Below are 288,358 nucleotides of genomic sequence, written 5' to 3'. Positions count from 1 at the left end.
CCTAGGACAACAGAACAAGACCTTGTCTCTAAAAAAATAAATAAATAATTTTTTAAAAAGGAAATTGAGGCTGAGAGATGTCATATAAGTTGTACTAGATCCCACAGCTGGTTGGAGTTGGAGGAGACAAGACTGAAACCCATGGATTTTGGGAAAATTAAACAAATACAAAACACCTAAAACAGTGTTTGGCTTGATAAATGGGAGCTACTTACCTGTCCTGACTTAAATTTTATATATTAAGAAATATACTGGCAGCACATTAACAAAATATGCTAGTAACTAAAGGAGTCTTATTCAAGCTTAATTGTGAATTGTTTTTGTCCCTCTGACATTTGTGTAATAAAAGCTCCACCATGGCAGTTAAAAAGCTTAGCTGCTAACCCATCTTCTAGTGCTAGGTAGTTGTGTGACCTTGGGCAAGTCACTTAACCACAAAGTTTCCTTGTCTGCATAACAACAAAAAAAAAAAAAGGCAATGATTCCCCTCACAAGGTTTTCAGTAAAAAAACCAAATCTGAGATGCTTAGAAAAGTTCAAAATTCCACACGATATTATAGATTTCCCAATTATCAAATCAAAATTCTTGGCCGGGCGCGGTGGCTCATGCCTGTAATCCTAGCACTTTGGGAGGCCTAGGCGGGCGGATTGCTCGAGGTCAGGAGTCCGAAACCAGCCTGAGCAAGAGCGAGACCCCGTCTCTACTATAAATAGAAAGAAATTAATTGGCAAACGAATATATATAGAAAAAATTAGCCGGGCATGGTGGCGCATGCCTGTAGTCCCAGCTACTCGGGAGGCTGAGGCAGGAGGATCGCTTGAGCCAGGAGTTTGAGGTTGCTGTGAGCTAGGCTGACGCCAAGGCACTCACTCTAGCCTGGGCAACAAAGTTAGAGACTGTCTCAGAAAAAAAAAAAAAGAAACAAACAAACAAACAAACTGCAAAACAGTGGATATAGCCGAGCGTGATGGCTTACATCTGTAATCCTAGCACTCTGGGAGACTGAGGCGGGCGGATCATTTGAGCTCAGGAGTTGGAGACCAGCCTGAGCAAGAGCGAGACCCCATCTCTACCAAAAATAGAAAGAAATTAGCCAGGCATGGTGGCACATGCCTGTAGTCCCAGCTACTGGGGAGGCTGAGGCAGGAGGATCACTTGAGCCAAGGAGTTTGAGGTTGCAGTGAGCTAGGCTGACGCCATGGCACTCTAGCTCAGGCAACAGAGTAAGACTCTGTCTCAAAAACAAAACAAAACAAAACAAAAAACCAGTGAATATGAAAATATGAACTCTTTTATTTTTATTTTTTCTTGTGTCAATTTTCAAACATACACAAAAGTAGAAAGAACAAATAATGAATCTCCATAGCCAATCACCCAGCTTCAATGATTATCAACTTTGCCATTATCATTTAATATAGCCTCCCAACATTTTATATTTCTGTATATTTTAAAACAAAATCTAAGACATTATATGAATATGATTTTTTTATGAAGACAAAAATAATGAGAGAATTTTACTTGATATTTTTGAATCCTAAGGTAAAAGTAAATTTTAAAACCTGGCAAAATCCAAGCAGATATTGATTTCACCTAGTCTTTCTATTTTTAAAATGTCTCAGAATAGTTAATCTCCAATCTAAATAATGCATTGGTTTTTTGTTCCAGACCAAAGGCTAGGGAATTCCAATTGTGTATGGAGGACAAGCTGGTAGGAGGATTCCAGCTAGTTTATATAGAAGGCAATTTTTCATTTTTATAATATTTACAACAGCAAATGATTAGCTGGTTTAGTATATTAAACCAATTGGGCTTAAGGGTCATTCTGATCCTTAGATTCAACTATTCTCGACAAAGTGAGTGTAGGTAAGACTAATTAAAACTTTCTTCAGGAAGAAATTTAGGCCGGGCGCGGTGGCTCAATGCCTGTAATCCTAGCTCTCTGGGAGGCCGAGGCGGGCGGATTGCTCGAGGTCAGGAGTTCGAAACCAGCCTGAGCAAGAGCGAGACCCCGTCTCTACTATAAATAGAAAGAAATTAATTGGCCAACTAATATATATATACAAAAAATTAGCCGGGCATGGTGGCGAATGCCTGTAGTCCCAGCTACTTGGGAGGCTGAGGCAGGAGGATTGCTTGAGCCAGGAGTTTGAGGTTGCTGTGAGCTAGGCTGACACCACGGCACTCACTCTAGCCTGGGCAACAAAGCGAGACTCTGTCTCAAAAAAAAAAAAAAAAGAAGAAATTTAAAAATAAAAGAAATAAGAACCGTGTGTGATGCCCACTAATAAAGAAGGTAGGACCCAGTTTCTCTCTAAACCCAAGTATTTGTCATTTCTTCCATGCATCTATCTAGTTTTACAAAGCTCATTGACATTCATGATCCACAGCCTAATGACATGTGTGGGGCAGACATTCATGTACCCATTGTACAAATGAGAAAGTGAAAGGGATTACACAACCTGGATAGTGACAGAGCGAGGCACTAGGGCTCTAGTCCCTAGTTTCCTATCCTAGATCTGTCATCCTATGTAAGGAAATTTGCTAGAAAAGAATGAATTTCTTTACCTTCTATTTTTGGTTTCCCTGGGACTTAACACAATCCCTGTACTTTGCAGCAGCTCAGTAAATATTTTTTGCCTGTCAGACTACTTGTCAAATAATGGAAGAAAAGGAAAATTACAGGTAGAAAAACATGAGAAATTAGAGAAAACATTAAAGAAAGGGGAAATGACATTAATAAGCTTAGAAAATAAAGCACAAACCAGGGAAAAATGGGAACACAGAGAAAAACAAGCCAAACCACAATAAAGAATCATGAAATATATGCCAGAAAAAAGCATCTAAAGGCCATGTACCAGAAAGCTAATGCTGGTGGTAATGACAACTGGGACTACTACTACTTACATTTGCTGGGCTCTATGGTAAGCTTATTAACCCTCTGAGGTAGGGAAGTAATATTATTATCCCCATTTAATGGGTAAAGAAAGTGGGGCTCAGAGAGGTTAAGCAACTTGCCTAAGGCTATAGCACAAATAAGGGTAGAGCTAGGATGCAAACCTAGACGGTCTGACTCAATTTTCATATCCTTTTTTTTATACTTTCTGTACTTTGCCAATTTCCTACAATGAGCACATATTACCTTTATTTTTTAATCCTGTAGCATTCATCATGTACAGAAATAATTTTGTCATTACATCATTAACTATAGTTAATTACTATTTCTATTCATCATTTGTATGTCACCTCAATTAGACTGTTAAGAGCCTGTGTCTCAGGGAGTGTCATGTTTTAATGCATATTATAGCGGCTCGATGAATACTTCTTAAATGAATGGACAATGGAGAGAAAAATGTGGGAATGCAAAGCAAAACAACCACAAAAAATGGTTTAGGGAGGTGATAAAAGATACAAGGAACAGAAAAGGGGGCACAGAAATCTATCCTGATGATCATGAACAGGAGATGTACTTGGAACCTAGGTAGAAAGACAAACACATAACCATAAAGCAGGGTAAATAAGAAGGGAAGCTAGCTACATAGATCCCTGTTTTGGTGAAGCTGTAGACTAGGATGGGAGCTAAAATGCATTAACAAAGAGAAGCCAGTCACAGTGAGAATGGAGGTTTTTTTAAGGTATGGTACTTTAAAAAATTTAAATAGAAAAATTGTTTGAAAGTACCTTATGAGAGGGGAAAGTACTAAAATTGCTTTTCTGGCAAAGGCTGTCCCTTCATCCAACAATTATCCTAAGATACTTGAGATCTCATCTCCATAAATTCAATAGGCAATTGGGGCCACTTTCTCTTTTGAGGCCAGATGCAGAAACAGAAATTACAGTCATTTCCTATATTGCAGAAATTAGCTGGCCAGTTGAAAGCCACCTGCACACATTAATTCACATCATCAGAGGTTAGCATCTAGAAAGCTCAAGGCCCTTCCCTCTCTGCCATATCCTTTACCCTCATAGAGGCCAAGCTCAGATAACCAAAGGTGAAGTCTAAGTTTGCAGTTAGGCCACATTATGAGGTGGTGATCTCTTTGTAGTTCCTGCTCACTTGGGAGTTAATGAATAACAGTTTTTCTTCTCATAGTAACATACACAGTAGTTAAACATAAAATAATACCAAGGCAGTTCTCTGCCCCACCATTCCCCATCACCCTCCTAAGAAGTAATAATTTTCTATGAATTTAGCTGTTTCTTCTGTTTTCTACTTTATATTATCTACATAATGTGGCTAAAGAGCTATTTATTTAATTATTTTAGATATTATCTATTAGCTTTCTTTTGCAATAGTTGAGAATTTAGTTTTTTATACCTTCCCCCACTGCACCCCTTGATCCTTCACCTCCCTCAACCCTTCTTTCACAATTCTTGGTTAAATCATTAGTCAGGTATACAGGATTATGACTATGCCAATTATTATTTGCCACTAAGCAAAGTAGTATATTATTGTTAGTCTTTTGATTTTTTTTCTGAAGTTAATAACTGCTTCAGTATCTCATTATTTAAGATTTCAATATTTCTGATGCTATTTTTCTTCAGGTATTCTAACAGTTCTGCAGAATACCTACTAATAATTTTTCCAAATACTCTAATCCATCTAAAAATCTGCTGGTTCCTTATTCACCCTGAAGATTGCCTTCTCATAGCTCTCTTATCCCTTGCTACAAAGTATGCCAGTTATTCTCATGGCCTGGAACACAACAATCCTCCTGGGACTTCCCCTTAACATCCTCTGCAGTTGAAGTCTTTGTTTTCTGGACTTACACTGTGTCATTCTTCTTCTTCTTTTTTCTTTTTTTTTCTTTTTGTGTCTTTCTCTTTATTGATTTATCCCTTCATTTTAGCAGAGCGAAACTTCAGAGAAAGGATTCATAAGAGGAAATTTTTGAGACCTTGTATATTTTATTCTAATATTTAACATTAGTATGTTTGGATTACCATAGAATTTTGAGATGAAAATCATTTTCCGTTAAAAAATAGGTATTTATACTCCAAGACTCTTCAATGGAGAAAAAGTAGTCTTTTCAACAAATAGTGCTAGGACAACCAGATATGCACTAGCAAAATAATGAAGCTGGACCCTTAACTCAGACCATACACATAAACTCCATATGGATCAATGACCCAAACTTAGAGCTAAAACTTAGGAGTTAAAAAACCCCTAGCAAAAAACACTGGTACAAGTCTTCATGACCTTACATTAGGCAATGGTTTCTTAGGTATGACACCTAAAGCACAAGTGGCCAAGGAATTAATACATAATGTTAACTCATCAATATTAAAAACTTTTGTATTTCTAAAGACACTAACAAGAAAGTGAAAGAGAACCCATAGAATGGGAGAAAATATTTATAAATATATTTGATATGAGACTTGTACATAGAATATATAAAAATACTTACGATTCAATAATAAAAAGAAAAATTACCTGATTAAAAATGAGCAAATTACCTGAACAGATACTTCTATAAGGAAGATATACAAATGGCCAATAAGCAGATGAAAATAAGCTCAACATCATTAGTCATTAGGAAAATGTAAATCAAAACCAAAATGAAATACTACTTCACACCCACGAGAACGGCAATAGTTTTTTTAGAAAAGGAAAAAAATAAGTATTAACAAAGATGCAAAGAAATAAGAACCCTTGTATATTGCTGGTGGGAAGGAAAAATGGTGCAGCTGATGTGGAAAACAGTTTGACGTCTCCTCAATTAGTTAGAGTTATATAACTCAGCATTTCCACTTCTAGGTATGTACCAAAGAGAATTAAAAACATATGTGTACACAAAAATGTGTACACAAATATTCATAGCAGCATTATTCATAATAGCCAAAAAGTGGAACCAACCCAAATGTCCACCAAACAATGAATGGATAAACAAAATAGGGCATATCCGTATAACAGGATATTATTCACCCATAAAAGGAATGAAACAGCCGGGCGTGGTGGCTCACGCCTGTAATCCTAGCACTTTGGGAGGCCAAGGCGGGCGGATTGCTCAAGGTCAGGAGTTCGAAACCAGCCTGAGCGAGACCCCGTCTCTACCAAAAATAGAAATAAATTAATTGACCAACTAAAAATATATATACAAAAAATTAGCCGGGCATGGTGGCGCATGCCTGTAGTCCCAGCTACTCGGGAGGCTGAGGCAGTAGGATCGCTGAGCCCCGGAGATTGAGGTTGCTGTGAGCCAGGCTAATGCCACGGCACTCACTCTAGCCTGGGCAACAAAGTTAGACTCTGTCTAAAAAAAAAAAAAAAAAAAAAAAAAAGGAATGAAACACTAATACACACTACAATATAGATGAACCTTGAAAACATTATGCTGAGTACAATAAGCCAGTCACTAAAGGTCAAGAGTTGTATGATTCTATTTGTATGAAATGCCCAAAATAGGCAAATACATTGACAGAAAGTAGGTAAGTGGTTGCAAGGGTATGGGGGCAGGTGGGAGCTGAGAGCAACTGCTGATAATTATTAAATTTCTTTTGGGATAATGAAAATGCTATGGAATTAGATAGTGGTGATGGTGCCACAAGTGTGAATAGACTAAAAACCATTAAATTGTACACTTTAAATGGGTATATGGTATGTGTCTGGCTTTTTTCACTTTGTATAATGTCTTTTCTTTTTTTTCTTTTTTTTTTTTTGAGACAGTCTTGCTTTGTTGCCTGGGCTAGAGTGCCATGGCATCAGCCTAGCTCACAGAAACCTCAAACTCCTGGGCTCAAGCCATCTTCCTACCTCAGCCTCCCAGGTAGCTGGGACTACAGGCATGTGCTGCCATGCCCGGCTGATTTTTCTACTTTGTGTAGAAATGGGGTCTCGCTCTTGCTGGGGCTGGTCTCCAACTCCTGAGCTCAAGCAATCCATCCGCCTCAGCCTCCCAGAGTGCTAGGATTACAGGCAGAGCTACCACGCCTGGCCTAAGTTATGAGATTTTTTAACCACAATTAAAATAAAGTCCCCTGCCACACAGCAGGAGACCATGTCTGGCCTGAGGGCAGGGCTCATTCACCCTCCTTGAGTACCCTCCCTCACATCCCCATCCCTGCTCCAGCTTCTGTCCTGCCAGACTTGGCCAGACCCCCAGCACGGTCCTTTTCCTCCTTCTTGGTCACTGCCACTGCCCAGCTCAACAGCCCCACCCGTTGTTTCTCCCTTTAGTTTGAAAAGCCAAGGAAGGAAACAGGGAAAAGTGCCGCCATGAAGACTGAGAACTGCTGCTGCCACAGACCCCCGCTGGCCTCAAACACCATGAGCCTGGGTCTCTGCCACACCCACTCAGACTGCCATCACCGCCGAAACCCAGGTGATGCCACAGACCTTTCCCAACGCTGCAGCCACCACCTCCGACATAGACAAGAGACAGCGGCTCCAGCAGCTGTCCCAGCTCTTCAGGAAGCAGCAAAGGGCAACAGCAGCCCTACTTCACCTTGGGGGGAGCCTACCAGAGAGTCTAAACCCAAAATGAAGGAAAGAACTCAAGTGGATCCAAGCATTATAATCGCAAACGTGAACTTTCTTCCCCACAATATGAAAGTTTTAGCAACCAGACCCATAGCTCCAATTCACAGAAAAACAAAATTTTTAACAAGATGCCTCCTCCAAGGGGCAGCATCAAACTCTAGCTCTTATTTTAAAGGTGGAAGATGAGATGAGGTAGCAGAGGCTCAACCGGCAGAATTTAGCCCTGCCCGGTTCTCTGGTCTGAAGATCAACCTGAACCACTTGTTGAATTTCACTTTTGAACCCCGTGGTCAGGTGGATCACTTTGATGGCAGCTGTGGAAAAAGGACAAGTAGGGACATAAGCCATTCAACAAAGAACTCTTTTTACAGGCCAATTGACAATATGTGATGGCTGAAAACCAAAACTACACAGTTCATTTTGCTGATGCTTGAACAACTCAAATGATCCTCCTGCCTCAGCCTCTCAGAGTGCTAGGGTTACAGGCTGAGCCACCATGCCTGCCATTTGCTGATCCTGATACTTTAGTCAACTGGGACTTTGTAGAACAAGTGCACATTTGTAGCCATGCAATGCTGTCTTGCCCAATATGTCCCTATCTTTAGAGACATACTAATGTCTATGCACCTACTGTAGCCAAGATAGCCCATTGTGGACACATCTGCTGGGCCTGCACCCTGCACTATCTTTCACTGAGTGAGAAGACCTGAAGTAAATACCCCATCTGTTATAGTTCTATGCATAAGAAGGATCTCAAAAGTGCAGTTGCTAGTCACATCCCTTTGTTATTGGGATGCAGCTGATGAAGAGGGAGAAAGAAGTGTTGGTGGCCTTGCCCAAATCCAAATGGATGAATAGATCATTCTGTTCATCTAGGAGAGGAACAGCACAGCCATTACTCCAAGTTGCTGCTGGCCTCTAAAGAACAGGTGATACACCGAGTAGTTCTGGAAGAGAAAGTAGCACTAGAGCAGCCACTGGCAGAGGAGAAGCACACTCCCAAGTCCTGCTTTATTGATGTAGCTATCCAGGAGCTCAAGGCTGGGGAGGAAGCTCTATCAGGATTGCCTGAAAGCAGAGAGGAGGTCACCAGTGTCATGGCTGCTCTGGAACTATTGATGTTGATGGCTTCATTGGCAAAGGAGTCTATTTTTCAACCCAGGAAGGGTGTGCTAGAGTATGTCTGCTTTTGATGAAGAAACCACAGAAGTTTGTTCTCTGGACACTCCTTCTAGTCCTTTTGCTTTCCCTCTGGTAGAGGACAAGGAAGCAGTGTCTGAACCAGACCTGTGATTACTCAGAGTTAGCAGATGACAATTTGGGGGAAGGGACTATTTGTATTGAGCCCACCAAGCAGCAACCTGTCACCAAACCAGCCTTCACACACCTGAGCAGCAATCCTTGTTACTACTTTCACCAAGTGGAGTACGGGCAGCACATGTTCCTGCACCTTGTGAATGTGCACTGCCCCGAGCAGGGGCGCCATGGAGCCCAGGCCTGGGAAGATCCCAGCAACTGTTGAGGAGATCACTGGGTACTCCATGTCTGAGGATGTTCGACAGCATCATAGATATCTTACTCACTTGCTGCTCACCTGTGAGTTCAGCATCTGTGAACTGGCACTGCATCCTCCCCTGGTCTCTGAGGAAAACATAGAGATATTCTCAGATGACATTAAGAGAAAGCATCAGCACCAAAAGAAGGCTCACGAGAAACACCATCAAGAGCACAGGATTTTGAGATGGAGGAGAACAAGAAACAGGGAAAGTACCCAGAAGTGCACATTCCTCTAGAGAATCTATAGCAGTTTCCTCCCTTTGATGCCTATATATGCTCCTCCAATTCTGCTTTGGGTCCTACCAGCACCAAGGGCCACAGGGCCCTCTCCCTTTCTCCTCTTAAAAGGCTCTCATGTAGACTTTCTGCTGACCCCTCTGTCACCGACTGCCATTCAGGGCAGTCCCTCATTTTGCACTGGGAGTCTGGAAAAAGACTCCCTTCCATTCCTATGCCCAGATGCTGAGGGTTGGAAAAGCAAAAGCAGACGTTTGGCACAAAACTGCTCCAAAGAAAGAGGAGAACATCTTAGTTCCTCCTGTCCCTGTGGACAGCTATGGGGAGGGTGATAACTCAGATCCTGTTCCTGTGCCCAGTTTCCAAAATTCCTTCAGCCAAGCTTTTGAATCAGCCTTCTTGAAATTAGACACACCAACTAAGTCAGATCCCCTCTCTGAAGAGAAAGGAGGAAAGAAAAGGGAAAAAAAAAAAAAAACTCCTGTTCAGCACCTTGGTCATCTGGTTTTCTTTTTGCTGTGCTTTTGTTTGGCTGCTTTAATTTTTAAGTACTTGAGTTTGAACAGGTAAGTTTTGAGAGAGAGGGGGTTTTCACTATGTGAGGGGGAACCAAAAACTTTAAATACAATGCATTTTCAAGCTTCTTGTCTTTAATTATTTTTTTGTTTTAGTGTATCATGGGGATACAAGTGTTAAGGTTACATATATTGCCCATACCCCCCTCAAGTCGGAGCTTCAAGCGTGTCTATCCCCCAAACATTGCACCTCTTATTCGTTGTGTTTGTATATATCCATCCCCTCCTCCCCCCTCCCACCTGCCCGACACCCGATAAATGTTATTCCTATATGTCCACTTAGGTGTTGATCTCTTAATACCAATTTGCTGGTGAGTACATGTGGTGCTTGTTTTTCCATTCTTGAGATACTTCACTTAGTAGAATTGGTTCCAGCTCTATCCAGGAATATACAAGAGGTGCTATATTACCATTGATTCTTAAAGCTGAGTAGTACTCCATGGTATACATATACCACATTTTATTAATTCACTCATGAATTGATGGGCACTTGGGTTGTTTCCACATCTTTGCAATTGTGAATTGTGCTGCAATAAACATTCCAGTGCATGTGTCTTTTTCATAAAGTGACTTCTGATCTTTTGGATAGATGCCCAGTAGAGGAATTGCTAGATCAAATGGTACATCTACTTGTATCGCTTTGAGGTATCTCCATATTGCTTTCCACAGAGGTTTAACTAGTTTGCAGTCCCACGAGCAGTGTAGGAGTGTTCCTATCTCTCCACATCCACGCCAGCATTTATTGTTTGGGGACTTTGTGATAAAGGTCATTCTCAATGGAGTTAGGTAATATCTTATTGTGGTTTTGATTTGCATTTCCCTGATGATTAGAGATGTTGAGCATGTTTTCTTATGTTTGTTGGCCATTATTCTGTCTTCTTTTGAAAAGTTTTTGTTCATGCCCTTTGCCCATTTTTTGATGGGGTTGTTTGATTTTTTCTGGCTGATTTTCCTGAGTTCTAAATAGATTCTAGTTATCAGTCATTTATTGGATGTGTAGCTTTCGAAAATTTTCTCCCATTATGTGGGTTGTCTGTTTGCTCTCTTGACAATTTCTTTGGCTGTGCAGAAGCTTTTTATTTTGATAAGGTCCCATTTGTTTATTTTTGTTGCTGCTGTGATTGCCTTTGGGGTCTTCTTCATAAAGTCTTTGTCTAGGCCGATGTCTAGAAGAGTATTTCCAACATTTCCCTCTAGGATTCTAATAGTTTCACACCTAATGTTCAAGTCTGTTACCCAGTGTGAGTTGATTATTGTGAGAGGTGAAAGGTGTGGGTCTTGTTTCAGTCTTCTAGATGTGGCTATCCAGTTTTCCCAGCACCATTTATTGAATAAGAATTCTTTTCCCCAGTGTATGTTTTTGTCTGCTTTGTCAAAGATTAGTTGGCTATCTGAGGATGGTTTTATATCTGGATTCTTGGTTCTGTTCCACTGGTCAATGTCCCTGTTCTTGTGCCAGTCCCCAAGCTGTTTTCATTACTATAGCTTTGTAGTATAGTTTGAAGTCTGGTAGATTGATACCTCCTATTTTGTTTTTATTGCCTGGGATTGATTTTGCTATATGGAGTCTTCTCTGGTTCCATACGAAGCATAAAATTTTTTTCTATATCTGCGAAAAATGATGATGGTATTTTGATAGGGATTGCATTGACTCTGTAGGTCACTTTGAGTAGTATAGACATTTTAACAATGTTGATTCTGCCAACCTATGAGAATGGTATATTCTTCCATCTGTTTACGTCCTCTGCTATTTCCTTCTTCAGTGTTTCATAGTTCTCCCTGTAGAGGTCTTTTACCTCCTTAGTTAAATATATTCCAAGGTACTTTATTTTCTTTGTTGCTATTTTGAAGGGAATTGAGTCTTTGATTTGGTTCTCTCTTGTACTGTTGTTGGCATATATGGATGCCTCTGATTTCTGTGTATTGATTTTGTATCCTGAGACTTTACCAAATTTGTTTATCAATTCAAGGAGTCTCTTGGTTGAATCCTTGGGGTTTTCTAGGTATAATATTATGTCATCAGCAAAGAATGAGAGTTTGATCTCTTCTGGTCCCATTTGGATGCCCTTAATTCCGCTCTCTTGTCTGATTGCTATAGCAAGGACTTCCATCACTATGTTGAATGGAAGTGGAGATAGTGGGCAACTTTATCTTGTTCCAGTTCTAACTGGAAATGCTTTCAATTTTTACCCATTCAGTATGATATTGGCTGTGGGTTTGTCCTATTTGGCTTGTATCATTTTTAGGTAAACCCCATCTATGCCTATTTTGTTGAGCGTTCTTATCATAAAAGGGTGTTGAATTTTCTCAAATGTTTTTTCTGTGTCTATTGAGAGGATCATATGGTCTTTGTTTTTGCTTCTGTTTATATGGTGAATTACATTTATAGATTTCCATATGTTGAACCATCCCTGCATACCTGGGATGAAGCCCACTTGGTCGTGATGGATTATTTTCTTGACAAGCACCTGGATTCGATTGGCTAGGATTTTGCTGAGAATTTTTGCATCTATATTCATAAGGGATATTGGTCTGTAGTTTTCTTTTTTTGTTGCATCCTTTCCTGGTTTTGGTATCAGGGTAATGTTGGCTTCATGAAATGTGTTGGGGAGGTTTCCATCCTTCTTGATGTTGTGAAATAATTTCTGCAGGATAGGCATCAGCTCTCCCTTGTAAGTGTGGTAAAATTTGTGTGTGAAACCATCTGGTCCAGGACTTTTCTTTTTAGGAAGGTTTTTTATTGCCATTTCAATTTCAGTACTTGATATTGTTCTGTTCAGGAATTCTATTTCTTCCTGGTTGAGCCTAGGGAGGCTGTGTGTTTCTAAGAAATTGTCCATTTCCTCCATATTTTCCAGTTTGTGTGCATAGAGGTTTTTGTAGTATTCATGAATTATATCTTGTATTTCTGTGGTATCTGTTGTAATTTCTCCTTTATTGTTTCTGATGGAGCTTATCAGATATTTTTCTTTTCTGCTTTTCGTTAGTCTGGACAAAGGTGTGTCAATTTTGTTTATTTTTTCAAAGAGCCAACTTTTTTTGTTAATCTTCTGTATGGTTTCCCTCTTGTCAATTTTGTTTAGTTCTGATTGATCTTAATGATTTCACTTCTTCTGCTGGGTTTTGGGTTGGTCTGTTCTTTTTCTAGCTCTTTGAGACAATTCATTAGGTGTTTATTTGTGATCTCTTAGACTTTTGGATATAGGCATTTATGGAAATAAACTTTCCTCTCAGGACTGCTTAAGCTGTGTCCCACGCGTTTTGATAACTTGTGTCTTCTTTGTCATTTAGTTCAAAGAATCTTTTGATTTCCATCTTTATTTCCTCATTTATGAAGTGATCATTTAGCAGAAGGTTGTTTAGTTTCCATGACTTTGTGTAGAAATGAGGGTTCCTGTTAGGATTGATTTCTACTTTTATTCCATTGTGATCTGAAAAGATACATGGTATAATTTCTATTTTTTTAATTGTTTGAGACATGCTTTGTGTCCTAGGATATGGCCAATTTTAGAGATGACCCATGAGCCGATGAGAAGAACCTATATTCAGTGGTTTGGGGGTAGAATGTCCTGTAAATATCAGTCAGGCCCATTTGTTCTAGAGTTCCGCTTAAATCCATTATTACTTTGTTGATTTTTTGTTTGTAGGATTTGGCCTGTGCTGTCAGTGGGGTGTTAAAGTCTCCAACTATTATGGTGTTGTTGTTTATCCATTTGTTTAGATCAAGTAGAGTTTGCTTTATGAATCTGGGTGCACCTAGGTTGGGTGCATATATATTTAGAATTGTTATGTCTTCTTGTTGAACTGTACCCTTCACCATTATATAGTGACCTTCTTTGTCTTTTATTACTTTTGTTGATTTAAAAACTAAGTTATCTGTAATCAGCACTGCAATGCCAGCTTTCTTTTGGCTTCCATTTGCTTGAAATATTGTTCTTCACCCCTTTGCCTTTAGTCTAACTGCATCCTTGTGGGTTAGATGTGTTTCCTGAAGGCAGCAGATACTTGGCTTGTGTTTTTTTATCCATTTGGCCAGCCTATGTCTCTTGAGTGGGGAGTTTAAGCCATTCATATTTATTGAGATAACTGATAGGAGGGGCAGATTTCTGTTCATTGTGTTGGGTTGAACTTTGTTGCTTTGTTTTCTCTCTTGAGCCATTGTGGTATCTGGGCTTTGATCTTTAGCTTTGAGTAGATTTACATTCATGAGTGTTTATTTTGCTGATCCATGGGTAACACTCTTTTGAGTACTTCTTGAAGAGCTGGTCTTGTCTTGGTGGATTCCCTCAGTCTTTGGTTATCTGAGAATGTCTTGATTTCTGCTTCATATACAAAACATAGCTTTGAGGGAATATGATTCTAGGATGGACATTGTTCTGTTTCAGAAGAATGAGAATGGGGCCTCAGTCTCTCCTGGCTTGTAAAGTCTCAGTAGAGAAGTCTGGCATTATTTGGATTGGCTTTCCTTTGTATGTAACTTGCTTCTTTCATCTTACCACTCTTAGAAGGGCCTCTTTAGTTGATATTTTGGTCAGTCTGATGACTGCATGTTGTGACATCTTCCTGTTTGCATTGAATCTCCCAGGGGTCGTTTGAGCTTCTTGAACTTGTATCTGGAGATTTTTAGCAAGGCCTGGGAAATTTTCCTCTATTATATCCTCAAATAGCTTGTCCAACCCTTGAGTGTTTTCTTCTTCCCCTTCTGGTAACTGTATGACCCTCACATTAGGTTTCTTCACATAATCCCACATCTCTTGTAGGCTTTGCTCTTTTCTCTTGTTTCTCTGCTCTATCTCTGTGACTGATTTATTTAATTGGAAGGTGTTAACTTCAATCGCTGAGATTCTTTCTTCTGTTTGATCGACCCTGTTCTTGAGGCTTTCCACTGTGTTTTGTAGTTCCCTGAATTGATTCTTCATTTCCAGGAATTAGGTTAAATTTTCTTCATTGTTTCAATTTCTTTAGTGAATTTTTGTTCCAGGTCCTGGAGTTTTTTTGTGTTTTCTTTGTGGTGGTTATCCAGTTGTTCTTGCAAATAGTTGAATTTTCTTATGATCCACATTCGAAATTCCTCTTCTGTCATTTTGGTTGCCTGATTTTGGTTGGTGCCCATTTCTAAGGGGCTGGTAGTCCTCTTTGGGGGGTGTGGTTTCCATTTAGCTCTTCATATTTCCGGAGTTCCTTCACTGATTTCTTCCCATCTGGATCAGTTGTTGCTTCTTGCCTTTAGGTTTTCTTTTGGGTATTGACACACCCTGTTTAGTCTCTGAGCTGGTAGGTGTTGTTCGTGTGTGAAATTCAACCACACCCTGTATGATGAGTCTGTAGGTACCGCAAAATGGTGTGCAGAATGTCCTCCCTGTCAGTAGGTGGAATTTGCTCAGAGGAGCAGGCTACACTGTTGTTTTTGTGTCCTGTAACCAGTTCTTGTTCCTCTGGAGAGGCACTCTAGTGCCTCAGGTGGTTGGTGGGGCCCATGGACTTTCAGGTGTGACCTTATTATCCACATCAGTGAGGGCTGGTCTGGGAGTGAATCTGGGCAGAGCTGGGTTGGTTAAGCCTGCCCTCAGGCACCATCAATGCTGTTAGCAGGGGTCAAAGTTCTGTTCTCTGCTTCTGGAAAAGCTGTCAGGGAGTGGCTGGAATGGCTCCCGCTCAGTCATAAAGTCTGGTGTGGGGGTGGGGCTGTCTGAGACCCACAGTCTGGAGCCAGCTTTGATGCTTTCCACCCTCCCCAACTCTGTGGCTACTTCTGGGCCTCTGCCAGTAGGCCAGACCTCACACCATCAGGCCTCCCCTGCCTGTGATGCCGGCCAGGAGGTTCCCTGCGCAGGAACACCACCTGGGCTGGGTGCACGGCCTCCCTTTGGGAGGAGGGTTGCCCTCAAGGAGGCTGATCTGCCCCTGAAGGCACACACACCTCAGTAGGCTGTTCACATATATCCCCTCTCTGCCCTGGGCAATGCGAGTCCTGGGTGCACGGGATCTGGTCTGCAGGTCTGACCTCTGGGCCCTGGAGTTCAATCCCTAACCCCACCAGGGAGAGGAGTACCAGTCCCAATTCACCCATGGGAGCCCAAGCTGGGTCGATGTCTGTCAGCCTCAGAGTCTGCCCCATTTTCCTGGGATCACTGGGCCAGCAGCACCTGGGAGGGCTGGAGGGTAGGGAGCTCACCATCTGAGTACTCTTCAGTCAGCTTTAGGGCCCCAAAAGGGAAGGTCCCATTCCCTGGAGGTGCCTCTGGCTGGTGGCTATATTGTCTCACTCGGCAGCCGTGGATAGGGAAGGGGGAGGGGAGAATAGAGTGATATGGCACCTGCCGCACAGCTTGGATCTGTGCACACAGAAGTGCTCGAGGCAGCTGGGAGCCTGGTGCTGCGTCTGCTATAGGCTTACCGCTCACTGGGGGTGGCCATCTCTGGGCTGGTGTCCACAGGTCTCTCCAACCATCGGGGAGCCCATGAGCAGTCCAAGATGCAAGGGAGAGGAGAGTTAACCTGCTCCACCTACACTTGCCGCTGGTCTCCAGGCTATTCTGGAGGTCTCTGCTTCCAGTTCTCCTCCACAACCTCCTCCCGTGGAGTCTCCCGTGGTCTCAGGTACCCCATCCTTCCGACCCTCATCCAGTATATGTTCGTCTGCTGGCTTCTTTCTTCTAATTTCTCCTAGAATCTATCTTTTCTGCAGAGACACTCTGTCTGGTGGTTTTTCTTGTCCACCATCTTGCTCCAGATGGCAAGCTTCCTGTCTTTACACCAAAGTAAAGTATTGACACTTACAAGAGATCTCTTCCTGCTGAGGTTTTAGTTTGTTGCCAGGTTAGTCTTTTTGACCCATGAATAATTAATTTTGCTCAACCCAAAATAAGTTTTAGTCCTTTCAGCATCCCTTGGAACATCCCAAACCAGAAAGGTACAGCACTGCTCTGCTGTAGCATCATGTGTCTCAGGGCTTCATGGTTCAGCACACCTAACAGGTTGTTTTTTAAAAATAGTTGAGTTGGCCAGGCGTAGTGACTCATGCCTGTAATCCACTCTGGGAGGCTGAGGCAGGATGATCGCTTGAGCACAGGAGTTCGAGACCAGCCTCAGAAAGAGCCAGACCCTCGTCTCTAATTAAAAAAAAAAAAAAAAAATGGGGAAGAAATTATCCGGGCATGGTGCCGCATGCCTGTAGTCCCAGCTACTTGGGAGACTGAGGCAGAAGGATTGCTTGAGCCCAGGAGTTTGAGGTTGCTGTGAGCTAGGCTGATGCCACGGCACTCTAGCCCGGGCAACAGAGTAAGACTCTGTCTCAAAAAAAAAATTAATTAATTAAAAAAATATATATAAAGTAGTTTCCCAGCCGGGCACAGTGGCTCACACCTATAATCCTAGCACTCTGGAAAGCTGAAGCGGGTGGATCGTTTGAGCTCAGGAATTTGAGGTCAGCCTGAGCAAGAGCGAGAATCCTGTCTCTACTAAAAAAATAGAAAGAAATTAGTTGGACAACTAAAAAATATATAGAAAAAATTAGCTGGGCGTGGTGGAGCATGCCTGTAATCCTAGCTACTCGGGAGGCTGAGGCAGGAGGATTGCTTGAGCCCAGAAATTTGAGGTTGCTGTGAGCTAGGCTGACGCCACAGCACTCTAGCCCGGGCAACAGAGTGAGACTCTGTCTCAAAAAATAAAATAAAATAAAGTAGTTTCCAATATTTTACAATTATAAATAATGCTATGTAGGGACTACGCCCCTTGATCCCCCTAAAGGTTCACTGAAAAATCACTGACATGAAACAGATTGATTAGAGGAAAGGCATACAAATTTATTTAATATATGTACTATACACAGGAGCCTTCAAAATGAAGACCCAAAGATACAGAGGAAATTGTCTATTGTCCATACATTGTTGCTTAGGTTCAACAATGTATGGACAGCCTTATAGAAATGTGATTGGACAAAAAAGGATATGATCTAATGCTAATAGACTGAGTGGGGAAAGCCAGCAAGGCCTGTTTGTCTAGATTCTTCCTGGCCTCTCTGAGCATGCATTCCTTCTTTCTGGACCTGGGGCAGGTCCCTCTCTGGAATGGGGGTCTATGACCTACAGTCAAATAAGGTAAGTCAGATACTTTCTTTATGGCCAATTTTTACACAGAATCATTTTATGTTTTATGTCTAGCTTTTGGAAAAAGGGGTTCTTGGCTTTTATGAACTGCCTTGGGGAAGAAGGACTCTAGTTTCTATGGCTAGCCTCAGGGAAGAATGAGAGTGAGAGGCAAAGGAGGAAAGGATATGGTAAGAGAAAAAGTTTTGCTTCTGAGGTCTTCATTTTGGGATACTATTTTCAGAGCCCCAACAGCTGCAATGAATAACCTCATGCTTACGTAGTTTAGTATTGTTGGATATATTTTCTTCAGGGCAGATTCCTAGAAGTGGGATTGCTGGGTCACAAGGTAAGAGCCTATGCAATTTTGTTAGATATTGCCAATTTCCCTCCAGGAAAGTAGTACTAGTTTGCTTTCTGACCAGCAATATATCAGAGCACCTGTTTTTCCACATCAAACAGGATATGTTGACATACTTTAATATTTTTACAAATCTGATGCAAAATGATATCTCAGTTTGTTTTTATTTTCATTAATCTAATTACTATAAGCTTAAACATGTAAGGATCATTTTTACACACTTTCATAATGTATTCATGCCTTTCCCCATTTTCCTACTGGGGTCCTTTGTCTCAGTTTTTAAGAGTTCTTTATATATTAAGGATATTAGCCTTTCATTATGGTATATGTAGTTAATATTTTCCTCCAGTTAGTCAGTTGTCTTTTGATTTTGTTTATCATGATTTTGCCATACAAGCTTTTTGTCTTTCATCTTTATGTAGCCAATTGCACTAATCTTTTATTTTATTTCCTCTAAATTTTGAGTCATAGTTATAAAGCTTTTCTCACACCAAGGTCAAAGAGAAATTTACCCGTTTTCTTCTAGTGCATGTATATTTCATTGTTTACCATTAGATCCTTGATCCATATGAAATTTATTCTTATGTATGGTATGAAGTACATACCTAATTTTATCTTTGTCCCAATGACTACACAATATTCCCAGCACCATTTATTAAAAAGTTCACCTTTGCCGTGATGATCTAAGAGGCCACCTTTTTCATACACTAACTTTCCACGTGTTTTAGTCTATTTCTAGGCTTTTTATTCTATTTCACTGGTCTGTTTGTCTATATATGCACCAGTACCACACTTCTTTAATTATACAGGCTTTATAATATATTTTAATGTCTCAACAGAGCTAACTAGAAAACCCCCCTTGTATTTTTTTCTTTTTTAGTGATTTCTTATTTTTTCTGTATGTTTATTTTTTCATGTGCATTTTTGTGTTAGGTTGTCCAACTCAATGAAAAAGGCTCCTACATACTTTTTATGAGATTGTATTATATTTAAAAATTAACTTAGGGAAGACTCCCATGTTTATAATGCTATGTCCTATTTGATCCAAGAATAAAGGCTGGCTTTCCAGCTGTTCAAATTTAATGTAAAGTCTTTCAAGAGTGTTTTAAACTTTTGTTGTATACAATTTGCACATTTCTTTTTAAATTTATTAAGTAATTTTCTTTTTTATTGTAAAGGAGGTTTCTTTACCATTATATTCTCTAAATGGTTACTTTGTGTTGTGTATACATAGGTTACTGATTTTGTATGCTAATTTTATATTCTGCTATCTTTCTGAATCTTTTATTGTTTTATTGATTTTTTGTTTGGTTGGGGGTTTTTTTGAGACAGAGTCTCACTCTGTTGCCTGGGCTAGGCGTCAGCCTAGCTCACAGCAACCTCAAACTCCTGGCCCAAGCGATCTTTCTGCCTCAGCCTCCCAAGTAGTTGGAACTACAGGCATGTGACACCATGCCCGGGCTAATTTCTTTCTATTTTTTTAGTAGAGACGAGATCTCGCCCTTGCTCAGGCTGGTCTCAAACTCCTGAGCTCAAACCATCCTCCCGTCTTGGCCTCCCAGAGTCCTAGGATTACAGGCGTGAGCCACCACATCCAGCCCTTTTATTGTTTAAGTTAGTTTTGTCATTATTTATCTAAGGGGTATACTGTCATATTATATGACAGTAAAATAGAGTTTTACCATTTCTTTATAAATTCTTATGTCTTTGATTAATTTGTCTTATCTGATTGCATTGCCTAGCACCTGTAGTAAAATGTTGAATAGTATCAAAGATAGCAGATATGTCCATTCATTGTTCCTAATTTTAGTGGAGGCTAGATGTAGTGGCTCAGGCCTGCAATCTTAGCACTCTGGGAGGCCTGGGGTGGGGAGGATCACTTGAGGTCAGGAGTTTGAGACTTAATCTTAGTGAAATGTCTCTAATGTTTTCCCAGTAAGATGCTGGCTTCCGGATTAAGATAAATATATATAACCTAATTACATTTACATGTATATTATGTATAATCAGGTTAGGAAAGTATCAAAGTATGCCTCAATTTCTATATTGTGGAGTGAGTGTTGTCATCGTGTGAATGTTATTGAATTTTGTGGAAGGCTTTTTCAACACCTATGGAATAAGTTGCATAATTTTTTTTTACTTGTATTGGAAGTCAGCAAACTATGGCCTAAAGATCAAATTTCATCCATGGCCACTTCTTGATTGACTCTCAAGCTAAGAATGGTTTTTACATTTTTATTAATTAATCTTAGAGACAGGGTCTCACTATGTTGCCCAAGCTGGAGTGCAGTGGCTATTCACAGGTGTGATCCTAGTGTACCATAGCCTTGAACTCCTGGACTCAAGTGATTCTTCCACCTGAGCCTCTTGAGTAGCTGGGACTGTGGGCATCTGCCACTGCACTGAGGAAGTCTTCACAATTTCTGTTAAATCTTCACTTTGACTATTATTTCTTCTCCTGTTTCATTTATCCATATGGCTATGTTTATATATTTGTAATCACAAAAGCAACTTTATTTTTGCCTCCCATCCCTTTAAATTTGTTAAAGTTAGATAGTCTAGACTCTATCCTGTCTTTTGGTGAAAACTCAGACTGTTCCAATGATTTCCTCATCACTCTTTGAGGGGCTAATAGGGATTTTTAGATTTTTGAAGTGTTGTAAAAAAAGAAGAATATGTAATTGTGACTGACTGTATGTGGCCCACTAAGCCTAAAAGATCATTATGTAGCCTTTACCAAAAAAGCATTTGCTCACCCCTCACTTACATCTATTAAGATGATATATATTACTAATATTCAATCAACCTTGCACTCTAGAATAAATCCCACTTGGTCGTGGTATACCATAGTCTGAGATTAGGGTAAGGCAAGACAGGCAGTTAGACCTCAAAATTTAAGGAGACACTCACTCTACTTGCCCACCCTGCATTTCTAAGACCCTGAGAATGAGTGCCTCTTTAAATTTTGCACTCTGGGTACTTTACTTTGAAGGAGGTACTCACTCTCAAGATCATGAAAGTGCAAGGGTCAGCATGTGAGGGTCACTGCCTCTTTAAATGTTTTGCCCTAGATGTCTGGCTTGCCTCACCCTACTCTCAACCCTAATGTATCTTTTTCTTCATGTGGTGTTGAATATTGTTTGCTAATATTTTATTTAGTAATTAAGCATCAATATTTGTGAGTGATAGTGGCCTCTAATTTTCATTTTTGGTACTATCTTAATTAGGTTTAGTATCAATCTTACATTTGCATCATAAAAAATTAGGGAGTTTTCCTACATTTTCAATTCTGTAGAGCAATCTAACAAACATTGAGACTATAGAATTCCCTTGTGAAACCTTTTGGCCATGGTATGATTTAGTGGTATATATACTTTATTAACTTTGTCTATTTCTTCTGTGGAAATTGGTCTTTTAACCTTTCTCACTCTTAGAGGGTCAGTTTTGGAGATCTGTATTTCCCAAAGAAGTTGTTCATATCATCTATGTTTTCAAATTTATTTGCACAGAAATCTGGAGTAGTCTCTTATTTAAAAAAAAAATTATTCTCTTTCAGTGTTTGTTTTATACTTGTCATTTTTTCTTTTATATATTTGTGCTTTCTCCCATTGTTTAGATCAATTTAGGGATTTATCTATTTTGTTAACTTTAAAAAAACACAAAATTTTTATTCATTAATAAGGTCTTATCTTTTTTCCTATTCTTTTTTTCTAATTTTTTTATTTCAGCATATTATAGGGGTACAAATATTTAGGTTACATATATTGCCCTTGCCCCACCCGAATCAGAGCTTCAAGGATGCCCATCCCCCAGACAGTGTCACCGCACACATTAGGTGTGTATGTACCCATCCCCTCCTCCCCCTTCCCATCTGCCCGACACCCAATGAATGTATTATTGTATGTACACTTAAGTGTTTGTCAGTTAAAACCAATTTGATGGTGAGTACATGTGGTGCTTGTTTTTCCGTTCTTGGGATATTTCACTTAGTAGAATGGGTTCGAGCTCTATCCAGCATAATACAAGTGGTGCTGTATCACCATTGTTTTTTGTGGCTCAGTAGAACTCCATGGTATACATATACCACATTTTATTAATCCACTCATGTATTGATGGGCACTTGGGTTGTTTCCACATCTTTGCAATTGTGTATTGTGCTGCTATAAACATTCTAGTGCAGATATCTTTTTTATGGAATGTTTTTTGTTCTTTTGGGTAGATGCCCAGTAATGGGATTGCCGGATCAAATGGTAGTTCTTGTATCTCTTTGAGGTATCTCCATATTGCTTTCCACAAAGGTTGTACTAGTTTGTGGTTCCAATTTTTTCCTATTCATTAATTATTGCTATTATCTTTATTTCCATTCTTATACTTTCTTTTGTCTTATATTGTTACTCTTCTTCTAGTTTTTCTGTTTGAGCCAGAAAATTAATTCATTTTTTATTGTTTCATTTATGTGATAAAAATATTTAGTGTTGTGATCCTCCTGATCACTGCTTTGAACATATCCCATAAAATCTAATTTGTACTATTTTATAATTACCTAAAATTTTGTCTGTAATTTCATTACACATTTTTCCTTCACCAAGAGCTGTTTAGGCCAGGCGCAGTGGCTCATGCCTGTAATCCTAGCACTCTGGGAGACTGAGGCAGGAGGATCATTTGAGCTCAGGAGTTCGAGACCAGCCTGAGCAAGAAATTAGCTGAACAACTAAAAATATATAGAAAAAATTAGCCAGGCATGGTGGCACGTGCCTGTAGTCCCAGCTACTTGGGAGACTGAGGCAGGAGGATAGCTTAAGTCCAGGAGTTTGAGGCTGCTGTGAGCTAGGCTGACACCATGGCATTCTAGCCGAGCCAACAGAGTGAGACTCTGTCTCAAAAAAAAAAAAAAAAAAAAAAAAAAAAGTTGTATAATAGAAAGTTTTAAAATCTCCAGAGGGAAAATTTTATGGGTTTTGTTTTATTAGTAATTTCCAATTTTATTACATTGTGATTAGGGAATATTATTTGTAATATTTCTATTTAATGGAATATACTGATATTTTCTTTAGATTCTAATATGTGTTTAATTTTTTAATGCTATTTATTTCCTTGACAAGAAGGTATGTTCTCAATTATCTGAGTAAAGGGTTTGATATAGATCCATAAAATCTACTTTGTTGATTATGTTGTTTAGGTATTTTATATCAATTTATTTTTTGAGACAGAGTCTCACTCTGTTGCCTGGCTTAGAGTGCCATGGCGTCAGCCTAGCTCACAGCAACCTCAAACTACTGGGCTCAAACCATCCTCCCGCCTCAGCCTCCCGAGTAGCTGGGACTACAGGCATGCACCACCATGCCCGGCTAATTTTTTCTATATATTTTTGGTTGGCCAATTAATTTCTTTCTATTTTTAGTAGAGATGGGGTCTCGCTGTTGCTCAGGCTGGTCTCCAACTACTGACCTTGAGAGCAATCTGCCTGTCTTGGCCTCCCAAAGTGCTAGGATTATAGGCGTGAGCCACCGTGCCTGGCCTATATCAATTTTTATTACAGCCTCATTGATGTGTGATTTATATAAATCATATAAATGCGTCAATTTATAAAATTCACACATTATTGACCAAATATTTATAAGTCTACTTCGGGATTTTCTATTTTGTTGCCTTCATGTATTAATACTTGGCTATCTTAAAGCCAGTACTATACTTTATTGGCTTGATTACTGTAGTTTAATTTGAAGTCAAGTAATGTAACATCTACAACTTTGTTCTGCCACTTTAAAATTATTTTGGCTATTCTAGAATAGGTCTTTTGCATTTTCATACAAATTTTAAGATTTTCTTTCAAACTTTACAAAAATGCATGCTGAGATATTGATTGGGATTACATTGTATATAGATCAATTTGAAAATTGACATGTTGACAATTATGACTCTTCTGAACCATGAACAAGTTATATTTCTACATTTAGGTCTTCTTTAATTTCTTTCAGCAATGTTCAATGTTGTTAATGTATAGGCCTTGCACACTTTTGTTAGATTTACTCCAAAGTTTTTTTTTTAATTTTTTATGCTATTATAATGATTTTTTAATTTCAATATTCCATACTACATTGTTAGTGTGTAGAAATACAATTTTAAAATATTGTTCTTATATCCTGCGATCTTGCTAAACTCATTTATCAGTTTTAAGATCTTTGTTGTTGATTTTATACCAAGACAGACTAGTCTGTGAATAAAAAAGTTTTGGGTCGAGCGTGGTGGCTCAAGCCTGTAATCCTAACACTCTGGGAGGCCAAAGCGGGAGGATCATTTGAGCTCAGGAGTTTGAAACCAGCCTGCGCAAGAGCGAGACCCCATTTCCACCAAAAAAAAAAAAAAAAATAGAAAGAAATAACTGGCCAACTAAAAATATATACAAAAAATTAGCCAGGCATGGTGGTGCATGCCTGTAGTCCCAGCTACTCGGGAGACAGAGACAGGAGGATTGCTTGAGCCCAGGAGTTTGAGGATGCTGTGAGCTAGGCTGACTCCATGGCACTCTAGGCCAGGCAACAGAGTGAGACTCTGTCTCAAAAAAAAAAAAAGTTTTACTTCTTCCTATACAATCTGCATACTTTTCATTTTATTTTCTTGCCTTATTGCACTGGCTTGGACCTCCAGTTCAATGTTGAATAGATTTGGTGAAAGCAGACATACTTGTCTTGTTCCTAATCTTAGAGATTACCTCCACCAACAAATAAAAGTCATCGGAATTTAGCAATTCAATGTCCCCAGTTTCATCAGAGTTTTCCCATTCATCTTCATTCCAACTCACAAGATCTCATTCTTTCCCAATCAATGACCTCACTATAACAGTAGACACCCTGAGAGACTAGTAGTTCAACAGGCTGTTGCAATTCAACCAATTGTAGGATGAGATTCTGCATTTGATTTCCAGCAATCTCAGTCATGTAGCTACAGGAGATAAGGGTCTTCTTCAGGGCACACAAAGAAGTTTTCAGTTCATTTATGTGATACTTGAGCTAGGAATTCAAATCCCTGAGCTCATCCTTTTCTTTCACCACTGTATCCACCAACAGGAGAAACCAACCAACCAACTTCATTATATTGATTAGATTTTCAAAAGTATCATATACACAGTTATCCAGGTCTTTGCTTCTTATAAGTGGTTGCTTAGTAGTATTCAATGGAGATATTTTGCATATTTCTATTGCCAGATCATACTATGTACTATCAGTGCTCTCTTTACTACTGGAAATAGTTATTAGCATCTTTAAATCTAACAAGATTAGACTGCCAATTCCAGAAATCCTAGAAACAATTCAGAAAATTCATCCTTAAAATTCTGTTTCTCTGCCGGGCCTGTTGGCGCATGCCTGTAATCCTAGTACTCTGGGAGGCCAAGGCGGGCAGATCGTTTGAGCTCAGGAGTTCAGAGACCAGCCTGACCAAGAGTGAGACCCTGTTGCTACTAAAAATAGAAAGAAATTAGCTGGACAACTAGAAATATACAAAAAAATTAGCCGGCCATGGTGGCACATGCCTGTAGTCCCAGCTACTTGGGAGGCTGAGGCAGGAGGATTACTTGAGCCCAGGAGGTTGAGGTTGCTGTGAGCTAGGCTGACACCATGGCACTCTAGCCAGGGCAACAGAGTGAGACTCTGTGTCAAAAAAAAAATTCTGTTTCTCTAAAACCACTCTCAGGGCCAGGCGTGGTGACTCACGCCTATAATCCTAGCTCTCTGGGAGGCCAAGGCCTGCGGATTGCTCTAGGTCAGGAGTTCAAAACCAGCCTGAGCAAGAGTGAGACTCCATCTCTACTATAAATAGAAAGAAATTAATTGGCTAAATAATATATATAGAAAAAAACAATTAGCCGGGCATGGTGGTGCATGCCTGTAGTCCCAGCTTCTTGGGAGGCTGAGGCAGCAGGATTGCTTGAGCCCAGGAGTTTGAAGTTACTGTGAGCTAGGCTGATGCCATGGCACTCACTCTAGCCTGGGCAACAAAGCGAGACTCTGTCTCAAAATAATAAAATAAAATAAAACCACTCTAAGGGCTAAAATCTGTATTAGTCTGGGTTTTCAAAAAAAAACAAAACCGATATCTTTTTCTCAATATCCCAAGAGACACAGAAGGAGAGGGAAAGAGGAGAGATAGATAAGGAGAGAGAGAGATTAAGAGATAAATAAAGATAGATAGATATACTATAAGATATTGGATCATGTGATTAGAGAGAATGAGAATTTCTAGATCTGCAATCAGCAAGCAGGAGACCCAAGACAGCTAATGGTATGTTCCAGTCTGAGTACAAGCCTGAAGGCAGGAGACAACTGATATTCTAGCTCAAAGATAGACAGAGAGAATAAATTATTTCTTATTTAGCTTTTTATTCTATTCAGGTCTTCAACAGATCAGATGAGGTCGACCCACATTGGACAGGGAAATCTGCTTTACTCAATCTATGATTCAAATGTTGATTTCATCTGGAAACATCCTCACAGACACACCTAGAAATAATATTTAACTAAAGATCTGGTCAACCCATGGCCCAATCAAGTTGACACATAAAATTAATCATCATCAAGGTCTTTTGCAGAGCAAAAGTTTTTAATTTTGATGAAATCCAACTTAATGTTTTCTAATATAGCTTGTTCTTTTGGTATCATGTCTAAGACTCTTCACATAATCCTAGTTCCCAAAGATATTCTCCTATATTTCTTATAAAATATTTTATAGTTTTATATTTACATTTATATCTATGATCCATTTCGTCTTAATTTTTATATATGGTGTGAGATTTAGAGAAGTTTTGATATTTTTCCCTATGGCTGTCCATTTGTTCCAATACCATTGCTTGAAAAGACCATCCATCCTTCATTGAATTTCTTTGATCTTTTGTCAATAATCAGCTGGACTAGACAATTTTTCTTACATATAGCACCAGAAGTGCATGCAACAAAGAATAATAGATAATTGTACTTGATCAAAATTTAAAACTTTTGTGCTTCAAAAAACACCATCAAAAAGTGAAAAGATGGTTTACAGAATGGAAGAAAATATTCAAAAATCATATATCTGGCAAGGTACTTGTATATAAAGAGCATTTACAATTCAAAAATAAAAAGACAAATAACCCAATTGAAAAATGAGCAAAGAATTTCAAGAGACATTTCTTCAAGGAAGATATACAAATGGCCAATAGGTACATGAAAAGATGCTCACCATCATTAGTCACTGGGGAAATGGAAATCAAAACTCCAATGAGATAACATTTTATACCTACTAGTATGCCTATAATCAAAAAAATAGACAATGACAAGTCTCAGTGAGAATGTAGAGAAATTCAAACATTCATGCACTGCTGGTGGGAATGTAAAATAGTGTAGCTACTTTGTAAAACAGTTTGGCAGTTCCTCAAAAAGTGAAATATACAGGTTGAGTACAGTGACTCATGGCTACAATCCCAGCATTTTGGGAGGCCACTGCAGGAGGATTGCTTGAGCCTAGGAGTTTGAGACCAGTCTGGGCAACATAGCAAGACCTTGTATCTAAAAAAAAAAATTAAAAATAATTACCCAGGTCATGCCTGTAATCCCAGCACTCTGGGAGGTTGAGGTGGGAGGATTCTTGAGCCCAAGAGTTCAAGGCTGCAGTGAGCTATGATCATCCCACTACACTCCAGCCTAGGTGAGACAGCAAAACCCTGCCTAAAACAAAAAATTTAAATATAGAATTACTATATTACCCAACAATTCCACTCCTAGATGTATACCCAAGATAAATCAAATCATATGTCAATAGTAAAACTTATATATAAATATTCATGAGAGCATTATTCATAATAGCCAAAAATGAAAAAAAAACCAAATGTCCATCAACTGATGAATGGATAAACAAAATGGGATGCTATGGAATATTTTTCAACCCTACATTTTCTCTATGGTTCTCTTATTTTCAATTTTATTTATTTCTGCTCTTTATTATTTCCTTTCTTCTGCTTGCATTGGGTTTATTTTGCTCTTTCTTCTTTAGTTTTTTGAGGTGGTCGCTTAGATTATTTATCTGAGATCCTTCCTCTTTTCTATTTTCAGTATTTAGTGCTATAAATTTCTCTCTCAACAACTCTATATAGATCTGCTAATCTTTTTGTTGTTCATTTTGTGATAGTGTGGTATTTTATGAGATTCCTACTTTAATGGCGCCCTCTTCTGTCAGCATAACAAAATCCAGCTATTTAGTAAATTTGTGGTTTTGTTTTGGTGATTGGGAGGGGATTTTTTTGTGTGTTCTCTGATTTTGTAGTTCTTTTTTTGTCTTGTTAACATAAATTTTGCCCTTTTGCTCTTTTCTCCCTCACCATTCAATTACCAAAAGGTTATTTTTTTGCATTTCAGAATATTAGAGGGGTAAAAATTCTTTGGTTACATATATTGCCTTTGCACCCGAGTCAGAACTACAAGTGTGCCCATGCCCCAGAAAGTGCGCACCGCACCCATTAGGTGTGAACTTACCCATCCCCTTCTCCACCTACCACCTGCCCAATACCCGATGAATGTTACTTTCACATGTGCACATAAGTGTTGCTCAGTTAGTGCCAATTTAATGGTGAGTACATGTGGTGCTTGTTTTTCCGTCCTGGTGATACTTTACTTAGAAAAATGAGCTCCAGCTCCATCCAGGATAATACAAGAGGTATTAGTTCACCCAAAGGGTTCTTCTTCATTGCTTTTTACCTTTTTCCTTTCCAGAATCACACATGCAATTAAGTCTCTTTCCTGTTGTCTATACTGTGATCCACCTAAACCAGCAGTCCCTAACCATTTTGGCACCAGGGACTGGTTTCAGGGAAGACAATTTATCCATGAACGGGGAGGAAGATGGTTTCAGGATGATTCAAGCACATTACATTTATTGTTCAGCCAAACCTCTCTACTGATGGTGATCTGTGTTTGAAGCCGCTCCCCAGCACTAGCATCACCACCTCAGCTCCACCTCAGATCATCAGGCATTAGATTCTCATAAGGAGTGTACAACCTACATCCCTCACATGCAGTTTACAGTAGGGTTCACACCCCTAAGAGAATCAAATGGCACCGCTGATCTGACAGAAGGCAGAGCTTATGCAGTGATCTGAGCAATGGTGAGTGGCTGTAAATACCAGTGAAGTTTCACTCCTCCTGTTCACCTCCTTCTGTGTGGCCAGTTCCTAACAGGCCACGGACTGGTACCACTCTGCAGCCCTGGGGGTTGGAGACCGCAGACCTAGACAATTTTTTTTTAATTAGGGTGAACTTAGTCTTTCTGGTGGCGGTTTTACATGTCTTTTGGCCTTTTAGCTATCTTCCGTCTTCTGTTTCCCCCTCACGTTTTCTCAGAGTCTGCCTTGCTAGTCACAAAGCCTTGTAGCAGGGCAGGTGGGAGGGGGCGGGAGCATGAGAAACAACACACTACTATTTGGCATTTTTTATCCTTTCACTTACAGTTATTTTGAAGTTTGGGTATTCTTTCTCTTGAAGTTATGGTGATGTTATTGTTTTGTGTAGTTTTGTTTCTCTTTTCTTGTTGCTCTATATTGCTTTTGGAGGGAGATTGGGACCTAGATGGCTGCCATTGTTGTCAGCTACTCAGAAGTTCCCCATTATACAGAATTCTAATAATAGATTGATGTTATTTTCCCAGGTCTAAATTAATGTTTCTCCCTCTTATCCTGTTTTTAACCCAATGTTTTGTTTGGAGGACAAATCCCTCCTCTTTCCCTAACCACCACTACTAAATATGAAGCGCCAAGATTCTAATATGTGAATTATTTTATTTGTTATCTCCAGAATCAAATGAAATGATGCAAATATCAAAGTCTCTGTGTTCTGAGTTAATTAAAAGATTTCAAGAGTAAACTGCAGTGTACTTTGTCATTCTAATTGAGAAAATTTGGTTAGATTAGAAGAAACAAAATATACAGGAGTCCACTCAGAGTTTCATCTATTTAGATCCCAATCCCTCATCCTCTATGGTCACCTTTGGTAAGACTTTACTTGCTAAAGCTATGACACAGGAAAATTGATTTTCCTCATGATATCTGTTTTTTAGGTGTGGCTGGTTCAAGATATTATGCTTTCAAAATAAATGTTAATAAATTAAGGTTTAGTGGCCATGTTCTCTTACCCATCTTTTTTTTCAGGAAATATGACATCGAAGTCAATATAAGACACTGGTTAAGGGGTGCGATTGTCAGAGGCAGACTGCCTGGATAAAAATCTAAGTTCTGCCATCGTCTAGATGTGCGATGAAGCTACTGAATACTTCTGTACCTCTATTTTCTCATCTAGAAAATGAAAGTAATAACTACCTATCTCATACAATATTTGCAAGTTAATACATGTAAAGCACTTAGAATAATGCATGACACATAGTAAACTCATGCATTAATAAGTATATTTATTGTATAACCTAGTTTTAGCAGTATCTTTAATAGCTGTAGTAGTTATCTATTGCTACATAATACACTGCCACAATTCATGGCCTCAAGTACCCATTCATTATCTCAGCATTTCTGTAGGTCAGGAATCTAAGCACTGCTTAACTGGGTCCTCTGCTTCAGGGTCTCTTATGAGGCTACAATCGAGGTGTTAACCAAAGCTTAGTTCTCTTCTGAAGGTTGTCTAGGAAAGGATTTGCTTCCAAGGCTTCCAAGCTCATGTGATTGTTGGCAAGATTCAGTTCCTCGAGGTCTGTGAAACCGAGGGCCTCAATTTCTATCTGACCATGAGCTGAAGACTGCCCTAGGATCCTTGCCACAGTGGCCTCCCCAATATGTCAACCTGCTTTATCAAAGTCAATAAGGTGGAGAGTCTGCTAGAAAGACAAAGGTTACCAACTCGTGTATGTAACCTAATCACAGAAGTGATGCCCCATCAGGTGATATTCTCTTTGTTAGAGATAAGTCACAAGCCATCCTACACTCAAGGAGTGTGACTACCTGGATATAGGGACCACTGGATATAAACCATCTTAAAGACTGTCCACCACAATGTCGTAAAAAGGAAATGCAATATAGCCATATATTTAAGAACATTGATTTTGTTGTCAACTTACTCAGGTTTAAGTGCTGAATGACCCTGAGCAGGTTACTTAAGCCTTCTGAGCCTAGTTTCTTCATTTATAACATGGAATAATAATAGCACTTGGGAGATACTTTGGCAAGGATTAAATATGCATCTCTATTTATTTCTCGATATTGCTTTGAACTTAGTAAGTGCTTAGTAAATGTTAGTCAATATTATTCTAAGACTAGCAGAATATTTCATTTAATGAGCTAGTATATTCAACACATTACTGCTAAACAAATGATCAGATGAGGCTTGAAAAAAATGAACATAAACAAAAGACCATCATAAAATTGTTACTCTCCCCTGTTAATTATGACCATTTGAAAAGTGTCAGTTTGTATAGATGCTCAACTAAGTGTTGGTGGGGTTTTTTGTTTGTTTGTTTGTTTTTTGCCAGGGCTAGAATGCCGTGGCATTAGCCTAGCTCACAGCTACCTCAAACTCCTGGGCTCAAGCAATCCTCCTGCCTCAGCCACGATGCCCGGCTAATTTTTTCTATATATTTTAAGTTGTCCAGCTAATTTCTTTTTTTAGTAGAGATGGGGTCTCACTCTTGCTCAGGCTTGTCTCGAACACCTGAGCTCAAATGATCCATCCACCTCGGCCTCCCAGAGTGCTAGGATTACAGGCGTGAGCCACCACGCCTGGCAAAGTTTTTGGTGTTTTTAAGGTGCTTCTGTGCTCAGAACCAGAATAATAATGACAATTATAATTCAACTCCTCACACCAGCTATATCTCAACTCCAATCAAACCAGGATATCTGCTATAAACATGTAAATTAAGACTTTTAATTGCAGAATTAATATATTTTCTTGATTTAATTATTGAGATTCCTCTATAGGCCTGTCCCTTTGCTGAACACTGGAGGTACAAAATCTCTGACTCCATGGAGCTCACAGTCTCTATGGAGAGTCAGATAAATATGAAGCAATAGTAAGACAGTGTGGCATATTGTAGCAGAAATTGGCTTGGGGTACAATGGAGGCACAGAGGAGGAGGATTAACCCAAATTGGGAGAGTCAGGAAAGGCCTTCTGAACCCGAAGTTTGAAGTATGTGTCAGAAAGGATATTCCCAGTAGGAAATATAAGAGGTGAAACAGAGATCTCTGCTCTCAATCTCACAGTTCAGTAGGAGAGGCAAATTCACAGAAAGCTAATGAGAACACTGTTTGTGATGAAGTGCTGTGGGAACCAGGGAAGGTAGGTTCTGACTGGGATGGAGGGTGGTCAGGGAAGGGCTCACAGAGGAGGGGAGAACCGAGCCAAATTTTAAGTATAGGAAATTGTATTGGTGTTCATTTGATCTTCTTCAAATTTTCTTTGTTGCTACTTCCAGCATTAGCTGCGTTTTTCCAGGCTGGGACCATTTTACTTTTTGTTAATCACCTTTCATTATCCATGTGTGACCAAAGAAACACCTAATAGGAATTTAGAATGTTAGGACTGTCTACTGGCATTACACCTTGGCTGTTCTCCAAATTAAGCATTATCTTTTCACCGCATGTTCATATATTGCCTGAATAATGGTAGTATTCATAGGAATAATAATAATAGCCTAACATTTGTATAATGCTTTCTAGTTTAAGATCTATATTTTATAGATGTTCAATTTATGACTTCATTATATTTCAAATATATAGAAAAGTACAGAAAATTATAAAATAACCACCTATAATCACATCACACAATTAACTGGATGTTACCATTTTGCCTCATTTATTTCAGCTCTCTCTTTCTGTCTCTGAGTAATAACATAAATATAGCAAAACCCTATGCTCTGTGACTTCTTCATCCGTCATCCTCCATATCTCTCCTTGGATAACCACTGTCTTGCTGTTCCAGTTTGTCATTTTTTGTGCAAATTTTTGTACTTTTCTTATGTATAAATATAAACAATATATTATTTCATGTATTTTTACAGTTTTTTAAATCTCCAAATAGCATATTTACACTTTTGTGCCTTTTTTTTTTTTTTTTTGAGACAGAGTCTCACTCTGTTGCCCGTGCTAGAGTGCCATGGCATCAGCCTAGCTCACAGCAACCTCAAACTCCTGGGCTCAAGCAATCCTTCTGCCTCAGCCTCCCGAGTAGCTGGGACTACAGGCATGAGCCACTATGCTCGGCTAATTTTTTCTACATATTTTTAGTTGTCCAGCTAATTTGTTTTCTATTTTTAGTAGAGACGGAGTCCCACTCTTGCTCAGGCTGGTCTTGAAGTCCTGACCTTGAACAATCCTCCCGCCTTGGCCTCCTAGAGTGCTAGGATTACAAGTGTGAGCCACCGAGCCCGGCCTGAGCCTCATTTTTTGGTACAATATATTTTTTTAAACTTTTTCATGCTGCTTAATGTTTGTCTAGTAGTTGCTCCACTTCACTCATTTTAACAGCTATGTAGCGTTCCACTGTATAACTAAATCACAGCTTATTTACCCCGTTCACCAACTGGGGGATAATTAGAATGTTTCCACTTTTACATTTTATATTTTGCTATCACAAAGAGTATTGGAGAAAATGCTCTTATACATGTTTCTCTGTGCCCGTTTCTGAGAATTTTGCTAGGGAAACATTTAGGAATTGAGTTGCTGAGCCATGGGGTATAAGCATTTTTAAATTTGATAGATTTTGCAAAATTATTCTGCAAAGTACTTTCTTTGTTCTGAGCACTTCATATGTATTAACTCGTATCCTCACAACAACCATAGGAGGCAAATACTTTTATAGTCCTTTTTACAGGTGTAGAAACTGAAACTAAGAGAAGTTAAGTGACTTGCCCAAGGTCACACAGCTAGCAAGCAATAGAGCTTGTATGCGAATAGAGGCAATGTATTCAAATGGTTCCACTCCCAAATGGTTCCACTCCCGTATGGTTCCACTGCCCATGCTTTTAACCACTACACTGTTCTATCTCCTATTCCAACCCATTATTGTTTTAGTTTGCATTTATTTCTCCCATTGCTAATGAGGTTGAACATCTTTTAATCCTTTTTTTGTTGGCAGGAACACTAATTAATGTGAAAGCAGTGTGTAATGAAAAAAAATGCCACAGCCCTATTCTCAAAGGCAATGAGCTCTCACATAGGTCAGGCCTGTTCCATGGCTTCTATGAGAGCAGAACATTTAGAAGACAACTGCAATTCGTAGACTGATTTGGAGGAGGAATATCTTTTAAAAATTAGGTTTTTTTTTATTTTTTTATTTTTTTTAAGACAGAGTCTCACTTTGTTGCCCAGGCTAGAGTGAGTGCCATGGCGTCAGCCTAGCTCACAGCAACCTCAAACTCCTGGGCTCAAGTTATCCTTCTGCCTCAGCCTCCCGAGTAGCTGGGACCACAGGCATGTGACACCATGCCCGGCTAATTTTTTCTGTATGTATTACTTGGCCAATTAATTTCTTTCTATTTATAGTAGAGACGGGGGTCTGGCTCTTGCTCAGGCTGGTTTTGAACTCCTGACTTCGAGCAATCCGCCTGCCTCGGCCTCCCAGAGTGCTAGGATTACAGGCGTGAGCCACTACGCCCGGCCTAATTTTATTTTTATTAAAAAAATATACACACATTGTTTAAAGAGAAAACTAGATCTACAAGACTTGTTAAGAAAAACAACAGTCAGCCAGGAGTGCCAGCTCATGCCTGTAATCCTAGCACTACGGGAGGCGAGGCGGGAGGGTTGCTTGAGCTAAGGAGTTTGAGATCAGCCTGAGCAAGAGCATGACCCCATCTCTACTACAAATAGAAACAAATTAGCCAAAACAACTAAAAATAGAAAAAATTAGCCAGGCACAGTGGCACATGCCTGTAGTCCCAGCTACCTAGGAGGCAGGAGGATTGCTTGAGCCCGGGAGTTTGAGGTTGCTATGAGCTAGGCTGACGCCATGGCACTCTAGCCCAGGCAACAGAGTGAGACTCTGTCTCAAAAAAAAAAAAAAAAAGAAAAGAAAAGAAAAACAACAGTTCTTTTCCATATTCTACTCCCCATGTGCAACCACTTTCAGTTAGTTCTTTGAGCTGATTCTTTTGCTATTTACTTTTATATCTCCAAATATCATGCTTGCATGAATAGGGATTGGATTTATAGCTTTAAGCATTTTTAATTGACTTTATACTATGGAAAATAGGATTTAGTTCCTGCCCCATCTTTCTCTCTCTCTTTCTCTCTTATTCATGCATACACGATATCCTTCCAATATAGTTATATTTTTAGATCAACATTCAATGTTTACATTATTATGATTGTAAAATACAATAGTTAACTTAGTATATTATGATTTATTTTCCATCTCCTTCACATTTTGTTTCCCTAGCATTTTTTAACTTGCTTGATTTTCTGTGTACTTGCCACCAAATCAACCCCAAACTGGCAATTTCTTCCTCTTGAAGAAATCTCTCCCAGAGCCTTCTTGACTGCTCCAATCTGAACTGATTGCTCTAGGCCTGCTGAAAAGCTATGATCCTGAGACTTCTTTACATAATCATCATAGATATTCTCTTTTTATCTCTCTTGTGTTAGATTCTTTATTGCTTGGTTCCATATCTTACACTTTTTTGCACTATGCTCTGATTTGAGTGTAGCTCACCCTCCAATAGCTTCCTAAGAAAGAGTGTGCGGTTTATTTCCCAGGAATGGCCACAAATATATGTCCTGTCCAACATGTTCCTCCAGAATCCTGCCACTGTCCCATGCAGAGGTGGACTCTATGTTCCCTACCCTTCAACCTGGACAGACTACTGGGTACACTTTGACTAACAGAGCATGATGGAAATGATGCTGTGTGATTTCCAGGTCTATATCATATGGTCATAAAAGTCAATATAGTTTCCACTTGGCTCTCTCTCAGAATGCTCACCCTTTAAACCCAGCCACCATGCAGTAAGGAATCACAGGCCTCATGTAGAGGCTTATGTGAAGAGAATTAAGGACTCTAGCTTTCAGTCCTGTCTAAGCTCCCAGCCAACTGCCAGACATATGAGTGAGCAATCTTGGATCTTCCAGGCTTCAGCTGAGACATCTCAGCTGACACCACTAGGAACATAAACTAAGCCTTCCCCATTTAGGCCCACTCAAATTTCAATCATGAACAAAAACGAAAATTATTATTGTTCTTTAAAACAACTATGCTTTAGGGTGTTTTTATGTAACCAGAACAGGATAAATTGGAGGTAAATATTTTGAAACCTTACATATCTGCAAATATATTTATTCTACCACAATATTTAAAACATAGTTTGGCTCAGTATAAAATTCTAAGATGAAATTTATTTTCTATGAAGAATATATTAAGACATTGTTCCATTATCTTCTAGCATCCAGCATTGCTATAAAGAAATTCAATGCATTCTCATTTCCATTCCTTCATATGTGATATTTGATTTTTTTCTCTGAGTACACATTTAGGATGACTACTTATCATACAATTCTGAAATTTCAGATGATGTGAATATGTATATATGCATTCCTTACGGTGGGCACTCATTGGGTTCTTTTAATCTAAATGGAGCCTCATCCCAAGACAAGTTATATTGCCTAAAGAAAAAATAAATAAATAAATAAATATATAAATGCAGCCTCAAATCCTTCAACTCTGGAGAAATTTCATATATTACTTATTTGATAATTTCACATCCTTTTTTCTTTTTATTTTTATTTTGAGACAGAGTCTGGCTCTTTTGCCCAGTCTAGAGTGCCGTGGCATCAACCTAGTTCATAGCAACCTCAAACTCCTGGGCTCAAGCGATCCTCCTGCCTCAGCCTCCCAGGTAGCTGGGACTACAAGCATGCGCCACCATGCCTGGCTAATTTTTTCTATATATATTTTTTTAGTTGTCCAGCTAATTTCTTTCTATTTATTTTAGTAGAGATGGGGTCTCGCTCTTGCTCAGGCTGGTCTCGAACTCCTGAGCTCAAACGATCCGCCCACCTGGCCTCCCAAAGTGCTAGAATTACAGGCGTGAGCCACTGTGCCCAGCCATGATGAAGTTTTATATATGCATGTACACCATCATATAACCACCACACATATCAAGACATAAAATATTTCCATCACTTCAGAATGTTTCCTCATGCCCATTTTCCAGTCAATATAAAACCCAAAGGTAAACATTGTTCTATTTATTGCCATATATTGTTCTGATTCTTCTTGAACTTTAGAAAAATGGAATTATACACTATGGTTCTTTTACCTAAAATAATGTTTTTGAGATTTAATCCACATAATTGCATGAGTTTTTTTATTGACATTTAATTTCAGTTTTCATATTTTTAGTTTTCAAGAGCTAGTTTTTATTCTATTACTACATTTGTAAACCATCTTGATTTTGGTTTATTTAATTTTAGTTATTATGAATACATAATAGTTGTCCATCCTGTTTTTGTTTTACAAACATTATTGTCTGCCCTTATCTCTCTAGGATAATATCTTAAGAACCCAGGCTAGGCACAGTGATTCATGCCTATAATACTAGCCCTTTGGGAGGTGGAGATTGTAGGATGGCTTGAGGCCAGGAGTTTGAGACCAGCCTGAGAAAGAGCGAGACCTTGTCTCCACTAAAAATAGAAAAATTACCAGGTGTGGTGGCACATATGTGTAGTCCCAGCTACTCGGGAGGCTGAGGCAGGAGGATTGCTTGAGCCCAGGAGTTTGAGGTTGCTGTGAGCTAGGCTGATGCCATGGCACTCTAGCACGGGCAACAGAGTGAGACTCTGTCTCAAAAAAAAGAAAAAAAAAAAAGAACATCTTATTGGGGGATAGTTCACATAAAATTCACATATTTAAAGTATACAAATTGAAAAGTTTTGACATACATAGTCATATATGAAACCATTAACACAATTAAGATAATGAATATATCCATCGTCCCCAAAAGTTTGTTTGTGATCCTTTGTAATTGCTTCTTTCTACTCTTTCCACCCCTGATCCCCCTTTGTTTCCAGAAAATTAATGGTCTTCTTTATCACTGTGAATTAGTTTGCAATTTCTAGAATTTTATATAAATGGAATCATATAGGAAACACTGCTTTGTCTGGTTTCTTTCTCTCAGCATAATTATTTTGAGATTCATCCATGTCATTATGTGTATTCACAGTTCATTCTTTTTTATTGCTGAGTAGTATTCCATTATATGAATATACAACAATTTGTTTATTCTTTCACTTGTTAGCGGACATTTGGATTGTTTCCAATTTTCAGCATTTGTGTACAAGTCCTTATATAGACATACACTTTCATTTCTTGTGGGTAATGCCTAATAATAGAATAGTGGAATTGCTAGGTCATATGATAGGCATATGTTTAAGTTCTTAAGAAACTGCCAAACTATTTTCCAAAATAGTTTTACACTTTAAATTCCTACCAGCAGTATATGAGAGTTCCAGTTGATCCACATCCACAACAATATATGGTATTGTTTTGATAATTTTAGACATTCTAATAAATATGTAATTGCATCTCATTGTGGTTTTTGATGGTGGACATCTTTTTTTTTGTTTGTTTGTTTTTTTGTTTTTTTGTTTTGTTTTTTTTTTTTTGAGACAGAGTCTCACTTTGTTGTCCAGGCTAGAGTGAGTGCCGTGGCGTCAGCCTAGCTCACAGCAACCTCAAACTCCTGGGCTCGAATGATCCTTCTGCCTCAGCCTCCCGAGTAGCTGGGACTACAGGCATGTGCCACTATGCCCGGCTAATTTTTTATATATATATATATCAGTTGGCCAATTAATTTCTTTCTGTTTATAGTAGAGACGGGGTCTCGCTCTTGCTCAGGCTGGTTTTGAACTCCTGACCTTGAGCAATCCGCCCACCTCGGCCTCCCAAGAGCTAGGATTACAGGCGTGAGCCACAGCGCCCGGCCAATGGACATCTTTTTGTGTGCTTATTTTCCATCCTACATCTTCCTTGGTGAAGTGTCTGTTTATATCATTTGACCAAATATATATTGGGTTGTTTTTTATTATTGAGTTTTAAGAATTGTTTGTATATCCTAGATATAAGTCCTTTATCAGATATGTGATTTGCAAATATTTTTTTCCAATACACGTATTGTATTTTCATTTTTTAACAGGGTCATTCACAGAGCAGAAATTCTTAATTTTTATAAAACCTAACTTATATTTTTTTTTCTTTTATGGATTGTGTGTTTGATATCATACCTACTAACTCTTTGCCTAATCCAATGTCATAAGATTTTCTCTTATGTTTTCTCCTAGGTGTCAGAAGTCCTTCATTCTGATATGTGTGTATGTATCCCTATAAGTTCTCTGATGATATAGATTCAGAAAGGAAGAGGCAGGCATGTGAGAAGGGAGCAAAGTCCTGCATGGTTAGAAGCCAAAATCAGCAGGACCACAGTTAGCCAGACACTGAGCTAAGGACTCAACTTTTCTTCTCATAGGCAAGGAAAAGGACTGTGTGGTGTTTCTGTGTGTGTAGTGGACAAAGTGGAAGGACTACATCAGGGTCTAGATTTCTAGAACCCAGATGGGGAGAGGTGTAATGTGTGTGTGGTGGTATTCCCACCCCCAAAAGAAGGGAGACAGATTTCTCCAGGTGACTACCTCATAGTAGTACATCAAAAAGCACTATGAAGTAGTTGCCTGGAGAAATCTGTCTCCCTTCTTTTGGGGGTGGGAATGCTGCCACACACACACACACGTCTAAAGGCCATCAGAAGGACCAAAAATCCTATCAAAAGTCACTGACAGCAATTCCAATGACTAAAATAATGGTGTTTGAAAGGCACAACTCCAACATTAATTAGGTTGCTTTGTTGCTAAGAACCTTAGGGTAGGAACAGTAGGAGTGGTTCCCCCCAGTGCAGCCAATAAATGGGAGCATTATCTACAGGAAATTTTTTAAAATAAGCTGTTTTATAATATGGATTTATTGAGGTGTAATTGACATACAATAAATTGCACATATTTAAAAGTGTTGGCCGGACACTGTGGCTCACTCCTGTAATCCTAGCACTCTGGGAGGCCGAGGCAGGAGGATCAATCAAGGTCAGGAGTTCAAAACGAGCCTTAGCAAGAGCAAGACCCCTGTCTCTACTACAAATAGAAAGAAATTAATTGGCCAACTAAATATATATAGAAAGAAATTAACTGGACAACCAAAAATATATAGAAAAAATTAGTCGAGCACAGTGGCGCATGCCTATAGCCCCAACTACTCAGGAGACTGAGGCAGGAGGATTGCTTGAGCCCAGGAGTTTGAGGTTGCCGTGAGCTAGGCCGACGCCACAGCACTCTAGCCCAGGCAACAGAGTGAGACTCTGTCTAAAAAAAAATAAATAAATAAAAGTGTACAATTGAATTTGTTTCGACATATGTATATACATACATATGCATCACAATCAAAATAGTGAACACATTCATCACCCACATATGAAAATCAACCAATGTAATAATACACCACATCAATAGAACAAAGAAAAAAAAACCACATGATCATCTGAATTGATACAGAAAATTTATTTGACAACACGTGTTACCCCTTCATAATAAAAACACTCAATAAACTAGGAATAAAATGGAACTCCTCAACATGACATCATATATAAAAAAGGCCATGTATGAAAAACTCACAGATAACATCATACTCCATGGTGAAAGACTGAAAGCTATCCCCCTAAGATCAAGAACATGACAAGGCTGGTCACTCTCACCACTTCTATCTAACATAGTACTGGAAGTCCTGGCCAGACCAATTAGGTAAGAAAAAAAAATTAAAATACATTCACATTGGAAAGAAAAAAGTGAGATTATCTCAGTTCACAGGTGAAATAAGCATAAAACCCTAAAGATTCCACCAAAAGGCCAGGCACAGTGGCTCACACCTATAATCCTAGCACTCTGGGAGGCAAAGGCGGGCAGATTGTTTGAGCTCAGGAGTTCAAGACCAGCCTGAGCAAGAGCGAGACCCCATCTCTACTAAAAAATAGAAAAAATTAGCCAAGCATGGCAGCACATGCCTGTAGTCCCAGCTACTTGGGAGGCTGAGACAGCAGGATTGCCTGAGACCAGGAGTTTGAGGTTGCTGTGAGCTAGGCTGATGCCATGGCACTCTAACCCAGACAACAGAGTGAGACTCTGTCTCAAAAAAAAAAAAAAAAAAAAAAAAGATTCCACCAAAAAAAATCTTTTAGAACTAGGAAACTGATTCAGCAATGCTGCAGGATACAAAATCAATTAGCAATAATCATGCCTCAGATAAACCTCATTGGCTACAGTACTTGCAGGATACAAAATCAACACACAAAAATTAGTTGTATTCTATACACTGACATTAAGCATGGTGAGTAGCCTCTGAAATCTGCATGGTGGCCACTGCTAGCTCCACCACCACTCTGTCTCTGGCTGGCCTCAGATGTTTCAGCCCTTGCAAGCACTCCTGATGCTTCCCCTGGGCTGAGGCAGGAGTGAGTTTCCTGTGAAGGGACCCAGGGAGGTGGGAAAGCTGGATGTTTATTTTCAACTCACTTTTGACAGTGCAGAGACTGTGAGTTCAGGGAACTTTAATGCATGTGGTTCCTTGCCAGCTTGGGGGAGAGGCATCATGGTTAAAGAAAACCATTTTCTTTACTGCCTGCTTCAAGTTTTTCTGTGCCCTGCAGCTCAAGGGATCATCACAGTCTCAGTTTTGCATTCTGGGATATTCTGGGTGATAATCTTCCACTGGATGGTTGTTAATCAGTTTTCTGTGAGGGAGAGTGAAGCCAGATAACTCCTATTTGATTATTTTGCTGATGCCACTCCTCAGAAATAGTAACTCTACAATGGAGGTATAGTTACTATCTAAAGCAAGCAAAGCTAACGTCACCAATATTGAGACAAACTGATATTATTATGTACCCTCTGATATGAAAAACTGAGAAGGACATTATATCACTCTTGTTCTCTTATTCAACTAACCATTTAGAAATACCAGAAAAATACAAATCCAAGGACAATGCATAAAATAACTGGCCTACATTTTTCAAGTATTGAGGTCAGAAAAGATAGAAACTGAGGAATTGTTCCAGATTAAAGAAAATTAAAGAGATATGACAAGAACTAAATGCAATGCATGATCCCAGATTGGATCCAGGACTGAGAAAAAAGAACCTCTAAAGAATACTATTTGTATAATTCTTCAAATTTAAGTATAAATTGTGGTTTAGATAATAGTACTATTTCAATGTTAGGTTTCCTGATTTTGATAACCATGCTGTGCTTATAAACAGAATATCTTTGTTCTTATGAAACATAGCCTGATGTATTTAGGGGTAAATGAACATGGTGTCTTCAAGTTACTTTCAAACAGTTCATGGGAGAGAGACAAAATGATAAAGTAACCCTGCCTCACAGACTACGTACTATAAGAGACATAATTGACCAAGCAGTAAGTATACCTGGTCAACAAATTTGTGCAGAGAGAGAAGTGACGTGAGGTGAAAATATATAGAGATTACTGGGCAGTGGTCAATGGCGAGCCATCTGTCAGAGGCCTAGAAGGACAAGGATTGAGAGGGATCAGAGACAGGTAGTTCTGTACAAAGGTATGTGGATAGATGTAGTACATGGGAATGAGTAAAACATAGGCACCACAGAAGTGGCACTGAACAACCAAGTAGACAAAATAACTTTGCCAGTCAACGCTAGCCAGCTGTTTTTACCACCCACTCCAGAACTTCCAATGAGCACATGAATAGAATGGTCATGTTAGTAAAGAGAAGCTACATATGGAAACAGAAACCAACTCCAATCTAGTATTGCTGCCTCTGAATACTCAACTTGTCAGCCACAGAGACCAAGACTGAGACACCATATAGCAGTATTCTGTGAAGAGCTGGTCACTTGGTGGCAAGTTGGCTATATTGGGCTCTCACATCCTGGAAAGGCCTGAAGTTCATCCTCACAGAGATAGATATTTATCCAGGCATAAGTTTTCCTTTTCTGTTTGTATAACCTTAGGCAGCACCATTATTTGTGATCCATAGGCCTGGTATTTCACACAGCATGGCATCTGACCAGAATATCCCCTCACGGCAAAGGAGGTACAGGAGTGAACCTGGTTCGCCCAACCTTAAAGGGCGAGTCTCAGAGTGTCATCAGACTGCAATGCAATCCTGACTTTGGATGAAGGAGACAAGGAGAAAAAGTTGAGTGGAAGTGTCCTGGATTGCCCTCTAGTCTAAGGGAGTTCTCTGCCTTCTGAAGGTCTTTGAACCAAAGTTGGCTGAAAAAAGAGTCCTGCACCTCCCACTCATCCATAGCTGGGGAGTGGCCAGTGGGTGATGTGGCCTTGGCACAACAGCCTCTCATAGATTTCAGAGTGCAGCAGCTGAGGCTCTTGGTCAATTATGCTCCCTGTAGTAAGAAGTCTGTGAGGTGCATTCTCATGGCTGCTACCATCCACTCCTTTTAGCTACACAGATTTTCTTCACACGGTTTTGTGGAGAAGCTTCTTCATAGTCCCCATGGACATTTCTTTCTGAGGGAAAAGTCAGACAGTACTTAGTGGGATAGACTACAACCCATTATTGTAGTTGGTCTTGGGACCACCATTGGTTCTCATCCTCTCCCTCCTCCACTATCCATTCTAAATTTACCACCCCCTCAGCTATCTTTCAGCAGGTTTTAGTGACTTACGTGATGGTATGATCTAAACCTTCATTCTTTAGTGGTCTGGTCTGAGAAGTTCTCAGTCTACTATTGCTGTATTTCCCCATTCACAGTTACAACGGGGCAAGGGAGTACCAGGAGGTACCCAAATGGCTCACCTAGGATCCACAGATAATTCCTCCCTCCCAGCCACCATTGTGTAAAAGCAACCATACCTCCTCCTGAACACCAGGATCAAATACCTTTGCCAGAATGGTAACTCTTCTCCACACCTGCTTGGTTCAGACACAAGGAATCCAAAGTGCCCTGGAATCATCTCTGACTTGTATTTCAATGGGACTTTTGCTGTGTTTCCCAGAAAGAGTGTATGCCCTTTGAGAAACAGGACTTCCAGCTTAGCAGAACACAGAGTTAAAAGGACAAAAAGCATAAACTCCTGAGTGGGTCATTAGGAGTGAAGTTAATGGGGGCCACTTCTGTTTCTACTGCTTGGGCCTGAACTCATGTATACTTAATACTAGAGCACAACACCACACAGCAGTCTCTGACTTAACAAATACAGTATATCTTAAAGGTTGGTTCCCCATTTGCAGAGTGTTTCTTCTGAGCTGACACTTCAGTTGCACCTTTAGAAGCCTGCTCCAGCATTCTATGAGACCAGCTGCCTCTGGATGGTGTGGGGTGTGATATGATCAGTAGACTTCAGGGTATCTGACCCACTCCTACACCTCCTTTGCTGTGAGAGAGTAGTTTGGTCATATGCTGTGTGGGTTACCAGGCCCATGGATCAGGAATTCCATACGCACACATAGAGTGGTGCCGGCTGAGGCTTTATAAGCAGGAATGTGAAACTCGTGGCTGGATAAATATCTATCCCTGTGAGGATGAACTTCAAAAAAGGAAGGGCCCAATACACTCAGCTTGCTACCAAGTGGCCACTAGGTATCTTCCAAGAATAGTACGATACTGAGGGCTCAGTCTTGGTGTTTGTTGCTGATATTGATGCTGAAACAGATGAGAAGTTCAAACATAACTAAAGTACTCAGAGCATAGAAGCACATTTTGTCATTTTCTTCACCTAAATGTTAAAGTTTGACTCTAGAGTACCAACTTTAATGTTACTATCCTCAGATGAAAAGGTTTCTATCTACTGTCTCTAGGCAGTTAAACCCAGAAAATACAATTTCTTAACGTCAGCATTGGGGCTGAAAGCCCACAACCACTTTCATAGCCCTGACAAAGATGGTACATTTTACATGGAATTTATCCAGTCATGTCTCCAGATCCATGTTTCTCTTCTTACTTCTCTGGGCAAATGTCGTGCTGAGGTTTGCACACTGGTTACCTTTTCCCTCTTTGCTGCTCTGTTTCTTCAGTGTTACCATTTCAATGGATATATGTAATAAACAAAAGGCCTTGTCAATTCTTTGCTTCCTCTATGGTTTTTGTCTGTTGTCAGAGCTGCTCTAGAATGGCTGCTTTAACCATAACACAGATAGATTTCTTTTTTTCTTCCAAATCAATCAAACAAACAAAATTCTAGTAAAGACAGTCTTTAAACTTAAATGGATCTTGTGAAATATTAAGTGCTTTGAGCTTAAATGGATTAACCATTAAATACATATTGACAGAAAGGATCAGAGGACTGAAAGCTAAAAAGGGAACTTGGAGACCATTTTGTCTATCCTCTTCATTCTACCCATGGAAAAACTGAGGCACAGAGTGGGGACATCACTTGATCATGGTGGTAGAGCTGGGGTTAAAATCCAGATCTCCTGATTTTTAAAGCTAGTGCTCACTCAAATGCATAATAATGCCTCCCTGCTGACAATCTTTAAAATTATAATTTGCAGTGAGCAAATGGCTCACTGCAGTGGCTCACACCTGTAATCGTAGCACTCTGGGAGGCTGAGGCTGGAGGATCGCTCAAGGTCAGGAGTTCAAAACCAGCCTGAGCAAGAATGAGACCCCGTCTCTACTAAAAATAAAAAGAAATTAATTGGACAACTAAAAATATATAGAAAAATTAGCCGGGCATGATGGCACATGCTTGTAGTCCCAGCTACTTGGGAGGCTGAGGCAGAAGGATTGCTTGAGCCCAGGAGTTTGAGGTTGCTGTGAGCTAGGCTGATGTCCCGGCACTCTAGCCAGGGCAACAGAGTGAGACTCTGTCTCAAGAAATAAATAAATAGGCCGGGCACGGTGGCTCACGCCTGTAATCCTAGCTCTTGGGAGGCCGAGGCGGGCGGATTGCTCGAGGTCAGGAGTTCGAAACCAGCCTGAGCAAGAGCGAGACCCCGTCTCTACTATAAAAATAGAAAGAAATTAATTGGCCAACTAATATATATAGAAAAAATTAGCCGGGCATGGTGGCGCATGCCTGTAGTCCCAGCCACTTGGGAGGCTGAGGCAGAAGGATTGCTTGAGCCCAGGAGTTTGAGGTTGCTGTGAGCTAGGCTGATGCCACGGCACTCATTCTAGCCTAGGCAACAAAGCGAGACTCTGTCTCAAAAATAAATAAATAAATAAATAAAATACAATTATAATTTGCAAAAACATCATCATTTTATCCTTGTGAATCATAATAAGATGTAAGTACATACATATAAACATAGCTACTGACAAAATTGTAACAGCATCGCAGAAAGTTTGGAAAGGAAAGGGGAAACATAAACCATAATGCCACTGTCCTAATGCAGCATATTGGTAAGTAATTTACTAGTGACATAGTATCAGCTACTGCAAGCACCTCATGAACACATTCACTAGTCTTATATTCTCTCCTTTTCTTAAAGTAGTTTGTTCTACATGTCTTCATTTCTTGCGTAAGTCCACACTATCACATATTTTGAACTTCTCTGTATTGTAACTTATATTTTTAATGGGTCATTTAAAATCCATCCCTTCCCATTTAAGAGTGATAAGGAAGGACATATATTATTGAAATGCTCTTATAAAAAACCACAGGGAAAATTCTAACTCTTCAGACAGTGATGTTGATCTACTTTCTCTCTATCATAGGTAAAGGTTAGGACACAGCTATTATCATTGCTACAGGAATAAATTTTGTTCTGATGCTTTAAAGACTTAGGAAGGCAATTTAAGACTTTTCAGATATACGTCATTGGGATACGAATTAAATTGTTTGCTTTTACTAAAACACCTTTGTTTTGAAATATCAAGATAGTTCTTACCAAATCAAAAATTGAACTTACAGAACATTTGACCAGTTTTGAGTTGCAAAGCACAACAGTTCATGAGAATTCCATGTTAAATAAAGTGAACCTCTATTAGAAAAAAAAAATAAAGTGACTTGTTTTAGAAGTGAATCACATTTAGAAGGAAATGAACTTTAGACAAAAGCCTTTACACCTTTGTCTCTATAGGCCTGGAAAGGACCTGGTGGGAACACCTGGTGAAGCCACCTGTCCTTCACAACAATTGCTCCCCTTCTGGACCCCTCACCTTGGCTCCCAAAACTAATCCCCACTAAGACAGTTGTTTAGTTGTATGGTTCTAGTATATAATGAAAGAATTTAAGGTACTTGACATATAATGGGAAAGAGCTTTTGGGACAAGAAAGCCTTCCAGGTGCCCCTTGAACCATGCTATTCCAATCCTTCCCACTTTCTTTGTTGTCATACATCCATTTCTTCTTTTTTGAGACAGAGTCTCGCTTTGTTGCCCAGGCTAGAGTGAGTGCCATGGGGTCAGCCTAGCTCACAGCAACCTCAAACTCCTGGGCTCAAGCGATCCTGTTGCCTCAGCCTCCCGAGTAGCTGGGACTACAGGCATGTGCCACCATGCCTGGCTAATTTTTTCTATATATATTATTTAGCCAATTAATTTATTTATATTTATAGTAGAGACGGGGTCTCGCTCTTGTTCAGGCTGGTTTCGAACTCCTGAGCTCGAGCAATCCGCCCACCTCGGCCTCCCAGAGTGCTAGGATTACAGTCGTGAGCCACCACGCCGGCCCATCCATTTCTGAGCCTGATCTTCAACTCCTGCTAAACATGATCAGAATTTGGAAAGGTGTTTTGAGATGTTTGACACGATTTACAGGCTACCTGAAATTGTTTACAGACCACTCTAAACCATTTCAAAATAGCTTTTTCAGTAAATCTTATGTAAAGCTTCAAGGTTATCTCAAATTGCAGTAGGCCGTGGTTAGGAAACCGGGCAGCCAGCAATCAGCTTGTAGTGTTTTTTGTTGCCCAACAATCAGCTTTGGTTGTTTGTTTATTGATTTGTGTGAAGGGTAACTGGCCTCTGTTGAACATTTAACTAAAAACATGTTATAAAGCAATTAGGCTTATTTCACTCACTAGCATTATGTCTGTCCTGCCAATCCAATTTTCTAACAACAACAACACAAGTTGAACCAGACAAAAATCTAACCAACCAAGTTCTCAAAACTGTTTGTTGAATGAATGGATGATATTATGGCTTAATAACAACAACAAAAAAAGCATGTTAACCAAGTTCCCTCTTCCTCTATTTTCTATATGATCTACCTTAAGCATACTTAGCAGGAAAAGAAAAATATATTTAAAGGGAAAAGATAATTAAAGCCAGAAGGTAACTGACATCCATGATGGGCAGCGCAGTGAAGAGAGAGCCAAGATACCTGCCTATGCAACAGAAGTCCCAGCCCTAGTTCTTCCCTGCATGAGTCTCAATTTTCTCTTCCGAATCCCTCTGAACTTCAAAAGTCTTAGATTTGAAATGTTCCCAACACAAAGAAATGATAAATGTTTGAGGTGATGGATATCTTGACTAGCCTAATTGGATCAGTATATGTTGTATGCATATATCAAAATATCAAATGTACCCCATAAATATTTACAATCATGTATCAATTTTAAAAGTCTATGTGCTGAGTGGTGTTGAAGGGAAAGCTATTCTTTAACGTTCAAATTTCTAGAACATCATCTGTAATTAAAAATTATACATATATGAATTTTTTAAAGCCGGTATGGATGTGCATCCTAAATGTTAATTTGACTCTCTCTAGGTGGTGTGTTTCTGAGTGATATGTTTTAATTGTTTGTATTTCCTATTTTTTAATGGTGGCATAAATTCTTTGTTTTAAAAAAATAAACATTTTTAAAAGTTGCAGTCTAATCATGATGAATCAGAAACTCAGCATTACCTTAGAGAGTGCAGCATTAAGTTTGTTTCTCATGAGTTTTTAACAGACTTGATCTTGATAAGTCCCAAAGTAACCCTGTCAGGTGGGTAGACAGTGTCTTGTCTCTGTAGAGACATTAGCATTAGCACATTAGCATTTTCAGCTGGGGTTTTGCAAAGAAATGAAGCCCCAATGCCCTAAGGCATCCGCCCTTCGTAATGAATTAACTTCTCTGTTATGCATTTAGAGAGGTATTAGTTGTTTCTCCTTAGAGAAACAGAGGAAATTGAGGAAATAGTCACTCCAATAATTTTCTCTGTTCAGCAGTTCAGCCAAAGAATGCCAGTTTAAAAAGACTACACACCAGGCGAAAAAACTCACCAACCTGACCATTTGATTCGTAGTGTCTTAAATTTTACTTTGTGCCATAGGTTAGCAAAATGTTTTGAATTAATTTTAATTACTGCTATAGTTTCCAGGAATGTACACAGAATGTTTTAAAGATTACTTTTCCCTGGGTACTATAAATTGTTGAACTTTACAGTTATTTAAATAAATTCTTTTAGCAGCGCAATTTATCCATAGGGATTAGTCAGGCTTTTGATGCACAAGGAACCAGTATCTAGTGAGCAGGAATGCCTTTAAAATACAAAGATAAGGCCAACCTGGTGGCTCACACCTGTAATCCAAGCACTCTGGGAGGCCCAAGCAGGCCAATCGCTCAAGGTCAGCACTTTGAAACCAGCCTGAGCAAGAGCAAGACTCCATTTCTACTAAAAATAGAAAGAAATTAATTGGGCCACTAAAAATATATAGAAAAAATTAGCCAGGCATGGTGGCGCATGCCTGTAGTCCCAGCTACTTGGGAGGCTGAGGATCGCTTGAGCCCAGGAGTTTGAGGTTGCTGTGAGCTAGGTTGATGCCATGGCACTCTAGCCAAGGCAACACAGTGAGCTCTGTCTCAAATAAATAAATAAAATACAAAGATAAGATTGAACAAGGTCAGAGGTGCAATTGAGGGTGGTTTACCAACCAAATCAACCAGCTCCTACAGTAGCTATTTGTGAATCACACAGGTTTTTTTCCCAGTCCCATCCAGACCCTCATTTGCTCTGCAAGTCTTAACTCCAGATAATAATAACAGCTGAGAACTTCATGTGCATTTCCTCCTCACAACTCTACCATTTAAGACAAAGAAACTGAGGCTTTCATGCTTTAAATAACTTGCTAAAGATTTCACATTTAATAATTGGTGGACATTCCCAGGGCTGTGGCTCACACCTGTAATCCCAGCAGTTTGAGAGGCCAAGATAGGAGGATTACTCAAGGCCAAGAGTCCAAGACCAGCTTGGGCAACATAGCAAGACCCCATCTCTACAAAAAATAGAAAAATTGGGCAGGGGTGGTGGCACATCCCTGTAGTCCAAGCTACTCAGGAGGCTGAGGCAAAGGGATCACCTGAGCCCAGGAGTTTGAGGTTGCAGTGAGCTATGAAGATGCCACTGCAGTCTAGCCTGGGCAACAGAGCAAGATCCTGTCTCAACAACAACAACAAAAAAGCAAGACCCATCTAGATTCTGCCTATAAGAAACCTATTTTATTTATTTATTTATTTATTTATTTATTTATTTATTTATTTATTTATTTATTTATTTAAGGGACAGGGTGTCGCTCTGTCACTCAGGCTGGAGTGCAATAGCATGATCATAATTCACTGCAACCTTAAATGCCTAAGCTCAGGCAATCCTCCCACCCCAGCCTCCCCAGTAGCTAGGACTACAGGTGTAGCATGCCTGGCTAATTTTTCTATTTTTTGTAGAGATGGGATCTCGCTATGTTGCGCAGGCTAGTCTTAAACTCCTGGCCTCAAATGGTCCTTCCACCTCGGCCTCCCAAAGTGCTAGGATTACAAGGATGAGCCATCACATCCAGTTGGCTCTTGCTTTTTTATTTTTTTTTATTTTTTTTTTTATTTTGAGACAGAGTCTTGCATTGTTGCCCAGGCTAGAGTGAGTGTCGTGGCACCAGCCTAGCTCATAGCAACCTCAAACTCCTGGACTCAAGCAATCCTGCTGACTCAGCCTCCCGAGTAGCTGGGACTACAGGCATGCACCACCATGCCCAGCTCATTTTTTTTTCTCTCTCTATATATATATATATTAGTTGGCCAATTAATTTCTTTCTATTTATAGTAGAGACAGGATCTCACTCTTGCTCAGGCTGGTTTTGAACTCCTGACCTCGAGCAATCCGCCCACCTCAGCCTCCCAGAGTGCTAGGATTACTGGGTCTTGCTTTTTTGACAATCTCTGCCTTTAATGGAAGTGTTTAGACTATATACATTTAGTGTGATTACTGATATGGTTAGGTTTAATTTTATCTTATTATTATTACTTTCCTCTCAATTTGTTCTCTTTCCCTTTTTCATCTTTTTCTGCCTTATTTTGAATGGAGTATTTATTTATGGTTTCATTTTGTTTGGGATTAACTGATTATTTATGATTTCACTTTATTTCCTCTGTTAACTTATTAGCTATACCTCTTTTTTACTGTTTTAGTAATTGCTTTAGGGTTTGTTGGATACATCTTACCAGAGACTACCTCCAATTGTTATTATGCCATTTCACATATAGTATATGAACCGTATAATAGTATACCTTCATTTCTCCTATCCTGTCCTTTGTGCTATTACTGCCATATACCATACTTCTACGTGTATTATAAACCCCCAGAAAATCTGTCTGTGAAGGTTCCCCCTTCACGCACTGGAAACTCTCTCAATGTAATAAGCTGGGACACTGTAGCATTCATCTTTGTTTCTCATCTCCCAGGATCACTGTCCTCTGTTGCCTGATGTCTTGTATCCAGAGACTGTTATTTCAAATATTCTGTCTTTTTGTTGTTGTTGATTCATGTGGGAGAGTAAATGCAGCCCATATTGTTCCATCTTGCTTGGAAGCTGAACTCCAGAAGAGGCTTTTTTAGTCTAGTTGAACCTACTTTGTCTCAGAACAAGGTGGCAACTAGGTAGTTCTTTGACAAATATTTGGGAAAAAATATTGACAAATATTTGGGGGAAAAAGTCTCAGCTAGTGACGGATGAGTGAGACCAGGTCGTATGAAAGAACTTGAGGGCAATGGCTTGGAGCTAAGCATGAAGCAGTTCTTCAAGTGACAGGCAATGTCTGAGGGACACTGGCAAACATAAAAGCCAAGGATTGTGGGAGGACAAATCAAAAACAGTAATCCAAGTGAATGGTGACCCCTCGTACTATAACCTGCTTATTATTGGTGGACAGTGGTTACCCAGTATTTTTATGGATGTTAACTGGGATTCAGAGAGAGGATAGTTTGACTAACTTGCAGTCTTTGAGAGGCTAGTGTGGTTGATTACTGATTATCTAATAAAAATAAAGCACATTAGGCTGGGCACGGTGCCTCACGCCTGTAATCCTAGCACCCTGGGAGGCCAAGGCAGGCCGATCACTCAAGGTCAGCACTTCTAAACCAGCCTGAGCAAAAGTGAGACCTTCATCTCTACTAAAAATAGAAAGAATTTAATTGACCAACTAAAAAATATATATAGAAAAATTTAGCCGGGCATGGTGGCGCATGCCTGTCGTCCCAGCTACTCAGGAGGCTGAGGCAGTAGGATCGCTTGAGCCCAGGAGTTTGAGGTTGCTGTGAGCTAGGTTGATGCCACAGCACTCTAGCCCAGGCAACAGAGTGAGACTCTGACTCAAAAATAAATAAATAAATAAAATAAAGCATATTTATTTGTATATCTTTGAAGTAATCAAGAAGTTTATGGTTATTTTATCCTTGTAGCAAGCTTGTGAAAAGACAGGTACCATTTCTCCCATTTGACAAATAAATGAATTAAAATTTCAAAATGGGCCAGGTGTGGTGGCTCACGCCTGTAATCCTAGCACTCTGGGAGGCCGAGGTGGGAGGATCATTTGGCTCAGGAGTTGGAGACCAGCCTGAGCAAGAGCAAGACCCTGTCTCCTAAAAATAGGAAAATTATGCAGGTGTGGTGGTGTGTGCCTGTAGTCCCAGCTACTCAGAAGGCTGAAGCAGAAAGATTGCTTGAGCCCAGGAGTTCGAGGTTGCTCTGAGCTAGGCTGACGCCACAGCACTCTAGCCCAGATAGATGACAGAGGAAGATTCTGTCTCAAAAAAATAAAAAAATTTAGGCCGGGCATGGTGGTTCACACCTGTAATCCTAGCACTTTGGGAGGCCGAGGAGGGAGGACTGCTTGAGCTCATGAGTTGGAGACCAGCCTGAGCAAGAGCAAGATCCCATCTCTACTATAAATAGAAAGAAATTAGCCAAACAACTAAAAATAGAAAAAATTAGCCTGGCATGGTGGCACATGCCTGTAGTCTCAGCTACTTGGGAGGCTGAGGCAGGAGGATCACTTGAGCCCAGCAGTTTGAGGTTGTTGTGAACTAGGCTGATGCCATGGCACTCTAGCCCAGGCAACAAAGTAAGACTCTATCTCAAAAAAAATTTTTTAAGTTTTTAAAAATAAAATTTCAAAATGCTTAAATGACCTACCAAAGTTTACACAGTTAACAAGCAAAAAAACAGAGGTTTGACCTGAGGGCCATGGGACTACAAAGCCAAGACCTTAATGACCATCTGTTACACTGCCAAAAGGAAGGCAGATTGAGGTGGGACTTTATAACTATGGGTCCTGAATGTGTATAGGACTACATGAGGTCATTTTGTGTACAGGAGTCAATGAATAATGAAAACCAGAGGCCAGAAGACGTGTTCCAGTTATCTATTGTGCATAACAAACATGGCCGAAACGCAATGGCTTAGAACAGCAACTGCTTTATTATCTTACATTGTTCTGTGAGTGAACTTGGCTCAGTTGGGAAGTTCCTTAGCTGCTCTAGGGGTATCTCATGTGGTTGCAGTTAGATAATAAGATAGCAACTGGATTGGAGTCATACGAAAGCTTGAGTGGAATGCCAGGAATTCCTCTTTCTCCTTGTATCTCAGGATCTCTCCATAGAAGGTGGCCTTTCCAGCAGGATATTTAGACTTTTACATGGTGGCTAAGAGCTCCAAAAAGTGAATGTTTTCTTCCAGCCTTCACTAACAGTTTCTTTTTTCTTTCTTTCTTTCTTTCTTTTTTTTTTCTTTCTTTCTTTTTCTTTTTTTTTGAGATAGAGTCTCACTCTGTTGCCCAGACTAGAATGCTGTAGCATCAGCCTAGCTCACAGCAACCTCAAACTCCTGGGCTCAAGCGATCTTCCTGCCTCAGGCTCCCAAGTAGCCAGAACTACAGGTGTGTGCTGTTGGAGACTAAGACCCTCCACATTCCAACGACTTGTCCTGACTTGTCCTGACTTGTCCTACGCATGGAAAATAGCCTAAGACGAAAATAGCACCCAGCCCCCCAGCTATAGTTCCGAGAAGAATGCATTCCATGACATGCTTGCTCCAGGGCATGCTACCTGCAATTGTTCCCAACCCCCTGCCAGGTTGGGGTTGAGTGATCCATCACAAATAGCTTTTGGTGCCATTAAGATGCTGATTGGGGCTGATTAGCCCACACCCAAGCCTCATCATCCCCCCACTCTATTTTTCTGTTTCTACTTCCTTGTTTCTGTATATAAAACCTACTAAAAATCCAAGTAAAGTAGACCTTGACAACCCTTTGCTTGGTCTCGTTCCTTTCTCTTGCCCATCTCTTTCAGGCACGGTCCCCCTCGCCCCCGAGAGTAACAGAAGGTCCCGCGGGCCGGGACAAGTGGCGCCCAACGTGGGGCCCAAGGTACGGACCTTTGTAGGGTGACGCGAGGAGTGCTCTTCGGCTGAAGGAAACCCTACAGAGACCTTCGTTCTGCCGCTCACAGAGTCGACAGTCTGGTGAGTAAATTTTTACATTGTCACCCCATCGAGATGGGCCATTCATTGTCTAAAGAGGCCGTTTTTATCAAGGATCTTAAGGCCTCACTCAGAGAGAGAGGAATTAGAGTTAAGAAAAAGGACTTAGTAAAGTTTTTTGTGTTCATTGATCGTGCTTGTCCTTGGTTTACCTTCTGTTACTCGCGGGGGCGAGGGGGACCGTGCCTGAAAGAGATGGGCAAGAGAAAGGAACGAGACCAAGCAAAGGGTTGTCAAGGTCTACTTTACTTGGATTTTTAGTAGGTTTTATATACAGAAACAAGGAAGTAGAAACAGAAAAATAGAGTGGGGGGATGATGAGGCTTGGGTGTGGGCTAATCAGCCCCAATCAGTGTGCTACCATGCCTGGCTAATTTTTTTTCTATTTTTAGTCGCCTGGTTAATTTTTTTTTTCTATTTTTAGTAGAGACAGGGTCTCACTCTTGCTCAAGCTGGTCTTGAACTCCTGACATCAAACAATCCTCCCACCTTGGCCTCCCAGAGTGCTAGGATTACAGACATGAGCCACCACGCCTAGCCTCTTCACTAACAGTTTCTGCCTGCTGCCACATGTTTTAGATTCTTGTTATGTCAGCACTCCACTTTCAGATATCAATTTCTATTTTGGTTACCTATTATTATATAACAAACCACCCTAAAATTTAGCTTACAACAATCACCATTCCACTATTTATCGTCGATCTGTGGGTTTATTGAGTTCAGCTGTGATGTTCTGCTGGTTTTGCTTGGGAGCTTTCATGCAGTTGCAGTGACATTGTAGCTGAGACTGGAGTCATCTGGAGGCTTGACTGAAACACTGGGTCACTGGGATAGCTGAACTGTTCTGTCTCTCCATATGGTCCAAGGGCCTCTAGCCTCCCCATGACATCTCCATGGAATCTCTGTAGAAGGGTGGCTAGATATTTTACATATTGCTCAAGCTTCCCAAAAGTGAGTATTCCAATAGACAGAAAGAAGAAACTTCCAGTCTTCTTAAAGGTTAGGTATGGAACTGACACAGCATCCCTTCTACAGCATTCTATCAGCACCAGTCACAGGCCAACCCATATTCAATGTGAGTAGGGATTATGCAAGGGTGCAAATACCAGATAGTGTTGTTCAATGGGAACTATCATCAGAATCTAGCTACCATAGATGGCCAAAGGCACACTTCACTTCCTTTGTAATTATTAAACTCCTTGCCTTGGGTTTTGTTTTTAATGTCTGTATGTTGGAATCCAATGGACAAAACCTGAGATGGATTACCAGACTCACCCAATCAGCAACTACATTTCTCAGAGAAAAAAGATAACCATAATTCACAGCTGCTGAGTTAACAAGGTCTCTCCCTGCTCTAGGCCAAAGAAATTGAAGCTGATGTTTAGTTCTAAAATAAATTCCTGAAAATTTATTCTCACACATCTTTCAGAACTTTATGTGAGAGCTCACATATATTACAAAAAGCAATTTTAAAGTTGTTTGATTACCAAAGAGGAATTGACAGTGGACCGATGATGCAATAGTAACAAATATATTTTGAAATAAATTTCTGGAAGTTCACCCAAATGTAAAAGTTATCTGCAAAAAGATAAAAATCATAAGACCTAGTTTGAAGGTGGCAAGAATACCTATAGTTTAAAGGAAAGACCATTTATGTTTATACAGGTCTTCTAGAGAACAAAAACATCAAGGCAACTTTGTTTTATTACTGACAGAAATAAATAAGAAACATATAAAATCCAAAAAAAAAAAAAGACCCAGTTTGAATCACCTTGGTTAAAATTAAAACACAATTTCACAGTATCACATGGTGCAATAATGGAGGGCTTTTCAGAAGAGGTCAGAACTGGCAGGTAAAGTCTGACAGATGTCACAGGTCAAGTCAGACAAGATGTGTGGTAACTGAGAGGTTAGCTACTTAAGGCAGGGGCAAACTCATTATGCTCTATCGATGCTGGCTTTTTTCCTGTTCCTTACATGCACCAACTTCTGACCTTACTCAGAACCCTTTCCTAAGTGGTTCCCCACACCTGGAATGCTCTTTCTCTGTCCCATCAACTGAAGTAACTTAATGTCACTAAATTTCAAAACTTATACAGACCGGGCACAGTGGCTCATGCATGTAATATTAGCACTCTGGGAAGCCAAGGCGGGAGGATCGCTTGAGGTGAGGAGTTCAAGACCAGCCTGAGCAAGAGCGAGACCCCGTCTCTACTATGAATAGAAAAATCAGCCATGCATGGTGGCATGCACCTGTATTCCCAGCTACTGGGGGGGGGGGTAGGCAGGAGGATCATTAGAGCCCAGGAGTTTGAGGTTGCTATGAGCTAGGCTGACGCCACTGTGCTCTACCCAGGGTGACAGAGGGAGACCCTATCTCAATAAATAATAAATAAATAAACTTATACACATTTGAGAAACTCCCAGAAAACCACAATGACATATCGTTTTATGCTCACTAGTTTGGCCAAAATTTCAAGTTCTGGCAATTTCAAATGATAGCAAGGATATAAACCAATGCAAACTCTCATACACTCTGGTGGGAATATAAACTGATACAACCACTTTGAGGAAGGATATTAGATTGTCTTGTAAAAGTTGAACATTTGCATTCCCTACAATACCATTCTTTTCTTTTCTGGGTATATTCCCTAGAGAAACTCTTACACACATGCACTGGGAGTCATGTACACAAGCATTTATAGCAGCATTGCATGTCATGGTGAAAAACTAGAAACAAACCAAGAGTCCCTTAACAGGAAAATGGAGGAAGTACATTTGGGCACATTCATAAGCAGAATTCTATACATCAGTGGAAAAAGAACTACAAGTACACATAGCAACATGGATGAATCTCATATGCAATTTTAACTGTATAAAGCAAGTCACGGGAGAAATGTAAAATATCTTTCATTTTTATATATTTCAGAATCAAGCAAAACTAGAGACCCATAACTTCTGGGGGAAAAAAACACTAATGAAAATTACAAGAATGAAAAAAGTCAGGATGGTGGCTATCTTGGGGCAGGGAGACAGGAGGATAGGGTCAGAGAGGAGCGAGCACACAGGGAGATTCAATGGCATTGGTGGTGTTCTTAAGTTAGTTGCTGGATTCATGAGTGTTCATTTTATTACATAGCTTCCAAAGTTATATATACATCACTTTTATATATAACCATATTTCTGTAATTTGTACTCCTTTGTATGTTACTTCCTAATGAAACTATTTATAATTTCAGATTATATTCCCAGTTTATTTTCTAAATCTCCTAGGTCTGCCACATACTACATGTGGGAACTTGGGCATGCTACTTAGCCATTCGGAGCCTCAGTAGGCTCATTTGTAAAATGAAAGTTATAATGCCTAGCCGGCCACTGGGGAACTCCTGTGAGAATTCTATACCTGGCACCCGGTGGTGTTACTAAGTGCTAGCTCTTCTGGGGGACACTGTGTTCAGATGAGCAAACCATCCAGCCTGAACCGCTTGTAAAGATTTAGTGAAAGCAGTCAGTTTTTCTTGATTGGGGACTCATGTTTTCTTACAGTGTCCTTCTCACTTCTCTTCCACTCCTGGAGGGAAAAATATCTCTGATCATTAGAGCCCTTTTTAACCACTTCGGTACCGCTCTCACCAGCCGCGAAACCTTGCCCACAGCCGGCAATCATAGTCCACAGGATAGTTCGTGCTGTGCATTGACAACGAATCCATTTTGATCTTGTGTGATGAGGAAAACTTTAAAGCACTGAAACGTGTTTTACTTTACAGGCAGCTTTACTTGTAATGTAAATCAGAATAGGTAACATATACATATATGTTTTCATTAGGTTATTTTTAAATGTTCACAATTTTATTTTGATAAATGAAAAATTAGAAAAATCATATCACAGCTGTTGGCTAAAGTTGACACTCGGCTGTGCGCCTTCATATCACGGCTGTCGCTAAAGTCGCTGTGCACATTCATCTGTGGCTATCGACTGTAGTCAACGCTCCTACCAAAGTGGTTAAATGTAACCTTTGGTCATTAACTTTGGTGTTTGTGTTCCTTGCCCACACAATGGCAGAATAGACAAAGAAGTGTGAAATTCATACTGGAATGTCAAGATCTCCTTTGGAACACACAGTCAAAACCTTCTAGAAACAGCCTATTACAATTTCATTAACGTCAGTCACTGAATAAATTAAGACTGGACCAACAGTTCAGATCAAACCTGCTTCTAACCCTTTACGTGGTAATGAATAGAGCACATTAACAGGCAAATGAGATTTTAAAATAAAATTTCTAGTACCACAGATGATTCCTACAGGTTCTTACCTGAGATCTTTGGCATATATATATATATATATATGTGTGTGTGTGTGTGTGTTTGTGAAGACATTTGAGAGCACACATGTGTACACATGTTGTGAGCATGTACAGGTGAGAACACAGATGACTTTGCACTGGCAGGGAAGTCTTTCTGGCTAAGCACAGGGGCATAGGGAGGAAGAAGTTGCTACTAGCCTTCTTACCAGAAATGCCCAAGCCTGTGAAGAAGAGGGATGTTGGTAGCTGCTGATAGGGGGACATTTGAAATTCCAGTGAACGTTGGTCTCAGCCTCTTTCCACCTCAGCAGCATGCCCTGTCCAAGAGAGGTGTGGCTGGGGGCTGCTATCCTGAGACCAAGCATGTAGAATCTGCCTGTGACCCACTGTTCTGAATTAATGGCTATGGGGCCCCTTTTGTATTATCCTGTTGTTTATACACACAGCCACACCAATTTGTATTACATAGAGCTCTTATGGTTACAAATAGCACCTAATTCCAACCAGTGAATCAAAGAAGCAATAAATTGATACATATAATCAAACTACTGAAAGGGCAGGGTTGGCCAGACACAGTGGCTCATGCCTGTAATCCTAGCACTCTGGGAGGCCGAGGCGGGTGGATCGCTCAAGGTCAGGAGTTTGAAACCAGCCTGAGCAAGAGCAAGACCCTGTCTCTACTAAAAATAGAAAGAAATTAATTGGCCAACTAAAAATATATAGAAAAAAATTAGCCGGGCATGGTGGTGCATGCCTGTAGTCCCAGCTACTCAGGAGGCTGAAACAGGAGGATCGCTTAAGCCCAGGAGTTTGAGGTTGCTGTGAGCTAGGCTGACGCCATGACACTCACTCTAGCCTGGGCAACAGAGTGAGACTCTGTCTCAAAAAAAATAAATAAATAAAAAGAAAATGAAAGAGCAGGGTTGCAGATGGCCTTGTGAATGACTTGGAAAACTCTCCGTCTTTCATCTTTATGTTTCTCTTTATGTTTATTTTATTTTATTTTATTTTTTATTTTTGAGACAGAGTCTTGCTTTGTTACCCAGGCTAGAGTGAGTGCCATGGGGTCAGCCTAGCTCACAGCAACCTCAAACTCCTGGGCTCAACCGATCCTCCTGCCTCAGCCTCCCGAGTAGCTGGGACTACAGGCATGTGCCACCATACCCAGCTAATTTTTTCTATATATATATTAGTTGGCCAATTAATTTCCTTCTATTTACAGTAGAGTCGTGGTCTCACTCTTGCTCAGGCTTGCCTCCAACTCCTGACCTCGAGCAATCCGCCCGCCTCTGCCTCCCAGAGTGCTAGGATTACAGGCGCGAGCCACCGCGCTGTCCTTTATGTTAATTTTATTTTCTCAGTTAGCTTATTCTTGCCAACAGGAGCCATGTCACAGGCAACTTTGGAATCACATCTTTTCCAGGTTTACTATCACTGGTGATTACCAGAACTTTGTGGGTTGTTTTTTTTTGTTTTGTTTTGTTTTCTTGTTTGTTTGTTTTTTGAGACAGAGTCTCACTCTGTTGCCCTGAGTAGAGCCATAGCATCAGCCTAGCTCACAGCAACCTCAAACTCCTGGGCTCAAGCGATCCTTGTGCCTCAGCCTCCCAAGTAGCTGGAACTACAGGCATGCACCACCATGACTGGCTAATTTTTTCTCTATGTATTTTTAGTTGTTCAGATAATTTCTTTCTATTTTTAGTAGAGACAGGGTCTCACTCTTGCTCAGGCTGGTCTCGAACTGAGCTCAAACGATCCACCCGCCTTGGCCTCCCAGAGGATTATCAAAAGTTTAATCTGGGAACTTCTTAGCCCAGATTGTTTGGAAAACCTTGGGTGAAGATCTCTAACTGGCTTGTCCTGAGTCACAGGTTCAACCGTAAATGAATCACTGTGGCCAGAGATGGGAAACTATTACTAGTCTAGCCTGAGCCACATGCCCACCCTTGTGGCCCAGGGGGGAAGGATACTATGATTGCTATTTCTTATCAGGACTACTGGGTTGAGGTGGAGAGAAGTGGTTTTCCAAAATAATAGATATTCTCTTCCCAGCAGATAAAACAACTCATCACATTTGTGAAAAATTTTAAAAAGCGGTCATAAAGTTCCATATTTATATGTATATATGATCAACTCTATTGATTGTGTTGTTTATGTCTTATATCCCCTTACTAGTTTTGTGTCCAATTGATTTATTTTGTACTGAAAGTTGTATATGGCTATGCTTCTATGTGTCCTTGTATAGCTTTTACTTCTTTGTTTCATAAAGGTGAATACTAGATTTGGTTGGCAGCCACTCACTTTCCTTTCTTGGGCCCTTCTACTACCCTTTCTGGCCCTCATTCTCAAATTCCCTTAAGTCCCTGATTTCTTTCTTTTTTATTTTATTTTATTTTATTTTTTGAGACAGAGTCTTGCTTTGTTGCCCAGGCTAGAGTGAGTGCCGTGGAGTCAGCCTAGCTCACAGCAACCTGAAACTCCTGGGCTCAAGCAATCCTGCTGCCTCAGCCTCCCGAGTAGCTGGGACTACAGGCATGCACCACCATGCCCGGCTAATTTTTTCTCTATATATTAGTTGCCCAGTTAATTTCTTTCTATTTTTAGTAGAGACGGGGTCTTGCTCTTGCTCAGGCTGGTTTTGAACTCCTGACCTTGAGCAGTCTGCCCACCTCGGCCTCCCAGAGGGCTAGGATTACAGGTGTGAGTCACCGCGCCTGGCCTCTTTCTTTTTTTTTTTTTAACTGCTATTTTTTTTTCTTTTTATTTCATTATATTATGGGGATACAAATATTGTTAGGGTTACATATATTGCCCTTCCACCCCTCCCCCCTTAAGTCCCTGATTTCTGCTATTAATGTCATAGGTATTATCTGCTGGCCTACTTCATTGACTCTCTAAAGGTGGACAGTACATCCAATAATAACAGCTAATATTTCTTGACCACATTTCTTATGTGCTAAGTACAATACTAAGTGCCATACATGCATTATTTAATTTAATCTTCATTGTAACCCCATTCAGAAGTTTCTGTTATTTTTCCCTTTAAAAAATTTTTTTGACACATAACAATTGTACATATTTATGGAGTACATGTGATATATGATACATGCATCAGTGTGTAATGATCAAATCAGAGTATTTAGGATATCCATCACCTCTAATATTTATCATTTCTTTGAGTTGGGAGCATTTCAAATCTTCTAGCATATTTTGAAATATGCAGGCCAGGTGCAGTGGCTCATGTTTGTAATCCTAGCACTCTGGGAGGCTGAGGCCAGGGGATAGCTGGAGGTCAGGAGTTAGAGACCAGCCTGAGCAAGAGCGAGACCCTCGTCTCTACTAAAAATAGAAAAAATTAACCAGGCATGGTGGCACATGCCTATAGTACTAGCTACTCTGGAGGCTGAGGCAGAAGGATTGCTTGAGCCCAGGAGTTGGAGGCTGATGCCACGGCACTCTAGCCTGGGCAACAGAGTGAAACTCTGTCTCAAAAAAATAAAAAAAAAATTTTAAGGGTTCAGAAGAACTCAAAGGATAAAGGAAATCTGAAATACCTCTGTGTGATTTCAAAGTTTTGTAAGGCATATATTATTTTTTAATTAAAAAAATCTAATGGAAAAAAGGCAAAGGCCTGAGGTGGAATTGTACTGTCAATTGAGGCCCAGAGGAGGGCAGTAGAGAGCTATGAGGCGGCAATCCCAGAAAGGTTGTTCCTCCCTCTTGCCTGGAAGAGAGCAAAGGCTCAAATTCACTGTGTGGGTGCTGGGAGGAGCTTGGGTACTATCGATTCCTATGGGAACAAGGCAATCAGATACAATGGGAGAAATCAGAAAAGTGGCAAAGGTTCAACTCTGGAGATCCAAGGCAAGAGAAACCAGGAGTAGGCATTCTCCATCGAGAATGATCAAAGGGACCCAGGAGTAGCTCTCTGGAACAAATGACCTAGTGTGATTTCTAGGGGTCTTGGAGACACAGCCCTGTTTAGAAGCTCTATGCTAAGTCTTTGGACCCTACCCCTCTGCTTTTAAAATGGACAAGGATGACACAAAGCTGGGATTATGGTGAGGGGAGTAAGACAGGTCATGCAAATGCAGGATCAGATCCTTTCTTATTTAAAATGTTTGCTATTTTGTTCATCATGGACTTTTGCATTAATTTGTATTCCTTAAATGTTGCATTAAATACTATTTATCTTGATTACTGAGTTTTGGGGCACCCCTTAAATTTTGTGCTAGAGGCAAATGCCTCACTGGGCCTCAGTCTACAAGAACAAATATGAAGCAAGAAATGTGCATCTTTATAGTACATCTATGATGCACAGTTTTAATCAAAATTCTATCCCAGAATTTCTGAGTGAAATGAATAATTACTAACATGCCTGTCATGTAAACTTGCAAATGAAATAACTCTATGTTAAAGCCAAAATAAAAGTGTTTCTGTATCTGTTGTGAATATGAAATTAATGTTCAAATTAATTTGGAAGCTATTTCTGAAATATTGGCTTTAAGATATTTGTCTATCCTTTATCCATCACTAGGGGGAAAAAAACCTGATTTTTAGGCCGGGCGCGGTGGCTCATGCCTGTAATCCTAGCACTCTGGGAGGCCAAGGCTGCCAGATTGCTCGAGGTCAGGAGTTCAAAACCAGCCTGAGCAAGTGTCAGACCCCATCTCTACTATAAATAGAAAGAAATTAATTGGCCAACTAATATATATATGTATAGAAAAAATTAGCTGGGCATGGTAGTGCATGCCTGTAGTCCCAGCTACTCGGGAGGCTGAGGCAGCAGGATTGCTTGAGCCCAGGAGATTGAGGCTGCTGTGAGCTAGGCTGACGCCATGGCATTCACTCTAGCCTGGGCAACAAAGCGAGACTCTGTCTCAAAAAAAAGAAAAAAAAACTTATTTTTAAAAAAGTCGACAAATATATTTTTCACTTTATAAGCCCTGCTCAAATTTTATTTATTTATTTTTGTAATTCAACAATGTGTGAATATATGTAAGATTTTTTATTTTTTTTTTATTTTTTTTTTTTTTTTGAGACTGAGTCTCACTTTGTTGCCCAGGCTAGAGTGAGTGCCGTGGCGTCAGCCTAGTTCACAACAACCTCAGACTCCTGGGCTCAAGCAATCCTCCTGCCTCAGCCGCCTGAATAGCTGGGACTACAGGCATGCGCCACCATGCCCGGCTAATTTTTTCTATATATATTAGTTGGCCAATTAATTTCTTTCTATTTATAGTAGAGACGGGGTCTCGCTCTTGCTCAGGCTGGTTTCAAACTCCTGACCTCGAGCAATCCGCCCGCCTCGGCCTCCCAGAGTGCTAGGATTACAGGCGTGAGCCACCACGCCCGGCCTATTTTTTTAACAATTTATTTCAGCATATTATGGGAGTACAAATGTTAAGGTTATGTATATTGTCCATGCTCCCCCTCCCCCCTGCTCAAATTTTAAAATGCAGTTTATTCAAAAAGCAATAAAATAACATGTTCTTATTTTTATACAGTTAAAAAGTATTTGAGGAGCAGGATTATTTAGAGTTTAGGGTAAAACTGACTTGTATTTTCCAATGAATATTTAATTTTGTTCTATTCCAATGGCCCCAACTGCATTTCAAAGACTGCAACTTTTATAGGACATGTTCATTCATCTCTTTTCTATTCATTTTAGAGGTGAGGAAATAGAATTAAAGAAAGGCCTTTAGCACACAAGCCTTTCATATCCTGGTCCCTGCTGACCCACTCTAGCCTTATTTCCAAATTTACCTCTGCCTCCACCTCCAGCCCTGGACATTGTTCATTTTGGCCATATGGAAATGAAGTTCCCTCAACCATGCTTTCCACATATTGACTTCTCTGTCTACAATCCAATGTCCTTTCCCTCCTTTTGGGGTTCAAGGAAGTCCTACTCATATTAAACAAAACAAAAATCCCAATTCAACTCAAAAGTCATCTCCTCCAGGAGTTGCCATTCTAAATAGATACTCTTTTTCTGTGGTGGCACATACCCTGTAAGAACACCACAGCTCGCCTAACAGTACACACTCACACTGCCTAGTGATTGGTTATGTACATGTCTGTCTCCTCCATTAGATTTTGAACTCACTGAAGTCAGGGACTATGTCTATCAGAATGTTCATTGCGGCCGGGCATGGTGGCTCACGCCTGTAATCCTATCACTCTGGGAGGGGAAGACAAGAGGATTGCTTGAGCTAAGGAGTTCGAGACCAGCCTGAGCAAGAGGGAGACCCCCGTCTCTACTAAAAATAGAAAGAAATTAATTGGCCAACTAAAAATATATAGAGAAAATTAGCCGGGCATGGTGGCGCATGCCTGTAGTCCCAGCTTCTTGGGAGGCTGAGGCAGAAGGATTGCTTGAGCCCAGGAGTTTCAGGTAGCTGTGAGCTAGGCTGACTCCACGGCACTCACTCTAGCCTGGGCAACAAAGCGAGACTTTGTCTCAAAAAAAAAAAAAAGATATATAAAAGACTTCAATGTAAGGTATGAAACCATGAAAATCCTAGAAGAAAACATAGGAAAAACTCTCCTAGATATTGGCCTATGCAAAGAATTTTGACTAAGACCCCAAAGGCAAATATAGCAACAACAAAAATAAAAATATATATATTTTTAATTAAATTAAAAAGCTTCTGCACAACAAAGCAAATTCAACAGAGTGAATAGACAACCTTCAGAATGGGAGAATATATTTGCAAACTATACGTCCAACAAAAGACTAATATCCAGAATCTTCAAAAAATTCAAAAAACTCAGCCAGAAAAAAATAAACAAACAACTCCATCAAAAAGTGGGCACAGGCCAGGCGCGGTGGCTCACACCTGTAATCCTAGCACTCTGGGAGACCAAGGTGGGCGGATTGCTCGAGGTCAGGAGTTCAAAACCAGCCTGAGCAAGTGTCAGATCCCATGTCTACTATAAATAGAAAGAAATTAATTGGCCAACTAATATGTATAGAAAAAATTAGCCGGGAATGGTGGCACATGCCTGTAGTCCCAGTTACTCAGGAGGCTGAGGCAGTAGGATTGCTTGAGCCCAGGAGTTTGAGGTTGCTGTGAGCTAGGCTGACTCCACGGCACTCTCTTTAGCCTGGGCAACAAAGTGAGACTCTGTGTCAAAAAAAAAAAAAAAAAAAAAGTGGGCAAAAGACTGGGCATACTTGTAATCCTAGCACTCTCGGAGGCCACAGTGGGAGGATTGCTTGAACTCAGGAGTTTGAGACCAGCCTGAGCAAGAGCAAAACCCCATCTCCACTAAAAATAGAAAAAAATTTGCTGGGAGTGGTGGCATACTCCTAAGGTCCCAGTTACTGGGGAGGTTGAACCAGGAAGATTGCTTGAGCCCAGGAATTTGAGGTTGCTGTGAGCTAGGCTGATGCCACAGCACTCTAGCCCAGGAAACAGAGCAAGACTCTGTCTCAAAAAAAAAAAAAAAAAGAGTGGGAAAAAGACATGAAAAGAATTTTTTCAAAAGAAGATAGACAAATAGCCAAGAAACATATGAAAAAACACTCAAATCACTAATCATCAGCGAAATTCAAATTAAAACTACAATGAGCTACCACCTTATCCCTATCAGAATAGACATTATTAAAAAGTCAAAAAAACATAGACACAGAGAGAAAGGAACACTTACACACTGTTTGTGTGACTGCAAATTAGTACAACCTCTAAGGAAAATGGTATGAAGATTCCTCAAAGAAAGAAATGTAGACCTACCATTTGAACCAGCAATCCTACTGTTGGGTATCTCCTTAAAGGAAAAAAAAATCATTTTATCAAAAAGACCTCTGTACTCAAATGTTTATCACAGCACAATTCACAATCGCAAAGATGTGGAATCAACCTAAGTGCCCATCAATTCATGAATGGATAAAGAAAATGTGGTATATATAGCTACCATGGAGTACTACTCAGCCATAATAAGGAATGAAATAATGTCATTTGCAGGAACTTGGATGGAACTGGAGACCATTATCCTCAGTGAAGTATCTCAGGAATGGAAAACCAAACACCACATGTTTTCACTAATAAGTGGGAGCTAGATGATCAGTATGCAGGGGCACATAGATGTAAAGGCCATTGGAAACCAAGAAGGGGGAGGATAGGAAGTGGGGTGAGAGATAAAAATTTACCTACTGGGTACAAGGAAACTTATTCTGTTGATGGGCACACCAAAAGCCCTGACTTAAGCATTATACAAGGTATCCATGTAAGAAAGACATTTGTACTCCTTTATGTTTTAAATTAAAACAAAACAAAACAAAATGACAAAAAAGAAAAGCTTCTTATACTTTTCCTATCACCAGTCTATCATTCACTCTGTTCTAGCCAAAAGAAGCATTAAATGACCACTGCAGTGATGCTGTTAAATTTCCTTAAACTTATAACCAGAATCCTCTTCTTACCAGGGCTGGATTAAAATATGTTTCTTGTACTAACCAAAAAAAAAAAAAAAACCAAAAGAAAATAAATCAGTATATCAAATAGGTATCTGCACTTCCATGTTTATCATAGCAATATTCCCAATAGCCAAGATATGGAATCAACCTAAGTGTCTCTATCATTGAGTGACTGGATAAAGAAAATGGGGTATATATTTACATAATAGAATATTATTGAGCCAAAAAAATGGAATCTTGTCATTTGCAGCAACATGGATGTGCTTGGAGGACATTATGTTAAGTAAAATTAGCCAAGCACAGAAAGACAAATATTACATGTTCACACTAAAATGTGGGAGCTAAAAGAGTTGATCTCATGGAGGTAGCACGAAGAATGGTAGTTATGATAGGCTGGGAATGGTGCGAAGTGGTGAAGAGAGTTAGTTAATGGGTACAAACATATGATTAGATAGAATGAATAAGTTCTAGTGTTTGACAGCACAGTAGGTGACTATAGTTATTAATAATTTATTGTATATTTCAAAATAGAGAAACTTATTGTATATTTCAAAATAGAGAAAGAGAAGATTTAGAATGTTCTAAAAAAAAAAAAAAAAAAAAACGATAAATGGGCCGGGCACGGTGGCTCACACCTGTAATCCTAGCTCTCTGGGAGGCCGAGGTGGGCAGATCGTTTGAGCTCAGGAGTTTAAAACCAACCTGAGCAAGAGGGAGACCCCGACTCTACTATAAATAGAAAGAAATTAATTGGCCAACTAACATACATAGAAAAAATTATCCGGGCATGGTGGCGCATGCCTGTAGTCCCAGCTACTCAGGAGGCTGAGGCAGCAGGATTGTTTGAACCCAGGAGTTTGAGGTTGCTGTGAGCTAGGCTGACGCCATGGCACTCACTCTAGCCTGGGCGACAAAGCGAGACTCTGTCTCAAAAAAACAAAAAAACGATAAATGTTTGAGGTGATGAATATCCCAATTACTTTGATTTGATCATTATACATTGTATACCTGTATCAAAATATCACATTTACCCCATAAATATGTACTATTATTATGTATCAATTTATGAATTAAAAAAATTTTTAGATACAGGGGTCTCACTCTGTCACCCACGCTGGTGTGCAGTGGGACAATCACAGCTCACTGCAGCCTCAAACTCCTGAGCTCAAGTGAGTTGTCTGTCTCAGCCTCCTAAGTAGCTAGGACTACAGGCACGCACCACCATGCCTGGCTAATTTTTTAATTTTGGGTAAAGACAGGTCTCACTATGTTGCCTAGGCTGGACTTGAACTTCTGGCCTGAAATGATCCTTCTGCTGTGGCCTCCCAAAATGCTGAGATTATAGGCATGAACCACCATTCTGGCTTTGTATTAATTTTTTTTTTTTTTTTTTTTTGAGACAGAGTCTCACTCTGTTGCCGGGGCTAGAGTGAGTGCCGTGGCGTCAGCCTAGCTCACAGCAACCTCAAACTCCTGGGCTCAAGCGATCCTTCTGCCTCAGCCTCCTGAGTAGCTGGGACTACAGGCATGCACCACCATGCCCGGCTCATTTTTTCTATATATTTTTAGTTGACCAATTAATTGGATTCTATTTTTAGTACAGACAGGGTCTCACTCTTGCTCAGGCTGGTCTTGAACTCCTGACCTTGAGCGATCTTCCCACCTTGGCCTCCCAGAGTGCTAGGCTTACAGGCGTGAGCCATTGGGCCCAGCCTGTATCAATTTTTAAAAGTCCATTCATGACAATCTCAGCTTCTAGCATGCACTCCAAAACTCATCCAGCCTCCACTCACTTCCCTATTCTAAAGCTGCTTTCACATTTTTAGGTATTTGTTACAGCAGCACTCCACTTCTTAGTACCAATTTCTGTCTTAGTCTCTTCAGGCTGATAAAACAAATTACCATAAACTGGATGGCTTATAAACAACAGAAATTTATTTCTCACAGTTCTGGAAGCTAGTAGTCTGATATCAGGGTACCAGAACTGTTGGGTTCTGGTCAGAGTTCTCTTCTGACTGCAGACTTCTGACTTCTCCTTGTATCCTCATGTGGTATAAAGAACAAGCTAGCTCTCAAGCCTCTTCCTACAAGGGCACTAATTCCATTCATGAGAGTTCCATCCTCATGACCTAATTACCTCTCAAAGCCTTCACCTCCATGTACCATAACATTCAGGATTAAATTTCAACATATGAATTTTGAAAGAACACAAACATTGAGTCCATAGTAGGCTACAAAGTGTTTCTTTATCATTTAATAAGAAGAAATAGTTCTTCCATTTCTGGAGCTATCCCATTTTCCCTTACCTTCTTTAAATACTTCCTTCTCTGATTAATAATGCCTCAATTTTCTTGTTTTTAATTCGATAGGAAGGAGAAATAAATGATTAAAAATCATTTGATAAAGTTTGTCCCCAGAAGCTATCCTTCCCCATGGTGTCAGAATATAACACAAACTGATAATGATGTCATAAACCCCTGGAACATACTGAACCATATAAAAGCCAGTAGTTACCTTAGGAGAAGAAACATTTGAATGAAGCCCTGGACATGAATCTTTTTATTTATATCATACTTTTGTCCATTTGGACATCTAATTGTTTAAATTCAAACCAAAGTGATGTATCTTCTACTACAGGTATGTACTTAACCTTAAAACTTATAAATTATGATCTATTTATAGATTCAAGCACTTAACTAGAAAATCTTACTGTGTTTAAGAAATCTGTCACTATTGGTGTTACCATTAGTAGGTCTTCAAGAGTTTCTGGAACAGTAGCTGATATTTTGACTTTTTTGTGAAAAACCCAAGCAAAATACAAGCATAAAGAGTATAGACTTATGGTTCCCTTTCACCCTCCTTCCCCACCCAATCCACTACCCTCTCCCAATCAAACTAGATAATATTATATGAATAGATCTGGCATGGGACTTAACATATAGTAGGTTTTTTTTTGTTGTTTTTTTTTGAGACAGAGTCTCAGTTTGTTGCCCAGGCTAGAGTGAGTGCCATGGCATCAGCCTAGCTCACAGCAACCTCAATCTCCTGGGTTCAAGAAATCCTTCTGCCTCAGCCTCCTGAGTAGCTAGGACTGCAGGCATGCACCATCATGCCCGGCTAATTTTTTTGTATATATATTTTTAGTTGGCCAATTAATTTCTTTCTATTTTTAGTAGAGACGGCGTCTCGCTCAGGCTGGTTTTGAACTCCCGACCTGGAGCAATCCGCCCGCCTCGGCCTCCCAGAGTGCTAGGATTACAGGCGTGAGCCATCGCGCCCGGCCAACATATAGTAGGTTTTTAACAAGGGTTTGCTCTTGTCCCATCCCCTTCCCATCACACACATTCACACACACACACACACACACACACATTATCACTCAAGTGCACTCACAAGCATGACATAATGATACACATACTAGAAAACCTAGATAATGTAATGGTTCAGGGGTAAGCCAGGTCATGGTTTGGATTAGCCAGAGATGCCTCCCAGATTTGACTTCTAGACTGTAGCTGGGGACTTGATAGAGGGAAAAAGAAAAAAAACAAACAATGGAACACTTATCAGGCTTTAAAAATCATTGATTTGATTTTGATCTATAGTGACAAACCACTATCAAAGTGGAAGAAAACTAGGTTACCTAACACCTTCTTTGATGATACAATCTCTTTGCAGGAGCTAAGCCCCTTGAATCAATGGAGACAAAAATGGACAGTTTTAGGAGACGTCTACTCATTATCGTAATTGGTGTTATGATCATAGCCTTTGTCTCTACCTGTTTTTGTTTCCTCCATTTTAATTGTATGAGTGATGATGCCCCCAAAGCAGGAATGTAAGTTTTACATCTTTAAATTAAGAATACAGGCATGTGTGTGTATACATATAGTGGAAGTTTCATTGTTGTTCAGGTTACTTAATGTTAACTTTAGATTTCTAAAAAGCTTCCAATCTCTTTTGGGTGGATACTTTCACTTAAATTATATCGGCTCTTGGGGGTGGGGTAGTGAAAAAAATCGGCTCTTAAAGATTCTCAAGTATATTATCAACTTTATCCATGGCTGTTTCCTATTCAGGGTTCAGCTGAACTCTAGGCTATTAATTTAATTATAAATTCAGGGTAGGAAAAGTGGGCATGAGTATCTGAATAAGAATGAGAAAATGAAGAGAGAGAGAGAGAGAGAGAGAGAGAGAGAGAGAGAGAGAGAGTTGGGTCATTATTTTCCAAAGACAATAAAATGTTTTGGATAATCTGTCATTTTAAGATTTAATATTCTGAAAAATTATTCACTGTTGTTATTCTCATGATCTCAGTACCTGCCTTTCATATTGGAGAATCAGATTGGCCCTAATATGCTAGTTCCCTAAAAATTTCCCAATCCAAGGACTTGTGACAAAAATGTGGTACCGGTGCTCTATTCCTTTAGTTTTAGAGGAATATTATGAATTTTTATATGCATGAATAGATAACCTGATGTTGTAAATATGATAGGAAAACAATGACTTCCGTTGTAAAGAGGTTTTTATTTTCTTGTGACATGTTATCAGTTTGTGACTTTTTTATAAAATGTTTAATTTCTGGAATAAGTGAGACATTTCTCTCTTTCTCTCTCTCTTTCTCTCTCGACAGTAGATTTGAAACAACTATGTGTCATTCCATTTATAGGCTATATGGTCATCTAATGTGGTTGAATTAGTAAAATATTCTTAAGAAAAAGCATTCAACATGAGTTCATATCTGTAACATGAGTCATGGCTTTCACCATACTCCAATTCTTACTGTGTTCAGTTTTCTTACTAGAGCCCAAAAAGGACCAAAAGTCTAAGCTGACACAGTATTCTGTTTTCTGATGTTACACTCTAAATTTTCTATACTTTCAGGGTCAAGAAAGACGGTGTAGCAGCCAAGAAATCCAGGTCATCCAAAATGTCATTCAGTGAATCCAAAACAGCCAGTCTCTGCAGTCCAGAAAAACAACCTATGCTATCCACTGTAGACAGGTTATCTAGGCCCTTGAATGCAGAAAAGTCATCCATACCATCCAGTACAGAAAAGTTAATTAGGCCATTAAGTCCAGAAAAGTCATCCATACCATCCAGTACAGAAAAGTTAATCAGTTCATCAAGTCCAAAAAAGTCATCCAAACCATCAAGCTCAAAAAAATTATTCAGGTCATCTCACTTGGAAAAGTCATACAGAAAACGCTCTTTTAAAAAATCATGTAAGCTATCCCATGCCCCTAAGCTAGTCAGTACCTTCAATACAGATAAGCCAGCCAGTCTATCATATCCAGCCAGGCCGCCATCCAAGACACCGTGTCCACTTTATCCACAAAATCAAATCTTGCCACCCAAGTCATCCAGGCTACAGAAATTGGCCAAACCACCCAGACGTCTTAAAAGATCAGTGAGTATAGGCAAGGCAGCCTTGTTATCTAGGCCTCAATTAGCCAATACCTGTCAATGCTACAAGGAAAGATGCCTTGTTTGCCAAACTTTTTCTGAGCCGTTGCTCAATGATATTTCTGAGACAAAGAAGAAACAAGCACAAAACCTACCTGTTTCTAGTAAAGTGAAGTATTTTCCCAGGTCCTTTCATAAGGTAGATTCCAGGGGCAATACATACCATGATAATATGAGCGACAGTGATATGATGACATATAACAGTGATGATGACAGTGACAGGGAGATAACCATTATTTGCAATGTGAGTCAAAATGAAGTCATCTTTAAAGGGACTCCAAATAATTAAGGGCTCAATAAAAATAAAATCCAATTGTGAAGGAGCAAACTTATACCAACTATTTTATGCTCATCATCTTTTAAGACACTGATAGAGGAAAAATCCAGTTGTGATCACTACTGAGATTAGCCCTATCCATCTTGGAGGCAATTTATTTAGAAAACAGAAATTAAATGCATGCCATAACAAATTATTGTTGTGTCATTGTATTTTAGCGTGAAATGCTCTTTTTATGTATCTTACTTAGATCTGCTCACTTGTATGGGAACCACAAACACACACACACACATAAACCTAGAAAGGAATTGCAAGATGGGTACCCTGGACTCCTCCTTTCCTTGGATTAGCTCTCAACTGAAGTCCCAATCCAATTAAGTTTAGTTTTTAATGTCTATGTGCAGTCCTCACAGTTTAAAACTGTCTTTTTTTCTGTAGTGCCCAGCGCTTATTTGAAATAACTCTCTGCTATGGGCTGAATGTTTATGTTTCCCCTAAATTCATGTTTTGAAACCTAATCCCCTATGTGATAGCATCAGGAAGTGGGGCTTTGGGAGGTAATTGGTTCATGAGGGTGAGCCCTCATGAATAAGACTAGTGCCCTTATAAAGGGTTAAAGAGACCGGAGTTCACTCCTTCCACCATGTGAGGACCTAGCCAAAAAACTCCCTCTATGAACCATAAAAGCTGGCCCTTGCCAGACACTGAATCTGGTGGTATCTTGATCTTGGACTTCCCAGCCTCCAGAATTGTGAACAAGAAGTTTCTGTTGTTTATAAGCCACCCAGTTCATGGTATTTTGCTATAGCCACCTGAACAGACTAAGATATTCTGGGTGCTTGGTTCTGGCTGAGTTGGGAAAATTTCTGATAACCAATCACTTCTAACACCATTGACTCTAGTAGTTGCTACTTTTTTGTTTTTTTTTTTTTTTTTAACCAGAGTCTCACTTTGTTCCCCAGGCTAGAGTGAGTGCTGTGGTGTCAGCCTAGCTCACAGCAACCTCAAACTCCTGGGCTCAAGCAATCCTGCTGCCTCAGCTTCTCGAGTAGCTGGGACTACAGGCATGCACCACCGTGCCCAGATAATTTTTTCTCTATATATTAGTTGCCCAGTTAATTTCTTTCTATTTTTAGTAGAGACGGGATCTTGCTCTTGCTCAGGCTGATTTCGAACTCCTGACCTCGAGCAATCCACCCGCCTCAGCCTCCCAGAGTGCTAGGATTACAGGCGTGAGCCACCGCTCCTGGCCTAGTGGTTGCTACTTAACATGAAGATCCAGCCTACAGTACCTACATCTGGAGCATCATATTAGTCTAAGTGTTCTAATCTTTATAACTCTCAACAAGTCTTTCTATTCTTTTTGTTATCCTTCAAAATGGTAAAAGAGTTTTCCCTAATATGAATTTTTTTTTTTTTGAGACAGAGTCTCACTCTGTTGCCTGGGCTAGAGTGCCGTGGCATCAGCCTAGCTCACAGCAACCTCAAACTCCTGGGCTCAAGCAATCCTTCTGCCTCAGCCTCCCGAGTAGCTGGGACTACAGGCATGTGCCACCATGCCTGGCTAATTTTTTCTGTTTTTGGTAGAGATGGGGGTCTTTCTCTTGTTCAGGCTGGTCTTGAACTCCGGAGCTCCAACGATACGCCCGCCTCGGCCTCCCAGAGTGGTAGGATTACAGGCGTGAGCCACCATGCCCGACCTGGTATGCACTCTTAAAAGACTCCAGTTGGAGGTCTACTCTTTTATATATTTTTCCTACATCGTACCTCCCCACTCTGAATCAGCAGGGGTGGGAACCGAGGGGAGAATCTTGGAGATGTATCCTCTAATTTCTCCATTGATAAAATTTTATCCTTGTCTTCTTCCAAGAGTATGGTTGAAAAAAGCAGGCAGTCTTAGATTCTCACCTTATATTCTTGTAGAGTATAGTTTGTTCCATATAACATCTAGCAGGCACAAATTGAATGCCAGTAGCAAGCATATATTAGATATGTGGTATTTTTCAGGTACTGTACTAGTCCCTTTATGTCTCACAGGTCCTAAGGTCACCCTCAAGTTTGTTGATTCGCCAAGAGGACTCATAAAACTCAATAACAGGTTATATTCATGGCTAAGGTTTATTAAAGCAAAATTATACAAACCAAAAGCAACAGGAAAAAAGATATATATCAGAAGAAATCCAGAAAGGTCAGGCACAGCTTTCAAGTACTTTCCCATGTGGAGCCACACAGGATATGCTTTCTCTCTAGCAGCAATCTACATGGACATGCAAAATGTTTCTACCCAAGGAAGTATCTTCAAATCTCTGGGTCTGAGGCTTCTATTGAGAGCCAGCCACATAGGAACATCATGCTATACGACCAGCCATAGCAACTGAAACTCAGTGTCCCAACGAATTTACGAAATGCACATCATGTATATTGATGTTCGTGCAAAGTAATCCTGACAAGCAGATATAGCATGGCCCACTGCTCCAGGTGTACACAACGTAATTATCAACCAGTAACATAAGAATATTCTGAGCCCATGTTCCCAGGGGTTGGCCCAAAGGTTCCAGATTCCCTTGAAGACATGCAAGGACTGAACAAACAGACCTGCTATGTTAACACTTTCCTTACACTTCACATAATTTATTTAAACTCCCAACGGTCCCCCATTATTTGAGGGATTATATGAGTAAACTGAGGCTCTGTGACACATGTTAAGATCACACCTAGTAATTGTTCAAACTGAAATTTAAATCTTTGACTGGCTTATGATCAATCTTTTATTATGTTGTGCTGCCTTCTGATTACCAGCTACTAGAGTGTTCATTATTTACAGATCATGCAGTCCATTGCTGTGAGCAAAATCCCTACTGGACTCAATCTCCCAGCCTGCCACGGGCATATAAAGATGTATTATGTTCACTGAGGTCTGATTTCCCTGTGGCCTCTGCCGAACACAGGTTTCCCCCACCCCAACCAGGCTCTGTACCTACAAGGTCATCATAAAATTCTCAGATGGCACAAAGTAACTTCTTATGCATAAAAGTTTTAAGAAATAGTATATGCATTACATACGCATTTTGGGAGCTACAGACTTGATTTCCTACTGGTATTACCTACTTTTTTTTTTTTGAGACAAAGCCTCACTCTGTTGCCCAGGCTAGAGTGAGTGCCATGGCGTCAGCCTAGCTCACAGCAACCTCAAACTCCTGGGCTCAAGCGAACCTTCTGCCTCAGCCTCCCGAGTAGCTGGGACTACAGGCATGCACCACCATGCCTGGATAATTTTTTCTATATATTTTTAATCGTCTAGCTAATTTCTTTCTATTTTTAGTAGAGACGGGGCCTCACTCTTGCTCAGGCTGGTTTCGAACTTCTGACCATGAGCGATCTTCACGCCTCGACCTCCCAGAGTGCTAGGATTACAGGCGTGAGCCACCACGCTGGGCTAATTTTTAAAATATATAAACACAATACCATTATCTCACTAAAAATTAATTATAATTTCTTAATATCAATCATCCAGTCTGTGTTCAAATTTCCCCATCCATCTCCTAAAGTTACTACAGTTGCTTTGTTCAAATGATGTTGATCAATGTTTGAAAACATCTATGACTAAGTATTTTTAAATCAAAATTATGATTTCAGCAGAGCGAGATGGCTCACGCCTGTAATCCTAGCACTTTGGGAGGCTGAGGCAGAAGAATTGCTTGAGTCCAGGAGTTTGAGGTTGCAGTGAGCTCGAATGACACCACTGCATTCTAGCCTAGGCCACAGAGCAAGACCCTGTCTCAAAAAAAATTACATTTCATTGCCTAATCTGGCTTCATAGTTAAGGATGATTTTGGAGCTAATCTGAGCTAGCCTGGAAAAGGGCAAAAGTTGAAATTGTATGATTTTCAGTTTAAATTCATCTGATGTCTTGATAGAGAAAGCCAAATAATCCAAGCTCTATGTTCTTTCTCAATTGAATCTATAGATATATAATACTTCAAAGGTGTGAACATCATTATCTGATAAAAATAACTATCAGTGACAATCAATAATAATGACATCGTAAGAAAAGTTATCTGCATGACTATGTTCTTTTTAAAATCACACTGAATAATAGAGTAGGAGTCTACAGAATATTTGGAACTCATTCGCTATGCAAAATTCTAAGTGCATTAATGGGGTCTTCATACATAAAACCAATATAGAATATATGACAAAAATATATGGACCACAAGTCAGAGAACGAAAGGATTTACCAGTAAAAACTTGCCCAGGCTAATAATTAACATAATTAAGCCTATCACTCCAGTAGATAGTCTTTAGTACTTCTTAGAAATGTCCTGATTTAAGCAAGAGAGTCAGTCACAAATTTCTCCTTCTTGCTTTTCTTGCAACATTGTCTTATCTCTTATGGTACTTTACTCCCTTCTCTCCCACTCTCCATTTTCCCCCTACTCAGCAAGAGTCAGGGTCATAGTAGGCTCAGTCCGCTCATTACTTCCTTACATGTCCCTTGTCCAGAGGGCACTGTGAACCAATTTCAAGTGCGGTTCTTCCCTCTCAGACCTGCTCTCTTTTTGTTGAATCCACCTTCCTAACACTCATTTACAAAACTCATACCTTGCTTCTGGCTATAGGACTGAAATGGATTATATTTTGCTCCTTTTATTCAGTACAACACTTTCTAAAAATCTATTGTTTTTTTTTAAGTGCGAAAAGATCAGATTTTATTTTTAAAAATTTTTTTAAACCCCTTCCTCCCCTAAAGGTCAGATTTTTAAATATTTCTCTTGTATATTCTTTACATGAATGTATGTAAACATGAAGCAGAAAGGATGCTTAGAGACCCTCAATTCCACCCTCCTGTGGGGCAAGAGGGTACTGTAAAGAGCTGAAAGAATGCTCATTCAGCAAGAAGACCACTCTTGACCAAGAGTTGGGATGAGGCTGCTGTGGCATGGTGCTGAGAATCACAGATCTTTAAGCAGCTACAAAGAAGTGATACATCAGATATGGGATGGTTATGGTGCTATCAAGCAGGGACTTACTAAAAGTCTTCAGCTGTGTCAGTTCCTACAATTCCATGGTTCCTGCCACATAGTGTATAATCCCTAAGAATTAGAAGCAGCAAAGGAAGGAAAATAGAAGTAGGAAAAAGGATATTTTGGAGCTTCAGCCAAATATCTCCTTCTTCGTAACCCATGTAGAACCCACAATTATTCCTGTGCTGCTGCAACCTTAGAAGAAAAGGACTAAGCATGATTAATTTGTTTTGCAATTATTTAAATAGTGCATAGAAAGGGCATAAAGAAGGGCTAATGATAACTTATATCTAAGAACTTTCAGAGAGTTTTACTTGTTTATTTTTATTTATTTATTTATTTTGAGACAGAGTCTCGCTTTGTACCCCAGGCTAGAGTGAGTGCCGTGGCGTCAGCCTAGCTCACAGCAACCTCAAACTCCTGGGCTCAAGCAATTCTTCTGCCTCAGCCTCCGGAGTGGCTGGGACTACAGGCATGCGCCACCATACCCGGCTAATTTTTTCTATATATATTAGTTGGCCAATTAATTTCTTTCTATTTTTAGTAGAGACAGGGTCTCACTCTTGCTCAAGCTGGTTTTGAACTCCTGACCTCAAGTGATCCACCCGCCTCGGCCTCCCAGAGTGCTAGGATTACAGGCATGAGCCACCATGCCCGGCCAATTTTTTTTTTTTTTCTTAAGAGATGCAGTCTTGCTATGTTGCTCAGTCTGATCTCAAACTCCTGGCTTGAAGCAATCCTCCCAAAGTGCTAGGTTTACAGGCATGGTCCACCTCACCTGGCCCATAATTTACCACTTAACAACACTCTGTTGGGTTATTGGGTCTTAGCCAGCCATTAATGAATACATAAGTCCTTTGTAATCGGTACTTTTTCATTTGGTTTTTTTTTTTTTTTTTTTTTTTGAGACAGGGTCTCACTTTGTTGCCCAGGCTAGAGTGAGTGCCATGGCGTCAGCCTAGCTCACAGCAACCTCAAACTCCTGGGCTCAAGCAGTCCTCCTGCCTCAGCCTCCCAAGTAGCTGGGACTACAGGCATGCACCACCATACCCGGATAATTTTTTCTATATATATTAGTTGGCCAATTAATTTCTTTCTATTTATAGTAGAGACGGGGTCTTGCTCTTGCTCAGGCTGGTTTCGAACTCCTGACCTCGAGCAATCCGCCCGCCTCGGCCTCCGGGAGTGCTAGGATTACAGGCGTGAGCCACCGTGCCCGGCCTCATTTGGTTTTTGAAGAGGAATGAGCAGTCCTGAAAATCCTAAATATATCAGACCTAAAAGTGACAAGCCCTGGCCAATGTTACTTCAACTACTATTGAAGAAACTGGCAGGAAAGCAATTTTTTGAAATTGTGACATTTGTTATATATTCATGGTGCTCCAAACACTCCACCAAGTGAGGTACATAGAATTAACATTAATCAGACTCTGCCTCCAAACAGCTTCCATTGTGTGGGTGATGACCCACATTAAAAAAAAGAAAATAAATCTCAACTAAAATCAATCTGGAAGGAAGAAAGTCAAGTCGTCAAGAATAGTCAAAAATAGTAAAAGATGTAATATTCTAAACTCAGACTATTACTATGCCACATTGATCTCTGCTAGTCAGAGACATTTTAGTTTAGGATATTTACCCACACTCTGAGGGTGATAACTATTATTAATAAATGTCTAGGCCGGGCACGGTGGCTCACGCCTGTAATCCTAGCACTCTGGGAGGCCGAGGCAGGAGGATAACTCAAGGTCAGGAGTTCGAAACCACCCTGAGCAAGAGTGAGACCCCCATCTCTACTATAATTAGAAGAAATTAATTTGCCATCTGATATATATAGAAATAATTAGCCGGGCATGGTGGCGCATGCCTGTAGTCCCAGCTTCTTGGGAGGCTGAGGCAGGAGGATTGCTTGAGCCCAGGAGTTTGAGGTTGCTGTGAGCGAGGCTGACGCCAGGGCACTCACTCTAGCCTGGGCAATTAAGCGAGACTCTGTCTCTAAATAAATAAATAAATAAATAAATGTCTAGAAAAAAATTCACTGTGCCAGCTCAAGGGGTAAGTACAAGACAAGATGCAGGGATAGGTTTGCCAGATTTAGCAATTAAAAATACAGGATGACTACTTATTTTATTATTATTATTATTTATTTCAGCACATTATGGGGGTACAAACGTTAAGGTTACATACATTGCCCTTGCCTCCCCTCCCCCCTTGAGTCAGAGCTTCCAGCGTGTCCACAGGATGACTACTTAAATATAAATTTCAAATAAACAATGAATAATTTTTGGTATACATATATCAAAGAATATTTATATTTTATCTGAAAGCCAAATTTAATTGTGGGCCTCCTATATATTATCTTTCACCCCTACTCAAGGAGGATAAATGGGAGAATATATGTGAGTGTACTGGGGAGTCAATATGGCCACCATAACCGAACTTCTTCAGATTTAACCTGGCCTGTTGTTCATAACTCTGGGACAGAGAGCCCTTCTTACAGTGTGATTCTACTCCTCCAGACACAGTTGACTGAACCAAAAGTAGACAATTGACCCCCTAGGAACCCATCCATTAGTTGTTCATCAGATTTGTTTTCATGAGAATTTTCACTAAGAAAGACACAGAGACTCTAGTGAGAGAACTGGAGAACTATGTGGATGCTTGAACTAAATGACATTTAGAGTGGCCTGGGATGATATATTGGGTAGAAAACAAAGATGACAGTCAAAAGAAAGAGGAGACTATCCCCATTTGAGCATCATAGTTTTAATCAATCAGTACCAATGTGATGGCGAGTTTTGGTAAGGCGGGGGGGGGGGCATGGGAAGAAATAGCAGGGGCAATATATGTAACCTAACAATATTTGTACCCCCATAATATGAAAAAATAAAAAAATTAAAAAAAAAAGAAAGAGGAGACAGAGAGAAGCATAGAAAAGAAAGACTATGTGATTGCGATGGTTAATTATAAGTGTCAACTTGACTGGGCAAGGGATGCTCAGATAGCTTATAAAACATTATTTCTGGGCCAGGGGCAGTGGCTCACGCCTGTAATCCTAGCACTCTGGGAGGCGGAGGCGGGAGAATTGCTAGAGCTCAGGAGTTTGAGACCAGCCTGAGCAAGAGCGAGACCCTGTCTCTACTATAAATAGAAAAAATTAGCCAGTCAACTAAAAATGACACAAAAAATTAGCCAGGCATGGTAGCTTGCACCTGTAGTCCCAGCTACTTGGGAGGCTGAGGCAGAAGGATTGCTTGAGCCCAGAAGTTTGAGGTTGCTGTGAGCTAGGCTAACGCCATGACACTCTAGCCTGGGCAACAGAGTGAGACTCTGTCTCAAAAAACAAACAAACAAACAAAAGAAAAAACATTATTTCTGGGGAGTGTCTGTAAGGATGTTTCTGGAAGAGATTAGCATTCAAATCAGTAGACTGAGTAAAGAAGATTCATCCTCACCAATGTGGAAGGACATCATTAAATCTGCTGAGGGCCTGAACAAAACAAAAATGTGGAAGAGGGTGAATTCATTCTCTCTTCTGGACATGGGGCATTCATTTTCTCCTATCCTCAAACGTCAGAGCTCCTGAACTCGCTCCTCTTTTTCTCAGACCTTTGGCCTTGGAATGGGAGTTACACCTTCCACTCTCCTGATTCTCAGGCCTTCAGACTAAGCCTGAATTAAACCACTGGCTTTCCTAGTTCTCTAGCTTGCAGATGGCAGATTGTTGGACTTCTCACTCTCCATAATTGCATGAGCCAACTTTCATAATAAATATCTTCCTGTAGCCTATTGGTTGTTTCTCTGGAGAACGCTGACTAATACAATGGACTTTGAGAAAAAGAGCAAACAATCTCAGTTCCTGCTTGCCAGTTCCAGTTTCAATCACCCTGTAGCCTTGGCTGTACTTCATAGTCCAGACATCTGTAATACTGTCTGTAGTATTAATAAATCCCCCTTTCTTGAGTTAGTTGGAAATCAGTTTTTTTCCCCTTGCTAGCCCTGCTCCTTGACTAAGACAATGCACCGTATGCCTTCTTAAGGTTAGAACAGGAATGACAAATGAGTTTCATCTCAAATAACTACTTGAGCTATTGATATGGCTGTGTGGAGGGCTGGATTGAAAAAGAACATGGGATTGCTTCCAAATTCAGAGACAAAAGGTGCCATGATTGACTAGCACTATCTGTTATGAATGTGGAAGTTGGGAGCAGGGAGAGGCAACTGGCAACATATGTGTCATATATTTGCCATCCCTGCCACTGAGGAAGAAATTGAGATAAGTATACGATGGCTTCCTCTAAAGAATGCCAAAGGTCACTGCTGAACTACATTCTGGAAATATGAGATACACATAAAGACCTAAATATATTATACATAATCTCATGACCCATAATCATAGCAATTTGCTTAACCTTTGCCTGTTCCTATCCATTCTTATAGTTATGCAATCCTCAGGTCGCCAAAAGAAATGAATATGAACCAATTACTTTCCTAGTGTGCTTCATTTCAAAGCTTGTTAATATTTTATGGGAGGCCAGGCGCAGTGACTCATGCCTGTAATCCTAGCACTCTGGGAGGCCGAGGCAGGCAGATCGCTCCAGGTCAGGAGTTCGAAACCAGCCTGAGCAAGTGTGAGACACCGTCTCTACTAAAAATAGAAAGAAATTAATTGGCCAACTAAAAATATATAGAAAAAACTAACCGGGCATGGTGGCGCATGCCTGTAGTCCTAGTTACTCGGGAGGCTGAGGCAGTAGGATCACTTGAGCCCAGGAGTTTGAGGTTGCTGTGAGCTAGGCTGATGCCACCGCACTGTAGCCCAGGCAACAGAGTGAGACTCTGTCTCAAAAAAAAAATATATATTTTATGGGAAAATATGTCAAAGCTATAAATAAATTCTCTGTACATTTTGAGATCATGAATATTGTTTATCATCTGGGCCAAGAACAAAAGATAATTGGGAAAATAACCATATATTTGGAAACTGTGGTTGAAACCAAACAAGATATTAACTTTTCCCACTAAATAATAGTAAGTAGTAGTAATCGATATTAATATGACACTTTATAGACTGTCAAAAACTGAAGTAGTCTCACATACCTCTATTAAACACACAATTGGTGATATCAGGAATTCTGTACATGTTTCAAATATGTACACTATCCAAGAAACATCACCCCTAAAGTGGATGAATCAGGGCAATTATCAAGAGTCCTGTACTTCAGAGAATGCCAAATTGCTGGTGGACTGAGAAATAACTCAGGGAGGCAGCCCAAAAGAGATAAGGAACATAATGATCCAGTGTTTAAAGAGAAAAAGAACTGTTGCCTGAAAAACGTACACACACTTGGTCCATAAACTCTATTCCACTCTGTTGTGACTTTTTTATTCCTTTATTCTAATTTTATTTGGATAACAATGTTGGTATGGGGAGGGGAGTGGGTCTGCAGGAGATTCACTATGATTAGACCTGGCTCACACTTCCTGTGGATGCCTGCAGGTCATTGGAAACATGCCTGCCTCACGGTAAAAATTACAATAGTCATTAAGACAGAAGATTGCTCAGCATTCAAGGAATGGCAGTTACCAGAAAAATAGCCTAATTATTAATTATGACTTACAGCTGAGCAGAAGTTGAGACATTACCAATCATAGTAGTGTTCTGCAGGAGAGGAGCTAATTAACTTCCTGTGAAGAATCACAAGACCACTCTGTCTTTGAAGTCCAATATTCTATCTGGCTGCCTGGGTGATTCCGGGCAATCTATATGTATGTATACATGTAGTGAAAAAGCAGCTTTACTTTGAATTTTAATGAATGTACAGTTGAAGTACTTAATTTATTTGATGGGTTTACTCATTCTTTTATTGTTGGGTATTTTTCTGGTCACCCCAATATTGACTAGGAAGATTCTCATAAACCACTAATGTGGTAGTATGGTGTGGGGAGGATGGAGTAAGGAGGAGGTGTTGAATTTTGTTTATGTTTTTTGTTTTTGTTTTTTTCTGAGACAGGGTCTCTCCCTGTTGCCTGGGCTAGAATGTAGTGGCATCATCATAGCTCACTGCAACCTCAAACTCCTGGGCTCAAGCAATCCTCCTGCCTCAGCTTCCCAAGTAGCTGGGACTACAGGAGGGCACTACCACACCCAGCTAATTTTTTTTTTTTTTTTTTTTTTTGTAGCTTCAGCTATCTTAGTGAAGAACAGCTAATTTTTTTGTAGAGACAAGGCCTCGCTATGTTGCTCAGGCTAGTCTTGAATGCCTCGCCTCAAGTGATTCTCCCACCTCAGCCTCCCAAAGTGCTAGGATGACTGGCATGAGCCACCATGCCTGGCCAGGAGGTGTTGAATTCTGAAAGGTAGGCTGACTGGGGCAGAGAAGAAACTTGGCCCTTCCCACAAATGTAAAACAGAAGGTATTGAGCAAAATAGTTGGCAGACACTTAGAAGGTGTGATATGAAGGGTAGTAGGTGAGTGAACACACTCAGAAAGGACATTTATTCACATTTGAAATCTCATCACTATAGACTCAGCATTACTCATCTCCTAGAAACATCTAAACACTGTTCATTATAAAACTGTTTCCTTAGAAGTTCATTATAAACATCTAAACAATTTTGGAAGTCCTCAAATTCTTAGACTGCAGAGGTTTATCAGATCTCATTCTTTAATTCATAAGTGGGGACTGCAGAATACCCCTGGACATTCGAGGCAGGGGCTAGAAGAAGGCAGTGCTAAAAGGAGAGGAGATCTGCAGATACCTGTCAGGATGGCTGCCTTGATCAGCTTGATTTCATGTTTTGCTGGGAGCAATCTTTTTGAGAAGAATCTCCCAGTATGCTGATGGGTTCTAGTGGAGACTGAATATCTGGCTAGGTAGGATTAAGACACAGGCTGCCCATCACAAACTGAGTGTTAGCGGATCTGCCTGACCATAAAAACTGGTGTGACCAGCAGTATTCCATTATCTTTTGGAAGGTGTATATGTGAGATGGGGCCTAAGCAGGCTCTGAAGGCATAAGGTAGTTTCATGAGCAAGTGCTCCAGGCTCCCATGGCACTTGCTTCTGCCATACTGCTGCCCCTCCCTTCATCCATACCTGTGGCCTCATGGCAAGTTACCTATGACCAGATGACTGAAGATAAAAGAGAAGTACATGAGCCTGGTTTACACATAACTTTGCATTTAAGCTGGCACCATCTGAAAGTGGATGACTGCAGTACTGCCACCTCACTACGGGGTGCTCCTAAAAGACAATGGGGAAGAGAATTCTCCCTAGCAGACAGAACTTTGAGTAGCATATGTGGTTTTCTATCATGCCTAGGAGAGATGACTTGAGGTACAGACCTACTCTGATTCACAGGCAGTAGCCAATGAGTTGGCCAGGTATTTAGAACAAGTCTCTAACAGCAATCTAAATATTGCTACTTGGAAAACTGAAATTATATCTGCTTTAAAATGCATGTAAAATTCATAAAATTCAGTCAGAAGCAATTTAATCAGCCATCCAATTCCCTCATTTTCACGTGGGGAAATAAGGTCCAGAGAGTGTAAGTGATTTGTCCAAGGGAAAACTCTCATTAACAGCTAGAATTGACTTTTGCTGATTCTCAGTTTAGGGCTCTCTCCTTAACAGCACATAGATTATCATTCATTCATTCATCAGCATTTCCTGGGCTTCAATAATATGCCGTATTCTTCCCCGGGAAATAGGAGCAAAGATAAATAAGGCATGGTCCCTGTCCTCAAGTAGCTCTTGTGTTTGTTCTGTGTTTTGTGCATGTTGGTATATTTGTGCAGCATTATATCTTGTGATGAGAAATAAATGGAACCAAAATGGCAAATACTTTTTCAAGTAGGGCAGATTAAATACTTGCTGAAGAGTGCCAAATGGAATTACAAATGCTAGAAATTGAGCCAGTAAGAACTATATGACTTAAAAATAAAACAGACACCAACAGAGATATTAATTAATTCAAGGTTGGATTTGATTGTTAAGGGGAGTTTGCATCTCTATCACTGCTGGGAAGAGAGCCATTTTTAATGGATTTTGATGGCATCCTGCCTGAGTCTTAGTACCTAAATGTTGGCCTGGGTGAGATAAAATCTGAATTAATTGATCAGGAAGACTGGAGGATGGTGCAATCTGCTATTACTTTAAAACAGTAGAAAGTCATTTAAATAGGGATGTGGAATATCCAAAGATTTGTTAATTTTCAGATCTGAATCTGAAGCTCTATTCTTTGATTTCTTAGGAAGCCCCATATCCTTTCCCAATGGCTTGTTCTTACAAAAACTAAGCTTTGCTCAAAACAAAAGATGGCTGGATGTGGTAGCTCATGCCTATAATCCCAGCACTTTTGGGAGGCTAAGGCAGGAGGATGGCTTTAGGCCAGGAATTTGATACCAGCCTGGGCAACATAGCAAGACCCTACCTCTACAAAAATTTAAAAAGTAGCTGAGTGTGGTGGCGCATGCCTATAGTTCTAGCTACTTGGGAGGCTGAAGTGGGAGGTTTGCTTGAGCCCACTTCAACCACTGCAGGTTTCAGGCTGTGATATGCCACCGCACTCCAGCCTGGGTGACAGAACAAGAGTCTGTCTCAGTAAAAATAAAAAACAAACAACAATAAAAAAACATTAAAAGATAGAGTCCACTTACTCCCATGCATCCTCTTAATCTAATACCATTTGATTCACTCTCTTCTCTCTCAGCCTTCTTTCTTGTCTTAAGGAAGAAGGATCCCTTCCCCCCTCAAACCTGAGCCCTGTGTTCTCCAGTTCATCCCCAACTCCCTCATTTCACACCCAGCTTTCTCAATTACCTTCTTTTTCTAAAGTCTTTGGCTTCTCCCTTCTACAGAATTGTTTCCCTTTCTGCCTTTAAACATGTATAGGTCTCCTTTAGTTTGGAAAAGAAAAGTTGCTAAATCCTGATGGCCCTGCTAGCTATTTTACAACATATTTTCCTTTTTCCACCATCAAGCTTTGCAAATGAACAGTTTACAACTATAAACTCCTGCAATCTGCAAAGCGAAACTACCATTGAAACTACACTCTTAAAGCTCATGCAGAATTTCTGAAGCATTAAATGAAATAGCTTTTCTCTATTCTGATTTCTCTTGACCAGGAATAGATTTTTGAGGTTTAGAGCACCTTATACAAAGCTCTAACATCACACTTTCCATGTATATGAACACTTTTATTTGGACATCCTATTGTTACTTCAATATAATTAAAACTGAACGCATCCCCTGAATGATTTTCCTATGTATGACAGACAGTAAGCTCTATGTGAACGGGGATCATATTATATTTCTCACATTCACTACTATATTTCTATCACATTACTTGGATGTAGCCAATATTCAATAAATATTTGTTGAAATGAATAAATGAACATCATTCTCCCACTAAATGAGTCATAATTTTTTAGAGTCATTTTGGATTCACCTCTTTCCTTTGTCCTATAAATTAAATCAGTGATAAAATCTTGTCAATTATGCCTTCAAAATGTAGTGATTGAGAGGATGGATTTGGAGTCAGACCTTTTTGACTCTTTGCTCTGCTACTTTCTTTTTTTTTTTTTTTTTTTTTTAAGACATAGCAAAACAGTCTCATGCTCTGCTACTTTCTAACTATGACTTTGGGCACAGCTTTGAGGTTTGTTCCATAACCATTTAATTTCTTTATCTATAAAATAGGAGATAAAAGTAGTACCTGCCTTATTGGGTTAGTGAGTATAGATGAGCAAGTGTATAAAGTGTTTAGCACAGTGTCTGGCACCTAGCAAGTACTCAATAAATGATAGCTATTAAAATTATCTTTCATTATTTTCCAATGTGGACTCTCACTCCCCTAGGGAGGTCTACTTACTATTAATACTTTGTGTCTTTGCTGTTTTTCTTGGCTGAAATGTTCTCCCTCCCTTTTGCCCATTCAAAAGGCTAGTTATTCTTTTTTTTTTTTTTTTTTTTTTTGAGACAGAGTCACTTTGTTGCCCAGGCTAGAGTGAGTGCTGTGCCATCAGCCTAGCTCAAAGCAACCTCAAACCTCAAACTCCTGACCTCAAGCGATCCTCCTGCCTCGGCCTCCCAGAGTGCTAAGATTATAGTTGTGAGCCACCACAGCTGGCCCAAACTGCTACTTATTATCTTTTATTAATTTTTATTTTTTTAAAGTAATGCATATTTATAATAAAGGGTTAAATAGATTTAAATGACATAATGAAAAAGAGCAGATGCCTACTTCATCCCTCCTAACTTCTAATCTGCTCTACTAGAGGAACCACTTTTAATAAGGTTAGCTGTTTCTCTTAGTATTTACTTCCATATTTCTCTATAATATACTTATACTGATATTTCTTGATCTTTCAGTTTTTAGATAGTACTTATTTCCTTTTTATTATGAAAAACAAAGATGTAGATCTCTTACAACACGGTTCTCTCCAACTTGTTCTCCCTTCATCCTGCAAAAGAGTTTTAATTTTGTAAATCAGTAATGCAAGGCTGTTTTCTGTGGATGAAAAAATATATATATATAAATATATTTTTAAAAATATATAAAATATATCTCGTAACACCACATGCCAGCCTCTGGGTTTTTTGTTTGTTTGCTTGTTTGTTTTCTGAGACAGAGTCTCACTCTGTTGCCTAGGCTAGAGTGCCATGGCATCTGCCTAGATCACAGCAACCTCAAACTCCTGGGTTCAAGCAATCTTCCTGTCTCAGCCTCCTGAGTAGCTGGGACTACAGGCATGTGCCACCATGCCCGGCTAATTTTTTCTGTATAGTTTTAGTTGTCCAGCTAATTTCTTTCTATTTTTAGTAGAGACAGGGTCTCACTCTTGCTCAGGCTGGTCTTGGACTCCTGACCTCGAGCGATCCTCCTGCCGTGGCCTCCCAGAGTGGTAGGATTACAGGCGTGAGCCACTGCACCTGGCCCACCTTCTAGTGTTTGGATTCAGATCCTTTACATCAAAATATACACAACCATTACTAATTAGTCCAGTCCAGCATATTGCATGAATGTCTCCCGGGGTAATGCCACTCAGGTTTGCAGAGTTCCATTTGATCTTTTCAGGTTCCAAAATCAGAAATGGTTTTGGCAAACATATAGCTTCATCCTTTCAGGTATCTGGTATAATTGAGGTAAGAGACGATGTCATCTCTTACTATGTGCCTCTTTCAATTGTAAATGTAATATTGGATTTCTCTCAATATATAACATTTTTTCATTTCTTTACCATCAACTATTATTCCTCCTTTCCTCCATTGTCATTTATTTTTACCCAAACTTTTCCACCTTTGGAAGGGACATTAGGTTCAGCTACTCTACTGATTCAGATTGCTGGTGGCAATACTAGTCTAGCAAGTGCCTCCCCCTAGTCCATCCCCATTCATATAGGGTTACGTAGATTCCAAACTAGTGAGTCATTTTTACTACCAGGTAATATAAAATATTCATTCTCAGCCTCAATTTTTCCAAATGGGGTAAAGGCACAATCCACCCCCATCAGGCCCTTAGGAATGATGACATAAAGTTTAAAAAGTCACAGTTTCTTGCTGAGAAATCATCTCTCCTGCCAGCATTTGTAGTTAATAATGCGGTGTTTTAATTGCTATGACTATGTAAATGTCTTTCACTGTGGAACCAAGTAATATTTTGTCATGATATTTACTATCTTGAGCAACTTTCTGTTTTTTTCTGGAGTTAAAAGCTGCCTCAATTTTTGTTAGTTTGTTTGCTTCACTTTCTATGTGTCTATCATTCATTTTTCACTAATTTTCCCATAGAACTTTAATAGCTTTCTGAATGCTATTTTCTGGGTCAAACACATCTCATGTCCTCTCAGCTTCAGTTCTTTTCTTTTTTATTTTCTTCTTTTTTTATTTCTTATTTTTTTTTTTTTTGAGACAGAGTCTTCCTCAGTCACCCTGGCTAGAGTGCAGTGGCATCATCCTAGCTCACTGCAACCTCAAACTCCTGGGCTCAAGCAATCCTCCTGCCTCAGCCTCCTGAGTAGCTGGGACTCCAGGCGCACACCATCACACCCAGCTAATGTTTCTATTTTTTATGGAGATGGGGTCTTGTTATTTATTGCTCAGGCTGGTCTCAAAATCCTAAGCTCAAGCAACCCTTCTTCTTCTGTCTCCCGGAGTGCTAGGATTACAGGTGTGAGCCACTGTACCCAGCTAGTTTCTTCCTTTTTTTTTTTTTTTTTTTGCTACAGATATACCTCATTGATCCCTCTCTTTTCCTACTCCCCTCTGGCCTCTTTAGTCATGCTACACAGCTGTATAACCTTGAACTTTTATTCATTATCATCCAGGGAATTCCTGTCCAGTCTCTTTTATGTTCATCCCATTTTCTTGATCTCATATCTTCCTCTTTCTTGGTTTACTCTCCCATTTGATGAAATACATATTCCAGTAGCTTCCTGAGAATGGAAGTTAAAATTTTGTATCATTTACAACTCCTCAGCATGAACCTATGGGCCGTTCTACTTACTACTTACTATTTACTGAATTATTTTCACTTCCACATATTTGTCATTTCATTTGGCTATGATGCTCTTATATTTCCTGTCTGTGTGTCCAAAAGCTATCTGTATTTTTGAACTAATTTTAATGAAAATAATGCATGTACATAGTTAAAAAGTTGAACAGTTATAAGGCTTATAAGAAAATAAAAGTCCCTTATTCCTTTCTTCCCCACTCTGTATTTGTGTTCCCAGAGGCAAGTGTAGTACTTTTCCTTGTTTTAGCTGTTTCTTCTGCTATTTACCTCCTCATTTCTAAATAAAATAGTTATACTGCATTGATACATATATATATATTTATTTATTTTTTATTTTATTTTATTTTATTTTTTGAGACAGAGTCTCACTCTGTTGCCCAGGCTAGAGTGCCATGGCATCGGCCTAACTCAAGGCAACCTCAAATTCCTGGGCTCAAGCAATCCTCCTGCCTCAGCCTCCCAGGTAGCTGGGACTACAGGCATGCACCACCATGCCCAGCTAATTTTTTCTAGTTTTAGTTGTTTGGCTAATTTCTTTCTATTTTTAGTAGAGACGGGGGGTCTCACTCTTGCTCAGGCTGGTCTCGAACTCCTGAGCTCGAGCAATCCTCCTGTCTCGTCCTCCCAGAGTGCTCCCATTACAGGCGTGAGCCACAGTGCCCAGCCTGCATTGGTATATCTTGACTTAATAACTTCTTATTATGAAAGATAAAGATTTAGTTTTTTTATGCCATATAATTTCTAACCTCTACTCTGTCTATTCTCTCAATGTATTTTGGTACAGTGTAGTATTTTGAATTAGAAATAATTTCTATGGCCGGCTGCGGTGGCTCACACCTGTAATCCTAGCACTCTGGGAGGCCAAGGCGCGCGGATTGCTTGAGGTCAGGAGTTTGAAACCAGCCTGAGCAAGAGCGAGAACCCGTCTCTACTATAAATAGAAACAAATTAATTGGACAACTAATATATATAGAAAAAAATAGCCGGGCATGGTGGCACATGCCTGTAGTCCCAGCTACTCGGGAGGCTGAGGCAGAAGGATTGCTTGAGCCCAGGAGTTTGAGGTTGCTGTGAGCTAGGCTGACGCCATGGCACTCACTCTAGCCTGGGCAACCAAGCGAGACTCTGTCTCAAAAAAAAAAAAGAAAGAAAGAAATAATTTCTATGGAATCACAGGAGCCAAACTACATTTCAGTGAACACATTGTGGTTCCTAGTGATTGTCTCTTCCCTTCCATTGTGATAAAAAAAAAAAAATCCTATCCTTTTAACAGTTGGTTCTAAAACCTTGCCTGCCTTTGATAACATGATTACTGAATTACACCTACTTCCTCTTTTTGAAAAAAAAAATATATCAGATCATCCTCAGTCCCCTTGGACTTCTGCCATTCTTCGTGATTACTAACCTCATCTGTCAGTACCCTGGGATGTAATTAATATGGGCTATTTGGAGCACAATAACAGGGAGCCCTGATCTCATCTGAGGAAGTGACATTTAAGCTGAGACCAAAAGGATGAATAGTAAAGGCGGGTGAAAGCATTCCAGCAGTGATGGTTGCCTATGCAAAAGTTGTCAGCAGAGAAGGAGCTTTGGGAACTCAGGAACGAAAGGTAGTAAGTGGGGTGAAGCCAGGTGAGTGAGAAGGAAAGTTGTCTGCTTGAGATTAGAGAGGAAGGCAGGGGTCAGAGAATTCAGTGCCTTGTTGGTGATATTTTGAACTTATCCCAAGAGCAATGGGCAGCTACTGAAAATTCACAAGCAGGGGAGTGATCTGATCTGATTTGTCTTCCAAAGATTTTCTGTGGTTGCCATGTAGAGGAGGAATTGGAGAGTGCCAATAGTTAGGAAGATATGGGTAAAATTGTTCATAAATAAACACCAAGGCCAGCCTTGAAAGAGGGAAAGGTATTTCAAATGGGCAAAAGATAGTCTTATGAAGTATGCTTGGAAGCTCAGCAGAGACAGTTGAATTTCTTTAACTCAATGATGGGGTGATTTAGATGCTGATATAACAGCTTTATTTTTTCTTTCTTCCATTTTTCTTTTTAAAGTATTAGATGGAAGAAGCAACTCCTTCTCCTCATCATTCCCCTCCTGCTGGGTCCCAGAAGCAGTGTGCTCTCCTCCACAAGTGTGGCCTGCAGCCTGTGCCATAGTGGTTGTTCTGCCCATTTGCCATGGTGAGATTTCTGTCGGGCTGAGGTAGAAGGTAGGAAAAAGCAAGGGATTGTTCCCGAAGGCAGGTGTGAACAGCTCTTGGCTGAAGAAAAACCCAAGCAGCACACAGAGAGTTGGAGAGTCAGCTTCATTTTGCTGGCAGGCCCAGAGAATCATATCTGCCGCCAAATTCTGAGCACCGCTTTTTCGTTTCCTTTTAGTTTTATACCTTTTTGGGGGTTACAGTTAGCCAATGGCAAGTTTTCACAAAAGTCACCTCATTTACATAGTAGTCAGCCAATCAGAAGTATATCCCAAAAGTTACTTCATTTACATGGTAGTCAACCAATCAGAAGTATGACCCCAAATCACCTCATCAGCTGTGAGTATTTGTAGCTGCTCAATTTATGAGCGGGATAAGCAAAACGGGCGAGTTTTGGTGGAACGCCCTGACAGGATGGGGACAACAGGGAAGACAGGCTCCTGAGTAAATTGCACAGAAATGGAGCAACAGAATTGAAAGGGTTGAGGAAGAACTCTTTCCCTTCCCTCCCTAGGGCAGCAAGCCTTATTTCTAGTCAAGTTGGTAACAAGGACACAAAGAAGACTGCTTCCTCTGAACTCCTGCCTGCTAGAGATGGGCTTCTTTCTGCTGCAGTCAGCTGATATACCACCAGAAGACTTGGAGTTATTTGCCACAGGTTATGACAGTTTAAGCAGGAGGAAGTTAGTTTTTGCAGTTCTGTTTGTGGAGTTGGCAGAATGAAAATGCTGGCTGGTGGTTTGCTTTTCATAGTCATCAACAACGGCTTTCTACAACACCTGGGTTTTCTTTGGAAACTGTGAGGAGGCACTGAAAAAAAAAACAAACTAATTTCTTCTTTTATTAAAAAAAACTCACAAAGGAGTGACTCCAAAGGATATGTGTGGCCCAGGCAAGGTGGCTCACGCCTGTAATCCTAGCACTCTGGGAGGCCAAGGCGGGTGGATTGCTCGAGGTCAGGAGTTCGAAACCAGCCTGAGCAAGAGCGAGAACCCGTCTCTACTATAAATAGAAACAAATTAATTGGACAACTAATATATATAGAAAAAATCAGCCGGGCATGGTGGCACAGGCCTGTAGTCCCAGCTGCTCGGGAGGCTGAGGCAGAAGGATTGCTTGAGCCCAGGAGTTTGAGGTTGCTGTGAGCTAGGCTGATGCCATGGCACTCACTCTAGCCTGGGCAACAAAGCGAGACTCTGTCTCAAAAGAAAAAAAAGATATGTGTGAGAGTAGCTCTAATTTCAGGTTGTGTTTGGATATGGAAAATAATCACCTTGCATAAATTTCATGTTTTGTTGAGCATATTTTGATTTGTATGGAATTGAATTTTTATAGTCGAGCAAATTAGTCTGGACCCACGAGTGTAGATGTTGTGCTGAAATAAATTAGGAGGACAAAGAGATAGCGGAATTATAATAACAAACGAAAATATGACCAAGAACACTGCTGTATCTTGGAGGATCTTATAATCCCTGCTTTTATTTTTTTTTTTTTTTATTTTTTTTTTTATTTATTTTTTTTTTTTTTTTTGAGACAGAGTCTCGCTTTCTTGCCCAGGCTAGAGTGAGTGCCGTGGCGTCAGCCTCGCTCACAGCAACCTCAGACTCCTGGGCTCAAGCAATCCTCCTGCCTCAGCCTCCCGAGTAGCTGGGACTACAGGCACGAGCCACCATGCCCGGCTGATTTTATATTATATATATTAGTTGGCCAATTAATTTCTTTCTATTTTTATGGTAGAGACGGGGTCTCGCTCAGGCTGGTTTTGAACTCCTGACCTTGAGCAATCCGCCCGCCTCGGCCTCCCAGAGTGCTAGGATTACAGGCGTGAGCCACCGCGCCCGGCAGTCCCTGCTTTTAAACTGCAGCAATGTTACAATGGGTGAGTATGAGAGAATACTGCAAAAGAAATTCCAGGTCTATTTTTTTTTAAGTTAATCTGCTTGGATCTGTAAGCAAGGTACAATTTTTCCATTTGTTTAACATAATTGAACATGGAAAGCTATTACTTATTATTTACTAGTAAGCTCTTGCAACCCCAAATGCCTAAATTAGTTTTCTATTATTTATTTTATGGATAAGAATGTGTTTCTTTCTTTCTTTTTCCTTTTCTTTTTTTTTTTTTTTTTTTTTTGAGACAGGGCTAGAATGCAGTGGCATCATCATAGCCCACTGCAACCTTAAACTCAAGGGATCCCCCTGCCTCAGCCTCCTGAGTAGCTGGGACTACAGGCATGTGGCATCATCCTCAGCTAATTTTTCTATTTATGTAGAGATGGGGTCTTGCACTTGCTCAGGCTAGTGTCAAACTTCTAATCTCAAGCTATCCTCCTGCCTCCCTCTCAGGGTCCCAGAGTGCTAGGATTACAGGCACAGGCGTGACCCACCATGCCTGGCCTAGAATGTGTTTTACTTATAAGGATCCTAGATTTAAGCCTAAAACAATGACAGTAACCTCCCGCACCTTCTAATTCCAGTCTCTAGAATAGTGCCTGCTACATAGTAGTTTCTCCACAAATAATTAGTGAATGAAATTACAGTAGTTGCTGCATTCAATAAAAGTAAAGCCAGAAAATAAATTCTATTTGAAAATATGACTTTAAAGTAGTAGAGAGCAAAGCTTCAGCTCCATTTTGTCAATAAAATGAAGTATCCTAATATCTAAGTAATAAACTTTTTTTTTTTTGAGACAGTCTTGCTTGCTCTGTTGTCCAGGCTAGAGTGTAATGGTGTAATCGCAACTCACTGCAACCTCAAAATTCTTAGGACTACAGGAACAAGCCTACAAACCCACTAATTTTTCTCCTTTTTGTAGACCCAAGGGTCTCATTATTATACTCAGGCTGGTCTAGAACACCTGGCCTCAAGGATCCTCCTACCTCAACCTCCCAAAGTGCTAAGATTACAGGCATGAGCCATGGAGCCTGAACCTAAATAATACACATTTAAAATAAATCTCAATCATTAGATACAGCCTCAAGTGTGAGCAAAGAGAAGGAACCTTAACAGAGGAAGAATTGGAAACGTTTGGTTTTACTTCTTGGTCGGTAGGATAGTTCGGGAACAAACCTTAGGACTAATGCATTTGCACTTTATTGGAGATGGCAACTTCGTTGATCATAGAATCAAATTCAAACTTCGTAATATGTTTCTGAAGATTCTTTGAGGCTTTCTTTAGCTTTTACTCGGACCGTCCCCGCCTACACATCCTGGGCGTCTGCTGAGACAGTGTGTTCTTTTTCTTGGCTTGTCCTGTACTTTTTCACTGACCTCCCCCTCCACCCAGGACTTTGCCCCCTGGGCTATGGTCAACTTCTCTAAAGTCTTTCCACGTTTCAAGGCCCAGTTTAATCCTCAGCGCTTTCTGGAAAGCTTCCTTTTCAGATGCAATGTTGGTCTCCTCTATTTCCTTCAGCACTTTGAACTTCTATCTTAACGGCCATTATATTCTGACGTAACGGCCATTACATTCTAACGTGGAGTATTCGCTTGCTGGTAACCCCCAACTAGATTGCTACCACCCTGCTGGGGAGGTTTTTGAGGAAATCGCTCTGTCCAGCCCCTACCACAGTGCCTGGCACAAAGCAAATACGCAATACAGGTTATGAAATGAATCTAAATCCCAGAGGGGGAAAGGAGAAGCTCCTGCACCCAGCAGTAAGGGCCCTTCACGATCTTAGGGAAGGCCTGTGGTGTAGCTGGGCCCTGTCCCCAGCTCCAGACTGGCACGAGAATGTGGCGCGGAGGAAGTCTGGTGTAAATATCTATGAACTCCCTTTACTTATTTAGAAGGATCTGCAAGTTCTTTCCTACAGCCTCGGGCCCCGCCTTAGAAGGCGGTGCAAAAGGGGTGGGGTGGGGTGGGGTGAATGTCCAGCCTCATGGTAAGTCTAGACTCAGCTCTAATTTTATTAATTTTTAAAGTTTCACAAATTCCAGTTCTAAGCTAGGGCCCAGGGTATCTGTAGAGGGTTTCTCGGTGCGCAAATTTCGCGTTCTAGGGAAGGCTCCCAGCATTCGGAGCTTTGCCTAATTTAGCCTTCTCACATTTCCCACCGCTAGGAATCTCCTGAGCACTCCTGGCCTCCACACCCAGCCGGTGCGGAACACGGCGGTTAGGCCTAGCGGTCTCAACCTCTTCCTTCCTCAACCCTCCGTCCAAACCCAGGGCGGGCGAGTGGGGGAGCTACCAGCCCGCAGTATGAGGCGGAGGAGGGGGACGGTTGGACTCCAACTCCCAGGCTGCTCCGGGAGCAGTGCGGGGGAGGGGGTGAGCGGGAGGGGTTGGGTTGGGTTGGGTTTGGGGTGGGGTGGGGGGGTGGCAGGGAAATCCCGCCCCGCTGCGCAGCAGCGACACAAAGCCTGACTTTACAACCTCACAGAGAAAGTGGAAGAGAGCTTAGGTGGGGAGGCAGGACGAGAGAAAGAACGAGAGGAGGGAAAGCCGCGTAGGTGGGAGAGGAGCAAAGCTAAGCGAGGGTAGTGGGAAGACCCTCGCCTTTGTAGATGAGAAGGGGTCGGCTTTCCTAACCAATCCCCCGCCCGCGCCCCGCCCCTCCTGCGGGGGTCTCCACAAACCCTGCGGGTCCCCACTGTCTCTCAGAGACCGGCTCCTCCCCGCCAGGAAGCGGGGAGCCCGGCCGTCTCGCGGGCTCGGGCGGGCAGGCGGGCTACGCCGAAGCTCCCTGGCCCGAGTGTGGGACCAGAGCGCGGGGCAGCGCGGCTGCCGCGGACTGAGGAGAGCTGCGAGCGAAGCGGCGCGGCGAACGAGTTAGGGCCGGGGCGAGGGAGGCTGTGGCTCCCGACCGAGACAGGGGAGTAGTGTCGGGCTGAGGCGAGGTGAGGCGCGGGGTGCCTCGGGAGGGTGCCCGTGTCCCGAGCGGGACGGCCGCGGAGGCCAGAGGGGAGGCGGGTGGTGGCACTGCAACGGGGAAGAGTATAGACAGAGGGGTGCCAAGCCCGACGCTGGCGGAGAGATTGGGACGCTCCCCCCCAGCAGGAGGAGCCTAGCGCTCCTCCGCCATCCCTCCCTCGCGAGCCAGGCTCGCCTTTTCAGCGGACTGCTGCGGGAGCCACCGGCCCGCGGTGTTGGGGCCAGATAAGAGGGACCCGCGGGGCCGTCGCCCCCAGGACGGGCGGGCCGGGGGCGGGCAGCTAGAGAGGCGGGGCGGAGCCGTGGGCGCGAGGGCGCGGGCGGCTGGGGGCGGGGGAGCGCGGGGAGCCAAGGAGGGCAGGCGGCGGGCGGGTGGCCGGGCTACCCGTCTCGCTGTCGGCTTTGCGCCGCCAGCCCACGCCGCAGTGTGTTTTGTGGACGGCGCCTTTCCAGACAGCCCACTAGAGCCCAGCTCAGCGCCTGGCAGCCTTCGACGCGATGTTCCGCCGGAGCTTTAATCGTTTTGTAAGTACACTCGCTGCTACTCCACGCGTGCCGGTTTGCTTGTTTGGTAGCCCCTTCACCAGGTCCCTCACGACAATTTTCTGAGGGGGTCATTGCGTCTCCGGGAGGCTCCACCACCATTGCTGCCCTTTTTCGTTTTAACTGAAACACATTGCCCCGGCGGCCAGGGTGGGGAGGCAGGTAGGGTTCTTGGGGTATCCCATCCTCGCCCCCAGGACAATTTAATCAGGGCTTCCCGGGGCTGTTACTAGCTCTGCCTCAGACTGGAGGCTGCCCTCAGGCTGGATTGTGGGGGACTCGTGAGGTGACCGACCCGGGGACCCCTCAGTTTGCCAATTAGGCGAAAATGGCGTATTATTATCCGGGAGGTTGCTTTCTTTTGTTTCCTCTGCCACGAGCACATGGAGGTAAACCTAGACCTGTCACTGTGGCCCAAAAGAATAGCTGAGGGTTGAGGGAGCCCGAGGCTAAGGCAGGACTCAGCCTTGCCTAGGGCTCGGCCCAGCAGTGCGGCTGCTGACCGGAGACCGGGCAAACTTTGGAGACCCAGCCTACGAAGCTCACATTTAGGGTGTTATAAAAGAGAGGGCGATTGTCAGGGTGGGCTGGGTGGATGTGGAGACACGAGGAGGCTGCACCGCCGCTGGCCATGCTGCCAATCGCGGGTCTGAAGCCTCCCCGGGGACTGAACGCCCCAGACATAGAACCCATGGGAGAAGGCAGGCTGCGACTGGACTCCCCCGTCCACGTTAACTGCCTTCCAAATCCGCAGAAAAGGGAATTTCGTTTTCGTGGGAGTTTGGCATAGAGAAAAGCGATTTCTGGCTACTGACTTTTTTGAGTGACCTGTTTACTCGTAGAGGGTATGTTAAGAATGGAGCAAAACGGCCATTTACTTCATTCAATGCTGCTATTTGTAGCAACTTCCTTGATTGTTAGAGGTGGTGGCGGGACTAGGATTTTATTTCTGCCAATGATGTGAAAGAAAGGGTTCAACTGCAAATTTTGATTTTTCTGTAGTTAAGAAGGGTTGAGTGCTGAGCGCATACCCCCTTCCCCTTTAAAATACGTGTTTTGAGAACTTGTCAATTTGATTATTTTCATGCAGTAATTCCTAATTGAAGCACTGCTAACCTATTTTTCATATGTTGAATGAATTTGCTCTAATTTTTCTGCATTTGAAACTTTCACAAATGTACCCTGGCTAAAAGTAATACTTGTACATTCCTTTTTAAAGGATATTATCACAATATGCTATGTTAATGCTTTTCTAAATGTTTACCTCACCCAGAAACATGCAGTATGAAATTGGAGCAGATTATTACCTGTAGCACAGTGCAGTAGAGGTTATATATATCAAGGATCTTGAAATTCGTAGGAAATGTACTGGATGCTTTAAAGCAGATGACCAAAATTGTACTGGATCCTTTAAAGCAGATGACCAAAATTGGTTTCTCACCTTTAGCCTGATAATGTAAAAGAGCATTGTACTTCATGGTTCTATTTCACTTGGATTCTTGTGATCTTGGAGTGTTGTTTAGGAGTGACAAAAAGAGAAAGGTGACAAGGAGAGCTAATTGTATTTAGGAAAACAATAACCTTTCACTTGGCACTCTTATGGTGGAAAACAACTGGGCTCTGAATCATAATAAATTCATTCTCTTAAAATTGAGATGTTGAAGTCCCCATTTAAGGATTTGAATAACTAAGATATTGGTTTAAAAGCCCCATTTGCTTCCCTTTTGCTAAGAGTGATCTGCATTATATTATAGTCTGATCATTAAGCATGGCTGGCCCAGGAAGCCAGGGCATGCAGTAGAATTTGCAGCAGTTGTTGAGGTGTGCCAGCCTGCAGGTTTGAGGCTAGTATTTTGCCTCCCCCACCAAGATCTCTGCAGAGAATCACTTTTACTCATACTGAAATGAGCTTTGACCTCATTGTTTCAGCTGGAATGTCCTACTGTTCACATTTTTCTGTGCAACCATGACTTTGGTAAGTCCCAGGAATTTACCAGTGTGGTAAGCTGGTTCTTAGGAGTTCTGTCTGAGCCCTAGGCCAAGGAGTTAATCTGCAAACCATTGGACTGAATGTGGAGAATGCTATCAAATACTCATTGCTAAAAATGCCTTCAAAATTTTGGGAGGCCAAATTTTAGATCCCTTAGATCAGTAAATCATATACTGTCCTCATCTTCTGCCTGGCAGAGATTCTTTGAGGGCACTCCTGTTTAAATCACTAGAAGGCTAAAATTAAAGATTTAGGTGGGACTTTGTGATTTGCACAGCAGTGTAGATGTAGTCCAAGTTGTGTGCTGCCTTATGATTGTTTTAATATTTCAAAATCAGTTTTTTTTTTTTTGGTGTACCTATGTCAATGGAAAAAAAGCCAAAGTCTGTAAAATAATTTTTTTTTTTTTTTGAGACACAGTCTTGCTTTGTTGCCCAGGCTAGCGTGAGTGCCATGACATCAGCCTAGCTCACGGCAACCTCAAACTCCTAGGCTCAAGCAATCCTACTGCCTCAGCCTCCGGAGTAGCTGGGACTACAGGCATGCACATGCCTGGCTAATATTTTCTATATATATTTGTTGGTCAATTAATTTCTATTTATAGTAGAGACGGGTTCTCGCTCTTGCTCAGGTTGGTTTTGAACTCCTGAGCTCAAATGATCCGCTCGCCCACCTTGGCCTCCCAGAGAGCTAGGATTACAGGCGTGAGCCACCGGCGCCGGCCTGTAAAATAATTTTAAAGAGATTTACTTTGAGCCAAATTTGAGGGCCATGACCCAAAACACACCCAAGAAGCCTTGAGTAAGTGGATTCACCACGGTTGGGTTACAGTTTGGTTTTATACATTTTAGGGAGACAGGGGTTATAGGTAAAGTTATAAATCAATACTTGGGAGGCATACATTGGTTTGGCCTGAAAAGGCGGGCCATCTGGAAGCTGGGGCTCACAGGTTATAGATGGGTTTGAGGAGTCTTTGGCTTGTAATTGGTTAAAGACTTGAAGCTTTGTCGAAAAGCTTGGAATGTTTCAACAAAAGCAGCTCTTTATCAGAGATAAGCCTAGGGACATAGCTTTGTTGTGTAAATTGGGGACCTGCAGGTTTGTCTTGCATACCCTTAGGCCTGTTAATGGGTTACAAAGGATGCCTCCAAGAAGGGAGGGGGGGGCACGATGAGGCATGTCTGACCTTCCTTTTCCTGGCAGACAATTTAGTTTTAGGGTACTCCTTTGGCCATGAGGGGGTCCATTCAGTCAGCGGGTACGGGGTGAACATTAAAATTTTATTTTAGTTCACAATTCCCCGCTTTTGGCCAAGGTATGTTAGAGGCAGCATCTATGGCCAAACTCTTATTTTATCCCATCTGTTGCCAGGGTGGTGTGGCTACCTGCCCTGTGTCCATGAGGTCCCTCGGTGGGAGCCTTGTGGCCAAGAGGACTGAAGAGCAGAAAGGGGGCTTACAGCCAATTAAATATTTTAAGCCAAACAGGATGGGAGGTAGACAAGCACTCATTAACACTTTAAAGTCTTCTAGATGACATAAGAGTAAAATCCAAAATCAAAGGCAAGGCTACAAAACTAATTTACCTATAAATGTTGAGCTACTATATTCTTGGGCTTAGTAGTATTAGTAGACTTATGGCAAATATAAGCATCATTAACACTTAAGCTAAAGGAATTTAGAGACTTTTATTGTGTCATAATATTTTAGCCTCTTTAGTAATTTATAGTAAGGTGGCTGATAAATTACTCATTATATCTCCTTTTGTATGAATTCATAACTGAGAAAAATTATGCTCAGGAAATTCCAAGTTTATGGAAAGTGGGGAAAAAAATGACGATTGGGATGTAACTGCAGCATGTGGCTTGAAAAGACCAAGTATTTTAGTTAATATTCCTTTAAGCTTCTGTGTGCCCCTCTTTGATCAGGAAGGTCTAAACTAATTTCATCCCTTGAAATTGGACCTTAAGATCTAGATTTAGAATTTAAGTTTTGGAAAGTTTCTCAGAGATCAAAGTCTTAAAACATTTGTTCAAATACAATCACAAACCACCATAAAATAAGGGTCATTTGTTTAACCAAGAGACATAGTCATCAAAAGATTCTAAAGGTGATAAAGTTACATGGGTGTAAACCTTAACCCTTTTAAAGTTTAGTTTTTCTAGTTAGTCAAAACCTAATAAAGAGAGTACAGGGATTATCTGATAAAGTGTAAAAATATTTGCTTCTTATAGGTCAGTTACCAAAATTAAAGAAAAACCTTCAGTAGTGATATTTTTTTAAATTATAAAGGAATCATATTATTGAATCAAAATGAGTACATCATGTCATTTCATTAAGGGTAAATTAATATCTACAGAAATCTTTGTTTTAGCAAAAAAAATATATATTTATTTGTAGCCAACTGGACCGCAAACAAAATTCCTTAATAGATTCCCTTTCATAAACTTTATCCCAACCTGCACATACCATATGCTATCTACAAAACACACCTTAAAACTTTTTATTTTGTCCTAACATTCCCTTTTCCTAAATAACCAGTCATTTTAGGACAAAAAATTCCATGTAAGATCCTTTCTTTACATTATTTTTTCTGTTTAACCTTTCTTACCAAAAATATATTTCTGTATTCATTGCCTTTTTACATTTTTTTCTTACAAGTGGAATTTTATTTTCATTTTCTTTCTAAACTTATTTTGATTCAATCTTTAAATAATCCATGCATTAGACAAAGATGTATATTTTTTAATAAGAACACATTTTGTGTCCTTTTATAATTTTTCTTATTAAAAACATAAAGGCCGAGCGTGGTGTCTCATGCCTGTAATCCTAGCACTCTGGGAGGCCAAGGCGGGCAGATTGCTTGAGCTCAGGAGTTCGAAACCAGCCTGAGCAAGAGTGAGACCCTGTCTCTACTATAAATAGAAAGAAATTAATTAGTCAACTAATATATATAGAAAAAATTAGCCGGGCATGGTGGTGCATGCCTGTAGTCCCAGCTACTCCGGAGGCTGAGGCAGTAGGATTGCTTGAGCCCAGGAGTTTGAGGTTGTTGTGAGCTAGGCCGACGCCATGGCACTCACTGTAGCCTGGGAAACAAAGCGAGACTCTGTCTCAAAAAAAAAACAACAACTCATATCTTATTCTTTATATCTTATTCTTATATATAGAATTACACGCATTGACTAGAATTCTTATTTTTAGTAACTTTAAATTTTAGTGAAAGCTTAAAGAGTAGGAAGTCATGAATTGTTCATCATAAGATACTTGTTATGAAGTAAGATTATAGGTTACTATAAAATTATAGCCAAACTGATAATTCAAATATCTTTTAAAAGGCAAAAATCCTATTCTTTGAGAGGAGACTCAGTTTCTCAAACGAGTATAAGGTCTAATAGGCTGACTGAAGTACAAGTTAATAAGGAGGCTGAATCTGTCTCTTTCCTTCCCTTCCTTTTTGCAGTTTATTAAAAGGTGAATAAAAAATTTTGTTATTCCTATTAATATATGAAAATCTAGTTTAAAAGAGAAAACCAAATTTCATTGTATTAGTGTATTAATAATAAAGTTAATTTTAATAAAATCTTATAAACAAATCCATCTAATTTTAACCAATTTGACTGTAAGGTAAAACTTTTATAAACCTTCTATAACTGTTAACTTTTACATTCACTTAATTTTTTTTTTTTTTTTTGAGACAGAGTCTCGCTTGTTGTCCAGGCTAGAGTGAGTGCCATGGCATCAGCCTAGCTCACAGCAACCTCAAACTCCTGGGCTCAAGCAATCCTTCTGCCTCAGCCTCCCGAGTAGCTGGGACTACAGGCATGTGCCACCATGCCCAGCTAATTTTTTCTATATGTATTAGTGGGCCAATTAATTTGTTTCTATTTATAGTAGAGATGGGGCCTCGCTCTTGTTCAGGCTGGTTTCGAACTCCTGACCTCGAGCAATCCGCCCGCCTCAGCCTCCCAGAGTGCTAGGATTACAGGCGTGAGCCACCGCGCCTGGCGACATTCACTTAATTTTTAATCATCATTTACATATTGAGTATAAGTAATTTCAAAAACCAATAAATTAAACAAAATTATCTTTTAACAAAACTAATACTTATGTCATAACATTTTTATTAAAATTTTTATATAGAATTGTTGCCCTTTCATCTAGAAGTTTCATAATCTCAACTCTTAGAAATACCTAGGAAGTTAAAGTAACTTTTAACTGTTACTCACCAGCTTTATTAGCATTCCTAAATATAAAGATATTAAGGTATAAGCTTAAATTTATGTTTAAGAACTAATGTTCTAGTATTTCACCTTATAAATGACTCTGACATTTTATGATCACCTTTTTTAACTTAACATAATGACTTTAAGATTTTAAATTATATGAAAAATTCATTTGTATTTATTTCATTTGTATTTATTTAATTTATCTTATTTATCTTAGGAGTTCACTTAGATTCTAGCTATTAGTTTAAATTACTTTTCTGTTAACCATTTTTATACCCTGTAAATTAAATATATAACACAGAACAGGGCTCAAAATACAGTTTTTTTTAAATTTTAAACTCATAAATCTTTCCAATAAAAAATAAATATTTCAATAAGACTTATTATTTTAAACAAATATAACATAACTTCTACATTTTATAAACATAGTAGAAATTTTAGAATATCCTGTTTAAAGGTTTAGTTACTTAGATCCTTCCAAACATCATATCCCAAAACAAAATCTATTGACATCATAGGGCTCAAAGTTTCTCTGGCCCTCAAAGTTTGGGAGAAAAGGCCACTGTTCCCATAAAGACTTGCTGAAAATTTACTGAAATGAAGATTAATAGGAGAAAGAATTAAAACTTATACTTGGACACCTTGAGAATGAACACTCAGAGACAGAGGGGAAATTGTACATTTTTTTTCATGTTTAAAGTATGGATAGCCGTGTAGAATTATGATTGGACAAGTGTAAGCTAATTCTAACAGGATGAGTGGCAGAATCCAACATGGCTTTTATATTTAGATTCTTTTTGGTCTCTGAGCATGCATTCCTTCCTTCTGGGTGCAGGGCAAGGCTTTTTCTGGAATAGGGTTTTACAGTAAAAGTAAAAAACAAAGTAGGTCAGATAATTACTTTATGACCATTTTACATAGAATAATTTTAGGTTTTATGGCTAGCTTTCAGAAAAAGGGGTTCTGGCCTTTACAATCTGCCTTGGGTAGAGGGATTCTGGTTTTTATGGCTAGCTTCCGGGAAGAACTGGTACAAGAGGCAGGCAGATAAGAGAAGGTCAGGAAATTTTTGCTTCTGAGGCCTTCATTTTAAGTTAGTTTTCTGAATACCATCAACATAAGATCACCTGACTGTGGACTGAGGAAAAAAACTTTCAGAATCCTTAGCACCTCAAACAATGATACAGAATAGTAACATGCTTTTTACATGAGGATTAAGATTAAGCTATTTTAAAAACAATTCAAATAGTCTCTCAAATTTTTTGGGGGGTGTAAACTTGAGCACATGCAATATTTATAAAGAGTAATACTGTTTTGAGATTCTCATGGATTTTAACCATCATTCACTTTTTTTTTTTTTTTTCTGAGACAGAGTCTCACTTTTGTTGCCCAGGCTAGAGTGAGTGCCATGGCGTCAGCCTAGCTCACAGCAACCTCAAACTCCTGGGCTCAAACGATCCTCCTGCCTCAGCCTCCCAAGTAGCTGGGACTACAGGCATGTGCCACCATGCCCGGCTAGTTTTTTGTATATATATTTTTAGTTGGTCAATTAATTTCTTTCTATTTTTAGTAGAGACGGGGTCTCGCTCAGGATGGTTTCGAACTCCCAACCTCGAGCAATCCGCCCGCCTCGGCCTCCCAGAGTGCTAGGATTACAGGCGTGAGCCACCGCGCCCGGCCCATCATTCACTTTTTATCTGAAAATAAATTACTACACAAAAATTAATAATTTAGAAATTTTTTTTTCCTTGTAAAAACTTTGTTACAGCAAGATAATGTACACATAACCGGTTAGCTTATAAAGAGTGGGACAAAAATGGGCAAGACCAAGGGAAAACTAAAGTTTCCAATTTAAGTTCTTCTAACTACAACTTCTAGGACAACTTTGAATCCCTAACAGTACTGTTAATATTAGATGACAGTGAGTTAGAAACATGTTTTGTGTACCTCTCTACATACATTTGAGTCATTGGTGGAAGTAAACTATGTCTGCAGTTAGGATTAAAAGACCAAAACCAAAATGTTTTCATAAACCTTTGACCATAAGATTGTTTTTTTGTGCTCTACTTGGTGTTTTATTTATTCTAATTTGCTGACACTTAGACACATTTGCATTTTTACCTTAAAGTTGAAACACATAGGCATTTTTTGTTGGTAACTCAGATTTAGTGATTATCATTAGATCAAATATTAAATTTACTTTATCAAAAAAATCACACATTATTTTATTTTTCTATTTATTTATGAGACAGGGTCTCGCTTTGTTGCCCAGGCTAGAGTGAGTGCCATGGCGTCAGCCTAGCTCACAGCAACCTCAAACTCCTGGGCTCAAGCAGTCCTACTGCCTCAGCCTCCTGAGTAGCTGGGACTACAAGTAGGCGCCACCATGCCCGGATAATTTTTTCTATATATATTAGTTGGCCAATTAATTTCTTTCTATTTATAGTAGAGACAGGGTCCCACTCTTGCTCAGGCTGGTCTCAAACTCCTGACCTCGATCAGTCCTCCCTCCTTGGCCTCCCAGAGTGCTCTTTTTATTTTTTATTTTATTTTTTTTGAGACAAGAGTCTCATGCTGTTGCCTAGGCTAGAGTGTCACGGCGTCAGCCTAGCTCATAGCAACCTCCTTGAGCCCAGACTCCTGGGCTCAAGCAATCTTACTGCCTCAGCCTCCCAGAGTGCTAGGATTACAGGAGTGAGCCACCATGCCCGGCCAATCACGTGAACATTATTTTGTCTTTGGCTCAATTTATGTTTTCATAACATTTATGTCAAATCTCGACACCTCAAGAACATAGAAATGTCCAGTTAAACCCAGGCAAAAACAAATGTATGCTGACAATTTGAAAACATTTCTACTATTACTTTACTAATAACACCTGTTAGGGACCGGCTTCCTGCACCCCGCCAGGCAGACGAACAAAGACACTAAGGATGCAATCACTCAAGAGGAGCTTTATTTTCTGGCTAGCCAGGGTCCAGGCCCTAGAGTGCCAGTGCAGTGGTCGCTCTTATAGGCAAGGACCCTGACCAAAGCTGGGGCTGCCCTTTTATCCCCCCTCCCTCTTGAACACCCACGCTGCACAAGCTGATTGCACATGTTAGTCTTTAAAATGATTGGTGGACTGGTAGCCCGCCGGCGGCAAAGGGGCCTTTCTCCCTTTATCTGGCACCGTACCTATGCGTCTAGCTGCAAGCAAGCGATTCTCAGAAGCAGAAATATGCGTTTAGCCGATAGCTCTACCTTTGGGCCCCAAGCTACCAGTTTCCAGAAGCCGATTACTCCTCCCCTGGGCCAATTTTCTGTTATCCGGGCTCGCACAAGTGAGCCAGCAGCTTTGGGCTGCAACCAGGCCCTTACACACCTTTTCATTTTTTAATAATAATCCAGCTTATTTACCAAAGATTACTAAATTTATGTGAAGCATTTGGGTTTAATTTATGAGCTCTCCCTTAATTTTAAGCCAGTCCGGAACCATGTAAGCACAAACACATAATACATGGACATAAACAAAACATACCTAAACATATACACTCTCACACACATACACACGCACACAAAGTTCTAATAGATTTTACCCTAGAACTCTGCTCATGAAATGGTAAGACAAACTCACCAGTCTGTAAATACAGCTGGATCTGAATTTCTTCTGATGAGACTGGAACTTGTTCAAGAGGCAAACTTTTGTTGCCCTGATAGGTAACCTAATTAGGCCTGTGGATCAAAGTTTTGAGTAAAGCAGTTTCCATGGCAGTTTGATTTAAAATAAAAGCCTTTTACCCTTTATTTTTCTTCAGTTCAAAATGAGTTTTCAATGTTTGCATTGTAGCTAGAACTGGTAGCCATTCAGTTGTAAATACCATAAACAATGAATTACCTTATCATGAATAGAAACAGTTGTCAGGCTTTAGAGTAGCCAGAAAAGGAGAGAAATAGTTTGAGACATTTTAACTCTATGTTGGTAGGTTGACCATTTGAACTCTGAATTTTCCTTGATGTAATTTGCCTTTTTGTAAAAACTTGTGCACAAGAATTAGCTATAACCAGCTGGAGCCCTAGGTAAACCTGGCATGCTTTTGAATCTTTTCATTTACACAAATACTTGCAAGTAGAGGTGCCACAAACCAACTGGGGTGCCCAACATGGGTCATTCTCCTTGTCTTTCCTCATTTTTAAGGGATTTTCCATTTTTCTTTAAAAGAAGCAACTGAACTGTAATATAGGGTTTGGTGTCGTGGATCAGAGTCTGCTAATTGTGGGTGGGGCTCCTCAATTTTTAACCACTGAGTGGGTCCCATCCTATTAAGTGTCTCAGTTTCTCTCTTTGCGGTTTAGTACCTCCCAGAGGGCTCAAAACACTCAGTGATCAGCTCTTATATGCATTTCCTGGATGAGCCTTCTTTTAATTAATTTGTTGGGGGGTTCCCTGTGGGGCCACTCTTGCACATTGGGGAATTGCCCCAGGCAACTCCCACTCAGGACCCAGGTCACCCAGGGCTGCCAAGGCTGGGAGGAGATTAAGATGCTCCTTCTCTTAGGAGCTGAGGAACTCAGTCTCTCATTTATCTATAAACAGGACAGTTAAGTTTCCTCTTTCAAAACTGCACAGAAAAGCCAATTGAGATTAATTTTAGGATAAAAAGATAATGGAGAAGATCCTTTAGAATGCACCTCCAAATCTAAGTTAGGATCCCAAACAATAATTCCTAGGAAAAGAACCAGCTCAGCGTAAACCAAGACCATCAACCAAAAATGGGAGGTCCGGGGCTCAGGAGGACTTACCAGTTCCACCAAAGGAGAAGCTCAGAGTTGGAAGGCCCCAAAGGGCCATGCTGGTACCTGGTGCCGAGTTTGGTCTACTCCTTTGGCAGTCCTGAGTCTTCTCTCAGCCCCATGTCTGGGCGACAATCTTGTCAACAGAAAAAAAAAAAAAAAGCCAAACTCTGTAAAACAATTTTAAAGAGATTTACTCTGAGCCAAATTTGAGGGCCATGATGACCCAGAGCCATACCCAAGAAGCCTTGAGCAAGTGGACTCATCATGGTTGTGTTACAGTTTGGTTTTATACATTTCAGGAGACAGGGGTTACAGGTAATGTCATAAGTCAATACGTGGCAGGCATACATTGGTTTGGCCTGAAAAGGTGGGCCATCTCGAAGCCAGGGCTCACAGGTTATAGATGAGTTTGAAGATTCTTTGGCTTGTAATTGGTTAAAGACATGAAGCTTTGTCTAAAGGCTTGGAATGTTTCAACTTAAGGAGCTATTCATCAGTGATAAGCTATAGAACATAGATTTGCTGTGTAAATTGAGGACCTGCAGGTTTGTCTTGCATACCCTTAGGCCTGTTAATGGGTTACAAAAAGGATGCCTCAGAGAAGGGGCGGGGGCATGATGAGGCATGTCTGACCTTCCTACTCCTGGAAGACAATTTTTTTTTTTTTTTTGAGACAGAGTCTCGTTTTGTTGCCCAGGCTAGAGTGAGTGCCTTGGCATCAGCCTAGCTCACAGCAACCTCAAACTTCCTGGGCTCAAGCGATCCTACTGCCTCAACCTCCCGAGTAGCTGGGACTACAGGCATGCCCCACCATGCCCAGCTAATTTTTTCTATATGTATTAGTGGGCCAATTAATTTGTTTCTATTTATAGTTGAGATGGGGCCTCGCTCTTGCTCAGGCTGGTTTTGAACTCCTGACCTCGAGCAGTCCTCCCGCCTGGCCTCCCAGAGTGCTAGGATCACAGGCGTGAGCCACCGCACCCGGCCTGGCAGACAATTTAGTTTTAGGATATTCCTTTGGCCATGAGGGGGTCCATTCAGTCAGCAGGTGCAGGGGTGAGCCTTAACATTTTATTTTAGTTCACACCTATGTGTCTAAACTTGGCTTTGAATGTGAAATAGATTTATGGTGGTGTTGATTGTGGTTATTGGTCATTGAAAACTAGAGACTGCATGTTAGAGAAGTGCTTTCTTTTTATCTTAAACCTGAAGTGGGAAATAAGAATCTCATTCAAAGAGTAGCATCATCTTCTATAGCTCAGTTGTGTTTGCTGAATCATTTTTTAAAAAATTTTTTTAAGCCAGTCAAATTTAGCAGTGGGGGGTTGAATACCAACTTTAGTGATACTAATGTTAATAAGTTCTGATAACCCACTACCATCAGACCAGCTGGTTTTTAAAATGCCATTTATTTTCTGAGGTTTTCCAATTTCAAGCTAAAAGAAATAGTGTGATTCATTGTATTTTTTAAAGACATGGCCTTGACGTTTTTGCCATTAATAATCGTGTTCCTGCCTTTCTGAATTATGACTTTCCTTTTGACAGTTTTGAGGTAGAAAGAAATTGGTGGATTTGGTGTATAGCATTTTAGGGTTTAGACATATAGTGGATGTCTTAAAAGATTTAAAAGTTGGATGTCTCTGAGTGCAATAAAAGCACTGTCTGTTCTCAGTGAACATCTCCATAAATACAATAAATAAATAATAGTAGCTTTGTACAATTTATTTCCTTCAAAGACATGTTTAATCAGAAGTCTGGACTGTATGAGACTTTAAGGGTCGTGGACTTTTATGTTATTGTCTCTTGTTTTAATAAAATTCTAGTGACTATAGTAGCATTTTCACATGGATTTAAAGGTTTATTGAGAGTCTAAACCACAATTCCCTCCTCTTTTTGGCTTATTAAATTAGTTCATTCAAAATAAGAGATTTCCTTGATAGACTGGGGGACTTGGCCAGTCTACTGGATGCTATCAATTTAGTTTGCAGAGAGTGATATTTAACAGGTATGAATTTCTAGATCATTGATACATGAAAGATTAATTATGAGTGTGAAATACTGGAGTAAATTTATATCTCTGATTCTAGAAGCTCTCAAACTGCTTTGGTTCCGTAAAGCATGCAGCATATAATCATAATATCACACAGAAAACACCCAGGACTAGAAAGAAATTAAACTGCATAAGGAAAATGAAAATTCAAAATAAGACTAAAAAATGTAAAATAAGAATTAATGAAATAGGTAGCTAATTTGTTATTTTGAGTCCAAGGCAAGGCTCGTCTAATGAAGCAATATATGGAGGCAATTAACAAAATAATTCAGGTAATTGCTTTTTTTTTTCCAGGAGCAAGAAGATTTTTGGTTTCTTCCGTAAATTATCAGGGTAATTAAACATTGTTTTTCTCTTTCACTTTACTAATAACCTTGGTCTGACATTGCCAAGCATGGAAAATATTGATTTTATTGATTATGTTTGGAAATATGTCTGCATGTGTGTTGCAGTATTTTTGTATTTACACAAGTATTACAAATGGTCTGGAAATCTTCGCTCTTACTAGATTGTTCATATAGGTCTAGGTTTAGCAGTTGAACTTGACCCTACCTAAAAGCAACCTTTTTATCATATAATATTATAATTGCCTTTTAACTTGTATGGCTCCCTAGACCAGTCTTTCTCAACCTGGAGAGAATTAGCACTAATGCCTAGGGCATACATTGTATGTAATAAATTAACTTCTCTCCTATGCAATAGGAGATGAGGAACCCTAATTTTGAAAGGCTATCCTAAACAGGGACAGTTTACAGTGTGTCCTTAGCTCCTAGCACAGTGCGTGGTGCATGGGTATTAAATAATATTTGGTGAAAGTACAACTTTTGTATGTTTCACATGAATAATAACCTTTATTTATAGGCAGTGATTTATAGCAAACCCCTCCTTATCCAGAATGATTGAAGAATGAGGAGTTCTAGTTAATTGGGGTATACTATATACCGATTATCAGTTTCCTGAGAATTAAAATAAATGCATCTAATACCAAAACTATACTGACTCTTAGATGATTAAGGCACTTTATGGTTTTGCAGAGCATTATTTCATTGAACAAATAATCACTGAACGCCTCCTATGTGTTGGGCACTGTGATAGATTCTGGAGATATATAGGTGAGTAAGACAGATAAAGTTCCTGTCTTCATGAGCTTTAATTATCATTACATGCATGACTATAGATATAGAGGGCATGGTAACTGTACGGCATCTAATATGTTTGTGACATATCAAGAATTTTAATCTTTTTAATAAGTTATATACTTCCTTGTCATTTATCTTTCTATCAAAAATAGATTATACAATATCAATTATTTTCTGGTTGTTTGGATGTCAGATAAAAAGGAATTTGTTGCATTTGACTCATTTGATATGACCTATACATGGCAAATTGTTCTTTTGTAAATAGATACTAGACTACTCCTGTGCAATGTGGGTAACCTATTTAGGAATGAACCACTATAACTTGAAGTAAATCTTTACACAGTGAAAACAGTTTTTGTCTTTTTTTTTTCCTGATCTGCTTTTACTGATTAAGCAGCATAAAACTCTGAATGCCTCCCAAATACCTTCTGTAAGGGTTTTCTGTTTGCTCCATTTTTATGATTATTACTAATATTTCAGCCCTTTAGTGGGTAATATTGAGTGCCTATAGATCAGGTAGTTTCCAGTGTTTTCCTAATGGCCTATTAGCAGAGGTGAGATTTGGGCAGGTGAAGCTGGCCATTTGCATATTCATGCAACTGTCCAAATGAGCTTGTTTTCTTGCTCTAGCTGCCAGTTGACCACCTGCTGGGCAGTGGGTTCTGGGAGGTAAAGGATGGCCAGTGACCCTTGAACCACTAGTAAACTCCCTATGTCTGCACGATGTGCAAAGAACCAGCCCATTGAGTGAATTCAAACACTGGTTTGTTGAATGATGGAAAAAAATCATCAAGACTAACTGCTTGTCTAGCCTGGTTGATCACTTCTCTCAAAAAGGATGAATGTATAGGATACAAAATACAATTACGGTTTTTTTTCTTCAAGGTGGTAGAATTTCCTGTATATCTGTTAGTGCTTTATACAGATTAACCTTTTAGGTCTGGAATCCTTGGGATCGGGGAAATTTTTCTGGTTGGATGGAGGCAAATTCTTGGCTTACACAAGTGGATTAGGTACTGTTTTCAAGTTTATTTCCATTCACTTAACATATTTGCCTTCTTGGCCTGATGTAAGGGTAACTGAGTGGTGATTGTGAAACAAACATATTAGCACAACTGCAGCATATGTTAACACTGCTGCAGCTTAATGATGAATGAGTGCTCAGCACTGCAGATATGAGTACAGGATGCCCTATACCAGCACATTGGCAGACAGCCCCTCAATTACTGCAGTGTATGGATGGATTGCTGATTTGGCTGACTTCTTGATTGTAGAAGAAGATGTAGTTTATAGATGGTGTTGGACTATGGATATCCAGATTTAGGAGGTTAATCTATATTTGTGAAGTATAGACTGTCATTGATTTTTGCCCCATATTTATTTAATAGAATGTGGGAGGATTGTTGAGGCCTGCACTCTTCAAGCAGATATCATAATTTGTTTTTTATGCTCTTCTATTATATGTTGTCATAAAGTATTAAGGTGGCAAGTTTTCCTAGTCCCTTTCTCTTTTCACCAAAGTATTCTTGGAAAAATCAGAACAGTGTTCTTGGTAATGATCTTGCAGCTAGCACAGCATCAGGGAAACAGTAGATGTTCAATTAATACTTGCTGAATTGTTTTGAACTGAATTGGTAACAGCCTGAGTCAGTAATAACAGAAGAAAAATGGTCATTTGAGTAAGCAGCCACCAAGAAGCTTATGTATTTTGGACTGGGCTACAGATAAGTGTATAGCACTGAAAATAATTTCCTTTTCAGTGAACAAAGTACTAACTATACTTAATTTTAAATGAGAAAAGATAATAATTACATGCCCACTTAAAAAGTTTGCCATTTACTTAAGACCATTTTTCTCTATCTACCAGAAAGATAATCTTTAACCCCCTTCTCTTTTATGGCCACTCATAGAACATTATAGTTAATATACTGTCTTCAACTTCTAAAATTATAAATAAGTTCATATTGTATTAAGTGCAGTTGATAAACTTATATCTTCTGTTGCCACCAGCACATCAAATCCATTTTGAAAACCAAAGCTGCAGTGTTAACTCTCAAAGAGCTATATAACTTGACTTACCCTGATAAGTGTGCATTCTTTGGATTCAGGATACCACTTAGTATTTGGTGCTGGAAATATAAGATACTTTCCTGCCATCCTGTGATGGCACCCAATCGCCATCAGCTGGATGGACACCTGTAGCAAGAAGACAGCTAACCAGAGGAACTGCAGAGTTTGAGGGATTTGGAAGCAGTTGTGTTGTGAAAAGAGCTTCAACCTTGTTAAAAGAGTTAGTGCAAGTCCTACTTCTGCCATTTACTACCGAGCTTGAGAAATTGGGCACCGAAGGCTGTAGTTCATATACATATTCATATACATAGAAGTGTTTCTTGAAATGTGGTCCTTAGACCACTTGCTTATTTTATTTTAATTTTTGTAGAGACAGACAGGGTCTTGCTGTATTGCCCAGGCTGGTCTCTTAGCTATTGGCATCAAGCTGTTCTCCTGCCTTGGCCTCCCAGCATGCTGGGATTACAGATGTGAGGATGCTTATTATAAATACAGATTCCTGGGCCTCAAACCCACTCAATCCAAGTCTCAGGTGATAGGTTCCAGGAAACTGCATTCAAGCAAACACTCTAAGTGGTTCTTAGGCTCACTAAAATTTGAGAACACCCATATATAATATAGTAAACACTGAAATTTTTATTTTCTGAGCATACTCTTTGTTTACCTTTCTGAACTTTAGTTTCTTCATCTATAAAATGGAAATAATAGCTACTTCACAAGATTGTTGGAAAAAATGTTTGGTATGCTATTCAACACTATATCAGTTTTGTCAGAGACCCCCCTCCCCACTCCTAGGTTCAGTGGTTCATCAGCAGGACTCAGGACTTAGTGTATACTTGAGGCTGTGATTTATTACAGCAAAAGGAAAAGAAGCGAAGTCAGCAAAGGGAAAAGGCACATGGGACCAAGTCTGGAGGAGACCATGTGCAAGCTTCCAACAGTCCTTTTGCACTGAAGTCACACAGGTCATGCTTAATTCCTCCAAGCAATGAGTTGTGACAACATGTGTGAAATATTGTCTACCAGGGAAGCTCATTAGAGCCTTAGTGCCCAGGGTTTTTTATTGGGAGCTTGTCACTTAGGTACTCTCCACCTGGTACATACCAAAATTGCAGACTCTGAGAAGGAAAACAGGTATTCAGCATAAACCCTATTTGTATGGTTTAGGTACAGTGAGGCACTCTTTCTTATCAATTAGGGTGGTGGAAACCCTCCTAAAATCCAAGTCCCCAGACACCAGCCAGGTACCAACTTTGCAAGCAGGCCTTTATAAGAATAGCAGTTTCAGGCCTACTGTGTTAACTCTTTCCATCACACTAATGTTGTAAAACACTGGCATTTTTCAGTGATGAGAAATGATTTGCTCAAGATCATTAAGGTGATCAGCAGCAGAGCTGAGACTCAGACCCCCAGGAAGCACACCTTCTTTTCATTGCTGCCCACAGCCATGCTTCTTGATTATAAGTCATTCCTTTTCATATTGCTGAAAGCATTCACTATTTGTCACTTGCATCTTAAGATCAGCCTGCCAGTGGTAAATTGATGCCCCCAGTGGGGGAGCCAGGAAGTATTGATGTTTCTGCCAGTTTAGCGTCAACACTTGCTGGTTTCCTTTCTGGAGCATCACCAAGTTCGTGGATTTTCATTTTTCCTTTCTTTTGGACTTTAGTTACTGCTCCCACCCATCCTTGTTCCATTCATTTGCCCATAATCCCAACACTCATTTGCACCATTACTCATTCCATTCAGAACCTTTTGGGTAACACAATTTCATAGTGGGCATACTGAAGAGTATTTTGTCAAGGAAGACTATATAGGAAAAACAAATCATTGGGCTAATAGATGAATTGTATGGCAATATTTACAAATACCGTTTTATTTCAGGATTTATTTTTGCATTTTGTAGTCATGGAAAACCCCAGGGATAGCTCTCTGGTTTTTCTTAAGTTTCAGCCTTTTTTACTGTTATCATAAAGGAAAATTAACAATTTGTTTATGATTTGAGGAAGGAATAAATCAGAAAATCATACTGGAAGGTGCAGTAATCCCACAGATGTGACAGGGAGCAGAAGCCAGGAGGGAATTGTCACAAATAAGTAACAGCTGGGTAGAGCAGATTATGTAAGCTACACCTGTTGTGTAAGCAGTGGGGATGTTCTTTAAGGTTCACAATTAATGTAGTTTGAAGTAATATGGATTAAAGGATCTATAGTATAGTGCGTAATTTACTTTGGCCTGTTTTCTGAAAACATTCATAGGAATCACAGCTTTCTTTGAACACTTATGCCCTACATAGTGTTGGAAGGGTATGTAACGATAACCCTGCTCTCCAGTAGCTTGCAGTTTGGCAGAAGAGACAAAAGACAAGAACACAGAACTCAAACCCCCATCCCCCAAGGTGAATCATCAGTGCCGTCCTCTTGAGAGACACGCGGTGAGTGCAGTAGGCATTCAGAAGGAGGCACTGGCTCTCACTGTGGCTTCAGTAGCTGGGAAGAGCTTTATAGAGAGGTAGGTAACATGTGAATTGGGCCTTTGGGGACCCAAAGAACGGAAGGTTGTGAGATTTTAGGGATTGTTTAAATTGTTTATTTCATTACTGGAAGAGGCAATTACCTGAGCAATGGTGCAGGGTTATTGTTTATGGCACTTATAGTAGGAGAACCAGACAATATAGAGGGCAAGTTCTATCTGTTATAACAAAGTAACATAGTTTGGGTGGCTTATAAACAACAGAAATTGATTGATTGATTGATTGATCGAGATGGTCTCACTCTGTCACCCAGGCTAGAGTAGAGTGGCATGATCAGAGCTCACTGCAGCCTTGAACTTCCGGGCTCAAGTGATCTCTTGCCTCAGCCTCCTGAGTAGCTGGTACTGTAAGTGCATGTGCCACCAGCCTCTGCTAACTTTTTAAATTTTTTGTAGAGATGGAGTCTCACTATATTGCCCAGGCTGGTCTCAAATACCTGGGCTCAAGTGATCCTCCCACCTTGGCCTCCTAACATGCTGGGATTACAGGCATGAACCATTGTACCTGGCACAACAGAAATTTATTTCTCATAGTTCCCCAGGCCGAAAGTTTGAGATCAGGGCCCTCTTTCAGGTTGCAGACTGCCAACTTCTCATTGGATCCTCACATGGAGGAAAGAGGCCAGAGAGTTATCTGGGGTCTCTTTTTATTATAAAGGCAGTAATTCGATTCATGAGGGCTCTACTCATATTACCTAATCATCTCCCAAATGCCCCACTTCCTAATACCATCACCTTGGTGGTTAGGATTTCAACATAAGAATTTTGAGGGGGACACAAACATCCAGACCGTAACACAGCAGAAAGACTAAAACCTTGATCTTCAATGCCTTATGTTTGCTGTAGTATATAAAACGGAGTGGTAAAAATGGACATCAGGTGGCTTTAGGTCTCCACAACAATAGCTGTAGCTACTTCTCATAGACACTCTTTTCTGAAACCAGTGACTCCAATGAGTCCATGTCCTCAATCTTCTGATTTGGAGCGGGAACAATAAGGCAGGGACTGGGATGAAATAAGCATTTGGGGTAATATATCATGGTACTACTTCATATAATATTGTATGATTGGTTACCTTAGTTGCCTTGCTTAAATGATGAGTGCATAATACTGGGAACTTTTTTATAACATGGAGAGCGGGTGGTAGTTTGTTATCTTGAGCACAGATGGTCATTTATTTAAAAAGCTGAGTATCAGGCCTTTGTTCAGGAGCATATTCCTTACCATAATACTTCTTTTCACTGCTATCAGATAACATGGCTTTTAATGGACTTTCAGATCTGACCACATGATTCTGACTTACCAGGACATGAATTGCATCTTATTCCCTCATAACTAATTCGTCACCACACCATGCCCAGTTGATGCCACTTTTTCTTCAACATCATGGCTGCTACTCTTGTCCAAGTCATCAGCATCTCTCCTCTTTCATATTTGTTCCTCCTCCAGTCTTCCCCCTTTTAATAAACATTGTCTACTACTTTAGTAGCTCAAGCTAGAAACCTAGCAGTCAACTTTTTTTTAGCTCCAAATACAGATGAATAGCAGGCAACCTTAATACTTCCTTTTTCTCTTCATCTCTCACATCTAATATGTCAGCAAATCTAATAGATTCTATTTCTGAGAATGCTCTCAAATCCACCCACTTCTCTTCATGCCCACCTCTACCACCATCTAAGTCCAAGCTACTAATCTCTTAATCTGGATCATTGCAATAAATGATCTCATCCACTCCTGTCCTCTCCAAGCCACCCTCCACACAGCCCCAGAGGAATCTTTTACAAGTGCATATCTGAAGGTATGTTCAGTGACTTTCCACTGATTAAATAAATACCTTGCTGATATTATTACTCTCTCTCTTAATTTTTTTCATTCACTTTTAAAAACTGAGATATAGGCTGGGCACGGTGGCTCACGCCTGTAATATTAGCACTCTGGGATGCCAAGGCAGGCGGATTGCTCAAGGTCAGGAGTTCGAAACCAGCGTGAGTAAGAGCAAGACCCCGTCTCTACTATATATAGAAAGAAATTAGCTGGACAACTGAAACTATATAGAAAAAATTAGCCGGGCATGGTGCCGCATGCATGTAGTCCCAGCTACTCAGGAGGCTGAGGCAGAAGGATTGCTAGAGCATAGGAGTTTGAGATTGCTGTGAGCTAGGCTGATGCCACGGCACTCTAGCCTGGGCAACAGAGTAAGACTCTGTCTCAAAAAACCCAACCAACCAACCAAACAAACAAAAAACCTGAGATATAATTCATATAACATAAAATTTACCACAGTGGTTTTTAACGTGTATTCGCTAAGTCACACAGCCGTCACAACTATCTGATTCCATCCAGCACATTTGTTATTACCTCAAAAAGAAACCTTGTACCTATTAGCTGTTAGTCCCGATTCTGCATCCCCCAGCCCTTGGCAACTACCAGTCTACTTTCTTATCCTATCTCTATGGATTTGACTGTTCTACACATTCCACATAAGTAGAATCATATAATATGTGCTCCTTTGTGACTGACTTCTTTCATTTAGCATATTTCCAAGGTTCATCGATGTTGCTGCATGTATTGATGTCAGTACTTCATTTCATTATAAGGCTAAATAATATTCCATTGTATGGATATGGATATACCATATTTTGTTTATTCCTTAGCTGATGAACATTTGGGTTGTTTATACTTTTGGCTATTACGAGTAATGCTGCTTTGAACATTTTTGGACATGTTTTTGTGCAGATATGTGTCCTATATACTCAATTCTCTTGAGTATATAGGAATGGAATTGTTGGGTCATACAGTAATTCTGTGTTTAACTTTTTGAGGAACTGACAGTTTTCCACAGCTCTTCACTTCTTATGTAATTTTTGTTTTTAATTGTGGTAAAAACACATAATATAAAATTTACCATCTTAACTTTTTTTTAAAAGTGTAGAGTAGTGCTAACTATATTCACATTGTGTGCAACAGGTCTCTAGAACTTTTTCATGTTGTAGAACTGAAACTCTATACCCATTAAACGATTCCCACTTGCCCTTCCTCCCAGTCCCTGGCAACCACCATTCTATTCTCTTTGAATTTGACTATTTTAGGTATACCTCCCATAAGTGGAATCATGCATTGTTTATCTTTCTGTGACTAGCTGATATTTCACTTAGCATAATGTCCTCCAGGATTCTCCATGTGACAGGATTTTCTTCCTTTTTAAGGCTTAATAATATTCCTTTGTATATATGTACCACATTTTGTTTGTCTATTCATCCTTGGATAGACACTTGGGTTGTTTCCACCTCTTATGTATTGTGAATAATTCTGCTATGAACAAGAGTGTGCAAATATCTCTCTTTGAGATCCTGCTTTAAATTCTTTAGATACATACCCAGAATTGAAACTGCTGGATCATATGATAATTCTATGTTTAATTTTTTGAGGAATCTCTATACTGTTTTCAACAGTGGTTGTACCATTTTACATTACCATCAAGGGTTCTAATTTCCCCACATACCAACACTTATTATTTTTATATAGCTGACTTAATGGGCGGGAGGTGATATCTCATTGATTTTGATTTTCATTGTTCTGATGATTAGTGATGTTGAGTGTCATTTCCTACACTTGTTGGCTATTTGCATATCATCTTTTGAGAAATGACTGCTTAAGTTCTTTGCCCACCTTTTTGAGTTTTTTGTTATTGTTGCTCAGTTGTAGGAGTTCTTTATATATTCTGGATAACACCCCTTCTCAGATATATGATTTACAAATATTTTCTCACATTTCACAGGTTACCTTTTCATTCTGTTGATTGTTTCCTTTGATGGGAAGAAGTTTCACTTTTTATTTATTTATTTATTTTAATTAATTAATTATTTTGAGAGAGAGAGACTCTCACTCTGTCACCCTGGGTAGAGTGCAGTGGTGTCATCTCAGTTCATTGCAACTTGAAACTCCTGGTCTCAAGCTATCCTCCTCTCATAACCTCCCAAGTAGCTGGGACTACAACAACAGGCACACTTTACCGTTCCTGGCTAATTTTTACTGTTTTTGTTAGAAATGGGATCTCACTCTTGCTCAGGCTGATCTCAAACTCCTGACCTCAAGCAATCCTCCTGCCTCAGCCTCCCAGAGTGCTAGGATTATAGGTGTGAGGCACCATGCCTGGCCTGGGCAGAAGTTTTAGAGTTTGATGCAGTTCTATTTGTTTATTTTTGCTTTTGTTGTCTTTGCTTTTAATGTCCTATCCATGAAATCATTGTCAAACCCAAATGTCATGAATCTTTTACCCTATGTTTTCTTCTAGGGGTTTTATAGTTTTAGGTTTACTTTATAGTTTAGTTTATAAGTCTTATATGTAGGACTTTAATCTACTTTGAGTTATTTTTTGTATATGGTATAACGTGAGGGTCCAACTTTATTCTTTTGCATGTAGATATCTAGTTTTCCGAGCACCCTTAGTTGAAAAGACTGTCCTTTCCCTGCTGAGTGGTCTTTGTACACTCGTTTAAGATCATTTGACCATATATATATATATATTTATTTATTTTTGGGATCTCTAATATTCCATTTGATTTATATGTCTATCTTTATTCTAGTACCATATGGTTTTGATTACTTTGATTACATATTTTGTAATATGTTTTGAAATCAGGAAGTGTGAGACCTCCAACTTTGTTCTTTTTCAAGATTGTGTTTGGTTATTTGAGGTCCCTTGAGATTCCATATGGATTTTGTGATGGATTTTTCTATTTCTGCAAAAAAATCTTCTTAATTTTTTTGTGTTCTATCTGCCACTAAGGACCTTTATATATACTCTTCCTGGCACACTTATCTCCTGTAGTCAATTGCCTCAACTCTTGCTTCTCAGAGCCCAGCTTAATCATCACTTTCCCAAGGAAACTGTCCTGGAGCCTTCCCTCAGACAATGCCAGATTCCCAGGTTCTCATATCACTATGAACCTTTCTTTCATATTCTTTGTGCAATTGACATTTACTTATTATATTTGTTTGTTAATATTATTATTATTATTATTATTTTTTGAGACAGAGTCTCGCTTGTTGACCAGGCTAGAGTGAGTGCCGTGGCATCAGCCTAGCTCACAGCAACCTCAAACTCCTGGGCTCAAGCAATCCTTCTGCCTCAGCCTCCTGAGTAGCTGGGACTACAGGCATGTGCCACCATGCCTGGCTAATTTTATATATATATATTAGTTGGCCAATTAATTTCTTTCTATTTATAGTAGAGACGAGGTCTTGCTCTTGCTCAGGCTGGTTTCGAACTCCTGACCTCGAGCAATCCGCCTGCCTCAGCCTCCCAGAGTGCTAGGATTACAGGCGTGAGCCACCGCGCCCGGCTTGTTTGTTAACATTTTTTAGTACCTATCTTCCCTCTACATGGTTTGCTCCATGAAGGTGAGAACTGTGACTGTTTTTGCTCATTGCTATATCCCTAATGCCTCAGTGCCTGCCATGTAGAATGTGCTTAATAAATGTTTGCCAAATGAATGAAATATGATTTCTGTTTGTATTTCTAGTGTTATTCCCCATGTATACACTTGTAGAGCTTGACTGAAAGATCAAAGACTGAGTGATGGCCAGTCTTAAGATATCACTGTTGTGTTTGGTAAAAAACAAACAAAAAACTTAACTAATACTTTAGAAATGAAGACATTTCCTCTAGGCTCACATACTATGTTTTATAATATATACAACATCATATCTCTTCATTATGATTTTGGGTATTTAATATTCTCTGATATAGTTAATGAATAACTTTATGAGCATCACCATGGTTGTACACACATTTACAACATTGACTTTCTTGAGCAATTTGCTATTATATTTTAAAAGTACTCACTTGGGGTACCCCCAAAATATGTACAACTATTATATATCAATAAAAAACTACTCACATCACAGCTTGAGCAACATAGTAAGACCCTGTCTCTACAAAAAACATTTAAAAAATTACCCAGATGTGGTCCCAAGTGCCTGTAGTCCCAGATCTTCAGGAGACTGAGGCAGGAGAAAGATTGCTTGAGCCCAGGAGTTTGAGATTGTGGTGGGCTATGATGATGCCACTGTACTCTATCTTAGGAAACACAGCAAGACCCTGTCTTTAAAAAAACAAAAAGCACTCCACTATAAATAACAAATGAAGTATTTACTAATTAAATATTTTTTAATTTTTGTAAGCCTTTTCGTAACTTTTGTCTAGATATTTTTCAAATCCTTGTTCATAATAATTTTTAAGTAGTTTTATTGAGTTGCATTTTTATTATTTTTTGAGTTTATTGAAATTTTAATGTATACCATATATTCAGAAATGATAGTGGTGTCTCATTTAAGTCCCTATTACACAAAGATGGAAATAATCTTAGCATTTTATATGGATCAAAATTCAAAATGGGTTTTCTTTTTTATCTTTTGTTTTTCATTTTACTTTCAGTGTAGGCATTTGTGTTCTGTTAGGATGTTGTGCAGAGATAATTATTTAAATCAGAGCAGTATTCAGTTCCAGGATGTTTCAAAAAGAAAGAAACAAAAAAGAAAAAAAAGTAAAAAATAACAATAAATAAATCAGAGCATTGAATTGCTGATCCATGGTTTCATTGATAAGTTACAGGTTTTATGGAATTGTTTTGGTTGTAAGTTATCTTTCTTTGTCTTACCATTATAATAGCAACAAAAACTAGAGTTGTAAGTTCTAGGAACTGTTTTAAGTGCTTTATAAGCATTAGTTCATTATACACATTTGCTTATTGTATTAGGATTCTCCAGAGAAACATCCAATAGGATGTATACATATATAGAAGGAAATTTATTTTAAGGAATTGGCTCACAGAATTATGCAGACTGACAAGACCCAAGATCTGCAGTTGGCAAGCTGGAGACCTTGGAGAGCTGATGGTGTAAGTTCCTGTCTGAAGGCTGGTAGGCTCAAGACCCAGGAAGAGCCACTGTTTACGTTAAATTCTTAAGTCAGGAAAAACCAATGTCCCAGCTTGAAGGCTGTTAAGGCAGAAAGAGTTTTCCCTTACTCAAGGACAGCTTTTTTGTTCTATTCTGGTCTTCAACTGATGGGATGAGGCCCTACCTATCCACATTACAGACTACAATCTGCTTTACTCAGTCTACTGATTCAAATGTTAAATCTCATCCAGAAACACCTTCATGGACACATCTGTAATTATACTTGGCCAAATACCTGGGTGGTACCCATGGCACAGTCAAGTTGACACATAAATTTAACCATTATACTTATGTCCTAGGATCTTGTGAATTTGAATGAGCAAATCTAAAGTGTCCATAGGCCAGAAATCAAAGACCCTACTATGAATAACTGTAGTTTGTGAGGCTCTCCATCTGTAAAATGAAGGGCATGGGCTGCTATATGGTCTGTAAGGCTCAGCAAGTCCTAGAACTGGTAAAGGACCTTTGAGACTTTTAGTACCTTAACCTTTTCTTTACAGCTGAGGAAATAGACAGAGAAAGGGTAATTGGCTTGTCCAAGATTCTTCAGTGAATGGGAGTTCAGAAACACAGAATTCAAAAACATGGGTTTCCAGGCTCGGTTCTGTTACCTATGTCCTCAGTTTTCTCATCTGTGAACTGCAAGGGGTCCTGGGTGATCTATATCTATGTTCTCTTCCAGTTTTATAATTCTATACTATGTATTTACGCTTCACAGTCTAGGAGTGGACTTTTGGGACTATTTTCTATTGGGTTATGGTCTGTTTTACTCTTCAGGACTCCATCTCTTGATTTGTCATTTGATTCTGCCCCAAACTTTAGTTTCCCCTTTAATAGGCATAATTTTAAACTGAATTGTTTATACTTTGGATGGGAATAATGAAAAATTTTCGGAAGTGCTATTCAGGGGCTTATAACAATGGTTATACTTTTTCATTTTACACTGACCTGAATGATTGAAGATTAAATATAGATCTGTGCCTTTGTTAGTGCTATGCTCTAGAATTAATTAAACTCAACCCTGATTATATTAAACTCATACCTAACGGCCTTAATGGAGAAAACGATTTTTGTTGATGCCAAAATATTATAGGTAAGCTTCCTGGGGAACACCACCATTATTTTTGCTAGTGACCACCTGCTATTATTTACCAAAGGCATTCTTACTAATCTCACTAACACAATTAGTTGCAAAATGGTAGATAGAGAGAGGCAGCCCTTGGATTGGCTGAGTGACACTGCTAGGAGAGAGTAGGGGGCAGTAAGTAGATAATTCATATGTATGTACTTGAGAACCATAGTAATTTGGTGGAGCAGAATTAGGTACCAGCTTTATTACAGCCAATGATTCAACCAAAGGTTGATAGCCACAGCAAGGGAGTAGTTTCAGAAAATGAAATCTGTAAATAAAATCTATTTTAAAAGTCATAATCATTTGTTAGGTACTTTGATGGAAAGTATCAGAATATATATACCTGTTTTGAAATTTTAAGGAAGGGAAGTTAAAATATTCTTGTAGAAATTCAGACATTTACGTTTCAAAGATACTAATGAAGACTGTGTAATCAAAATAAAATCAAATGTAATCAAATCAGAAGACTTATTAATGGATTTATGGAATCCATGTTTGGAATTAATGATTTTAAGTAGTCATGAAATTCATGTTGCATTAGTAAGTGTCTGTTTAATTCCTAATATGTACTTAGCATTGTGGATGTTCTTTGAGGTATGAGACTGGAAACCTCTTTATTATGGTGCCTCCACTAATCAGCAGTATGGTCTTGGAAAAACCACTTCCTTCTTATAGAACCTGTCGTTTTACAATGTAATATTCAGTGCATATAGAATAGATGTAAAATATATGCATAATAATAAAATAAACATTAACTGATACTTCCTTATCTCATCCCCTGCCTCCTTGCGACCCTGTAACCATTAGCCTTATTTTTGTTGTAATCATTGTGTTGATTTAAAAAATAGTTTTAGGCCGGGCGCGGTGGCTCAAGCCTGTAATCCTAGCACTCTGGGAGGCCGAGGCGGGCGGATTGCTCAAGGTCAGGAGTTCGAAACCAGCCTGAGCAAGAGCGAGACCCCGTCTCTACTATAAATAGAAAGAAATTAATTGGCCAACTGATATATATATAAAAAAGTAGCCGGGCATGGTGGCGCATGCCTGTAGTCCCAGCTACCCGGGAGGCTGAGGCAGAAGGATCACTGGAGCCCAGGAGTTTGAGGTTGCCGTGAGCTAGGCTGACGCCACGGCACTCACTCTAGCCTGGGCAACAAAGCGAGACTCTGTCTCAAAAAAAAAAAAAAAATAGTTTTAACACATATGTATGCAAACCTAGATAATATAGTATTTAGTTTTCTTATTTTGAGCCTTATAGAAATAATTTATATACAGGTTTTTTGTTTTTTTGTTTTTTTTTTTTTTCTGAGACAGAGTCTCACTTTGTTGCCCAGGCTAGAGTGAGTGCCGTGGCATAAGCCTCGCTCACAGCAACCTCAATCTCCTGGGCTCAAGCGATCCTTCTGCCTCAGCCTCCCGAGTAGCTGGGACTACAGGCATGTGCCACCATGCCCGGCTAATTTTTTCTATATGTATTAGTTGGTCAATTAATTTCTTTCTATTTTTGGTAGAGACGGGGTCTTGCTCAGGCTGGTTTTGAACTCCTGACCTCGAGCAATCCGCCTGCCTCGGCCTCCCAGAGTGCTAGGATTACAGGCGTGAGCCACCACGCCCGGCCTTATATACAGTTTTTAATCACTGTTATTAGGTCATTAAATATGAAATATCCAATTTCAAATCAAAGGCATAGTTTATTATATCTCAAACAAGAAGCAGTGCAATTAATCAAAGTATGCGCCTAAACTATCGACACAGTTTTGCCATCTTAACGGTAGCTTGTTTATGCCAGCAGCAAAGAAGCCTGGAGAGCAAGTGCAATAAAATTGCAAAAGATATTTTCCACAGCTTGTTGAGAATTGAATAGTTTTTCTTACAAGAAGTGGTCCACGGCCTGGAAGAAGTGGTAGTCAGTTGGTGCAGGGTCTGGTGAATACAATGGATGACAGAGTTTCCAAGTCCACCTGCTGTAGTTTGAGTAGTGTTTGTGTGACATGTGTGTGAGCATTGTCTTGCAAGATGACTGGCCTGTGTCCATTGACCAGTCATGGCTGCTTAATTGTAACCATCCTCAGCATTTTGTCCAGTTGGGTGCAGTAAACATCTGCTATAATTGATTGACCAGGTTTCATGAAGCTGTAGTAGATAATACCAGCACTGGACCACCAAACAGACACCATTAGCTTTTCTGGATGAATATTTGGTTTTGGACTGTGTTTTGGCACTTCATCTTTATCCAACCATTATGCTGAACACTTGTGATTGTCAAAAAGAATCCATTTTTCATCACAGGTAACTACGGTATAGAAATGGTTCACCTTTATGTTGTGACAACAAAGAAAGTTAAGCTTTGAGACAATTTCTCTTCTGACACTTGTTTAATTAATGTGGAACCCATCTATCCAGCTTCTTTACCTTGCTGATTTGTTTCAAATGGTTCAATATTGTTGGGATGGTAACATCAAACCTTGTTGCTAATTCACACATAGGTTGAGATGGATTCACTTCCACTATAGCTTTCAGCTCATCATTATCCACCTTGGTCTCAGGAAGCCCACGTGGCTCATTTTCAAGCTTAAATTCACCAGAATGAAACTTCTTAAGCCATTGACATATTGTGTGTTCATTAGCCATGTCCTTCCCAAACACTTGGTTGATATTTCAAGCTGTCTATGCTGCAATGGTTCCATGATGGAATTCATATTTGAAAATAACACAAATTTTTTACTCATCCATGGTTTCACAAAAATTACCCTAAAAAATTTTGAAAGATAATCACATACCAAAATGTGCGTTTGAAAGACTGAAGATGAGCCCGGCGCGGTGGCTCACGCCTGTAATCCTAGCACTCTGGGAGGCTGAGGCAGGCGGATTGCTCAAGGTCAGGAGTTCGAAACCAGCCTGAGCAAGAGCGAGACCCCGTTTCTACTATAAATAGAAAGAAATTAATTGGCCAACTAATATATATATAAAATTAGCCGGGCATGGTGGCGCATGCCTGTAGTCCCAGCTACTCGGGAGGCTGAGGCAGCAGGATTGCTTGAGCCCAGGAGTTTGAGGTTGCTGTGAGCTAGGCTGACGCCACAGCACTCACTCTAGCCTGGGCAACAAGCGAGACTCTGTCTCAAAAAAAAAAAAAAAAAAAAAGACTGAAGATGTATCTTCACAATAACAATAAAACAAGATGTGTCAAAGTGAAATGTCAGAGATAATCAACTGTTGAACCTAGTACTCAAGGAAATTGGTCATTTCATACATAATAACCTAATATAGTGCTAGGATTTTTTATAAGGTTTTATGTAGCTGTGATTCATTCATTGTCACTGCTGAATAATATTTCACTTTGGGAATATACCAGAATTTATCCATTCTGTTGATGAACCTTGTTTGCAGTTTTTTTTTCTGTTATGATTGGTACTGCTATGAATAATCTGCTATGAAACATCTTTTGGTGTGTATGTATAAAAGGGTCCCCCCCCCATGGTGTGTGTGTGTGTGTGTGTGTGTGTACACGTACACATGTGCATGTAGGATATGCATATACACACATACACAGGTGTGTATATATAGGAAGTCTCACACTCGATAGGTCTTGAAATGTGCAACTTTATAGGAAAAGGTGAAATTATTGTCCAAAGTGGTTGTGCCAATATGCACAACCATTTGCTATAGTTTGACTTCTTACTTTTTGCCAGTCTATTATATGTGGAATTTTATTTCACTTTGATCTTAATTTGCATTGCTCTGATTACTAATGAAGTTAAGTATATTTGCATATGTTTATGGGCCATTTATGTTTCCTGTCTGAAATATTTGTTCATTTTTTTCACTTATTTTCATTAGGTTGTTTATCTTTCTCATACTGATTTATGAGTCTTTTTCATTTTCAGGCTTTGCTGATATTTCTTACAGATGTCTTCTCTAAGTTTGTGGCTGCCTTTCACTGTTTTTTGTTGTTGATGTCCTTCAATAAACAAGTGCTTAATTTTAATGTAGTTACCTTTTCAGTCTTTTTTTTTTAATGGTTAAGTGCTTTATGTTTCTTGTTTAAAAAATCCTTCCCTATGCCAAAGTTGGAAAGCTAGTCCATTTTTAGAAAAAAGTTTGGCAAATTATTTTTTGAACCTCATTTTTGAGGTCTTTTTTTTGAAACAGAGTCTTGCTCTGTTACCTTGGGTAGACACACAGCTATTTTTTCCTATTTTTGATAGAGACGGTGTCTTGCTCTTGGTCCTCAAGTGATCTTCCAACCTCTGCTTCCAAGAATGCTAGGATTAGAGGTGTGAGCCACCATGCTTGGTCTTGTTTTTCAGGTCTTTAAAGTGGGTGTTTGTTACAACCTTTAACTTTTTGACATTGTGACCTGAAGTAGATTTAGGATATGTGTGTATGTTTTCAGATAGTGTGGTGTGGTTTTTTTTGGTTTGTTTTGTTTAGTAATTTTCCCTCTATAAAGTTTCATATTTACTCCTACTTCTCATTCTCTCATTTCCCTAGCCTCTTCCTTCCTGTTTTCTTCAGAAAAGTAACCAGCTGAATTCAGCAGCATCCTAGAGTTTCTATGTTGAAACAGCATTTTTTTTTTTTTTTGAGACAGAGTCTCACTTGTTGCCCAGGCTAGAGTGAGTGCCATGGCGTCAGCCTAGCTCACAGCAACCTCAAACTCCTGGGCTCGAGCGATCCTTCTGTCTCAGCCTCCCGAGTAGCTGGGACTACAGGCATGCGCCACCATGCCCGGCTAATTTTTTATATATATATCAGTTGGCCAATTAGTTTCTTTCTATTTATAGTAGAGACGGGGTCTCGCTCTTGCTCAGGCTGGTTTTGAACTCCTGACCTTGAGCAATCCGCCCGCCTCGGCCTCCCAGAGAGCTAGGATTACAGGCGTGAGCCACTGCGCCCGGCCTACTTGTTTTATTTTTTATTGATACATAATAAATGTACATATTTTCAGAATACATGTGACATTTGGGTACATTCATATAATGTGTAATGATCAAATTGGTAATTGGGATACCTATCACCTTAAACATTTATCTTTCTTTATGATAGGAACATTTAAATTATTCTTTTCTAGCTATTTTGAAATATACAATAGATTATTGTTAACTATAGTCACCCTACTGATCTATTAACCACTAGGTTTTATTTCTTCTAACTGTGTGTTTGTACCCATTAATCAGCCTTTCTTCATCCACCCTTCCCTACTACTTTTCCCAGCCACTAGTAACTACCAATCTCTCTACCTTTCTGGGATGCACTATTCTAGTTTCCCATATATGAGTAAGAACATGCAATACTTGTTTTCTTCACTTATTTATATTCAGAAGTAACAGTGAAAAGTATTAATATTTCTCTAAATAAGACCCTTCGTATCCTCTTAGCTTTAATATAAAAACAAAGGATTATATAGATATTAGGGATAGAGCAACCTCCTGCTTATTTACATTCCTGCAAATGCTAGTTGCAGTAACAGATGAAGATCAGAAAGTACTAGGAAAAGAAGTCACCAGCACATGTTGTGCTGAAATTTGTTAGGGAGTTTTGATATCAAGGAATGAATGTGTCACAGCAGATGAGCCTCTAGGATGAATTTGATTAATTCTCCACAACAGCAAAATCTCATCATCAAATCGTGCTGCTTGAAGCCTTCTCTTGCTTTGGAGTTGTAAAATCTAAATTGTGTAAGCTATAGTGGATTTCCATTCTGTGATGTATCAAGGATCATCTGCAGATGGAAAGAGAAGACTTTCTGTTGGGCTGTGTATGAGCTCATTGGGAAGGGTTAAGAATTGTGAGAGAATGCATTTAACTGGATTTTGGTTCATAATGACAGTCATCTCTACCAGATTTGGTAACATTGCAAACATGGAAGCAATAGAGGCTTCTGGATTTCTTTTTTTTGGCTCTGCCATTAGTTTGTTGTGTAATTTTCTTTTGTAGTTTGTTGTATAACTTTTAAGTGGTCCTTAGATTTTCATCTGTACAGTGCAGATGAATAGGCCAGAGCATTGCTTAAACCGCTTAAGGCTGTGGTTTAGAATGGGAAATACGATTAGCAATATGAGCTGTCCTCCTAATTACATGTTATGCTCATGATAAGGTACATTAGGTAAAAATATAAGGGGAATCTGATTATCCCACAAAGTGTTTTATATATTGTTGGAGGTATGGTCTTGATTAGTGACCTGCTGCCAAATTATTTTTGCTATTAATAGATATGACCATAAATTTGAAAATGAATAGATTTTTGGGTAATACTTATGGACTATAAGAGCTTTTTAAAATATGTATTCTTGATTAGTGAAGTGGTGGTGTATAGAGAAAGTGGACAGAGAAAAGATCTCTGTACATTGGATTCCATATTCATTCATCTTCCTGGGTTCTTCCCATGTGACAGACATTCTTTCTTTTTTATTGGTATTTTTGTAGTCATGGGCTTGCTTTATACTGTCTGACGTTGGGATGACTACAAGGGCTTGCTGACTTCCATCTCTACACAGCTTTCCAGTAGACAGAGTTGGGGCAGATCAGCCCTGAATGAGGCTTTGAGCCCCAGCCTGTCCTGAGTTGGAGAGAATTTTGGGAACCTTAGACTGCTAGCTCAGCAGTTCAGCATGTGTATGTTTGCTAGTCTCATTCTTTGTGTGGTCAGGTTTTTGTAAGGCTGTTCTTGCCTAGTTCCTTGTGATTAAGACAGGCCTTGTATTTCTGTGCTAGAAACTGGGCCTTGTTCTGTGTCTCTTCTATCAATTCTTTGTCTGGATACAATGGTTGGTACCCTAGTTCCTCCACGGGTAGGAACTTGCTTTCCTGTAGCTAAGCCTCTCAGGAACTCAATCTCTGCCTGGACCCAAAGGACTGGTGGGGCCTTTGCTACCCAGTCCTGATGTTGCTGATGTTTAACCACTCATGCCTTTCACCACATTTCCCTGCTGTTAAGTTCTGTCTGATTTTTCCTTGATGAATATCCTGAAGCTCACTGCTCTCCTGTCTGGACTCTTGCTTGTTGCTGCACTATCTTCTTTTCTAATTATGTGCTTGTGTATGTGTGTGAGTGTGTGTGTGTGTGTGTGTGTGTGTGTGTGAGAGAGAGAGAGAGAGAGAGAGAGAGAGAGAGAGAGAGAGAGAGAGAGAGAGAGCGAGCACGTGCGCATGCAAGTGAGAGCACTCATTTCAGTCCTTAGGGAATTTCTGCTAGTCCAGTGGGGTTAGAGAACTAAACAATCACAGTGGCTAGCTAGAGACATGCAGTGGGCAGGATAATGGGTCATTTTCTCTGCATGACTCACGATTGGTTCACAGAGGGGCTCTTTCTGCCACTCCAGTTAACACCAACTTTCTAGTCTACCACTAGCTTTTCAGCTACCCAAAAGGGAGAGAGAGGAAACTCTCCATCTGCCTTCTTCCTTTGCCAATTTCTGACTTGCTCTTTGGAATCATCTTTCTATGTACAAATCTTCATTTGTTCCTCTCATGTTCATAGGCTGCCCATTGTCTTCCTCACAGCCTGATATTTAACTCCTTGGCACAATTTACAAAGCCTTCAAGCTTTCTGATTCATGCCTGCCTCTCCAGTCTTATTACATACTATTTTCCATCCAGCTCTCAGTACCGGTGAATTTTATGCAGTTCCCTGGCTACACCTTGCTACCTGCACTGTACTGTTATTTCATATACCATATACTGTTCTTGCTGCTGGGAGTTATTGTCATTTTTGTCTTCCTGATGAAATCTGGGGCATTGAGAACTTAGAACATGGTGTACAAAAAGGAATAAATCACAGCTCTAGCTTTCTTCTGTTAAGCTATACTTGGGCCTGTCAGCTGCTATTGCACTTTATACACCACCCCTCCTGCCCACCAGAAGATTGAAAGCTACTCCAGACCAGGCTATCTCTATGTCTTTAGCTTAACACAGAGCCTGGCTCAGAGTGGGCAGTCAAATATTTGTTAGATGGATAGGTGAATAAATGAGTAAGTGAGGACAAGTCTTCTGTAGTCTATTTTTCAGTTCAGTTTTCCTTGGAGCTCTAAGAATGGTACTTGAACACCACTGTTTTGACCATAGCTCCCTGCACACCCAGGACCATGCACACTGGCTTATCCTCTGCTCAACACCTGCCTGCAGCTGTCACCAAATAGCCTGCCAAACAGAGAGAAAAGCTCTTCATGGATTTTGGACAACTCTTCACCTTCTCCTGTAGTCATTGTTGCCAAGATAAGCTTCTACTATGTCTTTTCAGAACTCTGATCAAGGGGAAGAAATTTTGCACAAAATGAAAATGTCTCTTCCCTGCTCTTTTAAGTCAGAATGCTTGTAAAGTGAGGAGAATTAGTACTTGAACAGGTTCCTGTCTTATTAGGCAGTCCTTTAAATGTGTTATCTATAGATTCAAGCAATTGGTAAGGACAGTTAGAGCAATTTATTATCTTGTTAGCCTGTTTTGAATAAATACCACATGGAGAAGTTTGGTCCTAAATTATACATTTATCACCTTCTTTCCAGAGCCCCAATTTACACAATTATATCAATCAGCAGTGAAAGACACACAAAACTTTCGTGAACTTTGCCCCCATGTCTTCATGTCCTGTGATCATGGATCTTATATTTACAATCAGAAGTCAGCATTTTCAGTTCTAATTAGTTGTAGATCCCTTGCTAAAATAGTTTGCCATTTCTGAGATGTTTTTAAAGAAATTAACAGTTTTCCCCCCAGGATTATTGAAATATAAAATTCACCCCTTTTAGCCGTGTACAAGTCTGTGAATTTTGACAAAGTTATATAGTTTGTAATTACCACTGAAAAATAATAGAATTTTCTGTCACCCAAAAAGTATCCTCATGTTCCATTGTAGTCAATCCCCTACCTATACTGCCAACCCCTGGCAACCCCTAATTTGGTTTCTGTCCTTATAGTTTTGTCATTTCTAGAATTTCATATAAATGGGATCAAAATACATAGCTAGACTCAAAATATGAAATTCTAGGTGTCTGACTTATTTTACTTAGCATAATGCTTTTGAGAGTCAGCCATGTCATTGCATTTATTCAGTTTGCTGCCTTTCGTTGCTGAGTAGAATTCCACTATGTGATGTACTAAAATTTGTTTATCCTTTCACCAGTAGTTTATGAGCATTTGGATTTTTTTTTCTAGTTTTGGGTGATTATGAATACAGTTGCCATACACATTTGTGTTTAATTTTTTGTGTAGATATATATCTTGTGTTAGGTAAATATGTAAGAGTGAGATGGCTGTATATTTTGATAAGTGTATATTTAACTTTATAAGAAATTGCCAGACTTTTCCAAAGTGATTATACTGTTTTTGATTCCTAACATCTATGTATAAGGTTCCAGTTGCTCCTATCATCTCCAATATTGTTTTGTCTATCTTTTAAAATTTTAGCCATTCTAGTATGTGGATAATGATATCTCATTGTAATTTTATTCTGCATTTTCTCTAATGACTGATGATTTTGAGCAAGTATCTGTTAACATCGTTTTGATTGGGTAGGGTTTTTTTTATTATACAGTTTTGAGAGTTCTTTATATATTCTGGTTATTGATTGGTTGTCAGATATGTGTTTTGCAAATGTATTTCCCAGTTTGTGGTTGTCTTTTTGTTTTTTTAATAGTATCTTTCAAAGAGCAAACATTTTAATTTTTGATGAAATTCTATTTTTCCAATTTTTTCTTTTATGGTTCATGATTTCTCTGTCCTATCTGAGAAATAATTGCCTGACTCAGGATCTTGAAGATTTACTTCTATTTTTTTCTAGAAGTTTTACAGCCTTAGGGTTTACATTTCAGTCTATGATCCATTTTAAGTTGACTTTCATATGTAGTGCAAGATATGGGTTGAGGTTAAATGTTTTGAATAAATATGTCTAATTGTTCCATCATCATTTGTTGAAAAGACTAAAAGACTATCCTTTGTCTATTTGATTAGATTGGCATCATTGTCAAAAATTAATTGACCATGGATGTGTGGATTAATTTATGGAGTCTTTATTTTGTTCCATTGATATGTGTGTTATCCTTTTGCCAATACTGTGTTGTCTTGAATATTATTGCTTATAGTAAGTCTTAAAATTAGTGTGAATATTCCAACTTTATTTTTCTTCTTCAGAATTGCTTTGGTTATCCTAGATTATTTGTTTTTTCACATAAATTTTAGAATCACCTTGTGAATTTCTGGAAAAGGAAATCTTTGGGGATTTTATTTGGGGTGAATTAAAATCTATAGATCAATTTGCTGAAGAATTGCAATATTGATGATATTGATTCCTCTGTTCTATGAACACAGTATATCCCTCCAATTAGGCCTTCTTTGATTTCTCTCACCAGTGTTTTTTTATACTTTTCAACATATAAATCTTACAGTACTTTGGTAGCCCTGAGTATTGTGTGTTACTTGGTACTATTGCAAATGGTGCTTTTAAAAATTTTATTTCTCAGTTGTTCACTGCTGTATATAAAAATACAACCAATTTTTGTATATTGATCTTATATTTTCCAACTTTGCTAAAGGCACTATTTAATCTAGTAGTTTTTTTGTAGTACCTTTTGAATTTTCTCCATAGATAATCATGTTTTCTGTGAATACAGATGGTTTATTTTTCCTCTCCAATTTGTATGCATCTTCATTTTTTTTTTTTTTTTTTTTTTTTTTGAGACAGAGTCTCACTCTGTTGCCTGGGGTAGAGTGTCCTGGCATCAGCCTAGCTCACAGCAACCTCAAACTCCTGGGCTCAAGCAATCCTTCTGCTCAGCCTCCCGAGTAGCTGGGACTACAGGCATACACCACCATGCCTTGCTAATTTTTTATATATATTTTTAGTTGTCCAATTAATTTCTTTCTATTTTTAGTAGAGACGGGGTCTCACTCTTCCTCAGGTTGGTTTTGAACTCCTGACCTTGAGCGATCCTCCTGCCTCGGATTCCCAGAGTGCTAAGATTACAGGCGTGAGCCACCACATCTTCATTTCTTTTTGTGCCTTATTGCATTAGTTAGGACTTCTACCCAGTAAGATGTTGTTGAATAGGAATGGTAAGAGTGGATTCCTTGCCTTGTTCCTGATCATTTAGTCTGTTACCATTAAGTATGAGTTAGCTATAGATTTTTCATAGGTGCCCTTTTTCAGGCCAAGGAAGTTTCCTTCTATTTCTAGTTAACTGAGTTTTTTTTGTTGTTGTTGTTGTTGTTTTTTTTTAAATCATGAATGGCTGCTGAAAGAATGTCACAGTTTTTCTGCATCTATAGAAATATTCATACAGAGTTTCTTCCTTAGGCTGCTGGTACTGTGAATGGCATTGTGTTTGATTTATGAATGCTGAACCAATCTTGCAATCCTAGGCTAAATCCCATGTAGTCATTATATATTATTCTATTATATTTTATGGCTAGAAATCATGGAGGGATGACATAAAGTAGGTGGCAATTCCTTAACCATATGTATTTTTTTTTTTTTTTGAGACAGAGTCTCGCTTTCTTGCCTAGGCTAGTGTGAGTGCCGTGGCGTCAGCCTAGCTCACAGCAACCTCAAACTCCTGGGCTCAAGCAATCCTACTGCCTCAGCCTCCCAAGTTGCTGGGACTACAGGCACGAGCCACCATGCCCGGCTAATTTTTTATATATATATATTAGTTGGCCAATTGATTTCTTTCTATTTTTATAGTAGAGACGGGGTCTCGCTCAGGCTGGTTTTGAACTCCTGACCTTGAGCAATCCGCCCGCCTCGGCCTCCCAGAGTGCTAGGATTACAAGCGTGAGCCACCGCGCCCGGCCCATATGTATGTTTTATAGATCATAGAACTTATTTCATCCTACTTAAGGGAAGTGCTAGCTTTCTTGCTTGCCACATAATACAGGTGGTATGTTTTTGCTTCATCTTCATTGGTCTTTAGGCTATCAAAAGAGGGCAGGGGAAAAGTGACAAAAATAGTGAGTGCGTACTAGGCAGTGTCTATGTTTATCTCATTTAATGTTACTTAATAGGAAAATGAGTTCTATCAAATAATTTTTATCACACAAGTCTTGCAGGTGGTAAATGGCAGGCTCAAAACTTAAGTGCAGGTGTTTGGGGGCAAAACCGATTATCAGCCCACTACATAGTATTAACCTCTCTCCGGAAGTGAGTTGGTGCTCACTTTTAAGTGTTGTGAGTGAAAGAGAGAGGGAAGGAGTGAGGGAGGAAAGGCAGGAAGGAAGGAAGAACAGGGATTGGGAGGATGGGGGAGAGATAGACAGATTAGGAAAGAGAGAAATGCTCTCCCACCTTCCTCATTGCCATCTAAAAATCTGGGTTTTTAGATATCTTGGTTTGGATCTTAGCTCTGACATTAACTTGATTTGTGACACATTTGTCTCAGCCTCATTTAAAAAAAATCAAAATGTAAAATATTAACATTGAGTTTTTATGAGGAATACAGATAGTTATATATTACTAAAATGTCTTAACAAATAGAATATGCTCAATAGGAGTGGTGTCCATTACTATCACTGTTATTGATTCCTACCATTAAATTTTTTTTGTAACTGAAAGTAATCAATTCGGTTTTGGAAGATACCAAATGGGGCTTAGAGTGATTTCTGTAGTTGTTTGTTTAGTTCTTTTGCCAAAATAGCCTAGAGAAATTTCCTTTTTATAAAAAATGGATTTAGTTTCTTCCACTTTTTACCCCTCTTCTTACCCAGTCAAAACAACACCAATGTATTTACTAAATAAATTTGCAAATTTGAAAGATTTTTAAAATTACTGCCGAATGCTTTGGCCTTTCCTACTGGTCTGGGAGTGGTTATCTGAGCCCGGAGTACTGGAGATGCCATTTTTATTTTACATGGGCAACCAACCATTGATAGTTAACTTTAGTCCACTACATAGTATTACATAGCCCATCTAGATCTGACAGTTTATGGCTCATGAGACTTTTCTTTAAGGGACACGAGCCAACCAGGCTATCTGGATATAATGATTGCTTTTTCCAGTAAGGTTATCTTGGTTATTACTAGTAGGGCTCAAGACCTTCTGTGTGTTTTATTAGTCAAGTCAGGGAGGTAGGAATGAGAAAAAAGGCTGAGCATGAGAAAAGGCATCAGGCTATTATCAAATGACTCTTCAGTGTCCCAGATCTTAGGAGGGCTGTTGGCTCCAGCTCCACTAATCCATAGCCTTCTGGGAATTGATTCCCATGACTATTTTATTTCATAACAGTACCCTTCCAACCAAGAGTACTGCTTGACACATGAAAATAAAGGCAAAATAATTGTATTTTGAGAATTTGGGGATATTACACCATCCCTTAATGTTGTTGAAAATCAGAATCAGTAATCAATGGTCTTTATTTTGAATATACTCCTTCTAGCCCTGAAGTCCTTAAGTATAAATGTTAAGTTTAAGAGTTCAAATGCGTCAAGGTACATATTCTTAGCCAAAAAAGAAAAAGAAAAAGAAAAAAAAAAAAAAAAGAGTTCAAATGCGAACTCTGTGGTTAATAATAACCTTATTTAGCAACGTGATGTCACAATGAATGCAATAAATAACTTAGGTTTATCATATTTGTTCAGAAATCCAGGACATGTTTGTGTTAGGATATTTAGATTTTGATCTCTTTGATTTGTTTATTTTCCCAAGTTATATATTCAGTTTGTAAAATTTATGTTTTCAAATCATATCGGCCACATCTTACTTAATTTTCACCTTACTTTGTACATCAGCTTAGGGTAGGTCTTATTTCTACTTTATAATGAGAAAAATAGACGCTAGGGCTATGTTTTCCCAAAGATCACCGTTGGACTTTGGGTCAGTATCCAGAATCTGATTCTGATTTTTGTCCAGTGCTCTTTGGATAAGACCTTTGTGCCTTGAGCCTGATCTAGCTTTCTAAACTTCATTGATGTGGTAAACATTCAAAAACTGTCTAATGGCTACTTTTGTCCCCACAACTAGGATCAACAAATGTGATTTGATGCCCATCTTCAAAGGAGTTTATGAAATAACTAGTTGGCGAAAGACAAAATTTTGGGAGTAATTTTTCCACCCTTCATTTATTGTACATTTCTTTCTAGACTGGCTGGACAGAACATTTCAGTGTCCGAGCAGGACTGCTCAAAGGCTGGTCAGTTTTGGTTGGCTTTTGGGTAGCTTTTACTAAAGCGTTAGGCACTGAGGTGAAGCCCAACCTTGTAGATTTAGTGGAGCCTTTTGAGGAGCTACTTTGTGTTGAACATTATTCAAAGCATTATAGAAAGATAGAGATTAAAATGAAACAAACAAAAGATATGATTCCATTCCTTAGGACCTGACAAGCTAGCATATAAGATGGAAGCATACATAAAGGTGCTTCTAATTTCTGTTTCATCCATTCCATCCTTCCTTCATTCTGCCAGCAAAACAATTTTGTTTTGAAAACATATGCCCTTTCCCTGCTTAAAATTTTCTTTTGACTCCCTATTTCTCATAGGACCAAGTTGGAGTTTCTTATTAGGACCTACAAGGCCTTCTGTGATTTGGCCTAGCTTCTTCTTTCTCTATATCCATACCTCTGCAGCATGATCCAGGCATATACCATGCCTTGGGGTGCTCAGTGCTTGTCATGATTTTTCATACCTCTAGGTGTCTATTTCTGCTGATCTCTCTGTCTAGAATGCTGCATTAGTCTGGATCTTCTGAAAAACACTCAGGATTAAACCTGCAAGGGTTTACTAGGCAAGAATGCCTGTGGAAGAGACAATGGTGAGGGGGCTGGGAAGCGTTGGAGTGCCATCAGTTCATGATGCAAGTCTGACCCCTAGTGAAGGGGAGAGGGAGAACTGGTTAGGCAGAAGCTTTCTAGACTGATATGCAGTCTGAGAAAGGTTCAGAATAGCTACTGGGGAGTCCAAATTAGCAACAGTCTGCCTCTATATCCCTGCTGTACTCAGTCATTGGCTGGGAGCACCACTTTGGAGATGTGACTTCAGCACAAACGCTAGCATGAATTTCTGAGACAGATGGGGTCCTCCTTGTAGTTGTAGTGATGCTCCTTTTAGTTAGAGGCCCTTGAGTTGCCTCCTTGGCCTTCTCTTGGCTGCTATAAATGCCTTTTCCCTTCTGTTTAATTTCTCCTACTCATCCTTTAAGGGCCAGCTATAAATGTTTCTTCTTCCAGAATACTTTTCGTTGAAGGATTGATCTCACTACCTATAACGATTATATCCTAATCTTTGTCAAATTCTTAATACATTTATTTGATTTGTACCCCTCCCACCTATTTTAGGACCAAACATCTAGTAAGTGCTCAGGAAATATTTATCAAATGAATGCATTGGTACGACTTGGACAGGCAGACCTAGGGAGAAGATAGTTAGTTGACGCAGAGTGAACTGCTTAAGCAAAGCTATAGAAGGAGAAGAATGAAGGTTATGCTCTGTAGTTAATAAATGTCTTTTTTTTTCCCAAATAAGTATATCTTGCCCCAAAACTGTCATTTTAGAGAAAGTATATTATGATGCAAAACAGTGGGGGGAAGGAGTTGTCTTCTTGGCAGTTGAAATGATTCATATTTAAGAACTTTGTTAAGAACAATGTTTTGAGTATTTCCTGAGAGGAAACAGAGTTGATGGAAATGGAATTTTACTGCTGCTAGGAAAAGTGCGATTAAGATCAAATTTCATACGATAACTACTACCAGAATAGAAATTTCCATAGAGCAAAGAGATTTCAAAGTCCCAGCTAATGGCTCATGTATATTTAGTATTCAGTGCAGCTGAATTGTAATTCTGTAATGGAATTTGACCAATTTTGACAATTTAGTTTGTAATGTATGAATTAGTGGAGGCCCATTCATCTTGACGTTTGCTTACTCTGCCAGATTTTGGTCATATTTTTGATAGAAAGAGGGAGCTGGCTGGGATCCCAAATCTCAGCATCATTACTAGCTGCCTACCACTGCCACATGTTGCCAGAGGAGATAAACATGCTGAGGATAAGACCTGAAAAAAACCACTCTGCTAGCAACTAGAGATTTTTCCTATGAAACATTCTACTCTGGTGGCCTAGGTTGGAACAAGTATGAGGCAGGTACCCCTTTTAGCCCAAGCTCTACTCTTGCCCTATGCAGTCTCCCTCATGTCTTGTTTCCCCAGAGTTACCACTTGAAGGCATGCAAGTTTCCTCATTTGTAATGTGGGGACAAATAATGGTACCTATCTCATGGGCTTGCTATGAGGATTCAATCAGATAATGCATGCTAAGGTCTTAGACTGTGCCTGGCATTAAGTGTTCAATAAATGGTAGCTAGATTTTATTATTATGCAATAGAAGCAGGGGTCTGAGGGTAAAATCTTAATATTTCAGTCAGTTGTTCATGCATTTATTGAGTGTCTGTTCTGTGATAATGCTGCATGGGACTCTAATGACCTGGGCTGCTATGGCCCATACTGTAATCTAACACACACAATTGCTGATACCCATGTCTTCTCTCAAGTGAGGACAGTTCATTTTGACTTGTAGAAAATCAAAATTGCTTGCTTTTCCACTATGCTCTAACCAGTAGTCTGGTATGGGATACTTTTTCTTCTGTTTCTCATTGACCCATCTTTCCCACCTTCAAATTTCTATTATAATTCTCCTTTAGGTTACATATAGCTAACTTAAGAAAGTTTCAGATGAGAAAATAAGATGAGCATATGAAGCATCCGAACTTCCAATGATTTTTGCTGATCAAATTGGGAAACTGACACAATAGTTCTTGCCATCGATATTTTCTTCTTTTTAGTGGACTAGTTCACTTGGGATATTTATCCCCTTTACTTCTGTCTTTTACTACTAACACATCTCTTTTCACCATCTTCCTTTCTTTTTGAAGTCTTGCCCTATTACATCGAAAACTACTCCCTTCTCACTTTTTTTTTTTTTTTTTTTTTTTTGAGACAGGGTCTTACTCTGTTGCCCCAGCTAGAATTCCATGGCCTCATCTTAGCTCACAGCAACCTCAAACTCCTGGGCTCAAGCGATCCTCCTGCCTCAGCCTCCTGAGTAGCTGGGACTATAGGCATGCGCCACCATGCCTGGCTAATTATTTTTATACATTTTAGCTGTCCAAATAATTTCTATTTTTAGTAGAGATGGGGTCTCGCTCCTGCTCAGGCTGGTTCCCAATTCCTAAGCTCAAGGAATCTGCCCACCTTGGCCTCCCAGAGTTGTAGGATTACAGGTGTGAGCCACCACGCCTGCCCCCTCCTCCCTTTTCTATCTTATTTGAAAGCCAAAATCATGAATTGAATTGTAACTGATAAGAAATAGAATATTACTATTGGTAGATATGTACCAACGCAAAGGAAAGCCATATATTAAAATAATAAAGGGGAAAGTAGTATTTGAATTTCCAAAGGCATCTAAAATCTGAAATATCCTCTGTATCTTTTTCTCTAAGCCTTCTACTACTGGAGCCCTCTGAAAGTTTCTGGCATAAACTTTGAAGATGTTTCTCAAATATGTTTTTCCCCCTTCTCAACTCCTACTGTCCTTGTCCTGGGCCTGGCTCTCATCATCTTCCATCTTGAGGCAATACCTTCTTTCCTCATCTTTTAGTTACCTCTCTGGCCCCTACTACTTACACAGTGTCACACGATGGTGGGTTTTTTTTTTTTTAGCTTATATATTGTAAAATGAAACAAGGATTCAAAAAAAAAATCAAACCAATGTGTACCTTAATACAGTATTACAAGGCAAACATACTTGAAATCACTATCCAGATCAAGAAATACAACTTTTGTCAGCCACCCCAGAAATCCTTTTAGGTGCCCTATGCCAATCAAGAACCTTTCCTCCTTCCTGAAATAACATTGTCCTGACTTTTAAACTAGTTATTTCCTTGCACTTCTTTATTTAGAGGATGCTTTTTAAAAACATCAGCCTTGCCATATCTGGTTATCTTTATGCCAAAGCCTAGGGATATAAAAATTCCCTAACAAGTTTTAGTTACTTGACAAATAAAGATTGTATATAGTCAAAGTATACGATATAATAATTTTATATACATAAACATTGTGTAATGATTATCACAATCAAATTAATTAATGAATCCATCACAACCCATGCTGTACGTTAGAGCCCCAGAACTTGTTCATCTTATATTTGAAAATTTGTACTCTTTAATCAACATTTCTCTATCCTGCCTCCCTAGCCCTTGGCAACCTCTATTTTTGTTTCTAGGAGTTCAAGTTTTTTAGATTCCAAGTATAAGTGAGATCATATAGTATTTGCCTTTCTGTGTCTGGTTTATTTTACTTAGCATAATGTCCTCCACATCAATCTATAGCAAGATTTCCCTGTAAGGCTGAATAATATTCCATTATGTGTATATATGCACACACCACATTCTTTATTCATTTATCTGTTAGCAGATACTTAGGTTGTACCATATCTTGGCTATTGTGAATAATTCTTTTTTTTTTTTTTTTTTTGAGACAGAGTCTCACTCTGTTGTCCAGGCTAGAGTGCCATGGCCTCAGCCTAGCTCACAGCAACCTCAAACTCCTGGGCTGAACCAATCCTTCTGCCTCAGCCTCCCGAGTAGCTGGGACTGCAGGCCTGCACCACCATGCCCGGCTAATTTTTGTATATATATTTTTAGCTGTCCAAGTAATTTCTATTTTTAGTAAAGAAGGGGTCTTGCTCTTGCTCAGGCTGGTTCCCCAACTCCTGAACTCAAGCAATCCGCCTGCCTCGCCCTCCAAGAGTGGTAGGATTATAGGTGTTGAGCCACCAGGGCTGGCCTATTGTGAATAATTCTGCAATGAATATGGTGGTGCAGGTATCCCTTTGAAATTCTGATTTCATTTCCTTTCTCACCTGTCCTCGCAGGTTTTCTCAGGCCTGCCTTTATAGTTCCCTTTCTATGATTTCTTCTCCTCTCCCCAGTACCTTCATCTTTGGCCAGACTGTTTTATTCACATGCTGCCCTATACCTTACATGCCTCTGGGTGTTTTCCAAATAGCTCCAGGCGTTGGCTACTGTTGTTCCTTCTTTTTGGAGTTGCTGCTCTTCCCATTCACCAGTGAAATTCTAGCCCCAATCAAATGTTATTTCTTCTGTGATATGCTGGCCTTCATGTCCCTTTCCTGACATATCTGGGTTGGAATAAGTTCCTCCCTTCTCTGTGCTCTGTATCTATTACAGCATTTTACACATGCTTCTATTATTAACATTTCCTGTAATTTCTGGTACCTGATAGATTGTTTGAAGGTACTCAATAAATGTTTGTTCAATGAATGAATCTGTGAAATCCATTTTTAAAGCTCTTTCATGGTGTCAAATTTTTTTAGAATTGACATAGAAATCTATTTGATCATACAATCAAGCTTTTTCTTCAGTATTCCTATTTCACACAAAGTAAAAACATGTTAATTTTATTTTCCTTCAATAACTGATATTACCAATATTTGGTTTTATTATCCTTTCTTTGTAAATATTTTCTATTTTGACTATATTATTGCTAAAATAGGCCTTTGTGGGCTTTTCTGGCTACCTATGCAGCATTTTTATTCTTTCAATAATAAGAACTAATAATTATTAAGTACCAACTATATGCCAGGTACTATGCTAACCCCTGTCTGTGCATTATTTACTGACTAGTCATGATAATCTTTTATTATTATTATTTATTTTTTTTTTGAGACAGAGTCTCACTTTGTTGTCCAGGCTAGAGTGAGTGCCGTGGCATCAGCCTAGCTCACAGCAACCTCAAACTCCTGGGCTCGAGTGATCCTTCTGCCTCAGCCTCCCGAGTAGCTGGGACTACAGGCATGCGCCACCATGCCCGGCTAATTTTTTTTTTATATATATATATCAGTTGGCCAATTGATTTCTTTCTATTTATAGTAGAGACGGGGTCTCGCTCTTGCTCAGGCTGGTTTTGAACTCCTGACCTTGAGCAATCCGCCCGCCTCGGCCTCCCAAGAGCTAGGATTACAGGCGTGAGCCACAGCGCCCGGCCTTATTATTTTTATTTTATAGGTCAAAAAGTTAAATTTAGAGAAGTTAAACAATTTAAAGTTATTAGCTAAAAGGGGTAAATTTAGGATACAAATCTAGGCATCTGACTATAAATATAAAACTGATGCTTTTTTCCTATCACTGTTACCTCTTATTAAGAAAGATAATAGTTCTCAGTAGCAAACAGTAGAATTTTGCAAGGCTTCTATGGAGCATGATCCATTTGTAGAAGTATGCTACCCATTGCCTCACTGGACTCTAGTCAGTTGTTTAATGCCTTCTATTCCTCCTTCCCTAAATTGCTTCTGTGCAAGGCCCTGTACAGATGTACTGATATTAGGTGTGTATATCTTGTGTTGAATGGGTGGCAGCTTGGTTAATGACTCTTTGTGAGCCACAAATAGGGAGGTTACTCTTGTATTGGTATGTCTCTTCTCAGCCACACATGTATTATTTAGCTGATGGCTCCTGCCTTAGGGGTTGTTATCACCACAAATGATGTCCTTTGTTCCTGGCAAGGTGACAAATGATATCTTTTAAAATAATATTGATCATTAACATTAATTATTATCTCTTAACTTTCCTTTGAGGTGCTAAGAAGAAATCCATGTATGAACATTTAAAGAAGCAATTAAGTGAAAGAACACCAGTACAGGGATGGTCCAATAGTTGGTATCACACACAGGCCATGGGACTTACAGAAACTAAGAGCAAGGACCCTGGAGGAATTGGCTTAGCCTCACCCATTTGGGAGAATCACTCATGGTCATTGGTAGGCCGGCAAACATATGAAGTCTAGTCTCACATGTGTGTATATGGCAGTGTCTATGTTTGTCCTGTTTCTCTTATTAGTGTGTCAGCTTCTCCATGGTAGAACTGTAGTCTTTTTTTGGTTGAACCCTGTGCCCCTTAGTACTGTCCAGTCCTGCATATGGCATTGCTTACCTGCTAGTGTTTCTTGTCTATTTTAAAGAATTCTCTTAGTACATTTTGATTTTTAAAGTCAGCTTTCTACTTAAGGAAATTTCAGGTTTATCTAGAATTTTTGGTTGTGTAAAATTTTATTGCATATAGTTATTTCTTAGAACTAACAAGAACAGCAGCAGCAGCTAACATTTTTTGTTCCCCTAGCAAATGCTAGGTGCTGTTTAAAGTACTTTACATACTGTTACCTCCTAGAGTCCTCTCAAAAATCCTTTGAGGTGGGTACTATTATTATCCTTGCTTTCTAGTTCAGGATGCAAATAGTTATTACTTACAGCTTAGAATATTAACTTCTAGTCCAGGATGCAAATAGCTATTACTTACAACTTAGAATATTTCTTGTCAGAAAGAAATTTGTTAGGTGGATGTGGCGACATGTGCCTGTAGTCCCAGGTATTTGGGAGGTTGAGGCAAAAGCATCCCTTGAATCCAAAAGTTCAAGACTGCAGTGCACCGTGATTGTGCTTGTGAATAAATAGCCAGTGCATTCCAGTCTGGGCAACATAGGGAGACCCTGTCTCAAAAAAAAAAAAAATTGTTGTATTAGGATTTGAACCAAACTGCCTCAGGTTTGGAACGGGTACTTGAAAACAGTAGTGTGGCCTTGGAAGGTGCCTCTGGAGATGATGATTGTTTCCTTTTTTCTTATTCTTTTTTTTTTTTTTTTTTTTTTTTTTTTGAGCCAGAGTCTTGCTTTGTTGCCCAGGCTATAGTGAGTGCCATGGTGTCAGCCTAGCTCACAGCAACCTCAAACTCTTGGGCTCAGGCAATCCTGCTGCATCAGCCTCCCGAGTAGCTGGAACTACAGTCACACGCCACACCCGGCTAATTTTTTCTATATATATTAGTTGTCCAATTAATTTCTTTCTATTTATAGTAGAGACGGGGTCTCGCTCTTGCTCAGGCTGGTTTCGAACTCCTGACCTTGAGCAACCCGCCTGCCTCGGCCTCCCAGAGTGCTAGGACTACAGGCGTGAGCCACCGCGCCCGGCCTGATTGTTTCTAAGATCAGTTATATGTAACCATTTTGGGGAAAAAACATACCATTTTTGTTGCTATTCTTTGTTAGTGAAGTGGCTGTGGCATTTTCTTTCAGTTGGCACTTTATCAGTAACTTTTCCAGTAAGTATATTTGGAGGTGGCAGGAATGAGGTTCAAGGCTATAGTTGTTGCTGTTATTTCTTTTCCCAGACTACCCTACTTTCTGTTATAGTCTAAGCCAGGGGTCCTCAAACTTTTTAAACAGGGGGCCAGCCCCTCAGACCATTGGAGGGCTGGACTGTAGTTTAAAAAGACTATGAACAAATTCCTATGCACACTGCACATATCTTATTTTGAAGTAAAAAAACAAACAGGCAAAAACACCCGCATGTGGCCTGCTGGCCATAATTTGAGGACGACTGGTCTAAGCACTATAGAAGGATTTAGTGAATGATGGTCAGTGTTTGGTTCTCTTGTTAGTTCCTGATACTGCAGATGAAATAATGTGTTTTCTTGTCAGGTAAAATATATAAGGCTGCTGCTCAACTTGACAGGTGGTAGAATGAGCTAGAAATGCTTCTCAAAGAAAAACATTTCAGAGACAACTTGGGACTTTTCCTTTTTCATTTCCGGAACTTGTCCTCTTGTGCCCTGAAAAAATCTACACTTACCCAAGGGCCAGGATGCTGTCCGGGTCAATATGCTAGCATTGTTGTTATTGTTCTCCAAAGAAAACCTAGATTGGTATCCTGATTATATACTAGGGAAGGTTCTGCAAAGGTGCTTTGCTTTTTCTTGCCTAAAGAGCATGAGAAGATCAATAACTACTAAGTCTTTAGTGGCCAGATGAGAAATCAAGTAGATCGTAGAAATAGGTATTATAATACCTAAATTTGTGCAATTTTATTCTGAGAATATGACATTTGATCTAATTTTCTCTTTCCACAATGGAATCAAATGAATGGATAATGAAAAGTGGTGTGATGGGAGAGGATTGAGTCTTAAATTTGTCTGGTATGCTCTTCCATCAAGGATTGAGACTGGGGGGAAAAGGTGGGAAGGAAAAGGAAGAAAATTTAAATTAGATAAGACATTTGGCTGGTCATGAAAATAGATGTCAAGATCCATGCACTATCTGCTAGTAAAGTTAATCAAAATGAGAGAAATCCAGGAAGCCTCACTATAAAACAGATCTTTTTCATTTTTCTTTTCCTCTCTTCTCTTCCTCTCAGGTTCTCCTCATTGTGTCTGCAGCCAGGTATGGCTGGGAGTCCCACACCTTACCCCCAGAGATTTGGATTCACTAGCTTTGGCTTTGGGGCACAGAGCTCTGGATTTTGAACAAGTTCCCTGAGGATTGTCTTGCAGCACTTCCCAGAAGCAACCTTTGAGAAAGCCTGAATTCAAACTAGGGCCCACATATCCCTATAAACGGTCAGCCATGATGTAGAACACCTGGGATCAGCATTGAGTATTGGCATACAGCCATACACATCAACCTTTCCTCTTATACCTTTGCCAAAATGAGAACAAATGCACTTCTCTTTAGTTTGGGGAAAAGCGACTTTTCATACCCATATGGTTGCTAATAATAGCTAAGGTTTATTGAGTGCTTTTAATATTCTAGTTCCTATAACGTACTTTGTATAGGTATTATCTCACTGAATCATTAGAGAAACCTGGTTATTTTTGGTATTTTACAGATGAGGAAAATGAGACTCAGAGAGGTTAAATCACTTGTGCAAGTCACTTAGCTACTTTAGGAGGAGAACAGGAAGTTTATCCTGATAATCTAATCTGTACTATTTTTGTTCTTCATGGACCTCAGGGGCAAGGAATTGGAATCATCATAATCCTTGGTTCAAGACTTGATGGTTGCACTCTAATTGCTACATTGCAGTATCTTTGGAGCCAATCAAGTTTTTAAAAAATGTTTTAGGAACAAGTCAATATACTTTAAAAAAATTATTTGTAATCGTAAAATACACATAACAAAATTTACCATCTTAACTATTTTTAAGTGTACAGTTCTGTGGCATTAATTGCATTCACACTGTTATACAACCCACCCTCCATCTCTGTTACTCTTTTCATCTTGCAAAACAAACTCTAAACTAGTTAAGCAATTACTCCCCATTTCCCTCTCTTTCCATCCCCTGGCAACCACTATTCTACTTTCTGTCTCTATAATGGAGCCAGTCAACTTTTATGTTAAGAGTATAATTATTCTCCACAGCCAACAGCTTTCAATTGAATTTTTAGATTAAAAAAATTACACATCAAATCAGGGCTTACAAACATATACTCAGTGTTGAAACAAGAAGCCATAGACATATTAAATAGAATTTGTAGTATGCCTTTAAAAATGTACAATTATATCTCTTAAAGCACTTGAGGTCTGCTCCACTGTGTAAAACAACTAGATTTATATTTGACAACTTATACATAAGAGAGCTGCATTGAAAGGAAAAGCAAACTCTATTGCTGGGTGATTCTTTTACTGTTTTTTTTTTTTTTTGAGACAGAGTCTCACTTGTTGCCCAGGCTAGAGTGAGTGCTGTGGCGTCAGCCTAGCTCACAGCAACCTCAAACTCCTGGGCTCAAGCAATCCTTCTGCCTCAGCCTCCCAAGTAGCTGGGACTACAGGCATGCGGCACCATGCCCAGCTAATTTTATATATATATATTAGTTGGCCAATTAATTTCTTTCTATTTATAGTAGAGATGGGGTCTTGCTCTTGCTCAGGCTGGTTTCGAACTCCTGACCTCGAGCAATCCGCCTGCCTCAGCCTCCCAGAGTGCTAGGATTACAGGCGTGAGCCACCTCGCCTGGCTCTTTTACTCTTTTGAGAGCAGTTTCTTTGGAAAATAAATACATTTCTGGTCACATGAATTAATGCAAATTGCTGCATCAGGCTAAAAATTCATTATACTCAGTAATTTTAAATAAGGAAATCATATATTTTGGGATGCTTTGGACACAGCAAAGCATTATATGCTAAAAGTGCTGATTATGAAAGCTGAAGCCCCACTTTTCCCTCCTGTCAGTTTTTTTTTAAAGTGAATCATCCTCAGGCTACTAATATTAATACTTTGAAAACTCACTTGTGTGGTTACACAGGTATAATTGTTTCATTTTAAGCTTTTAAAGATACAACCTCCTCTTTCTTGTCTTTCTGGGAAAATCTTAAACCCAGAAGTTTCTTTTGCTAACTTTGTTCTACACAGGTAATTAGATGAAAGTTAAGTGTGATGTAGGCAATTTCAGATGCTGTTGTTATTCTGAAAGTTACTATGGTCAAAATCCAGTTTTTAGCTATTTAAAGGTAGCAGTCCTGTGTTTGAATTCCTTAAGTTGTCTTTAAAATATTCTAGTTGTGTCAGCCAAACAGAGACTGAAGTGTACTTTATAATAACTTAAAATTTGAATCAGTTTTTATCTAATCATAAAATCAATGGAAGTGATTTTTTTTTCCATTCAGAGTCAGTCTCTGTTTCCCTCTGACTCTTTCATTTTCATTTTATGTAACTAGGATAGATATGACTAAAAAAACTTCTACAGGTAGTCATCAGGATATTTTTGAAATTGAAAAATATTGTATGTGGTTAGAAATTTTAAAACTACAGAAGGTATAGAAAAGTTTACCTCCCTGCATTATTCATAGCCCTATTCCCCAGAGGTAACTACTATTCAATTTCTTGTTTAGGCTTTCAGATAGTTTTTATGTCTAAGCATGCACACACATCACACACACTCATACATATGTCTTTTTTATAAATGATATAAATTATACAATGCATAATACTCTTTAATTTTTAAATTAATATATATTACAGACGATTTCATATTGGTACTTACAGAGCTCCTCATATATTTTAACAGTAACACAGTAGTCCATTGTTTGGATATTCCTTAGTTAACTTAAACAGTCTTCTCCTGATAGACATTTGTATTATTTAGTTTAGGTTTTTTTAAACTATTATAAATAATGTTGTTTACCAAACATCCTTCAACATTTTTGTTTACTCTTGTTTGTAGAATCACAGGTTAATTTTTAAAAAGAATATTTGGAGTAATGATATTATTGCAAGTGTATAAATTTAGCTGTTTGATAATTAATAATTTTGAAATAAAGCCAGGTTTAAAAGAACCTCTGGAACAATAAAAATGAAAACCATTATTACATACTTGAACATAGTTATCTAAAACTGTGTGTACATATTATTCTGAATACTATAGCTATCATTTAATGATCACCAATGTTCTTACTTAATTCTCACAACACTATGGGATATGCACATTTTTTTTTTTTTTTGAGTCAGAGTTTCACTCTGTTGCTTGGACTACAGTGCCGTGGCATCAACCTAGCTCACAGCAACCTCAAACTCCTGGGCTCAAGTGATCTTCCTGCCTAAGGCTCCCGAGTAGCTGGGACTGCAGGCATGTGCCGCCATGCGTGGCTAATTTTTTCTATATTTTTAGTTGGCCAATTAATTTCTTTCTATTTTTAGTAGAGACAGGATCGCACACTTGCTCAGGCTGGTTTTGAACTCCTGACCTTGAGCGATCCTCCTGCCTCAGCCTCCCAGAGTGCTAGGATTACAGGTATGAGCTACCGCACCTGGGCTGTATATGTTTTGAAATCAGGAACTATGATGTCTCTGGCTTTGCTCTTCTTTATCAAGATTGCTTTGGCTATTCTGGGTCTTTTTTCTTCCATATGAATTTTAGGATTGCTTTTTTTATTTCTAAAAAAAGTCCTATTGGGATTTTGTTGGAGATAGCAATGAATCTGTAGATGTCTTTGGGTAGTATGGACATTTTGGCAATATTAAGTATTCTAATCTATGAACACAGATGTCTTTCCATTTATTTGTGTCTTCTTTAATTTCTTTCATCAACATTTTGTAGTTTTTAGTGTCTTTCCCTTCCTTGGTTAAGTTTATTCCTAAGTATTTTATTGTAACTGAGGTTACAATTCTTAATTTAATTTTCAGAAAGTTTGCTGTTAGTGTATAGGAATGCAACTGATTTTTGTATGTTGACTTCATATCTTGCAATGATCATGTCATCTGCAAAATAATTATACTTCTTTCCTATTTGGATGCCTTTTATTTCTTTTTCTTGACTAATTGCCCTGGCTGAGACTTCAGTATTATGCTGAATTCAAGTGGTGAGAGTGGGCATCCTTGCCTTGCTCCTGATCTTAGAGGTGGTGGGCTTGTCATATATGGCCTTTATCATGTTAAGATATATTCCTTCTACAGTTAGATCATTGAGTGTTTTTTATCACAAAAGGGTGTTGAATTTTGTCAAATGCTTTTCTGTATGTATTTTTTGTCAAATGCTTTTCTGTATGTATTGAGATAGTTGTGTGATTTTTATCTTTCATTCTGTTAATGTGATATATCACATTTGTTGATTTATATATATATTGAAGCATCCTTGTATCCTAGGGTTAAATCTCCCTTAATCATGGTGTGTGGTCCTTCTAATGTGCTGTTTTATTTTGTTTGCTCGTATTTTGTTGAGGATTTTTGCATTAGAGATATTAGCCTGTAGCTTTCTTTTCCTGTAGTATCTTTGTTTGGCTTTGGCATCAGATTGTACTGGCCTCATAAAATGACTTTGAATATGCTTCCTCCTCTTCCATTTTTGGGGAAGACTTTGAGAAGTGTTGGTATTAGTTATTTTTTAAATGTTTGATAGAATTCACCAGTGAAGCCATCTGGTCCTGAGCTTTTCTTGTTGAAAAATTTTTGATTTGTGATTCAGTCTCTTTACTCATTATTTGTCTGTTCGGATTTTCTATTTCTTCCTGATTCAATCTTGGTAGGTTGTATGTTTCTAGGAATTTATCCATTTCTTCTAGATTATCCAATTTGTTGATGCATAATTATTCATAGTCATCTTTTATAATCCTTTTTTATTCATGGGTAGTATGGTATACTAGTATACTATAGTATACATTGGTTGTAATGTCTTTTTCATTTCTGATTATTTTTTTTAAAGTTTTCTAATTTTTTTTTTCTTAGTCTGGCTGAAGGTTGTCAATTTTGTTATCTTTTCAGAAAACCAACTCTTAGTTTCTGTCATTTTTTTCCTATTGTTCTTCTAGTCTTTTTCATTTGTTTCTGCTCTAACATTTATTATTTACTTCCTTCTGCTAACTTTGGGCTTAGTTCTAATTTTTCTAATTCCTTAAAGTTTAAAGTTAGATTGCTTATTTGAGATCTTTCTTTAATGTAGGTGTTTATTGGTATAAACTTTCTTTGTACTGCTTTTGCTATATCCCATATGTTTTGATATGTTGTGTTTTCATTTTCCTTTGTCTCATGATCTTTTCTGATTCCCCTTTTTGATTTCTTCTTGACCCATTGGTTGTTCAGGATTATGTAAATTTCCACATATCTATACATTTTCTACTTTTCTTTCTACTATTGATTTCTAGTTTCATGCCATTGTAACTAGAAAAGATACTTAGTATACTTTAGTTTTCTTAAATTTGTTAAGATTTGTTTTGTGGTCTAACACGTGATCTATGTTAGAGAATATTCTGTGTGCACTTAAGAAGAATGTGTATTCTGTTGCTGTTGGGTAGAATGTTTTTGTATATCTGTTAGGTCCAGTTGGTGTATAGTGTTGTTCATGTTCACTGTTTCATTATTGATTTTTCTGTCTGGATATTTTGTATATTGAAAAGGGGGGATTGAAGTCTCCTCCTATTATTGTATTACTGTCTATTTCTCCCTTCAGCTCTGTCAGCATTTGCTTTGTATATGTAGGTGCTCTAATATTGGGTGCATATATATTTATAATTGTTATATCTTTCTGATGATGTGTATTCAGTGGTAAAATGACAAAATAACCCATTGAAAAATAGACAAAGAATTTGAATAGATATTTCTCCAAAAAGTGTATACAACTGGCCAGTACATGAAAAGATGCTCAATATCATAAGTTACTAGGGAAATGCAAATTACAACTGCTTGCCAGGGTAGCCATCAAATATAAAAACAGAAAATAATGTTGATGCAGATGTGGAGAAATTGGAACCTTACATTGTCAGTGGAAATTGACATGCTAAAACTGCTGTGGAAAACAGTTTGCCAATTCCTCAAAAAGTTAAACATGCAATTACCACATGACTTAGCAATTTTGCTCCTAGGTATATTCTCAAGAGAAATGAAAACATGTGTTCACACAAAAACTTGTACATGGATGTTCATAGCAGAATTATAGGCAAAAGGTAGAAACAACCCCACATCTACCAACTGTTGAATGGGTAAATAAATAAAATGTGGTATATCCATATGGTGAATTATTATTTGGCCTTATATAAAAAGGAGTGAAGCACTGATATATACTACAACGTGAATGAACCTTGAAAACATGCTAAGTGAAAAATGCCAGACACAAAAAAAACACATAGTATATGATTCTGTTTATAAAAAGGTCCCAGAGAAGGCAGAAAGTAAAATAGCTATTATTAAGGGCTTGAGGGATGGTGGGAGATGGGGTAATGGGGAGTGACTGCTAACAATTATGGGGTTTCATTTTATGGGGATGAAAATGTCTTGAAACTGGATAGTAGTGATGGTTGCCCAACTCTGTATACATACTAAAAACCATTGGATTATACTATTTAAATGAGTAGATTGTATATAGTGTCTAGCATTATAAAACTGTAGAGAGCCCTAAAAATATTGATGACCTTAGAGGTCTGTCCTTGGCCTTCTTTCTGTGGGTTGATATCATCCAATGCCATGCCTTCAGTTGCTAAATTTAGGATGGTAAAGAACAAATCTATCTCTTCTCCAGTGCAGTCATTTCCCCTGAGCTATACAGCTATATTTGGGGCTGCCTACTGAAAGGTCCACTTGGCTTTCATACATACAAGCCTCTTTACACACAGGAGTGTGTCCAAAACAGCTCATTATCACCTCTATTTATAAATACGGTTCTTCTTCTATATTCCCTGTCTGGGTGTTGATGTTCCCATTTACTCTGTCATCTAAGCAATAGACCTCCAAGTCTTTCAATTCTTTTTTTCTCTCTTTATCTACATCTTTTTCATTCTCATGGCTATAGCTATGGTCTAGGCTCTCAATAGTTCTTGCCTATGTCAGTGCAGTCACATGTACCCCAGTGTGGCTTGGCCCCTGTCTGACCTTGTCTCTTGTCTTTCTCCTTATACATTTTCCTTCAGCAATAGGTGAACTCCTTGTAGGTCACTGAGTCACCCCATAGTATCTCTTGCCCTTGGGCCTTTGCACATGCTAGTTCCTCTGCCAGATCCTTCCTCTTCCTTTTTAGTCTATCTAACCCTCACTCATCTTTGAAAGACTCACTTCAGACATCACATTCAGAAAGTCTTTGCTGACCCTTAACTGAGTTTGAGTTAGGCACTCTCCTTTCCCCCACTTGCCTGTAGGTCCTTTGATGTTATATTCACCACACTGGGTTATAATGATTTATTTGGGTGCCTGTCTTCTCTACTAGATTATAAGTTCTGGAGACTGTAGCCACAGGGAAATCTTTATCAAGTTTTTCTGTGTTTGTGTATGAATGATGAGGGGATCTCTCCTTTGGTCATAATGTCTCCTTCTCAGGGAGGCCTTCCTTGACAACCCTATCTAAAATTAAAACCTCCCTAACAACTTCTTATCTGCCCTTCTTGATTTATTATTCGGCTTGGCGTTCACTACTATCTACCATACTATATATTTTACTTATATATTGTCCATCTCCTTCCACTAGAGTGTAAGTTCCAAGGGGGAAGGGATTTTTGTCTCTCTTAACTGTTGCATTCTTACTGCATAAACTAGTACCAGATATATAGTCAGCAATCAGTGAATATTTGTTGAATGATTTGAAAGAATGTTTGCCTCAGCTGCCTCCCAGAGTATACTGTTAAGAGTGTAGTGTCTGGAGCCAGTCTGTTGGACTTTAGAGTCTACCTATAGATTTTTATCTGTGTCACTATGGAGAGGTCTCATAATTTGTGCCTTGGTCTTCTCTTCTGTAAAATGGGGCTAATAGTAATATTTACTGCACAGAGTTGTCATGAAGATTAAACAAGTAAGTCTATATAACATATTACAAGAGTACCTGGTATGCAGTAAACATTTAAAAAATATTAGTTATAATTATTCCTATCTTGGGAAGTTGGCCTTAGACGTACCTAGTGTAGCTATGTGTTTATCTTGGCATTTCCAGAGCCTGGGTTGGTATCGCACAATTGAAAGTATCAAATAACTTTGTGAGATCAGTATTTGAATAGAATTTAAATACTTTTTAAAAAACTATTGTTTTATCTTTAAATTTGTGTTTTAGATTTTTGATGATTAATGTAGTGGCAGTTTGTATTTAAATTAGATATGTGAATACCTAAAGGAAAATCATAAACATTTTAGACACAAATAGAAACTTTTAAACTTTGACCTTCATTAGACCAGTAAGCCCACTCAGGGTCTGTGATTAGAAGCCCCTTCATTTTTTTAATAATTTTTATTTCAGAATATTAGTAGGTACAGGTATTCTTGTTACATGGATGACTTGTATAATTCTGAAGTCAGAGCTTTTAGTATACATGTCACCAGAATGGTGTACGTTGTATTGCATAAGTAAGTTTTTATCCCTTCTCTCTCCCCACTTCCCCCTTCTTAGTTTGCAGTGTCCTTTAAACCACTTTATGACCATGTGTACCCATTGTTTAGCTCCCACTTATTAGTGAGAACATGTGGTGTTTGGATTTTCTTCCTTAGATTTTTGAGGAATATGAATAGTATTGTAGAAATCCCGGCTGTGCTTGAGCTAGTAGATCTGTTCTACTTTTTAACTTCTTATTTGTTTGTTTGTTTTGTTTTACCAGTTTTAGAGCCCTCCATCTTTTGCAGCCAGGAAAGAAATTGATTCAGGCTTGTGAAGACTGACATCTAGTCAGGATAGGCAGATCTTGAGTTTTCAGAAATCTGGTGCAGAAAAGGCGGAAAACTACTCATCTTGCTGTCTTGGAAAGTGAAATTGTATGTGTACTAAGCTCCATCTGTCCAAAGTAGTATTTTATACTTTTTCCTTACCATCTTTTCAGAAAATGGGAGCGTGGGTGGTAGTGATGGAAATTAACATTTACTGAGTGCCAGCTATGGGCCAGGCACTATATGTATGCCATTTTTACATCCTAATAGCAATATAGTATGTCCCCAATTTATGCATAAGGTAACTGAGGCACAGAATGGGTAAGTAACTTGCCAACTTGCTAGTAAGTGGCAGAGCTAGGGTCTTGATCCAAGGCCTTTTTTACCCCCACTTTCTGTATGGGCCAAACACTTGGGTAAAAAAGTACCATTGTTGTTCATCTTGAATGTTGATGATTTGTCTTGTCAGGTTTTTGCTACTTTTCAAAAATCTTTACCAAGCTAAAAGAACCTTAGATTTCTTAAAGTTGAAAGATTTATAGTTCCACTTATAAGAAGTTAAATCATAAAAATATATTATAAAGTATGTTCAATGAGCAAATTAAAAATTAATAGATATAAAATTATGTTGATATTTATACATACACAGATTAATTTTATGTAATATAAACTACTAAATTATTTTAGATGTGTAAAGTATCCTTAACATAATTACACGTATTTCAGTTATTCTAAAATACTTTTTTTGCTAATGCTTTTTTCTTTAAAAATACTTTAAGGATTTTTTTTAATGGCTTCAACATTTTTTTGGAATTGTACATTCCATCAACAGAATGTTCCTAGTTTCAACTCTAACTTTGGAGTTACACATATTTCTATGTGTCATCAGTCATTTAAATTTAAATGAAGCATCTTAGTAATTACATACCACTTGGGCTGCTATGTGGCCCTAATGAGTGCTATTTTATACAGTTTTGGGGAATGATGAAAAATATGTGTTTTTCTAAGTGTTAGAATAGATAAGATCATTTAGAAATTAAAGTCCACAGGTAACAACATAGAATTATTTTCCCTAGGCTGGGTACAGTGGCTCACGCCTGTAATCCTAGCACTTTGGGAGGCCAAAGTGGGAGGATTGCTTGAGGCCAGGAGTTGGAGACCAACCTGAGCAAGAACGAGACCCCAACTCTACAAAAAGTAGAAAAATTAGCCAGAAGTAGTGGTGTGTGCCTGTAGCCCCAGCTACTTGGGAGGCTGAGGCAGGCAGGTCACTCAGGATCACTCAAGCCCAGGAGTTTGAAGTTACAGTGAGCTATGAAAAAAACAATTCTTTTCCCTAAACAAGTCATTATGAAGCGGCCAGGTGCAGTGGCTCACGCCTGTAATCCTAGCACTGTGGGAGGCCGAGGCGGGCAGATTGCTCGAGGTCAGGAGTTCGAAACCAGCCTGAGCAAGAGCGAGACCCTGTCTCTACTATAAATAGAAAGAAATTAATTGGCTAACTAATATATAGAGAAAAAATTAGCCGGGCATGGTGGTGCATGCCTGTAGTCCCAGCTACTCAGGAGGCTGAGGCAGTAGGATCCCTTGAGCCCAGGAGTTTGAGGTTGCTGTGAGCTAGGCTGACATGACGGCACTTACTCTAGCCTGGGCAACAAAGTGAGACTCTGTCTCCAAAAAAAAAAAGTCATTATGAAGCACACTATAATTACAACAGATCCAGTTGTATTATACCAACAAAACTATAATAATGGCAATCCTGTGTCCTGTTTGTTTTCTCCTCTGGGAGGGTGGGTTCTGTCTTATCAAACCAACTCAGTTCACTGTGTATTGCTGGTCTTCAAGAATTATTAGTGTCTGTGGTTACTGTGTGGTTAGTGCTTACATCTCTAAAATATAAAGTGATTTAAAGCCAATTAGGATTCATATTCTTGCTCTGCTGCTTACTTAGTTGGAAGACTTTGAGTGATTTAGTTATACTCTCTGTGCCTCAATTTTCTCCCCTCTAAAGTGGGGATGACAAAACTTACTTCATAGCTTTGCTGTGAGGATCATTATCCAGGACTACATGAACTTGATTTATGCATTTAATTAAGGCATTGTAATACTGTGGTTAAGTATGCAGGTTGAGAATCAGTCTGTTCAGATATGAATTTTTGTTCTTTTCTAGCCACCTGAACCAGAATAATCCACATAAGCTCTTTTTGCTTCAGTTTCCTCATCTGTAAAACAGGAAGACTAATATCCACCTGCTTCATAGAGTGTTTATAAGGATTAAATAAATCAATACATATGAAATGCTTTCAACAATACCTAGTGCAGGGGTCCTCAAGCTTTTTAAACGGGGCCAGTTCACTGTCCCTCAGACCGTTGGAGAGTGTGCACTGTGGGTCCAGAATGAGTCAGCTGCTAAGCAGGACAGGCAGTGGTGGCATAAACACCTGGAGGGCCAGATAAATGTGCTGGGCAGCCCACATGGGGCCTGCGGGCTGTAGTTTGAGGACGCCTGACCTAGTGAGTCTTTAATACATGTTAACCATTATTATTATCTTTAATATTGTTATCTCTACTTGTCAGTGTACTGTATCAGTGTTCATTTACTATGCTCACTAAACTGAGACCTACTTGAGAGCTTGGCCAAAATCTTAATCTTCTTTATATCTTTTGAGCCTGGCATATAGTGGTACTTAATTTAAAATGTTTGTGAAATGAATGAATTTAGTGAGTGAAAGAATACCTTCATGATTCTTAGATTTACCCTTTTTCTCCTTTCTATTTCCTTTGAAACTAATCTTTTTCTCCCATGACTCATGGTATTTGCAGCTGGACTGACCATGTTTTCTAGAACAAAACTTTGGGATATTTGTTCTAAACAGAACCGTCTTGTTAAGTTTGAGGCCATATTACTTATTGTAGTCTTATATCCTGCCTCATCCGATGTATATCTCCTCTCTTACTTAACTCTGAGGAAGGGGGTAGTGTCTTATTCCTCTCTGGTCCCCTACTCGTGATATAGAGTCTGGGGCATAGCAGTGCTAGATAAATGATTACTGACTTGAACAAAGAATCTATGGGGGTAATCCAGGGGATGAGTTTACTCTCCTCATGCTTTGATCTCAGATGGAAATAAAGAGCTGCCTGTTTACACCAGTAATAGTTTAAAAGTTATTGGGAATTAGGAGATTTGAATCTTACTCAGGTTGAAGTAGCACATTTCAAACCTCAAATCAGGTACAGGGGATATGAGAGCAAGAAACAGACATTTGAAAAAATTCTCCCTTGTAAAATTGAATAGTGATGACATAGCTATTCTTTTCTCCTATCTCTTAAAACCTACATATCTATTTTCTTTCTTTTTTCCTTCCTGGTCTATTCTAAGTCCACATAAGGTAAATTAGATTGAAAATAACCCATTAGTAACTTGCAGTCACTGAGTAAGGAGAGCTGGCATAAATAGTGCAGTTTTACTCTTGCTGCATTTCTCTATCTATAATGGCATAGAAATATTTTCTCTAATTATAGTTATTGAAAGTCCGATGAACTCTTCTGTTTTTAGAAAAAGACATTTCCATTTTCTTTTGTTAAGTACTTTCTTTTCATTTGTGCCATATATGCTGTTGATAATTGCCATTTATATACCCTTCTGGCTTCAAACAATTAGTTCCATTTTTCATACACGCAGACACGTATACATTGTGCAAAATTATGTTTTTAAGGAGAGGTCATTCTTTGTTCAGTCTCATAAAGGTGTTCTCTTTTTTGCTCTTGTTTATATGAGGGTTGACTATGTCTGCCTCCTGGTAACATATTAAGGCTTCAATATTTGTGTAGTAGTAGGAATATTAAGCTCTTTCTAATTTAATTTGATATAGTATACAGGTAACTAATCCTAGTGGAAAGCTCCCTTTAATTTTTTTTAAAAAAATTAATTGATATAATGTACATATTTATGGGGTACAGAGTGTGTGATATTTCTATTCATGTATACAATATGTAATGATCAAATCAGGGTAATTAGCATATCCATCACTTTAAACATGATCATTTCTTTGTATTGGGAATATTCAAAATCTTCCCTTCTGTTTGAAGATATATAATTATTGTTGATTATAATCACCCTAAAGCACTATATAATGCTAAAACTTATTCTTCCTATCTAGCTGTATTTTTGTATCTATTATTAACCTTGTCCTGTCCTCCTTCCTCCTGCCTACCCTTCCCAGCCTCTAGTTGCCACTATTCTACTCTTATGTTATATGGTATCACTTATTTAGAAAATTTTCTTTGAAACACACAAAAATAATATTTTCTGTTGTAAAATCAATATATATATATAAACTTTAAAAAAAGTTTATCTTAATTGACTTAATATAATTATTCAAGTTTATTTTTTAAAATGTAATTATCTTAAAATTTCAGTTTCTAAAATCAAAGTTAAAATATTAATATCAGTGCTTACTAGTGGATACTGGGTTGGGTTTCTTTTTGGCATGATGACAATGTTCTAAAGTTAGATTGTGATTATGGTTGCTTGATGCTGTGAATATATTAAAAACCATTGTATTATTAGATGAGTGAATTCTCATTTAGTATGTGGATTATACATCAATAAAGCTGTTTTGTGAAGAGGGTACTCATATTACTATATTTCAGCTCTACCACTTATTAGCTGGCTGTGTGACCTTGGACAGGTTGCTTCCTTTCTGTGCCCTGGCTTCCACATCTATACAATTGGGATAATAATACCTTCTTTATGAATTGATTGTGAGGACTAAATGAGTAAATATATACAAAGATCTTAGAATTGTGCTTTGGAACATAAACCCTCAAATGTCAGTGGTTATCATTTCTTTTCTTGAGACAGGGTCTCTATTATTCAGGCTGGAGTGCAGTGGTGCAATCATAGTTCACTATAGCCTCAAACTCCTGGGCTCAAGTGATCCTCTTGCTTCATCCTATGGAGTAATTAGGACTACAGGCACATGCCACCACACTGGTAGATTTTAAAATTTTTTTGTAGAGATAGGGTCATACTATGTTGCCTAGGCTGTTCTCAAACTCCTGGCCTCCCAAAGTGTTAGGATTACAGGTGTGGGCCACCATGCCTAGCCTGTTGTTATTCTTATGTTGTATGTAGAGTTCAGAAGAGAAGTCTGGGGCTGAAGATTAACCTTTTTGGTGTCATCAACATATTAATGGTAGTTAAAGCCATACATACTGATTAGGAAACCCAGGAAGAACATGCAGAGTGGTGAAGGACAGAGAGCTGAAAGCCAAATCTAGTGAAATACCAGTATCTAGTGTGGGGCAGAACAAACAGATCTGGCAAAGGAAACTCAAAAGGAGTGTCCATAGATGTAAGAGATATGTGGTGTCATGGAGACAAAGGAGAAAGCAGTCTTCCAAGAAGGAGAATATGGCTAATAGTATCAGTGCTAAAGAGAGGTTGTCTTAGTTCATTTTGTGTTGCTGAAACTGAAGACCACAGACTGGGCAATTCATAATGAAAAAAATATTAATATATTTCTTACAGTTTTGAAGCCTGGGAAGTCCAGGGCTGAGGGGCATTCTTGCTGTGTCATCATATGGCAGAAGGCAGAAGGGCAAGAGATTATGAGAGCAAGAAAGGGTAGAATTCACTTTTAACAACACCAAACCATTCATAAGGACAGAGCCCTCATGGCCTAATCACCTCTTCTCAGTCCTAGTCCTACCTCTTAATACCCTCAGAGTGGCAATTAAATTTCAGCATATGTTTTGGAGGGGACATTTCAAATTATAGAATTCTGCCCCTGACCCCCTAAAATTCATGTCCTTCTCACATACAAAATATATTCATTTCATCCTAATAGTTCCTAAAATCTTAACTTGTTCCCACATCAACTCAGAATTCCAGAGTCTCGTCTAAATCAGTTATCAATGAGAGACTCAAGGCACAATTCATTCTGAGGTGAATTCATCTCCTGCTGTAAGCTTGTGAAATTAACAAATTACATGCTTCCTAAATACTATGGTGGCACAGGCATAGGATAGACATTCCTATTCCAAAATGGCATAGAAGAAGCGGGTATCTGGTCCCCATTAAGTCCAAACGCCTCAGAAAAACAACATTGTTTTAAAACTGGCGAATAATCTCTTATATTTTCTGGACATTCTGGACACACTGGGATAGAGATTGGGTTTCCAAGGCCTCAGGTGGTCCTGCCCCTATGGCTTTGTTATGCTGAGTCCACCCAGCGATTCTCAGGGGTTGAAATCTCATACCTGTAACTAACCTGGGCTGACGCAATAAGATGGTAGCTCTGTGGTTCTCAGGTCTCAGGAGTGGTGCTCTAGTAGAGGCTTTCTATAGTAGCTCTACCCCTGGGACAAGTCTCTACCTGGCCTCCAGGATGTCCTTGACCTCCTTTGAAATCTAGGTGGAGGAAGCCATGTCCCCATAGCTCTTCCATCCTGCTGCATACCTGCAGAATTAGTACCATGTAAAGCCACCAAGGTTCATGGCTTGCACCTTCTGGAAGCAGCAGGTCAATTTATACCTGGGCCCCCTTGATCCATGGCTGGGGTGACCAAGGAGTGCTGCACCAGAAAGTGGGGAGCCGAGACCCGAGATGGCTTCTGTGGAGGATGCTCTGGGCCTCTCCCCTAAAAGCATTCTGCCCTATAGAGGTCTAGGCCTGTGATGGAAGTGGCAGCCTCAAAGATCTCAGATTGCCTCGGATTTGTCTTCTATTGCCTTTGGTGATCCCTTCTATTCTGTTAATCTAGTATATGGATGTTGACCACATCCCTAGTTTGCTCTCCCAAACTGGCCTTTTCACTCTTTACATGGCCTAGCTGAAATTTAAAAAAATCATTCCATTCTGCTTCTTTCAATTATAAATTCCATCTTTGAGTCATTTTTTTCCTCTCATATATGTATGTAGTTAAAAGTCGCCATGCCACTCCTTCAGTATTTTCCTTAGAAATTTCTACCACCAGATATCCTAGATCATCAGTTCATTACTCTCACAAAATTCAGCCAATTTCTTTGCCACTTCATAACAAAGATGATCTTTACCCCAGTTTCTTATATTTCTCTTTTCTGTCTGAGACATCATCACACAAGACCTCATATTAATATTTATACCAACATTCTGATCACAGCCACTTAAGTAATCTCTAAGAAGTTTCAGACTTGCCCTACAGCTCTTTTCTTCTGAACCCTCATCCGAATTGCACTTAATACTCCATTTATGGCAATCTAGGCCTTTTCTAACCTGTTCTTCCATATTCTTTCAGCCTATACCCATTATTCAATTCCAAAGCTGCTTCCACATTTTCAGGTGTTTGTTATAGCAACAACCTACCCTTGGTACCAGTTTTCTGTGTTAGTTCATTTTGTGTTGCTATAACAGAGTACCAAGGGGTAGGTAATTTATAATGAAAATAAATTTATTTCTTACAGTTCTGGAGGCTGGGAAGTCCAATGTCGAGGGGCCCACATCTGCTGAGGGCATTCTTGCTGTATCATTCCATGGCACAAGGCAAAATGACAAGCATGCAAGGGAGCAGGAAAGGTCAAGAAAAAGCAAGCAAGAGAGGGCCTAACCTGCTTTTTTAACAATTCACTCTTGAAATAAGGAACCCACTTCTGTAATAACGACACTAATCTGTTCATGAGAGCACAGCCTACATGGCCTAATCACCTCTTAAGAGTCCCAGTCTCACCTCTTAATACTGTCACAGTGGCAATTAAATTTTATCATGAGTTTTGAAAGGGACATTCAAACCATAGCAGAGGCTAAAGTAAGGTAAAGACTGGGAACTATCCACTGGATTTGGCAAGTTCAAGTTGTAGGAATGTGGAACTAGGGATCAGCTTACAGAGGGAGGGCTGAAAGAGTGAAGAGGAAGCAAGAAAGTAGAGTGAGTTAGTGTATTCTCTTGAGGAGACTAGTCACACACACACACACACACACACACACACACATATATATATATAGAGAGAGAGAATGAATCAGTCTCACTATGTTGACTGGGTTAGAGTACTGTGGCGTCAGCCTAGCTCACAGCAACCTCAAAGTCCTGGGCTAAAGCGATCCTTCTACCTCAGCCTTCTGAGTAGCTGGGACTACAGGCATGTGCCACCATGCCCAGCTAATTTTTCTATATTTTTTTAGTTGTTCAGCCAATTTCTTTCTATTTTTAGTGGAGACGGGATCTCACTCTTGCTCAGGCTAGTTTTGAACTCCTGACCTTGAGCGATCCTCCTGCCTTGGCCTCCCAGAGTGCTAGGGTTACAGGCATGAACCATTGCACCTGGCCTGAGACTAGTCAACTTATTCAGCAATTATTTATTGGATTCCTACTATGTGCCAGTCATTGCTCAAGGTTTTAGTGGTATGCCAGTGAACAAAACAAACAGATGAAAAATCTCTACCCTAAAGGATATCACTTTACATTGCAGCTATAGAAGGAAGGAGGAGAATAGGCTAAACAGGATACCTTATCAAGGACATTGTGAGTTTTTTTGTTGTTGTTGTTTTGAAAGAAAAGCGCTTAAACATATGTAAGTTAAGGAACCATGGGGATATAGAGAGTAGAGATGAAGTAATTGATGGTAGAGGGAAGATGGGATTATTGGGCCAAAAAATAAAAAAATGGGAAGATGGAGATCAAGAACATGAATGGAGGCTCTTTATCAGTCTTTTTTTTTTTTTTTTCTTTTTTTGGGAGACAGAGTCTCACTCTGTTGCTTGGGCTAGAGTGCTGTGGCGTCAGTCTAGCTAACAGCAACCTCAAACTCCTGCCTCCTGCCTCAGCCTCCCGAGTAGCTGGGACTACAGGCATGTGCCACCATGCCCGGCTAATATTTTTTTCTGTATGTTTTAGTTGTCTAGCTAATTTCTTTCTATTTTTAGTACAGACAGGGTCTCACTCTTGCTCAGGCTGGTCTTGAACTCCTGAGCTCAAACCATCCTCCCGCTCTGGTGTCCCAGAGTGCTAGGATTATAGTCTTTATCAGTCTTGAATGGAAGAAGAGTTCTCCTCTTCTCAAATTGGAGGGAAAGAGCTGATGTGCACACACAGGGAAGTGTGAGGGAATGCCACCTAGATCACCCTGATTTTGGAAGGGATGTAGGCGCATTGTCACCCATATACAGAGGATTATGGTAGGGGTCTTGAGATTCATGAAGCTTTATGGTAAGTGGATAGTGAGATGAATAAGAACAAATGGGAAGTGTGTGGAGTGTCACTGAAGAATTTGTGATAATATCAGTTTTGACATTAGTATGGTTTTGCCAGAACTGTTCTCAGCTTTTTGTATGCAGGAATGAACAAAGCAGTTTCTGAGATTGGTTCTGGATTTAGGGCTTTGTAGGTAGGTCTATTAAGGCAAAAAGCCAGAATTTCAAGGCTGCAGTGAGCTGTGATGATGTCACTGATGCACTCCACCCTGTGGCAACATAGTGAAACTCCATCTCTAAACAAAATAAAAACAAATAAACAAGCCAATAAACCAGAGTAGAGGTCTTAGAGAGTTATTATAGTGAGAGTTAAAGAGCTCAAAAGATGAGAAAGGGCTATTGTTAAGGTATCAGGGATGAACCAGTAGGTGATAACAAATTCTAGCCTCTCATGGAGTAGTTGGCTAAAGCGGAGTGAGGGAATAAATCCTTAAAGCAAAGGAATTTTGGGACTTGGAAATCTAGGTTTCTGGATGGGGGAGGTCCATGTGGATGATAGAATTTCCAAGTACTGTGAAGTAGAGAACAGGACTGTAAGCCAAGTCTCAAAGTCTTCAGTCATTGTCAATAAGTGACCAGAGATCTGTGCTTGATAGAAATGATGAGGGATAGTAAAGGTCACTAAAGATAAGGAAGTCCACAAACTATGAAACAGGTATGGAGTAGGCTGTCCACATGTATATGAAAATTCCATCAGCTAATGGCAGGAGATGGAATGGAGAAGCCACCCAAATGAATGAAGGGAAGTGTTCAGGAGATGGATGCATAAATGATCAGGATGAGGGTGGATAAAAACTGGTATCTCCAGATGGTGTGATCCTAAATGGATGATCATAAGGTTAGATTAATGGGCTGCATAAGCAAGGAGGAGGCAAGAAGAAGCTGGACCCTAGCCCTCTGGGATATAGATAAGGGGTTTACAAGGGGAAGAGCCTCCGGAAGAGAGCCAAATCTGAGGGAATGTGGATAGTTGTAGAAAAGGCTTTCTAATGTTGAGGATATAGAGAGTTTGATTAAAGAGGTTGGTGGGTTGTATAGGACATAGTTTAATTAATGGATTGGGATAGAGAGGGTTGGGACATGTATGTGGGGTAGAAGAAAGAAGCTTCTAGGAAGAGGATGAGGATGGGCAGTTGGATGAGAGTCATGGGTAGATGTAACTGGCCTTTGGGTTCCACTTTTTTTCTTTTATTCTTGTACAGGCACTTTCAGTAAATGCTGTATGGGCAGTCCAGAATGCCACAGGAGTATCTGGCAATTGCTTCCACCAACCCCTTCCCTCTGCAGATACTGTTTGTGTCTGAACTTTATTAGAGTTCTAAGTTATGTGCTTCCTATTCCAAACCCTAACATTTATTCTAACTAATGTAGATCTGCTTCATGTACAAGCTATAACAACAAGCATGCTGTTTTAGAAATGCTGCCAAAATCCTTACTTGTGATACACGTATTTGTGTTACTTTTAAATTTTAAATATGTATTCCTAGGAGTAAATAAAGACATTTCCTCATAGTATTTTATAGTCACTGTTAAAGCCCAAATCCTGCTTTCACTATAACAACTGGGTAGTTGGGTGTTTACTCATCTATTTATCGAATTATTTATTTAAAAAGGAAAAGGAAAAAAGAATGGCAGCAAAAGTAAACTGTAGGAGTTACATGGCAGATTGCATTCTTATGCTATGGACAATTGCTAACCCAACCTTACTGAAACATTTATAAAGCCAATTTTGATTAGCTCTTTAATCCTGATTATCAAAGAGACTCCAGTCTAGTAAACCAACAAGTCCAGAGTGATCATTACTGAGATTTATAGCCACTGACACCAGAAAGTCTTATAATTTAGCTGTTTAGGGTTTCTTTTGGACAAAAATTATTTAGGAAGGAAATCCAACGTTCATCAGTGTGGAAACAAGTAGGCATTAGTAAAATTGAAACCCCTTAGCAAATCTTATTCCAGTTTGTTATACAACATACTGGTTAACAGCCAGAGGTTACCTGGGCTCATGCAAAAGGCACTATTTCTCAAGGTCAAGCAATGCATGACCCTTTATTATAAACTTTAAAATATAAATGTATAAGACAAACTTATTTTTGGAGGATCACAGTGAAACCAGATAACCGGCAATGAAATTTATGTGATAGAGATTCCCACACAACAATAGCCTGAGCAATCTCAATAGTGGTCTACAACTTCCCTCTTGCTATGGCTATTTCTTAAATTTAAGCATTCCCAAAGCAAATCCATTCAAACATATCAAAAAAGAATGGGACAGTACTTGGCAAGCATAAGCATGTTTTAAAAGTGATTTCAAAGATCTTTTAAGGTTGTAATAATGATGCAAAATTAGAAAGGCAGGGAATTAGCCAGAGTTCTCTTGCCAAGAATAATTATGTAGGAAAGCCTACTTTGGGCCTTAAATAGAGGGAATTATGAATAAAGATAGCAGTTCCTAAAGGTGAATACAGTGTAATTATTATTATTATTAGTTGAGACAGAGTCTAGCTTTGTTGCCCAGGCTAGAGTGAGTACTGTGGCGTCAGCCTAGCTCACAGCAACCTCAAACTCCTGGGCTCAAGCAATCCTGCTGCCTCAGCCTCCCGAGTAGCTGGGACTACAGGCATGTGCCACCATGCCCGGCTAATTTTTTCTATATATATGTTAGTTGGCCAATTAATTTCTTTCTATTTATAGTAGAGATGGGGGTCTTGCTCTTGCTCAGGCTGGTTTCGAACTCCTGACCTCGAGCAATCCGCCCGCCTCGGCCTCCCAGAGTGCTAGGATTACAGGCGTGAGCCACTGCACCCGGCCCAGTGTAATTATTAACGTGTTATCAGTGTTGTCTCTAAATTTTTTTTTTTTTTTAGGAGACAGGGTCCTATTGTGTCACACAGGCTAGAGTGCAGTGATGTTATTATAGTTCACTGCAGCCTCAAACTCCTGAGTTTAATCAGTCCTCCCACCTCACCCTCCTGAATAGTTGGGACTATAGGCGTGGGCCACCACACTCTGCTCATTTTTTAAAAATTGATTTTTGTAGAGATAGGGGTCTCACTATGTTGCCCAAGCTGGTCTTGAACTCCTGGCCTCAAGCCATGCTCTTGCCTCAGCCTCCCAGAGTGCTGGGATTACAGGCACGAGCCACTTCACCCAGCCTCTAAAGTGTATTTTAGATATAGATTATTAAGTATGAAATATCCGATATCCTTATGTAGTAAGTTTGACAGTTGATTTTTTCTGACATCTCACTTCAGCACATCTTGTTTCAACACATCTTGTTTTATTCTTATTATGAAGGTACATCTTCATCTTTCAAACACACACATTGGTGTGTGATTATCTTTCAAAATTTTTTTAGGGTAATTTTTGTGAAACCATGGATAAGTAAAAAATTCGTGTTATTTTCAAATACGAGTTCTGTCATGGAACCAGGGCAGCACAGACAGCTTGAAATATCAATCAAGTGTGTGGGAAGGATGTGGCTAATGAACACACAGTACCTCAATGGTTTGAGAAGTTACATTCTGGTGATTTTAATTTTTGTTTGTGTTTTTTTTTTTGAGATACAGAGTCTCACTCTGTTGCTCGGGTTAGAGGGCTAGAGTGCCATGGCGTCAGTCTAGCTAACAGCAACCTCAAACTCCTGCCTCCTGCCTCAGCCTCCCGAGTAGCTGGGACTACAGGCATGTGCCACCATGCCCAGCTAATATTTTTTTCTGTATGTTTTAGTTGTCTAGCTAATTTCTTTCTATTTTTAGTAGAGACAGGGTCTCACTCTTGCTCAGGCTGATCTCGAACTCCTGAGCTTGAGCGATCCTCCTGCCTCGGCCTCCCGGAGTGCTAGGATTACAGGTGTTAGCCACCGTGCTGGCCTGGTGATTTTAATCTGGAAAATGAGCCACATGGGATTCCTGAGACCAAGGTAGATAATGATGAGCTGAAACCCATAGTGGAAGCGAATCCAGCTCAACCTACATGTGAATTAGCAACAAGGTTTGACGTTACTATTCCAACAATATTGAACCATTTGAAACAAATCAGCAAGGTAAAGAAGCTGGATAGATGGGTTCCACATTAATTAAACAAGTGTCAGAAGAGAAATTGTCTCAAAGCTTGACTTTCTTTGCTGTCACAACATAAAAGTGAACCATTTCTATACCGCATTGTTACCTGTGATGAAAAATGGATTCTTTTTGACAATCACAAGTGTTCGGCATAATGGTTGGATAAAGATAAGTGCTGAATCACAGTCCAAAACCAAATATTCATCCAGAAAAGCTAATGGTGTCTGTTTGGTGGTCCAGCGCTGGTATTATCCACTACAGCTTCATGAAACCTGGTCAGTCGATTACCGCAGATGTCTACTGTCAATTGGATAAAATGAAGAGGAAGCTTGTGATTAAGCAGCCGAGATTGGTCAATAGAGACAGGCCAATCCTCTTGCATGACAATGCTTGACCACCTGTGACACAAGCAACTCTGCTTAAACTACAGCAGGTGGACATGGAAACTCTGTCATCCACTGTATTCACCAGGCCTTGCACCAACTGACTACTACTTCTTCCAGGTTTTGGACCACTTCTTACAAGAAAAAATATTCAATTCTCAACAAGCTATGGAAAACACCTTTTGCTATTTTATCGCCACTTGCTCTCCAGGCTTCTTCACTGCTGGCATAAACAAGCTACCTACCATTAAGACGGCAAGCCTGTGTCAATAGTTCAGACACATACTTTGATTAATTGTACTGCATCTTTTTTGAGATATAATAAGCTACACTTTTGATTTGAAATTGGACATTTTATATTTAATGACCTAATATAAACTTATGTACTTCAGTATTTAAAAGTTTTAATTAATGTAGTTTATACTTACTATGAGGCGCATTAAGGTATTTTTATTGTCTCCAGTCACCTGAATATCTGATCTATATTCAGACTCCTCACTGCTTCCCCCTGTACATTTATGCCCTCATATTTTTCTCTCAAAAATGCCTGAACTCTCCTGATATTAAAATAAATTGCTTTAAATATTTACTGTTAATAAATGCATTAATGACGAAGCAGAAACATTATGGTGGTTTCTCTAATTTTTTTTTGAGACAGAGTCTCCCTTTGTTGCCCAGGCTAGAGTGAGTGCCGTGGCATCAGCCTAGCTCACAGCAACCTCAAACTCCTGGGCTCAAGCAATCCTACTGCCTCAGCCTCCCGAGTAGCTGGGACTACAGGCACGCGCCACCATGCCCGGCTAATTTATATATACACATATATATGCATATATATGTATATATATTAGTTGGCCAATTAATTTCTTTCTATTTTTATAGTAGAGATGGGGTCTCGCTCAGGCTGGTTTTGAACTCCTGACCTTGAGCAATCCGCCCGCCTCGGCCTCCCAGAGTGTTAGAATTACAGGTGTGAGCCACCGCGCCCGGCCTATTTCTCTAATTTTTTAAAAACAGAAGCTCTGGAGTAGTTCCTGATTTGGTTCTGTCCCACATTGCCCTCTGGTCACTAAAATCAAACACGGGACCACTGCTGCTTAGGGAGGTGGCATTATAGCAAGGCTTAATGTTGGAAACCAGTTTTGAGTTGACTGGAGGCTATGTGCCCCCAAAGGAGAGAGAGAGAGAGAGGGTCTCTTGGGCCTGAGGCTTATCAGTAATGGGTTGGGGTGGAGTCCAGCCCCCGGGGTAGTGAGGTACACTGGAGAAACTGAGGGAGAGGCAGACAAGTGTGTCCACCAGGACCCGAGGTTGGTCATGACTTCTTACCCACTTAACCATCTGACATTCTTTTAGATAAATACCTGCTTATGTTCCTGTCACCATTTTGAACACTCCTTTAGGATTCTAACTTGGTTATTTTTGTTTTCACATCTAAGAAGTTGAATATGCATTATTTCATCTTCTTTGCCACTTTCTTTTTAAAATTTATTTTTATTTTAATACATTTAGGGGGTACAAGTTGAATTGCATTACTTGTATATCTTGTATAGTGGTGGAGTTTGGGCTTTCGGTGTGCCCATCACCCATATAGTGTACATTGTACCCAATAGGTAATTTTTCGTCCTTCATCCCCTCCTACCCTCCCCTGGTGTGTGTCTCCAACATCCATTATAGCACTCTGTGTGTCCTTGTGTAGCCATAGTTTAGCTCCCACTTACAAGTGAGAACATGTTGCATTTATTTGTCTATTCCTGAGTTACTTCACTTAAGATGATGGCAACAACTCTGTGCAATCTCCAAGCAGCTCCCTATGGTAGGCCCGAGACCTGTATGGGTTGGGAGATTCTCTTGTAGCCAGGACTATAAAAGCTGCCCTTGGAGAGTGGAGCATTGGAGTTGTCTCTCTTACTGTTTCCCCACCTCCAGGAGCTTCACCTGGCTGTTAGCCAGTCCCTGGCAGGAACCCTCTTTCTACCCACTTTTGGTGCTTCCAGTTGCTTCTCTGGTGAATCCTAGCATTTTCTCTTAGACAACCTTTTCAAAATGTGAGAATCTGTTTACCATTCTTGTTCCTCTCCACAGAAGAGGCACATACTACCTGTGTCTAGTCGGTCATCTTGATCCTATCTCTCTTGGTAAATTTTGGTAAATCTGTAAAATATTGTATATCCAAAGAAACTTTCTCATTCAACTCACACATTTTATGAATGGGAAAACTGAGACAGAGAGGAGGAACTGAGATTCACAGTTGGCTTTCTGGTGAAATAAGCTTCCTAATTTAGCATAGGAATGATGCTTATCACTATGCCTAGCTCATCCCATGTTTTAAAATATTTATTTCAATAAAACAGGATGGGCCTTTGGTTCAGAGGGAATCTTACAAATACATATGCCCCTATACACACAGATTATTTGATTTGATTTGGAAAGATCGATAGGAGAAGGTGAATGTCTGAGGCCAGCTATTTCCAGTTCTAAACCTATGGCCCTCTTTTTGTCTATAGCCAGTGGATGCTCTGACCGCCTTCTTCCCTTTAGTTAGAGTGCTCTCAGGGCAGGATGGGAGGTTTCGTCCTACTGCCAGATTGTATATGTGCTTTCCTCTTACTTCCAGTGTGCCGTTTTCACTGCATTGTAGGTGTTCCAGAGCCTTGTGATATGGCATAGTTGTGTAAATTTGATTACACATGCTGTTTATTTCTGCTTCTAGCCTAGTGCCTACCCAGAGCCCCCCATTTTCTGCTACTCCACACAGTATACTCTAAACGGAGTCATTTACCACAACCTTTGAGGAGCCTTTTGATGTTGGTTTTGCCTTCCTTTTTATAAGCATTTTGAATGTTCTGTGAAATCTTGAGTAAAAGCATAATGTACTATTATCTTGTTCATACGCTTATTAAGAAGTGTTATCTGGTTATTGTTGCATAGTTTATAGAACTATTTGTGGTAATTTTGATTTTGTAAGCTTGTTCCCTTTCTCGTTGCTTTTATTAAACAAAGATTGCATCGGTTTTTATTTTAGTTAGAAAAATGTCCATTTCATTTGTGTCCACTGAGTTTCAAGTATAATAACCCTGCAGATGTATTTTAATTATTGTATTAGGGTGACATTTTTTTACATGGACATTACTTTTTTTATATCTATCAGAAGCAACTGGTTATTGGCAGCAAAGGAATTTACTATTCCATTTTGCTATATAGCAGCAACTAATATTTTTTGTCTTTACTATATGAAGGCACTGTTTCATGAGTTGCTTTATAAGTTGTTATTAACATTATTATCCCCATTTAGACTGTCCTCGAAACTGAGTCATCAAGTGTGGTTAAGGAACTTGCCCCAGGTCATGTAGCTAGTAAGTGGCAGATTTGAACCCAGAGATTTGGTTTCAGAACTCGCACACTTAGCTAGTATGCTCCTCTTCTTCACCATCCCTGGTATGGCCATTTTGAAACAACCAGGTACTTGCCATACTCTCTGAAAGAAGGTCATTAAAATCACAAATGTCAGAGTACCTCTGATTTTTGAGCATCAAAAAAACACCCATTAGAAAATGTTCATGAGGCAGTTAAACATGGAGACTCCAGCTTTGATCGAACTATATTCTCATCTCAAGTCATAGCTTGATGATCCTTAGTGATCTCAAATGGCTCTCAATGACACTGAGTTTGGGGCCAAGCTGGTTTAGTCAAATGAGTGAGCCATATCGGTTTGTTTGTAATTCTTCTATCCCTCACTCCATTCATCCTTCCATCTATCCATCTACAAAATTCTTAATCTGCTCATAACACACACTTAAATGTTGCTTTATGTTCATTGAGGAATCAAATCCCAGTATTATATACTAAGAGAATAAGACACAGAGCTTTAAGAATCACTAGCTGATCACCTTGAGGGGAAACCAGTCTATAAGGGTTTGTCAATTTTATGTATCTACAGCTGTCCATATGTTACAGGAACTCTTAATTAAGCTGATGAATTTGGCACTAGTTGAACTTTCAGTTTACTTTCAAGGAGACTCATGCAGACGATTCCAGTCCAAGAGAACAGCACTTGGGAGTAAACTGAGATACTTGCAGAGAAAATGAGGTGGGAGACCAGTCTAGTGAGAGTAGAGCATTCTGGCTGAGGACTACTAGAGGAAAATGCAGTTAGTATGGCTAGAGAAGGTCAGGTTTGTTAGAGAAGATCTGAAACTAAGCACGGTATATGAATGAAAATAAAATTATCTTGCCATTTGTATGCAAATTCTACCTTTGGAGCATGACACATGTGAAATATATGACTGATTTTAAAACTAATTTGATTGAATTCTGGATTAGAAGAGGCCAAAAATCTCCAAGGCTCAGACATATAAATCTGGAAATTTTAGACTAATTCTCCCCAGTTCCAGTCAGCCTCTACATTCCAGCAACCCTTATTTCTTTCTTCCTCTGTGTTTACTTAACAGTCTGCTGAAAATATATTTATGTACTTCCTTCACTTATGTCCTACTTTCTGTCAACCCCATGAAGTTGTAAACTTGTCTCTTGCAGGAACTGGTACAGCCATAGATCAGAGGTCATTGAGAGTTAGAGTGCTGGCAAAAGGAATAAAATGATTGGGCTTCACTAACCCAGTCTTTTCCTATTTGCTGACTGTAGACCTTCCACAACAGCAAAAGGTGAAAGAGTAAAAGAAGAAGGGGGAGAGTTGCTGGGTTGCAGGGGAAAAATTGGTAGTCCTGGAGGGCACGTAGAGGGTACGGAATTTAAAACCTTCTCATGCAATCCAGGCCAGGAAAGGTAAGATAAGGGAAGCCCTGGAGAGCCACAGACCCATCATCTTTGAGTAATAACCTGATACTGTTCCAGTGGCAGAAACATAGTTAGCTAGGGGAACTAGGAAGAAAGAAGAATTTTTCTTAATGAAATCAAATCATCACTCTTTTAAAGAGGTCATCTTACTAGGTTCTATTTTTTCTGAGCTCCAGGTGGAGTGTATATGTATATATAATGGTTTTTTTGTTTGTTTGTTTGTTTGATTTTTATTTTGGCATATTATGGGGGTACAGATTTTAAGGTTTCAATAAATGCCCATTTCCCCCCTCCCCGCAAAAGTCTGAGTCTCCATCATGACCATCCCCCAGATGGTGCACATCTCACTCATTATGTATGTATATACCCGCCCCCTCCCCCTTCCCACCTGCCCAATACCCTATTACTGTAGTACCTATGTGTCCACTTAGGTGCTACTCAGTTAATACCAGTTTGCTGGAGAATATATCTGGTGCTTGTTTTTCTATTCGTGGGATACTTCACTTAGTAGTATGGGTTCCAGCTCTAACCAGGAAAATATAAGATGTGCTATATCACCATTGTTTCTTAGAGCTGAATAGTACTCCATGGTATACATATACCACATTTTGTTAATCCATTCTTGGATTGATGGGCACTTGGGCTGTTTCCAAAGCCTTGCAATTGTGAATTGTGCTGCTATAAACATTCGAGTGCAGGTGTCTTTTTTGTAGAGTGTCACTGGATCATTTGGGTAGATGCCCAGCAATGGGATTGCTGGATCAAATGGTAGATTCACTTGTATCGCTTTAAGGTATCTCCATATTGCTTTCCACAGAGGTTGAACTAGTTTGCAGTCCCACCAGCAGTGTAGGAGTGTTCCTCTCTCTCCGCAACCACGCCAGCATTTATTGTTTGGAGATTTTTTGATAAAGGCCATTCTCACTGGGGTTAAGTGATATCTCATTGTGGTTTTGATTTGCATTTCCCTGGTGATTAGAGATGTTGAGCATTTTTTCATATGTTTGTTGGCCATGCTTCTGTCTTCTTTAGAAAAGTTTCTGTTCAAGTCCTTTGCCCACTTTTAATAGGGTTATTTGATTTTTTCTTGCTGATTTTCGTGAGTTCTAAGTATATTCTAGTTATCAGTCCCTTATCGGATGCATAGGATGCAAAAATTTTCTCCCATTCTGTAGGTTGTCTGTTTACTTTCATGACTATTTCTTTGGCTGTGCAGAAGCTTTGTAGTTTGATCATGTCCCATTTATTTATTTTTGTTGCTGCTGTGATTGCCTTTGGGGACTTCTTCATAAACTCTTTGCCCAGGCCGATGTCTAGGAGAGTGTTTCCAATTTTTTCCTCTAGAGTTCTAATAGTTTCATACCTTAGGTTTAAGTCTGTTATCCAGCGTGAGTTGGTTTTTGTGAGAGGTGAAAGGTGTGGGTCCTGTTTTAGCCTTCTACAGGTGGCTATCTAGTTTTCCCAGCACCATTTATTGAAAAGGGATTCTTTTCCCCAGCGTATGTTTTTGTGTGCTTTGTCAAAGATTAGATGGCTGTATGAGGATGGTTTTATATCAGGATTCTCACATCTGTTCCACTGGTCCATATTCCTATTTTTGTCCCAATACCATATTGATTTAATTACTACAGCTTTGTAGTATAGTTTGATATCTGGCATATTAATGCCTCCCATTTTGTTTTTGTTGCCTAGAATTGCTCTTGATATTTGGGGTCTCTGGTTCCATACGAAGCGTAAAATTATTTTTTCTATATCTGTGAAGAATGCTGATGGGATTTTAATAGGTATTGCATTGAATCTGTAGATCAGTTTGGGTAGTATAGACATTTTGATGTCTGCCGATAGTATAGACATTTTGAGTCTGGCGATCCACGAGCATGGTACGGATTTCCATTTGTTTACATCCTCTGCTATTTCCTTCCTCAGTGTTTCATAGTTCTCCCTGTAGAGGTCTTTTACGTCCTTGGTTAAGTATATTCCTAGGTACTTTAATTTCTTTGTTGCTATTGTGAAGGGAAGTGAGTCTTTGATTTGGTTCTCACTTTTAGTGTTGTTGGCATATATGAATGCCTGTGATTTCTGTGTATTGATTTTGTATCCTGAGACTTTACTAAATTCATTGATCAGTTCCAGGAGTTTCTTGGTTGAATCCTTGGGGTTTTCTAGATACAATATCATATCATCAGCAAAGAGTGAATGTTTGATCTCTTCTGCCCCTATTTGGATACCTTTGATTCCATTTTCCTGTCTGATTGCTGTAGCCAAGACTTCCAGCACTATGTTGAACAGAAGTGGAGATAGTGGGCGGCCTTGTCTGGTTTCAGTTCTAAGTGGGAATGATTTCAATTTTTCCCCATTCAGTATGATGTTCGCTATGGGTCTGTCATATATGGCTTGTATCATTTTTAGGTATGTCCCTTCTATGCGTATTTTCTTAAGTGTTCGTATCATGAAAGGGTGTTGAATTTTGTCAAAAGCTTTTTCTGCATCTATTGAAAGAATCATGTGGTCTTTGTTTTTGCTTCTGTTTATGTGGTGAATTGCATTTATAGATTTACGTATGTTGAACCATCCCTGCATCCCTGGGATGAAGCCCACTTGGTCGTGGTGGATTATTTTTTTGATAAGTGCTGGATTCGGTTAGCTAAGATTTTGTTGAAAATTTTTGCATCTATATTCATTAGGGATATTGGTCTGTAGTTTTCTTTTTTTGTTGCATCCTTTCCTGGTTTTGGTATCAGAGTAATATTCGCTTCATAAAAGGTGTCGGGGAGGTTTCCGTTCTTCTCGATGTTGTGGAATAGTTTCTGCAAGATAGGTACTAGTTCTTCTTTGTGTGGTAAAATTCAGGTGTGAAGCCATCTGGACCGGGACTTTTCTTTTTAGGGATATTTTTTTTTTTTTTTTTTGAGACAGAGTCTCACTTTGTTGCCCAGGCTAGAGTGAGTGCCGTGGCGTCAGCCTAGCTCACAGCAACCTCAAACTCCTGGGCTCGAGTGATCCTTCTGCCTCAGCCTCCCGGGTAGCTGGGACTACAGGCATGCGCCACCATGCCCGGCTAATTTTTTATATATATATCAGTTGGCCAATTAATTTCTTTCTATTTATAGTAGAGACGGGGTCTCGCTCTTGCTCAGGCTGGTTTTGAACTCCTGACCTTGAGCAATCCGCCCGCCTCGGCCTCCCAAGAGCTAGGATTACAGGCGTGAGCCACAGCGCCCGGCCAAGGGATATTTTTAATTGCTGTTTCTATTTCAGCTGTTGAGATTGGTCTGTTCAGGGAATCTATTTCTTCCTGGTTGAGCCTAGGGAGGCTGTGTGTTTCTAGAAATTTGTCCATTTCCTCCACATTTTCCAGTTTGTGTGCATAAAGATTTTTGTAGTATTCATAAATTGTATCTTGTATCTCTTTGGGATCAGTTGTGATATCTCCTTTTTTATTCCTGATGAAGCTTATTAGAGATTTCTCTTTTCTGCTTTTCGTTAGCTTAGCCAATGGTGTGTCAATTTTGTTTATTTTTTCAAAGAACCAACTTTTTGTTTTATTAATCTCCTGAATACCTTCCCTGTTTTCAATTTCGTTTAGTTCTGATTTGATCTTGTTGATTTCACTTCTTCTGCTGGGTTTGGGGTTGGTCTGTTCTTCTTTTCCCAGCTCTTTGAGTCGTTTCATTAGATTGTCTATTTGTGATCTTCTTGTCTTTTGGTTATAGGCATTTATGGAGATAAACTTTCCTCTCAGAACTGCTTTAGCTGTGTCCCAGAGGAGTTGATAACTTGTCTCTCCATTGTTGTTTTCTTCATAGAATTTTTTTATTTCCGTCTTGATTTCTTTATTTATGAAGCAATCATTTAGTAGGAGGTTGTTTAATTTCCACGTTTTTGTGTAGAAATGTGAGTTTCTGTTAGGGATGATTTCTAGTTTTATTCCACTGTGATCTGAGAAGGTACATGGTATGATTTCTATTTTTTTAAATTTCTTGAGATTTTCTTTGTGTCCTAGGATATGGTCAATCTTAGAGAATGTCCCGTGAGCTGATGAGAAGAACGTATATTCAGTGGATTTTGGGTAGAATGTTCTGTAAATGTCAGTCAGACCCAATTGTTGTAGAGTTTTGTTTAAGTCCATTATTTCTTTATTAATTTTCTGTTTGGAGGATCTGTCTCGTGCCGTCAGTGGAGTGTTGAAATCTCCGGCGATTATGGAGTTGCTATTAATCCATTTGCTTAGCTCCAGTAAGGTTTGCTTTATGAATCTGGGTGCACCTAAGTTGGGTGCATATATATTTAAAATTGTTATCTCTTCTTGTTGGACTGTGCCCTTCACCATTATATAATGACCCTCTTTGTCTTTCACTACTTTTGTTGGTTTAAAAACTAAATCGTCTGAAATTAGAACTGCCACACCAGCCTTCTTTTGGCTTCTATTTGCTTGGAATATTGATCTCCACCCTTTTATTTTTAGTCTATATGCATCCTTGCAGGTTAGATGTGTTTCCTGAAGACAGCATATACTTGGCCTGTATTTTCTTATCCATTCAGCCAGCCTATGTCTCTTGAGTGGAGAGTTTAAGCCATTCACATTTATTGAGAGAACTGATAGGTAAGGTAGATTACTGATCATTCTGTTGGGTTGGATGTTGTTGCTATGATTTCTGTCTTGAGCCATTGTAATATCTGGCCTTTAGTATCTTTGGGTTTTGGTTGTTTTTATATTCGTGGGTTATTATTATGATGTTCCGTGCGTAACGCTGTTTTAAGTACTTCTTGTAGGGCTGGTCTTGTCTTGGTGAATTCTCTGAGCCTTTGATTGTCTGAGAATGTTTTTATTTCTCCTTCATATACGAAGCTTAGTTTTGCAGGGAATAATATTCTAGGTTGGTCATTGTTTTGTTTCAAAAGAGTGAGAATGGGGCCCCAGTCTCTCCTTGCTTGTAAAGTCTCATTAGAGAAGTCTGATGTTATTTGAATTGGCTTTCCCTTGTATGTTACTTGCTTCTTTTGTCTTACAGCTCTTAGAAGGGCCTCTTTAGTTTGGTCAGTCTGATGACTGTTCTTCCTGTTTGCATTGAATCTCCCAGGGGTCCTCTGAGCTTCTTGAACTTGTATATCAAGATTTTGAGCAAGGCCTGGGAAATTTTCCTCTATTATATCTTCAAACAGCTTGTCCAACCCTTGAGTGTTATCTTCTTCCCCTTCTGGTAATCCTATGACCCTCACATTAGGTTTCTTCACGTAATCCCACAGCTCTTGTAGGCTTTGCTCTTTTCTCTTGTTTCTCTGCTCTATTTGTGTGACTGATTTATTTAATTGGAGGGTGTTATCTTCAAGCTCTGAGATTCTTTCTTCTGTTTGATCTACACTGTTCTTGAGACTTTCCACTGTATATTGTAGTTCCTTGGATTGATTCTTCATTTCCAGGAGTTCGGTTACACTTTTCTTCATTGTCTCTATTTCTTTTTCCATATCCTGGAGGCTTTTTGTGGTTTCTTTATGTTGGTTATTGAGCTGTTGTTTCAGCTCGGTGAGTGTTCTTATGATCCACATATGAATTCCTCTTCTGTCATATTGGTTGCCTGATTTTGGTTGGTGTCCGTTTCTAGGGCGCTGGTGCTCCTCTTTGGGGGTGTGTTTTCCGTTTGGTTCTTCATATTTCCTGAGTTCTTTTGCTGAATTCTTCCCATGTCGATCAGTTGTTGTTTCTTTCCTTAAGTTATTTTTTGGGTATTCACACACCTTGTTTAGTTTCTGAGGCGTTAGGTGGTGTCCTTGCCGCTGGTCTCCGGGCTGCTCCGGTGGTCTCAGCCTCCAGTTCTCCTCCGCAGCCTCCTCCCGTGGAGTCTGCCGGGGTCTCAGGTACCCCTCCTTCCGGCCCTTTGTCTGCTGTATGCTCGTCTTCTTGCTTCTTTCCTCTAATTTCTGCTAGAATCTGTCTTTTTTGCAGAGACACTCTGTCTGGCGGTGTTATTCGTCTGCCATCTTGCTCCCTCCTATATGTTTTTAAAATAATGTACATATAATGTTTTAAAAACTCCATTGTTTATTGCCTTTTCTACTATCACAGGGTGCAAAAAAAATTAAGTAGAAATTTTTGTGATTGAAATATACCACTTGTGTGTTTGAATTGTTTTTCTGTACAAGATTCACTTGTAGTCTCAGCATAGGGATAGCAAAAGCTGAAGGGAGATAATTTGTTAGCTTGTTTTTTGAATATTGAAGAAAGGAGGACTTTTTTTTCTTATAGCTCTGCAGCTCTTGTGTTGTGGCAAGTGTTACAGCAAGTGGTCCTGAGGACAAACTGAGCGGCACACGTAGAGTTGAGAAAGTTTATTCTCGCTGGCAGGCTCAGAGGGGTCTTGCCACCAAATTCTGAGCGCCGTCTACTCAATTTTTCCCACTTTTATTAAGTTGGGGTGGCCCGAGGGGTGGGGTACCATTTGTAGGTTAGTTGTGTCATGGGATAGGTTAATATTACGTTGGTATGCCAGGCAATAGATTTAGTGTTATGCTGATGCTAGGCAATAGAATAGTTGATGGGCCAGGTAACAGGTTAGTATTATGCTGATTCGGGTCTTCCTTGAGAAGTGGGAGTCTCCACTCCTGAAGCATCAAGTAATAGATGGGGGTTCCCTTACCACTTGTTAAACTTTAGTATTCTCATTTGCAGTTTCCTTTGAACAAATATCTTTCTTTTCTAACCCATTGTACCAACACCATTTCAATGTGCAGTCATCCTTCTCTACCCTACCCCACACTATAGGAGAGTTTTCCATAGGAGGAGGTATTTGCTGTGACCAAATAGAAACAATTCTTTGAACTTAATAGGGTTTAGGCACACTTCATGAACTAGCATTTTGTATTTACAAACATTCAGGAGTGCAGATGAAAACTACTAAAAACAAACAAGTCTTGTTTTCTACTTGGAGTAGGGTATCTAGATCTTAAGTTGATAGCCCAATAGTGTTCTGGAAACTATGATCCAAGAAATAGTCGTGTTGATTACATGCTACTGTTCACTCATTTATTAGTAAACTCTTTGTGCAGGCTTTGTTACTAATTGTTACGTCAAATATGTGTATAAATAAATAATACCTGTTAATCATTAAGGTGTTATTCTTTAAATAATTTTCAGGTTCCAAAAACCACAGAGATAATGTTGTATAAATGTCTTTTTGACAGCTTTGGCAGGGTCTTTTTTGTGTGGGACTTTCTATAGGTTAGTGATATTTTTCTCTGTTCTACTTGCAGAGAAATTAATGCTGTGAAAAATACCCTGCCCCAATTTATGATTATTAAATGAGGTAAACTTGAAAAGAGAACAGCACATGGCTGGCTGATTTGAATTGTATTTGCCTTGGTCCCAGCCTCTGTTCCATGGTGTATGCTTGCTCCACATGATGGGCCCTCATGAAAACCTTTTATAATTTGTCTTTGCATTTTATGACAGTTTATGTTCATGGAAAGTTTCCTATAGGTCAAATTAATGTAAGTCTAATCTGATATTCTTCACAGAAACAATATTATGTTGGAGATTATATTTCAAGCCTAAAGCCTGACTTTAAAAAAAAAAAAAGAAATAGCTGTTACTGCTGCTTTTAGTCAACTGTTTAGTCAGCTGGAAATGATAAATCTGAGTACTGTTCAGGATAAAAATTGAAGTATGTATAAATCAATTAATAAGGCATCCCAATAACCAGTCACATTAAATTATGTTTAATTTACAAAAGTATCCTAATAGACTATATAGAGTTCTTGTCTTCACAATCACTGCCTTGTTTTTACTGAAAATGATCAGAAAGTTTTTTTAAGAAAGCACTTTTTGCAAAGAATTCACAAAGGATTTTTTTTGGAAAATATTGATAGGTATGTTTGTGGAGATTTTCAGGGGAGACTTGGAGTTATGGCTTTTTGAGAAACTGAATTGAGATTTTCTTCATGCTTTGCTCATTCCCTGTAGCAGACAGATTTTGGAGAGCATGTTATTGGTCTCTCTTCATTTGAGTTTTCATCATGGAAGGCTTGGTGAGAAACTGATGGTTGGTGAGATCTGAAGGATGATTGTAAGTAGCTAAAGAGGGAAGAGTATTTTATGCTGAGGGAAGCAGTGGAATACAAAGCCTCGGGACAGGAAGGGACCTGAGGCTCACCTGGAATGGAAAGAAGACCAATGGACTATAACAGAGAAAGAGAAGAGGGGAGGCTTGGGGGCAAGATGAAGTTGGACAAATAGGAAAAAGAGACCAGATGATATGTAAGACCTTGCGGGTCAGAGTAAGGATTTTAATTTCCAGGTTTTTGTTTGTTTGTTTTGTTTTTGAAACAGAGTCTCAATCTGTTGCCCGGGTTAGATGTTAGAGTGCCGTGGCATCAGACTAGTTCACAGCAACCTCAAACTCCTGGGCTCAGGGGATCCTCCTGCCTGAGTCAGCCTCCTGAGTAGCAGGGACTACAGGCGTGCGCCACCATGTCCGGCTAATTTTTCTATTTTTTAGTAAAGATGGAGTCTGGTTCTTGCTCAGGCTGGTCTCGAACTCCTGAGCTCAAACGATCCACCTTCCTTGGCCCCCCAGAGTGCTAGAATTACAGACTTGAGCCACAGTGTCCGGCCTAATTTCCAGTTTTAAGATCAGTGAGAAACCATCAAAGCAGAGGCTAGAGGAATGATATAATCAGGTTTGTGTTCTATGGTTGTTTTGTTCCTTGCTGGGTTAACTTTGATGGTTAGCCATCATTCTTGATACTTTGCTGATTTATGCGAGCATCATTTGATGATTGCCCGGTTTCCCCCACTACACTCTAAATTCCTTGAATACAGGGACTGTGTTTTTTCTTTCTTTTTCTTCCCCACCCCTCCCTCCCCTTCCCTGACAGGGTCTCTCCCTCTGTTGCCCTGGCTAGAGTGTGGTGATGTCACCATGGCCCACAACAACCCCAAAGGCTCAGGTTATCCTCCTGCCTCAGCCTCCTGAGTACCTGGGACTACAGGCATGCGCCACCATGGCCAGCTAATTTTTTTCTATTTTTAGTTGCTCAGCGAATTTTTTTGCTGTTTTTAGTAGAGTCGGGGTCTGGTTCTTACTCAGGCTGGTCTCAAACTACTGAGCTCAAGCAATCCTCCTGCCATGGCCTCCCAGAGTGTTAGGATTATAGGCCTGAGCCACCACGCCCTGCCAGGAGAATTGAGTCTTTATGAACATTTAATTTTTGAGTACTGGTCATGACTAATATTGCATTCCACTTAGCAGTAGTCACTTAATGAAGAGACCTACAACTACTGTGCTGTTTCATGATTTCATGATTTAGCTGAAAGCATTTTTTTCCTGTTTAAAATTTGTTAGGTATTTTTAATATTGACTGTAAATTCTTATAATTGTTCTAGATACTTCCTATGTGTGTTTTAGAAATATCCCATTGCTATTTTCAATCATGAACCTCAAACTAATGTCTGTCCTGTTAATGTCTGTCCTGTTTTGTTAAAAAAATTGTCTTGTGGAAAATTGTTTGGTTTGGGGGCAGTTTGGTCTTTAGTGTAAGTGGTGTTTGCTTTTGAGAAGTCGTATGTTTTGAATGTATCCACTCTAATAAAAATTCTTTAGTGTGGTTTTATTTCTGCACGTGTGTGTTTTCATTTTACAGCAAAATCCCTATGTACAAGTAAAATGTGTAATTCTAAGTGGTTCAGTATTTTTTTTAAATTGCCCTATGGGCCAGGCGTGGTGGCTCACGCCTGTAATCCTAACACTCTGGGAAGCTGAGGCAGGCGGATAGTTTGAGCTCAGGAGTTCGAGACCAGCCTGAGCAAGAGCGAGACCCAGTCTCTACTGAAAAATAGAAAGAGGCCGGGCACAGTGGCTCACACCTGTAATCCTAGCACTCCAGGAGGCCGAGGCAGGAGGATCACTCAAGCTCAGGAGTTCGAGACCAGCCTGAGCAAGAGCGAGACCCGATATCTACTGAAAAATAGAAATAAATTAATTGGCCAACTAATATATATAGAAAAAATTAGCCAGGCATGGTGGCGCATGCCTGTAGTCCCAGGTACTCGGGAGGCTGAGGCAGAAGGATCGTTTGAGGCCAGGAGTTTGAGGTTGCTGTGAGCTAGGCTGACGCCAGGGCACTCTAGCCAGGGCAACATAGTGAGACTCTGTCTTCAAAAACAAAAAAATTGCCCTTATGGCAGTTAATACTAACCTGTTTTAACTTGCAGTTGTTTGTACCTTGGGTTGCGGGGACAAGGATTTTTATTCTATTTTATCAGAGGAATAAACCATTTCCCTAGGGTAAGAGGCACATTTGAAAAGGCATTCATTTTTTGACATCTAAAGATTACCATTAAATAAATTGCCACTGTGGGTGCTTTAAATGTGCATCTTTGAAGCCTGAAAGATCCAATGTACCTTCTAGTGTACCAAAATTAGCACCCGAAAAGAGTTTAGTCAGCTTGCACTTATATATTAAAAACGGGCATTAGCACATGAGCCTTTGTCTGGTCTTTTTGACTTCATAATATTTCATTTATTTCTCCCTCCTTTTCTGCTTTAAAGCCTACAAATAAATTTCATCCCCAATACTTATCTTCTCATGTATATTTGTTTGCAAATTGTTCTTTATCCTCAAACAGGTAATCTTTTCCCCATCCTTGACTATTTTTGTTTTGTTTTGTTTCTGTGGACAAGGCTGAAATAGGTGGCAAATGATGCAACATCCAAAGCCACATTTCAGGTTTTATTGGTAGAAGATCTAGCCTGAATTCCCCTGCATCCTGTTAGATCAGAGTATTTTGTCAAGCCCTCTTCAAGTAACATAGGAAGAAACCAATGCTAGGTCTTCCTTACATATAGACCAATTGATAGAGGAAAGGAAGTTAGAACCAGGATCTCCTGATTTCTTGCCTTTGTTAATTAAGCTTTAGATGCAAAAGCAGCCACCTGGGATCATGGCCAAATACTTAATTTTACTTTATCTATTTTTGGCATACAGGGATAGAAGTTCTCACAACTATAACACTTAACTCATTTCATACCCTTGAATGCTTTGTCAATATAAGTGATTGTGAATACTGTGTGTTTTTTTCTTTTTTTTTTTTTTTTTTGAGACAGAGTCTCACTTTGTTGTCCAGGCTAGAGTGAGTGCCGTGGCGTCAGCCTAGCTCACAGCAACCTCAAACTCCTGGGCTCAAGCGATCCTCCTGCCTCAGCCTCCCGAGTAGCTGGGACTACAGGCATGCGCCACCATGCCCGGCTAATTTTTTTATATATATATCAGTTGGCCAATTAATTTCTTTCTATTTTTTTTATAGTAGAGACGGGGTCTCGCTCTTGCTCAGGCTGGTTTTGAACTTCTGACCTTGAGCAATCCGCCCGCCTCGGCCTCCCAAGAGCTAGGATTACAGGCGTGAGCCACAGCGCCCGGCCTACTGTGTGTTTTTTCTACCCTAGCATAGATGTAGACTGGATGTACAGACTTGTTTGATGAGGTAACAAATGTATTAGAGTAGCAACGTCTAAACTATGTTGCACAGAATGTGATACCACTGGATTTTCCTTGGCAGAGGGGTGGGAAGAATTCTCTGGTCAAATAAATTGGGGAAATGATGACTTAAAGAAAGTTGAAGAAGTTTACTCAAGACTTTTTAGAGCTTTTAATATCAGTATGCATTGCAAATTGCCAGGAGATGGGTTACTGGAACAGGTTCCCCCTTCTCTAAGGAACCTCATTACTAACTTGTTTCATGTAAATGCAGTTTGGGAAATGTGGTATTCTGATATTCTTGCCAGTTCTTACTGTGGCATTCCTGGTTGGCAGTACTGAAAGGTACATTAAAATTTAACAATCTAAACAATTTTTATTTATATACAAGGCATCACTGAGTATTTCTTCTTTATATGCTTCAATATACTAAAAGTTATACATTACATTTCAAATGTCTTTCTAATTTCTATAGTCTGTTTAACAGACTATATATATGTCTAAGTATGTTTTAGGAATAATTACAGTCAAATTATCTGTTACATTTATAGCAGACCTAATCTTTATAATGTATAGCAGATTCGAATCCAGAACTATGGATGGAGGGAAGGGAGATTTAGATACAAGCTCAATAATTCTGGTAAAGTTGCCAAGTGACCATATGCACTGCCACAAAAGGAGAAATGAATTCCTAATTTTACTGTGAGGTGTCAGATCAACAATTCTAAAGGATTAATGGCATATGTTATAGACAGCAGCCTTCAGGGACTCCTCAAGTGGCTCTTAATTGCTCCCAAACATGCCAACTCTAGTCATCTTTATGCATACTAAAGAATAGTGTTTTCAAAACCAAGCATTCTGTGCCAGTGGACCATAGTCACCTGCCCTTTGGATGGCCTCAGAATTGCCTATGCTGCTTCTGTAGAGGCAGAAACTTGACTGCTTTAAATAAAACATTTACACCCGGATTATGTTGAAGACATTGCCTAGTTCTGTGCTGGTCCAGTTGCTGGAGTTTTTTTTGTTTTTTTTTTTTTTTTGAGACAGAGTCTCGCTTGTTGCCCAGGCTAGAGTGAGTGCCGTGGCGTCAGCCTAGCTCACAGCAACCTCAAACTCCTGGGCTCAAGCAGTCCTCCTGCCTCAGCCTCCCGAGTAGCTGGGACTACAGGCATGCGCCACCATGCCCGGCTAATTTTATATATATATTAGTTGGCCAATTAATTTCTTTCTATTTATAGTAGAGACGGGGTCTCGCTCTTTCTCAGGCTGGTTTCGAACTCCTGACCTCGAGCAATCCGCCCCCCTCAGCCTCCCAGAGTGCTAGGATTACAGGCGTGAGCCACCGTGCCCGGCCTGAAAAGTGCAATTTTAAGGATCATTTTAGAGTTATGACTAAATTACAAAAGATTATTCATCTTGGCTTGTTATATTGGAGTGGGCTTGGAAACCTCAAGCAGTTTGACCACTAGAATACATTGTAGCGATTTTAAACAAGAAGCTTAATACACTGGAAATGTTCCCTGGCGCTGTAGTGCTCTCCTCCCTGCATACCACCACATCCCCCTCCCAGCCCTAGTATGGACATGCTGACTTTTGAGGGAGCATTTCAATAGACGTCTGAAATTTTATGAAATACTCTTTCAATTGGCCTTTTAAAGACATTATGCTGTTCAAAAATACTAGTGCTTCAGAGAAGAAAATAGCTTTGGCTTAGGGCATGGAGAACAGTTTTAAACCATTGCCAAGTGTTCAGATTTTAATGAGGATTTTTTGGGGGGGTTCATTTTTGAGCAAATACTTTTATTTGCTATAGGAATTCACAGAGAGCAGTTCAATGACCAATACAAATAATGCTGTAATTGCTACAGATTACATCAGTTAAGATTATTTGCTGATAATTCAAGTATCTTTGTATTATATTGGCCTGCAGTTTTCATTATCAATGGTCTGACTAATTGATGAGATATTAACTACATGCAAAATGAAGTATTGAAAGAGAATCTCATTTTGCGAGAAGCTTAAAATGGTTGGAGGAGACAGTATGTGTGGGTTATTTGTATTTTTATTCATTGTAAGGCAAGTTGTTTAAATTATTTTAATTAAAAAGTGCAGGATTTTTTAAAATTTAAATTTTAATAGATTTAGGGGGTGCAAGTTGAATTTCTTTACATGTATATATTGTATAGCACTGGAGTGTGGGTTCTTGGTGTACCCATCACCCAAGTAGTGTACATTGTATACCATAGGTAATTTTTCATCCCTCACCCCTTCCCACCCTCTCCAAAGTGTAGGATTATGGTTGATATACCAAAAACCTGTGGAATGTTAGTTAAGGGCCATCACTGACTAAAAGAGAGAGTCTGGGGAAGTAATTCTCAGCCTTGGTTGCAAATTAGAATTGTCACCTGAGTAACTTCCAAAAAAGTTAAATATTAAGTGAAAGACTCAGGTATAGTATTGTATTTAAAGCTGATATGTGGCCAGGATTAAGAATCACAGGTCTATGGCTAAATGATAAATTTAAGTCTTCTAATGCCTGGAAAACACGGAGAGAGAGGTAGGCTTTGTTTCAGATCCTGTGCCAGCTTTTATAGTGACAGTTTTGTATTGAGGTCTCTAGTTTTCTTCAGTTCTTATCTAGTCACTGGTCTGGAGGCAGTCAAAAAACAAATTATGCTTCCAGCAGCTTTTCATTTTTTATGAGTAGGGAAGACAGGATTTTAAGACAATACCAGTTGAATAAGAGTACCGTTTTACTCTGTTAGATTTTTATTGAGAGGCTGGTTTGGGGTATAATTTCTAGCTTTTTATAAAACAATATTCAGCTTATACTGTGAAGGTATAAATCAGGAGTACAAAGGGTGATTTTTATTTTGAGGAGGAACTTTAAGTTGCTTTCTCTATTCTTGTATTGTAAATATGCATTTTTCCCTCTCTCATTGAGCTTTCGGTGTAATGGAAGAAATGGTTATTCAACAAATATAATTATAAAGAGACTTTTAAAATTACAGTGAGGACAGATAATATGCAATGAAAACATATAATATAAAGACATAACTTGCCCTGAATGTTTACTGTTTGCAAAAATTAATACATAATCTCTGAGTTTATAATTTCATAATGGAACTTCTGTGTGTGTGGGGGGGGGAATTTTCTTCTTCTTTTTTTTAATTTCAGAATATTATGGGGGTACAATCATTAAGGTTACATACATTGCCCTTGTCTCCCCTCCCCCTGGGAGGCAGAGCTTGAAGCCTGTCCATCCCCCAGATGGTGTGCATCACACTCACTATGTATGTATATACCCATTCTTTCCTCCCCCCTCCTACTTGTTGCACCCCTGACAAATGTTTGTTTTCCTTTTTTCTAAACATTTTGATTACATTTTATATCTTTGCCTCTCCCTAGCAAGGGTTAGAGGTATATCCTTCCCCAGTAAATATGCTTTCTAACATTTGCCATACTTTAGATGTAGTATGTGATTTGTCGTTAAAGTAGAGTTGGTGCCAGCATATTTCAAGTTGCAAAAGATGCTGTTCTTAAGGACATTTGGATGGAAGCAGTTCCACACAGAGTGGATTCTTAATGAGTTAAAATTCATCACAAGGTAGCAGGAATCCTACACTCCCACTCTAGACTACATCGTGTGCCATCCAAATGGGAATTTTTTTAATGAGAAAGCATAGAGTTTTCTCTGCTTTTGCACAGGCATGTACATTGTTCAAAATCGCAGGAAGTGGAAAATCGCAGAAAATTTACATGTGAGTTCAGCATTGCCATTTTTATGTAAACCAAACAGTATTATACAGTTGCAGGAAATTCCACCAGAAATTGCATGTTCATCAAATTTTAGGGTGAAACAGGCATGGAAAAGTCATGTGCTTCATACCAACCCACCCCTAGTCCTCAGGCACCTCTAAACCCAAACCTGTCTGGGCAAAGGAGATTTTGCACTATTTTGAAAAATATTCAGAAGTGAAGATTCTGCAGCTTCTTTCAGGCCTCTATTTTATCACCTAACAACAATCACTGCAGTAATCTATACACACACACACACACACACACACACACACACTCCCCTGCACAGTAATTTCAATCCATTTTTTCCAATTAAGTGGAGATAGAGGTCACTTAGGCCTTATTCAAAAGACATCAGAGAGATAATATATGGGGAAAGCTCTTAATAAAACTATAAATGCCATTCAAATATAGGGAATTCATAAAATATACATAAAAATTACATTATACTTTTTTTTCTTCCTTTTATTCTCTTGTACAGAAGAATATCGAAAACAGTTCAGAATTAGGGAAGTACTAGTTCATTTTTTTTTTTTTTTTTTTTTTTTTTTTGAGACAGAGTCTCGCTTTGTTGTCCAGGCTAGAGTGAGTGCCGTGGCGTCAGCCTAGCTCACAGCAACCTCAAACTCCTGGGCTCGAGTGATCCTTCTGCCTCAGCCTCCCAAGTAGCTGGGACTACAGGCATGTGCCACCATGCCCGGCTAATTTTTTTTATATATATATATCAGTTGGCCGATTGATTTCTTTCTATTTATAGTAGAGACAGGGTCTCGCTCTTGCTCAGGCTGGTTTTGAACTCCTGACCTTGAGCAATCCGCCCGCCTCGGCCTCCCAAGAGCTAGGATTACAGGCGTGAGCCACAGCGCCCGGCCACTAGTTCATTTTTGTTTTAAGTTAATCAGTAGCCACTGTAATTGAGGGGGAAATTAATCTATATTGGCAGTGTAGGAAACATCCTGCTTCATTGACCCTCTACCTCCTTTGCCTCACCCCCTTTCTACTTTGTAGCATGACCTGAGAACTTGCATAAAAGGAAACTCTTATTTACTCTACAGCGACTTTTGCTTGTGTGGAAAACTGAACAGCCATATGAATATTAAATTAAAGCTTGCAAATTTCACAGTGCACATAGACTTGACATTTTTTGTAATTCAAATTGGTACATTATAAGGGTCAGGTCTGCTGTGGAGATTACAGAAAGGTCTTACCCTGCAACAGAAGTTGGGAGTAGCGTTGAAACCAAATAAACTATACGTCTGACAGGTGTGTTCAATTTTAGTTTCAGTTTTGCAAAATGGACATTATGGAAAATTTAGTGATCTTATCAGTAAGGTGTGTGAGACCCTGTATACTGTGTTTCCCCGAAAATAAGACAGGGTCTTATATTTATTTTTCCTCAAGAAGACACCCTAGGGCTTATTTTCAGGGGATGTGTTATTTTTTTTTTTTAAGTATGGTACAACAATCTACATTTATTCAAATATAATTAAGTCGTCTTCTTCTGGAACATCATCATAAGTCTCCAAACCCCGAATTCCATCCTGAATTTCTTGCGACTCTATTTCCTTTAGAACCATTGGCCCCAATCTCTCATGTCCAGCAACAAAGCTCTTATGGGGCAGATGAGAAGGGCTGCTTGTCTTCTTTACCACTCTGTGATGAAATGCATGGGTTGTGCAGATACGCTGAGTAGCCACGCCCATCACTAGGTCTTATTTTCGGGGTAGAGCTTACATTGCACAAATGCTTATGCCCTATCTTTGGGCAGTCAGGAAAATGGTTAAGCTCTCCATCACAGTTACTTACTGACTTTTTCCAGATCTCCAGGGATTCCACAAATTCCCTTAGCTTATGCCAGGGTAGTTTTCCAAATTTTACCCTTTATATACAGCCTAAATCTCTCTCCTACTTCAGTTTATCCCAATTACTTTGAGCAATTCCCTAGGAATTTGGAAGGCAACACCCCACTGAATATGTCACAAGCTTAAATGAAAATGGAAAGGCAAAGAGATTTTATCTGTACTTTGGGGCGATTTTTAAACTAAGAAATAATTTTATATATAATATTTGCATAAGGTACACAAATTCAGACTTGAATACACCCAAACATAGTAGATATTTGGAAGACTTTGGAAGCTGTAAGTAGTCTGCTAAAAATGATCATTTTGAGGGTGGGGATTTATATCTTTGACCTTTAAATATATCATTGAGAAGAAGGAAAATCTTTATGGCTACGTGTATTAAAACATTTTAGGTTGGAAAATTATCTTTTAAAAATAATGGAAACATATAAATGAACATTGCTTTCTATCATACTTCCTTTGACTTAAATATTTGGTAGTCTCAGACATGGTAATATAGTACCATCAAAGGAGACTATCCCAAATTTATATAAAGAAGTGTATTATCCTGATTTAAGAAAACAGTGAAGCCTCAGCAAAATTAAAGGGTGATGTGGGACTTTTAGATTCAGCAAATCTACTTTTAAGAAAATATATAAAAGGGGCATTAGAAATATATTTGTAAAATGGGAGCATATGATAATAGGCTCTGAGAGATTATAAAAAAATTCTTCTCTGTAAAGCCAAAGAATTACAGTTTCTTTATAGAAATCATTGGTCTTTCCATTAGTAGAGGCAGCCATTCTATTTATGACCTGTATACTTATAAGTATTTTTTGTGTGTGTTTAGAAGTAATTTGCATTATGTTTCTGCTATCTGATAAGGTAGTTGATAAAGTTGTACTCGACAGTTTTATAATAAATATTCCCAGTCCAACCTTTTCTAAGTAAGTATGTTGCTGTGAAGGTGATGTTTGAGGTTCATTTGGGCTGTGGATGAAAGAAAAATGATTGGCAGTAAAAATATTGTTTCTCTAGGACACTTTTCTTTAATCATTTTAGAATTGCACTTTTGGCCTTAGAACAGTTGGTTCAAGCAACATGTTTACTAATCTTTACTAAGTCAGGAAGTAAGAGCTTAGTGGATTTTGAATTTCCTAACAAAGTTTTCTCCTCTCCCTACTATTTTCTCCACACATTATAGCCAGATATGCTTAGACGACAGTTCTGAGCTTGGTAAAAGCATGGGGAAATGTGATGAAAGACTGACTTTTTTCCTCTTTCTCTTCGTCAGTGTGCTGGAGAAGAGAAACGAGTTGGTACACGTACAGTGTTTGTTGGCAGTCATCCAGTTTTGGAAACAGAAGCTTACATTGCACAAAGATTTTGTGATAATAGAATAGTCTCATCTAAGGTAAGTTTTTTTTTAAAAAAACACTGAATAGATGTTCATATAGTGAGTCAGATAATATACTTATTTTTATGCTTCTGAGGATGCTAATGCATTTATATATACACATATTTGGATGTGTACTTATACAGATGATATACCAACTATGGCAGTTATCCCTCTGAAAGGCAGTTTATTAAAAAAATTCATCACTTTGTCTTCTTAGAGCTGAAAGATATTTACTTGCCTTCCATTATGATTCACAGTGCCTGTTTATCATGCATATTACTATAAGACTTAAAATGTGCTAAAATCAGGAATGATTTACTTATGCAAAGCTTCCAGAAGTACCCTTGAATGGCTAGACTAGGATATAAATGATTTGCATTCTTTTGGAGGATGCTGTTCTGGTATGACTTTATTTGCATCACTTTCTGTTTCCCCTGCCAACTCCCCACCTCCTACCCCATCTTCTCAAGTACATTCCTGGGTCCTAAAGGGTTCATTCTACTCAGTATACTGCTTGACTTGTGACCTGTTAAGAGTTAAATCATTGCAGCTGTGTCACCATTTGACTAATCATCTTCAGCATAGTGTAGCACTAAGAGCAGTGGACTGGAAGTCTGAACACCTGCATTTATATCCTGGCCCAACATTTACTAGCTGTGTCACCTTGGCCAAATTAATCACTCTGAGTCAGAATGTCCTGATTGGTGAAATGGGACTAATACTCCATATGTGAAAACACTTTTTATAGTTTATAATACCCAGTAGTCACAGTAACGATCATTCTGTAAGTATTAATTTACTAATCTTTCCCTCTGGTTGACTAGGCTAGGTGCTAGATGGTTGGCCTACTGCCATATCTTGTAGCATGGAACGGTTCTTGATCATTTTCCTTACTTCCTCATGCAGCCTGGTAAGGCAGAGATACAATGTTTGGTTCACTGCACATTTGCAATCATTTAAGACCTGAAACACAAAATTATGCTCTTCTTAAAAACATAGCATTTTGGTTTTCAAACATGCATTTAATTTCTTTTTTTTTTTTTTTTTTTTTGGTTTGTGATACAGTAGAGAAACATGTGAAATATGATAAGGACAAGTGAAAACTTTGTTTCCTAAGAGCAGATCAACAGGCCTATAGAACACTCTGAGAATATTTGGATAAAATGTCTGTTTCCTGTTAATCTTATACCCTTGTGGCAGAAATTTTATTCTCAGGCAGAGGTTTATATACCTGTGCCCCAAATAGTGAATAGTCTTTTTTTTTTTTTTTGAGACAGAGTCTCACTTTGTTGCCCAGGCTAGAGTGAGTGCCGTGGCATCAGCCTGGCTCACAGCAACCTCAATCTCCGGGGCTCAGCGATCCTACTACCTCAGCCTCCCGAGTAGCTGGGACTACAGGCATGCGCCACCATGCCCGGCTAATTTTTTGTATATATATTTTTAGTTGGTCAATTAATTTATTTCTATTTTTGGTAGAGACGGGGTCTCGCTCAGGCTGGTTTCGAACTCCTGACCTTGAGCAATCCGCCCGCCTCGGCCTCCCAAAGTGCTAGGATTACAGGCGTGAGCCACCACGCCCGGCCTGAATAGTCTTTTTACTGGAAATTTTTACTCACCTTGTTGTATCCAATTAAACAATCAGTAGTAGTCCTTTGACATGGAATTGTGTACTTGTAGACCTGAAAAGTCCTAAGAGGTTATCTTGTTCAACTCACTGACTTTACAGGTGGAGAAACCAAACCCAGAGAGATTAAGTTAGTGACATGATCACCAAGCAGAGTTAATGATAAAGCCAGGAGCAGAACAAATTTATAAGGTCTAATGGCACCAAACAAAAGAGCTCTTTTCACATCATTGTGCTATTTGGGCTCCTTCCTCACTTTTTTCTCTCCTTTTGCATCAAAGTGAAAGATAAAGTATTTTCTAGGGAATTGTTTTCCATAGTATTTTATGTGGAGGAAGGTAAAGTGACTTTCGTCAAACTAGTGGCAATCATTCTGTTGTGATATAATTTATGTTTTCACTTTTTTTTTTTTTTTTTTTTTTTTTTTTTTGGAGACAGAGTCTCACTCTGTTGTCCGGGCTAGAGTGCCATGGCGTCAGCCTAGCTCACAGGAACCTCAAACTCCTGGACTCAGGTGATCCTCCTGCCTCAACCTCCCGGGTTGCTGGGACAACAGGCATGCGCCACCATGCCCGGCTAAATTTCTATATATATATATATATATATATATATTTTTTTTTAGCTGTCCAGCTAATTTCTTTCTTTTTTTTTTTATTTTGGCATATTATGGGGGTACAGATTTTAAGGTTTCAATAAATGCCCATTTCCCCCCTCCCCCCAAAAGTCTGAGTCTCCATCATGACCATCCCCCAGATGGTGCACATCTCACTCATTATGTATGTATATAACCGCCCCCCTCCCACCTCCCACCTCCCCAATACCCTATTACTGTAGCACCTATGTGTCCACTTAGGTGCTACTCAGTTAATACCAGTTTGCTGGAGAATATATCTGGTGCTTGTTTTTCCAGTCTTGGGATACTTCACTTAGTAGTATGGGTTCCAGTTCTAACCAGGAAAATATAAGATGTGCTATATCACCATTGTTTCTTAGAGCTGAATAGTACTTTTTTTTTTTATTAGAGACAGGGGTCTCCCTCTTGCTCAGGCTGGTCTCGAACTCCTGAACTCAAAGGATCTGCCCGCCTTGGCCTCCCAGAGTGCTAGGATTACAGGCGTGAGCCACCATGCCTAGCCTTTTTTTTTTTTTTCTTTATTTGAAGCAGGATTTCACTTTGTTGCCTTAGGCTGGAAGGCAGTAGCATGATAGCTCACTATAGACTGGAATTCTTGGGCTCAAGCTATACTGCTGCCTCAGCCTCCCAAGTAGCTGGAACTACAGGCAGGCGCCACTGTGCCCGGCTAATTTTTTTCATTTTCTATAGAGACAGGGTCTCGTTATGTTGCCCAGGCTGGTACTTCTGACTTTAACTGATCCTCCTACTTTGGCCTCCCAAACTGCTATGAGCTATTGCGCCTGGCCTGTTTTCACATTTTGAAAGAATGTATGACTCAGTCTAATTCTCACTGTTTATGTATTTAATGAAATATTTTTCCATATTTTATCTAGCTTCAGTTTTGCAAGTAGGTAAAACAATACAGTAGAATATTTTTTTAAAAAAATAGGAGCCCGCCTGCAAATAAAATTCTGTTTCTAAACAGATTTTCATATATATATGAAACTAGGATAAAGAAGTGAGCATTTCTACATTGATAGACTAGGATCTCTTTTTTTCTCTATGAATATCATGTTTATAGTCTTTCTAATTAACTATTGATTAACTTATCTGCTTTTTCATAAACACTGTAGAGCAGAAAAAGAATTGGCAGTATAGTAACTTCTGAAAAAGAATGAAATCTTAATAATATAATCTTAATACAATAAATAATTATGAGGATAATATACTATGTAGTACTGAAGAGCTTCATCCTTGGAGACTGAAGACCTGGGTTTGAAGTTAAAATAAGTCTTTTAATCTCTCTGCATCTCAGTTTTCTTTTCTGTAAAATAGGGATATTAATAGTATCTACCTCATGGGATTGTGCTAAGGATGAAATAAAATAATCCACATAAAGCATTTAGCGCTGTGCCTTGTATGCAGTAACAACTCAGTAAATGGTAGCTGCTATTGTTATTTGTGTGTCTGTGATTACTATTACAGTACTGAACAGTACTGTTAATATTAATTTCCTCAGGGTCATATGTTTTGAATGTGTGAGATGCTCTCTCTTAAAAGGAGACCTTCAGGTCTACTCTGGAGAGACCAACAGTTTCATAATTTTTCTTCCTCACATTGTCTTTTGGCTGTTTGTGCCAGAATCTTTTAATTGAAGAAATATACAATTTATAGAGTATGTCATCTGCTTTCCAACTTCATAGCAAGTGTTGATTTCCTTTCTTTACCCTTAAATTATAAATATTTTAATTGAGTGCCTTTTTGTTTATAAATGTCAACGTAACACTGGGAGTAGATGTTGTTAATGCAGAGAATATTGAAGATAAACACTTCGACTTTAAGTTCTGTTTAATTATAAAATAAGTGTTCTTTTATTTTCTCCTGGGAATACAAATATTTTCATTGGAAAATCTTGTCCTCTACAGCCTTACTACTTTAATGTACTCTGTAGGGATTTGGTATGAATCACCAGAATTTTGTAACGAGTACAAAACTTAGGCATTCCCTTTTTTAGCAACAGGAGCATTGTTTGAACCATGTTAGGATCTTTGGTTTCCATCTTGATTATCTGTTCTGTAGTGTTTTCTTTAAAAATCATGAGCCTCATCTTGAAGGCCCTTGGAAGGAATAAGAGTCAGTGAGCTCTACCTAACTCTTTTTGAAAGTATGCCCCCAGTTGAGCTTAGTACTCCTATGTGCAAGAATGTCCTGGATTAAAGTTTCAAGCCTAAAATTACAGTAGCATGTCTCCTTATTTTAAAAATCAGAATCATCAGTAGAATTTATTAGACTTCTCTTTGTTTCAGTCTTACCTCTCTGATGGTGCCTGTTTAAAGTGACTGAATTCTGATCTAGTTATGTCCTCGTAATTTTTTTTTTTTTTGCTCTTCCGCTTGAATTTATTGTTTAAAGGGCAGTGCATAAAGAAGGGAAAGTTCTGTGTGATACTAGTAATGAAAATGAAAGTAGACTGCTGTGATGCTCAAAATTGGATTTAATGCCTACATCAACAAGAGTTGTTAATAGAATGGGTACAATAATTTAGCAAAGTGAACAGTTAACTTAAGATAGAGCTGCTTACTTACAACTGTGTGCTTATTTATAGCTACTCAAAGTAATATATTTTGTTCCATTGTTTCCAAATCCTTCTGATAGTTAGAAGTCAGTGTTCATTCTAGTAGTTCATTCACAATTGGCTGTTAACTTTATTAGTTACTTTAAATAGCTACTACTTCATTTTTTACCTGCTTCCCTTTCTTTTGTGCTACACAGACATATTAGAACAAGTTATTTGAAGTTTTAGCTTCCTAATCATCAATTTTAATGCTAAATTAGAAATTTTGGATAAACCAGAACAGGTAAAATAGGTAAAGTTCTAAAACCTCTTTTTGCTTAAATGAAATAATAGATTCTCAAAGCTGAGAGTCACTTCAGCTTCTCTCCTTGGAATTAGGAGATTTTGTTTAGAAAATTTGTAAGATTTTTGGTTCAAATTAAATTAGATGGTAGATGTTTAAGGCAGGGACCCACAACTTTGTAACATAATTGCATCTTTAGAGGCCACACTTGTGTACCAATTATTTAATTCACTACAAAGCCGATGGAAATTGCATTGTATATACTTGGAAAGCTGGCATTTTTTCTGAAGAAACAGTTAAAAGCATGTTCTAAATGTCAGAGTTCTTTTTCAGTTTATAGTTGCATGTGAAGAATAGGATAAAAGATCCATTTACTGACTTCTGAGCAAGAACTTACTTATGACCACCCCCCACCCTAAAAAAAACCCCTCAATTCTCACCATTGTCTCTAAAACAACTGCTATACACATTTTCTCCCTGTGATTAACATTGCTTTTGGTTTGTAGCAACTGACCAAGCCTGAGAGTCCACTTTTTAGATAAATAAGTCAATTTGAATAACTTGGTATACATGGCTCTAGCACAATTTCATGTTTAATTAGAAAACTGCAAAAAGTAGGCTTGTCTTGGTCTACATTAAAATGTTACATTTCTATTATAATGAAAAGAGGTGATAGAAACTTAATTTGCCTTTTAGCTAAATCAATGGAGTAAATGGCCAAGGCACGTTTTTTGAGGTTTCTTGTATGTCTTTTGTGGGTGTGTTTGTGCGTGCGCGTGCGTGCGTGCGTGCGTGCGTGCGTGCGTGCGTGCGTGCGTGCGTGTGTGTGTGTGTGTGTGTGTGTGTGTGTGTGAAGATGGGGGTCTCATCATCATAGCTCGCTGCAACTTCAAACTCCTGGGCTCAGGAGATCTTCCTGCCCCAGCCACCTGAGTAGCTGGGGCTACAGGTGTATACCACCACACCTGGCTAATTTTTCTGTTTTTTGTTGAAACGAAGTCTTGCTCTTATGCAGGCTGGTCTTGCAGGCTGGGCTCCAACTCCTAGCCTCAGGTGATCCTTCCCCTTGGCCTCCCAAAGTACTAGGATTACAAGCGTGAGCTAAATTTTATGCTCAGCACCTGTGGTAAGGGGGCTTATGACATGCTCCCTGACCTCTTATTAGCTTATGTCCTTTTGAAGGAGAGAAGAGGGCAATAGTTTCCCATGAAGGGAATAACCAGAATTCCTCAAGGAAGCAGTTCATTTAATAAGTTAAAACAGTGGTAAACTAAGACTTGGTGCTTAGAAACAACAACAATGAAAGTGTTCCCTTTTGGTGTGTTTACATCACCTTCCACAGAGGACTATAACTGTCCTAATGTTTATTTGTTTAATTAAAAACCCTTTAGTCGGGGAACATAAGGTCAACACACTAGAAGTTCAGCTGTTACCCTGCTGGAGTTTAGCTTATTGTTTTAGAAAGTTGATATTAAATAAATAGGACAGTTACGTGCTACTCTGGAGTGTGTCAGCTTCAGAGTGACTGGATCAATGGTTTTGAGTGGCTTTTATGTTTGGTTACAAACTGCCTTGGAATCTCATGAAAAGTATAGGTTTTCTTCTCCCAAGTAAGGCATATCCACACACAATTTTTGCATTTATTTTTGAATGATTCTCCCTAAGGCACTTTCTTGGACCCAGAGAAAGAACCTTTTTAGTTGGCTATTGGTTGCAATGTAGCTGCTCCACTTAGTGTATTTGGTTCTGTTTATTCTCTCCGGATTCCCTGAGTTTTGAGCCCATAAGCCTTTTTATTTTTTATTTTTATTTTTTATTATTTTTTTTTTAGGCTTGTTCCATCAAGAGTAAGCCATAAGCCTTTTTAAAATGTACATTCTCATGTACTACATCCTGTGCAGCCACTTTGGCTTTTCAGTCACCTTATTAATGGGTATGTTCTCACATGTTATGCAGATAATTGGGATGGAGATTGTTCAAGTTAAAATTTATCCTTTTAGGTTAAAAAATTTTCTTTATGGTCTTATTGATTAAGACATCTAGAAAACCCAACTTCTTCTGGTAACTTTTAAATGAACCAATCCTTGAGCTTAAAGTATCAGTGAGAAAGTACATGTGGTTTGATACTTGGCCTGAGAGTTCGCTCCTTCTGCCCATGTGGAATTTAGCTTTGAAACCTTTACCTATTACCAAATACCAAATATTGTTGATTAACAGGTAAAAGCCCTCTAAGATCCAGGGTTGTGTGTATACCTTCTCAGCTGTCATGGAGATGGGAGGTACTGATAGGAGCATAATTATATCTTTTGGTGAAGATAATCAAGACTCCATAGGTTAGCTGAACCAGAGGAATTAATTTGTTCATTCATCCAAGTAATTTATTATCAACTTCGTACCAGGCACTGTGCTAGGTTTGGGGAAAATGTAGTAAACAAGACTGATGAACAACCTCCCCCAATAGAGCTCATTGCCTATTGAGAGAAACTTTAATAAAAAATGTACACATATATATTAATAATTCACTATAATGAATGTTATCAAAGAAGTAAAAGTAGGATGATGTGAGAGCACATAGCAAGGAACCTAATTTATATTGAATCAGAGAAAGCAAAGATATGGGACTAGATGGCCATTGTAATACTCGGAGTGAAAACTTAATTTCTGAAAAATGTTTTTATATACTATACCTCTAAATATATGTTTATGCATATATGTGAGGTTTGGGTTTCTAAGTGTTGGACATATTAAATATCACTGTATGATAATCTAGACCCATATTAGTCATTATTATTAAGATTTTTCAAGTTTTCTTTTTTAAAAAAATTTCAAAATATTAGTGCTACAAATGTTTTAGGTTACATGGACTACTTTTGTAATGCTTGAGTCCCAGCTATAGGTGTGCCTGTCACCCAAATAGTGTTCATTATACCCATTAAAGTAGATTTTTGTGCCTCCCCTTTCTCCCCCTATCTCCTGGTTGAGTTCTTCTATGTTTTACTTCCCTCTGTGTACATGTGTGCTCATCAGTTAGTTCCAATTTAATAGTTAATACATGTGGTGTTTGTTTTTCCATTCTTGAGTTACTTCACTTAGGAGAATGGTCTAGTACAACCCTTATGGAAAACAGTATGGAGATTCCTCAAAGAACTGAAAGTAGACCTACCATTCAATCCAGTAGTCCCACTATCTACCCAAAGGAAAAGAAGACTTTTCATCAAAAATTCACATGCACTTGAATGGTTATTGCAGCACAATTTACAATTGCAAAGATCTGGAATAAACCTAAGTGTCCATCAATTCATTAGTGGATTAATAAAATGTGGTATATCTATACCTTAGAGTTACTACTCGGCCATAAAAAAGATGAATTAATACCCTTTTCAAGTTTTCTTTCTAATAATGTTTTTTATTCTCCCCCCGCCCCTTACAGTATACACTTTGGAATTTCCTCCCAAAGAATCTATTTGAACAGTTTAGAAGAATTGCAAATTTTTATTTTCTCATCATTTTCCTTGTACAGGTAAGAGCTCCATAAACAACAGTTCAACTTTTAGATACTTGATTGTGTCAAACAAATTTTCAATCTATTTCTAACCTTAAAATGCCCTGTAATTATAAAAAAGGCATTCCAGGGATTATTATAATGAGTTTTTAAAGTAGAAATATAACATTTTAATATTTATATGATTTCATAGATTTTTAAAGTGTGGCATGTTTCTGGAAAACTTGAGCTTTTATTTCATTGTTACTTTCTTTAACACTTTCATGAATTTACATTTTTGCTCATCCTAGAAGGATGTGTATTATGTACTATTAAATGAAATGGTTTATATCAAAATTGAAAATAATTCAAACTAATAGTTTCATATATTTTGTTAAACACCAGTTTCAGCCTGATTGAAAACTTCACACTTATTTTCATGATTACCAGTTTTGCTCTTTCTCATTCACTTACCTTAAAGGTGAAAGCCTAGTAGATTGTCTGTTTCTCTGTGTTCCTTCTACTCTTCTGTGTTTCAAATTTTGGACATTTTAAATTGCATGTTCCATCTTTAGGTCTATAAGCTATTAAAATCATTTCCTTGTCATAATTACCCCCTGAAAAGAGTACTACATTAAGGGCACTTTTTTCTCATTTCATTTTTTAAACGAAGCAGAAAAAATTCCCAATGAAATTGCTCAAATGCCTTGTTAATGTTAAGTGCTTCTGTTTATCTACTTCGAGGCTTTGAGTAAATGGTACTGTAATTGAATTTAGCCTTGGTACAGAAAACCAATCTGGGATGAAGTATGAGAAAGAGCCAATTTTAATACTGAATGATGGAGCAGTTGAAAAGGAGGTCCTCTGGTTCCGTGGTCAGATGCCTTACAGACATAGAATAAACTACATAGAAGATTCTGCCTGCAAGAATCATTCTACTTGGCGGGCAGTGCATTTCATTTCCATTTAGCAAACCTGTAACAAGCACCTAGTGTGTGTTGTGCAGTAGTACAGGCAACTAAGATGGTAGCAGGTACAATGAATATTAAGGTATGTCTTTTCTATCATTCAGGAATTTATTTTATAGCTGAGAAGACAGTCATATAATAGTCATGTATTCATGTGATTTAATGTAATAAAGTCGTTCAAGTAACATGAGCAAAATGCTATTGGTATACAATAGAAGTTATGATTTTTTTTGTACCTAAGGGGAAGTTAAGAATGCTTCAAAGAGTAGATAGTATCTGAACTGAGCCTTGATGAATTAGAGGAGATTTGTCTGGTAAAATGCCAGCCCAGTATCTCAGGGGTAGGGAAAAGATTGCCTAAAGGCATAGAGCCACGTAGAAGCCTTGTGTGTACATGGAAGTATACATTGTATTTGCAACACAGGGAATATGGCAGGGGCAGGTCTGGCTTGGGAATTAGAGATGAGTATCAGTGAGTTGTGAGGGTGGATCTCTCAAATGTATTAATAGTTTTCTTTTAGTATTTCTTAATTTCAGTGAATGATGACAATATCCTTCTAGGCATGTTAACAAGTCATTTGGAAGACATTGTTAATTGACAGTATTGCCATTTTTGCCTCCTAAATAACTCTAGAACTTCTTTCCATGTCTGCTGCTACTACCCTGGTCTAAACCATCATCTTTCACCTAGATTATAGCAATAGCCTCCTAAATGGACTCCCTGCCTCCACTCTTACTTCCCTTCCAGTCTATCTTCCACAAAGCAGGGAGAATGATCTTTTCAAAATGCAGTTCTATTCATGTGACCTCACCCTGCCTAAAACCTTCAAGGATTTCATGCTATTTGTGGGATAAAGAATGAACAGCTTTCTCTGGCCTAGAGAGCCCTGCACAGTCTGGCCCCTGCCTCCCTCTCCAGCTGCATCTAACACTATACTTCTCTTGCCACTGGCTTCCTTTATTTCCTAATGTGTGCCATATTCCCTTCTACCATAGAAGCTTTGCATATACTGTTCACTCTGCCTAGAAAGCCTCCTTTTGTATACTTAACTCCTGTTTACTCATCATATCTCAGCATCTGTATACTTGTTTTGATGACTGGTTTTCCCTATAAGCCGCCAGCTACATGAAGGCAGGGACTTGTCTCCATCTTGTTTAAAGCAATATCTCTAGAGCCTGGCTGATAATAGCACTGGGGCTGACAGAATGGTTCTTAATAAGTAGGTGGTAAATGAATGGATATATTTCAGTAAAGGGGTTAATCCAAGCTGGGATGAAAACTATGCCCAAATATAGGATTATTTTGTAAACTAACTGCTCTGTCGTTTGCTTTTGTTAATGTTAATGAAAATTAACGTTCACCCTACTATTGGAATATGTTTTGTCTGTATTTCTGTTTAAAATGTTTACAGCATGTAAATGCTGCATATGGGTTAATAGCTAATTTTCATTTTACTTTCAATTTCATTTCTTTACCTAGGTTATAGTAGACACACCAACTAGCCCAGTTACCAGTGGACTTCCACTTTTCTTTGTTATAACTGTTACAGCCATCAAGCAGGTAAATTTCTTATTTATACTTATGTCTGAATTTCAGTCCAGGCTGGTTTGAATTTCATTGTCATTGACTGTTTTTCATATTTAAATATAGTGGGCAGTATTCTTTATGGATTTAGTTTGTATTTGGCTCCCATTGAAAACCTATTAAAATGATTGTAAGGCACATCTTTAATTCATTTCCTTCTTTCCTCCTCAATGTGTATGTGGCGTAAACATAAAAGAAAGAGTAGGTAGAAGGTATATAGCCTAGGCGGCAAATGGAAGATGGACTTTTTAATATGTATTAATTGTTTCAGTGCAGTAGATTTGTCTGAAAAATTCCCATTCTTGTGAATTTTTTGTTACTATTGCCTATAGCAGAGAACTCAAGAGCACAAATATTTAATTTTATTGTTTCTTCTGTTGCTGCTGAAGGGAGTAGTGGGTAGAGGAGACTTTTATTCCTGTTTCTTTTTTTTTTTTTTTTTTGAGACAGAGTCTCGCTTTGTTGCCCAGGCTAGAGTGAGTGCCGTGGCGTCAGCCTAGCTCACAGCAACCTCAAACTCCTGGCTCAAGCAATCCTCCTGCTTCAGCCTCCCAAGTAGCTGGGACTACAGGCATTCGCCACCATGCCCGGCTAATTTTTTGTATATATATTAGTTGGCCAATTAATTTCTTTCTATTTATAGTAGAGACGGGGTCTCGCTCTTGCTCAGGCTGGTTTCAAACTCCTGACCTTGAGCAATCCGCCCGCCTCGGCCTCCCAGAGAGCTAGGATTACAGGCATGAGCCACCGCGCCCGGCCCCTATTCCTGTTTCTTATCAGAGCTGATGAATTGCCATAGATTATGGTATGGATGTCTTTTAAATATTTTATATTCTAGTACTTTTGAAAAATTCCAGATAAAATTGAAAATGCAAACAGGAAACTGGAAGCGAAGGGGATGGGTTAACAATATTTATCATGGATTTTAGTCCATAGGACCTATTTGTAAACATATTTTTAGATAGTACTTATCAAAGTGCTTTTTAAAAGACTGCCAAAGGGCCGGGCGCGGTGGCTCACGCCTGTAATCCTAGCACTCTGAGAGGCCGAGGCGGGCGGATTGCTCGAGGTTGGGAGTTCGAAACCATCCTGAGCGAGACCCCGTCTCTACTAAAAATAGAAAGAAATTAATTGACCAACTAAAAATATATATACAAAAAAATTAGCCGGGCATGGTGGTACATGCCTGTAGTCCCAGCTACTTGGGAGGCTGAGGCAGGAGGATCGCTTGAGCCCAGGAGTTTGAGGTTGCTGTGAGCTAGGCTGACGCCACGGCACTCACTCTAGCCTGGGCAACAAAAAGTGAAACTCTATCTCAAAAAAAAAAAAAAAAAAGACTACCAAAGAAGCTTGCAAAATAAAGGTCTGCTTAACAGTACCAGCAACAAGATTACCTTTCTTCTTTGGGTTTTCTGGTTTTCCATCTTGCCTACCAGGAACTATAAGGATATTTTATTAAATGTTTGGTTGCTAAATAAAGACTTTTGGAATGTTCTTTCCCTTAGGCTGTAGGATTATTTTCTTTAATATCCTGAAATTGCTGGTTCCAAGAATAGCATGTATGTTTTTCAAAGGCTTTTACTGATTCATTCTACTCCCAGTACTAGTTCATGTTAGGGCCTTTCTTTCTTCACTGGTATCACAGAATGTACCCTATGAAGTGATAGCCTGGCATTATCATAAAGGACAGAAGAGGAAAGGATATAGCACCTGAGGGGGGAAAAGGGGGCGGGGGGGGGGAGGTGATCAAGAAATTTTTCAAACAGTTTTATTTGACAAGGTACAGACATCACAATGAAAAAAAAAAAAGCAAAGGGGTATGAAAAAGAGAGGAAGTCATGCTCAAACAATTGAACATCTTCCTTCCTTAGTTCTTTTGGCTTAAATTTACTCCAGACAAAAAACTCAAAGGAAAATGAACCATTAGATCTTACCCTGATTACATTTAACTCTAAAAAATAAATACCAACGTATATTTTATTTTATTGCCAAGTCAGTAGAGCAGTTTAGCTGTTGATCTCTAAAACTTATAGATTCTCTGCCAAAACAAGTGTAGCTTATGTTTTCTGTTCTCTGAGAGTGGGAATTATAATATTTCCTTGGAAATAATCACTCTATCAATCTAGTCCAATAGGTATAGAAAAACATACTTAAGTGATTAGATCTATAAGAAAACACAAACTCAGAACAATCTCTTTTCAAGTTAAAAAAGTAGAGGCAACATTAACTTGATTAAGGATAGAATTAGAAGAATAAATCACAGTCTTTCACAAATGAAGAATATTAATACTCAAATGCCTGTGTTTTTGTTACTGTTTATCGGAAGAAGAGAAAACTTTTAACACAATAAAACTACTTAGCTAAGTGGTATTTTGAAAATGTATCTCAGATTTGCTATTATTAATAAAATGTACAGCATTGTCTCTCTAGCATTCTGAGTTGAAATTAACACTGTAATTACAAATATCTGTTGTTGACTCATAGGGGGTATAGAAGTTAATTCACTATTATCTGAGCTTGATTATATAGTTATTTTTATCTTTCTAGGGATATGAGGATTGGCTGAGACACAGAGCTGACAATGAAGTCAACAAGAGCACGGTTTACATTATTGAAAATGCAAATCGAGTAAGAAAAGAAAGTGAAAAAATCAAGGTATTTTTTTTTGTTCACTCTTTTTTTTGTTGTGATAAAATACATCATTTTAACATGTACAATTCAGTGTCATTTAGTACATTTGCAATGTTATGCAACCATTAACTCTATCTAATTACAGAACATCTTCATCACCCAAAAAGGAAGCCCCATATCCATTAGCATTCACTTCATTTGCATATTTTGAATATTTCATATAAATAGAATCATACACTCTGTGGCCTTTTGTGTGTGGCTTCTCTCATGCAATAATGTTTTTTGAGATTCATCTGTATTATAGTATGTATGAATACTTCATTCCTTTAGATGGCTGAATAATATTCCGTTTTGTTTATTCATTAGCTGATAGACATTGGGTTGTTTCCAGCTTTTAGCTATTATGAATATTGCTGCTGTCAATGTTCAATGTTTTGTTTGGACACCTGTTTTCAATTCTTTGGGGTATATACCTACAAGGAGAATTGCTGGGTCACATGGTAATTATAGGTTCAACATTTTGATGGACCAACAAACTATTTTGCACAGTGCCTATACCATTTTACATTCCTATCAGCAATGTATGAGAGTTCTAAGGCACTATTTTTTATCTGAAGATCTCAAGCAATTTAATTTTTTATTCAAATTAATCATTGTTTATTATTATCTAATAAGACCCCTGTCAAATAACATTTTAGACTTAACCTATATCAAAGACTTAATTTTTGGTTCCCAGTAGATTTTCTAAATTAATAAACTTTATTTTTTAGAGCAGTTTTAGGTTCATAGCAAAATTGAATAGAAAGTATAGAGAGAGTACTCTTGTACCCGCTATTTGCAAACAAACACATTCTCTCCTACCATCAACATCCCACACCAGAATAGTATGTTTGTTACACTCAATGAACCTACTTTGGCACATCATTATCACCCAATGTCCATAGTTTACATTAGGGTTCACTTAGTGTTGTACATTCTGTGGGTTTTGACACATGTATCCACCATTATAGTATCATACAGGATAGTTTCACTGCTCTAAAAATCCTCTGCGCTCTGGCTTTTCATCCCTCTCTGCCCCGTAAGCCCTGGCAACCACTGATCTTTTTATTATCTCCATAGTTTTGTCTTTTCCAGGATATCTTTATAGTTGGAATTATATAGTATGTAGCCTTTTCAGATTGTCTTCTTCAGTTAGTGATAGGCATTTAAGTTTCCTTCTTGTCTTTTCATGGCTTGATAGCTCATTTTTTTTCTAGTGATGAATAATATTTAACTTTCTGGATGTATCTCAGTTTATCCATTCACCTATGGAAGAGCATGTTAGTTACTTCCAAGCTTTGGCAATTTTAAATCTGCTATAAACATTCATGTGCAGGTTTTTGTGTTAATATTAGTTTTCAGTTCATTTGAGTAAATAAAAAGGAGGGAGGTTGCTGAATTATATGGGAAGAGTATGTTTAGTTTTGTGGGAGACTGCCACATTGTCTTCCAAAGTAGTTGTATCATTTTGTATTCCCACAAGCAATAAATGAAAGTTCCTTTTGTTCCACATCCTCACCAACATTTAATGTTGTCAGTGGTTTGGATTTTAGCCATTCTAATAGGCGTTTAATGGTATCTCATTGTTGTCTTAATTACCATTTCCCTGATGCCATATGATGTGGACCTATTGCTCATATGCTTCTTTGTCATCTATATATCTTCTTTGGTGAGATGTCTATTTGGTTTTTTGCCCATTTTTTAAAGCAGATTCTTTTGTTGTGAGTTTTAAGAGTGCTCCATATTCCCAGTAATGGGTAAATTGTCTTGCATCTTATAATAACGATGGGAGGAATGCTGCAGAGTCGGAGGGTCACCTGGGTTTAACATAGAATGTCTTCCTTTTTCTCCTTTTTCTTTTCTCCATTCTCTGTAACCCAGGGGGAAGACCCTATGCTGAACTAGGTTAGGTTAAGATCTGTAGTTTCCCAAACAAGTACAGAAACCCAACATTATTGTTTAGCAGAAGAACCAAAGACAGTCTAAATGGCTCATAGCATTAAATCTATTGCTCCCAGGGCACTAAGTAAAACCACAAAGCAAACAAAGACCTACATCTCTCTTTTCTCATTTCCTGTTTCTGATTTTGCTGTCACTCCCCACCCACCCCCACTTTTAGAAAGGCCCCCATCTTTCACTTTCCCTTCACCAGGCTTCTTTGCCTTCAGGCTAACCTCACGCAGGTATAATCTTGATTAACTAAGTTGATACTTTTATGTGAAATGCTATTTGATTTAGCCCCTTCTGAAGTATAAATCTATGAGAAAACATTAAACAGTAGTCTCTAAATGGTAAATTGCTTGGCTATGGAGTAGGAGGAGAAGGTGTCAGTAGGACACTTTTTGAGCAGGAAAGTAACTTGATTTGCATCCTCAGTGTGATGGGGAACCTTTGAAGTATATCTTTTTTTTTTTTAAATAAAACTGGAGGGTAGGTAAAGTGGAAGTGGGCAAACCTGCAATCAGGGAGACTAGTTATTGCCATAGTAGATTAGTTTATATTAGGATGATAGTAGTAGTGATAATGATAAAAATAATGGCTATAATTTATGTGGTATATCATATGTTTCAGATGCTCTTTTTTATATGACATTAACTCATTTAACTTTTACTTCCCAATAGCCCTATGAAGTAGGTACTTTTATTATCCCCTTTTTACAAATGATGAAACTGAGGCACAAGGAAGTTAGGAAACTTGCCCTAAACTAGTAAGTGGGAAAGTTGGGATTTGAATTAAAGCAAGTCTAGGTGTAGATTCCGTGCTATTAGCCACAGCTCTCTGCTACCTGTCCGAATTTTAAGGGAAATGGATATATTCAGGAAAATTTTTAGACTTAGAATCATCAGGATTTAGTGATTTATTGGATAATGGAGGGTAAGAGATGGAGGGCAAGAGAAAAAAGAATAATTAAGATAATCTTCTTGGTTTTGGCCTCAGCAACTGGGTAAATTACATTAGTGCTATTAAATAAAAAACAAGATGGGGAAGACTGGGAGACATTTAGGGACAGAGATGGGAGTGAAGGGCACTCAGGCATTCACTTGGCCATGTTAAGTTTGAGACACCTATTAGACATATAGTTGGAGTTGTCAAGCCTGAAGCTCAAAGGAGATGTTTTAGCTAGAAATAGAAAGTTGGGTGCCATCAGCTTGTAGATGCCATATGGATGCCATGAGACTGGGTAGAATCACATAGAGCAGAGAGAATGAAACCTAGTAACAGGACTTGAGGAATTCCAATGTGTAATACAGTTATTTCTAATGGAAAGAGTACTTTTTTGGCATCAGAAATAGTGGAAATAAGATATGTAAGATACCTCTTGATACTATGTCATGGTTTAATGCCAAATAGAAATAAAAGTTGTTCTCTGGTACTTCAATCAATGAATAAACCAAAATGTATTGAGAGGAGTTACAGAAGAAAGAAAGAAAAATGGTTATTGTTCTCAAGATGTTTTACAATCTGAGTCATGACACATAATGTTAAAAGAATAAAAATACAAGAAGGTAACTGATAAGAACCCAGTGAGTCCTAAAACAAAAATATTCTTTGAATATAGAAAAGGGGAATGAAAGCAGTTTTTCAGATGAGGTGGGCATGAAATAGATTGTAAAATTCAGAGAGACAGTATAAACACATTCTGATCAGGGCAGAGAGTGAAGGACAACAAAGTGAGGGACAGTGGGTAAGAGGTAGAGAGGAAGCTCCATGGGCTAGAATAAGGAGTTAGGTTAGATTTAATAGTAAAAGAAGTTGAGTTGAATCTTTTTTTTTAATATAAACATTTAATGCCATAAATTTTCATCCAAGTTCTGCTTTAGCACCAGCCCATAAACTTTGATATGTTTTCATTTTCATTCAATTTAATATTTTCTAATTACTCTTCTTCCTTGATTCATGGGAATTTACTAATATTTGGGAATTTTCTACATACCTTTTTGTTATTGATTTCTAGTTTAATTTTATTGTGTTCAGAGAACATACTTTGTATCATTTCAATTTTTAAAAATATATTAAAGATGTTTTTTATGGCCCATAATATGGTATATTTTGGTGACTATTCTACATGCACTTGAAAAGCATCTATAAGAATATGCATTCTGCTGTTGTTGGGTGGAGTTTTATATAAATGTCAATTAGAGCAAGTTGGTTGATAATTTTTTCAAATCTTTATATATCTGCTAAATAATTTCTTATTCTATCAATTATTGAGAAGAGTCTAGAAATTTCGTATTGTAATTATGAATTTGCTTATTTCTCTTTTCAGTTTTATCATTTTTTATTTTATATACTTTGTAGTACTAAGTAAAAAAAATAATTGGGATTGTTACGTTTTCTTGGTGAATTGGTCCCTTTATGTAATATTCCTCTTTATCCCTGGCAGTATTCCTAGTTTTGAACTAATTTGTCATATAATATTAATATAGTCAATCCAGCTTTCTTTTGATTAATGTTTACGTGGTATTCCCCATCTTTTTACTTTATTCTATCTATGTCTTTATATTCCTATTTAGGTATTATTTTTTAAATCCACTCTGACAGTCCCTGTCTTTTAATTGGATTGAGACCATTAATATTTAGTGTAATTATTGATAATGGTTTGGTTGTCTATCCCATCTATTCTTTTTTTTCCTCTTTACTTGCCCTCTTTTGGATTATTTGAGCATTTTTTGGTGATACCATTGTATCTTCTTTGTTGGCTTACTAATTATACATACTGTTGTAAATTATTTAAATGATTGCTCTAGAGTTAATGATATATTTTAAAGTATTAATCTTTGCTTCAAATGGTTATACTACTGCATGTATAATGTAAGAGTTTTATATAGTATACTTTTTATTTCCTCATTGACGTTTGTGTTATTGTCATACATTTTACTTCTACATTTCATGAAACTCACAATGTTAGTATTTTTGCTTCAGACAGTTGTCTATTTTTGTGATAAAATATACATAATATAAAATTTAACTTTTAACCATTTTTTATGAATATTAAAGATTTATTTGACACATTGACTAATTTATATTCCCATCAACAGCATATGACAGTGCCATTGGTTTGACCCTCAATAAAAGTGTTTTTTTTTTTTCAGCTTTCTTTACTTTTAGCCTTTTTTTTTTTTTTTTTTTTTTTTTTTGAGACAGAGTCTTGCTTTGTTGCCCAGGCTAGAGTGAGTGCTGTGGCATTAGCCTAGCTCACAGCAACATCAAACTCCTAGGCTCAAGCAGTCCTCCTGCCTCAGCCTCCCGAGTAGCTGGGACTACAGGCATGTGCCACCATGTCCGGCTTATGTTTTCTATATATATATTAGTTGGCCAATTAATTTCTTTCTATTTATAGTAGAGACGGGGTCTCGCTCTTGCTCAGGCTGGTTTCGAACTCCTGACCTTGAGTGATCCACCCGGCTCGGCCTCCCAGAGTGCTAGGATTATAGGCATGAGCCACCGCACCTGGCCTACTTTTAGCCATTTTTAAGTGTACAGTTCAAAAGTACATTCACCATGTTGTACAACCATCACCACTATCCATTTCTAGAGCTTTTCCATTATCCCAGACAAAACTCTTAAATAATCTGTCTTTTTAAAATACACTCCTTTTTACCTTTTGTGTATCATTCTGGATAATTTTAGTTGACCTTTCTTCAGGCTTACTATTTTTTTTCCCCCTGTATCTAGTCCTCTGGGTGAAAACTATGTTTTTCATTTTTAACTTTACATTGTGCTTTTTTTTTTTTTTATTTTGTAGGTAGTATCCACCTTTCTGCCCAAATCCACTCTTGTATGTTGTTTACCTTTTCGACTAAGTACTTTAACATATTAGTCATAGATATTTTTAAGTCCCTTTTTCATAATTCCAAAACCTGGACAATCATAGGTTTGATCCCATTGAGTCCTTTATATTTCTGTGAAGGCCCATTTTTCCTTGTGTTTTTATGTATCTTATATTTTTTAATTGAATTTTAGACATTGTAAGTAAATGAATGGTACAGGCTGAATTAAGTAGTATGTATCTTCTGAATTGGGCCCAGCATCTTCTGTCAGGCCACTATCATTGGGGTTTGAGGCAATCTAGTCAGAAGTTGGACTAGTTTGGGTTTTTGTTGTAACTATTGATACTTTCATTGTGCCACTGGACTACAAATTCCTTGAGTGGTAGAATGCTATTGCCTTGAACTTTGTGTAGGGCCTGGTATGCCAGAGGGTTTTTCTTGGTGTTCCTTTTCTGCTATCTGCTCTCAGCACATACTGCACTTATGAGTCACAGAAAATGCCTCTTCCCATTCTCTTGCTTGTCTTCCAATTGTAGACTGCTATTTGTTATTCAGTGTAAAGTTCCTGGTGGGAACAGATTGGTTTCTTGGTTCTCTTGTTCCTGTCTCAATATTAGGCAGGCCTTATACACCTGAGCCTCAGGGTGAGAGACTTTCTCAATATTTCCACCCCACCTCACACAGTAGCTAAACTTTTGCCTTATCTCAGTGCCAGGTCCTTGGTACAAGTGGGTTTCCTGTCCCATCCTCTACATCAGGTTGCTTTTGTTTCTTCCTCTCTAGCAGTAGTGATGTTTCCCTGAGACTATGCCAGGGAAGGTTTCCTATCTTTCTCCTAGATGCAGGTGGCTTTTGCTTCATATGAGAGAGGGGTCCATAATTCTGGCATGTTTTTTGCCTGTCTGTCCACAGTAGTCAGTCACTACCTGTATGACTATACCAATGAGGAGGGTACTTTTTGGTCTTCTGCCCTCATGCTTCCTCATGAGTATCCAGTGGAAGCCTGTGAAGAAGAGCTGGTGAGTGGTTATCCTCTTGTCTCTCAGGCTTGTAGAGATTCTAAACCTCATATTAGCTCACACCCAGCCTTTAAGAATTGGTTAAAAATCTAGTGGTTTTTTTCTTACCCACTTTTATGGTAACCATCTCTTACTCCTATGCTGTGAGTTGTGAAACAGTTCAACTGTCTTATCTCTCCTCACATTACTCTTTGAAATTCAGTTTACATGGTTGCCTTGGCAACCTCACCTCTCTGATGGACTAAACATTTTATTTTTTAGATTATCTATTTTGTTCTAATATTTATAATAGGTAGTGGTAATGTTTTCTTGTGGCTTTTAAAATGATAAGTATTACAGAAACAGAACTCTAGAGTTGATTGCCTAGCTAGATCATGTTATCCCCTTTCTTTAAAAGTCCTGTACCTTTGCCTTCAGGGTGAGGCCTGAATCCTGTGGCTTGGCCTGCCAAGCCCTTTGTGATCTGGCTCCTGTCCATCTCAGCAGTCTCAACTTGCACTGCAGACACAGGGACCTTTATGTTTCTTATCAGAGTGAATCATAAGTGTTGAAAAAAGTGGTCCTTTTGTGTGTTTTATTTCCCAGTGCCTGAGGGTAATCTTCCAACCTCTAATGAGTATTTGCTTCTTCGAAGATGTGTTAGGATTTTGCTTGTTATCTTTCTTCTGCATATTTAAGCAGGGATTGTGGTTTGATGTAAGCAATATAAGTGTTTATGGAAGTGAGGAAGGAAAATCCAACAAAATGAAATATTATTCACAAATTAGTTAAATTATTGATGCTGTTGCTCTTGACTACTGATTAAGATTGGCAAAGAAAATAAAATTATTCCTGAATAACTATTGAAATCCTCATCTTTATCTGCCGAATCATATTGCAAATAGAAGACAGGCAGAGCTAGTGTATCCAGGTCAGTGTGTCAAGTATTGACTCCCTCTTCTGCATCCAGAAGCCTCTTCTCTTTACCTAAGGGTGCTGTATAAAAGTATTAATTGTCATTTTCTCTATGTACCATGGTATGAAAAATATTGGTAAGCACCAGACTAGAGGATTCCTTACATCCTTCCAAAAAAGTGTTAAGAGTATTCATAGATTGAGAGTAAAGTAGTTACAGGGTATTAGTAATAATTATAATTAATTCTTAACAAATGGTTAATATGTACTAGGCACTTTGCTTAATGCTTTACTGGTATCATCATTTCATGCTCACATCAGTCCTCTGAGGTACTTGCAATCATCTAAGACACTTACTGAAAGTCATATAGTTAAGTGGCAGAGCTGGGATGTGGACTCATTTTAAAAAGCCTAAGCTTTTAACTATTATGATTTATTTCCTACCTTATTAAATTGTTCATAATTTCTTCTCTCATGTTTTATTTCTCTACTTGTACTTTGGGTACTTGCTCATAGGAAATTGTTTGTCATTGCTATATTAATTAATTCTTCTGATAACAGATGAATTCTTAGAAAGTGACTTATAGAAAAGAATATTTTTTCAAATATTATGGGAAAGACCAATGCCTTTCTTTTTTTTTTTTTTTTTTCTTTTTTTGAGACAGAGTCTCACTTTGTTGCCCAGGCTAGAGTGAGTGCCATGGCATCAGCCTAGCTCACAGCAACCTCAAACTCCTGGGCTCAAGCAATCCTGCTGCCTCAGCCTCCCGAGTAGCTGGGACTACAGGCATGTGCCACCATGCCCGGCTAATTTTATATATATATATATATATATATATATATATATATATATATATATTAGTTGACCAATTAATTAATTCCTATTTATAGTAGAGACGGGTTCTTGTTCTTGCTCAGGCTGGTTTCGAACTCCTGACCTCGAGCAATCCACCCGCCTCGGCCTCCCTGAGCGCTAGGATTACAGGCATGAGCCATGGCGCCTAGCCTTACCTTTCTAATTAACAGAGGTTTTCTGAGCACTGAAGAAGGATTGGCAACCAGCAATCAGTTGTTATCACATGGCAGGCAAAGTGTGTGCAAGTATGCATGGTGCAGAGTGGGAGTGTAGCTGCTCAGTATTCATGAGTGCCCAACTTGTGACATGTAGATTTTCTTGATTTATTGATAAAGTGATAATGGTTGTTTTCTTATAAAACTTTAGTGCCAGAAATATCAGAGAGCAAACAGGTGTTGGAATCAATTTATTAGAGTTAAAGGTTAGTGCTAAGGTAATATGAAAGAATCCTAAGTCCTTGTGATCTTTAAGAGGATTCTGAATGTTGAATAATATTCTTTTATTACCTTTCAGGTGGTGTAGGATGTTAAGATACTCTCAAAGTCCAGAGCTGGAGATATCTTTTGCTAATGTTTTGACTTTAGTGTGAGGTATAATGAATATTTTGTTTGGAATTTTAAATATTTATATCTGTATTTCTTTCCATTTTAGGTTGGTGATGTAGTGGAAGTACAGGCTGATGAAACCTTTCCCTGTGATCTTATTCTTCTATCATCTTGCACCACTGATGGAACCTGTTATGTCACTACAGCCAGTCTTGATGGGGAATCCAATTGTAAGGTAACAGAGACTAAACCTTGTCTAAACATTTTGATCTTTGGATAATCATAAAGTACTGCTTCCCACCACCTCCTGTTCTTTTATTTTATCTTATTTGTCTTATCCTACTCATGTAGGTTTTGTATTTGAAGACCACTGTTATATAACTGACTTTTTTTTTTTTTTTTTTTTTTTTTTGAGACGGAGTCTCACTTTGTTGCCTAGGCTAGAGTGAGTGCCGTGGCGTCAGCCTAGCTCACAGCAACCTCAAACTCCTGGGCTCAAGCGATCCTTCTGCCTCAGCCTCCCAAGTAGCTGGGACTACAGGCATGAGCCACCATGCCCGGCTAATTTTTTCTATATATATTAGTTGGCCAATTAGTTTCTTTCTATTTATAGTAGAGACGGGGTCTCGCTCTTGCTCAGGCTGGTTTCGAACTCCCGACCTCGAGCAATCCACCCGCCTCGGCCTCCCAGAGAGCTAGGATTACAGGCGTGAGCCACCACGCCCGGCCTATAACTGACTTTTAACGTCTAAGCAATACTTATCTTAGAGGAAAAGGGCGGTGTTGAGTGGGGAAAAACCATGCCCCAAATAGAAGCCACCACAATTTTTATAGCACTATGTGAATTTACTATTGACACAACTCATTATACTTTATTTAGGCTTTTAAAAATAGGAGTAATCATAGGCTGAAACTATATAAGTATAAAAATAACTTCATGTACTCTAACCTTACAGTTTGATCAGTTTTTATTCTGGAAGTGATGTGTGTTTTCTTTAAAGATTGTTTACACTTGGGATATAAGAAATCTGTCCTGGAGTAATTTGATTGCTTTTTAAATACCTTAGTGTGTAGTTTGGCAAATGTATACTTTATTACAGCTAGGAAGAATTATAAGTGAGTTAAAGTAAATTTGGTGAAACTGGGAGACAACTTACTTCTCTTATACTTTCTGGGACAGCCAGTTCTTTGCCATCGTCCAGAACTCCACAGGGCATGAATATGTATCCTCTCTATTTTGACTTTAAGGGGGGATACTGATATGGCTCACCTCTGGGAATATACTTGCAGAGTTCCTCTCCTTGTTCATTCCATCTAGAGTTGGGGGCTAGGACTCAGTGTGTGAAAGAAGAACTTTATCTCTTGGATGACTAATTCTATATTTCAAAAGCATGGTAATGAGCAAGAAGCATTTAAACTATTCCACAACAAAGTTATATTTTAGAAAATGTCAAGATAAAAATCAAGAGATCTACCTATAGATTTCCTAATAGCAAAAATGTTGTTTAGAGAAAGAAAACTTTCAGGGAGTTTCTTTTTTCATTTAAGTTGATCTGCTCAAATCAGCTAAAAGTACAGAGGTTTTCAAAAGCAGGAGGCAGTTTTTTTTAAATTTTTTTTATTTATTTATTTTTTTAAGACCATTTAAGACTGTAATAGGAGGCAGTTTTAAATATAACTCAGGTAGTTCCGTAATATTCCCTGAAGACCATGACAACAGCTATCCCTTCTACGTAAGCGGTGCATTTTTTGAGTCTGTGTTACTGCTTGTTTGATGATATATAAATTGGTTCATTGGAGCCTGCCTTGACTTCTGGATGAATCAAGTGCATAATGTACATTAGTAGAATATTCTAACTGTCTGACTAATGCAAGACACATCATCTCCTTCCCCTTCCCACAAAATGTAGCCACTGTGAACATTTTCAAGATCATTAATTAAGCTATTTGTTAATGGAACTATTCATGTTTTTTTTTTTTCTTGATGTTGGCAAAATTTTAGCATTCTTATGACCAAAAAGGTTCTGTTCAATTCATATGTGTATGTCTATATTGCCATACACTATAGTGAGAAAAATAATAAGCATCAGTTCTATAAATAAGAGATAAAAATGTATTAAAATTTTCATGGGGTCTTGGTTAATTAGATGTATGCTGCAATTGGAATCCTTTCAGTTGTCTTTATCAAGAAGAGCTTTTAGTTTTTTCATTATCTTTGAAATCCCCTTGCAGCAGGATTATCTTTCTAATTACCTGTAATATATTTTAAGAATAATACCATAAAACCTATTAGGTGGGAAACATGCATCAATATTTGTTTATTTTGCGAAAGCCTCTTATTAAAACAAACTATATTCCTGGAATTAGTTGGGTGTACAATTATGAAAAGAAACTTTTTGTTGTTGCTTCTGCTTTTTCTTCTGCTTGTGTCTAGACACATTATGCAGTACGTGACACCATTGCACTGTGTACAGCTGAATCCATTGATACCCTTCGAGCAACAATTGAATGTGAACAGCCTCAACCTGACCTCTACAAGTAAGAATCACCTGGTTTCATTTACTGCTATCTGTTGGCTCTGCTTCTCTTCACCAACAGTATTGCAAAGAAACACCCACCACTTGTCAGCCTACTCTCATTTATGTTTTTATGAGCTGTTCCTTCCTTCTGGCAGGGAAATGAATCAAATTAGCCTTGTTCACTATCAGCCAAAGATAAATCATTGTAGGCCCAGACATCCTATGATTTTTCTTTTACTTTTGTTACTTATAAACTTGGCCATCTATCATATTTTAAAATTAAGTTATTCCGTAAGACTGTCTGGTCCATCAGGTTGATACAGTAACCAGAGTTAATTAAAACAACAATAAACCCCTTTTACATGACATCTAACATTAAAGGGAGAAGGGATATCCTCTTAATGCAATTAGTAGGCACTCTAAGCTTTCTTACAATGATTGTGATGCACTAATAGGCAGTTTCTTGTCCACAGTAAACAGTTAAGGGAGCAGTAAAATGGTGTAATTTCCTCTATTTTGCTATACTTAGGTTCTCTGTAGAAGATTTGCTGATTAACCGTCATTGTGGATTGTCAAAAATTTGGTGTTTGATTTCGGACTGGTTAGTTTGGTTGATTAGAGCATGGTGCTAAGGAGGGTAGAGTAACCGGAGGTAAAACAGGTTTTATCTCCATATGGACTGATTTCATTCTATTCCACCATTACAGATGGCATCCATTACCCATCCTAGCCATCTTGTTAATGAACAGTCTTAGTCATAAGTGGTTGAATAGTCCAAGTGGTTAGATGTGATCTATACTAAGACCTAGTAGTAGAAAAACAAAGTATTCATCCTGCCTCAAAAATAATACCCTCTCTCCTTCCCATCAGTTTTTTCCTCTTCCCTTTCCTCTTCTGTATCCACATTGATACTAGGAACTAGGGCCACAAAGTATACCAGCTTTTCTCTGCCTTCAAGGGGGGCTCATAGTGAGCAAAGGAGATAAAACAGTAAAGCTAAGCTTACACTACAGTGTGATAATAGAGGTGAGTACAAGGGCCGTGGGATCACAGAAAAGGGAGTGAGTTATTCTGCCTGAGTTAAAGAACCGTATCTATACCCTTACATATTTATAAGGAAACACTCATATTTTTCAGTTGCCTTAAATATGAAGGGGAATGTTATGACAGGGAAGGCTATTCCTAATTCTCTTAGACTAGATCAAATCCCTTGCTATGTGACTTCAAAATACCTGGTACTTCCACCACCCCTAGTGGTGATCACTTGCGTTATCATTGCCTGTTTACTTGTATTTCTTGGGACAAGGAACACTTTTTTTTCTTTGCTTATTAGTGTATCTTCAGCACCTTAGTACAGTACTGGCACAATTAATGTATGATGAATGAATGAACAGACCCTTCATATTTTGTGTACATAGTAATATAAAATATTACTATTTTTTCTGGAAAAAAATGGTGTTTACAATGCAAATTAGAAAACACTCATAATATTTTTGCTAAGGAGGGGTTGGCCTTTTTACCCCATTTTGCAGAAATACAGGTTATCATGCGCTTAGTCATATTAAGTGATTGGATCAAGCTCAGCATTGAGATCAGTTGCAAGACACACGCTGGACATTTCCAAGATAGTAATCAAGTGTTCACTGTCCCAGATCAATGTTATGGTCAAAAGGGTGGTCCCTAGACCAGCAGCATTAGTATCACCTGGAAACTGAAATCAGAAGCTCAGAGATGGGGCTCAGAAATCTGTGATTTAATAAGGCCTCCAGAGATTCTTATGCATGCTCAAGTGTTAGAACTACTGAACTAATGGTTTTTAAAGTGTGTGTTAGCACCAGAAACCTTTCTTCGTGTGAATCTAAAATAGAAGTCACGTTATTTATGTAAAGGTATAAAGGCGAGAAGTGTTGTATGCATCCATAATGCCAGATAGAACTTGAAAATCAATTTAGAATCTTTGTTTACATTCTGATAATTCATAATATTATTTAAAAAATTAGACAGAAATGTTATATACCTTATCAATTTAATATAACTTCTTTTTCCAGAAATATAATAGGCTTTTGTAGTTCAGAGTCTAATCTTCTCTGTATTATTTGTATTTTGCTTTCTTCTCATATTTGTGGTACATGGATTTCACCTGGATATAGAAAACACATTTGCAATTATGTTCTTTTTACAGGTTTGTTGGGCGAATCAATATCTATAGTAATAGTCTTGAAGCTGTTGCCAGGTTAGTTTGTTATTTCTTTAATCTGGCCTTTGGCTGGGGGTATATTTTTCTTTTAAATCCACTAAAACATCCAAATACCTTTCTTTATATAAAAGGATATAAAGGTGAATAAGTAACCTTGTAATTGGTAGGATAGTGGTGGTAGGATCTCTGTGTATTGGGGGGTAGGGGGATGTTGGAATTAATGTTTAGGGTTTCCAAAATAGCAGTGCTTCCAACGCTTTGACTGATGTTCCCAAACATGCTCTAGGCACTGTATTTATTGTCCTTGGTTGTACAGTGGCTGGCAACATTGGAAATATACTTGGAGAACAGTAGTTTAAGGGAGAGTAATTGAGGGACTAGGCAGTGGATAAAATGCTGGAAGAATTCCTTGGACTTAAGTTAAATGATAGGCTGATCATTTATAATGAGGCAATTCATACAAAAAAGAATGCTTTCTTTCCTCTTTCTAACCTTAATTTTTCCACTTGCCCTTTAAAGCCACACTCAGTACAGTATCCATACTCAGAAAGAAGTTCTCAGAAAAAAGTTAAACACAGAGTTCCCAGTGATCCCCTAAAGGAGGGTTTACTCTCTATAAATATGTCAGTGTGTTTTTCCCCACCTTGGTGTTTGCCTTCTCAGTCTTTTTATCTGTGACCCTCTGTTTGTTTCTCTATATCTGCTGCTTTGTCCTGTCCTTGTCTATGATTCAATAATTCTTTTATTCCCCTTATCCATTTCTTTACCACTGTGTGTTGCTGGCTACTTCTTTATTGTGCTTCTATCTGTGCTATACTCTCAAGTAACTTCAGAGAGAGGGATCTTTCAGCTTGTCCTTGGGAGTAAGCAGCTGGTATAAGTAGACAGATACATTCTGAACCTCTTGGAGATAGATGTGTTTCAGAGCAAAATCTATCCCCACAGTTGATGATGCAGTTGTGTTGTTTGGATACATTGTGGTTGCTTTTTGTTTAGGTCTTTGGGACCTGAAAATCTCTTGCTGAAAGGAGCTACACTAAAAAATACTAAGAAGATATATGGTAAACAATTTTTAAGATATATGTGTCAGAAATATGCTTTGTAAAGCCTGTGAATAAATAGTGCATGTTAAAAAGTGAACATGGCAGATATTGCCATTTAATTTAAACCTCTGTTTAGATGTTGGGAATTTATAAGATGGTAAACTAAGATGGAATATGACAAATTTTATATAGAATTAAAAATTATGCTATTAATGGTATATCAACTGGTGAGTTGGAAGGGGACTTAGAATTCCCACTTTTATATATTTAGAAATTTATGGATCTAACTGGGTGGGGAGTTGGTTGACAAGTTCATTTGCAGTCCAGGTTTCATTATATTCTGTTATTCCTTAGGAGTTGCTGTTTACACTGGAATGGAAACCAAAATGGCTTTAAACTACCAAGGGAAATCTCAGAAACGTTCTGCTGTTGAAAAGTTAGTGTGCACCACAATTTCCCTAGTTGTTATTGATTGAAATAGTTACTGCTTCAGTAATTCCAAATAACAACCATAATAAGAAACAACTATAATAGCAACTACCATTTTAAACACTTGTTTATGTTCCAGAAACTATGCTCAATTACTTGTATGTCTGATTTGGTTTAGTATTCTGAACAACTCTGTGAAGTAATTTGTATTAGCTTCTCTACCTTAGAGATGAGGAAATGATCTCAGAGATGGTATATGACTTACCTAAGCTCACATAACTATTAAAGGACAGAGTTTATTTGAACTATAAATTTATTCCTTTTTGTTACTGGAATTAATGGTTTGGGGTCCTCTAGTTACTATATGCAAGTTGGTTCTATAACATAGATAATAGTCTCCTGGAAAATGCTGAAGTGATACCTGGTAGATCCTTAAGCTAGGTGCCACTGATATGGCCCTCTCCCTGTCACCTGCATGGATAACCAGTATATCACTGCCACCCTCTCCCTAGCTCCACTTCTGAATTGAAAGAATCTACACTGAGCTTGGATTTCGAATTGCTACTGTGCCCTCTACCCCAAACATTTAGAATTCAGGGAAGTGGAGACAGGCTACTCCTTCTATAAGATTGAGTATGGTGTGTGTGTGTGTGTGTGTGTGTGTGTGTGTGTGTGTGTGTGTGGTCACTTTATAGGAACCTTACTAAAGGGGTGTTAAGTTAGTCAGCCATTGTACATGGGGTGATGAATAAACAGTTCACGACTAGTGTTTCCATTTTGCCACTTGAGAGTGATGCTGCAGCTGTGAAAACTGAGGTTCATATGTAATAAAGGCTTGTGCTGTGGTTACACATCATACACAGGAGAAACTTTAGACAACTGAATAGTTTAATTCATATCTGGCTGATGTCTTAAGTAATTAGGTGGTTTTAAAATCCATACTGTCTTATTTTTCAGATCTATTAATGCCTTCCTGATTGTGTATTTATTTATCTTACTGACCAAAGCTGCAGTATGCACTACTCTAAAGTACGTTTGGCAAAGTACTCCACATAATGATGAACCTTGGTATAACCAAAAGACTCAGAAAGAGCGGGAGACTTTGAAGGTAATGTGTCTTCTGCTGAAAATTCTAACTCTAGAACTTTGCAATCAAGGCCACCCTTTATTGAAATTGCTCAGAGAAATGACACTTTTTGTTAGCTTCTGGGCGTTCTCTTAATTATATGGTGGCTCTAACCTATTAAATATGTAAGAAGTTTTAGTTTTTTTTTTTCTTTTATTTTGGGCATCCGTGCTTGATTTTAGCTTTTTAAGAGTTTGAAGCAATTTGGCAAGAAGCTCTGGCATTTTAATATGATCTTGTGAGATGTTATAATATGAGCATAATGAATGCCTACATATAAACTTTGATCTCACATTCATATCTAGGGGTAGAGGGAACAAAGAACTTACAGAAGTGAAAAAAGTGTTGACAGAAGATATGTATGCTGAAGAATAATGATAAAATTGAGGGTGTTCTTAAATGTTCTCACATACTGTGATAATTTTGACTACAATGATATAGCGTCATTGGGAAGTTCCTTATTTATAGCAAGAGCAGTGCTTTTAGCATTGAAATAAAAAGATGCAAAGTTAACTGTTTCTATTATACTCATCTGATAGAATGGTTCCTCTAATTAGCATTAACTCTCTCTTTTATTTTAGGTTTTGAAAATGTTCACCGACTTCCTATCATTTATGGTTCTATTCAACTTTATCATTCCTGTCTCCATGTACGTCACAGTAGAAATGCAGAAATTCTTGGGCTCCTTCTTCATCTCATGGGATAAGGACTTTTATGATGAAGAAATTAATGAAGGAGCCCTGGTGAACACGTCAGATCTTAATGAAGAACTTGGTCAGGTTAGAACATATTTTCACTTATAATAAATCAATATCATGAAAATGTATTTTTTTTTTTTTGAGACAGAGTCTTGCTTTGTTGCCCAGGCTAGAGTGAGTGCTGTGGCGTCAGCCTAGCTCACAGCAACCTCAAACTCCTGGGCTCAAGCAATCCTGCTGCCTCCCGAGTAGCTGGGACTACAGGCATGCGCCACCATACCTGGCTAATTTTTTCTATATATATATTAGTTGGCCAATTAATTTTTTTCTATTCTTTTATAGTAGAGATGGGGTCTTGCTCTTGCTCAGGCTGGTTTCGAACACCTCACCTCGAGCAATCCGCCCACCTCAGCCTCCCAGAGTGCTAGGATTACAGGTGTGAGTCACTGCGCCCGGCCGTGAAAATGTATTTTTTTGTATTCTGGATTACCAATGTATGTGCATTACATTTGGAAATGTGATTCAAAGAAAATTCTTTTATGCAGGCAGGTAATGAAGCTAAGCAGTGTTTTCATAGCTATAGCATCAGGTTTTTTGACTGCATTTTTGAGAAGGATGCAATTTGTGTATTAAATTTGGATGTTACTAAAATTCTCTTTAAAGCTCACTGGGTGATGTTGTTATATTATGAATTAATGCTTTGAAATAGGAAATATGTAGTCTTCATCACCATCTATAACCATTTGTGGATACAGGGTAGTAAATATAGATATTTTATAATTGTATTTTGTTTCTTAAACAACATTGACCAGAGTTTTCCTATTGACTTTTTCTTGGTACATTCTGATCAAATACTATATAAACCTAGCTAGCAGAGTTGTTTATTACAGTACAAGAATTTAAATGAAGGGAAAATGTGAGGGCATGTACTCCTCAAAATGCTTTTTGCTTCGTATACTAGTGTAACCCCGACTGTGACCTCATTTCTAACCCTGGTGTATTTATTTCCCAATGCAATGCAGTCCAGCTATAATTCTTCAAGTGATGACTTCTTAGGTGTTTTTCTTATTAGTATTGGGAAAGTTTTTCCCTTTGTTTGAATTTACTGTGTGTCATGTAATGATCTTCACAAGTTGAGAGAATTTTTTGGTTTGCATTTGATTCTCATGATATTTTGAATGTCAAGACTGTGAAAATGTCATTTCTATGATAGGGAGATGCAAATTCAGTTAATGGAACTGTGTGGCTGGAACAGGGCCTCACACTTGTTTTAAACGGGGCTTATTTGCATCTATATGTCAAAACACTCTCTTCTAGGTGTAGCCTTCCCACTGCCTCCACTGTATTTCTGCTCTTGACACAGCCTTTGCCTAAAAGTACATGTGGCCTTCCAGGTCCTTAACTGTGGCCTTTTGATTGAATCCAAATTTTACAGAACAAATTCTTTTATTAAAAGGGGTACAGCAGGGAAAGATGACACTTTTCTTGCCTCCTTTGGTGCTTAAAAAAGGACTATCTTGAAATCAGAAGACCACAGGTTCCCTAGCCCTAGCCTAAACCAAAGTACCCTCTTAACAACTTCAGTTGAAAAACTAAAGATTCTCCAGATATCATTTTGTTTAGAACTTACTTCAGGACACCAGTATCTCAGGCCATGGAGTCTTGAGGCAACAAGAATAGGATAAAAAAATTAATGGATGAATGGCCTTTCCCTTGGATATTGTTCCCAGATGATTCTTTTGTTGGTAATGTGAGCTGCCACAACTGATCTTTGCCTTTTTAAATGAGAAGTGTTCATTCTAAGGACAGAGCTTTCTATGTAGAACTACTCTAGTTCCAATAAAAGCCGCAATTTTGCAGGTTTTCTTTTGCATTAAAAATATTTTGAGTATATAAGCCAACTCTGGTGAGCCTTTCCTTGACAGCTATTTTAGTGGTTCACTCTGGATGCTGAATAAATCTGCCTGTTCTAGATTCAGTGCCTGGTTCTGTGATTTAAGCTACACAAGGATGAGCATGGCTAGCCTGGGACTAGCCACAGCTATATACTGCAAATAGAATAGCCACGCTTTCAAATACAATACTTAATGCTCACCAGAAACAGATAGGATTCCCAGGCCAGGTCACTTGATGAAACTCTTATCTCTTTCTTTCAGATCTCTACCTCAGCAGATTCCATATTACCTTCTTATCAGACTGTATTAACATTGCAGAAAGTAAAGTAGCGCTTTGGGTAATGATCTGGTAAATTAGATTAGTGAAAAGGAGCTACAGTTTTCCTTTTAGCCATCACTCCCTTCCTCCACCTAACCTTGCATTTCTGGATGTGAATGTCATTTAGTCAAATCAGTAAGTTAATAGCCAGACCACCACTTCAATTAATAGTGTATAAACTATTTGCCATCATTATCAGCTTGCATGTATAGAAAATCTACCTGAATAAAAATGCAAAGAAGTCTTGAAATAGTTTATTGGGCCATTTAGCATTCCGTGGACCTGTACACACAAAATTAAGTGTAAGAAGTTTCCTCTTTGATGAGTCGTAATTTAAGATCCCTGGGGCTTTTAATGTTACTAAAGGCAATGTCAATTAATTTGCATCAATACTATTGCTAGCATTTGTTTAACCTCCTTAAAGTGACCCACACTGGTATTTAAAAAAACAAAGATACGTTTGGTATGGTGTTTGATGTGAAAAACAAAAGGAAGTAGACTGCTCAACTTAGTTGGAAAATAATGGGGTCTTTTATAATTAAACATCAATCATTTAGACAACCAAATGGTTTTAATTCATCTTGAGAAAATTGTAGGGCTAGCCTTCTTCATGTGCCCTCCCAGTCCTGCAGCTATGCCTAAGGGTGTAACATTATAGTCTAAGTATATACTCTAATTCTAATAATTCCAATGACTGTTTGTTCAGCTGCTTCTGTATACCTGGGATGTGTTCTGGGTACCAAGGTTACTATTGTAAAGTGAACAAGAAACTCTCAAATTGTTTACCGTATATTTGGGGAAACACACACATCAGACCTAACTATAGTGATATGATCATAATCAATCAGAAAAATTAGAGAATATGGGACAATGGAAAGAGTCTAGTACTGTGTGGTTTTGGTTAAGTCAACAGCAGTGACAATCAACAATAAAGCACCTTATGGTTTACAGAACATATTTATTATTGAGCTTTGTTTTTTAATCTAAAGATTAAGTCTTACGCAGCAGGTATTATTATTTAAGGTTAATATTTAAAGTTCAGAGAGATGAAGAGATTTTCCCAAGGTCACAAAACTAGTAAGTGGTAGAGCCAAGATGGAGTCCAATTATTCCATTAGGTTGAACCATATGAAAATGTTTGACCTACAATATAGATGATTTCATATGTTCAACATATAGTTCAGAGCTCTTTGTACCCTATAGAAGCTACCTCACTAAGAAATAGAAAAAAAGTGTTATTTTCCTCTTTCCTTCACTATTCTCACACAGCCACTCAACATAACACTTCTGACATAAGATATGTGAGATTTTTTTCCTACACACCAAGCAGTCAGTTCTCCAGTGGAAACCAGTTGGGTGTCCTCTAATTCAATTCAATTTTGACACTACCTACCTGGAGCTAGTGTTAGATTCCACAGGTTGAGTGCTCAGTCCCACAAGACTGCTCCCCACTGCTGATGCCAATTGCAAACACAGGTCATATCCTCTGCTTCTGCCTGACCAGTTATAAGTCGGAGTTCCTACAACCCTCGTCCCACTCATTTGACCAACTTGCTAGAGCAGCTCACATAACTCAGGGAAACACTAATGTTTCTTGGTTTATTATAAAACGATATGACAAAGGATATATATGAATAGCCAGATGGAAGACATGCATATGGGATGAGTTATATAAGAAGAGGCACAGAGTTTCCATGCCCCCTCGAGGCTTGCCACCCATCAGGAACCTCCACATGTTCACCTATCTGGAAGTTCTTTGAACCTGTTTTATGGAAGCTCTGCTACATAGGCACGATTGATTACATCATTGGCCATTGGTTATCAGCTTAACCTTTAGTCCCTCTTCCCTCTCCCACCCCAGGTCAGGGGTGGGGCTGAAAGTCCCAATCCTCTAATCATGCCTTGGTCTTTCTAAGATTAGCCCCCATCCTGAAGTTACATAGGGGCCCCCAGCCACCAGCCATTTTAGCATACTAAAGACACTCTTACCACTCTGGAGATTCCAAGGGTAATTTTAGGAGGTTTATGTCAGGAAACAGGCAAGAAGATCAAATATATATTTTACAATATCATATTCAATTTAGGTTTTCCATCCATAAAATTATGAATTTGACCTTGCTGATATAGAGGAGGCTTTTCAACAAGGCAAAAGAGGAAGAGGTTGCTTTGATAGAGTCAAACAGCAGCCTTTCTCTTTATCCCTCACTGTCCTTTAAATATGAGAATACTTTTTTTTTTTTTTTTTTTGAGACAGAGTCTCACTTTGTTGCCCAGGCTAGAGTGAGTGCCGTGGCGTCAGCCTGGCTCACAGCAACCTCAATCTCCTGGGCTCAGCGATCCTACTGCCTCAGCCTCCCTAGTAGCTGGGGACTACAGGCATGCGCCACCATGCCCGGCTAATTTTTTTTGTATATATATTTTTAGTTGGTCAATTAATTTCTTTCTATATTTTGGTAGAGACGGGGTCTTGCTCAGGCTGGTTTTGAACTTCTGACCTCGAGCAATCCGCCCGCCTCGGCCTCCCAGAGTGCTAGGATTACAGGCGTGAGCCACCGTGCCCGGCCTTGAGAATACTTTTTAATATGAATCACAGCTGATCCCAACTTCCCCTCTTTCTGAGTATATGGCATATATTAGGACAGTGGTTCTGTAAGTATAATACTGAGACCAGCAGCATCAACATCACCTGGGAACTTAGAGATGCAAATTTCAGTAGGTCTGGCCCCATCTCAGACCTACTGAATCAGAAACTCTGGAGGTAAAGCCCAGAGATCTGAGTTTTAACAAGCCCTCCAAATGCTTTTGATGCATGCTACAGTTTAATAATTGCTGCATTTTCGTATAATTTGTTGGCCTAAACCTGTGAGATTCGACGTATACAGATCCATACTGCCCAAACTAGTATGTATAGGCAAATAAATTGTACTTTATATTTTAAAGCTTCTACCTTTCACACTAATAAAAGAGATTCTCAAAGGGTTAATGCTCATCCAAGGGCAGGAGGTGAAACAACCCAGAACAGACTTCAGGGGAAAATGAAAGTTAACAATTTTGATCAGAAAAAAAAAAAAAAACAAAGAATTTCATTTTAACTGGAAAAATCTAAATGATACATGAATAATACCATTTGGATTAATTTAAAGAGAGAATTCAAACTTGGCTAGCTTAACAGGAAGAAAAGGGAAGATTGGAATGCTATATTTGTGCCAGTGCTGGTACCATGAAAAGCTTTGAAAAATAATTAGAAAGCAACTACTGTAGCAGTTCATCTCTTTCTCCCTTACATAATAAAAACCTTAATCTTGTACTTATGCTTGTTCCTGTCAGCCCATAATTTTAACTATTTAAGCATAAATTGCCAAAAAGGAGGATAAAATTGTGGGTTTCCAAAATCCAGATGTTATAAATAGAAGAGATAAAAAACTGAGATAAAATAGAAATGCTCAAAATGGTTTATTTTAATGGAAAATTGATTCATAGCTTATTTTCTCCATTATTTATGAAAATATCCTTGTCTTATACTTTAACCCATGATTATGAACTCTTTATTTAATTTGGAAACTTCTTTGAGGTATATTAAAAATATGCATAGTATGTTGAAAGAATTTCAGGTACGTTTTGATCACTATTGACATACTATATTTCCCAATTAGGTAACTGTTAACATTATTATTTCATCTGTCTATATTTTGTAGTTTTTTTTTTGTTTTTTTTTTGAGACAGAGTCTCGCTTTGTTGCCCAGGCTAGAGTGAGTGCCGTGGCGTCAGCCTAGCTCACAGCAACCTCAAACTCCTGGGCTTGAGTGATCCTTCTGCCTCAGCCTCCCGGGTAGCTGGGACTACAGGCATGCGCCACCATGCCCAGCTAATTTTATATATATATATCAGTTGGCCAATTAATTTCTTTCTATTTATAGTAGAGACGGGGTCTCGCTCTTGCTCAGGCTGGTTTTGAACTCCTGACCTTGAGCAATCCGCCCGCCTCGGCCTCCCAAGAGCTAGGATTACAGGCGTGAGCCACAGCGCCCGGCCTATTTTGTAGTTCTTATGTACATTATATAATGTAATGCATTCTACTTTAATGCAGTATTTTTATAGAAAATTTTACTTTTCAAGGGGCAAAATAAATCCATTAGTTTTTATTTTATATTGCTACATTGAAGTTAATTTAAGCTCCTATTAAATATTTTAATGGGTAATGTACATACCAGCTCATAAAGTGTATCTGTGTGTGTGTGTGTGTGTATGTCTGAGTGTGAAATAAATGGTCAATATATTCTTATTTCCCACTTGAAAAATTGTCCTTTTTTATGTAACTTCTTTGTATCTTAAACAGGTTAACTTAAATTGAGGGGTTCTTAATTTGATAGAGTGGTTGCATTTTTTTGTTCCTATTAATCTACATTTGAGTAGGTCTACCCTTAGACATACGATACTATTTGTGTCTTTAAAAATATTCATTTATTTCTCATCTCTTTGATAATATTGCCTCTGTAATTATCTGGAGATTTGACAAGAAGTCTTAGAAAAGGCGATTTTCTATGATTTTCCATGGATATGGAATAGCCCTGCTTTACATTGAATTAAAAATTAATCAGACTGAAGAAACTGCAAATGTATATGTTTGTGTTTTTGTTTTTAGGTGGATTATGTTTTTACAGATAAGACTGGAACACTCACTGAAAACAGCATGGAATTCATTGAATGTTGCATAGATGGGCACAAATATAAAGGTGTAACTCAGGAGGTTGATGGATTATCTCAAACTGATGGACCTTTAACGTATTTTGACAAAGCAGATAAGGTAGAATTTTTTGCATTCCCATTTTATTTGAGAAACCTATCTGTGTATGCATGTGTTAACCCTGCATAGTGGAAAGAATTTTCCAGTAGGCATATAACATAGACTTTTGAATAGCCATTTGTTTATTCTTTTGGCTTCACCTTTCTTGTTTTATTAACAACTCTGGAATTTGTAAACTAGTACAATTTACAAGTAGAGAGAATTGTGGGAAATTACATTTGGGTGAAAGCTTGCCTGTCAGTGTGATCAGAATTTTTTGTGCTTTGTCTTTCAAATATAAGCTCCTTCAAGAGTGATATCTATTCAAATGATTAAAGTCCCAGAAGTATCTAGGCATTAAATGAATCACAGTCTCCCTACACCTGAGCTATTGCTGAATTATGAATTAAATACTGAATGAACTCTTTTAGACCATGAAGAAGTCACTGCTTTTGTATAGGTGGACCTATAATAACCTTAATAAGTTAACATATCCTTTAGGGTACACTAGCTGAGAACCAGGAACTCTGTTGGGTACTAGGAGGATGATATATACCTTATTTTTGAGTATTAGGAATGTATAGATCTATGTTACTCAGCTTTATTGAGATTATAACACTCTCTCACATTAGTATCTTTTTTCTGTTCACTGCCTAGTTACTGAGTGATCAAAGTGAAAAATAATAGCCACTCTCCTGTTGCTGTTCCACAGAATCGAGAAGAACTCTTTCTGCGTGCTTTGTGTTTATGTCATACTGTGGAAATTAAAATTAATGATGCTGTTGATGGAGCTACAGAATCAGCTGAATTAACCTACATCTCCTCTTCACCAGATGAAATAGCTTTGGTGAAAGGAGCTAAAAAGTAAGCACTTGGTACTTCTAGGAAAGTGAAATCACAAGAGGACAGAAGTTATTTTGGTTTTCCCTGTTTGCTTCAATAACCTTATTGTGTACATCTCCTGTTATTTAATATAAAAAAGTGCTTTATCCAGAAGTTTGTGGAAAATTCCCAAACCTAACCAATTAAGACCAAAAAGAAAATAGTGACACATAGATATTATTTGCCTTACTATTTATGCATGCCAGCCAGAAGTCTGAATGTTCATATTATATTTTGCAAATTATACAACAGTGGCCACTTTTTGTATAGCACATGTTATTTCTGAAGTGCTCCCAGCAATTTTGGTGTCATTTAATAACTGACAGTCCAGTTTTTTACCCATGAGGCCCAGGATGATTACGTTGCTTAAAGATCACCCAGTGTGTTAGCTGCAGAATTGGAACTACAAACTGCCTCTCCCATGGTTACAATAATTTGTGGTTTGGCATTGACTTGCTTTGTGTTATCAGTTCATCCAGGAAAGGGAAGTGCAGTTCTATGTTGAGATTATATGAAAGCAAAGAAAAGAATAAACAAGCATGTGTAGCCCAATGTGAGGGAAAATTAATCATTCTATATAGGTACACAAAGGTCTTTTTTATTGTTTTTGATAGGTACGGGTTCACATTTTTAGGAAATCGGAATGGACATATGATAGTAGAGAACCAAAGAAAAGAAATAGAAGAGTAAGTAGCTCTGTGTTTGATGTTTGTCGGTCACTTTATAACCCCACAGTCAACTTTAAATGGATTCAGGCAGGGCTACAAAGGAAATTGATGCCCCTATAAATATAGGACTCTGCTCTAACAGTTCAGAGTTTTATATAAACTTACTTGGAGTAGAAGCCATTTTTCATAAAATGGCAGAAACGGTGGTTGGCAGTGGAAATTCCAGTTTGGTTCACATATGGGTCTAGTAGCCGGAAAGAGAGTCTGCCTGGACTATTTCTGAAATTTAGATTCCATGTCATGTCTCTAACATGCTCCAGGAAAAATCAGTGAACATACATTAAACCTTCTGCTGTCCAGAACCCTAGCAATCACTCTGGGATTGTAAGCCCAGCCCATAATGGCAGCTTTGGTGTGAACCAGAAGCTTTGTCTTTATTTTTTTATATTTTTTTCTCTTTTTTACCGAAGGTCCTCCGAGTGGTATAGAAGCTTTGTCTTATTCTTGATGCTCAGGTGTGAACCTCAGGGCTAGTACTCTGATGCAGCAGTGTTTCCACCTTTCCTCTTTTGGCACAAAGACCCCAACAAACAAAGCTATTTTGGCTTAATTAGGCTCTGTGATTAAATTTCTTCATCTAAACTTGATATGTAATTATTTTACCTGACTTCTATTCTGGCCCCTATAGCTTCCTGAGACCTACCTCAGAAACCTGTAATACATGTAGAGTTGCTTTGGGTAATGTGCTCCCTTGGGGAAGGATGCTCAAAAGCCCAGCGGAAGGGCCTCTCTGACTGCCAAGGACCCAAGGTCATTGTCAGAGTTCAGATTCTAACCATTCCACAACAGTGCCCTCATCTGGCCAACACCAAAGGAGATGCTGCAGTAAATATATAAACACACTCCCCCCAAACCAATGACCCCCTACTTCCCACCAAAACCAAGCCATATAGTAGATATTTTTATGTTAAATACATGTATCAAAGTTGTTTATTTTAAAGAAAATATTCCTTTACACTCTTTAATAATTAACTCTTAACTCTTCTGTATCCCTTCATTTGATTAATTGTTCAGGCATCCACAGGCAAATCTGATCAATCTCATCATGTCATTCCACAGTTTAAACCCTTCATTGGCTTTCTGTTATTCTTAGGAGAAAATCCCAAATGGCCTACAGAGTTCAGTTTCCTGCTTCTGCTTACATTTCTTGCTTCATCTCCTGCTGTTTTCTCATCAGTGAGTTTTTCGGGCATTGGTGAACAATTTAAAGTCCCCTGTCAGTCATCTTCTCTCATGATGCTATGCCTTTGCACATGCTCTTTCCTCTACTCAGAATGCCATGGTCCTCTTTCTTCATCATGTTACTCTTACAGAACCCAGCTCAGGCACAGCCTCTTCCAGGAAGCCAGCCTTCAGATGGCTTCCTTCTGTGCTCTCCCATCTCCTCTGTGAGTGGCTTTATTATTGTATTCAACAGACTGGGAGAGTAGTTATTATCCTCTGTCTCCGCTATATGGTGAGCTCCTTAGCAGATTCATTTGTGTTTCCCCAGCACCTAGCACTGTGCCTGGCACATAGTAGGCACTCCATAGATGCTAGTAAAATAATTCAGAGTGGGACTATTTCTAGACTCCTCCAGATATAGCTTAGTGGGACACCTTTTTGTCTTCCATTCCTACGTAGTCATTCACCTTACTGTTTTAAGTAATATAGCAAGAGGATATAAATACCCTGTAACCAACACTGGTGTTCTCTGACAGCATGTTCAGCATGCAGAGAAATTTCAAGATAAGGGAAAGTATCAGTTGTGCACACAACCAGTGGCCCTCATCCAAAGAAGAGAGCTATGTGTTCATCTAAGATGTTAAAATATCTTAAGATTTCTATTGTGTTTTATTTTTCTCAGTGTGGTCTATGTATTTTACTTTTCTCATTCCTCTTCTCTTAAAGGTATGAACTTCTTCACACCTTAAACTTTGATTCTGTCCGCCGACGTATGAGTGTAATTGTGAAGACTCAAGAAGGTATATATCTTAAAACTTGATTTTTTCCCCCCTTTTTTACTTGTAGGCATATATGTTAATCAACTGTATCAGGAAAGAGAAACATTTCATATAGTGGTTTTGGATTAGCTAAAGTCATTCAAAGCAGTGGTTTTTGTATGTGCCTTCATGTATTTATTTAACATATGTTTAGTTTGCCAAACTGTCAGTGACAAAACCCCTGATCCAACAGTACATGCACTTTCTTGGAAACAGAACTTTATTCCTCTGCCCTGGGTGTCCAAACAGGAACTGAAAGGGTGACTTTTGTATGGTTCAGGGTACTGACTAGTCACCAGTAATGTTTCCATGTAGCAACTCACTATAGTTGGCAGTTTGGGATTTCTAGCAGCAGAAGCCTTGAGTGCAGAGAGTTGCTGGTTATCCCTCCCTGACCTTTCTGATTCCCCTACTGCTTCACACTCCCTGGTTGCAGATGAGTTAGAGATGACTAAGGGCTAGGCTTCTGGGAAAGGGCATTGTGGTCTCACACTGAAGCTTGGGCTCTTTGACAGTAAACCTTGCCCTTTGCAGGGCAACTGGTGCCATCGTCCTAGGCACCCCCAGTGTCTTTGAAAGGCCACCATGGTGGTTTGCCTTCTGCTCAGATTCTGCAACACCCAGGGGGGGACACTCCTGCCTCATTTGCAGGCTTTCAGCATGTGTTTCTGTGTGTATGTGTGTGGCATGCCCAGGTGGTTTGTTTTTAAAATATCCTTGATTTATTTCCCAGTGATTTACTTTTTAGCATTAAATCTGTTCTGAATCCCTTAATGTGAGAATGGGAGATGCAGACAGACTCTTGGGAGAGCACATCTACTGTATTCATACTTTGTGGTGTGACTGCAAAGTCATGAAATTGATTTTAGTATGTGACCATGGAATTTGTTTTGTAACTTTTAAACACACTTTAGATGTTTAAGAGGAAATGGAAAAAAAAAATACTTAACATTTTTAATACTTGCTGTTCTCATATGTATATATACATATATATGTTGTACAAATGGCGAAATGTCTGGGGAAGTGGTCTGCAAAGTTCATTGACCTCAGAGCTACATTTTTTAATTTGTTGAACTCAGCTGTTTCCCTTATAAGGATAAAGTGTATGTCTTAGTGCTCAAATATGAATATTCCCTGGGTGCATGATCTAAAGCTGCAATTGTACCATAATTCTGCAAAGTTATTCTCAAACTTCCAGTGAAAACCATTAAGCCAGCATTTTAGAAGTTAATTTGTAGGGTTTATTCAAAATGACATCAGTTTATTTGAGCTTGAGTTTGGTTATTGACATCTGCAGATGCCATATTCATGGCACCCTAGGCCATGGCTGACTACATTTTCAAAAAGAATTCAGTTGCAGCTCCTTGACAAAAGCCCAGTTCTTCATGGTTTGCTGGGTGGACTTACATTTTAACAGAGATGCATGTTATAAACTCTGGCTTAGTTGTTGTGTCCATAATAGCCTGAAGAGGTGGTGAATGTTCTCTTGACAGACTAAAGATCAAGATGTCTCATTCCATTTAGATGAGCTTTGCAAGGCAGGCTCAGAATATACATCACCTGGGTGGGAGAGACAGACTACCTTAATAGTTCCCAATGCCAGTCTTAAAATTCTAAGTCAAGTACTTTGGTTCTTTATTTTAGGAGACATACTTCTCTTTTGTAAAGGAGCAGACTCCTCAGTTTTCCCCAGGGTGCAAAATCATGAAATTGAGTTAACTAAAGTCCATGTGGAACGTAATGCAATGGTGAGCCTACACCCCTTCTCCTACCAATAAGTATACAGAGAAATAGAGATGCCATGTTTATAGGAATTGCTATTTAATTGAATGTTTAAATGAATTTAAATTTATTTTTGTGGTCTATTTTTTGTGTTTGGGGGTTTAATAATATTACTTTTCTTATTTTAATATAAAACGTTATGCTGGAGCAGGTGTCTGGTCAGAATATATACCCTTGAAGACTTTTCAAGAATCTTTGTTAAAAGAGCTATTAATTATTTTGTTATTCTGAACCTAATTGAATGTTACCTTTTTAGTTGGAATCTGTTCAATTTTTAAACTAAAAGCATGTCAGAATTTCTATTTTATATATATGGGTAAAGCAAGAATATTTAAAAAGAGTGTGGGGTTTTTTTTCCCCATTATTATGAGGGTAACTACAGATTTCCTCCTTTACTTCTAGGATGGGTACCGGACACTTTGTGTAGCCTTTAAAGAAATCGCTCTGGATGATTATGAAATAATTAACAGGCAGCTTATAGAGGCAAAAATGTCCTTACAAGACAGAGAAGAAAAAATGGAAAAGATTTTTGATGATATTGAGACAAACATGAATTTAATTGGAGCCACTGCAGTGGAAGACAAGTAAGTAACTAGAAAATGATACTCTTGTTATTTATGTGACCAGTCATTTAGGTTGGGATCTGTCCCAGATTAGTAATTTATTCTCAAGGTTTGAAATCTTTGATTTAGCTTTGTTGTCTTTGTGGGCTTAAAGATTCATTTATTGTAGCAAGTATGAAAAATTATACTAGATTTTGAACTTTTTGTGGGAATGATTTTTAAGTTAAATACATGTAACTTAGACTAATGAATCAGTTATCACTAAGATCTTTTGAACATTTACTAAGCCATCAATTTACTTATGCAGATGCTGATGAAATAGGTTTGGCATGTTTAGAGAGAGGTGCTAGAGCCATCATTTGAGCTGGTGCCTGAAAAAAGGGCTAAGATTTTGACAGAGGTGAGCAGAAAGGAAATTCAAGGTAGAGGAAGCAACATGAGAGCTTGATCTAACCTGGTTTAACAGACCAGAGTGTTTTTGCATAGTTTAAAATAATATGGTTTTAACTATACAGGCTGAGCTCTTTCAGACATAATTGTAGGATTCCAGCATTGATCTACTTGAACTAATAAGTTTAGATTCTTAATATTTTGGGTGTTTTCTAAAAATTATAAATGAAAATCATTTATATTACTTAACCAAACAAAAAGTTACAAATAAATATTGAGCCACATTGGAAGGTATCAAAATTATAATGAAATTCATTTAGTCTAATTTCATTGTTATTCTATGGCCAAAAGAAACCCAAAGTAAATATTTTTGTGTCCTTGCCTTTCAGAATTATACTTAAATTTTCATTCCATTCTTTGCATTCTTGTTCTTAAAGCTCTTCAGGGATGAGGATTTACTAACTTCTCTTGGTATCTGATTAGAATGTGTTTGGCTTTTTATATTTTGAACCATGTTAAGTGTTTGTGTGATGAGATATAACATGTCATGAAATTTGCCAAAGTGACAATAAATACAAATGTTTGGTGAGTTTCTGAACATTTTAGCTTAGAGTGACAATTCTTAATTCTGCCACTGGATACTAGTTACCTGAAAGTTATCACAAACTTTTCCAAACTTCGTTGTTTGAAACTCACTTTTGTATTTAAAACTATGTCAGAGATAACACTCTCACAATGAATAGGGGATATATAAGAAAACCAACCATGATAAGGTGTCAGGACTCTAGAATTGCTATGAATTATAAAAACATTCTCTTTAGCAAGTCTTTTTGTAGAATCTTGATAAGGCATTTTAGAGGATAACAGGGTTTCCTTTGTGTTACCAGGCTACAAGATCAAGCTGCGGAGACCATTGAAGCTCTACATGCAGCAGGCCTAAAAGTCTGGGTGCTTACTGGAGACAAGATGGAGACAGCAAAATCCACGTGCTATGCCTGCCGCCTTTTCCAAACCAACACTGAGCTCTTGGAACTAACCACAAAAACTATTGAAGAAAGTGAAAGGAAGGAAGATCGATTACATGAATTGTTGACAGAATATCGTAAGAAGTTGCTGCATGAATTTCCTAAAAGTACTAGAAGCCTTAAAAAGTAAGAAAGTACATCAGTTTCTTATATTTAGACATTGGTACAGATGTAAATCATAGCTGTTTAAGCAACAAGCTGATTTTCTGTAATTTATCATTTTCCATTTGTAGGTGTTTTATCCTTACAAGTTAAAATCTTCCCTGAGAGTTGGCTAATGGCCTGTTTGAAATTATTTGGCACTTTCCACCTCTCTTTTAACTGAAAAGAAAACTCAGAATTTCTCAGGGTTTAGAAAAATAGTTCAATTTTTAAATGTTTATAGTATGGGTATTCAATATTGATATTCTGGCCTGGTCTATTTTAAGAAAAAATATTCCTTTTCATGGTCTCTTAAATTGAATGTAATAAAATCATTCTCTATAATAGTTTCCATTCACTTTGAGTTCTAGAACACTTTTCTATGGATTCTCATTTCCCAGAGCTCCAAAGGGAACCAAATACTTGCTAACATGGCCATATTGACTCTGCTTTCAGCTAGCTGTTTAGGAAGAACTTGTGGAATTTAAGAGTGTCAAGTAAAACCACTTAGCCATAATAATTCAATGCCCAGCAGTATATCTTCTATACTTCCCATTGATCAAGGCTCAGCCTTGTCTGAGCCAATTACTTGAATTTACCTTGGTCATAAGCAAATTGATTTCCTTTTTTGGAATGCTATTGAATTTGCCTGCACTAACACAAGAGACCCCTGAGTAATATTATTTTTCATTTCTAGAGCACACTTCATGATCCACAAACAGTGTTAAGTTCTTTGTATGATTAATCTCATTTAATCAATATTAACAACCGAATTAGGCAATCATATTTTTTTCATTTTACAGATAGGGAAGCTGAAGCTCAGCAAGATGAAATGGCTTGTTCAAGATTACTCAAGTATTAAGGAGTTGAACAAGTCTATCGAATTCCAGGGCCCGTCCTTTTAAACTATGCTATATCTAGATCCTCTTCTCTAATGTTTAAACTTAGCCTTAAAAATGAATAGCCCACTAACATTTGTACCCTCATAATATGCTGAAATAAATAAAAAAATTTAATAGTCCAAATTCACAAAGCTATGGCCAGTTCTAAAACAACTGTTGTTGTTCTGGTATTTGGGCATCAGTGAGAATAAATAGGTTTTTATTAATTGTCCATGAGAAATATTTCCTTTCTTTAGCTAAATAGTACTTATAAAGACAGTCCAAATTATATGAATTTTACTTGTCCTTTTGTTTTAGTCTGCTTAGGCAGCCATAACAAAATACCATAAATTTGGTGGCTTAAACAACAGAAATTTATTTCTCACAGTTCTAGCAGCTAAAAGTCTGTGACTGGAGTGCCAGCATGGTTGGTTTCTGATGAGGGCCCTCTTCCTTGCTTGCAGATGGCTGCCTTCTTCCTGTGTCCTCACTTGGCAGAGGGAGTTCTAGTGTCTCTTCCTCTTCTAAGGGCAGTAAACCAATCAGGGGAACCCCACCTTCATTAACTCATCTAAACCTAATTACTTCCCAAAGGCCCTGTCTTCTAATACCATAATATTGGGAGTTACGGATTCAACAGATACATTTTGGAAAAACATAATTCAGTCCATAATAGGCACAATTCCCATCATGAAGGTCCCACCCTCTTGACCTTATCTAAACTTAATCACTTCCTAAAGGCTCCATCTCCAAATAACATCACATTGGGGGTAGGGCTTCAACATGTGAACTTTGGAGGAACACAGTTCAGTTCATAACACCATTTAACAGCTCTGGGGCACTTTTGCAAAAGCCAAGGTGTATGGAAAACTTATTACACCATCACCACCTCAGATCAACTCCTCTTCCTGATTATCTGTTTGGAGTTGGGCACAGATTGTTCCACAGTTACAGAGGCTTCAGACCCAGAATCACCTTTGCCAGCTTCTTCTGCTCCTTTGCCCCTTCCACTTCAAATCAACCTCCAAGCCTTATCCTGTTCCCATTCTTACCACAAGTGCCCCACATCAGAGGCCTAGCACCTTGCATCTCAGATCCGTTATGCCCCTCTGCCAGGTGAGTGGTCTTTAAGTGAAGTACTATTTATATCACAACCATGCTCTGAAACCTGTAGTGGTTCTCCATTATCCAGAGATTCAGGTACACTAAAGGCCTTAAGTGACGTTTTCACTTTGCTTTCCCAGTGCACCACAACATTCATTCTCTCCCTTCACCTCTTTCTTCCCTATCTTTCAAGTCCCACTTTAGATATCACACCACCAAGAGCCCCACTGTTCTTTCCTGTGTGGTTTATTAACTCAATAACTGGGTGTTAACCATTTATTATCTTGTTTGGTCCAGTATGTTCCCTCATGTATGCTTCTGTCACTCTATTTTTTTTTTTTTTTAGAGAATAGAAAATCTCTTTAGTCAATAATTCTTTGTATTCTCCTATACTACCTGGTTATAGTTGGCGTTTACAAATATTGCTTGATTGATTATTCAGCTGCTGTTTTCTGGCCAGTAAGTCAGCTATATGAGTAGGGTTACAAAGACAGAGAACACATGATGGTTGTTTCTTTAATTAGTGAATAAAAAGTACTTATAAAATTATGAAGCAAAATATGGATAAGTACAATATTTTATGGTGTTAGCAGTATACACTAAAGAAATATGGAATAAAGGAGTGTTGAGGTATATTAGGCCCTCACTGTTCAAAGTTTAGTCCATAGCATAGCAGCTCCATTGTCACTGGGCAGCTTATTAGAAATGCAAAATCTCATGTCCCACCCCAGACCTACTGAAACAGAATCTGCATTTTTACAAGATCCCCAAGTGATTCCTTTGTACCATAAACGTTTTGTGGCATTAAATTAGATAGCTGAATCTATAACTATGAGATCCTTCTGTGTCTAATGCTTCTACCACCGTGGTTCTCAAATTGCTCACAAGATTCCCTGAACAAAAACTGAATAACCACTGTTTTTTTAATTGCAAAAAGAATTTTAATTGCTAGAATTTTCTCAGTTGTAAGTTTTCCCCCATATATTTTTCTTAAATATCTTAGGTAATAAGAACCACCTAGGGAGCTTTTAAAATATACCTGTGTATAGCCAAGCCCTGCCCAAGATACTGTGATTTAATTGGTCTGGGGATGGATCCCAGGCATGGACAATTTTTTAAAGCCACCCAGAGATTTCTTACAGGAAGATTAGGGTTGGGAACTGCTAAGCTAGTATAAATAATACTTATTTAAGGAATATATATCAGTATTGTATAACATTCTTTAATGAACATCATGTCTTCTAGATGCTGTCATATTTGAGAGGCCATCTTCTATGGATAGGTATTTTCACTCAGGCAAATATATTAGAGAAAGGTCTCTATGATTTGTTTACCCTAAAACCATTTTGTCTTTTCCCCATGTTGTTAGGGAGTTTCAATTAACTGATGATTTGTCTTTATATCAGTTTGAGTGACTGATCTGTAATTCCAAATATTTACCTTGAGTTTCTTATACAAAGGTACACTGCTCAACCTCCTTTATTTCTATACCTTTTATTAAATAGAAGTTACCATCATCTACATGAGCAGCTTGAGTCTCAAAGATGTGATTGAAAGCCACTGTTGTGCCATTATTAGAGGCAGTTGCTTCTTTAGAACGAAGGGTCAAGTAACCAGATTGATAACTCATCTTATCTGGGACCCACTTCTTTGTGGTTAAAAAAAAAAATCAAGATTCTATATAGAAATGTATAATAGTTTCAAACACAGCATTGGTTTTCTTTTTCAGAGCATGGACAGAACATCAGGAATATGGATTAATCATCGATGGCTCCACATTGTCACTCATACTAAATTCTAGCCAAGACTCTAGTTCAAACAATTACAAAAACATTTTCCTACAAATTTGTATGAAGTGTACTGCAGTGCTCTGCTGCCGGATGGCGCCATTACAGAAAGCCCAGGTAACTCTGGACATTAGTTAATGTTCCATTCTGGATACTTCTATACACACATGTGCAAATGTTTGGTTTTCTTTTAAGTTTTTTTCCTCTTCAAATAGCCATTATTACTGTATAATTTCTTCTTCTCTGTCTTCCTCTTTGTGATCAAACTCAGAAGTCTTCCCCCATTTTGAATTAAACCCATGCTGCACCTTGTTGTCTCAAGTTTGCTGTCCAATTGTTCATGTTCCAGACTTCTCTCTCTAATGAGAGCTTCATGCCTGCTGTCTTCATGCCTGCTGCCTCTGTTCCACTGCTTCTAGGTCCCCTATGACATTAGCCCCATGCATTCTTTTTGTTCTTCTTACTCTGTTGTCTTGCTTGCAAGCAAACGGCCCAATCCCTTGTGCTGTCTACCATTCTCTTTCTCATTTCTCCTTTGCAGTTGACACTATCAATTATGTCCTCCTTAAAACTCTCCTTCCTTTGTTTCTGTAATAGCATGTGGTGCTGGTGTTTTTTATCCTCTTTGTCAACCTACTGTCTTTTTCATTTTGCATTATCCTCTGTCTTCTCCCTAATTATCAGTTTTTTCTAGGGCAAAGTTAATCTCTGTTTTTTACTTTATGGACTATCTCTTTGGATAAAGACATCCATTTCTCTGACTTTCTTTGATAAATCTCTGGCCCTAGCAAGGCTCAGTGGCTCATGCCTGTAATCTCATCACGTTGGGAGGCTGAGGCGGGAGGGAGGATTGCTTGAGGCCAGGAGTTTGAAACAGCTTGGGCAACATGTCGAGACCCCATCTTTACCAAAAATAAAGAAACAAGTAGATGGGCTTGGTGGCACACACCTATAGTTCCAGCTATTCAGGAGGCTGAGGCAGGAGGAGAGCTTAAGCCCAGGAGTTCAAGCCTGCAGTGAACTCCAGTCTGCATTCAGAAGAAATCTCTGGCCCTGACTTTTTCTTGACGTTCAGTCTCCTATTTCTAGCTGTCTGCTAGACAGCTCCATATGGGATTCCCTACTGTCACATTAAATTCTCATGTGCAAGACAGATCTTGTAATTTTCTATGCACACTGGTTTGGTTTTTCCCTTGTCTATTATTCCTGTTACCGGTGCCATTTTTCTTTGTTCCTTAAGTCTTAAAACTACCTTTGATCTTCCTCCTCTCCTTCCATATTTAGTCATCATAACTTGTTAATCCCACCTTTTGTCATAGCTCTCATTTTGTGCCGTCTTTTGAAACCTTTTACTGCCAGCCTAGTCTAAACTCATAACTTTACACACAAACTGTTTGATTTAGTCTCTTCACTGGTCTCCTCGCTTTCACTCACGCATCTTCAATCTCTTTTCCCACACTTCCAAATTAATATTATTCAAACACTACTCTTCCCATGATATATTCTTTCTCAGACACTTTCAAGTGGTTTCATAGTCCCTTAGGACTGATGGGTAGTTGACTGAATGTGGCACTTGGGGCTCCCCCAGTGTCCCTTAATGTGTCTCTACATGGTTGTGTCCATTACCACTCCCTTATCCAGCATAAATGCTCCACTCTTGTTGGTTGTTCTCTCTTTGTGTCTCTTCCATGTGATATGCTAAGGCAGCTTTCTAAACTTTTCTTATATCATTTCCTCATCTGGAATTCTCTCTGAATTCCCCTGGTCTAAAGAAATTTTATTCATAATAAAACCCAACTCAAGAGCCACCTCCTATATGCTACCTTTTCCAGGTCACACAGCCAAAATTGATCTGCCTTATCTTGCTTCTTTGTGTTCACTAGGTACCAGGAAACTTAGAGTCTCATTTACATATTTTTTCACTGCAGGATATTCTTACATATGTAATTTTGCTGCTTCAGATTCTTTAGCCAATTGTACTAGACCTGAGGATGGCTGCATTTGTGGCTTCTCCTTACATACCACACCACACCACACACACATGCATAGCCCCTCCTACTTGGGGCTTTGCCTCTGTCTACCTTCTAGCTCACAGTCCCCAATGCAATCACAGGCTCTTCTTCTCTACAGTCTTAAAACCTCACTTGGCCCCAGCTGGGGAATCAGATCCAGCCAGTATCCATAGAAATCTGTCCCATCAGTTAGAAGCTTGCCTCCAGAAGTGATAGATCTATCTTATCTCATCTCTCTCTCTCTCTCTCTCTCTCTCTCTCTCTCTTTTCTTTCTTTTCACCGTTGCTAGCTACAGCTTTAAATTGCTTACCTGGGTTTTGACTACTTCTCTGCCCAGGCAGGTATGTGAATGCCTAACCACATACTGCTTGTTCCACCCTGAACATGGTGCCCCTTGGGTTTTAGTCCTTTGTCTGTTTTATTGCTCTCACTATAGTCACTTTTTCAAGGGCTTCACCTACTCATTTGTCATGTCCAAATAGGTGATGTTCAAGTCACTATGTCCAATACAAATCTTTGGGGTTCTACTTCTTCAACTGCATACCAAAACACGTCATTTTGGGTGTGTCATTATCACCCCAACTCTGCCTTCTCTAGAGCCCAACCAGCATTTTCTTTGTCGTCTTCTATTTCTATGACTGAGCTCACTGTACTTTCAGGTTTCTAGATTGAAAACCTTGAAGTCTGTGTTGACTTCCCTCATGTTTTATTCTTCCATGTGATCTCTGTCCATTTTTTAGTACTGTCTTTTATTCCTTTCTTTTCATTACTTTCCAGGGCCAGGCCTTTAAATAGCTCATTGAACTCCACCTGTAACTAGTCACATAATTTCTCTTTGCCCAGTCTTGCTTTCCTCCAGTTCTTCCTGCATCCTGCTGTCACTTTCATAATATCACTACCTATTGATCTGGCACCAGATATATTTGTCCATGCCATCTATATAAAAAACTCATTGATTGATCAAGCCAGATCTATTTTCTCAGCAAGTACTGTATTTACCTGGCTGTGTGGCTTTGTATATGCTATTCTCTTTCTCTGGAATAGAATATTTCCCTCTTCCCTGACTTTTTTTTTTTTTTTTTTTTTTTTTTTTTTGAGACAGAGTATCACTCTGTTGCCCAGGCTAGAGTGCCATGGTGTCAGCTGAGCTCACAGCAACTTCAAACTTTTGGGCTCAAATGATCCACCCACCCGCCTCAGCCTCCCAGAGTGCTAGGATTATAGGTGTGAGCCACCACGCCCAGCCTTCGCTGTCCATTTAAATCTGACTGATAGTTCATGATTTACATCAGATCACTCTTCCTTCTGTAAAATCATTCCTAATCATTCTAGTGTCTTCTCACTTCAATGACATCATAGGCCGCCTTATGTGGGCGACAATATCATGTATTCCTACACAGATGTTATGTTTTGTTACCTCGTGTTGTTAATCTGGTTATCTAATATTCTTGTATTCATAACCTATCTCTATTACTTCATTATATGCTTCTTAAGATATGTGACCAAGCCTTATATCTCTTTTAGATTTTAGCACATTGCTTTCCATAGTGCATTGCAAGAAGTTATAGTTGATGAATAAATAATTTTTTGGTAAAATTATTTCTTTTTCATGAAAGTTATCTTAGAGGTTGAAGGGAAGATTTTTTTTTTTTTTGAGACAGAGTCTCTCTTTGTTGCCCAGGCTAGAGTGAGTGCCATGGCATCAGCCTAGCTCATAGCAACCTCAAACTCTTGGGCTCAAGCGATCCTCCTGCCTCAGCCTCCTGAGTAGCTGGGACTATAGGCACGCGCCACCATGCCCAGCTAATTTTTTCTATATATATTAGTTGGCCAATTAATTTCTTTCTATTTTATAGTAGAGACAGGGTCTCGCTCTTGCTCAGGCTGGTTTTGAACTCCTGACCTCAAGCAATCCTCCCGCCTCGGCCACCCATAGTGCTAGGATTACAGGCGTGAGCCACCACGCCCGGCCTGAAGGGAAGATCTTAATCCAGTTGACCTGGGACTCAGTGAAAAACTCCCTGTTTACCTGTATGAGTCCTTCATTATTTTATAGTCCATGATCATATATCCTTTTATGTTTCCACAATGACAAGTTTTACTCTCTTTAATCTATATTTTCATGCAGAAGCTGCCACCCCTGATAATTTTATTGCCTTCCTTTGACCTTTCCTAGCAGTTTTTCTTCCTTGAGGTGAAAATCATTACTGTACATGGTATAATTGTTATTAGTTAACCAGTATCATAGCCCACCAAAACCAAATTTAGTTTGGGTTCTCTAATTTCATCTTTGAATCTTTTAACTTACAGGTTATTTCTGACTTTCTTTTAAAAAGTTTTTAAGAAAAACCAAATGAGGGGAGGGACTGGGGGAAAGCTGACATTTTACAGTCACATCATTTTTGTTGTACATGGTTTGTATATGTGTATGTTGGTGCAGTTTAATATAACTAAAACCTGATTGAATTCTGTTAAAAGAAATAACTGCAGAGTGCTTTAGCATCATATAATTTTTTTAATCACTTCAGTTATGTTGAAAATGGATTTTATTTATGTTAACTGGTCAGAGAAATTGTGAGGACAGAATTTTTGCAAAGCATTATTTAGCTACTGAATTATTTAAACTTTTTAAAAACTGCTAGATTGCAAGGGGTTTTGAGGGTTGCCATATTAAACAGCGATTATTTTCTAAAACATAAGGTAGGAGGGCAGCTGCTTACCCAGTACACTTGCCACAAGTAACTGTCAGGAGGATTTGGAGAACCCCAAGGCAGAAGTGTTTTAATACCAGCTATTAACATTTTATTCAGTACCTGCCATGAACACAGCACTGAACTCCATAGTAGCATTTACACATCTTAAATAAATGCTCCGGGAATAGTGACAGGCTTTGTACACATATCTTGGGCAACTTTCTGCAAATCTCTCCCCCTTTAAAATGCCCCTTTTAAAATATAGCTACCTATAGGAGAGGTCAAACCATATTGAGTAGTAAGAGATTTAGTAAAGTTTAGTTGGAAACCAGATGGGTATAAGAATTTAACATTAGTTAAGTTCCTAGGAATAAGGGTTGAGGTGCTGCTAGGGAAGGTGGAAGTGTCAGCAGGGAAGAGAGAGTAAGAGGTAACCAAAAATGTTATTCTCTGACTTCCCATTTTTGTTCTTGTGGCTCTGTACATGTTACCCCAAATCAGCTTTCTGGCCTCCACTGTCACACATTCAACATCTGATCTGAAAGGACACTTTATGCAATGACAAAAGAGGGAAATGTGTTGATCTTCAATATGTGTGAGAGGCAAGATTTTTGATAGTTCATGCATGCACAGAGCCAGAAGCAAGTGGGAGCTAATGTTACATTTTCAATGGCTGTCTTCTGCTTCTGAGAATTCAAGACTATTGTATATACAGTTGGCCCTCTGTATCCATGGGTCCTGCATCTGTGGATTCAAACAACCATGGATCAAAGATATTAGGAAAAAAACCCAAAATAATACAAAATAACAATAAAATTAATACAAATTTAAAAACAAATATTTACATAGCATTTACATTATATTAGATATTATTTTTTAAGTAATCTACAGATGATTTAAAGTACATGGGATACTTTGGTATCCATGGAGAGTTCTGGAGCCAATCCCCTGCAGATACTGAGGGATGACTGTATATGCACAAGCTACCTTTCTGTTTTCAAGGCTACAATTTACAAATGTGAATGAGGCATAAATCCCTAAAGTAGTCCAGTCTCACATTCTGTTTTGACCTTTTCTATACCTCTTTTGTATTTAATATTTAGATTGTCAGAATGGTGAAGAATTTAAAAGGCAGCCCAATAACTCTGTCGATAGGTGATGGTGCCAATGATGTTAGTATGATCTTGGAATCCCATGTGGGAATAGGTAAGAAACTTCTAATGAGTTAGCAGCTGTAAGGTATCATTATTGCTTTTAGGTAGAGTGGTCTCATATTCTAGAGAGATTGTTTTGGTTGCTCATCTTAAATTTGAATTTTGTAATGATAATTGTTAATTGAATGAAAGCCTTTATTTGATAATGGAATATGTCCATCCCAAAGTCCTACCCCTGGTAGGTATATAGCAATACAAAGTTAGAGGTATTTTTAGATTAGCCAAGTAAAGTGAATTTCCCAAACCTACTGGCAACACAGTTGATTGTTTAGCTCTCACTTTGACAGTATGCATGAAATTTTATTGATTTTCTGCCCTTGCCCAGATTGCTTGCTTATGATTCTGCACTATATCTTTTGAGATTCTTAACTGTTTAGGGCTAAGAAATGATAATTGCTTGGCTGGTGTTCAACATGGCAGTATTTATGGGTGGTTTGAGCTATAGTGTTGAATATATATGTTGATATTCAACAACAGCTTTTCTACCACCTCTACCATATTCCCTGTCAGGGTGCTGTTAGGCAACAAACCTAATACCCCAGGGAACTTTTTTTTTTTTTTTGGCAGGGGGCTGGGGGCAGATATAGAATTAATATTTTGGAAATCATTGTACTACAGTTTAGATTCTCAGTTCTTTTTTCCATTTGGAAGTAGTACTGTTTAGTGTAGAATTCTTAAGTTCCCCTCGTTGGTTATTCATCATGGAAATGGCCCAAAGCTGTTTGAACTTATGGGACCCTTGGGCTGCTAGTTAGAATTTCATTCAGCGTGAGGATTTCACCACATTCTCATTGAGCTCTTAGAGCACAAACTGCAGGTTTCTGAATTACCTTAATATAGCACCTAGTCTAGTGTCATGCACAATTAAGTACTTAATGAGTACCTTAACAATAATTTTCAGGTTGAATTTTTTGCTTCCAGATAATGTTTGCCTTTTAATGATTGAAATAATGATTCATTTAATACTTTTATATTGTGTAACAAATAAGTGGTTATCAATTAAACTTAGTTTCCTTTTATTTGGTAAGGTTCAGTGTCACTGTTAAAGAAAGCCCTTTTTGGTTAAAAAAAAAAAAGCAAAGCTAGACTATACAATTGAACTATAACATTTAAGCAAGTTGAAAATATGAAAATAAACCAGGGTGTTGCTTATTCTATAAAGTACTCACCTTATAGAGATATTTTCTTTTTAGGTGTTAAAGGCAAAGAAGGTCGCCAAGCAGCCAGGAATAGCGATTATTCTGTTCCAAAGTTTAAACATTTAAAGAAATTGCTTTTGGCTCATGGACATCTATATTATGTGAGAATAGCACACCTTGTACAGTATTTCTTCTATAAGGTATGTGATAAAATATTTGTGATTTAATTTCTGTTTAATTCAGCATTAGCTCAGATTGGTCATGGTTTTATTCTTTCTTTTTTCATGCTGCTTTTGCTGTCTTGATACTGAAATTTATAGTCTAGTCATCAAAGTAGAGGTGGTCTATTTAATGAATCAGAAACCTTTGATGCAAGAGATTTGAGATGAATTTTTAAAGTTAATTTGATTGAGCTATAAATTAAACATAATAAAGTGCATTCATTAAAATTATACAGTTCCATGAGTTTTTACAAATGTATACATCCATACAACCACCATCCCAGTTAAAAAATAGAATATTTCCATCACCTCAGAAAATTCTCATTATATTCCTTCCCAATGTCCTCTGCCCTTGCTCCAAACAACAACTGATCTGATCTATATTACTGTGCCGTATGTATGTAGTAGTATGTATGACAGATAATATAAAGATGTAAATATAATATATGTAATATACACAGTTGTTTTTCCTGTTCTAGAACTTCTTATAAATGGATTCTGTGTCTGGCCTATTTAACTTAGCTTAATATTTTTGAGCTTCATCCATATTATGTCATGTATTAATAGTTGGTTCCCTTTTTATGCTAAATAGTATTTCAAGCTACATTTTCCAGTAGCAGAATTCTGTGTTCAAATGAAATTTCCCAGATAAAGTAGATAGAAGCAGGATTGCATTGACTTACGTGTGATTTCCCAGGGCTGCTTACTTGTTCAACCTCCCTTTCCTGCCCCAGAGATTTCCTAGAGCACAATTTAGAATTCATGAATATAGTTAAAGCCACTTACTTATTTTATGTATAATGAACTTGGCATACATGAAAGTGAAGTAACTGTTCTAAGGTGTGCAAATCATTTTAAGCTGATGTGGGCCATAACTTTATCTCCTGTCCTGTGTTCTGGTAAATGAAGTTTAAAAACTTTTTTTTGGGGCCGGGCGCGGTGACTCACGCCTGTAATCCTAGCACTCTGGGAGGCCGAAGCGGGCGGATTGCTGAGGTCAGGAGTTCAAAACCAGCCTGAGCGAGACCCTGTCTCTACTAAAAATAGAAAGAAATTAATGGACCAACTAAAAATATATATACAAAAAATTAGCCAGGCATGGTGGTGCATGCCTGTAGTCCCAGCTACTTGGGAGGCTGAGGCAGGAGGATTGCTTGAGCCCAGGAGTTTGAGGTTGCTGTGAGCTAGGCTGACGCCATGGCACTCACCCTAGCCTGGGCAACAAAGTGAGACTCTGTCTAAAAAAAAAAAAAAAAAAAACTTTTTTTGGCTTTTCATTTTGAAATAATTTCAGACTTTAACAAAGTTGCAAAGTTAGTGAAATAATTCTCATGTCTTTGCTCAGCTTCATCAACTGTTATTGCTGTAGATAACCTACAACATAGTTATCAGGATCAGCAAATTGGTATTAATCAGCACATTACTATTAATTAGTCTGCATACTGTATTCAAATTTTGCCAGTGGTCCCACAGATGTTCTTTTTGTGGCCCATTTCTTTTCAAAATCACCTTTGCATTTAAGCTATCATGTCTCCTTAGTCTTCTTTAATATAGGACAGTTCCTGTCTTTTTTGTCTTCATGGTTTTTACATTCTTGAAGAGTACTGGGTAATTAATTTGTAGAATGTCCTTCCACTTGGGCTTCTGTAATGTTTGCTTATTATTAGATTCAAGTTATGTGTTTTGGGCACAAACACTACAGAGGTGATGTTGTAATAACCTTTTTAGCGTATCGTATCAGGAGGCACGTGTTGTCAAAATGCCTCATTAATAATAATGTTAATATGTATAATTTGGTTCAAATGTTGTTTTGGGTGTCTTAAGACCCTTCCACTTTGCTCTGTATAATTTCATTTGAAAAGAAGATTCTGCTACTAAAACAGATGTTTCATTTTATGAGTTAAAATCCACTGCTATCATTATTTATTTTGTTCCTCAAATTGTCATGTCCTTATCCCTACCATTTTTGAAGACTTCTTTATTTTCTGGTCCCATAGGATGTTATCTTCTCTGCCCCAGCCCTGGATGTAGACATTTTTCCAGGGATCACTAGTTCCTTTTATTTGCAAATAGTATTTAAAAATCAAAATCTGTGTGCTATTTGTATTCATTGCTGCTGGGTGAAATTGGTGCTAAGCCTTCTCAGTAGATAGAAGGTGTACACAAAAAAAAATCTATATCTGTGTATATATATAAGTCCTCACTTAACAACATTGATAGGTTTTTGGAAACTGTGACTTTAAGTGAAACAATGACGAATGACATCGTTTCATTTATAGTCATGGCATTTTGTTATAATGTTGATGAGAAAAAACAATTGGTTTCCTTACACATCATGTCACCTAAAGTTGCAGTTTCCAAGAAACTATTGATGATGTTAAGTAAGAATGTATGTATGTATACACATGTATGTTAGACTGGAATCAAAAGGATCAATATGAACTAAACTTCTGGCCGGGCGCGGTGGCTCGAGCCTGTAATCCTAGCACTCTGGGAGGCCAAGGCAGGTGGATGGCTTAAGGTCAGGAGTTCGAAACCATCCTGAGCAAGAGCGAGACCCCGTCTCTACTATAAATAGAAAGAAATTAATTGGCCAACTAATATATATAGAAAAAAATTAGCCGGGCATGGTGGCGCATGCCTGTAGTCCCAGCTACTTGGGAGACTGAGGCAGGAGGATTGCTTGAGCCCAGGAGTTTGAGGTTGCTGTGAGCTAGGCTGACGCGACGGCACTCACCGTAGCCTGGGCAACAAAGCGAGACTCTGTCTCAAAAAAAAAAAAAAATATGAACTAAACTTAAATAATATCTTTGATTCCGGTCCCAACAGCAGAGTGCATTCTAGCTTTTCCCTCTTCTTTATTTGTAACCATTTCTCCAGTGTCGAGAAACATGGTTCTCCTTATCCACAATATGTACACTTATTTGCTCAATCCTAAAATATGCTTAAAGTAGTTTCATAATTGCTAACTTATACTCCTGAGAAACAAACTGATTTGAGTATGTTATTTGTGTGCCATTTTTTAATTGACAAAATTATATATATTTATGGTAATGTGATATTTTAATATATATACGTTGTGGAATGGCTAAATCAAGCTAATTAACACATATATTACCTCACTGCTTATCTTTTTTTGTGATAAGAACATTTAAAATTTACTGTTAGCAATTTTCAAGTATACAGTATGTTTTTATTACTATATCCCAGAGATAAGATAGATCTCTAATTGAAATTTTTTATCTTTTGACCAACCTCTCTCCAGCCCCTCTCCCCAGCCCAGGTATCTACCATTTTACTGCTCTGCTTCTATGAGTTTGACTATTTTAGATTCCACATATAGGTGAGATCATGAGGTTTTTGTCTTTCTGTGCCTGGCTTATTTCACTTAACACAGTGTCCTCTGGGTTCATGGGTTCATCCATGTTGTCACAAATGTGTGCAGTTCTTTTTATATTTAGCCTTAGAGTATATAGTCAAAGTACTGTTTTCTAAAGTTGCTTATTCTTTTTGTTTTCCTTTCCACTACTTCAGTTATGGTTAGGTTATTTGTTTGAAATACAGTTAGGTTATTTTTGTTTGCATTCCATTTGGGTCATTTCCCTCTAGTCCTGATTTATTTTAATTTTTTATTTTTTGAGTATGTGAAACATTGGCGTGGTTCTAAAAGAGCTACACCAAAAGGTCTACTCAAGAGATTTTCTGAGAGGTTTTCTGGGAATGTTAGTGACTTAATGCTCTAAACAAAAAGAATCGTGCAAAAATGGCTTTTCTCAAGTCTCTCTTTTAAATGTATATATAATTCCTTTTCTAAAATGAAATTTTTTACAGTCATCTCTGATTGTTCATAAGCATACCAACTGAGAGAACCAATGGTAACATTTTGTTATGTGACCTTCTGATCTTTTATTATACAAATTAATGTATATGTATATTTTATATACTACATACAGGTTTTCTATTTTTAATTTTTAGAGAAATAATTCACATAACAATTTACCATTTTAAGGTGTACAATTCAATGACTTTTAGTATATTCACTCTCCTGTGCAACCATGACCACTATCTAATTCCAAGACTTTTCCATCACCCCCAAAAGAAATCTTTTCCCTATTTAATGCAATATATATTGTTTCACACTTTGCCTTTTCACATAATATATTGTGAGCATTTTTCTCGGTTTAATATTTTCTGAAACATAATTGTACAATATCTTAAGCTCCCATTATTGGACACTGAGGTTGTTTCTGCAACAAATACCTTGGTTTTCTTTTACTACCAACCATTATAGTACACATTAGACTGGGTCTGCATACCTGATATTGTCTACCAGGAAATAGAATTTACCAAATTTCTTAATTAGATTCCAGTTGTAGGTATAGTATCAAGTGTATGTTCTAGTTTTAAATGATTGAAGCAATTATGGCATTTGAATTTCATCATCTATATTTCACAGGAGAGAAAACTCAGCAACTGCTTTTCTGTGTCAGTTGTCTATAATCAACTCTAGGTCTTTCCTATTAACTTTATATTTTGTAAAATAAATATAACCGTGAACTCAGGTTCACAGATTTGCTAAGACTCCTCCAGTCAGTATCAACTGGTAGCCAGGCCAAACACTGAAAAGGAGGAGGATTATAATGATGATGGTGATGATGATTAATCCAGTATGTGTAAGGTACTTTGCTAGTTACAAAATCCCTTTATTTTCTTCTTTAATCTTTACAAATTTCTTTTGAGGCAAATAGTATTACTTCCATTTAAAATATGTGCAAAGTAGGGCTCAGAGAGATAAAAACTTGCCTTTGGCTCTCCAGCTATGAGGTGATAGAGCTAGATTTCTACCATAGGCTCATTTACTTGAAGCCCAGGACTCTTTCTGTATCATAGTTAGGGTCTATTTGGACCTTGCATTCAATAACTAACAGACCTACATGAGAATAAATGGTTAGTCTCTCTGAACCTCCACCTGGTAGGAGATCTCATGAAGATTTGCCTTACAGATTTGCCTGGTAATCAGATCCTATTCTAAAGGCTTGGTTTGCCTCTTTTGGATCTTGGCCTGCAATTCAAGCAACTGCCACCAGATGGAAGGGATGCTCTGTTAGGAGAATAAAACAAACATTAAAATGGCAAATGTTGATCAGTGATCTAAAATTGACAAATTCCTGTTCCCAGTATAGGGGATTATTTAGGTAGATGATGTCCTCTATCTTTATTAGTATCTGTATGCCCATTATCATCTTGGTTACTGACTTAGCAGTATTTCTTTTTTATTGCTGGCTTTTGTCCCAAGAGGATTTCTAATATGTTCAACCCTCATTGGCTAAGCTGAGAAGTATTTCCTTCCTCCTTTCCTGTCATTGCATCTTCAAATTATTATTGCCTCACTCCTGGCGTACTTTAGTGACAGATCTTCCTGCCTTCTGTTTCAACATTTAATCCTCCTTGCATAACTGAACCAGGTTAATGTTTAAAGAATGCCACTTTTCAGTGTTTCTGTTAGAAAATTTGTTCTCTATTGTTTCAGCATTAGTGTGGCTTTTAAGGCACCCCACAGTTTGACCCTGCCTTATTATACATGTTTAATATACATACTGCCTTGCCTTGGTTCCTGCTATCATCATATCCTATTTGTCTTAAAGACCTAGTTCAAGTTCTGACTTTATGCAGTCAACAAATATGTTTTCAATGTGTTACCATGTGTCAAGCACTGTTTAGGTTTCACCATGGAATAAAATGGGCAATGTCCTGTTCTGATGGAACTTACATTCTAGTGGGGGAGTTAGATACCCTGCTTTTCATAAGTTACTCCACTGAGCTCTGCCTCTTCCAATCTTAGAACACCTATTTTTTTCATAAAACATGACTCTAGAAATGCTGTGGACAGTGTTTTTGCCTTGTACCAGAATTGATACATACAAATAAATGAGTCTTGCTCTTCCAGGTGATGACCATGGGGGTTCTGACATTAGTTCTCATGCTGCAGGGGTGATTGAAAAACATGTAGAGCCTCCGCTGTTTAGGACATCCTCCAGAGCCTGTAGTATATCCATTTAAATATCCTCAGCCATGTCAGATGTTCATCCTTTAAGGTTGCATTTGTTTTTTGTTTTTTTTGGTTTTTGTTTTTTTTTGAGACAGAGTCTCACTTTGTTGCCCAGGCTAGAGTGAGTGCCGTGGCGTCAGCCTAGCTCACAGCAACCTCAAACTCCTGGGCTCAAGCCGTCCTCCTGCCTCAGCCTCCCGAGTAGCTGGGACTACAGGCACATGCCGCCATGCCCGGCTAATTTTTTCTATATATATTAGTTGGCCAATTAATTTCTTTCTATTTGTAGTAGAGACGGGGTCTCGCTCTTGCTCAGGCTGGTTTTGAACTCCTGACCTTGAGCGATCCACCCGCCTCAGCCTCTCAGAGTGCTAGGATTACAGGCATGAGCCACCGGGCCCAGCCTGCATTTGATTTTTAAAAACAGCTTCCAGTCTTCCAGAGCTGAGTCTGGTGATATTACCTAAGTGAGAATGTGTGACAAAAGGGAGGAAATTGTTTTTCTGACATGACTCAAAAGTAGGCTTTTGAAGGGGCTTCCTAAAGAGAAGTCCATAGACATCATGAACAAATAACAGCAGCTCTCAAGCCCACAGCCTACTTTGAAGGATAGCACTCATTTGAAAATTCTAGTCCTGGTAGTTTTGCCTGAATTCATTAATTTCAGTATTTTATAGTCACACTCATTGGCTTTTATTGCCTTATGAATTTCCAGTTCATATTTTTATAATCTGCGTATTTTCAGTATTTTCCTAATTAAACAATAAGTCCCTTAGGAGAAAGAAGTTGGCCCTATATAGTAGGTGTTCCATAATGATACGTTTATTGTTTGATGAGGCAATAATAAAGGCAATAAAGCATTTGTTGATACTGTTAGTATCAACATAGTCTATGACAGTTTCCTAACTATTTATTGGCATTAATTGATTTTAAATATATTCTTACAGCATTGTCGGTCTACCTTATGATGATTTTGCAAATCTAACTGATATTTAAGGTACAGTGTCATTAGGTATTCATATTGGATGAGCTCATTTCTTCTCTAGAAGAAGAATACTAGCAAGAGGTTCTCATAAAGTAAGTGAGATCCTTTTCTGCCTTGGTAGGGCAAAAGTTGCTCTTAATATGAATTTCTTTTTGAGCTGTTTCCTGATGTCTCTGGAATAGAGATTTATTGCATTCTGACATTAGAATGATTTAGGAATGTCTAGAGACTGAAGTACAAGTTCCCAATTTAGTTTATAATGCTGATCAAGTGAAAATATTAACAATTGTCTTAATTTTTTTCTAGAACCTTTGTTTCATTTTGCCACAGTTTTTGTACCAGTTCTTCTGTGGATTCTCACAACAGGTTTGTTTCCCAAGTTATTTGTTATAATGTAGTTTATATTTGCTGTTAATAAATTATCTTCGTGTATTATAACAGATTAATAGAGATTATGGAAGTCTGTCCAAAGTAAAAGGATATTTTTTTTTTGTTTCAACAGTTGATCATTCTTGACTTGGGTTTTGATAGTAGCAAATGTATATGTCTTTGCTTTACTAATTATCTTACTGTTGTTTTCTTTTTGAAACATTCTTGGTACATCCTGTTGGAATTGAGATAACATTAACAAGAGTATTTGGATTTTTTTCTTTTTATCAATGTATAAAATGTATTTTATAATTCTAAAACATTATAGTTTATTTCATCAAGTAAAATATCACACCATTGTAGTTCCTCAAGTTGGTTTTATATAAAAACATTGGTCTTTAAACTGGCCAAGAAGCTGTGGTGCCTAGACAAATCCTTGGATTACTTAAAGCAATTCTAGATGTTTTGCCCTCTATTGTTTTCTGAACATTTACTACACAAAGAATAAGCTATATTTCAACTTGATATATAAGTAGTGGGATGGGCAGGCACATTTATTTTAACAACTGAAACAGATTTGATGTTGCTTCTAGTGAGAAGTATAGCCAAATACAAAAGCTATGATGCTCAGTGACTCAGAAATTTTGTAGTTAATCTAAGAGCAGTTCAGTGATTTTTGCCAAGCTGAGCTACCACATCGACACAGGTATTAAAGATTGAGAGTCTAAATTTCAAAGGCAAGCTTTACTCCTTTTAGTTCCTCATGGTAGGAAGTGATTTTTTTTTCCTAATTCCTTCGTAGTATTTTAAAGAGAATGCATCCTCCTAATTGAGATTGCTCTCATTCTCTTGAACTTACCTCTTTGCCATTTGGTATGCTGTCTCACATCAATGCTGAGTCCTTAGCCCCATGGTGCCAGTTAAGCAGATTATGTTATGAATTAAGCATCTTCAGGTTGTAGGAAGTGCCATCAGCCTTCTTGCATTTAAAAGTGATAGTATTAGTTACTGAGTTTTGTAAATTCTGATCAATCTGCTTTTCTTCAACATTCAAATTGCTATTGATTAAAATGTTGCTTGCTAATTTCTTACTTTTTTGGATGAATGCAAGTATTTAAAAAGATGTTTCAAATTTTCTTAACTAATTTGTAGCAAAGTACTGCAGGGAAGTTGGCTTGATCTGGTTGAAACATTAATTTTATTTTGAAAGGAGTCTGTTGCTTTGTTGTCCTTTTAAAACGCCTTTACCAATCACAAGTTGTATGAGGAAAGAAAGGACTTAACTCCTTATAAAGCTAGCTGAGTGAGATTCAAACCCCCGGACTATCTTTGGTCTTACGTTACCTTAAATACCTAGGTTTCCATAGGAGTTGGCATTTGGCTTCTTCAGTTACTGAACTTCATAGATTCATTCCTTTGACAAATATTTCTTGAGTGCCTACTTTGTGCCAGGCTAAATGCTGAGGTTATAGCAGTGATCAAAACAAACTCCCTTACCTTCATGGAACCTGCAGTATAATAATGAGAGAGACAGACAACAATCAAATATATTATGTCAGGTACTAATATGTGCTCTGATGGGGAAAAAAATAAAGCATAATACAGGGATAGAGTGACTGAGGGAGAGGGCTGCTGTTTTAGAGAAGCTGATCTGGAAGGGTCTGTCTTTTAAGGTGATAAGTGGACAGAGACCTTAAGGAGCTGAGGGAAGGAAGTATGCAGAGGAAAGTAATGCATCTTAGAGCAAAAATATACCAGCTTGATAAGGGAAACCCCCATCTTATTACTTGACACATCAGGCACTAGAGACCCCCACCACTCATGGAAGACCCACATCAGCATAATACTAACCTGTTTCCTGGCCCATCAACTAGTCTATTGCCTGGCATCAGCATAACACTAAATCTATTGCCTGGCGCATCAACATAATATTAACCTATTGCTTGACACTGTCAACTAACCTATACCTGGTACCCCACCCCTCGGACCACCCCAACTTAATAAAAGTGGGAAAAATCGGGTAGACTGCTCAGAATTTGGTGGTGAGGCCCCTCTGAGCCCACTGGCGAATAAATTTTGATTCTCCACTCTCAGTGTGCCGCTCGGTTTGTCCTCGGGACCACCCGCCGTAACACTTGCTGTAACAAGGTCAAAGGAAGGTCTCTCTGAGAAGGTGACATGATGTGTAAAATCTTTATTTTTGACTTTATGTTAGTACTGAATGTAGCAACCTTTTTTACAAATATCTCTAGAGTTCATATGAGTAGTCAGTCTTTTTCATTCCCAAACCACTTTAGGTATTTTGGGGAACTTGGAAAGTAGGCTATAGGGAATGTAGAAATGAGACTAAGATTGGGACTCTTTATGCAAAAGCAACTCTTTCTTTAGCAAAAAGCTAGGATAGTACTTGTCTTTTTTTTTTTTTAATAATGAAAACATTGTAATGTGTTTAACAAGAAACAATATTATCAACTAAACCTGTTTGTTTTGGGGACAGCCTGTCTCCCTTAATTATGCACATAAGAATTACAATTATCTTTCAGGTAACCTTAAAGTAACATAGTGAAACAAAAGTAGATAGATGCTTCTTTTTTTAAAATGAAATTTAAGACTAAATTATACACCAGTCAATTGGAGTTGTAGTTTTTAAAATTTTACTCATTAGTGAAAATGGGTAGTTTCTAAAGAAAATGTAGTATTGTGTGCCACAGACTAGTCCTCTCCCTTGAGAATTAAAAGGAATTTAACACCTTTTTTGGTCCTTTTAATTCAATAGAATATCTTTACTGAGCTTCAATCTTTGTTTATAGAAAATATATTGAAAGTACCTCCATGTTCTTATATACAGCCATTTTTTTAACATTCATTGAGAATGTTGCATGCATTATCTCTTGCTTCCTCTTTACTGCAGGCCAAATTTGTGGTCCCCTCCCCTGGGCTTCCCTAGCTCCCTGTGCACCTCCCATTCTATCTCCCTATCTAGAATTTGAACTCCCTGGTAGACAGGGATGAATCATCTCTGTCCCCAGTACTTGGGGCTTAGTGGGCACTCAGTAAACATTCTTGAGTCATCTAATGAATTAACTGATGTTCCTTTCAAGTCATTCCCAACCTTTTCGAGTCAATCTCCATTATGATAGTAATTATCTTTAGCAGTGTCAATGGGGGAAAAAAAGCCAAACTCTGTAATTTTAAAGAGATTGACTCTTAGCCAAATTTGAGGACCATGACCCAGAGCCACTCCCAAGAAGCCTTGAGCAAGTGGACTAGCTGTGGTTAGGTTAGAGTTCGGTTTTATACATTTCAGGGGAGACAGGGGTAACAGGTAAAGTCATCAATTAATATGTGGGAGGCATACATTGGTTTGGCCCAAAAGGTAGGCCATCTTGAAGAGGAGGGGACTTACAAGTTATAGGTGGGCTTAAAAATTCTTTGACTTGTAATTGGTTAAAGACATGAAGCTGTTGTCTAGAGGCTTGGAATGTTTTAAGGTAAGAAGCTCTTAATCAGAGATAAGCCACCGGACATATATTTGTTGTGTAAATTGAGGACCTGCTGGTTTGTCTTGCATAACCTTAGGCCTGTTAATGGGTTACAAAGGATGTCCCCAAGAAGGGGGGGTGGGCATGATGAGGAGGCATGTCTGACCTCTCTCCTCCAGGCAGGCAATTTAGTTTTAGTATATTTCTTTGGCTATGAGGGGATCCATTCAGTCAGCCAGTATGTGTGGGGGGGTGAACCTTAAAATTTTATTTTAGTTCACAGTGGTCTGATTAAAAATACATAATTGTGTTAATTTTATCACATTTTTATGATAGTAATTATCTTTAGTAGCCATTGATTAAAAAATACGTTTTTGTGTTAATTTGTGTCACATTTAAATGCGTTAATCAAAGAACATTTATATGTGTGAAAAATACATATGAGTATGGGGTATTATTTATCCAGGCCACAGAAAATGGTAATGTGATATCTAGCACTGTGTAGATAAATACTGAACTCACTACGTACTTCCATCAGAAGCTCATAGAATACCTTAAATATTTTTCAGTAAAGCAAGATGTATAATATCAGTTCAGTTCTATACAAATGTGTTATAGCTTCCAGTCTGTACTCATTCATTCATCTAGTATTTATTGGATGCTTTCTGTATACCAAGTTCTGTTCTAGGAGCTGAAGATTGTCAAAGTTGTCTAGCCAAAAATCACCAGGAACACACTTGTGGTTGATCAGATTAGGTTTATTAGTCAGTGCAGAGAGAAAGGACATACACCATGAAGAACTGTGGTGCCTCTTAGGAAGAAGATGTTAAAAAATATATTATAGGATTTGGACTTGAAAATACTAACCAAAAAATATGTAAAGTATTAACCAAAACAACTGTACATAGGCTGGCCACTGCCTATATTTAGTTTTTTAACAGTTTGTTTTTTATTTTTGTTTTTGTTGTTGTTTTTTGTTTTTTTTAGCTTATACTTATTTGGTCTTTCTTGACATAGCTCCTGAATAGTTGAATTTTTAGCTATTAAGTTTTTATGAAAAGTTATTAATGTCTGTTAGAAATACAGCTTATAGCATGTAAACATTCTGAATAAGATTCTATTAAAGGGATGGTTATATTAATATGACACATCACAACATGTTAGTTTCATTTTTATAGTTACCATGGAGTGACCTTATACTATCACAAAAAGCATGAAAGAAAATCTTGTTTTAGCTAGCGATTTTTCCAAATACTTAAATATCCTCTTGTACATAATTGTTACAGTAAATTTTTTTCTTTCCTCTGTTTGTCATTTCAGCCACTGTATGATGCTGCTTACCTTACAATGTACAATATCTGCTTCACATCGCTGCCCATCCTGGCCTACAGTCTACTGGAGCAGCATGTCAACATTGACACTCTGACCTCAGACCCCCGATTATATATGTAAGATGAACATATAGTTAAAATCCCCTCAGACTTTCAGAGTTTTGAGTTTTATTTCATCTGCAGATGGGAAGGACACAGAACTGCCTACCTGGTTTGATTATATAGTTCTCTTTGGAATTTTTAGCTACTGAAACCAGACCACTCAACAGTACAATGATGTATTTTCCAGGTGTAAGTCATATACTTGAATGTGTATAAATCACTAATTCCTAAAACTTCAACCTATATTGTCATAGTGTTCTAGTATCTTATAGGAAGACATGATATTTTAACTGCAGAAACAAAAAGCACACATGAAAATCTTCGGTATTTTAGAATATTGATTTCTGCCTCTAGTGGATTAAACTGAGGAAGTTGTTAGTCTTTCTCTTATAAACAGCACCTGAAGCATTAGCCACCCTCTTCTATTAGCCCCCTTCTAAAATTGTTTTGTTAAACAAAACAATTAACTCAAGCCATTGTATTCATTTTGCCTCAGTTGGAAATGGATGCTTTTCTCTATAGATGGGGAATTTGACATTAGCCCCAGTTGTCTAACTTATGATTTAATTGGATTTTTAGAAGTTAAGCGTACAACTAAGGTCCAAAGATTTGTTTAGGTTTAAAGGTTTAAAGATGTTAATTTATAGCAGATTATAAGCATTGCTATGTAGTGGATAGAATAGTACAATAAAGAGTCTCAGGTGGTTTATTTGTATGAAACGAAGATTCACAAATATAAGGGATTTCTTTAGCCAGTATGATTCATAAAATTGACATTTAGCAACTGTTAGAATTTTGCAGACTTACAGAATTTATCATCATTTAAAAAAGAGTATTTATTAAGGAAAATTTCAAACATACACAAAAATAGGGAGAATACTATTTATAGAATGAACTGCCCTGTCCTCAGCACTCAGCTTCAACAACTATCAATTCATTGACCTACCTGTTCCATTAGTTCCATTAATAACCCCATACGCTCTATCTAGGCTTATTTTGAAGCAAATCTCAAACATTATATAAAACAGTTATTTCAGTATGTATCTCTTAAAGATTTTTTAAAATAACAGTACCCTATCACTTAACAAATCCTTAATATCATCAAATATCCAATGTTCAAATTTCTTCAGTTGACTCTTCATATGTTGATATGCTTCCTGAGTCTCTTTTAATCTGTAGGTTAACCTTGTAATTTATTTGTTGATGAAACCGGATCATTTATGTTGTAAAGTTTTCCCCAGTCTAGAGTTTGCCGATAGCATCCTCATGGCATTATTTAACATGTTCCACTGATTTTCCTGTATTTGTTGTAAATGGACAATTAGATCTAAAGTAGAATCATTAGACATCTTGGTAGAGGTCAGGCATGGTGGCTCACACCTATAATCCAAGCATTCTGGGAGGCTGAGGTGGGAGGATCACTTGAAGCCAGGAGGTCAAGACCAGCCTGGGCAACATAGCAAGACCTTTTAGCTACAAAAAAAAATTAAAAAAAAAAAATAGCTGGGTGTGGTGGCATGGGCCTGTGTTCTTAGCCACTCAGGCGGCTGAGTTAGGAGATAGATTGGAGCTCAGGAGTTTGAGGCTGCAGTGAGCTATGATTGAGCCACTGCACTCCAGCCTGGGCAACAAAGTGAGATCCTGTCTCAAAAAAAGAAAGAAAGAAAGAAAAAGAAACAAGTAGCCTTGGTAGAAATCTTACGGAGTATCAGCTCCCATACCCTATACCCTCTTTTTGAAAATGAGGAACCAAGACCTAGAAATGACTTACCTAAGGGCACAGGGTATAACTAGAGGCAAAACAAAGATCAGAATTCAGCCCTCTTTGCCATGCTTTTTCCAGCAGGCCAGTGGTTTTCAACCAGACAGCAGTTGTCTTCAGACAACCACTAAAGTAAAGCCCAAGAGTGTAGCTGCTCTTCTTAAAATGAGGTTTGAGGGGTATTAAGCAAAATTCCTCCCATTCAGTCCCACCAAGAAAGAGTTTTGGCTGCCTGTGCTCAAATCTTACCTCTGCCACTTACTGTGTGACCTGGTACAGGTTACTTGACTGATAAGTGCCTCAATTTCATCTTTAGTAAAGTATGAACAACAATAGCATCCAATCACAATGGTTTTGTGAAGATTCAATGAGTCACTACATGCAAAAGAACTTAAAAAACAGTGCCTGACAAGTTTTCAATTGACAGTAGCTATAAATCTTGTTATTCTAATGCCCTCCTCCACATGCCTTTAGGGCTGTGCTAAGCAGTTTTATAAATTAAGAATGTTGAAAATCTACAAAGCTGTTGAGTACAAAATATTATAAGGGTTTACATGAAGTTTGAGTTACTGCATTGCAGGTAGGTCATGAATTATTGAACAATTTTGCATACTTAACCATATCTGATGCAAAAATTAAAACTATGGTATGCTTATTGCCAAGCTCAAAGTTGGGCTTTCCTTCTTAACGTCGTACTTGTAAGTAGTGAGTGCATGCTTTGATCAGACCCTGCTCTTGGTCTGTCTGTAGATTGCTCTGTTACTCTAGTACTTTGTAAACATGAAGCCCTGGTCTTCATATATGGCTCTCTCTGCAGTGTACCACTTAATATTAGCAGTGGCATTGTGTAGCATATTACAGGTGTCACCTTCTGGAATTTAGTAACTCAGGCATTTCCAAACACTGAAACAAGATATAATTGCTTATTTTCATAATTTTTAAGAGAAATTTAAAAAGTAAACTGTAGTTTTTCTATAGAAGGAACAGATGTAGTGTGTTCCTTCTACAGCTTTAAAAGGCAAAAGAAAGAGCCCTGGTACACCTGCTGCCTGCCATCATATGGAGGTGCTTAGGCCTAGGCCTATGCTGCTGATTAACCTCTCTCACAGATTTTCATATTCTCTCAGATGCTCTCCAACATTCATCTGAGTGCTGCTAGAAAACCTGGCCTATAATTCAACATATCATGACTCCCCTGCCATTTTTCTTTTGTAGCTTACATAGATGGTCTGTAAAGACAGAACCATGTCCTACTTTTGCCCTCTCTGCCTCAGCCCATCACTGTCAAAAGCCACACTGGCTGGCAGTTGTGTACTCCTTGCAGGGAGGTGCTTTCTCTGACTCTCAGTTGCCTTGGAGACATACATGACTTACTGGCCGTGGGGAGAGCTTGTTTCTGGGCAGCAGCCATCCCCTGCCATTTTTCTAGGACAGACAGCATTTCCTGAATTTCAGAGTCCTGTACGCACCTGGAAATCCTAGTAGGCAAAAGTTACATAATTGCCATGTTTTGCCATAATTGCCATAGTACTCAATACCAATTGAACAAGGATCAGTTGCACTTACATTACAAAGGTGTTCCTTATTCGGTGCAGCCCTGTTATATTCTTGGTAGTATTGGCAACAAGTGTGCTATTTGAGTGATTACATACCATTTGATAAATGTTAAGAGCAAATTGAAATAGAATCCAAAAGAAATACATACACAAACCCATCTTTTTTTCTGCAGCTCTGCTTCTTAGTATTGGTAGCCTTATTTAACATTCTGACTTGTGCTCAGGTTATGCTATTTTTGACAGATTTAAGCTTTTAATCTGTCCATCTATCATTTATGCCATTTATCAAAGCATCATTGTACAACTTAAAACATGTTATTTGACTTGATGGAAAAAATATAAAGGGCATCTAAGACCTAAAAAAGGTTAAATTTCGGGGAAGAAATCTTGATTTAAAGACATTTTTAAACAATTGTAGTTGGAAAGCTTGGTAGCTTGGTTGAAAGCACCTGTTCAGAAGTCAACTCAATCCAGGATTATGTGTTAGCTCTGTCTGTTACTAACTGTGTGAACTTTGGTATGCTGCTACACTAGTGGTTCCCAAACTACTGCACACTGGAATCACCTGAGGAACTCCAAAAACTATCCTGATGCTCAGTTTGTAATGTAAATGCAACCGATCCTGATGATTACAGTGTGCATCAAAGTTTGGGAACCAGTATGTTATGCCTCCTGAGGCTCCTTATTTTTTGTAAATGGGAGTGATAATAATACCTATTTCATGTAGATTTTATGTGGATGAAAATAGTTAGTGAACTTTTAACCCAGTTCTTGGTATATAGTAAGTACTCATTAAATGGGAGCTAATTATTGTTGATGATGTTATTATTATTAGTGGCCAGAATTTTAGAAATGGTTTGACAGTTTACTCCAGTGCCTCAGTCAGGAGGTGATAACATGAAAATCAACCTTTGGCTCAGTCTGGCCCTTTACCAAAAACGTTTCAGGCCTCCTCATTATAATGGGTTCAATTCCCATGCCCACTTTTGGCATTTCACTGTATCTTCTTTTTTTGAGGTTTAAAAAAAAAAATGTATGTACAAAAAGCTAGCCTGTTTTCTTTCATTGGTTGGATGCCTTTGGATAATCTATTCAAGGAAGATCACTTAGTCCAACTTAATGAACTCCTTCGTGTACTGATGGAAACACTGGCAATGCGTATTGAGACCGTATTTCTGGATCAGCACATGCTGATTTGAGCAACTGCAACAAGAGTGAGAAATATGGCCGAATTTTCATGGGTGGCTTCAGTAGAGCTGCTAGTGACCCATCTTACTTTCTGCAGTTCAACAAGGCAAAAGGAAAGAGCTAGCACACAGATGTACTCTTCGAAATTTCTGTGACACAGTTAACCTCCGTTGTATCTTTAAATGAAAAAATTCATTAACCTTTTTCCCATTTCTCAATAGGAAAATTTCTGGCAATGCCATGCTACAGTTGGGACCCTTCTTATATTGGACATTTCTGTCTGCCTTTCAAGGGACAGTATTCTTCTTTGGGACATATTTTCTTTTTCAGACTGCATCCCTAGAAGAAAATGGAAAGGTAAAAATAAAAACACATCGTTATATCTTTTGGTATTTATAAGCATGGCTTATCTTTTTTTCATGGGCACTGGATCTGTCATAAACATACTGTAGCTATAATCATCTTGCAAACTGTTTCTCTTAAGATACAATATTTAGTTCTTAATAACTTCTTTAGAACAATAGAAGTGTTGAAGTAAGAAATCACTTTCTGTGTGCATGGTTAACTAGAGCGCTTATGTGCAAACTTTTAGGAACCTTAATTTGGACGTGATTTTCGCTAGATGAACAGAGGCCTTGGGACTTCAGATTTTATACCCCTGCTCTTTGATGTGAGAAATGCTTTTCTCATTTTAAAGAACAATCTGGCCCCACTCATTTCTTATTCATAGTGGCCTTCTATGCTTGGAGTCAAAGGAGATAGATGTCATATCTTCATAGTGTTTGCCCGATAGGTGAAGAGAGGGAATTCTCTTCTCTACCTTCTTCCCTTCCAAATTGGGAGCATAGTGTTCTCCAGAAAGGCTACACTGGTCTTGTCAGTACCTTCCCAGCAAGTGACTATCTCAGGCAGCAGCTGCACTGGGATGCTTTTGCCCTGGCTTTACTCTAGGAGAGAATTACTGATGGGGGGCAATTGGAGGCCTTCTTCTTGTAGCCACACAATAGAAAACCAAACACACTGCCTTGCATGCTGCTTTGACCATGTTCTTTTTTGCTATTTCTAGGATTTCTCTTTTATGGTCATTCATTCTTTCTAATCATAACATGAAGCAATGCTAAGGTTCAAAAAGAGTTTACTGAGTACAGTGACCATTAACATCTGTTAAATAGGTGATAGGCTCAGTGAATTTGAATGGTACTTTGAAATTAAGTACTATAGTCAAAACCTCTCTAATGTGGACTAACAGAAGTCAGGGTTGTATGAATTCATGAAAATTATTAATCACAAAGTAATTGTTGGGGAAATACAAATTTACTATAGGGTAGTCCCATGTAGCACTTGCCAAGGAGAGTGTCCTGCTAAATCCTTACATGTTCTTGAGAAAGTCACATTAGCTTTCCAATCAGCTTTGTCCATCAGTAAGAATGGGTTTGTTTTTATGATTTATTTGTTCCCTTCAGCTTTATGACTGATTTTGTGACTTCCACTTGTTGTTTTATTTTTATTTGGCTCAAAATTGTATATAGCTGGCTACCCTTAAAAAGAGTTTGCTCCAAAGAAGGTACATAATCCTACAGTACTGTTGACATGATTTATTTACTCAGCAAACTTTACAGGTGCTACATGAGGAGTGTCAACCCCACCTCTGTTCAATTTATTTCCCATTTTGGGTTCATGAAGTCCAAATTAATAAGGTTTTATTGTATATGTCACCATCCTTCTAAATGTTTGCTAAAAGTATAGTAAGTGCAAGAACTGCTATTAGCAACTAAACATAACACCCATGTATGATTTGATTGAATCCTTTTTTTGTTTCTATTAACCTTAATTTTTTGTTTTTATTTTTTTTTTTTTTTTGAGACAGAGTCTCGCTTTGTTGCCCAGGCTAGAGTGAGTGCCGTGGCGTCAGCCTAGCTCACAGCAACCTCAAACTCCTGGGCTCGAGTGATCCTTCTGCCTCAGCCTCCCGGGTAGCTGGGACTACAGGCATGCGCCACCATGGCCGGCTAATTTTTTATATATATATCAGTTGGCCAATTAATTTCTTTCTATTTATAGTAGAGACGGGGTCTCACTCTTGCTCAGGCTGGTTTCGAACTCCTGACCTTGAGCAATCCGCCCGCCTCGGCCTCCCAAGAGCTAGGATTACAGGCGTGAGCCACAGCGCCTGGCCTTGTTTTTATTTTTTAAAATCCTTTTACATCTCATTTTCTGTTTTAATGTTACGCATTCAGATCTTGACAGCATTTGGTAAGCATATGTGCCGTTCATTGCCATCATTTGGATTTATACGTGGTATCTGCTTTTCTTTGATGTGCACATGCTGACAGCTCTATTTGCAACCAAAAAATTAGACTCATTTAAAAAATGAGTCCATTTGTCTACAGATTATTGCTGATTTGAGAGCTTTCATTCTGTATTCTAGGAAAAGCCCATACCAGACTCTTTAGAGATGTGAGTCATCCAGATGACTTGTTTTGATGAACATTGCTGTTAGCAGAATAGTTATGGGTTCTTTTCCTGCCTTTCTCACACCAGTGCGTTCCCTGTTCAATGCTACATGGAATAATGGAAATAAATGCTACCAACCACAGGTGTGGTATACCTGTCCATGAAAATTTAGGATTACAGGAAAATCCAGCATTGTGGCTTGATCTTATTGACTAGCTGTTTCCCTAAGAAATTCATACAAAAACCTTTGGCAGTTACATGCAGGATTAAACTTGGGCTTTTTCTTTTTTTAAACAGGCTTGTGTATTTATAGTACATGTAATTGTTAAATGTTTTTCAGGTATATGGAAACTGGACATTTGGAACCATTGTTTTTACAGTCTTAGTATTCACTGTAACTCTGAAGGTGAGATTTTTATTTATTCAAATATGTTAATACCATTTTGTAATTCTTACCTTATCCTAATATATCATTTTTATCTCTTATATTTTGTTGAGGGTTGTTATTCAAGCCTTTATGTGAATATTTCCTAAAATGTTTATGATGCTAGGGATTTGGGCATTTATGTACTATTTGTGATCCATTTTTTCAATATACTGTCTATCTTCTCTGTTTTGTTTTTTAAAAAAATTGCAACACCACACTTATGTTGGAAATCTTTTTTTTTTTTTTACTGCTAATTTCAAGGAATTATGATAAGTGACATACAAATACCCAGTGAATGGGTGTGTGTGTGTTAAGCACTTGAATCTTTTTAAAAATTATACATCTGTTTAAGAACCCCAGGCCTACAAGGAATTGGGGTACTTAAAACATAACGTGAATGCACATGAGCGAGACATATGTGCAAAAGAGCTAGATAGTAATGAAATTTTATAAAAAGTATTTGTCACTGAAACATACCTATGTTAGTGATAAAGTGCATAAAGAGACAGTGCAGGTAACAAAAAAGAAGGGTATTTTGGCAGAATCATTGACATGGCTTGCAGCCATGTATAATGCTATGAATCCTCACTGAATGCTGCCCTTGAGGCTGCTCAAGGGATGCTGTTGTAGTTGAAAGTATAACCAAATTCTATTGATAATTCCAGTAATAAGCACCCCCCATGGGGTCCAAGAATGAGTACCTTTAAATAAATTCCAACATGCCCAGTGTTCAGAACCAAGATTCAGAAATATAATTGTCAAAGGACCTCTCTAATCATTTTCCCTCTAAAATTTTTGTTTCTCGTTCATCTCTCATACCAAATAGGGCGAACAGGTGTTTGCTTTATTCATCTACTATTTCAGTAATATTTTAACTGTTTAAAAAGGCATGTTACAGTTCATCTCAGTTTAGCCACTTACTAGCCGTATGTCCTAGGGTAAGTGACTTCACTTCTCTGTGCCTATTTCTTCTTCTATAAAATCAAGATAAAAGTGGTACCTACCCCTCTTAGGGTTTTTTGTGAGGAGTAAATTAATGAATATACATAAAGCATTTAGAATGGTGTCTGGCACATAGAATGTGCTCATTACAATAAATGCTATTTGTTATTATCTATTGCCATGTTTCACAGGATCCTGATCTGAAATAGAAGCTTCCCCCTCCTTTTTTACACCTGGATTTGCATATAGCCCTAGGGCTTCCAAATGCCTTTCACAAAGTAAGCCTTATTGCTGCATCTTTCAAGTGCACCTGACAAGACATCCACTTCCTCCTCTTTAGATTGGTATTAGCGTGGTGTTTTCTCTAGCAACCCATAGAATAGGAATTTAAGACTGGGCTACAATAACAATGTTGTCAACATCCTGTTTATGAATGAAAACCTATAACAGCTGAAAACCATGGTGTCACAGCACGTAACAAAACTGAAACACTACCTCCTCTATAAGAATTAAATATTCTAGATATTAGCCCATGTGACTCAGAAGTCTTTAAGCAGGCAGAGCAGACCATACTTTTGTGGTCGTTTTGTTTTCGATTGTTTTTTTGTGAGACAGTTTTGCCCTGTCTCCCTGGCACCCTGGGTAGAGTGCAGTGGCATCATCATAGCTCACAGCAGCCTCAAACTCCTGGGCTCAAGCGATCCTCTTGCCTCAGCTTCCTGAGTAGCGGGGACTATAGGCACGTACCACAATGCCTGACTAATTTTTCTATTTCTGGTAGAGACTTGGTCAGGCTCTTACTCAGGCTGGTCTCGAACTCCTAAGCTCAAGCAATCCTCCAACCTTGGCCTCCCACAATGCTAGGATTATAGGCATGAGCCACTGCATTCGGGCTCATACATTTGTTTTTAGATCACATTTGAAATCCCTGGGCACCACAATCAGAATATGTGATCAGTCCTGGCAGAAACATGAAGAGATTAAATCTAAGGCAACTGAACATTTTATTAATTTAATTAAATAGATAAAGGTTTTGCAACTGGAAAGGCACATTACATGGTCAGCCCCATGATCCATTTCTACATGATGTTAGATGTGTATAGCACTAATTGCCTTTGCATTTAGTGACTCGGTTCTGTTTGAGCTTTCATAACTCCTTTGTAGTTTGTCTACCCTTCCTATCTTACCCCTTCCCTCTCTTACTGTGTTCCAGCATACCTGCCTCTACCAGCTAGGCCTTCTTTTGCCATCATCTTCCTACCTGAGGACTTGGGGCTACCTCTTCCTGGAAATTACCATTACCTCATTCCTGGCCCATCTCCCAGTACTGAGACATTTGCAGCCTTACACCTACTAGCTACTTAGCTTGACCACACCTCCATGCCTTGCACTCTAGAGTTTAGAGGCCTTAGGGCAGAGCTCCGCTTTCTCACCCTAGTGCTTTGAAAAGCCTATATTCTGTTCTTTTAGTTCCCTTCTCCTCTGGATCCCTAGTCCAAGCTAGATCCTCCCATAGGTATCATATTTAGTACAAGTGATCTGGCACCATAGTGTATTGCAATTTGTATCCATCATGAAATCTCTTGTATTGTCTTTTCAGCTCGCCTTGGATACTCGTTTCTGGACATGGATAAATCACTTTGTGATTTGGGGTTCTTTAGCCTTTTATGTATTTTTCTCATTCTTCTGGGGAGGAATTATTTGGTAAGCAACTGTATATGTGTGAGTAATATGTAAATAACAAAGTTAGATATATGTACATTGCATATGTAAGCATTTGTACTTTTAAAGTTTTGATTATATAAGATGGCAGGTCTTTAATATTAATGGATTACAAGTCATTTGTAGCCAGTAATACTACTAATTTCAGGTAAGATTTTAAATACAAGTATATAGACTACAGGAGTTACTCAAAGACCTCTCTTTGGTAGCCCCTGTCCAACTCTTTCCATTTGAAGGTGTAAACATCTCTCTGTGAAGTGAAACTGTAATTTTTAGCATAACCTCCCATGTGATTTCCAGGGGAAATAATCATCCTGTTAAGTTTCCACCTGATGTGTTAGCCAATAGATACGTTATTGTCCATTTGGAACCTATTCTCTCTTTATAGTATATAACTGTCATTTGTGTCACTACAGGTGTTCTGGGAATATAGTATATATACCACTTAATACTCAGAGGGTGATACCTTGAAATGACCATCTCACTGTTTTCGTGGAGGTGAGGGTGGGGAGGGAGAAAGGCAGACCCTACAGCTCGACCTTAAAGCTCATTCAGTTCACCTTGGTTCAATAGATGTTTACTTAGAATCCATTTTGTGCTTGGGACTCGATGGGATAGAGAGATCAGTACACTGTATACCCTGTCTCAAGATTAGAGTCCATTGAGGGACACAAGCTGTGATGGGGGCAGGTATAAGAAATGTAAATAAGTTAGATTTGTATCTCTTTTCCTTACTCCCAGAGACCAATATTTTATTTTTAAATATCAAAGTTGTTTTTCTTAGTCAGTGGCTTCCCTTGCCAAGGATGTCAGCAGCAGAGAGTGTGTCTAGAGTAAGCGGTAGGGTGAGATTTCAGGAGTACATATTTTCACTGCCTTGAGTAAAATCTTACCAATAAAACATTTTATCACAGAGATGTAAGGCCCAGGTTCATGTCCCTTGAGATTTAATTGGAAGAAACTCCTAATTTCAAAGGTTCTTTTTAAAATAAAAGCATTAAGAACAAAAAATTTGAAAAATCTAATCATTTAAGGAAGCACCAGCTCCAAAATGTGTCATTACAGCATGTATTTGGCACGTCTGTAGGTAATGATTGAGAACAATGAAACTGAAGGAAGTTCAGCTCTATATTCTTTAGTAATATACAAATGAATTAAAGTTGATTAACCAAATGCAGCATACAATTGTATGTCTACCCAGAGTACTATAATTCTGTCTGTGAATCTGTGTAATCAGCATTTGAACTAATTATGCAAAATTTCTACAAGAATAAAATGTTTTTAGCAAACTAGTTTATAACCCTTTCCGCAGACTATTCTTATTGATTTAAATAAATCATTTAAATGATTAGGACATTGTCACATCTGTTTCTATTCATTAGCATACTTACTAAAAATGAAATGTTACTGAACTCTATTTTTTAAATTTTATTGCCTGATGTCCTATCTTTAAGTAGAGTTGCCTGAGTTGAGCTACTACATGAATATAAACTTATATTGTAAAGCAGCCAGTAAAATGAGACTAGAAACTATGTGAAACTTCAGCTGAAGGCTGGGTGTACCTGTTGTCTCTGGACATAGTCTAGCCTGAGGCACTGAGACATACCCTTCTTTCGGGTTGGGCAGTGAGAATGATGATTTCTGATCTCTAAACCCAATCCAGTAATAATAGCTTTTGTTTTTCACTGCCTTCCTGCAAAGTTCCATAGATGCCATGGTAGCTTAAACAAAAATTCTAGAGAGATTAATCAGAGGGTATAGTGCAAAGGAACACTCTGTGACTAGCTGTTGGTTGTCTGCTGGACCCTTGTTATGGCTCAGTATCTAGAAAATTATTTAAGGTCCTCTTCAGAATTAGAGTGGGGTAGTGGTCTGCAAAAGTCTTTTCTATGTGGTAGACCTTTCCTAGAAAGCCTATATGGCCCAGGACTCATGAGTTTCTTCACCTCACTGTTCTGCTCACTTTTATTCCACAGTCTAAATTCAGTCCTCATATATGTAGAGGCACAAGCATGGTTTTATCATGTTACATAAGGGTGCTTCAACATTAATTTTTAAATGAGAAACCAGGTCATCTTCACTAATAAATGAGAACTAACTAGTTATCTACCCGGAGCTCTTAATCCCAGGATAGGCTGATGTGCATCTTGACCTTGAGCAGCCACTTCCTCCCCCTCAGCTTAGAACAACAGTAACTTAGCCTAGTGAGGCTCTCTGTGGCTCAGCTCAGACAGGGAAAGGGATACTGACTGTGCTTCTCAATGGCCATTGTGATGATTTGGAATGACATCTAACTTCGTAATGAGAGATACTCCTGGATTTCTGGATTCCAAGGCTTAATGTCCTATTAGCAGTATTCTTCTGTCAGCATGTTTGGCATACACTGTTACTCAACATGTATTTGTGGATGAAAATAGGAGATTCTTACCATTTGAGAGAGATGGTAAGCTCTATAGTCCCTTTTATGTTTACATAGGGTTTTTGCAGAGGGAAGGGGAGAGTTCTAAAGATGTTTTTTAAATTTCTGAGTGTAAAGCACAAATCCATTCTCATCTTAATAAAATAGCTGAGGAAAAAAAATGCTTGTTAGGATAAAAATGGACTATCATTTCTCTAGAATATCTTTGAAAGCTCCAACAATTTCTAATGCACATAAATGTTCACCAATTGGCAGCTTTAGAGTTGATTGCCTGATTGTTTTCAAGTCAAATGCATTTTATTATCCTTTTCCTGTTCGATTAGCATTCCTTTCTAAATATTTGGTAAATGAAATTTGTTTACTACTTCTGGGACATTCTAGAGAAAATTATATTTATTAATGTGTGTAAGGAAGATTCCTTTTAAATGCAAAAAGCAGTTTCAATTAAACTTCTGTCTGTTTCATATGACAGGAACTGATTTTATTTTTCCATTATATATTTTCTTTCCACTGCAGGCCTTTTCTCAAGCAACAGAGAATGTATTTCGTATTTGCTCAAATGCTATCTTCTGTATCCACGTGGTTGGCCGTAATTCTTCTAATATTTATCAGCCTTTTCCCTGAGATTCTCCTGATAGTATTAAAGAATGTAAGAAGAAGTGCCAGAGTAAGAACTAAGTTTATATTATAACCTGGTTTTTGGAAGGGGCTTCAATATCTGCCATAAACTAAAAACCTTATTTAGAGAATTACATTGGTTACAGCATGTTAAACCCCTCCTTACAGGTTCATCATTTAATTTCCTCTTCTGCATAAAAAATATAGTAAAAACTTCGTTATCCAATGCAGGTGGTAAGTAGATTCCTTAATAGTGTTCTATGTGACCTTTAGCAATCCATATGGAGTATCTCCTATGCTCCATATGGAATTTTAAAAGGAAAAAATGATTTTATTTTGTATTTAGCCTAGAATTTTCACACCAGGAATTTCCACACCAACATTTCAGCTTTAACCTTAGAAATCTCCCTGCAGGCTATTTGCAGATTTTTTTTCAGTTGATAATCCCGATTTGCCTCTTTTAAACCTTTCCCCTTCCTTTAATTATAGTGCTGCTTAATCTCTGTGTTGCTTCTAGCCCTATCTGTCCAGCAGTATATTTGATCAAAGACAATACCCTGGATGTGGTTTCTACATCCTTACCCTCTTGAACACACTTGTAAAAATTCAAGATTGTTTTATGAGTGTGTTTTTATTTTTACCTATTAAGTTGTAAATTTATTGTTGGAATGAAAAGATATTTTCCTCTGTCACCTTGCTGTGATATCTTTTGACCGTTTTTTTTAAAAGCCTTTAAAGTGAAAGGGGGAGATAAGGATGGAAAATAAAACTTTTTGATCAACAGGTTAATTAAGTATTCCATATTTCTGCCAACACTGGCTGATTTTGCTAAACAAAACCCTGTTTCTGTCATATTGACACCAACTAGATTATGTAGCTCCTATAAGGCAGTATTTTCAGGAAATAGTATAAGCTACGACTGCCAGACCTATTTGATCAAATTTGCCAACCAGTTTAACTGGCATATCATTACCTTTTTTTATCTCTTGAGTTGATAGAATCCAGTAGGTGATAATATACAGACATGGGGATCTGAAATGAATACAGTAGGAAAATCTTCAGTGATTAGAAGTATGAAAAAAGGAGCTTCATGTTACAAGTCAGTGCCAGCCCCATTCAAAAACACCAGAACTGCCAGTGACATAACCCACGCTGATTCTTGGTTATACAAGGCCACACTCATTGTGTAGTTTACGTGGTCAAAATTGCCCTGGACTCCCTACTTCTGCATGTCTTATGGACTGAAACTAGATACAATAGCCTTAGTCTTTTTGAGAGACTAAGGCTACTCTTTAGTTCTTCCAATAGACCTCCAACTAATTCCTTCTAGCCTGGTGTTTAGATTTAGGATGGGGAAAAAGTATCATTTAGGCTGGGCGCAGTGGCTCATGCTTGTGATCCTACTAGCACTCTGGGAGGCTGAGGCAGGCAGATTGCTCGAGGTCAGGAGTTTGAAACCAGCCTGAGCAAGAGCGAGGCCCTGTCTCTACTATAAATAGAAAGAAATTAATTGGCCAACTAATATATATAGAAAAAATCAGCTGGGTATGGTGGCGTATGCCTGTAGTCCCAGCTACTCAGGAGGCTGATGCAGTAGGATCACTTAACCCCAGGAGTTTGAGGTTGCTGTGAGCTAGGTTGATGCTACGGCACTCACTCTAGCCTGGGGAACAAAGTGAGACTCTGTCTTAAAAAAAAAAAGTAGCATTTAATTACCTAATTATACCTTACTATCAGTTGAATGGGGGTAAAACAGGTTAAAATAACAGGTTCCTCTCAGAATGGCTCAAGTTGCAATTTGCATGAAGCCACATAAAAAATTTTTCTCTAAGAAATGGTTTGGTGGGTGCCTTTTTATAATAGCAAATTTGTCTGAGGTAGATCTCTGAGTTGCTCCTCCATTCTCCTTATTTGGGAGTACACTTTGGAGTTCTCCTAAATGTTTTTCTTATTTAGGGTAATGGACTTCATGTTAAATAATGGCTCACACCCAGCTTCACACTCTAAAGATGATACAAAAATACCAGAAAATAAAATCTTCAAACATATCATCTTATCTTCTTCCTTAGGCCCTTTATTTAAAACAATTGGACACTGGCTGGAGGTGACTTTTATATAGACCATTAAATTGAAAAATGCTACTAGGCAGTCATAGATAAAGACTTAGAACATTTTCTTTCTATACAAATAGTAGATTCCAGACTTCTGTTGAAAGTATGGAGTTCTGGTACTATACTTTTTACTTAGCATGGAATGTTACCAGGAGTCCATCATGAAATTTGTTTGTTATGGGTTATGTCCATGGTAGGACTTCTAGTGTTTGTGCTGTAGCTTGGCATGCTGATGTGCTAGAACAACTAGGAAAATTTTCCATAATCATTTTCATTCATTCAATCATTCATTCATTTATTCCTACCCTCATTGAACCAATTAGACATTTGTTGAACCACCTACTGATGAACATCTCTCTTTACATCCAATGTCTGAAAGGCTAAGTGGTTTTTCAGACTCTAGAATTTTGAGAGTTGCAAATGAGGCAAAACATATGGACACCCAGCAGCGCTGCCTCTTTTTTTTTCTTGTGAGAAAATGCAAGAGCAAAGTAGTGCATATGAATGCATAAAGGCCAACCGAAACATCACAGCCACTTCTATTCTAAGTCACATCTGTTTACATAAGGCCCTATTTGGCCATGGCAAAGTCCAACTTCTAAGATAAAGGACAAAGAGTATCTTACTTTCCCCAAAATGTTAGTCTTTATGCTTAGTGACCAACAGTCTGACCTTCTTAGTGACTTCCTACTTTGTTCAATATTCCTTGCTAAGACACTGGCCTCATTTTAAAGAAAGGCAAAAGATTATTTTACACTAGGTCTGCCTCATACTCTGATAGGCTCCTTAATGGGAAAAACTGTGTGTCCCTACCTAAAGTAGAGGATCTCCCTGACTTAAACCAGTAATCATCTTGGACACTTTGTACACATACCCAGAAATGCCTGTGGCAGGTAGGCTGCCACTGCTGTCCTCATATGGGTCTTGGCAGCTGCCTTGAGAAGGGAACTTAGCAGTGGATAGTGAAAATATATCTGTGGCATTTGAGAAAAAGCTAAGCCATTTCATATTTAACAATTATAGCAACAGTCTTGAATGAATATTGAATTCCATTCTATTCAGCATAATTTGCCTGAGGCCCACTATGAGTTAGCTACTATACTAGGTGTTGGTAATTCAGGGAAGATCAGACGTGGCCCCAGCTCACAAGGAGCTCTCTCTCTAGTTAAGTTATAAAGGACATTCATATGGAACACTTCTGTAAGCAGATATTAATCAGAATGGTAGAATCGATGATATTGCTGGTTATAACACAACTGAGCTACTTCAAGGTCCAATTCACTACCTCCTGAAGCCTCCAGTAAAAAGGCTAATATGGCAGCCTCTACCACAGCTTAGTTCTGTCATGATGTTAGCATTCATTGTAAAGAATTCTGCTGTCTTTGGAAATAGATTCTCTCAGTTGTTTAACTCAAGGATTGTAATTAAGCCATGTATCCCTAAGCTATATTTTCAGCAGTGAGGTTAATTGGTGTGCTATAGTCTCATTATTAAGGATCATAGGGCTTTTCTTTATCTTCTAAAGTGACAAAGCTACGTAGCCATGCTACTGACAGTGTATGATGCAACTACCATTGAACACTGATCAGTGGAACAGCAGAATAACACTTCAGAGGAAATTCAAAGTTTAGGATTTTGGGTATTTGAAAAAGCTGTCCCCTCTCTAAGCACAGTCATTAGCCATCTGTAAATCAATGAAATACACCTGGACTTTCTGGCAAAGTTGTAAATACTGCTCACATTCCTAATAGAGGAATTTTTCACATGTCCTTATGTAAGGTTTTCTCACATAAACCACCACTGTCAAAAGGGAGGCTTGACTTGCTTGCTAGACATGGGAAGACTGATCCAATGGGAATGGACCCAACAACACGGCAATGCCTAGCATGGGATGTCAGCACAGACAGGAAGAAATACTCCATTATGTAGGAAGCTCTTTCAGAGTGGTAAACAGGGAAAGGAAGAATATCAGTTGTTTGAGCCAAATTCTCACAGAAAGCACTTTGGAATTTTGGAGAATACAATTTATTGTTATAATAATAATGGTGATAATGATTATTATGATTCTTATGGTGTCATATATAACTGGGTTTAGAGGGCAATAGTCCCTGTGAATTGGATTAGACAAAAATAAAGTTGAATCCTAATGTCATGGCTGTTGACATGGGCCTTTATCCATTGGCCTCTTTGAGCTAGTGTCAACACTCTAGATGATTGCAAAGGAACGTAGAAATTTCATTGTTTTAGCTCATTATTTCCTGTCCTCTTCATCTCCCCTCCCCACTGCCAATTGCTAGCTATATTAGTTTTTTATTGCTTTAGATACTCTTTCCATGCTTTCTGCTGCTTTCTGTACTTTCATATTTCCTTTTATTTCCTTTATAAAGTAATTTTAACCCCTAATCTGTTAACCCCTGAAATTTGTACTTCATAGAAATACTTTGATGACTGGTGCAAGTTTTTGAGCACTGCAAAATGTGCTTATTATAGTTGTAGTCTTCAATAGTTAGGCTTGTACGTTAAACATGGGGATGGGGAACTTGGTATCATCTTTTTGCAAGGTTTTTGCCAACAAAATAGAAGATAGAAACAATTAAATTTTTTTCTCTAAAACTAAATCTTTATTTTTTATCAATTGGTAATTTGCATATTATCAAGAACTTTCATTTAAGGTAAAATATTAATAGGAAAAATGTAGTTATGTCAAGATATGTGAATAAATTGAAGTATTTGCCCTTTAAAAGTTTAACTGTTTATTAGACTCTGCTGGATATATTTGTTACTTTAGCTGGTTGTATTTTCTAAGCCTATTTTTATTAGCCACTAAGTATAAATAATATGGGTAATCTTGATTAGCAGAGTTGTTCAACTCATCCACATAGTTGACCACTCATTGTCCTCTGTTTTGCTTGGGCAATACTAAAACCTAGTCTTTAAATTACTTTATAATTTTAATTTCAGGCACAGAATAAGAAGGAAAAGTAATAACTCTTTAGGTTTTCTAGTTAAACTTTATCAATTTTTACATTTTGTGTTTTAAAAGGAAAAAGCATACTTAAAACTAGGAAAAATTCAGCCCACCTTACTAAAGAGGTCTCTGTAGGGAAAACAATCAAATTATTTTGGAAGAAAGGAAGTTGAGCATTGGTCTAGAAGTATGATATCACCAGATGTTTTCCTATTACTTTAGTTTCGATTAAGTTTTTAACCTGTGGTGGCCCAAGGGCAGTCAGTCCCTTCACAATGCACCTGTGGATTCACATAAGGGAGATAGTTAAATCAACATTGATTGGTGATGGACTCTGGACATAGCTCTCTGACCAGTGGATTTTGAACAAATGTAGATTAGTGAATTAATGATTAGAGATAAGTCTTATTTTAATGAGAAGCATATTTTAAAACTATTTAAAATAGGCAATTTTCCCATTAACAAAATCATTTTAAGTTGATATGTGGAGAAATAATAGTGGGCACATAATCATAGACTATTCTTAATTCTAACTCTACTTTTATTTTAAGAAGTAATGTCTTCAAAACTAACATATTGACTTCGAATTCTCAAAGTTTCTTTTTAAATGTCTTACATTTGAGAGAATATTTACTTTTTTTTTTTTTTGGTTTCTGTATTTCTCTTTTCTACTGCAATTTTCCACCTTTTGTGCAATTGTGAACAAGGTAACGAAACGCCTCCCTTCCTCAGGAACATCTACTATCTTCATGCTTTCTCAAACTTCCAGCAATCACAGTTTCTCTTGGAGTGAATAAGGTGATTTCCTTTCTTAATGTACCAACTTGCTTGCATTCTCATTTGCCTGACACCATTTTCTGATTCTTTATGAAAAATTACTGCTCATGATTCATTTTTATATCTTCTATTGATAGAAAATTTTGTCATTTTCTTTTAATCATTTGTTCACCTTCCAAACTGTCACACTGGAGAGGAAGTCATTTTCAAAAACTTGAACTATAGGTCTATAGTCTCATTGATCCACGGTATGCAGTAGTAGCCATGGCGTGTCAGAGCCAGTCTGTTCACCAGGAAAGGAATGTTTTGCACAAGTTTCTCTTTGATTGATACACTCACAGCAGCGGCACAACTCTCAGAGGTGTTCACCAAAAGGATGGTAAGGTTTACTAATCAAACCATATTGACTCATCTTACCATATAACCTACCAGTGCCATTTCAAAAACCCAAGTTTGCCACTTTACTACTGTTGTCTCTTTACTTTTACCACAAAAATAATTCAGTTCGAGTTGGAGACTTTCTTAGGCCTTTACTTGTATTCATTTGAATGTTACGTGTTTGCTAATATAGTGTAATCATTTGCACTTTTGGCCAGAAGGGCAGTCTATGGGAAATGATTTTTTTCTTCTACGTTTTTTATTACCAGGTAGGTTAACCAATTATCTAAATGCTTTAAGTATCTTTGCCTCACTATTACAGAGTAATCTGAGCTGTAGAAGGGCATCTGACTCATTATCCGCCAGACCTTCAGTCAGACCTCTTCTTTTACGAACATTCTCAGACGAATCTAATATATTGTAACAGGTACCTAGTGTTAAACAAGTGGGCTGGCTTTAAAGAAACAGATTAACAGCATTATAAAGAAAAAATGAAAATATCACTCTCTAAATTTTCTCTGCTGTTGGTGTGGTGAACTTTATACTGTTCTTTGCAAAAATATAAAGATGCATTACTTGGAATATGAGGAAATATACGTTTTAAATTTGGTAAGGCCCCAAATTCAGAGCTGAATGTTAATACAGTATATTTAATTTGTAAGGGGCAAGTTGTCACGGCAGTACCATCATGTGAAAATGCTCATTAAGACTAACATGAAATATAATTTCGATTTATAAAGATCATTTGGGAAATTGAAAATAAATATTCCAAAATTGCATCTGTATAATATCAAGTCAGTTTAGCATTGCATGTTCTTGGGAATTACGTAAAATAATTAAATGTGTTTGTACCTTCATGTGCTGTGTCTGTGTGTTTGCAGGTACTATATACACTTAATGTCCTTATAAATGTCTGATCTCTAAATATATATTAATGAACCAGTCTACTCTAATCATAACTCTATTTAATGCAAAGTTTTATTCAAACTAAATGTTTCAGCTTTCAGAGGCAAAATCTTTCCTAGCCATTCAGGGGGATGCTTGCCTAATGATATAAAATGTTTCCTAATTAATATTTCCAAAAATGAATAAGTTGATTTTTATAACATTATTTCATTTACTCCAAAAAAAAAAATATTTGGAAGGAATTGATATGCCATGGGATGAACCCTTAAACTCAGAATGACTCCTTTATGTGCGCTCTGTATTTCCCTTGGCAGGGGGTCTCTGGCTCTCAAACCTCTGGAGATCTTTTATATATCCAGGAGAATTTAGAGTAATTCATGAACAAGACTTACAAGCTTGTCAGCTTGGAAACAACTCTATACAGCTTAAGACAGGGTCATCTTTCATGCACACACAAAAATTAATGATCATCATGAATAAAATTGCGGGTCATTTCACTTTGAAGCTAACAATTGTGAGTCTACCTCATAGGCCCACTTTTTCATCAACTGTCAACTCCCCCACCCTCTGGCAAAGAATAAAAATTAAACTAATGAATCTGCTGGTTCTTCTGTCTCCGGCAGTTCATCACAGTCTACATCTGCACTGTTATTTTAGAAGCAGACTCAATTTGCCAGTCAGTATCTTTTTGTTTGTTTTTGAACAACTCACCTGTAGACATTTCCCTCAGTAAATGAATCTGCTTCACAGTAGCTTTCAAAGTCTTTGACCCTTTTGTCACAGATTACCTTGTTCTAAGCTGTGTGATTTTAGCTATACATTTCAGGTATGCTATTTCCATTAATTTTGTATCCCCCTGGATTGCTTGCTTTAGCTTGGTCTGTGGTGTGGGGAACTGGGTTTGGTAGCAGACTCTGCTATGGCTTTTGGCCTCTCCAGGGCCTTATCTCCTACAATGTCTAACACAGAACTGAGGAAGTATTTTTGTAAATGGTTGTTTTATTTTTAATTAGTTATTTTTTCCAGGAATAGATTTTCATGTAGTGTTATCTCTCCTCCAAGGAAAATATTTGGCAGTTAGTTTAGCCACCTAGTTTGTTCCTTGGTTGGCAGAGGAGCTACCTGACTCTATTCATATGTTCTTAATGTAAATGGGAACCCTATTTTGCTTAGAGTCACTATGACCCTGCAGAGCTACCTGAAGACCTAATAGTGGTTCTGGAGAATGTGAAACAAATAAAAATGGAAAGTATTCTAATGGACTTTTAGTCCAACTATGACAAGGAAAGCATCTCAGAATGGGAAGAAAATAGCACACTATTTAAGTCCTTCTACTACTCAGATTCAAAACAGTTGAGTTTTAGAGTAGGGAATCAAAGTTAGGCTCCCTTCCTTGACATATGACTTGCCCCTCCCAACATACTGAATTATACTTGGTGATCAGTTTATCTTTCTTGCCCCATCCTGATCACAACATTTGATGCTGTTTAGAGGACAGAGAAGAATATACAGATTCGTTAGGGAAATTTTCATTGTTTCTCTTCTGAAAAGACAATGCGTAAGAAAAACAGCAGAGTCAATTGACTTCATAGATACATGATCTACCAACAAGAAAATTAACTTCAATATTATGGGGGGGGGGACATGCTACTTTCAGTAAAGGAAGATATTTTCTCAGTAATCTTCCAAAACTGAATATATCTTCAAACTCATCCAAAAAAAGGTAACCCATTCATTCATTCAACATTTCCTGAGCATCTGCTATGTGCTGGACAGTGTACTAGGTGCTAGAGATAGATAAATAAAATATCCCTGTTTTTAAGGAGCTCCCAGCCTAGAGGAAAGATCATAGCAAGCTACACCTCTGCTATGGTAGATAATCCCAGTGGTAAAAAGTATTAGGAGAGCCCTGGAGCAATCCAAAAGCAAAAAGCAAGCCTGGATCTATTCAGCTGATAAATGGAGAAAGGATTAAAATCTGGTTATAGTTCACTCTTTTTTCCCCCTGCATGTGAATAAAACTTGGCACTTTGTTAAGATAGTTGCTTTACTTTCATAACAAAATTTACTACTTGATTTATTTTTGAAAATGCTAAACAGATGGTTTCACATTATTATTAAAATAAACCCTTTAACTCTGTATATTTTAAATTTTTCAGAATCCGAATCTTGAACTGCCTATGTTATTGTTCTACAAGCATATTGACAGTGGTTACAGCTAAAAAAGAAAGCATGAAGAAAACTACAAAATGTTATCTCAGGATACTCGAATATGCAACAAACTAAACCACTCTCATGTCTAGGGTTCAGAATAAATGTTTGTTAAAATACCAAGTGATTCCCATAAATATTTATAATTATTGTAAGTAGCCTTTATGGCCGAAGCTGTAAGTTAAGAATTATATGAAAGTTGAAAGCAAGAATACTTATAATTCTGGTTTTAGACAGGATAATATAACTACCAAATGGGTGCTCTTTTAACCCATGAACTTTGTGAATGGATTTAAATACAGTAGTATAAAGTAGAAGTTATGCAATGAGAATGAATAGATTTTGCTAATATTACTTTTTTGCCTGGCAGAAGAAATAGGCTGTTTGGATCGCATTTCTCATTTCTGCTGAACAATCATCTTAAATTATTTTTTCATACATGTGTAAGGAATACTTGAAAATACAGAAGGACTAAATGGCATCAGTGAATCAGAGTAGTCAATCCTTTCTGTTCACCTACACGCAAAGTGTCTTGGTAGAATATCCTTGCCAAAAAATACCTTGAACACTTACGTGGAAAGTATTAACTCCAGGTATTTTTGTGGGAGTGAAAAATATTTGTTTATTTTTGTTCTTCTGAATTAATCCCCACTTGTAGGTATAAGGCTACTAGACTTGAAAATAAAGTGTCAAACATTTCCAATCACAAGACAGCCCCTCAAAATAGTTAGGTAACGAACCGATTTTTCCGAAGTCAGTTTTACTGGATATAGGTAAGGTGGGTCAAACCATAGTTACACAAAAATAAAGGCCAATCTGAATATCAACCTTTTATAACTTTATGTAGAAAGGAAGGAAGAATAGCTTATTTTAAACTGTTAACGGTTTTTATTTGAAAACGGTTGCATTTATGCATATATTTGGCACTTTTTTTTTTTTTAAACTTCCCAATTTGGGAAGAGGAGGGATCCATCCCAAAATGGTGGTTTAGCCTGTAGAGCCATGACTCTATGATCATGAATGTTGTTGTCTCTTGTAGCTAAGTTGAGCCAGGGCAATGGTCTAACTCTAAACCATGAGATTGACCTTGGTAAAGTCCTTGGATTACTGGACTAAAAGGAGGTTTTAGCCTCCTAATGAGTTCACTTAAAATATAAAATAAATGTGAAATGTATTTATTCAGTGTTAAAATTATACACTTTTTTGGATATATAAATAACCATATTTGACTGCTACATTGAAATGGCCTTTAAAAATATTTTCATACCAGTTTTCATTTGTTTGTCTTTCTGGCATGCCTGTACTATTATTAATGTTTATATTGTACCTTGATTTGGAAAAGTATTGGAGTCCATCTGTATCGATATATTTATATAGTCCATGTGGCACATTTGATTTTTCCACATATATTTTGTGTTAATGTTTAGGTGTAATTTTTCTTAAATTCCAGAAAAGACATTATTTCAGTTATCAAAACCTATTCCATCATTAGTGACTCTTTTTCATTATTTCATTTATTCTCATCTATCAGTATTATTTTTGAATATTTTGTGAAATGTCATTCACAGCTTATGTAAATGTGCTCTCTGTTCTGGTAGCCTGTATTTGAGATAAGCTGCTGAAAACAAAGTCTTTATATTCTTTGCCTATTCCAAAGAGCTAAAATGTCTAACCCAGGAAAGCTTTTGATATTTTGTTGTTGTTCTTATCTTCTTATAGTTATTATAGCTGTATTGTTGTTTTACGTAAGAACTATAGGGACTGTGAATACAAACAGGAGAGCCACAATAGAGAAGCTTATTTAATGCAGAACCATTGGGGAGTTGACATAATCAGAATATCCAGGGTAGTAGAAATATAACTTGTTGCATGTAAAATTTCAGCCAGAAAAAGAGTGAGATGAGGAGTAAGAGGGATTTAGAATCATGCCTCAGCTACACATTACACTGTATACTACAGCTCAAATTCAGAATGGCAATGATATGTCATAGCAGGATATAGATACTTGAGAGGGACCTGGCTTTCCTTTTTGAAAGATATTTTATTAAAAACCTAAAACGTGGCTGTTGTGGGGTTAGCAGATGAAATAACTTGAAATAAGCCATCTAGTATTCCTAAGCACTACAATCTAACCATTCTACTTATGACAGAGAAAGGGGGGAAATATAATAATAGGATCATATACCCATAATTTTGAGCTATCAAAATGTCCTTGTAATTTTCACAACTGTTGTTCATTGTTTGAGGATGTTACCTACTAAACCGAAAGCGTTCATTCCATACCTACCACATATACACCAGCGACAGTATCAATGTAAGCCTAAATTTGCAAAATTCATATAATTTAGTGATGGGATTTTTAAATAACATGCAGTATATAAATGTGCAGATTTTATGCAAATGTTGACAAAGTCATTTTTCAGCTTGCAAAACAGGACTGCAATATTACATTTTTTCACTTAAGCAATTTTTTATATCTATGTTGTTGCTTTCTAAAATGAATGTGAATGCCATCTTTTATGAATGCAACTTGCCTTTTTCATTACAGAATTTTTTGTTTTATGTAATCAATAAACTTTGGTATGATATGATTGATATTTCAGCCTCTTTTTTGGGAAGCCTCAGTTTCATATCAGAATAATATGGTAGCAATTTGGTGATAGGAAATAAGTTTCTGATTTCCTCTTGACCTATACCATTCACAAAAGGTTGACTATTTCTATGTGGGTTCAGCTGATATTTTGTGGCAATACCTGATGTGGGGAGGGTAAGATATTTGTGGGAGTTTTTAATAAGTTGTTACTGC

At 38.5% G+C, this 288,358-nt stretch overlaps 3 protein-coding genes and 2 pseudogenes across 8 annotated transcripts; 3 read left to right on the top strand and 2 right to left on the bottom strand.

The window, feature by feature from the left end:
• The first annotated feature begins 7,214 nt into the window (after positions 1-7,214).
• LOC109730293 (E3 ubiquitin-protein ligase RNF10 pseudogene) lies at positions 7,215-9,813 on the top strand (annotated as a pseudogene).
• Positions 9,814-70,233: 60,420 nt separating this feature from the next.
• CXHXorf66 (chromosome X CXorf66 homolog) lies at positions 70,234-73,673 on the top strand. Its single transcript, XM_012782487.2, has 3 exons — positions 70,234-70,380; positions 71,419-71,575; positions 72,622-73,673. Exons 1-3 carry the CDS (start codon positions 70,293-70,295, stop codon positions 73,490-73,492), a joined length of 1,116 nt encoding a protein of 371 aa, XP_012637941.1. The 5' UTR covers positions 70,234-70,292; the 3' UTR covers positions 73,493-73,673.
• Positions 73,674-97,597: 23,924 nt separating this feature from the next.
• On the top strand, positions 97,598-288,147 carry ATP11C (ATPase phospholipid transporting 11C (ATP11C blood group)). 6 transcript variants are annotated; one of them, XM_012782513.2, is made up of 31 exons: positions 97,598-98,057; positions 98,545-98,616; positions 194,250-194,369; positions 202,883-202,972; positions 205,382-205,462; positions 208,034-208,141; positions 217,348-217,476; positions 219,676-219,779; positions 221,943-221,993; positions 222,954-223,018; positions 223,355-223,436; positions 224,387-224,537; positions 225,137-225,334; positions 232,110-232,271; positions 232,963-233,114; positions 233,747-233,818; positions 235,751-235,824; positions 237,487-237,590; positions 238,027-238,208; positions 239,465-239,728; positions 243,458-243,632; positions 249,325-249,427; positions 250,629-250,774; positions 258,136-258,195; positions 263,001-263,128; positions 267,841-267,976; positions 270,414-270,479; positions 273,043-273,146; positions 276,100-276,250; positions 282,758-282,862; positions 285,501-288,147. In XM_012782513.2, the coding sequence occupies exons 2-30, from the start codon at positions 98,590-98,592 to the stop codon at positions 282,857-282,859; spliced, it is 3,387 nt and encodes a 1,128-aa protein (XP_012637967.1). In that variant the 5' UTR covers positions 97,598-98,057; positions 98,545-98,589; the 3' UTR covers positions 282,860-282,862; positions 285,501-288,147. The 6 variants fall into 6 exon arrangements, with proteins under 6 accessions (XP_012637967.1, XP_075855482.1, XP_012637969.1 ...); XM_075999367.1 differs by lacking the exon at positions 97,598-98,057 and having other exon boundaries at positions 98,412-98,616; XM_012782515.3 differs by lacking the exons at positions 97,598-98,057; positions 282,758-282,862 and adding an exon at positions 281,988-282,078 and having other exon boundaries at positions 98,412-98,616.
• On the bottom strand, positions 137,272-137,380 carry LOC142866135 (uncharacterized; annotated as a pseudogene).
• LOC109730302 (small ribosomal subunit protein uS14-like) lies at positions 267,538-267,702 on the bottom strand. The gene is given in 1 exon segment (XM_075999370.1): positions 267,538-267,702. A coding segment is annotated over 1 exon segment (165 nt).
• Positions 288,148-288,358: the final 211 nt, after the last annotated feature.

This window comes from Microcebus murinus, chromosome X (assembly GCF_040939455.1).
Source record: "Microcebus murinus isolate Inina chromosome X, M.murinus_Inina_mat1.0, whole genome shotgun sequence".
NCBI classification, from domain to species: domain Eukaryota; kingdom Metazoa; phylum Chordata; class Mammalia; order Primates; family Cheirogaleidae; genus Microcebus; species Microcebus murinus.
The sequence above is the reverse complement of the archived record's forward strand: the minus strand, read 5'-3'. Positions and strand labels throughout refer to the sequence as shown.

Coding starts and splice junctions, on each gene's coding strand:
- CXHXorf66 (XM_012782487.2), top strand. CDS start 70,293: ATGAATCTTTTTATTTATATCATACTTTTGTCCATTTGGACATCTAAT. Junction 70,381..71,418: donor TGATGTATCTTCTACTACAG/GTATGTACTTAA, acceptor ATCTCTTTGCAG/GAGCTAAGCCCCTTGAATCA. Junction 71,576..72,621: donor GATGCCCCCAAAGCAGGAAT/GTAAGTTTTACA, acceptor CTATACTTTCAG/GGTCAAGAAAGACGGTGTAG.
- ATP11C (XM_012782513.2), top strand. CDS start 98,590: ATGTTCCGCCGGAGCTTTAATCGTTTT. Junction 223,437..224,386: donor AAACGTTCTGCTGTTGAAAA/GTTAGTGTGCAC, acceptor CTTATTTTTCAG/ATCTATTAATGCCTTCCTGA. Junction 273,147..276,099: donor TTCTGGGGAGGAATTATTTG/GTAAGCAACTGT, acceptor TTTCCACTGCAG/GCCTTTTCTCAAGCAACAGA.